Source organism: Cinclus cinclus, chromosome 3, assembly GCF_963662255.1.
Source record: "Cinclus cinclus chromosome 3, bCinCin1.1, whole genome shotgun sequence".
Taxonomy (NCBI): Eukaryota; Metazoa; Chordata; class Aves; order Passeriformes; family Cinclidae; genus Cinclus; species Cinclus cinclus.
The window spans coordinates 77360674-77613042 of record NC_085048.1 but is presented as its reverse complement, the minus strand read 5'-3'; the positions used below and the strand labels follow the sequence as shown (position 1 = coordinate 77613042).

Sequence of the window (252369 nt, the reverse complement as noted above, 5' to 3'; positions counted from 1 at the left end):
CTGAATTTACTGGGGACTTCAGTTCAGACATCAGATTTATTGTCTGAAAACCTGTTTGTTTGAGGCATGATTTGGAGCTGCCTGAGAAAAAGGCCTAAATCCTAACTTAGTTACCCTTAATACCATGGTTTAATTTTTAATGCAGCAGCTCACCACCACATATTGTTCTCCATACTGAATGTGCTCTTGCAGCACCAAAGATTGGTGCCCTGCAGAGACTCCCCAGTGCTTTGCTTGTGCTCTACCAGAAGCACAGCAGTGATGGCCAAGACATTAGGAATAGCTACTGCACATGTTCTTTAGGATGTGCACAAGGGATATAAGCATATGGGATATCATTTTTTCCTAAAGCTTAAACTTCAAGCAATGACATTAAGCTTTCAAATGCTTTTTCACAGGAAAGCTGCACAGCTATCTTTTGTCAAGCATTTATAAAGGGCACTTCAGACTGTGTTGTTCAAATGGTTTATCTTAAGCTTATGGAACAACTATGGTGCTTGTTTCTCAATGTGCATTTTTACTTTTCTTGGGACGATCTTGAAATTGTCAAAACTCAAACTGTGAAAGTGGTTTAATCCAACTCTTGCCTAAACATAGATGTCCTATTCATAAACACCCCAAACTTAAAATCAAGCCTCAAAATTTTGAAGAATACACCCTTCCATGAAATCACAGAACATACTCCTCTCATAGCAATCAAATGACTTGCTGCCTACTCAAGTCTCTAAATACTGTTTTATAAAAAAAAAAAAAACCAGATAACTTACATATATAGATAAATGTTCAAAGGGGTACATTTGTTTGAAGAAAGCAGCAAAACTTCTGTAACATATACAAGCTATTTTGAGCTTATCAACATAAGTTGCTATGTCTTTTGCAATAAAACTGTCCTAAAGGCACATGCAGTGCATGTCATTTCATACAGTTAAAAAATAAACAGCAAACACAACCCATGACATTTTAGTTTCTGAAACACAACTGAGATTATTACTACATTATGGAAGACTTAGCAAGGTTGGCAAAGCCCCGGGTGCTTCAGTGTTGTCCTTTTACATGCCCAGATGAAAAAGATCCTTTGAGTGAGCTACCACAAAATTACCTGTCAGAGTAATCAGTCAACTGAAGCAAAGCCTAATGACTGAAGATCATGAAAACTGTATGTACTTTCCAAGTTCTGCAAGATCATGTCTTATCTGGAACCAAACTTCCCTTGGAAGCTGAAAAAAAATAACACAGGCTCTACACACTTTCTAGATGTGGGACTGAATCAAAAGAGGATCTAGATGTCCAGTCACTTGATGCTGGGCCACTTAGTTTCAGATGTCTGATCATTTCAGTGGAACCTGCTGTCTGGCAGAGACATCCCCAAGAGAAGAGATGGGAGCTGTCTGAACTAGTCACGGCATACACATTCTAGAGGGTGTTGTCTCACCAACCTCTCCCTAAGAAATGAGCATCTTTGCACTCAGAGTTGGGGTGGTGGTTTATCAGTGCTCAGCAATCACAATGCAGAATACCCATCTGGAAATACCTACTGACGTCCATGTTCTGGAAGCTTTGGCAGAGCTCAGTTTCAAAATCTCTTGCCAACTCCAGCATCAGTCACTCACATTTTCAGTGAGCCACCAAATTTGATTAAGAGTTCAGCCATTTCTTCAGAGAGAAGCAATTCAAAGTCCTGTTTCCCCAGAGCAGGACACTCACCATTTCTGCTGTCACTGTGCCACCCTGCTCAGAAGGCATCACCCGCAGCGTGCACCTCCTGCTCCTCAGCTGCTGCTGCTTTGCTGGTTTGGCAAGAGGAGAGTTTCTCTATGGCTGCTGCTGACAGGTGAGCAAGACAAGCTTCCCCTTCCTCCTCTTCCTCCTTTCCCCACAGCTCTCCAGCACGCAGGGGGAACCATACCATAATCAGGAAAAGCTCTGGAGTTAAGCATCCAGCCAGGATCAACACAATCAAAACATATTTAGTGATTTAACACCCTACCTGTAACCCCGCAGGAAATTATCCATGTTATCTACTTAGAAAATCAAAGCAAGCAGTAGGTAGTATCAGAAATATTACCTAGACACCAAATTTAAGTCACTTTTCTGTGGTATACATGCCTTAAATTACTTTGTGGTTGAACAAAGCTACTGTAAGTCTGCTAGCTGTTTTTCTCTGTCCACACTTAATCCCTTTTCTTTTCCATTCCCATCTCATTTTGTCTTGTCAGTAAGTCAAGTTAAACAATATCAGGCCATTTACATTCGCTAAGTCACCTACATATTGAAAACATTACATATGTACATCTATGCAGCTGAATGCTTCAAATTCCTCAAAATAATAATTTTTCCTTGCTAAACTGAGGGAGAAGGGGGGGATGAGGGTTTTAGCACTGCATCAGCAACACTGCTCACAACTGTGAGTCAACAACTGTGTCAGTCTTACTGAATGGCAAAAAACATATTTTTCTTAGCACCACGTTTATCCCCTTCTCTGATTTCTAACGAGAATTCTGATAGTGCAGTCCAAGAATTCCAGTTCAAGAAGTCAGAGAAATTACTTCTTTTTAAGCACAAGAAACTGTAAAGTTCCACTGTATCACCAAGCACACTCACTTTTCTCCCATGCAAACCATCACGGGGACGTGTCTTGTTCATAGGCAACCCATAAGCACGTACATAAGGGCTCCCCCATGTGAGGGTCACTCGCACATTATTCACTGTATCTTCTTTCTCCCTACCTCAGGAATCTTCTAGAGGCATTCACACTGAGGTGAATGAGATTGTACTGTCAATTCATAAAGTGATTCCTCCTTTCCCATGAGGCAGGAAGATGAGTAGAACCAGATCAGGTTATTTTATACCTACCAAGAAAAGATGAGGCCTTTGCTTATCCCACCTACAAGCTCAGAAAAAACGGGATGGGCTCACTGACAACTGTTCTGCTCAAATTTGTGTAGGTTCTCCTGCCACCCCCTCACAGTGCCATTCTGAGCACCTTCCTGTAGCAACGCAGCTGCCATCTGTGATACGTGGTTTGCTCTCCCTCCTCCCCTCCCCAAGGGCAGAACCACACATTTATTTTTACGTTGAATGAACGCTGTCCTCGGGAGGAGCCACGTGTCTGGCTGTGGAGAGTGCCTGCTGACAGACGAGCTCCTGCACAACCGCACCCACTCCACATGTCTGCTCACCCCACGTTCACCCCCACACAGGGACCACGTGCCTCAGCACACGGAAGGATGTGGGGTGTCAACAGAGCCAAACTGGTGCAGCAGTACAAAACCAAGACATACGGAGGACAGAAAAACCAAAGCACTCCTGTGAACAGTAACGTGCTGCACAGTTCAGTAGGAATTTCACATGGAGTTACCTGAAGCCCCTTCAAACAAGTCTACTTCTCTTTCTCTTAATGCACTTCCCCCTCCTAGTACTTGCTCCAAAACCACACATATCTTGTGATAAAACGCAGAATTATGAACACAATGCAAAATGTTGAAAAATAGTATTTATTAGCACCCAATTTACATAATTATATGGTACAAATGACACTTGCTGCTGCAACATTAAATAAAGCTGCTCTTAAAAACCATTGCTTATTTCTGGAAGTCCGTGTGATTTTGCTCAGCGCAGAATGCGGGTACAGTACACAGATACCCCACTTCACTACTGTCATACCAACACAAATACCTGCATGGTTACCTCAATGGGGGTCTCATTTTAAACAGCACACTGACATAAGCAGATCCATATAATTTTAAATGACAAAATATTTATTTGACTTATTCAGGCAAGTGAATGTAGCTTTAAATATAACCTATCCAAGAAGTTTCACAAAATATGAACTGCAGTGAAAAAGAGAAAATTCAGGGCTGCACTTGAGAAGCTCAAAATTACACTGGCGTATTTCAAAATAATCTTCCTCTGAATTTTCTATCTTTGCCATTTTAGATATTTATCCAGCATTTTAAACTACTGAGTTTTAGTAAGAAGTTTAATACTAAGTTTTTGAAGAAGCATTTCCATTTAAAGCAAAATTTTATACTTTATTATTTAATAATAAACACTAAACAAATCTTTGGAGAATGAATCACTTTCATTTTTCTCATGTCCCACGATTAATAAGCCTTCTCAAAATCTTGAAATATATTACATTTATGGATGCTTACTCCCTATTTCTTTCATAAATTAGAAAACAAAATTTCTCACTCAAAATAACATTCACTTTTGTACAACAGTTGCATTTAAACAAGGTAGTTTTGGTGGTACTGCAATTCTGACACAGCCTTGTACTGAGCCACACACTAAAATCTGACAAGCAGACTATTACTCAACAAGTATGTATTTAACATTTGGATCCAAAATTCTGCAAGATACTTGAAGCCCAACATTGTTTCAGAGTAGTCATTCAAAATTGGTATATAAAATCTTAACCTCAGCATAGTTCTGAAGGGGAATCTTAACTTCCTTTAGCTGCTTGTACATAGCCACAGTAGCCTTTTCCTATCAACAATCTGCCATGGAAGTGACCCAAAACAGAAGGGAAGCCACTGTAATTACTAATGTGTTAGTGGTTATCACCTGCAGTAACTTGTAAAGAGAGCTGTCAGGTGTCTCCAAGTTTTAGTAGAAAAGACAGAAGTGTATTAATAGAAGCAACAACAACAAAAATCCAAGCTACAGTCCATATGGCAAAGAAATTTGTCTTTTTTAACTTGACAGTCAACTGAAGATAATGATGCAAAATACAATGCAAAGCTGACAAATGTCAACAGAGAACCTTACAGCAACAAAAGTCATCTCATCATGGGGCTGCTCCTACAAGTTTTTTCAGATGCACTATTCAAGGAAAACAGCACAAGACTGCTTTTCAGTCTGCTTGGACTATAAAGGTACAATAAATCATTAGCTAACATGCTCAGTTTAAATTTCCAAAAGAAGTGCTAACACATATGAGACAGTTTTCAAAACTGATGCACATTTGCAAACGTCCAACTGCAAGGTAACAATTCTAGGAGCCATACATCTGAAAACAAGCTACATTCGAAAGCACTGTATCTTGATGACAGGAAGCATAAAAAAATAAATTCTTAATGGAAAAATATTAGCTTGAAGTCCATCATTTATCCCTTATACAATGTTTTTGGCTGCTTTTCACAACTAGTCCAAAAATAATTACAATATTTGGCTTGGCATTAAGTTATCCTTTCCCTTTCAGAATCGTACAAATCCAGCTGCATAAATCTTTTTCTCAACACCACAGTCTAATACTCTGGTGTGAGGACCAAGGTTTACTCAAAATAGCCGTGAAGTAATTTTGGAAGCCTGAAATTCAAACTTGAGGGAATCAAAGAAGACTGGCCTGGAGGACCACGTCAACATAAGGCTTTGAGCAGCTTAGAAACATATGCATGGGGCATGATTTAAACACTGGTGTGATCTCTCAGGATCACAGCATGGCTTGGCAGCATGAGCAGGGCATAACTAGACTAACACACAATACCATAATCTACACTTAAGCAGGGAGAAATTGGGATAAGAAGAATATAATATTGTTAAATATTGTTTAGCTCAGCCATAGTTTGGTTTTTGTAGTCTAACAACAGGTCTCTCTTGACAACAAACCAGATGAGATCCATAAATTATACTATTCAACTGGATTTATGCCTTCTGTAGTGGAATACAGATTCTCAAAAATAACTTAAATGCTACAGCAATTCATAAGCTTTCACAACTGACTACAGAGCAGCAACACCAAATCAGAAGGCAGGCTAAGAGATACACTAGAATTAAATGAACTGGGTGTAAGGAGGTACAAATCAGCCTTTTGGTGGTGAGAGTGTTGAGGCTGAAGCTGGAACTCTACCACCCTCCAAAAAAACCACTCCAAGATTCAAATCAGTAGTCCTTTATGAAATTTATCCCACAGTAAGAGCTCACTGCAGATGAAATTTTAAGATTTTCAGAAAATGTATCCCAAAGGAAAATTTAAGTGGGAAGATAAAAAGCACATACTAAAAGGATAGATAACCTGCACAAGTGTGTTCATTAGCACAGGCACAGACATTTTTTTAAAGGTCACATTTCCAATCATGCTCCCTCCTGGGAACATTCCCACCAGCTAAACAAGAGCATTTGCCCAGACAAGGACTATTTACACAAGAGTCATCCTAGCCCTTCCCCACCCTCCCCAGGAGTTTGTTTATTTGTTCTGCTGTATTTAACACTACAATAGGGGATATTTTTTGTAGAACACCCCTGACATAACTGGATGGATCAACTGGATCTATCAGTTTCTCTGCTGCTCAGCAGGAATGTGGCAGAGGCTTTCACTAGCAGTTTACAGGTGAATTGTTTCCATAACTCTGTCTCTAAGCTTAAAGGCACCAATGATGAAAGAGTCAAGACTGTTCACCTACTGTAACTCCTTTCAACTAAACACACTGTCAGATTTAGATAAAATATTCTCAACACCTTCATGTCTGTATGGAAAAAAAGAAGCTTCCTGAAACATCTGAGCACTTTTTTTCAGGGAAATCTTTTCACCCTCTCAGCCACTCAATAGTAACAACTATGCTAAGCATCTCTACGATGCTCATGAAATGCATCTGCCCCAAAAAAAACCTCATATTGCCATGTCAAAGATTGCCACATCTTAGAAAAATCAATTTACCACACGGAAGATGTTAACTATTGCATTCTGATGTCTTCATTTCTAACAGCGTAGTCCAAACCAACTTCCACTAAACCTCACACATTTCACCATGGGACAACCACAATGGCTGCATTTTCCTCCTTAATGCATCTCAGGTTAACTAGGTATTTTCCCACAGGCACCAAGTAGGCTCCTGATACCTGGGACAGTCTGCAAACACACTGCCAAGCCACAGCCTGCAAATGTTTGCAAATACACATCTTGAAAGGCATCAATAAAACCAAGACTCGATTATCCAATAGTTATGCCTGCTTTTGTGCCCACTAAACACTACTGAAAAAACATGAGCTTACAGAAATTGCTGCTCCCCAAAATTACACTGCTAAAATCTAAGGAGCCAGGGAAAGGGGACACATCTGTGATCCAAAATATGTACTGAAAAGGTGGTGTAACTAAGTCCTTTATGTCTCACACATTTATTCAAAAGAACAAGGTCTCTTGTTACTTTAAATTCACAACTGAAAAACAGTGTTGTATGACCTAAACACAAAGCTGTATAGTGAACATCACACACTTAATCAAATTACATGGGACTTCTTTAACATGTTATTTGAAAATATACATCCTAAAAAAAACCAGCCTACAGTATATGGCACTGGCTTCTTGCTAAAGAACATATTTAAATGTTCTTTATAAAATAAAGATGAATGAGATGAAAGTAGTGAATCTTTTATGTGAAAATTTTCTCTCTGAGGCCCAAAAATAAATGAAGACACTAGGATTTTGTAAAAGAGACACAACATATCTAGAACTTCTTCCAAGCTACACTAAATCATTCTGTGCAAGCGTTTTGGTAATTGAATCAAACATGTGAAAGCAAACAGCCCAGTGAAGTAAATTAAGAGTAAAAGTGAGAGTATTTAAACCCAGTGGACCAACTTTCAACATACAAAAGGACTGAAAATTCTCTCATTGAATTAGTTAGTAAAATCAAAATCATTAGCACAGGCTAACATACACAAAAAATTATACGAGCTAACCATAAAAAAACTATCATGTAAATTAGATATGGGAAAATTAGTAATGGCAAAATACTGTATTACTGATATTGCAGAAAAATGTTTTTTCCAAGAATAAGCCTTGGGTCCAGTTTTTGTTTACACTTTCAATAAACATATGTATCACACTAATGAAAGCTAATAATTATACTGAACCAGGAAGAACTGCACATAAAAGGGGAACAAATAAAATAATTTAGTGCCCTCAGAGGTCAGAAGTTCAAAGCTTGTAAGATCCAGGATAATCATGAAATAGGAATTAAGTCTCTAGCGGCAAAAGAATAATAACGTACTAAAAGTGAAGAAGAAACTTGAAAAGCAGCAATGCTCAAATGTTATTTAAAGGACTTGTCATAAATAAGTATGATTTAAGTTTGTCAAACATCAGACATCAAAAGCTTGGTTTTCCTATACAAAAGCATTGCATTACACAGGATAAAGCCAACCGAGTAACAACCATACTTAACAGATGACCCTCAGACTAAGTCCAACAAATAATGCATGTGGAATGGTGGTATGGGCAACAATTTTTGGAGAATTGAGCTTAAAGGATGAAAACAAGAAAATGTTGTGCAAAAAAAGCAGACTAAAAAAATAGTTTCAAGAAAGCAGAAAGGAATGAAAATATACAGAAAGAACCAGTGTGTGCATGCAGGTTCCAAATTACAAAGACTCTGAAGAATTATGTAAAATGGCACAAAACATGGCTTGGAATACTGGCATGAAGTTACTAAAAAGAGCTACTAAATATCACATAAATCCTCCTGACAGTGAGCTGTAATCATTGAAAAACTCTTCAAAAGGAAGCCTAATTGTTTTAGAACATATTAAATCTCACTGGCTAAGACAATATTAAAATGCACAAGTCTACAACCCTGCTTTAGCAAGCAGATGGACTAGATAACCTAAATAATTTTTTCAACCCTATCTCCTATGATGATGCTCAGAAGATCTGACAGGCTCATGCACAATACCCTGCAGTCCTACAAGTATGTGAGCAAGTACAGTAAAAAGACATTGACATCAATTATGAAGACAAGCACAAAAATATATATATTCCACAACCTCTTCATAAGGCTACATTTGTTTTGTTTTGTTTTTTAAAGGCACCTCATCCTCTAGCTATTGCCAGCTTTAAAAAAAAAAAAATCACTTTTCAGTTCGAGCAAGAGCTCAATAGTGAGAAGGAAACATCTTTCAATTCACATTTGAACAGCCACTTCTTACATTCCAATTGTAATCAGAATGACAGTCTTTAAAAACAAGCATGCTGGCCTATTAGTTTTTATATACAGCAATTTAAACAACTGTGACTACATATTGTATTGTGTAAGCAAAAGCACAACATTCATTTCATACTCACACCATTATCCTTTGTATACACAAACTCAAGAGAACTCTTAATACTAAAACATTAAAATGCACCCATGGAGTCTTCCCTTACTAGACACATTTAATACATGTTTACAATATATATACACATATATAATATACATAACTTTTAGATTTTTTCAAATAAATCTTTGCAATTTTATCTTCAAAAAGAAATAAAATAATGACACTGAAAGAATATGAGTCAAGTACACAGAACTCTCACAAAGTTGAATGCTCAGTTTTGCAGCCAAGTTTCCTCCTTTTCATCATAACCAAAACATTTTATAAAAACTAAATAATCTGTATTATTATTGTAGTCGTCTGTTTCATGGTAAAAGCTCTAATCATATCTAAGGAAATATATTGCATATCAATATAGTGAAGTGACATATGTGAATATTCTGAGCAATAAAAGGTATTCCAGGATATTTTAGCAGTACATATGTGTTGCAGGCTCAAACAGCACAGGTCACCTTTTTATTCTAAACAATATACTTGGTTTAAACTCTGAGATTGACTTCAAATGTGGTCCCATCCCCAAATGGCACTCTAAAAACAACATAGTCAAACCTTATGTTGATATCTTTCAATGACTCCTGCTTATGAAGTGTCAGTTTAAAGGTAAAGATTTATGTATCAGTTTCCAGTCTTAACCTCAGGCTAGTATATGAAGAGTTGCACTGGGTTCTTTCCTACTCATATCTGCACCAGAAATCAACTCCAACAGAAATTCTGCTTCCACTCCCATCAGAGAAAATCATGCTTATGAATAGTAATAATTCTGATGATGACACATAACAGAAAAGAATCCACTCACCTTCCTTTAAGAAGGGATAAAAAGACTAACAGATTGGATTAGAAATTATTTGTCAAATCAACAGAGAAGCTCTGAATAGATAAACAAAGCACATCTGTTGAGTAATTACAAGAAGGGCTCATTCTTCATATAATCCAATCAATGGCACATACACCCAGTAAAGTGGACAAAGTAAAAGTCCCTCAAATGGTGCAGCTGGGAAATAACTCTAGCAGTAGCAGAATCTCTCAAACTGATGGAACTTTGTATAGTTCCTACCTATTTCACTAAAAGGACTCATACAAAGCATCAGATTTAATCTTCAAACAAAGTATTTCACTGCTATCCTTAATGCCCAGAATGATACCCTTTTTTTTTTAAGCAGGAACAGAAAGAGAAGATGAATGTTTGATAGCTAAAGTTGTAGGACAGCTTCTTTGGAAAGCCTTGTGGTAATTTCTTGTGCCAGATCTCCAAGAATAAACAGCATTAAAATCTGAATAAGTTAAATTTGCTACTACAGTATACACAGACTGTGTCAGTCTGTTGTTAATTGGGATTTAGACTAAAGGCTCAGTTTCTAGCCATACGCTAATACAGTCTTAAAAATATTATATAAATTCTTTTGCAAACTAAATATTTACTGAGAAACATGGAAGACGCAACAGAAACTTTACTGCATTTTAATTTATGTTAGCAATTTGTCTTCCTTTAATTGCATTTATCTTAGGCTAGCAGCCAGGTGGCTGAGATTAACTATCCACTACTGCTCTCTGAACAAGATCTACTTAATTCATACCAAAGGGATGACAAAGTGCCTCTCACATGATATGAGCATGTGTACTGACTTTGAATCACTTTTTCCAGGTGATTTGAGTACATTAAGATTCCTCAATGAGAAGCATCTTAGGAAGTTTCCCTCTTTTCCTACTCCCTGATGCAATTAGACCCCTTCTTTCCAGTACTCCATTTTATTAATAGGGAATATGTAGACCTAGTTTCACCCAAGGCCTGCCTGGACGAAAATTCACACCCTCTAAATAAAAGCTTTTTTTTTTTAACTATTTGAAACTGAGAGATTTCAAGCTCTCAGCACCAGCTGAGCTCACAGAAACCAGAACAAATGTCAATTTAGAAAACAGCACCCTGCAAAACTAAACACTTACAAACATTCTCTGAATTATAGGGCAAGATAAAACAACTCATGCCCTCCTCTTCTCTTTTGTGCAGCTGGTTAAATATATACAAAGCTAAAGTTGAATGGGAAGCACTCTGTCATACAAACACTTTAGCCAGGGCATCTGCTCCTGCACTGGCAATATAACATTTGGATGGGTGGAATGCCACATCATGAATGGACTCATCAAATTTTTTGCGATGAGCAGTAAATTCTTGAATGCAGGTCTTGCTTTCAAGATTCCACAAGCGAATCGAGCAGTCGTGGCCTAAAGAAAGGGAAAACAGTTTTCTTTATAATTTGCATGCCTGCCACCATTATGAGAAAAAGGAAATGAAATCTGAATGTACTTACTGCCAGACATCAAATACAAGCCATTCGGATCAACAGCTAAACTTGTAACTGCATCTAAGTGAGCCACCATGGAGTGTATCAGTTTTCCTTTGAAAGAAAAGATTTATTTATGTTATTGTCTGCAGTTAACTTTGTTATCTGAGTTCACTGCTTATGACTCTATCACAGCTGATATAAACAGAAGATCTTGTCCAATGACTGAATTATTAAAATTATACGAGAAGTCAGTATTTTAATGTTTACAGTTCCCAAGAACCACAATAGCAGTATCATCAACATATATGAGACCTTTGCTTTAAGCCACCCTGACACTGCAATCACTGTGCATTTTAAATATATGCCCCTTAAGCAAATTAAGTGAGTTCTCAAGTAAGATCTCGAATGGGAAGGAAGGCAGGGACTGAGCATACTAAAAGCAATTAATATAAACTACATGGGAATAGGGGATAATGTTAATTGTCTCAGAGAGAATTAATGTTTTATCACAGCTTATTATAATCACAGCAGTGATTTCATGTCAAAAATTAGAAATCATGGGTCAAATGTGGCAGAGGTCTAGGAAGCACTAAAGGACTGCCAGAGGTTCCTGCTTTCAAGAGCAAAATAATACAGACAACCAACAGAAGAAACATAAGAACATGCTGATTTTGAAAACGATGCCTTTCATGTTAAGTATTTATAAATCCTATACATAGGGCTTTTAAAAGAATGGACAGAGAGATTCAAGTTCTTTATCACTTTGCCAACAAAGGTTTAAGTGGGCTGGTAATCTTTAGACTTGGTGATGAGAGATTTCTGCTACAGAGTCTATCCAATTCTTGACATACCTCATTTGTGTGTATAATATTGACCATAAAAAAATTGGAATATTATTTATATTATACAATGGCTATGGCTAAGAACGGCTGGAAAGATGCGTACCTGTATTGTTGTCATAGAATTTGATATGTCTGTCTTCATGAGCAGTGATACTAATTGGAAGAGTTGGATGGCTGATGACTCTGTTTATCTGACAGGAAGAACTGACTGCTAAGAAAAAACCCATACACATCAGTTTATATAAATTGCTACGTTCTTTGAAAGATTGCTACTAAGAAATAAATATGTAATCAATCTAAATTGTGAAATACTTCTTACATATATATCCTGGAAATTCTCAGCTAGCACCTTATGTTATGCACTTTCCTCTAAAATACTTTCCAAACTACACAGGACAGAGACATATATGAAACATATGTATGCCAAATAAGGTCCAGCTTTTGGACATGGCTTTTATATAAGCACATCACGCAAAAATGTGAAACCAAAAACTGAGTGAGAACACCTCATTCACACACATTACTCCCCTTGCCAAGTCAAATTTTCTCCGTAACATACAGGACAGGAAAATAAACACTGCAGGCAGTATGTTTGAAGCAAACAAAATCTACCTCTTATTATCTGACATATATGTATTGAAATTACTGTTTAAAAAAAGGATGCTAGACTATTCACAGGAGAGTCAGTTTCCTCACCTTCAGTAGTTCTGAAATAGCATGCATATATATATAGATAGATATACACACACACAGAGGAAAAAAGGTACAGGAATTTTCTGATTAGAAATCCAGGCATTGCTGTGATACACAGGTTAATGCAAGAGGGGTCTTAAGAGGCATAGATTATGACAAAACCCACAAACAGTCATTACACAGAACATCAAAATACAGATATTGTCTTTCATGTTGACTGTATTTAGCTAAATTGCTTCCAAAGAACATTCACATCATTTATTCAAACTTCTTACTAAAATAAACAAAACAGAATACTACTGAAGGTTCACTTGCTATTAAAATGGCAAAAATTTCATTTTACACTTTTCTATAAAATCTGAACCATAAAGCAGTATCAACACCCACAGGACACTTAGAAATTATGAAAGCATAAATTAAGGAAAAAAACTCCGCATTCATATTATTAAACTCTCCTAAAATTACCAAAAATTATTAAAACGTGAATCCTCATTGTAGCCAACCATCCTCAAGTTTGAAGATGCAAAGCAGAGGCTTATACTGAGCAGCAGAGTCTCTTAGTGTGGTAGGGCATTTCAGGTGATATTTTCCTCTTGTCTAGTTTTTGCAGAAATAATAATTTATTTCTTTAAAACATACGTAAGCTTTATAGTACTGTTACATAAATACAGATACTAAACAGGGACTGCTGGTTGCCATACCCTAAGGAACATTACAGAATTACAGCAAGGAGGAGGAGGTGAAAAAAAATAGAAGGGTGAAGGGGAAGGAAGAAGAAAGGTGGCTTCCACTGAATTGCATTAACTAACTTAGAATTGGCTTTTTTAGAGAAAAACAAAGATGTGTGTTAAAAGAAGAAATCCAGCACAGTAAGGAATAATCTTTAAAGAAGAGATACGGCACTTCCCATTTGCTCTTATAAAATGACCATCATTTAAATATTTTAAAACATACAAACAAAGCCAACAAGAATGGCTTACTCCTTTTTAAAAAATGCAATTAAATAGTAGAATTCAGTGACATAAAACCTTAAGGGTGGGGGAAGATAGCAAAATTTTAGAAGACTCGATGTTTTACCATTGTGGCCTGAATATGAAACCTTATGCTTCAGCTCATTCTGGTCTCTTCTGTAAAGGCATGACAAAATAATTTACTGATACCAGGCCCTTCACAGTAATACTGGTCACTGCCATGATCCAAGGCATTATATGGGACCTTGTGAATTAATACACTTTCAGAGGAGCTTTGCTTTCCTCCTACAGTGAAATTTCAACTAAAGCCCAAGTCCAAATGAGCCAAGAGTGCAACAAAACTTAGAAGATGGATACCTCTGAGGAAAAATAAAATAGAATTGACATACACTCCCAATTTTTAAATAAATTTAACATCCATTTTTCCTGATACTGCCTCTATTTTGCAATTTTGGACTAAAGAGATATATTGAATCTGCAAAGATCACAAAGCTGTATTAAAGAAACTTACGCTTTTTCTCATGCTACTACCCTTTGAAGAGGAATTCAGAGTGTGAGCTTGTTTCTTCTATCTTATTTCAAAAGTATGCACACTCTTCTGCTACTGCAATACCCATGAGGTCTGTTGTAGTAGCAACAATTTACTGTTCTATCTCAGAACACAGCTTTTAACATAATTCATCTTCTCATTTCTCATGACACTGCCTGATTCTTTGGAAACACCGAAAAGATTATCAACAGTATCAATCTCAAACAAATAATGTTTTTTCCTCTGGTTGGTTTGGGACTTTGATACATACTAGTATCCACACTGGACTCCAGGGTAAGAATCCGTTGCCGCGTCTCCATGTTAAAAATGCTAGTGTGCCCACTGTTAAATGATGCTACCATGAGGCTTGGGTCACTGCTCACAAGGTCTACTGATGAAGGGATTCCCATTTCTAGAAAACAATGTAGAAAATATGTAGTTGGTGTCAAGAAAATTTTTTAAAAATTAAACAAAAAATCCATACAAAAAAAGTAAGCACTTCAACATCAAAAGGATCACGATTATGAAAGGAAATGTTGCATTCTGAAATACAAATTATTCCAATCTAAATAGCTTTCCCTGTATGGTAACTCTTTTAATCCTATTTTTTTGGACATATGTATCAACAACTTTTCTTACTAAGATGCTGTATCTGGTACTGCAGCTGTGCAGAAATCTACTTTGAAATCAAGAAAGCAAGAGCTCCCTGGCTCCTTTTCCTTCCTTTAACTGTAACAGTAATTATCAAAAAAACTCCACCAAACTCCATTACTTTGAGTAAAAGGACATGAAACTGAAGTGGTACAACAACTGATATGACAGATTAATGTTTTTGTAATTAGCTTCCACAAAATCACAGCTCAAAAAACCACCAAAGTTCTCCAGGTGGAGATTTTGTACACTGGAACTGCTATAATGTAAAGTTATATAAATACATTATATTTTTATATATATACATATATATATATATATGTGTGTGTGTGTGTGTATATGTGTGTGTATATATATATGTGTATATATATGTGTGTGTGTGTATATATATAAAAATAAAATATGTATATATATTATACATACATTTTATATATATATATATATAGTATTTCAAAGCTCCTGTCTATTGTGGAATACATTTGATCCCCTTATAATGTAGCTATCTGCACACTACAGGACAGAAGGTAAAATCAACAAAGCTTGGGCATACGATATATCCCTTAGGATTTTTATCCTCAAATGTCCTGTTCACCACCTGCTTTGTGAAAGAACAAGACTAGTTGCAAAAGATGCCAGGAGGAGAAGGAGGAAAAGACACAGTGAGCAACTGAATTTTAAGCAACCTAATGTTGGATCATAAATTCAAGTAACAGAGGAATACTATCACATCCCTGTAAAGTCCCTAAAGATTCATGGGAGAAATATCTTTCTGAGACACAGGACCTCAGGAATATTTCTCAGGAATGGCAGTAATTACCTACAACTACTCAAAAAAAAAAAGCAAAAAGGATTGGTGTGAGAAGAAAACACAGTTTCTCAAGTGACCTTTTCTACCACTGACACGCATGTGTATCTGCAGCTTCCTGGTAAACCTACAATGGTTAATCTACAGGACTTGAATAATGAACAACAGATATTTTAGGGCGGGTTGTTCAAGGTTATCAATAAGCCATAGGAAAACTGAGTTTTCAGTCTTTGGACTTCGCAACTGGGCTTCATTCCAGTTTAGAATACAAAAAAGCCCTAATATTATCTCTGTGAGGCAAGACTACTCCTCCTTCCCACTTAGTTTAATAATTAAAAACAAAACAACTCACAGTAACTCTAACAGGAAGTTTTCAAAGCAGGCAGACAGTCAAGCTGGCAATAAGAAGTCTGCATATCTCGAGAAACATAGTTTTGCAAAAACTGAAGTACATTAAATGCTTTATTTTACTCACTCTGTTTTAATTAACGAGCAATGGCATATCTGACCAGCTTTACACTGTAATTTGACATGTCCGCTCAGCTGTGACAAGTTTTATTTTGCCTCAAAGTTTTTCTGAAGAGACAAGGAACTGTCTCAGTTCATGGGCTGTCTTTAATGACTATCAGCTCTAAGAGAGTTTGGCAATGTCAATGGGCTCATTCCGGAGCACTCTGACTCAGACAGGCAGCAACTTTCAGAAATTAGATTCTAACCAGTGGGATTTTTCACTTGTGCATGACATTCCAATAACTAACTGTAAAGGAGTTTTTTTTTTCAACTAATGGTGTTTAGAATCACCAGGTTATTGTTATTTAATTAACAGCAAACTCAGAAATTCAATTGGAATCTGTGTTAGAGAGGCACAAGGAACAAATCTGCGAGGTACAATGACACTGGCCTGAAATGAAACAGTGGTTACTCCAAACTTCCATTGGGGGATGAGAGGGCTTTTTATTCTGGACAAATAAAAAGAAAGGGCCAAGTGGAAACTCAAGTCTGAAGCTGAATTACGGAGTTAATACATCATCCTCCATGGTGCTAGCAACATCAGGAGATCATCTACAGCAGTTGGCTTTTAGATGTATCTAACTGTTTCCCAGCACATATTCAGGTAATGCCCAAGAAGGGTCACAAAATCTACTTTTCCCAAAAAAAACATTCATAAAGATACAGAACTCAGAAAGAAGTGCAAGAAGTATTTCTATTCAGTAGCCAATTACGTCAGTCTGATCAGTGCTGTTCATGAACTTCAGGGTAGGGAGAATTTCTGTACCTTGATTATCATTAAATATATTGAGAGCTGGAGCAATTTCTGTAGCTTTCCATAAACGTATAGTGCCGTCTGCTGAGCAGGACAGCAAACGCTGGTGAGCTCCACTGTAAACCAGACCCCACACTGCATCTGTATGGCCTACAAAAGCACCTCTTAGAACAGAAGGATCTGTGAACAAAACACAACAAAACACATTTCAAAACAAAACCTGAATTAAGTCAATAGCTGTATCTTAGCCTGTGTTTAGACACCAACCTTTGGAAGATAATCCATAAAAAAACCCCAAGATCAATCATATCACAACAATATAAAAGTCTTAATTATTCTGGCATTAAGATGTTTGAATTTCAGCAGCATATGTGACATTCAACTACCCAGTTTACAATTAAAGGGACAAAACAATGCTTCAGCAGAAGAGACAGTACTGAATTTGGCAAAACACATTTCACTATTAAAATTCACCTTCAAAAGGCCATTAATGCCACAGCAGTCCCTTTTATGCAGAAGTTAGTTTGGAGGCCAACTGCATCTGAAGCTACCAGAAGTGAAAAATAAATCATAAAATCCAGACACAAGGCTGAAATCCACTTAGATCTAGTGAATTTTACTGAACTGGGCCTTTTTTAGCTGCCTCTAGCCAACATGAACAGCTCTGGTCTCAGATTATAAAACCTTTTTATCTCAACTCCACAGAAAATTGTCAAAGAAAAGAACACTAAATAGACACTTCCTGTGCCTGCCAAATTATCAGTTTTAGACCTGTACTTTTAAAACCTGTACTTTAGACTATCTGTTTCTTGAAACTGTGATGAGATCAAGGCCTTTTTTAAGAAAATGACATTTTATCTTGCCATCAAGCAGCATCAGCATTAAAACAAAAAGGCACCTTAAGTAATTGAAGATAACATTCTATTTGGTCTTTTAAACTTTCACAGAAGCATTGTCTACAAATTACACTGTTTGAGTGACATAACATTACTGTCACTGAACTGATCATTTCACTGCTGCATGTGACAGCAACCTACCGTAAGAGTCATAGGGGTCGATGTTTGGGTTGGTTGTGTTCCAGCCATGGATGAGGCCATCCGTTCCCCCGCTGTAGCACTGTTCTCCATTACTGCTCATCACCACACAGAGCACTGGTCCACTGGAAGAAAGCCCCAAAGAAACTCTGACTATTAACATTTTCATTACATGAAATGCAATGTCAACCTTCAGAATCCTCAAATTTCCATGCAAGATAGAATTCACTTGCTGCATGGATTGCAACAAAAATTCTGCATAATGAAATCATACACTACAAGACTTCCCACAAAAATATCCTCCACTGTATCTAGTAACACAACTACAATCAGGACAATAAATCATTATGCACACAAAATGTGAAGAGCATCACAATTTAGTATTTTATATTTCACCTAAACATATTTTTTCTCTTTTCAAAAGATTTCAAAAGATAAGGCTCTTTCATGATATCATCTCAGTAGATTAAATTAATTGCATTCATTCTTCTTCAGCTTCATTCCACATATGCAAGTATGTAGCAAAAAGGCAAAAGCTGCAATGAGGAGCAGAACACCTAATCAAATTTGAACTCTAAGATTTGTAGGTTTTTAATTTTAAAATTGTGGTTTATCTGACTTCAGACACAACTATGGAGAAAGGCGAAGAACACATGCAGATATTCTGAACAACATGAGAACAAAAAGTGTCACATGAAATCAGTAACTGATAAGGTGGAAATTATTTTTTAAAAAATTCTCTTTCTGTTTAAAAATCATATCTTTCTCAAAATATGACAGTATTTCTCAGGAAATACTTACTTATGTGCTCGGAAGGTATATATTGGCTCTACATCAAGAGAAGCACTCCTAAATGAAGTATGAAAAAAATGTTAACATGTATACCATCTTATACAATGCTTTACAAAAATGTGCCAGAATCACTAAATTCTTATAATCCCTGCTACATCTTTTGCAGTGTTTTCCCATAAGTTCCTCTCCCAACATGATTTCTCACATGTCTAGGAACTATCTGCAGTCTTTCAAAACACAACAGGATTTGTGGTTTGTTTTTTTTTTTTTTAAGACCTTCAAGGTAGCTCAAAGACCCATCAAACAAGTAGGTAGGTACATCAGTGGAGCAGAAGGAATGGAGAGACATCAGCATCACATGGAATGCATCATTAATTATTCCTATTAGAGCAAAAGAGTTTTGGGCTCATAGTTTTTCTATCAACACTCAAGTGCTTCCAAATTTGCTGCTCTGGACATTTATCTGCCCAAGGGAGAACACTGTGTTATGACCAGATCTCCTCAATAATGTGATATACTCCCTTAACCACATCAGCCCCACTAGGAATTTCCTCTCATTTCTGCAAATTCCCAGCAATTTGCAAGAGACAGTGAATAAAGGAACTTGCCAACATCTCAGTTTCAAGCTGTACAGATGCATATGCATGTATGTGTATACATACACATGCATATATATATATATAAATGCATCCTATACATTTATATACACATGCAAGCACACTAACAGGCCGCATCCAAATATTTTCACTAGTAAATTAATTTGTCATGTTATTTGCAAGGAAAATATAAAACAAGTGAATGGTTTTCCTCTTCACAAACAAAACACATTCACAAACACACACGGATTTTTTTTCTGGCATTCTTTAGGCATCTCCACCCTTCTCTGAAAGCTTGTTTTCCTACTCTAAAATTCAGGGAACACTTTCCATTAACTGCAAGGGCATTCAGTGAAGTAGTATCTGGTGGGGGGGGGGGGTGTCTTCATAAATTAAAATTTGTTTTGAATAAAAGAAAGAAAAAATCTTACTTTTTTGCTGGGGCTGTTTTTTGTAAATTCCACATTTTTAATGTATGGTCCTCTGAAGCTGTTATTAAGACTGGTTCAACCGGATGAAAAGCGAGACCTCTTATTCCATCAAAGTGACTTCTTAATGTAAATTTGGGGTTCCAAGTCTTTCTCAATGCATCCTTATTGTTGGCTATCTAATAAAAAAAATGCCAAACTTGTAATTAAGCTGGAAGGCACAACGAAAGGAAGAAATCAAAAATTTAGTTTGGCATTTTCAGAAGATGTCAAATTACCTCACCCACTTTTCACAATACCCTGCTCTCAAACAACAGTCCACTTAACACTAACCAGGCACTTCAAAATGAGAACCAAGGTAGACATATTCCATACAAGTCATGTCGCATCCACAGTAATAAATTCTATACAAATCTGAAATACTCCAATGTCTGTAAAATTACACACTTTAAAAGCACTGATACTTCAATGAACTCACTTAAGTATTTAAAATTTGATCTATACCTACTGGCTCATTCACTTACAAAGTTCGGCTTGACTCAGCAAGTTGTGGTCCCTGAACATCCAAAGTACTACTGATATGGCACCTCTAAAGCAAAGATCTGAGAGAAACAGAAAGGTCTCTAGAAGCACAGAAAGGAACACACACAACCTAACTTATCCAGCTAAGGCAACACAAGCACTGTAATAATGCATGACAAGTAAAGTTTGACAGAAGAGGGGGGAAAAAAGGCAAAAAGGACTTGGCTACACACTAAGAATCTAACTGGCAGGCAATAAGGTATCATGTATGCAGACACAATTATTTGGCAATAAATGCATTTTAGAAGATCCAAAAAGAAAGCTTTAAAAAATAAGTTACTTCAATATTGCTCCTCTGATCAAATATTGACACAAAACACTGAACAGATTTTTCATTGTCAAACAACGTCATGAATTCAATTTACCTTTCCATAACCCCTGCTGATGGTGGCTATGGAAAAACCAAGGAAACAAACAATTGATGTGATAAACTGATGTTTATCTTATCACGTTGAAATCTAGAGATAATTCCAAATAATTTGTACCTTTAGCTGCAAAGGCAAGACAACTGTTTTGAACCACTCCAAGAAACATTTTATTCCGGGGACTGGGGGTGAAAGAGGAGGTTTAAGAACAGAAGTACTTTTGCTTAAGCTTTGTTACATCTGGATTTAAAAATAATAATAATAATATACATCAATTAAAAGGTTCTATGGATTTTAAACAAGGAGAAAGGAGCCGTAAAAACAGCAGGTTTAGTCTCATCATATTTCTTAGTAATGACATACTGCCTTGCTCAGGGAGACAAGTCAGTTTCTTTGCCAGTTTACTGAGCCAAGTTGGCTCAGTGAAGGAACAGACAAATGCTCGAGCTGGTACAAGGATGGGGCAGGACTGCACGGTTAGCAGCTCTGGCAGGTTTTCTGAAGACTGGCCAAGAAAATCTCAGCAAAAAGGGTACAAGATGTACAGATATCTGGAGAGGAATTTGGTTGCCTCAACATAGACACCTAACGCCAATAAGCTACAAAGACACCTCAGATGGACTAACAGTGAATTCCAGTTCTGGCAGGATAATATTCTGCATTTGTTTGTCTTTTATTCAAAAATGTCCTTCCAGAAGGAGTCCAAGACGGGTAGTCTATAAACTGGGAAGTAGATGGAGGGCAGTCCCAGCCAGCAGACCAGCAGCAGAGGTGGAAACAGATTCTAGCCCTGACACATCACCCACCTGGCTGCACCACATCACTCTACCCACCAGTCTTGCAAGCTGTGAGGCTGGTTACTCACACAGCAGGCAACCTTGTTCTGTCTCTCCCCACCAATATACAACAGTGAGGTAACCTGAGGCCTGAAAAACAGTTTGGGGGAATGCCAACCCCAAAATTAGCACCTGATCTGGATTTGCCACTTATAATAATATTTGTGTCTATACAAAATAAAAAATGAATTGAAAACAAATTGAAAACTAAAAACAAATTACATGCAATTGCAGGCACTTCTCTTGTTCAAACCTGTAAGAAATCAAACTGCGAAGTCCAAAACCTCCAAATCAATTTAAATGCCATGATTTTGTAGTTCAGTTACTCTTATCCAAAATCTACTATAATTTTATAAAGATGCTTAATCTATCCAGAAGGACTAGGGGAAAAACCAGAGCCAACCAATGTGAACATTTGTCAGGAATGTGTAAAGGAAGGAAAAAGAAAAGGCAGACCTTAGTGTATTGGCTTGCAATCTGAAAAATGTAATCTTATTAGATATTCTAAAAACCTATCTACAAAAGAAAAAATCTGTCTTTTAAGTAATAAATTCATTATTTCCATTACCAAGTGAAAACCATTCTTCAATTTACAGTCAAAGCAATATTTAAAAAACTGAAACCATGAAATGAGTTTAGAAGAATCCAGTAAAAATGTCACTGGGATGAATGGGATCGAAAATAGGTAAAGTGTCTGCCACTCTTGAAAGCAAATATATTTAAAGACTGATTCACATGATCTTTCAACTTAATTCTCCATGAGATTCAAAACTGACACTTAAAAATAACATACTAAACTTGCACTAATCATACCTGATTCACATTTGGCAGCCAGATGTGTGAAATAGTCCAAAACAGAAACATTATATTATCCATAAACTAAACTTACAATGTAGCTTGAAACAGAAACACCAGCCTTTTCATTTTGCTTCAATAAAGTGCACAGTACCAGAGCAAAGAGTTTTGCAAATGTTTTTTTTTTAATTGTCAGCACTGGAAAAAGGTAAGAGTTAAGGTAACCATGACTATGAATTCCTGATCACAGGACTTCATATAGGCACTGGACAAATGAACAAATAGAAGCTAGTATTCTCTACCATGCAGAAAAGGACTGGAGTGGATAAAGAAGCACTACTCCATAAATGAAAGGTGTTAGTTCAGGATACAGACACATGAACAAACACAACAGTTTATATGGACACTTGCACAATGAAGTCAAACAATGAAAGCATCTTGTACAGATGGGTTAGGTTTGTCATGTTCTCTGAATTTAAAATCCAGCCTTGGATTTTTAGGAGTACCTGTAACAGAAACTCATTTGTACATGACTGTATCCCTTCCTAAAGACACAGTTAGGGACAATTAGTAAAAACATTAAGAACTGAGCCCAAATTAGGAGATAATACTACAATACTGAATTTTAGCAGAAATGCTATGCACTCATTGCAATATTGGTGATTTGTAACATATCACATGTTCAGAAACTTGCTATAGTGGTGGGGCACATCTCTGCATTGGCACCCAAAACGTGCATAAGCTTTTATTAACCATGTATTTCATTGCTTTACAAGTACATACAGGGGTAGAACTTCAAAGTAAAGACCTGCATCTTATTTCTAAAGTCTCAGACTTCATTTGTGATGGCAAAATCCCAGAAAATGATTATTTAAGAGTCAGATTTACCGAAGGATAGTATTCTTTCTCATCACAGTCTTAAAAATTATCTCTGAAATCCCTCAACCTTGACACAGCTGGGCAATGCAATAGCAAGATTAATCTGAAGCTGACAAATCACACAAGAGCAGATGATTAAATTAATACCTGAAGTATCTTTTCCCAAGAAATCAGAAATACAGAAAAAAATTGCATAGAACTAAAACAATGCAATTTTAAGAAAGATTTTTTTTCATAAACAGTGCAAGAAAAATAAAGCTACATACATAGCCACAGAAGTGCTGGCCACAAAACCCTTCAAAGAATTCTGGTCCAGTTTCCCATTTGAAATGAAACTATTGCCCACATAATGTAATGTAACTCCAGAGCTCTGTCCCAGCCAAGTCCTGATTTCATCTCACAGGAGAGGGTTTCCACTGTTTCTATGAGCAAGCTGTTTCAATATCACCTACCACATAACTTTCTCCCCCAGTGTCTTAACTGAACCTTCCAAGCTGTAATTTGCTGCTGTTTTCTCCTGCCTTAATGCCTGGCACTATAGAGAAGCTTAGGTCTGTCATCCTTACAGGCACTCTTCTAATACCTGCAGGCTGCTATTCAAGCACTTGTCAGCCTCCTAGTAGCTGAGCAAGACTAGCTCCCTTAACATCTCCTCATCAGTCAGAAGCTGCGGGACTCTCTTCAATTTCTCTACAACCCTTTTGAAGTGGAATGGCCCAAAACTGCACACAGCCCATGTAAAAGGGACATAAGCGTCTCTCAATCTGCTGGCAATGATACTCCTAATTTTGCTAGGTCACTGGGGTTACATGAACCCCGCTGTACCACAATCACTAATTTACTTTATTTGCATGACATAGCAGGCACATGAGAGGAGAGGGGTTTGCAGAGAGCGTGAATGCTGCTGTGTATGGGAAGGACAGCTTTGTCAAGTAAAACTTTGTGACATCCTCTAGCAGCGTCATTTCAACTGGAGAAGGTTTTCTGCTGAGTCTACACACAAGTAACTTGTATCTGCCTTCAACAAGACAGAAGGGTGTTGAGTTACCATTAATAAACACTTACATCATAAGTCAGCGAATCTGCCTCGTTTGCTACAGTAAGACCTGCCAGTTCTCCAAGACCCAGCTCATTTTCAAGGGCTTCATCTGCTCCCATAATGAAAGATTTCCCTGAGGATGGAGGGAATGTTAAAGCTTCCACTGCAAGAAAACAAAACAAAACAAACAAACGAAAAAGATCCTGAAACACAGGTTTATACTATACTGTACAATAAAAGTGCATTTTCCACTTTAAGAATGCTGCAAATCTCTCAAGTAGCCACAGGAAAAAAGATACACAGAGATGCACAGAAAAACAACTATTCTAAGGATAATCACTGTACTTACCAATAAGCAGCACCCTCTAAACGCACCTACCCTTGAGGTGTGTGCAACTCCAGACAGTAAATGGAGCTAGCCACAGGCAGGAAGGGTGTGCTACCATTCATCCATATATAATGCACAAGTAACACAGAAAACACCTTCCCCAGCTCAGCCACAAAATATGCAAATAGGTGCTGAAGAAGCAACAAAAATGTAGATAAAAACAGGTGGTGGGAGCAGCCCAAATAAAAGGCCTTCAAGCACAGCTCTTTGATTAGGTCTTTTAGTTATTACCTTTTCACCACAAACATCTTTTACGTTCTCCACCCCAAGGACTACTGTTCTCTTTTCCTGTCTTTTAAACTCACAATGCAACATTTCACTCAACACACAATACACACAGGACATCAAATTTGAAATCTTACTGGAATAAAACAATGTGTGCCCAAAATATCATGGTGTCTCAGCTTTATAAAGCAATACACAGCTAATAGTAATACCAAACTCAGACTGGTGACAATCAGCTGTCCTTTTTTGTGAGAATCCATTTGAGTAAAATGGAATTAATTAAAAAACACATTACTGAAAGGACAGGAAAATAGAGCTCTGATAATATAGTTCTCAGTACCTGTGAGAAAAGTTGGAAAGGGAACATTCAACAAAAAATTCTTCCACTTCTCAAAGCGTTGCTAAGTTACCCCCTTCTTTCATAAAGAAAATCACTGAGCATGAAGGAAGCAGAACTACTGAGATCTTTGGTAACTATTCCACACACCAGGGCTTTTTATGCATCTTAATTATAACTTGGCCGACCTACTTTTTCACTCTCACTGAAAAACTGCTAAGTGGAACTTATGTTTTGAACATTTTTCAAAACACATATTTACCTTTTTAGTAGAGCACATGGTATCACAGAATCACAGAATGGTTTGGGTTGCAAAAGACCTTACAGATAATCATGCTCCAATACCCCACCATGGGCCGGGGTACCTTCCACTTGATGGGATTGTTCAAAGCACCATCCAGCTTGGCACTGAACATTTCCAAGGACAGGGCATCCACAACAACCTGTTCGGTGTCTCATTACCCTCACAGTGAAGAATCTCTTCCTAATATCCAATCTTCACCTGCTCTCTCCAGTCTGAAACCATTCTCCCTTGTACTGTCACTACATGCCCATGTAAGAAATCCCTCTCCAGCTCTCTTGCAGGCTCCCTTTAGGTACTGGAAGGTTGCTATATTTGACAAATTAATATAGTCTCATACACTATATGTTATTATGCCCTATATTATAGAAATTTAAATACTGAATCATGTAGATGACTTAGCATTTTTCAGACACAACAGTAGTGCTTCATTACAAAGAGGCATGTGTGGCTCTCCATACTTGGACTAGTCCCTATGAGAATTTTTCTCAATTTTTGGAACACATTATGGAAATTTATAGACTGGCATGCTGCAAGTTGTTCTATATGATTCACTACACAACCTCCACATGCTTTTGAAAGCTATAGTAAGGCACCTGTGTTTGTCTGCAGAGCATCTATCTTTGTACTTGGGAAAAAAGGACATGCTTGTGTGTGTGTATGTATACAAGCATACATTTAAAATTATGTCAATGGGAAAAAAAATGATGCTCTTATGTCCTCACAGTTTATGGTCCACACTTGTCTGCCAGGATTGAGCAAGTGATTTAGGATGGTCATATTACAAAGCCACTAAGTGCCAAATAATTTTTTTTTCCATCACTCTCGAAAGTATTCAGACAAGACTTGAACTTAGGTAGGTGTCTTGACCTTACCAATTCTGAATCAGAATTTGTAAAGTGCTTGGAAAGTCTTAGAGGATAATCCTTAAGAAGTAACTATAAACATCCACCCTCTATGAAGAGGTATGCCCTTTTTTAATATTTACCTTCATCCGTCCTGTTTATCTCATGTTCAATAAGCCTTGAGCTACTGGGCCTAGAAGAAGGTGCAACAGATGGCTGTAACGAAGGGAGATCATCAACATCTCTCAAGTTTGCAAGCATATCTTGCAGCTTTGACCTGTTGGGCCCTAACCAGAAAAAAACAAAAAAATTAAAGGGTTTAGGCATAGTTCACAATGACACTGCTTATATCAGATATGCTACAGCAGCACATGCAACAATGGATCCTACCTTGCATTATGACATTACCACAGAAAAACTAATGAGCACTTATTTCAGCAGTAACTAATCATCCAGCATGAAATGAATTTCCAGAAGAAAGTGACAGAAGCAACTGAGAATTGTGAACGCACAATACTCCCCATATGTATGAACTCATAGAGCTACTTGTACGGGATGCTGAAGAATGCCACCAAACTGAGTCATACTTTAGATTATTAGAATATTTACTTTGCTAAAACAATAGCTGATATCTGTGGATATTTTAGAATTTGTGCATCAGGTACTTTGTGCAGCATATTCTTATGACAACATTTTAATTTAAATTTATTTGTGCAGTAGTGTAGAATCGTGAACTATATAATCCAAAAAGTTATACTTTTATTAAAATAAAAATGCAACTGGATTCGCTGGCCTACTTCCTGAAGCTACATATGGTGAAGACCCATGCCCTCCTTGACACTTACCTGTGCTTTGCTCCATCATTTTCCCACATCCCTGTTTTGACTGTTTTATATAGGATTGAGGCTGAAACATATCTTCGGTAGTTTTTCCTGTTGTAAGTTTAATTAAGAATGGGAAAATGTCTTACCCATAGTCCATTATGTCTTTTCCTAGACCAGTAAATAATACAGCTATTTTTAAGCAGCTTTAACACAGTAGTGTACTCTAATATATGTATTCCCTCATAAAACCATTCTATGATTCTATTCTCTTATTACTTCACAGGAATGTTTACTACAGCCTTGCAAAATCATGAATTTACTAATGCAGTTGCAAACACTAGTTTGTCCACCCTAACCAGAATGACTGATAATAAACTAAATTGTATTTAACTTCTCTGTCACCAAAATATTATTCAATCCAGAAGAACACTAAGAAGGATTTTGCAAGATTGTTTTACTATAATATCTGCTTTATAAAAACAGTATTTTACTTAGTAGCATTTCAGTGGCTAAGCACCATATATGATGAAATTAAATTAATAGAAACAAACTTTGTAAAATTTAATGTTATTTAGTCCTTTCTTTTTTCTCCAGTCAGCCTCCCTCACATTCTTCTTCACTATGTGCAATATTATGAATAACTGAAAACAGGCTCTAATTCTCCCTGATTTTTCTGCATTGATGCTCCTCCAATGATGGTTTGTCCATGGAAAGATGCTTAATTTCACTGCTATAGTAAACCACTTTGTCTCGCAAGATCAAACCAATCAAATCAATCCAAAAGGTACTGAACAGCAGTTATCTTCATGAAAAAGCACTGGATGTCCAAGTGCTGCCTTTACATTGTGAATTTTTACTGTAACGATATAAAACATATTCCAATAATGTCTATATTAACAATTAACTTTTTCATCAAAAATAAAAAGACAACAGCTGTTCAAAAACAGAATTTCAACACTTGGATTAAGTAATTTCTGCTAAGATAACCCTAGAGCTATTTTCCCTGAACTACGTAACATGTCTGTATATTTTAAATATAACAGACAAGTTACAAAAATCACTTTCACTGTAATCATATATTGGCATGCCCTGTCTTAACCATAAAGAAATTTAGAATCAATTTTATTAAATATGAACACTTTAGTTAGCCAGCTCAGCTTCTTGCCAGACTTGCAATTAACTTCCAGTAAATTAAAGGATTCCAAAGATGACAAAAATTATTTACCTTTTTTTTTTAATTTGGAAAAAGAGAGCTTTAGTTTTTGTATTTCGTAACATAATTTCAGCCACATAACCAACTGCTGAGCAGCAACTAATGAGAATATCAATACAAAAAGCAATAAAACAAGTCAGCCTCAGTGATGTGAGGGTCTGACATATTGGCATCATTATGCATATCTCTTTGGAAGTGAGAATTTCCTTGGTACTCATAAGCATCTTCCCACAAAGGGAGAAACATCCCTGAAATTTCTTACCAGGCTACATGCAATACTATTAATATACATCTTTCACACATGAATTCTCAATATGGCTAAGTATTTGAAACACAGCCATGGATACAGTGTTTCATTTAAAACTCTCCATCTGAGTTCAAAAAGTTTTATGGCTTACCTATCAAAACCCATTGATTTTACAAAACATATCTGTATTTCAAGAAATGTACAAAAAAAATACAGGGCTAGAAACTGTATTTCAGATACTGTTCACAGGTTGTTATTTTTCTGGTTTTGTTTTTTTTTAAATAACAAAACCCAACTTTTTTAAAAGGCTAGTCCCAGAGGTATGAAAGTCAATAAATAAATCCTGTGATTTACAAATAAACTGATGGTCATAGTTGCTTCCTATTTCGAGCCCTGCATAACAAATTATGATGACAGCATGACTTCCATGTTGTGAATGTCAAGTATAAACAGGGGTAGAAATTAACCTGTTTTCTCCCACTGTCATCTAATTGGATACTCGAGAGAGTTTCCAGTTTGGTTTCTTTCTTTGATTATTTATATACCAGACTTTAACTCTTCCTGTAAAACTGGCATGTTTCCAGCTAAGAAAGGATTCTGAAGTCTTCTGTATTCAAGTGTGAAGTATTAAAACAAAGCCTTTTACAATTTAAATAGCTGAATAACAAAAATATAAAACATGCTCAAAGCAAGAATTTTGAACTAACCCAATACTTGGTTGGAAGAAGTTATATCTAATCCAACTATTTATCGGGTAACTTGGTCGTCTGTCATTAATTTCAACCCCTGAGAACTGGTGAACAGGAAAGCAGTCAGGAGCAGCAAAGTAAAAGAGTAAGTAATTTTAGGAAAACATTGAAAGAGAGATAGAATTAAGGGTGTGAAAGATGTGAGATTTATGATTTTAAGGTGCAATGTTTTCCACTTACTCTTCACCCCCTTTTTCCCCTTGCGCTCCTTTTTGTATTGTTCCTTGAGTTTGGTTATAACTCCCTGGTCGACATTCCAGGCTTCAGGCATGAGACACTGGTCTTCCTTTTCTAAACAAAGTGAAACAAATGAAACATCCTTTTTCAATAATGTCACCAAGTGATCTCCACTGAAGGAGGCAACAGCTGCTGTCAACGGCATTTGTCTTTTATTTTAAACAGACAGAAATAGCACCAAGCTTGTGAAAGCTGCAAAACTGCTACTCACATTCCACTTCTGTTTGCTCAGAATGTTCTTAAAAAAAAACTGAGATGAAATTTCACGTGTTTAATTCCCATACCCAAGCACATAGCTGTCCATAAATGAAAGGGACATTTACTTTACAGTAAATCAGGACATATTTTTCAGCTTTTCCTTTCCTCTAGGGGAAGAATTATTATATCTAGAAGAAACAGCTATGTTACTCATCAACATAACTTTACAACTCAGATGTTGTGTTATTGCATTTCAAATTCTCATTTTATTGTCTTTGTGCTATGTTGTCTTTTACACAAAGCAGTAGCACATTTAAATCATTTTGAAAAACAATATTTATGTCATCATGGTTTAAATAAACCGTTAGAGCACTAAAGCCATGAAACTTCACAAAAAGGTGAAGGCCTGAGGTAGTAATTTTTGCGAAAGAAGTCCAAAATATTTCAGTGTACCTAATGAAAAAAAATCCTCACATTTTGTTTTGGGTTTGTTTTTTTTTTCCTAAGCATCTTCCTCAAATTGCTTCCTCTGTGACATGATACAGAATAGAAGTATCCTTCCAATTCTGCAGTATCTGGAGATTTTGAACAAAACATGTTACACGAGTTCAAATTCCCCCAAGTAATTTTTCCATATATGGACGCTGTCCTGAGGCAGCTTAGAAAAATAATTTGTGAGAAATGGGGAAGTAATACAGCTTTTCCTCATATATATTTTCCCGACCATTACAGCTCCAAAATCTTTGAAATGCATTACCTTTTTGCTTTGTTTTCTCATTAAAATCTCAACCTTATTATTTAAAGATTAATTCCTTTCAGACCAAGTTTGCTTTCTACATTGATAAGCTATTCTAGATCTTTCAAAATACAAATAATAATAAACTTATCCTCAGACTAAGCTGCAGAATGTAAATGTCTGTACAGGAAGCACAACACTATCAATCACAGTCTGAACGAGTCACTATGACTGAACAGATGATAAAAACCACACATGGGTTATTAATGTAACTGACTTGTCAAAAATGAATAATGCCGAAAAAGACCTAGGGATCTTCTATCAACATCAAATTCACCAGGTTTCAGCAACATATTCTGGCAGCAAAAGTAGCCAACAATATCCTGGGCTGTATTAACAAGAATGTAACCAAGAGGGCGAGGGAAGTCACTGTTCCCCTGAGTTGGGCACTTGTGAGACCACACTTTTGTATCCAATTTAATATTTTTAATACTGAGAAACCTTCTAGGTAGAGTCCTAAGTACCTAGTATTGGCATAGTGAAGCAAGTCTAAGGGAGCCACTAAGGTGGTTCAGGCACTGCAGCAGATGAGCTTCAAGGAGGGACTGAGACTACTGTGAGAGATGTGGTGCCAAAAAAACCCATCTTATTGTGGCCTCCAACTACCTGATGTACAGATGTTGAGAAAACAGAGCCTGACTCTGCTCAGACTTGCATCACAGAGGGAGAAGATACTTTTTAAGGTGCTCTCTCACTCCTTTGAACCCTTCAGTCATAATCCATGATCTTATACTCATGAAGTGTCAGATTTACCTAATACAAAGTTTAGCATCTTAAATCCTTTAAAAAAAGCTACGAAAATAAGCATTAGTAAGCTGAAGAGATACTCTAAAATAATTGTCTATGGGCTAAATCATGTTCTCTTAATGCATATGCCTCAATTACCACTAATGAGCAAGAATTGCATAAAGAATTCAAAAAAGATATGAGAAAACCATACTTCAGAGAAACAAGTATTTAGTCTTTCTGGAGTTAGGTTTAAAACTTTTAATCATGCTTTTCCTCCCTGGCTAGACAAGCCTTTTTTCCCTCCTTCAGAAAAAAAAAAAGAAAAAACAGAAATAGATTTTTATTAGACTGTGTTGTTGCCAGGAAAACACTGAATATATTAATTTTCTAGACTGTCCCAGCATGCTTCCCACATGTCCCACAGACACTATTCAACTTCAGAAGTGGATCCTGAACTAATGCTATTCAAGCGCTTTATAGTTCAAAAATTACCAGAAAACATCTGAGGACCTTTCAAGCCAAATGAGTTCAACGGATTACAGTAACCGAGCAGTAATACTTGGAATCCAAAATGAAGAAAGAATTTCCTCTGTGCCCTGCTGTCCCTCACTACAACAACATCATTCTACTGTACTACATTTAACAGTTTCACTTAAGTTGACCTAAGTGATTTGTAACGGCAGTTCCTTGAAGAAGCTTAGTCTTATATACAGCTACCCTAAAAGACACAGGTTGTGAAAGAATTGAAAAACATGAACACCTCCAACTCAAAAAAACCCCTTTCGCATTTCTAGAAATGAAAATACTACTTTTCTTAACAATTTATTTTAAATGTTAGACTTCTGCACACCTGTACTCAGCTGTCATCAATGAAAGAAAAAATATACCAGAAGTGTGAATTTGACAACAAAAAACTCCTGTTGGCATACTGACTTTTAGGTGACACAAGCAATAGCTGCACTGACCAAGCATAAATGGATAAAATTTTAGTATTAAAGAGCAGTATCCATTTTTTTTTTAAAGAGCAGTATTTCTAAATTTGTTTGGTGAATAGAATAATGACTGCTGTAATAATATTACAACATCCTCCTAAGCAGAGTCTACACCACACTGAACAGTAACCCGGGAGTCCAACCAGGAGATTGACATGGCTTCAGTGAAATACAGCATCTTTGAGCCAACAGCTCATGTGAGAGCCACAGCTACCACAGTTATCTGTCTGTCACAGTTGCAGCTTCATTATAAAGCTCCATTATTTCCCATCATCTTCAATAGCTCCCTCAGTGTCCACTTATCCTTAAGACTTTCCAGAGCAGCTTAAGTAGGAAACAGCTTCCCAACAAGATATTTAACCAATTCTCTTCTTTCTCCCCTTCTCTATACCAAGAGTTTAGGCAGAATAATTATGTCAAGGTAACATGGATGATGGCAATCTGGGTTGCAGCACATAAACCTCAAAGCACAGAGAGCAGTTTGTGAAATGTCTCTGTATGACTAGTGGACTTAAAGATCTATTATTATGCTCAATTATAAAAGAAAATTTGAGTAACTAAAGAGTGCATATTAACCAAATTACTAACCCATAATAAGAGTACAACTAATTTGGATTTTATGACTCACATTACTCTCTGCATCAAAGTGGGAGAAAGCAAAGATGAAAAAATATCTTTCATATCATAACTGTAAAATACAGCTTTATCAGAGCCCTTCATGTGCATGGGTCACTGGAAAAATACATTGAAAAACCACTCATAAAATTTAAATTCTATCTGCCTTAGAATTAAAGAAAAAGAAAAATGACCTGAGGCAGAAACCTTGGAGAAACTTTACACTAAAGTAGCGCACAGAAAAAAATAAGAATATTATATCAAGAGGACTTCAGTCTGCCAATTATTTACTGATAATAAAATAGAAATAGTAGAAATAACCAAAAAATACTGTGATCCTGATAGAGATCTCATTCAATGAACTGATCAGTCACAATATATTCTTAGCACATTTTTTTTTCTCCTGGTATGATCCATCAAATTTCCTTACCCCAGTCTGTTCCATCTCCCGAACTTCTTGATTCCCCATCACCATCATCTGAGGTAACCAAAAAGTCAAACTCTTTCAAAGCTTCTTCTGTATCTCTGTCTTCACTGCTGTCAGACAGGACTCTTTTCCTTACAATCTGAAAAATCAGAAAGGACAGGGACAAAAAAAAGCTGAATTAAGTTACAAACACATTTTTAATCCAAGCAGTACTGTCTTGTCCTCTATGCAAAATCCAAACAGGAAGTTGAAGAGGAAGCAGAAAAGTACACATTAATAAGCAAATCTGGAAGAGTACGTAGATTTTATTCAAACTTCAAAATGAAAGTGAAACTTGTGTGTCACTCTTTCTTCCTGTGACCATCAATAATAATCACGTGGATAATGAACCCACACTAATCTACACCACTACTATACTTTTCTGTAATATTAGAATGTACAAACTTTCTCTTAAAACATTTTTGAAAAACACATAAAACCCACAAACAAAAACCCAAGAATGCCATAGAAAAGACTTCAGCAAAACCAAAGTCACTTTGCTTCTCGGAAAACAGCCTAACTTAAAATTCTGAAATCATTGGACCATGACACAACTCCAGGAAACAAATAAACCAACCCCAAACCCCACAAATGACAAGAACTGATTTTCTTAGATGCCATAGGTCATTCCACCCTGAATGCTTTCTGAAATGTTATTGCTATTTAAATATGTTGCTTTTCATGTTTCAACTGCATTTCCCCCTCAGATACAAGAGCAAATTCTGGTAAAAGAAAAAATATACTTTTTAATGAAGAATTTAATTTTAAGCTTTCCACAAAAAATTTACTTTTCCCTCAATCAAAATGAACTACATTCTTTGCAATTATTTGACCAACTGGTAAGCTGATGCCCTGAGATACGAAAACTGTACAACAATTTTTACTTTTACAGAAATAGAAAATTTACATTAATCACAATCTTTTGACTTGGAACCTTACTAAGGGTCAGTCTGTAAAGACTTCAATACATAGTCTGACATCCCACAGCTCATGAGGACAAGCGAATGTATTTCCTCTAAATGCAGTGAACCAATTTCTAAACCTGAAGCAGTTCTAAACTTCAAGCTTCATTTCTTCAGCAGGCTTAGTGAGCATACAGTAATATACAGGACTTAACAGGAGAGTCTCAGACATTAGTTCACAGTCCATGAATGACAGGAAAGATCTGAAAAGATCCCCTTTAAAAATGCCATAAAACTAATTGGATTTTTAGTGTTAATTCTTGAAACTGACTACAAACACAATCACATCCATCATATCTTATCTGCTTCAAATTATAGGAAATCCAATCCCCTGAATAAATGCTAAAGAAGAATACTGATTGCATGTATCTATGTGATCATATGAGCAAATCATATAGCAAAGTATAAATCACGAGTGAGGTGAAGACATTTGACTGAGCAAACAAAAAAATTTCTTAACTACATTAGAATTCGTCCAGTTACACTTCTTCCTTCCATAAGCTATAAATACAAGTGTATTTCAGTTCTGTACTCTAAGACAAATTTTTACAAGTCATTTTAAATATCAGAATTTTTAAAAATAAATATTCAATAATAATTACTGACATGCAATGTTCTGAACAAGACCTTCGAACTAAGCAAGAACTGTAAAAAAGGACATCTGATACCTTAAAAATTGTGTTCCAGTATACGTCAAAAATACTAGTCAGTATGGAACAGAAGAGACAATTTTCGAAAAATGTAATCTAACTTAGAGCAATAAAGATGGCAAAGCATAACTTGTATGCACAAACTCAGAAATGCATATATAATTCCTCTTATGCACACATGCTTTGACAGAACATCATAAAGATGCATTAATGATTTGCATGTGTACATACACAGTCATATACTTTGCTTATAGGCACCTCATTAATCTCACTTTTTCTGTTCTTCGTAACTTTTTCAATTATTTTTTCCACTCACTGTTGCGGTATCAATGATTGTTTTCTCTCTTCCTTCAATATCTTCTTCATCTTCCTCATCACTAAAGTCTGCAGCTGCATTTTCAAGAAACTTGAAGGTCTCTAGCAGAGAGGCAGAGTCAGTCAATTCAGGTTTCCTAAACAACAACAACAACAACCACCATCATGAGACAAAAGAAATCACAATGAAGACTCTTTTACAATTACTAACCTGTTCTGTATTATTATGTCCAACAACATATAAGACTAAAATAAGTAAAAAATGGACTGTTAACAGGTAAAGTTCTTGTGGCTAAAGAACTAAACAATATACATAAACAGTATTATTAGAACCAACAAAACAATTTATTAGAACCAACAATTATTCTTAATATGGCCATCACTACTAGGACAGACAATTCAATTTTTTATTTGAAAAGCATTTTAAAGCAACATTCATCTGACATGTGCCCAAAGCAACATCACTACTGCTATGCCATTACTGAAAGCCTCAGCAACAAGGACATGAGCAACAGCTACCAAGCTGGATTCTCACGGGCACATCAGGGTACAGGAAAATTTGCTCCTGCTAGCTGATATTCCTCACCTGTCTGGGAAATACCAAACTCTAGATCTATATTTATTAGCTTTTAAGGCATGATAAATATGCCACTATAAATTAATATATTGGGGAAATATAATTGATGACGAAATAATATTTCAATTTACATTAAACAAATAAGAAAATGGATGAATATTGGGTAAAATTATGACTGCGCTGGCAGAAATTTAGGCAGTGCCTCAGAACAGGAATCATAAGGGTTGTTATATTAACAACCAAAGAGAATTCAAGAAACAGGACTGTAACAATTATTAAAACTCTGACAAAAGTACAGAATAAAGCAGTCCTTAAATTATCAACAGGATCTGTGTTTTCTATGCAGAAAATGCACTTCTCCGTGAACTCCTGAAAGATACAGCAGCAAAGAAAATTTATTCATTTTGAATTGTTACAATTACTTCCAGTAAATCCTGGTACATTCTTAGATGGCTTTACAGCAATGAAGACAAGCTTTACTGTTTTCTTACCTTTAATCAGCAGTCAGTTTTTCATAGTTCATCACTAAGTGCACGTCATCTTGATTCTCACAATCACTGAAACAGCAGAAATCTCCCCCTCTCTCTTTTCAGAACTATAGCTCTAAATTGCCTTGTGCAGCCACCCTTACTACCAGCAAGTTCCTTGCTTCTGCTAACCTTTTCAAAAGGTTCAATCAGCTAACACACCTATACAGTAAGGCCTTGTAAACTCCCTGCAGTGTGAACACCTGATCATCCCTCCATCACCCGCTTACTCCAGTGTTTCAGTGTAACACTTTCCAAAGGTCTATTACAGGAAGCATCCAAGGGCAAAAGCTTTGATGTGTAATAAGGCATGATAAGCAGCACAATTCCTTCTTTGTACAGTCTCCTGCTCAAGCAGTTCTATGCTTACATGACAACAATCAGCAGAAGTGGCTTCTTCATAGCCCCACTGGCATAGATCTGGCATTTCATTAGGACAATTTGCTACTCTTTTTATTTCACTTGCTCCTTTATCACCCAAAAATACCAATAGAGATTTCACTTGCCATTAGAAATTCTGCATACACAGCACCATAATATACCATGACACCATGATAAACAGTATGTTTTCATGGTCACTGGTTTTTCTGAGAATATTCCTTCCACTCTTCCAGATTTCAGCTTAGATAAGAAAAATCTTAAGCATGTTTCAAATTTACCCTGCTTCCTGCAGTATTGTTACTCTCGTTTCTATGACAAACCTGAAAACACTCTGTAGTATTTTTATTTTTCCTTAAGTAATCAGTACTTTGGAAGCCTATAACACCTCATGAATCTGTAGTAATAATATATATTTTCACAGAAATCCTATGGTATGGTTACCTTCCTGTTTCCAACAGAAAAATCTTGATAAGACAACACTAGCAATGTGCTACATTTGACTAAATCATCCAACCACAACTACTTCTGGATTTTTTCCTCTGTATTTTGCCATGTTAAGACACTATGGCGGATGATCTGTAATAGCAATTATCAGATATATTCCAGTAAACAGCAATGTATAAACTAATACCAAACATGGAATATAAAATTTTAATTAACTTAATGTTAAGAAACAGATGTCCTTCCATAGGTCCAATTATTTGCAGTAATTCATACCAGACTTGGCTCTGTACTCATTTGCTCTTAAACCTGGCTCTCTCACACTGAAGTTCAAAGTGGCTACCAAAAGACATTATACCTTTCTTTTATTAACAGCTCTGATTTTAACTATGCTACATACACATTTTAGTGGGCAGGATATATATACATAATAAAGTATCTGCACTTGCATGGGAAGCAGGGGTAAATGGGCATCTCAAACATTGGGAAACATGGTAGCTTATTTATCATGTATTTCAAAACTCCTGCACAGCACAAGAATGTACAGTCAGCAAAGTGCCACAGAAGATTATTTGTGCTAAGACACAACTTCCAAGGAAGAATTCTTGAGAACCAAAAAACAAAACAGAAGATTTAAACTATTAAAAGGTTCTACAGGAAGATAGTTTCAAGCTGACAGACAGGCTGATTTCCTATACTGTACCCCAATAAACTTCAGCAGTCAAATCAAAGGTAATTTAATAATTTGAGCTGTCATCCTTTAGCAGCATATGAACATAATGCATTTTGGAAAATGCTGTCAGCATGAATACTTAGGAAGAACATAAAATGTATTGAAGAGAAATGTCCGGCCTTAGCTAATTTATGCTATGTACTTTGATGGCAATTTCAAGTTTGCTTATTTCATTAATTTTCCATCTGGTTAATTTTTTTCTCTTAGGGGGTCATTCACAAAGCAACATTAAAAAGCAGAAGGGTCCAAAATATATTGGGAGATAAGGTAGTAAAATAAATAACTTTAAATTCCATTTTAGAAAAAGAAACACAGTTTGACATTTTCAGGGCTTTTGTAGCTTTAAGTATTTTTTTTTAAAAATCAGTGGGTGAAAATAATAGAATCAAGCTCCAAAAGTAGGGGGGGACTGATACAAACTGTGGTATTACAAGCACAAGTGAGGCAAGACTACAGCAAGGACCTGGTGCACATAAAGAGAGACCATAAACCCTAAAAAGAACTCAACAAGGAACAATTCCTCTTTTCTGAAGTGTCCTGTATAAACATATTTAAGGGAGAACATAATTTTCAAAGTGCAAGAAATTAGGTGAAGCTTTTTCCTTCCTCCCCAGCCATACTGTCTAAAGAATACTAGCTGGGGTAACTCTGCATTACATCCTCCTTTCCAGTAGCCTTATCCAAGTAGAAAGGGAATTCTTTGGGGCAGAGATATTACCCTGCTACTCCTGCCTATCCACAATTAGGTACAACAGGGCTAACTGCTTCTCATGAGCATAACAGCAAATACTCCCAGAAGGTAACTGCAGCTAGACTAATGCTGCTGGGTTTTCCATCTTACTGCAACAGATGGGCAGTGCACAGGTTTTGTGAATACCACTATTGAAACAGGGAACTTCTGATTCCTAAAGATAAGAAATGTTTTCCTGTTTAAAACACAAAATTCTTGTTACAAATGGAATGGTAACTGAAGTACTTACACCCCTTAAATATGATACTGAAATCACATGATTATTTTCCTTCTCAGAAGAAGCTTTCTGCAGACAGAATTCTGCACAGCTGTGAAAACCTGATCCAAATTAGTATTTTACAGTTCAATTATTCAGATCTGTGTTAAACTCTTGTCCCCTTTAAGATTAAAAATATTAATAGCTTCCCATGAAATCAAAAAAATATGATTTGTGGCTATTCTACATATCCTATTAAAATAAAGCAAGCCTGGCTTTGCTGGGCTCTGCAGGCCATAAGACCAACTCTTCATTTTCTGCCCAACAGTGACATGCCTCGAGACAACTATTTTGTGTAAAAATCCAGTTAGTTCTGTCACTGAAATATTACCAGCTTTAAAAAATGTATAGATCAGGCTGAATGTATTTGCTCTCAACATTTAATATTCAAGATCTTAACACAAATCCTATTCTTAATGAGTGAAATGCAGAAGCCATAACATATAGGCAAGGTGAAGTTAAACAGCATGATGATGATACCTTTCCTGCTCTCAGTGTGATCCAGGACATTTGAAATTGCAAAGTCAAGTTTAACTTAGACTAAAGTCACATTATACACATGTATTTTCTTTGTAACTAACACAATCTATATTTCTATCATTACCCTCTCCTTTATTGATAATAACTCTGGAAAATCTGTGGTCATGTCCAGGGAGAGTCTCAAACTTCTCCCATGAACTGTCCAACCACAAGGCCATTAAGTGCCTCGGTCATAGTCTCATAGCCTCAAAGGAAAGAATAGAGGCCTTTTTTGTTTATTTATTTTATCCAAGACATACACAAGTTATCTTAAATAAAACCAGTATTTTATTGATAAATTTCAGAAACAGAAAGAAATACCACAATAAAGTTAAATAAACACAAGTTCAGCTTAGGCTGAGAAATGTTCCTGGGAGCTTGTACAGATGGAAAGAACCTGTTGGGACCCAGCATTCAGAGTTGTTCTACCAAACTCTTTCTTGAACCATTTTCTTTGGTTCAGTTTCCTACTACTATCAAAATAGCTACTGCATAGTCTTCGTAAGTTTTATTAATTCCCCACAGAATTTAGTTATCACATGTTTTTAAAAGTCTTTTCAATGTGACTAGTTAAGTTCTATCACACTGTACTCATTAAATAAATGCATGCAAATTCAATGAGGAGTGTCTTTATGAACAGTTCATTAGATGTTCAACACAATAAAATCTTTCACAATGCAGTACAGAAAATACCAAAATAATTTATAAATCACGGAACACTCACAGTCATCAAAATTTACACACAACGAACACAGGCCAGGCTAACAGTCTGTCACAACCTTTGAAATCTCCTATGAATTCACACCACACAATGCAAGAAGTAGTGCAATATGTATTACAACTGGTAAGCAACACTTACAAAATGGTTTGGATATAAATTGGAATCAAAAAGGAATAACATTGAAAAAGCAAGGATATTTCTCTTGCCAAATCTAGTCAGCTAACTATAATATATTAAACAAATAAGCTTTATAAAGAATAAAAAATAACCTTAATATTTGAGGTACCAGAGTAACTTTTGAAGTTATTTCTCCATTCATCTCCCCTCTCTTTGCTTCTCTTTCTCCAACTGCATGACATCTGTCTCTTTCTCCCTATCCTTTCTCTACTGTGAGGCTTATGTGACATTTCCAAGAAGCATCTTTCAAACTCTTAAGCCACAGAATGGTGCCAATTAAAAGTGTGGTCCATTTGTACTTCTTTCTTCACAAAAACCCCAATTTATATACTTTTATTTCTGCTTTATTACATCTATTGAAAGCATCCAGATCTGGTCTAAATCAGGTACTTTTGAAATGCCTGCTAGGTCACTGCAAGATGGAGGCAGGGAGAAACAGAAAAAGGTGAAAAAAACCCCTCAAAATCTATTTGCTTTATTCCCTTTACTTCCCCCCTCCCCCCCTTTTTTTTTTTTTTTGTAATTCAACATCTACAACTACTATCTTGGAAATCTTTTTCATGGCAGACATTACCTGAGGTTTATAAATTCAGAGGTATTTTCCCAAATAAACCATTTTATAAGCTAGTCAACAAACAATATTCATCAGCCAGTATGCAGCATTTTCATTACTTGGGCCAGTGTTAATAGGATTTAGAGATGCAAAAGAGTTATTAAGGTCTTCTGGCATACAATGATGTTCATTCACTGAAGTGCCATTTGTTGTATATCAGAAAGATAAAGTTTTCAAAATTATTAATTTTTGAAAAGGTCTTCAGATTTGCTCTCAAATGCTGAGGTTTTGCCCATGTAAAGCATAGGCAGTGGAAGCTCTTTGCAGTTCAACAGGAAAAGAAAAGGCAGCAGGTAAGTTTCAGAGAGGGACTGATGTATCACTCACCACCATTTTTCTTTAAGAATTTTCTATTGGCTATTTATAGTTCTAATGATCAAACCCTTAGCAAGAACTAGTCCATACAATTATTTTTAATATAGACATTCATATCTATGCATATGTATACATGTTTGGTATATCCTCATTACTTTCCAGTTCTATTCCTTTATTATTGCTTCCACTCATACTAAATGGTAGTCAAATACACACCTTCAAGAAGGTAAACTAATTTGACTGTTTAGGTTTCACTCATTAAGATAAAGCTACTAAAAAATGAGGCCATAAGTGAATGAAAGACACTTAAGTACTTTCATATTTTCAAGGCTACAAGCTACATTTGCAGGAAACTTTCGTTTCTGTTTCAGTTTGTTGGGGGAAAGCACCCATTCCTCTCACTGCAAGTGTTAGGAATATAAACCATTATTATGAGGTTATTATTTTAGTATCTATTTTTGAGTCCAGTCATGCCAAGTGGTACTTATCTTTTGTAATGCAAGGGAGCTGATTGAAGAAACTGAAAACTGATTCCCTTTTAAATTCCATGGAATAAGTGAAAACAGGACTATATCTAGCTCACGTTATCATATTAACATTTCATTTATGGATTCAAAATCTTGCAGGGTGCATTCAAAATCCACATGAGGTCTTTCTTGAGTGCTAAAGTTTTCAAGAGGATCTGTACATCAGCAAATAAACAGGCAATGTAAGAATACAAGTCTGGCCACACATGTAGCAGCTAGTAACACAAAGTCTGGAGCTACTTCACCTGAGGATGAAGAGAAACTGATTTGTTTTAAAACAGAATCAGACAATAGTAGTTTGTTCATCACTGTACCAAAGGAAGGGGAACTTCTCTGATGTAACTGCAATCATGTAGGATATACGAAACTAAGCTGAGAGGCATGAGGGACCAGACAGCAATTTTCTAAAATAACTAGAGCCTAGCAGAATTCAAGTTACATAGTCTCTGCTGTAAATAAATATTATTGTATTAAGTATTTGCACTACATTAACCATCATATGCTTCTACATACCAAAGCAAACAGCATCAGCTTCACAATAATAATCCCAAACATTTTCACTAGCCTTTCCCACACAAAGTTAGTATCCCAAACAGAAGGTCCAAACCTTGGCTGTTGAAATCGGTATAAAGGACAGATAACAAGATATGACTCATGTAATAGGCAAGTGCTGTTGTAAAAACAACTTTAAAAATCTGTAAAAGCTGTAATAAGCTGAACAGAGGAAAAACATCCTCTCTACCCACCATGAAGTATACACTTCACACATCCCTGAGGTCAGAGGAAATATGCCAGGAATTATTTTTAAAACAATTAAAGGCATTAAAAACATTAAAAAAATCAGAGAAGTGTGGGGTTCCACTGTGCTCAGAAGTACAGTCAGAGCAAGTCAGAGGTATTTCTGAGGGAGGCTGAGCAGCAGCAACAAGCACTATGCACAGATTAGTACGCTTCGAAAAAAATTGTGCTAAAGTCAGACTGTGTTGAGAAATAGATCAGCTCTTTCATTTTTTCCCTGGAATTTTTTGCAATACTAATTTATTTTGTGCTCCACCACCTTCATTTCACTAAGAAAGTATTGGTAGATTACCAAACAAATAATGAAAATATAAAGGATGTTTTGTTTCCTATTGCCATTACTCCCTCTCTCCTCTCAAAGAGATAACCATATGGCACCATAAAAGCATCAAATATCATCTCTTTCCTTTCTTTGGAATTTATCACATGAGTGCTCAGTTGTACAGAAGGCAGTTGAGCCAATCTGTTCTTTCGGCAATTTACACTGCTATATAGAGAAATCTTTAAGGAAAGGAAAAGTTAGTGTGCCTTCCATTATCCTGTTTTTTCTGGAAATGCATCATTAAATCCATATTCCCCCTGTTTTTCACTGTACTATTTCCCTTTCTATTGTACATTATCTTCATCACATTCACCCATATTCTTTCAAACTCCTACAGATTTGTCTTTATTGTTTCTCATCCCCAAGGTTTGCTCTTTATTCTCTTTATTTCCTGCACTCCGCTTCTCACATTTTTCACTCCATTCCATTTTGTAAAACATGGACTTAAAATGCATGGATTCAACTGGGTGCATATTATGCAGTTTTTCCAGGATCAAACAGATCAAACATGCTATGAGCTGTCTTTTCTCACTTCAGCAGAGGTGTATTCCTTGTTAAGACTGCATCCACTTTCCTGTGTTACTTTCTGCCCAGTGCCCTGCTCTTCAAATGTAACAAAAACATCTTCAAGTTCACTACTGTCCTCAGACTTGCAAGCAGATATTTGCCATCAATGCTCATTATATGTTTTGAACCAGAAAATCTGTCAAACTGCATTGGCTTGAGCACTTCACAAGCTTTTCTCTAGCAAAGCTTTCTCCTGTGGAGAGTTTCACTGTACCCATACAGTCACATAGATTCTTCAGTCTGCATTTTAGTTTGCAACTGCCCCAGTGTCTCATGGTCCTGCAAACACTCACACATGTCCTTAAACTTCCTGGAATTGCACTAAGGTTTTGTTTGGTTTCTTGTTCTTCCAGCTTCTCACCGTAACTTTCCTCTTCTACCATTACCAAACTGCAGACACTTGTTCATTGCACTCCTTCCAACTGTAAAGTCTGCTGTAGCCCAAATCCATTTTTCACTTTACATGCACACAAGGAATAACAAGAGGCTGCTAAAGGAACTGCCAGTCCTTTTGCCCTCACAGTAAGCAGCCTAGCACTGGTGAGGTTGCTTCAAAGGACACATCTTCCTCAACTGTAAGCCAGAATTTAGCTGAGTCACCTAAATTGTATCTAGTTCTGCCAACCAGGTAGGAAAGCATTGAATTAGGTTTTCAAACACTCACTAAAAATTTCAGTTGAGTTCAGGAGTAACACCCTGAGTTCAGGAGCAATACCCATGTGCCTTAGACCTGTGTCATCTATTCAATGCTATACTTTTCAAAGAGAAGCTGTTCTAAATAAGCTGAAGTAATGCTGTCATTACATGAAGCAGGTAACAGACAAACATGAGCTCATTTCTGATTTTGCATCTATCACAAAGCTGCACTTTGAAATTTCAGAGGCAAGTAATGATGCAGTTGGAAGAAGGTGAACAGTGCCACACATCACAGAAACAGTGAGGCAGCACAAGATGAAATAGCGTGTTAAATAACAGGCAGTCTCTGCCAGGAAGCAAGCCACAGAATGCTTCCTGAAAGAAAAATTGAAAGAGGTGGTAAATCCTGACTTTTTCCTTCCAGGGAGGGAGATCTCAGCGGACATCCAGAAATTCAAAATCACCCATGATCACTGACATTACCATGTTGAACAAGAACCCTGGAAACCTTTTCCACTGTAAAGCCCTGGAGTCCCTTCTTGTTCATTATGTTATCAAAACACTTCTCTAAGCTTTATAATGCAGTCTGCCATCTCAGGCAACACAAGCAAGAACAATTTTTCAAACTGTACAGCCTGACCAGCCTTGCAAGTGACAGGCTTGTACAGCCACAATGGAAGGGAATTCATTTTTCTCCATTAGTGAATATACTCAGCCAGCAGGTATACTACAAAGTGTTAAACCTAATGTCAGATCTATCCTAAAACCAGGCAGATAGGAAAGAAATGCAAATATATCCAAAAGTCCTACATCAAAACCACTGTCCCTGTATTTCATCCACCAAGTAAATACCTTATACACACAACCACCTTTTTCAAAACTGTATAAATACACATAAATAAATTTTGAAGTGTAAGAGAAGAAGCTTTATTTACACACTTCCCCTTCACCAGATATCTAACCCCAAAACTGTTATTGCAAGCTATCAAGCATTACTTGTTCTTCAAAACAAAGCTGCTGTACATAAAGGACAAGACTTGTCAACTATGTAGCAACATGATGTATTTCAGTAGCTTGCAGGTTTTCTCACACATTCAAGTTTTCCATCTCCCAGCATTATATTTAATTACATAACAATGAACTTCGGCCCTTATGTAACTTGTTGGCCTGAAGTTGCTGCAGCTATCAGGATGGTATAAATGAAATCTTAAAAATGCTTTTTATATGATAGGATGCATATATATAACAGTATTAGGTCTTAGAAAATAATGGTCTTGGATTTTGCCCCATGAATATAGAAAAGGAAAAAAGAGTGAGAATTTCTGAGGAAAGCTGTGCTACTACTGGAAGCAGCTACCTCTATTGTTCCTACAAATCTGCATAATTTTCATTATTTTCCAGTTTTGCAAGTACAGTATCTTAAAGAAGAATGAACAGATTGTTTTTCCGAAGCCGAGTTAAGTTTAACTTACTTTTTATCTTTTTTAACTCTGCACGGAAAAGAGGAAAAAAAGCCTCTTAAGTTTTAACATTACTTAAGAGAAGAACACCTTTTACTGTCTTTGACTGATTCCCACAGTATTAGAAATCCTAAAACACAGAAATTAGTAACCTTAATTTCAGTCACATTTACATATGTCTATTCATCAGGAGAAAACCAAAAACTTACAGCACTCAGCATGTGATGAGTGACTTTGTTTTCATATTTAGTCAAAAAAATCCTTCTTTTATATAATTGTCATGTCACAGTCAGCACAGACCAGAAGAGCAAAGCCTGTAACTTAGACAGTAAAGTGTCCAGCAACACAAACAAATCATTAACTTGAAACAACACTAACTTCTAAATACTTAGCAATCATACCTCAAAAGAGGCTTGATTCGACTTAGTGCTGCCATCCAACTGGAAAAAAAAATATGGTGCTCTAAAGATGTGAAATCTAAAGAATTACTTCCATACTTCCTGCTTAATATAATAAAATTAGTTAGATTGCTTTGATCTCAAACTAGGAAAAAATCCTGAAATCTTCTCAGTGAACAAAAATTTTGTTCAACACCAAGTGCATTTATGCAGAATGATAACAAAGTCATCTTGACGCTTACCCAATCATTGCGTTTTCTTTAATCTGCCCCTCTGTGCCATTTACCATTGGCTCTTGATTTCTGTTTTCTTTTTCTGAAGCATCACTTGAGAGGCCCAATAAAGCTCGCACTCGTTTTGATTTCACATCCAATATCGTGTCGGTGTAGCCCACTTCTTGTAGATACCTGAAGGAGAGAACTCATGCTAATCTTCTCTGCACATCTCACTTCAGCAAAACATGAAATGAAAACTTCTCCCTGAACTCATCCTCAATCTCTTATCTTAGCAAACTACGGTGCTGAGCTAGTGAAACGTGCTTGTAAATCATCCTGTACCAGCTGCAGAAGGATCGCCTCTTGCAGTACCAGCCTCTACAGTCACTGAGGAAAAAAAAGTCAGAGAGCCTAGTAGTCAGAGGTTATACAATACGTTATTCATTCATTTACTAAAGTGGATGGAAAAGCACTTTCAATTAAAATATTTACAACTGCTTTATAAAAATCACCACAGTTGCATGCACAACCATGGTCATTTTATTATTTGACAAATGGAAACTAGATGTAAGAAGCAACAGATATGTTCCTTATATAAACATTATTAGAAGCCTAGAAAACAGGGAATAAAAAACAAATTCTGTAACTGTAGCTATTAGTAAGAATTGTCATTTATGATGGACTAGGCTTGAAAAATCTTTGTCTTGCCTTTCCTTTATTCTGCAATGGATCTGCAAAAATTTGTCTTCCATGTAAAGACTTAACAGCAAAACCCCTTTGTATAAAAACCTCACAGCCTGAAGTTGGTTCCGTAGGTTTAAAGTTGGCTCTTTCATCAATATGCCATGTTGCCCTTGAGAGAAACGGGAGGGAAATAACTATTTAAAAAAGTAAAAATTGGTTTGTGTCCTTCCCTCTAGAACATGGAGTTAATAGCACTGAACTGATTAAACTGTCAATATTCTAGCCAGCTCTGAAGATGGGAAATGTTATTTTACAGTGACAGCTGTTAAGAATCAGGGACATGCACTTTTCCTGCAAGAACATTCTACTCCAATTATTTAACAGTATCATTCACATAACCACATTAGGAGAGAAATACTGATTGTTTGCTATAGAAAAATCAAACGAGTCACCTATGCAAAACAGAGACAGTAATACGCGCTCTATATTCAGCAGCGTGTCACTCTTGTATGAAATGTACTGAGAAGGAATTACTTGTCTTCAGAATCACTGACCCAAGTCAAGACCACTGACCCAAGTCAAGACCACTCTATTTACATTTATTCAGCATGCTTTCAAAGATCTGAGCTCTTGCAAAAGAGAAGCCTGTACAAGCCAACCAACGAATTTAACTTTTGTACAACTCCTTGGAAAAAGGTCTTTTAATGTAAGTTCCAGACCATCCTTATTGCCTCAGTCCCCTCTCATTTAAACCTCTGTAACACTCCAAATATCATGGCAATTAATTTAGTTTATGACCACAATTCAAAAATTAATTTAGATTAACAGACATTTTTTCAGTGAGATGAACAGAAAATTAGAAAACATCTAGTCTAACCTTCTGGATATTAGTCTTTTCTGCAACTTAAGCAAGCAAATATAAAACTTCTCCTTCTCCAATGCTAGCTGTTTTTATTTCACACAGCTCTTAGCAGCATTACTTGTGTCTTTTGCTTTTTAACTGCAAAATGTTGTGACCCACTGTTCTCCCAAGCAGACTGTTTGATTATACTCAATGAAAGAAAAGTAAATGAGATCAGGTGTTCATGACTTGACAATGCTTCTCATCTGAAGTTATGAAAAAATAAAATCTTTCAAAACCCAAGGAAAAGTAGTGTAGAAGCTCAATGAACTCCATCACACACACTAACTTTTCTTTCAGTTATATGTAACTGAAAAAAAAATCAAATAGCATCACCATCATATTTCATTAGCAGATTCTTTCTTTGCATTGAGTATTTGAGTCCTTTTATCAACACTTACTGTCTTAACAGCTGTCGTCCTTGTTTCCATATTAGCTGACTGTTCTGTTGTGGCTGAACCTCTGTCTCATTCCCTTCATCTGAAAAAGATTATTTTATTACATTTTTTTTTCCTTTTCCTATTTGCATAAATGACACCCATTCACTTGAAAAGACAAATGTGATCTGCCTTAAAATGATTAGGAATGGTTTAATAACAAAATTCAAAGTGCAAACATGAAGGGAGAAAAAGAAATTGCACAGAACACATAACTGTAATACTATACACTCATCAAGATTTCCAGGTACATCCTACTCTATGAGACCAAGTCCTGACTCCTTTCCAGTCCTAACTCCAAAACAGTTCTACTCTATGAGAGTAAGTTCCAAACTGTTTTAGGGGCACATAATGACAGTCAGTCTGCTGTCTAATTTTTGCTTTGACCTTCCAAAATGATTGCTGCTCAAATTAAGTCTGAATACAAATATCCTTAACTGCTAACTGCAGCACAATATTGGTTTGAAACTTCCCAATTTCCTTAATATTTGACAATTCAGTGTAAATCAACAGATCTACTTCCATCAATTTAATCCTTATTTGTATTAGTTTTGTAGAAGCAAACAAACAATAGGGGCTATTTTTTAACCTGAAAAGTTGTTGAAAAATTTTTGTCATGTTTTCCCCAGCTATAAGTCTGTAACCAAATGTTACTACTCCAGGAAAATCTACCAAAAAAGAAAAAAAATCATGTCGCTGTTCTCTTAAAAAAACTATCAGAATGCTGGCAAGCAACAGCTACACACTTAATCTACATATAGCTTCACAGCACACGATGGTGGGGTTTTTTCCCCTCTCCTCGAGGAGATTCATATGCTTTCCAAGATAAAAGATCTTGGTTTATTATCTATGAAAGCCTCTACAAAATTTAAAAACCTTGTGGTTCATCACTGAAGGATAAACAAACTTCCTGTGTAAGCAAGACTTAAGAACCAGAAAAACCTGTGGTATAGTCCTGTGAGTAACTTGATAGGTGACGTGGGAAAGCTATTATTCTCATTAGGAATTTTTTCTCATCATTCACGTTTAAACAACTCAATTAATACTACACAAAAAAAACCCCCACCACCTACCCAAAGAATCTATCAAATACTAATCAGAATTCATATGCAAGGAGAGACATATGAATTTCAGACAACTCATATTCACAAAGATATTTAATAGCAACCACAGGAAATAATCAAATGCACAATCATTTTCCAATGACAACTGGACACGGCTGGATCCAATGCACAGCTACCAAAGCTCAGACTATAATTATTAAAACATGACTGAGGCAAATCTGCCTGAAAATTCCTTCTGAAAGCAAAACCTGTTCTTCTGAAGGCACTGTTAAGTATATCCAGAGGCAAGAATTCTCTTGTGCTTAGTCTCCTCAAAAAATGATGACTGCTAGCACTAGCAGTGGTTCGCAGATAAGAATGAAGACTTGCATTATGAGAAAATTATAGAAGACATAGTATATATAGTATAAATAGATAAATTGTATACATATTTTTTTAAGTATCCCTTTACCAGGAGATTGAAATTTTTCTTCCAAAATTGTGTAACAGACTCACCAAGAGTCCATAAAGAAAATAACAAGGACACACGTGGAAGCAAACTACAAAAACATCTACTTTTTTTCACAACTGGGCAGGAAAAACAGGGACAGGGTGAGGGGAACATATGGACACACAAGTTAAGTATCTTTCAAATACAACTTTGAAATAGCATTAGAACAAAGCTTCTATTTTAAATCATCAGTCCAGACTTGATATAAAATAAAAATACACATTTCTGATAGCTATATATAGAATATAATGGAATAAATTAAAATAATGGAATTTTAACTAAAGTACTTCCACAATGTTGACTCTGCAGTCAAAACCTCTGCTGGACAAGCCAGACCTTGCACTATATTCCTCAGCTGAAAACTGAAGCAACATGCTGTAGCTGCATCCTGAGAAATCACAAAAAAAATCCCTATGGTTGTCTAGGACTGTGGTATGATCCGGAACAAGTTTTCTAAAGGTCCAGATACAGATTGAGGTCTTCCACTTAGTAGCACCAAATTCAGTATTTCTTCAGTTATGGATATATTGCCGATAATTGCAGGGAATAAAATGTCACAAAAATTAATTAAAAACTTGGACAAGAAAAGCCTGGTGTAAAGCTTTGCTAGTAGGTGTGGGGTTGGATTTTTTGCTTGTTTGGGGGTCTTTTAATGACCTTCTAACACCCAATGAGGTAAGAAATCACCATGTCAGCCAGATCATCCCTTCCACAAACCAAGTGACAGAGATCTGCAGACATTCTATGCTCTGCCTTTACATATAGGTCGTTCCAATTTCATTGTAGTAGAAGCATCTGGAGACTGAGACACAAAAAACATTACCTATTTTTTCAGTGGCTTGACCTACAGCCAGATCTCTGTACCTCTTTTTTTTTTGTATTCTTTCCCCTAAGGAAAGGATGGGGGGAGATAGAAGAATAAAAGGAAATAATTTAAATTCTTATTTTCCCCAGTTCAGTGCTTAAATCTATTTGTGTGAAGTAGGAGATGAAAGCAAATTAGCTTTCCAGAGACCAAGGCAAAAACCTGAAATTAGCTAAATGCATCTCCAATGAACATTTGAATTCTGCAGAGAAATCTCCCATTCAAAAACTCTCACTTACATCTAATATGCACTTTAATTATTTTTTTCCTTGAAATACCATTGAGGTAATTGAACAAAAAATTATGAACTACGTATTTCATTCAGAAGAACTATACAGAGATAAAAGGATTCTATTGCTATGAATCTAGAATCATCCTGCTCTACAATATCCATGCACATCACTAAGGGACAGAAAAACTACTCTCTCCAAGAGCAGTCTGCTCATTTGGGTTTGGAATTTTTAAAATCTAAACTAACTTGATCTATTAATAGACTCTTAGTCTACTCTACTAGCATATATTTTTTTATTGTACAAGAGTAAAATATAGGCTTTATTAATTATTCTCACTGCTCCATTAAGAGACGTATTTTATCAATACTGTCAATTCAGCATTTGCACACAACACAGTTAAGCTTTTATGCCAGTACTAAACTCATTCTCAATAAAATCTTACCAGAATCATAGTTCGGTGGCTTCATATCTCCCTGATTCAGTTCTGTGCCATATTTTAATTTGTGGTATTTAGCCCTGAAAGGAAAGTAAACAAAAAAATAATCTATTTAAAAATCCATTTAAAGGGTATCTCTAAACACATAAATGTTGGCTGTTTTCACTCGAAAAGTCACTCCCTTTTTTTCTAGGCTAGGAACAAAGCAAATCAAGTAATTTTACCATGACTTCAGTTACATAATTTTATTTAAATATTATTTTCCAAGGGTTACATGTAATTGCATAGTGAATACTGAGGAAATACACAGAGCAGTTCACTGCAGATTTTACAAAATATTCTTGCTACAGAAAATGTTCCTTCCCTGTGGACACGAGCAACTCTTCTGCTTCCCTTCCCAACCCCCCAGTCTTTCCTTTTCAGCCATCACTATGAAACATTTTTACTACCCATGTCAGTTCAGCATCATCTACTTCATACCTCATACTGTCACTCCATTCAGCAAACTTTAGTTTTACTATTCAAAATGCTGTGCTCTCCAACAGCAGCAGGCCCTTAGCTAGAACTATTCTAAACAAGACTTAGCAATGACAGCTCACCCACACCAGTTTCTCTCAAAGCTGCTAGGTCTGCCACTTGACCAAACGCAAAAATGGAGACTTTCTTCCAAAAATATTTAGCCTAAAGAACGTCTCATGCAATAAGCCCCAAAAAGCATGCCATACAATGACAACAAGAGTAGCTACAAAAAAAATGGAAATGCTTTTTAATTTGAAAAGCTTCATCCTGAAGACTCAGCACATATACTTGTATATCATGTACACATGATAACACCACAGTAGTACAGTATTACACATGCACATGTAAGTTATTCAAGATTCATTACAGTAGTCTTACAACACTGCAACAGAGAAAATGAAGCAAAGCAGGCCTTTACTTGTTTTGCAATCTGTTCTCTGACACTCACCATAACTTTATAAGTACAAAGTTACAAGTTTTATAGGTTCACAACTGGGTAGAAGAGTGGCACTCATACTAGTTCCTACCCTAAACAAAAGGCTGAGAATTCAGGAAATGCTGTGTGTGCGGCCTGGGAGTGGTGGGACAATCAAACAGCACACCTACATGCAGCTCAAATGCAAATGTACAAAGCAAAGTGCAGGATAGCAAGAAACAGGCTGAAAAAGAAAAAAAAACCAAACAATTGTCATATACACCAACATCAAAATTAGTTTCATTAGCTCCACCAGCCAGAGGGGACCTCTTCCACTTTTTTTTTTTTTTTAATAATTAATGGCTTTGACACTTTGTAATTGTATGAGGCAAGTTTCCACTAAGTTCACATGACTGTATCAAGAATGCCTGCAGAAAATGTTTTCCAAGTTACCTACACCGCTTGATTGCTTCTTAAACATATTCATTTATTCCTGTTTTCTTTTGCCTTTTTCCTATTTCATCAAGAAAGCCCATTACTTCTAACAAAATAGTGCTGAAGAACACTTAGTAGTTCTTACGCTTCGATATCGACAGTACTAGTTTCTTAATAATCCAGCTGTGTTTTAATTATAATAAGCATTTAATTCTGACTGAGAAGGGTAAGTGAGGAGTGAAGAAGTGCCTCTTAGGCATAGCAACTCCGACAGATGAAGGAACTAACTCTCAAGAGCCAGAGCACTAAGCTCTAACTTAGCTGAGCAGCAATCAACAAGAAAAGGGGAAAGGATGTGCTTAAAATGCATTAAAAGCAATAGATGAAAGTTAAACAATTTGGTCAGGACAGAAAAGAATAACCAAAAGTAGAACAAAAGCAAAGCTGAATGCCCATTTGAAAGATTTACCTTTCCTTTTCCAACTATCAATTTCTTACATGTTACCCTGGTAAAACAACTGCATTTCATTATTGTTAAATATTGATGCTATGTATACTTTCCCCCCACCATCACTAATGAAAACAATGATTAGTCAAGAATTAGGAAATCCTCTACTCTGCCACGAATCTACCTCAACAACTTTCAACACCACAATTTTTTATGCAGCCATGAATTCAAGAGACCTTAATGTGTAATTTATTTCGATCTGGTTTACCAGAAGTGGACAAATTTTAATACTCTGCTCTAATTGGATTACTGACATATATCGAATTCTACTTCATTCCTTCAAATAATTTCAGGGAGAAGTTAGTTTTGAAGCAGTCAACATTTGCTTTTAGCTCACGGGTTTTATACAAAGTTCCACTATGCTCTATGAGTTCATTAATTTTCTTATCAAGTTTTGTTAATCATTTCCAGCATAAGCAAAATGTTTGCTAGGTTCACTGAAAGGATCATTCTTTGTACCTTTCCTGTTCCTCAGATCACACGTTCTCCAAAATCCATCTTGCAAAGATTCAGACTGCAGTTTTTTAAACCTCTCAGTATATTTATTTCAATCTCCTAAATCCATGTTTGCTCACTTTTTAAATCACTTCTCTCTTAAATCAACAGTAATAGCATTTTTTTCTTACTGAAGTTTCCTGCACTCATCAAAAGCATTACAAAATCATTTCAGCAAAATGAGATTATTCATTCTAAATCCATTTTAAGCTATTAGTACCAGGACTTTGTAACTGGTTCCACCACATAATGCAACAGCTTTTTAAGCTTCTGTTGTTATTCTTTACTTCAAGAGGATAATCTAGATTACATGGTTTTATAAATCACTAGCCCTTCAAATTTATTTTAGGGCCAAGGTGGACTGAGATATCATCTTCTAGAGGACCTAACTTTGTATATTGCAGGCAGAGACCAGCAGCAGTACAGAAAAGGAAAAATGCACCACCTTGTAACAAAGAAGTGACTGAAGAGATGAAAATCCCAAAAAGTAATCTTTTTGTTCAATATTGTTGGCAAAGTTAAAAACAAAGTTATAGAGCTCTGATTGCACAAAATGACAAAAAAACCTCCAATGCTATAATCAAACCTGAATTAAATTCACTTGGTATATTCAGGTCCCTGAGCAGGACGCAGACTTGAAACAGAAACATGAGTATCATGCCAGAGTATGTGGCACACTGAGGTCCTCTTCATTTGAGGTGAACTTCTAAAGTTCAGAAAAACATCACTAAAACTCCTGTAAAATCAATACAGACCACTAATAGGCCATTTAGAAATATTTTCTACACTTCTTCAGGCAGTATGAGATTTATTAGACATTTCTTAATGATACTGCTGAAAATGTCACAGGTATGAAAGATAAATGCACTAAGTAAAGTACTGAACACCACAACTCTGACTCCAGGACTAGAAGGGAGTCTTGACTCCTCAGTTACACATAGTGCAATCAAAGGCTATGATGCTTTTCATAACAAACTTTAATTCTTTTCTATGCAAACTCAAAATATCACTTAATCCATTAGCACATTTTAATTTAAAATGCTTTTACAATGACAGAATATCTCCTTAATTTTTTCACTTTTTCAGAAATCACATGGTCCACTTATTAACAGCATTAAACTGGTCTTCTGCAGTTCACATTGAACTCCAGCTCACACATCCCAGTAGTGTGATACTACCATCACAAGAAAGAGGTAAAGTATTTTTTTGTGTAAAAAAGTATGAAGTAAAATGAAAGTTTCTTAAACCTTTGCATAATCTGGTCCAAAAAAAAAAAAAAAAAGACAATGGTTTGGTGGCAAGGGAGGAAAAAAAAAAAAAAAAAGAAGAAAATATACCTCGAAGATATATTATCTGAAACTTGTTCAACTACCACGATTTACCTTCCATATCTGAAAATTACATATGAATTATTAACAGTATGCGGAGACAGAAAAATTACTTGAAAATAACTACCTGAAGGATAGAACTTCACAGAAGGTATTTTCTATCTGAAGACTAGCCTTCCAGTTATTTGAAAGAAGGCTATTTTGGAACTGTGAAACTATGTTCCTGAAGAGATGCCCTTACTCAGATAAGTATGAGTATTACCGCTGCTCTGGCTTCTGCCCTTCATTACACAGTTCTCCTCTTCAGATTAGCAGTATTTTCATTAAACTGTGTATCTTCTATTCAGTGCTTGGAAACATTCAACATGGCTGCCACAACTTCAAGAATTGCTTAGCAAAATGCTAAAAGCCTCCATCCAAATTTTCTAAGACAGAGTGCAGTGAAACTTTTCTGAATACTTCACACAGAAACAAGTTTGATTCCAGTTGAAAAAAGCCACTATTTCTTGGAAATATCTGTCGCCAGACCTGAAGCATCTGATCCAGCTGTGCTGAGGAAACCTGCCAAAACATCCGTAGAAGATCTGGGAGCTGCCGCCAAATCAAGAGACAAACAAGAACGACTGCCAGGAACAGCACAGCGAGATATTCTACCCAGGGGAGAAGGCGCCAGCCTTACACTGATCAGACACATCAGTGCAGAAAACAACATAAAATTAAATCAACTGTTTCTAGAGACATGGCCCAGGAGTCCAGTTCTTTGGTTGAAGTATGTTAAGACAGGAAGTGAGCTAGACTAGCTGAAACAGGACATGTACTTGAGAACAGTACTGTGTTTCAGCTAGCTCCTGAAAATCCAGAGGCACCAATGCAGTTTACTGGTGGCGGAGCAAGTATTGATTAAGTCATAAAAAGTAACCCTCAACTCTGAACAGCCTTACACTGCAATCTACTGGATGCTGGCAAAACTACATCAAAATTACTGGTCAAAAATACTAGCACTTAACTGTGCACTAGCTCCTTCTAAGGTCCTTGCTACTTTGCCTACTAAGCAAAAGCAGAAGCAATCTGGATTGCTACACACAAAATAAAAAGGTTACCTCACAATTAATGACATAAAGACTAAACATTAAACTAAATTTGCCAGAAAAACATGCCTTACCCATGATAAAATGACATGACTTGAAACAGAGAACAACAACACTCCCAAAGTTGTTTATTTATAGTAAAATTTGCAACTATTTGGTTGACAAAAGAAATGCAGAACAGCTACTATAAAGAACAGCAGCTCACAGAAGCATGTACCTGAGAAAACAAATGTTGCTCATTTCTTTTTCATGGTTTCCTGAAGGCGCTGTGAACATGGAATACTCTGGTCCCCAATTTCATGTTACTCATAACTTATTTAATCCAGCTGAGAAAGATCTGAAATGCCTCACAGCCAGGGCAGAAATGAAGGAATACAGGAATTATTCCCCTCACAGCACACCAACCTTCCCAAAACTTGACAGGAATATCTTCCTCCTACCTTGCAGGCTTTCATTTTTCAGCTCTAAGAATCTAATGGAAAATGCCAGCATCCTGACTACTGCCTAACCTGGCTGACAGCTGATTTAGGAAAATGCTGGAAAAGAGAGCAGTGCTTCCAAGCTCAATATGTTGCCGTTCTTTGAAGTATCAAGCAAGAACACTTGCTGGGAGACAATTCCAGCAGAAATACAAGACTATTTCTTCAGAAACTGGAAAATAAAACTGCTCATAAATGGCTGTCTCCAGCACACACACCAGCCACAAGCATCACATCTGCTACAGAACCACTGCACACCCATACTGGAAACTGTCACACTGGATCAGATCAGCTGACTGTATCCTACTGACCTGAGCAAGGCTAACGCCACACACTGCAGAAAAACATGCAACATAAACGATACAGGTGTAAAAACTTCAATAAGAAGCCCCCGAGTGTTTTTTCCTAATCCTGACTGGGACTGCTGCATTAAGTTTTAAATGTCATACTTTGGGTGGATTTTACAGGATAAAACTGGGGGACATTTTTACCATCCAAATGGAAGTTAGATTTTTGTTCTTTTAATGTTACAAAGTTGGTCTGATAGTACACAAAAATTTATTTACATAGTTTGGTAATTTTAAATTGCTAACTTCTGTGGGTTATGAACATGATGCAATTAGAGATACTTTTCCATAACCAGGAAAGAGCTCCCCCAGTTTTGAAATACAAGAAATCTTCACAGAACACATAAAACTTAAAGAGTATACCTTTAGCTGAATGACACTAAGCTTTGTAATCGTGCTTCAAATGTAAGCTTTTCCACGGCCATAAACTGCAAACTATATTATGCATACATTTTTTATTTTCCTGTCCTCTTTGATGTAAGATCAGTACCATAACAAGACCTAGGCAAAAAGAGTATCTACTTTAAGCATTCCTCCAAGAACCCCCCAAAGCAGAAGAAAATACACTGGAGCCCTGGGGCTACTGCTGGCCAGAACCCTGGCTGCATCTCCATGCTAGCAGATTAACTGGCTGCTACCAGAAAGAGACAAAATGGATGGTAGAAGGCATGTCTTGTGCTAAAGTAGCCCATATGAGATGAGCAAATCTAAATGCAATACAGTAATGTAACTATTGGTGTCCTTTTAAAATTATCTACCAGTGATCTTCTATTCCTCATTTGCATGTGTATATTTTTAATCTTATTTACACTAAGCAAACTATTTCAGATGCTTATTTTATTAAAGAGAAGGAATTATATGATAGGAAAATGATAATGCAAGCAATGACTGCTTTGCAGCAGTACCATAAATATACTCATTATTCATGAATTTAAGACATTTCACTAATTAAAAGAAATAAACTAAACCTGGCCTAAAATAAATTGGTTGACCAGAGAAATTTCTAAAAACATGATAACAAACCAACTTGCTTGCCTCAAAGGTTAGAATAACAGGAAATCAAGCATAAGAATAAAATGGCAAATGGGAGACCTGTACTAAAATGTCCATGAACAAAGAAATAGACACTGATTAACAGGTAAACAAACATTTTTTCAATCACACAATTTACCTTCAGAAGATATTCTTGCAGAATCTATCATACTGAAAAGACTAAAAACCTTGCAAGATCAAAAACTAGTAATTATTGGACTGGAGACGGTTATTCAAGCTTTCAGTTGTCACGTACTAATAAACAAAGCTAGTACTTTGAACAAAACAAGAATACACTGTAATTCTGGAGTATAATCGATACAGTTCAGTGGAATTTTACCAAGGGAAAGCATTCATTATCAGCTATGGGGTTTGTTAGCAAGTTTTTGGAGCCATACTATTTTAGCTATTGTTCTTATAATGCAGACATTTAGACTAGTGGTTTTATTTAGCACAGTAAAATCTATCCATCTGAGAACTGAGTTGAGACAGAAAAAATATTTCTTGGTTTTGTCAAATGCAAAGGCAAAAGAAAGTTTCTGTCTTCAGCATTTCTTCATCACAAACTCATTGCAAAAGCAGCATACCTTTCCTGTTTGAGTGCATATTCCAGCATTTTGATTCTTCGCACTAGATCCTTCTTCAGATTTTCCTGTCCTTTCCTTTCACCTTGAAGAAAGGCGATCTGGGCCTGCAAAAGGAAGTGTTCAATTTAGAATGTGCTTCCTCAAAACTATTCAGCATAGCTCTTAAGTGAGTGTCTACCAAAGTTATTTTAATATTCATTTGCAGAGTTCAGAATGAATTGGCTTACTAGGCTTCATAAACATTAAACGCTTACAAAAACCACTGCATAGATAAGGTTTGTAAATGGCATGCTCACTACAGATGAAGAAAAAAAAAGGAAAGAAAAAAGATAAGAAACAAAGCAATTTTGGTTTGTTTGACAGGGTTTGTTTTCTCTCTTGGATAAACATTCAACAAAGGATAAGGAATGGATAAAATAAGCATGCAAAAAGCCTTCAGCAGATAAAAGTATTTACCAACAATAAGCAAGAGAAGATAATAAAGTATTTCTCCTCACTAACTGAAGTAGTGTACAATTAGGTTATAATTCTGTAGATACATGTTAGGTATATGACACCAATAAAAACATCTGATGTAAACCATGTTGAGCTAAAATAAGAACAAAAGAAAAATAAAACCCTGTTCATAATACAGGGTTAAGTGTTAATTGTGATACTTACTAAAATAGTTTAAGGAAAGTTCTCCAGAAATACTAAAATAAAAGAGGATGAAAAAGGAAAACAGGGAAAGGTGCTCTGGTGAAGGAGACAAGGAGAGAAAATGGTACATAAATAAAATAAAAGTCTAGTAGTTAACCTCTATCAACTTCCAGCACAAGTATGTAGCTGCCGTGAAAAATCTCCTTTAAATAGAAAATTATGACAAATACAAGACATCATTTCCTAATTATAAAGGAAAAACTACCTGCTTTTGTACCTAATGCTCAAATCAAAAGGCAAGTTCATTTGCGTGTTGCTCAACTCATAAATACACTTTTAGGCAAAAATACCAACAGGTATTTTTGAAGTCACCACTTCATGCCTCAGCCTCACCTGCCATTCCCAGGATCAGAAGCTTTCTGCACCACTACTAAGTCTCCAAGTCTACTAAGTCTCATTGGTCACTTGAGAAGCACAGACAGCATAAAAGGTAATTGGTCTGCACCATCAGCTGTTGAGCATGAAGACCTATAAGCCTTTCATTTAAATAAATGCTCAGGAAAGTCACAGATTAAAAATGAGCAGGAATACCTTATCTTCACCTGTCAAAACTTTGCAAGCAGTCCCCAGACATTTTAGTTAATGGAGATAGTTGTTCCCAAAGAACAACTTTGAATTGACTGCAAAGAATCTGACTGCAGATTTTTACCCCAAGTTGTAAAAAAACAGTCTGTAAATTTTTCTCTCCAGCAACTATAAAGGGAAGGCACACAACTAACCAGGTTGAATTTTGGCAACCACACAAGATGAATCTTACTCTGAAAGCCCATTTGTTGGTGGCCAGCAATAGCAGCTGCTCTAAAACATCACACCAGCTGACATAATTTCATTGCTCAAATACAGCCAATAAATAGCTTGACAGACACCTGAAGGATCCTTAACTGCCAGTCACCAACTAGACCAGCCAGTTTATGACAGGAGAAAAACACTAGCTGCTCTCCAACTAAGTAAGTCTTCACCTTTAACAGGGGAAGTACATTTGAATTAAAAAAAAAAAAAAAAAGTCAGCTGAATCAAAAGAAAGATCTCTCACTCCGGCATCAAGAACTACAATTGAATTCTAATGGCAGGTTTATTCTCAGGTTTAAAGAAAGGCACAGGAGAAAGAAATGCTGATGCTGGAGTCAGCATTTCCTACCCTGAGGAACGTAACTGTGAGACAAGCATCTCAACTCAACAAGGTCAGCAACCCTCCCAAGAGGAACATCTCAGGCAAATAACTTAGAGAACATAGAACTCGGGAACATGTAACTTAGTCTGCAGTAACTGTACAGACACACAGATTCTCACTCCCTAGCTCCATGTAGGCCCAGCGGAACTAAAGAAGCACCTTTCTATTCAAAAGGGAGAGAACATCGCAACGTACTTTTAAAAACAGAAATCATGATGTAAATATGTATTTGGCTGGAATGAAGAAGATCATCCAACGTCATCAGGACACAAGCTGAAGTGATCTATTATGTGACCTGCTGTCTGCAAGCAATTTCTAGCCAAGAATGAACTGACTGAACACACTGGAATGATGCCTTTTTACCCGGAAGGCTGGCAAACAATGCAGCTCACGCACTGCTGTACTACAAAGGTCAAAGCAGCATTACTGTGCTAACAGTTGAGGCTAATGTCATATTCCACTAGTAGCAGCCTAAACTAAATTTAAAAAATGCAACTTCTCAGTTGTTTTAACAGCTTCCTTTTGTAAGAGGGAGTTTCTAGCACAGTTTTTTCATGCTTTTCTTCAGAATAGCATCCTTATGCCTAATACTCACTATTTTGAAGAATTCTGGCTCTGGAAATGAGAACACTTACATTTGGCAATTTTCATAACACAGAGAAATATTCCCTCTCTTTTCCACAAGATGTTAGCAACTCTTATCCATCATTCATACATGTACTGAGTAATTACAATTACGGCAGCCTCGGCGGACAATAAACATCGGTTATACACGTGAGCTTACATGTTATTTGAGAAAGTCTTAATTATGATATTCAGGTTTACTTATATTGCACATAAGGACAGTATTAAAATAATAACTGAAATTTTATACTAAGACTAGTATTCTAACAGTTCATTTGTCCTCAGGAGATTTCATTCTTTAAAATTTCATTCATTCGGTAATTAACTGAAAATATGCAAAGGAACCTAAATGTTCACACCATAAAACAGAAACACTTCACAGATAAATATAAACTGAATAAACAAGTACAATGAGTTTAAATATCTAAAATGATAAATTATGACATGTAGCTGTATTTTTGCAGTCTCTAGAACAACGCAGTGGTAACTGTAGTAGGATCACTATTTCCAATTAAAATACATAGACAACTGTATTAAGACAACCTGTCTAAATGTCTGTGCAAACATTTAATGTGCAGGAGGTGTGGGTTGAAACATGATGAAAATTATAACTGAACTGCACAACTAGAGTTTTCTTATGTTGCAGGCACGAATGACAGAATTTTACCAACAGACTGGGACCACAGGTGACTTCCAATGGCTGCAGCTTTAGCCCAAGTCAAATCTGAAACCCAAACTACACCTGAGGGAGTAGAGGAGCAAAGGAGATTCCCTTCTGCTTTCAGTAATCTGCAACACTGCTCTACTCTGGTGTTGTGGCCACTCCTGGGAAAGTTCGCCAAAAATTTCAAGAATTCGCAAATATTCCCAACAAACAGGTTCTTCGACAACTGACCTTCTAGGTAATAAGGTTAAAATGCATCAAGTTGTAAGCCAGTCTTTGCAAACCTCAAAACTGCCTGCGGAGATCACGCAAAACCTCGTATTGTGCCTTGCCTTATGGGTGGGGCACATCGCCTCCATAAAGCACCCGGGCCCTGCTGGCTCCACAGCAAGAATCAAGGCAGGATCCGCCTCGAGTTTATTCCAGGCTAAGTGCTACAAGTTACTGTATTCCAACTCAACTGTGAAATTAAAATCAAGAGAGAAGGAGAAAACAAAACAAAACAAAACAAAAAATAAAACAAAATCAAACCAAACAAAAATAGCTGCCACAAAACCAGAAAACACTGGAAAAAGATATACCTGGAACAGTCTATTGCAGCTGCAACTGTTGAGTCTGGTGGTTTTTTTCCACTTTAGCTCAATGATTTTTTTTTTTTTGTATGACCAACTGCAACATAACCTAGAAGTGTCATACACGTCCAGTCTATGTTACAGCACTGTAGCTACCTCACCTATTCCACTTCTCTACTAAGTGGTTTTAAACATAACATTCACTGTTACATTAAAAAAAAAAATCAGAGGCAACAACACCACTGTTTCACAAAATTCCAGAAAAGACTCTAATGTCGAATTATGGTGAAGTAGACAAAAAGGTGAGACAATGTTTCAGGCAGCACTGGGCTAGAAACAACTCATTTTTAAAATGTTGTTGACTTCATAACACAGGCTTAGCAACAATAACAACATAATTAAATAATGAAATCACATCTTAGTAAGTCCAGATTTTACCAGTGTTTAAAAATTTTCACTGAAATTTAAAATTCCTCAAATCAGCAAGCACAACAAACATGTTTAAGATATATTACATTTAGGCATCTTTTTAGGCCTATACCTGGACACTCCCTAAGAGCAGGAGATAAAAAAATATTCCTCTTTAACAGGAAATTTTAAAAAATAAACATACAATGACTGCTAAACGACTGAACAACTGTGCACACTTAGTATCAGTTTCCATCAGTTCCTGATTTTACAACTATTTCAAGTTAAAAGGTAAATTTTTTTTAAATTCATAATACTCAAAAATTATAACAAGCCTTTCTATTATTCTATTTATCATAATATTTTGAAGTAAATCTCACTTCAAATTTATGGGCATTTAAAGGTCAACAGACACGATTTGACAAAGAACTACTAAGACACAATTCTCTACAGACTGCTTTCATAATTCAACAACTCTGTCTTCATCGGTTGAGAGAAAGAGAGCAAAAGGGAGAGGGGTGGAACTGCAGGCAAAGTATTGCAAAAAAAACATGCAGATAGCTAAAATAACTAAATACATTATAGAGATGAATCAATCTGGAAGAGTTGTGCTAACCGGTCTACCAAGATCTGCCAGAAGGATTCTGCAGGCTGCCAGGGTACTCAGTATTTTAGATTATAGCTGGCTCACTGAAGCACTACATATTTAAGTATATTTGTAAATAAGTGTAGGCATGCCCCGGGGGTGAGAAGAAAAGAGAGGGAGGGAGGGAGGGAGGGAGGAAGGGAAGTATCAATGGTCTAGTACAACTAGGGAACAATTTTAAGAGGCACCATACTTCACATCACTACACACCTACTAGCACTCTGAGCCAAGAGGCTAGGAAGCTTTTGTAATTCCTGCAGCCACTTAAGATAATGCAAAACTGAAGTGGGGCCACAGGCTGAAACGACTGGCAGGCACCAAGGCATATTTAACTTCACCCCACACAGAAGGTACTTCATCCCATTTATCACATGCTCACGCTGGATGATAGCACCTCATGAGACCAAAGCACAGCACGATCTGCTACTGGTACCTTATTTTTGCTGGACTTCTCAGAGATGTCCTAAAACTAGCATCAGAGATAAACCCAGAAAAACCATCCAAAAGAAATCAATCATTTCATTTACAGTAAAAAACTACGGCTGAAAATGCCATTTACTTACGTTCCTTGCTTTCAAACAATGTTTTCAAGGAGAAAATGCTGTTTGAAAAACAAATTCAGTAAGACTGAAAAACTCCTATGATCCAGAATTGGATGATAGATGATCCAGAATTTATTCACAATTCATAGCTGGCAATACCTTGATAACTAACTTAGGCATCTCAAAAACAGGAAGACTTGTCCCTCTGCAGTTTGAAGCATTTCACTACATAGATCTCTGTTCAGATAGCCAGTCTTTCTTTTATCCTCTCTTTCAGGCTGCCTTTCACTGTTCTAGCGATTTTAAGCATCAAAACAGTTGCCAGGCAATGCATAGTCAGCTCATTTAACCATTCTTCATAAGCAAACATTTTCTTTAAAGCTCCAGTCATTTCTGTGGTACACGTACTTAAGTGGTGAACATTAACTCTTTTTTTTGACCCAAGAGCACGTCCCACATAGACTTGGTGATATAGCGCAGCTTTTAATTCTATTATGGAATTCCATAAGAAACACTGCAATGGCATGTCACAAAATAATCACATATTATGAGCTGGAGTCTAAATTGCAAATGCTCAAATTCCTTTCCACTTGCTGTACAAGAACAGCAGAAATGCAGCGACAGCAGTCAGCACCAGGACTGATAAACAGACTCATGGCCCACATTTAAATAGACAATGGAAGTTCACAGGCTGAATGAATCACTTAGGGTATGGCAAGACAAGGGAGAAAAAATCTGGAGGAGATTTTTAGATTTGGCTTCAGTAACAGAAAGAGGAGTGAACCAGACTTGACCACACAAACATTTGCAGAGGCAATTGGCATACTCCTGTTCCTCACTCCTACATTCAGGATCAACTACTCCTTGTATTCAAGCATGCACAACCACTCTGAACTGAGCTGGGCATCAAGTGACACAAATACAAAGATAAGTGATTTTATTTACATTTTGTTTTATTGCTAATTTGTTCTCACCTCCTGTTTACAAGCTAGGATTCCAATATTATGCATACCACTTTTGCTCCAATGCTTTGGCAATCCTGCCTTATGTGACTGCACTAAAGGGAAACATGTTCCTGGCAAAGACCAAGAAAAATGCAGTCTTTCCACAATGCAATCTTTAACTTCTTTATCACTGGGTTGTTTTCAAAAATACTCAATACTACTAAGCATATAGCAAACTTTTTTCAAATAGGAAAAAAACATCTGGATGAGTTCATCTGTGGCCCACATAGAACAAGTCACAAACTAAACTTTGTTTTCGCACTTCAGAGTATTTTTATTTCTAGTTTACTGTCTGCAAAGCTTGGATTCTGAGTACTCTGAAATTATTCCAAAGAACTCTTTCAGGTATCCAAACATTTCTCAGCATTTAAAGCTAAAACATAAGAATCCCTCATCTACTTTAAAGTAAGTTTTTGTCATTTTTTAACTAAGAAACTCAGAAGTGAGGACTTGACAAGGCTTGTCAGCTTTGTGAAGCCAAAGAGATGGTTACTGACCAATACTTATTTTCACATAAAACTGTGTACTGGTAACAGTCTTAGTTAAGGATTGATATTTGTACAGTCTTCTTTTAGCATTAAATTAAGAAGAACCAAAAGTCTCAGGCAATTCACGTGATCTTCCTTGGGGAATTTTACACAGACAATTCTAAAATTAGAAAAAAAAGTTTCCATGTCTACTGAAACGTCAATAAAGGCTAAGTTATATTTGCAACTTGTTGTTACAACGGTGCCAAGTTACTTATCTCTGATGCAATAAAACTGCCATGAGCCAAGACCCTCAACAGAAAAAGAACAGCTACATTTTGAATAGGACAGAGATACTAATTTAATTAAAAATGTGCACAAATAAAGAGAGTTAGGATGTTTCTCCATATGCTAACCTGACATTGAAAACCAAAGCTTTCCGCCTAGAACACAGTAATCGATTCCATTTTTGCTCAGTCACAAAAAAAACCAGAACATGCCTTTTTCTCTTTGCAAGTATAACTGTCCATGAAACGTTTTTGAAAGGTTTAAAGACCACTTGAGAGACAATGCAATGTCGTAAAACTCCGTCTGTTCCTCAGATCAACTACAGATAAACTACATCAATATTTACAGCAGAATTTTCCTAAAGGATTTAGGCTATTTAAGAGACCCATTTTCATTATACTTAAACTAAATTACAGGTTTGACAGATATGAGAAGAACTGAAATATCTGATGCTAAGAAATGGTCAGAACAATTACGAAAAAAAAAATCAAACTATAAAAACCAGGTACAGACCTGCAAAAACACAGTCTCATCAGTTTGTACTTACATTCTATTTCTACAAATTTCCAAATTTCTGATCATCACTGAACATTTACTCTCACTGGTCCTCCTGGCTTAAATAAAATAAGCAATGACAGCGTATCGATGATGATATTGGAATTAGCTGGCAAACATGCATATAAGCAGACGAAAATTCAGTTTGCTTCATATGAATAAGGCAAGTAGAAAGTTTGTAGAAAGTTTGCAAAAAATAATTTGTAAAAGAGAGGCTATCTGTAGTCACCAAGGCCCATGCAGGATCATTTTCTCCAAATAAACACACCTCAGTACTATGACCACGGCTTGTTTTCTTCTGCCTTTCATTTGATTTATCTGATGTACATAAAACAAAGTTGAAATGATTGCTTTTCTGCAGTGGAGATGCATGTAACATTAATCACTGGTGGTTCTTTTGTACTATCTGCCTTATGAGAAAAAATATAGTATAGAAGACTTTTACAGTACTTCTGCCAGTTCATCTTTCACTGAGAATTTCAGAAATTTGACCCACATCATCATACTTGAAAATCTTACACAAAACTTCTTCAAATTGTGTTTCTCTTCTATTTTATTGGTCAAACTGTATCTTTAGGACTCTTCCATTAACTTAATAAGTGATTTCATCAACTCACTGCTCATTACTTTTTCTCTGAACAACGTTTTCAGATTATCCAGCTATCAGAACAACTTCTAACTAGAAATTTAATTTAACAAGAGTACCGTTATCAAAAAGCCAACAAAGTGTAAATATCAACAATTTTTGAATCAAGCAACAAATGTCCTAAACCACACAATAAATAGCCCCAGCCATCTGTCTGATTTGCCCCTTCTCCTCATTACTTTAACTCGCCTATCTCCAAGGACACAATCTTACCACGTAGCATGCCTGGTTTCATTGCCTGCCTCTTGCAGCAGAAAAGCAGCAGCAAGGGGCAAGATCCCCATCCGTGACCCCCCTCCCCGCCCAGAGAACTAACATTGCTAAATCTGACTTCCACACCCCACACACCCCATCTCAAGTGCTTATCTATTATTTCCACCACATTCCTTCTACTACAGCTGTTTGCTATCATTTAACCACATTTTATCTCATTTCATTATCTCTTTCCCCATCATTTGGGTGGTGGTTTCTTGTTCTTTTGGCACTGTCTTACAAGGACTATTTTTAACAAAGCTGTAGAAACACAAGCACATTGTATCCACCCATTCTCCCTAATTTCCTTGCAAACCTTTTCAAAGGAAAGTTTACCCAGGAAAAATAATTCTCATGTAATGCTATCAGGTCCCAACACTCACTCGTATGGAGAATACTACTCCAAAGTAACAAGTTACTAGTTAGAGGAAATGAAAACTTCAGGAGTGAGGAGGACAAAAGCTAGAAAATTCCTCAGCAGGATGGGGGGCTGTCCATAAACACAGTTACATACAGCATAGCAGTTTGTTGCAATTCAGACCATTTGTGAAATGCGGAGAAATGCCAACGTCTGCAAATCTGTGCTTTTGCCAGAAAGATGTTTGTCAGAAGCAGAACTTTCCACAGCAACATATGCATTGCTTGCAAAGACAACATTTCTAGTCAAAACAAAAGCCACACACACACCCCACACACACTTTCCAAGCTCCTCCAGCCTTGTTGCTTGCTGGGACAAGGACTGCATTGGCAGTGCTCGGCTCTGCGGGGTCCCAGCCCCCGGGGCAGAGTCCCCATCGCAGCCCCCTGGGGTGAGAGATGGCTAATTAAAAGGGAAATGACATCCCCAAGAGACAGCCACTCCCACCCAGTCAGAGGACACAGGGTTAAGGCAAGACACCAGTATGGGAGGCAGCTCAACCCCTGCTTGCCTCAAGCAAAGATATGGATTTCAGAGCCCTGCACATGCATTTGATCAAACCCTTTGCTATTTTCGGATGGGCTCGTCCAATACATAATGACAACTCTGAAATGTCTCTGTGTCAGTCCAGAAAAATGCAGAACGAAAAAACCTGAAGTTTAAAACCTGCAGAACAGGAAACGTTGTCTTGTCAACTCTCTGAAGCAGCTGCTAGAAGAACTTAAGAAAAGGAAAATCACTAATTTCTGAAAATATATGGAAGTAGATTATAATGCCATAAAGCACTGCTTGTGAACACTTAAATGAGGATTAATAACGTTAGTATTCATCCTAGTTAATTACTTCAAAGGGCATCATGAAAGTCTATTCTTGGGATAATTTTTTCAATCTGCAGATGTCAAAGTACTGTAAACAGAAAGCAAGCATTAAAAGTTAAATATGTAATCAGCAGATAAGCATCTAGGGGAACCCCATATTAGTCTGTTTTCATTCTTATTTGATATACACAGCTTACTAATGATGATATAAATATAAATATAGATATAAATACTGAAGTCCTCTCTCGCCTTGAATGAGGAACATTATATAATAGATGAAACAATAATTTCAAAAGGTTCAAGAAAAACAATTACAAAATCAGAATAAACATGAGTACTTGCCAGGGAAAACAAAATACAGGCACTGATAGGGAGAAAAAAACCTTGGAAAGGCAGTACTAGACCAGCAACCAGTAAGATCATGTTAAGCTGCCTGGCCTGCTAACTCACATGTGTTATGAGCTTGGGTGTGTGTCCCCTGAACGAGCACCACAGAACACAACAGAAAAGTATTCTACCTGACCAGCACATTTAGTTCCACACAGTTAATTAGAAGCATAAGAAAAGGAGAAAATAAAAAGATACCCAGAGAGGAAGAAAAGGAAGCCAGGAAATCACAATGGGACTGACTTACAAGGTGTTTTTTGGAGAGAGGGTAGAGTGGAACTAACCAACAACTACAGAGTAGAAGCCAAGCACAGTAATACTGCAGTATAAGGTATCCCAAGTATTTCAACACCATGGCAGGTAAGGAACCAGAGATAAAAAAGTCTACCTCCTAGAAACAAGATTAAATGCAGGTAAAAATTATGGGATAGTAAGACCTTTGCCCCACAGCCTCCCAAGAGTGGATGGATAATGTAGCACAGGAATTTGCATTGGATAAAAGTACAATGAGCAGCACTGTATCTTTATCTTGAGAGAGAGAAACTGTCCAACCTCAAATTTCCATTATTCTGTTAAACATTTCCAAATATACAGGCCAACAAAAGGCTTCAGAAGGAGCAGAGACCAGGTCTTTAATTAACACTGCTCATGCTTCAGGTGTACAATTTCTAAAAGCCACCCTGCAGCCGCTGAATCCCTACCACAAACCTCTCACATGGATCCAAGAACATTCATCTGCAAATGGTCACGGCAGACGTTAACACCTGATGTCTGTAGAGATAGCCAAGAATTTTGCACCTTCCTGAACATGACTCTGCAGCAGATAAATGCTGTTACAGCTCGTGGCAATGCCAGCCACAGCTAATTATAACTTTATTGAGATGTTTTGGCAAGAGTCAAAGGCATTCAAGCAAACAACTTGTGATGGGGTTATCTGCCACTGATAATACATGACTTCTGCAAATAGCCTAAATACTCAATTTCTTTCCTCCTGTCTCATCCATAACACCAAGCTTTTGAGGGATACCTGGGGGAGGAGGAGGGATAGTATGCTGCTGAAGGACATAACAAATATGCAAAGTGTTTACTTTTAATGCACTAGCAAAACTTCCTAGGTCCTGTAAAATAGACTTCTTTTTTTCTCCAAAGCAATATTTGTTATCTGTATCAGCTATGAATATATGCAAAGATATTTATGGGCCTCCACTGGATATATGACATGTGACATTATTCCTATACATAGCTAAGCTAGTAACTTCTACACAGTATTTACTGGACATAGTGAATAGAAATATGATTCAGTAACGAACCAATTTCTCATTGAATCGTGATATTAAAATAAAGATTACTCTCTCATTCTCATGACCACTTCCTTTAAATTCCTACAAGGGAACGCTCATTAAAGAACATCACATCTATCACTCTTCTCAGAGTGGTTGTTTGATGTTACTGTAGAAAGTAAAATTAAAAAGATGGGGCAATAAAACCAAAAACAACCTAAGAACAACCAAAAAACCCAGAAAAGTGGTTTGCATTGCTAAACAAACTGAGGACTCTCTTGACAAAGACTGTACTTTCAAGGAAAGCCATAGAAAGAAGAGACGGACAGGAAGAGACAAAGAAAGGAGACCTAAAAAGGAAACCCGTAGACACTTTTCAGTCTCAGACACGGCCAAATGAAGTGGGCTGCTAGCAATATGGCCAGCTTTAAAGTTTAACACAGGAATTTTCTTGTAAACACCACCAAAGAGGAACGAAGGTTGCATTATCGACTGTTATGGGAGTTAATGCAACGCGCCCATCACTGAAATATTTGACAGCAATGGCTCTAGGCCAGCAGCTCACAAGTTCTTTAACCACAAGATCACTATCAGTCCTTTCATGCATTAATGAGCGTATCAACCCCATTGCCTTCAAAACGAAAACACCACATAACGTGCCCCACAGTAGCGCAGGGGATCCAGCCGGTCCCGCGGGCCTGGCCCCCGTGCGGGCGGGGCGGCACCGAGGGCCGGGGGCAACCGCGGCACAAGCGGCGGAGCAGCGGCACAACGGGGGGCGCGCAGCTCGCCGGGGGCAGATTTTAGCAGGGGGTTATGAAACTGGCGACAAGTTGGGGCGGCCCACCCCGGGGACATCCGGAAAACTCCGGGGAGGCGGCGAGAGCGGTACAGCGCGCAGGGCCCGCTCCCCGCCGGGCCGGCCGCCACGTCCCACCCCTCGCCCGGCGGCGGCGGCGGGGGGCGGCCGCCCTCGGGGGCAGCGACACAGCCCGGCCGGCCGCTCCCTCCCGGGGAAGACGACAAGCCGTGGCGGCGCCCGGGGCTGCCGCTCCCCTCCATCCGCGCAGAGACGGGGGACAAGGAGGGGGAGCGGCCGCGGCAGCCGGAGGTGTGGGGGGGTAAGAAGGTCGCGGGTGTTACCTGCAGCTCCGCCCGCTCCGCCTCCCACTCGGCGCGCTCCGCCTCAAAGCGGCCCCACTCGTGCTGCAGGAAATGCAGGATGCCCGGCACGCTGTATTGAGCCCGGGACGCCGAGAGCGGCGCGGCGGCTCCGGAGGCTGAGACTCCCCCTCCTCCTCCGCCGCCTCCTCCTGCTGCCGCCGCCGCGGCCGCCGCTGCCGCCGCCTCGCCCGGCTCTAGCCCCGGTCCGCCCGCCGGCGGCGGCAGCAGGAGGGCGTTGTTGTTATTGTTGTTGCTGAAGAAGACGCCGGGCCCCGCTTGCTCGTCCATGGCTGGGCCGGGTCCGCCTCGCTCGCCGCCGCCGCCGCTCCCGCCGCGTCCCGGCAGCAGCAGCAGCAACAACCTGGGCGCGTCCCGCCCGCCGTCACCGCCTGACAGCCGCCCCCGCCCGCTGCTACGGTGGCCCGGCGGGGACAGCGCCGGGGAGCGATTCGCCCCGCCGCCTCGCGCGGCGTCCTGGGAAATGTAGTTCCGCTGGACGGCGGGGAGGATTCCCCGATCGCCGCCTTCTCCCCGCGCCGCCCGTAATTCCGGGGATAGCGTTCGGACGGCTGAGCCTCAGCGCCCGGACGTGCGGTCCGGTCGGCTGGGCGGGGGCGAGGGAGCCGGCGGGAGGAGCAGGGTAATGGTCACCTCCACCTCCAAGCGGAATTTAAACGGCTTGGGCTCTCCCACAGCCCACCCCAGGGACACGGGAAGGGCAGGTGTCTCGCAGCAGTTCCACATGCTCCGGTCGGGCCCTGCCCTGGCAGCCCCGGCTTTTCTGCTTCGTCCCCGTTCTGAGCAGCACTCGGCCTCTCGCTGCCAAAAGCTGGAAACCCTGCCCAAGGCTTCAGGGGTTTCTTGAACATCGTTTGCAGTGTTGGGAAGGAGAGCGACACAACAGTTTTCAGGAATTGCCACGCTGCCTGTTCCGCGAGGAAAGGGAAGAAGCCTGTGGGATTGAGGGCGGAAGATGTGGGCAGCACTGCCCTCTGCCCATGGCACCAAGGGACAAAGCTGGGCTCCCTTTCCACGCCGCGTGCAGCAGAGCCTTACTGAGGGCGGACGGCCCACGGGGCTGTGCCGAGAGCCAGGTAGAAATGTACAAGATGCCGCCGAGGCGGTGCCATGGGGCTCCCGAGGGCGCTGGGGACGCGCCCCCCTTGCGGAGCTCGGGCCTGGGCCGTGACCCGGGCGCACCGAGAGTGCCCCGCTGCCTTCTCGGGCTCCTGTTTGTTCGTCCTCGTGTTCGGAACCACAGCCGCCTGCTTCGTAACCTTCCCGCGGAGTTTGAGCTGCGGCTGGTGGACGATCTCCCTGAGAAAGAGCCACTAAGGAAGTTTACATAGAGCATCGGGAGAGCAGCGGAGAACGGGAGCGAAAGCATGGGACAGGGAGTGTGATCTGGGGGACCTCGGCGAGGAACCCGTGCAGAACAAAGCTCACCCAAAAAGGAAGGAAACAGCAGAGAGAGAGACGAAAGATGTGAAGAGGAAGCGGAGCAAACAGTTTCATTAAAAAGCACATTTAAAAGGCCATTGACAAAGAAAAAGATGAAAAGGACGGTGACACACAACAATAAGCACTACGTCCATTTCAAGTTACTTCAGTTTTTTTAATCAAATGGAATTTGATGCCAAAATATTGTGCAAAACCACATGATTATAACTTTAGTACCAGGAGCAAGCAGAGAAGCAAACAAGGACTAAACTGGGGAAGGATGTATACAAACGAGAGTTGTGCATGTTGTACACAGCCACACAAAATACAAAGAAAAACCTCTCCCTTCTCTATCCCTCTACATCTATCTAGTGCTATTTTCTCTTCTGCTAACTTTCTTCTATTGTTCTACTGACTTCTTAGTTATGCTTGGTTGCTACACTTCCCTCCCCCGGAGTTTTCAGACATCTTGTCTACTAGAGTCTAACGAAAATTTTTAAAAAGCTGAGATAAACCTGAAGGTAAACAAAACATGATGACAGACAAAACCTTTCCAAGAAATTTTAATTCCATTAAATCCTAGACTACCTGGTGGAGGGGAGGGAATCTAAAACAGGTTGTAAATTTGTTTTCCATTTTGCTTGCAAAATGTTTGTGTTGAATTTTGAACTGGAAGAGTTTCCTTAATACTTTCAAATGTTAAACTGTTTCAGAACTTCTAAGCAAAATAGATTTGCAATGCTGGAAAGACTTATTAGAAAGGGATATATTTAAATCAATTTAATTCCCACTACCCGTACAGTAAGATGAAAAAACTAGTGAAGTTACTTTCCTTCTCATGTACAGCACATAAGTTTTGACTTCTGCATATATCTTTACTCCTGTAGAATAATGAAACAAGACTTGATTAACATCTTTATGGAAAAAAAACTGAGATTAGAGTACGCACCCCTTGCTGCGTCCTCACTTTAGTACTAAAACATTCACTCTGAAATAAAAGCATTTCTGATTTTATGTTAAATATTTTGCACACAGCCAACTTACCATAGGGCAAAAGAGCATTGTCTTGACCATTTTGCATAGGTACTCAAAGGGATATTAGATAAAGTCTTAGAGGAAAATAGCCTAGAGGCAAGTATCTATGCAAAAATAGTGATCTACAAATATTTTAAGCAGATATTAGTCATATTCTATTTCAATTCTATTTACTATCCCTTTGTTATATTTGAAGTTGAAGCATCTGAAATATGCAGTCTTTACAGAGTATACAGAGAAACATCAGAGATGAAACTCAGCAGGCCTAGTGGAGACCTCTGGTTATGTTACTTCTCTCTATAAAGCAAAATGTATAGAAAGATCCCTATAAAAGTCCATAAATTCAACAGCTGTGTCAAAAAATTCATGTAAGTCAGTCTTATATACACAAGAAAATACATGATTCTGCACTTATGCCAATAGGAGGGGTGAGGCCTGGCAGCAGACTGACACTAGGAGTCCCTGGCTGTGCACTGCAAGGTTTGCACAGCACTTGAGCCCTAAGCCCCAAAATCTGCACATCAGACTCACTCAATGTGAGGGGAGCCATATGCTTTTAAAAAAAGCCTGGTAGGGGAAGGAAAAAACCACAAGGAGCCTGGCTCTCACTTGCATTCTGCCTTCTGAGTCAGTACAGTACAAAGTGCTCCAGTACCTCTGCTTGCAAACTTGATCAAGGACTACAGGTATGATGGATCCAGACACTAAAATCTAGCAGAGAGGTTAAATACCTATGAGTCTGGACAAAGGGCAGAGCACTGACTCATCACATATTCAACCAGTTGCTGGCAGAACAGGAAGACTGCAAACACAGAGAACCTTACAAGGGCCAAGATCTACACCTACAAAAATGCAGATAGAAGGCAGTTCTCTTTATAAACTCAGTTTCCAGTGCATTCTTTAAAATTTATATTCGAAGAGATAGGGGATTAGATTCTTTGCATCCTTTATTAATTCTCAAGCATGGAAACGGATTTGGAAGAGATATACACCACACAAATAAGGACAACTCATTAAGACAGCATGCCTGATCATTCATCTTAAGAAAGGCTGAAAATTTTCAATTCTTTTGTTGTGGGGTTTTGGGGTTTTTTTCATGCAAGTTGAAACAATCTATGAAGTCTCTTTCCCTATTATTTTTTAAAATGAAAGGAAAAAACCATACTTCTACACTAGAAAGTCCCCATGGTACAGACTTAACTACTTCATAACAGTTTTTCCTCCTCTCTCCATCCCCACTGTGTTAGTGTGTTGGCACAACGGCAGGATAACAATCACCAGATTTCAAAATCCACTGGAGAGTTTGAGAAAGCTTTTAAAAATAAATAAAACTATTCAGATACAGAATAATTTTTGGTGGATAATTTGTAACAGAAATTCATAAATATGATCACAATTTCCTAAAAATCTATACAAATACAAGTAACAGCATTTCCCTTGTGATGCGTGGATTTCAAGTAATTACACAAAGCTCCATTAGACAGCCTTTCACATACAAATTACACAAAATTAGACATGTATGCAGGGATAATGTAATGCTTCTGACTACTTAATGGTCCAAAAATAATAAAAGTAATTCAAAAAAAGCTAGTTTTCAGTTTAATTGTCGGGGTGGAATGTACTGTGGGTGGTGGTTGCCTAGCAGCTGCTTTTGCTTTGCTGGCCTGACTTGCTCGGACTGCAGTTTCTAGACGTGTTTTCAATTCAGGAGCAGCTCCCATTACTGTCTTGAAAGCATGTGGGTAAAGTGGACCAATGTGCATTAGATTCTGAAGTGCAAACTCGTGGAGATCCTTAGATGCTGCAGATGCAGAAGCAAAGGCATTTTCATTCAGTAAATAGGAGATCAGAGTGGGAACGAGAAGGGCAAGCAACTGTACTCCTAAAAATGAAAGAAAAAAAATGTTATTACCATATCAGAGAATGAAACAAAAAAAAAAATTATGAGTTACTAGGCAGATAAGGGTAATACTGTTTTCAGAACTGACATTAGAAACTCTATCAAAAAATTATCAAATTAAAACAACTGAAATGTAGATGGCTTCCTGTGCTTTGATCACTCCAATCTGTTTTACCAGGCCTGGATTTAAGATTTTTATTATTGTTCATTACAGTTATGTTGATCCTGATGCTTATTTTGAGATGCTTTTGCACCATCCGATTGCAGATCATTGATGAAAGATTGTAAGATGTAGAGTGCCTATCACATTAAAGGGATTCAAAACACTTTTCAGGCAGACAGAAATGTTATTCAATTGAATCTGAGTATCTGCCTCCCCAGTGAGCATAACTGAATGGATATAAGTATGCAAGTGTTCACAAAGAAGTCAGGGATAGTTATCTGCTGTTATTTATGTTGTATTGGTCTGGGAGATCCTAATCCAAAAACTAGCAGGGAAGCTATACTTCAGATAGCATGACCTGGTAAGGCCACAGCCCAAAATGGCAAAAGGATCAAGAGGGTTGACCTTGAGAACAAAAAAGGCAGCTAAACTTAAGCAACAAGGCAAATTTTTGTACCTAGAAAGAATCTAAGTACACCTTTGAAATGTGTAACCTGGTAATTGTACATTTTAAGCTCAAAGAACTTAAAACTTAATGGTAACTCGTTTATGTAAATTGTTTTAGATTAGCATAGTATTAATTAGTTTCTCTTAAAGGTTTTGACTAATTCATACTCATGGGGTGATTGTCTCCAGCCAGCAAGAAAGCAGATGTTCTGTTACATCATTTATTTCAGTTACCTCTCATTTTCATTCCACATGTGTTTCAAACAACTGTTGCAGAAGCAGAATGCAGCTCAAGAATCTTAGTATTTTATCAAAAAAGAGGAACTCCAACAAGGAGTGTGTGGGGAAAAAAAACCCACAAAACCAGCCAAAATAAACCTCAAAAAAAAAAAGAACAACTACACAAAACCAATTCCTTTTTACAAGGAACTTTTTCATTTTCTTTCCATTTGACTTCACCTGAAGTCAAATGTCAAAGTTAGTAAGTCTTCAGAATACAAATTGTTTCAGTTGAAGAATAACTAACTCAAATATAAACTATAAGTAACATATTCTATCTAGTGAATCTTGCTTCATCTACAATCAAAATAACCAGTATAGTTCAATTTCTTGGACTCTTTAGATAAAACCTGTTGAGCTGGTAGAAGCAACCTCACAAAAGTCTACCAAAACAATTAAAGTTAACCATGAGAAAAAGTAAATTTAAACAGCGTGAAATACAAATTTACAAACAGAACAAAATATCACTTGTTACTGCAGTTCATGTTTAGATCTTTTTTCCTGCAATCACCAGAAATGCAAAGGCTACAGCATATCATGCTGTATATTCTATGCAAATTCATGCATACAAATGTTCTAGCACTGGAATTACAAAAGCACATTGCACACACGATCCATCTGTGACTATGCCATCAAGTTCCCAACTGCAATATTTCTAATGTTCAATATTCTATTTTAGCATTACTCATTTATCTAGAAAATCTAAATACTTACTATTCTGCTCCTCACCAAGGGCAACCAATGTTTCAAGGACTTTAATTCCCTCCTGGACTGCTAAAAGCTCTAGATTGTTGTTTGGACGGCTCCTTTCCACAGCTTTCAACTTCTCAACCATGATAGGGGCCAATGAATGAATATATGGAGTTGACAGGGCACGATTGGTGTGTTGGAACACAGAAAGCAGAAGCTGGTAACACTTGGCTTGAACCTAATCATATCAAGATAAATACATTGTCCTTAAAGTTATTTGTTAGTTCAGGGCATCTAATAAACTCTCTTATCTCTCATAAAAAGAAGAAGGAAAAAAAAAAAGAGAACCAGGGATTACTGGAAACATAGATATAAATAAATAGATATATTATATTATAACATATTATATTTATACATATACTTCATACTTATATTACATTACTGTTATATTATTATATTAGAATGTATTATATATAAATAAAATAGTAAATAAAAATCATAGATCACAAAAACTACTGGTAACAAAATATGAGTTATGCAGCTCATATTACTGCTAATTCAATAGTATACAGCTGCAGGTTTTTGATACAGTTCAATATATAAGGTCTGAAATAATAACACTTCTCATATCACTTGTATGCTTTATAACAGAGCTCCACAGAAGGTTTTTGCTTAATGTCTTACGCATCACTATCTTTGACTTTTCAAAAAAATTTTACCTCTATCTCTCCATACTGTTACAAATAATTCTCTTCCTTTTCTTTCTTTAAACTTCATTCCTTATTAGCTGTTAAAGATGATTAGATTAGCCTTTGAAATAAGGAGTAAAAGTATTTTCTTAAATGCAGCCGTATTTCAAAAGAGTTTTATGAATGCATCTGACAGCAGAATTTCATCCAAGCTTTTTTCATTTGATCTGCGTAATATAAAGCTTTGGAATATTGTGCATTCACAGAAGTCTACAAAAACTTCTGAAAGGTAAAATCAGAGTTTCCTCAAAGCATAAGACACACTCTCATGTAAAACTTGCCCAACAGCATTGAAACGCTTGGGTCTCTCGACTGACTTATCTTGTTGGAACAAAAGGGAATTGAGCTCACCAGACTTCTGGTTATTACTATACATGATATTTGACCTTTTCATGTGGAAATAGTTTCAAAAATACTCCTGTATTTCTTTTAAGGCTTCAGTAGTTTCTTTGGAAGAGTCTTCTCCTTAATCAGTTCAATGCACTTAGTCCAACCACAATCATGCTTTTATTACTAACAGGTATCTCATTACTAATTGTAAGAAGGAGTATTTTATATTTAAAAGCCAGAATGAACACATAACAAGTATTACAGATTATATGCTCTGCACATCGGAGAGAAGAGAGTGGACACCATCTGGCTGCTGTCCAGACTTGCTCTGTGTGTTACAAAAATAGTGGTAAGTTCCAGCTGACGGGCAGCTTTCCAGCAGGGCAGTGGGTGACCATGTACTTCTCTCTCACTGTTCATGTATTTATACAGAGCTGAGAGAGTACAACATAAAAGTTTCGCTTAATACAACTGACATTTCCATTCACACAATAAAATTCTAAGTAGCTTTCCATCCAGTATCAGGCTTCAGAATCAATTAACTTTTATGTTCATGCTGGAAAACACCTACCCTGCTACAGAGAATTTTCAGTCTAAACAGGATTTTAAATGCCTCACTGTGACCCTAAATACATCCACATTTTTTGCATGTTTTTCTTCTCAGGAATCTCTGCAGTGTTTGCTTGTGGAAATATCGTAGCTGTTTCTCCTTAGATCCCACCTGCAGATTTGTATACCCATTCACACAGATACATACATGGCTGGAAAAGTTAAACTTAACTATCCATACAGCGCATTAGCCTGCTTGAACCAAGTCAGTCTACAATTTTTTAACTTTCCTCTTCAACGACAAAATCATTCAGAAGGCATTTCACAAAGGCAAGCCAAAGGGCAAATGAAATCATAAGACAAATGAATCATGATCTGTAGATGTTCTGATGGTTCCCACAAATTTTTTTTCCTCACAAACTGAGTTTTGTATGAACACGCAAAATAAGCACAGGTTTTGCACAAACAAATATAAAATTGATCAGAAATGTGGCCTGTATTTTATCTATGGAAAAAATGGTTTAGTTTGTATTATAAAAGATCAACACTAATGTAAAAATGTCACCCCTCTATGGTAACCAACCTTTTCATCTGATAATCCGTATACCAAAGACTGGTTTTATCTTTTAAAAAGCTGAAGTCAAGAACCCGGCACAAGGCCATGAACACTTTATCTAGAAGCACTAAGTTTGGGTTATTTTGCTCATGAGCTTCAATAATACACTGTTGAAAATTCTAGTTATTTTGACAGCAGTATCCGTCCCTGAATTAAAGGCATCACAAAACATTCAGGAAAGGTGTTAAATATATCTCAATTAGTTTTTGCTGGCTGCATATCATTCCTATAACATGATCTTACCCAAGGATCAGAAGAATTCAATGCACTTCTAAATCTGTTCATACATCCATTTTGTAAAGATTGCACTCCTATTATTTCAGTGCTTGCTGACCAAAGGAAGAGAGCAATAGCTGTAAGTATGCTTACTTCATCAAGAATAGGTTTAGAGACTTCTGAAAAACAAAACCAAATGTGCTGTTAGCTTATTCCAAAAACACTTTACCATTTATTTAGTAAAAGCCAGTGAACACAGATAAACTCACAAAGAGGAAATATATGTACTTGAAATTAATTGCAACTGCACGTGTTTACTTGTTACAGTAACATTATTGAGTGTAACTGACAAAAATCTGAGCACCTCTATTCTAACAGTTGTTTTAATAAAGTAAGTCAGTATTTCTGAAAATTAAGTATCAAGGAAAACTTCACCCACACTTTCTTGGACCAAGTCATGTTTTTTGTTTTCAGTATGTAAACAAGAGGAAAAAAGATATTTTTAGATCCTTTCCCCATTAAAGGTCTACTACACTTTTTATAATTATTACCTTCAGCTGATACAATAGAGTAAGAAAGATAGCCAGCATGGCAACAACTTTTACTTAACATGAGATTTCACAGAACAGACTAATTGATCTGACAGTCAACTGTCACCAATAGGAACAGTCCTACTTTAACCTTTCCTGCTTTTCAAATAGCCTGTATTTGCCATAGTCACAATTTTTTCCTTGCATAAGCTCTGTCTTCACAGATCTTATTCACGAATTCACAACAGGAACAAAAATGTATATATTTATAAAAAGCACTCTTCTGCTGGTCTGGTTGGCCACATTGGTTCTGCTGTCCCCTGAGAGGCACAAAGGAACAGCATACACAAACTCAAGTCAGCAAAAAACAAACAAACAAACAAAAAAAAAAAAAACCCAGCATGGCTGCCCTTTACAGATTTCTGCTAGTCACTCAACTGACTTAGCCATAATGTGAAACCTTACTTCAAAAAACTACTCCAAGCATTTAAGTGACAATTCTTTCTTGCATTATTTAAATTATTTGAAATTTACATTGTTTAAATTTTATTGACTGATGAAGTTTGAAATGGAATGCATGGACCTTGCTTTGATTTTTGTGTGTGTGTGATCTATCACAGTTCACAGGAGATTGGAAAGGTAAATATACACTCTTGCAAGGAACCAAGAAAAATTTCTGAAGCCTGCAAAAAGGCCTACAACCAGTGACATTTCTGGAAAGAGGGCCTGTGCAATCTCTACAGTAACTAAAGGCTGGAAAACAAGACCTGATATGACAAATCCAATTAGAAGTTTGGCTCAGTTAAAACAAACCTAGTGATCCTCCCCCTTTGGACATTTCAGAATCATTTCCAATTACCTCCTCATTCCCCATCTCTCACATGAGTAACTCCATTCAAGCCTCTCTTCACTCTCTACAAATGGCTCCTTGGCAATGTAATTCGATGTTTTTCTTGCTGACTACCACTATGCAAATGGCAAATCTTTGTGTCTCTCTTTTGCTAAGACTGTACATCTTTTTCAATTTCTGAAGGGCAAGGCAAAGCACGTATGTGAACCATAAGAGGTGGTCTGCAGCTCTCTGAAGAGACAGTAACCATTGTGCTGGTGAGTCGCAGAGACTTTTTGGCCAGGATTTCTTTCTCACCAAAGAAAGCCTTTAACAATGTTGTGCATATACTGCTCCAATATGAACCCTGCCACAATTATCTGTGGCTGTCTTTGCACTCATTCACTTTAACACTGATTGTCATTCAGACTAAATGACTTGTGCCAGCATAAAACCTGAAAGGCAGATGCATTCCCTGCCAAAGAGAAAACTTCTAGCTGGAAGTTATGATCAACACTGTCAAAGAAAACAGACCAAACAAGGACAAATCTGAGGTGAGAACTCCTGAGATGTAACTACATGGTTAAAGCCAATGCTGTGCTTTTCTTCAGTGAAATCCATTAAGCAACTGAGGAGTTTTGCTCATTCAGGCCTTACATTAAGTTATAGGCTGGTACCATACTTGCCTTTGCATTACAGAAAATCCATTTCTCTTGAATTTTAGCTCCTGCACTGGGAAACCACTTACCAGGCTGAGAATCTTCCAAGATAGAGGCCAGAGTGCTGCGGATAAGACCTGTCCATTGTTTCTGAGTTTCATCAGTCTTGATTGTTGGAAGAGTAACAATAGTTTTTATCCCTTGAAGAGCTGCAGTGACTGGAGGTGGGACCTGATTATCTGCTGACTTTACTGCTGTTTCTTTCAAAACCCTTGTTATCAGAAATAGGATAGTGGGTAAGATTGTCATACACCCTAAAAAAAAAAAAAAAAAAAGAAAAAAAAGAAAAAATAGGATTTCTAAAGTGTGGTAGATAACCCCTTTGTCTTTCCCAATATGGATGCATACAGTTGGAGACAAAGGAGATGAGATAAACTGTAATTGAGGTAACAAGTGATATGTGCCCTTCAACATTTTATCACCAAATTCATTCAGCAATACTACTGAAGTGTATCATAACAGAAGTCATACAAGCCAACAGTTGAAATACTGCTGTCAGTTCAGGAATGATGTCTTAACTATTAAAGCTTTGTCTCTATCACATGGCCTGTGACACATGGTATGTGGTCCTGATTGCTAAGTACCTTGAAAAAGTATCTACATAACACTAGGGTCCTATAAACAGTAAAAGTAAGAGGTCTGGAAACAAGTATCCAAAACTAAGTTACTGCACTTTCCAAGTATGGTGGTGTGGGGTACAAGCCCCAGAAGCAAAGTAAGGAAGCTGTTAGGGTTTCTCAAATCCTGGAAAAAGGCTGTAGGAGTTTCGATAACACATGTAGACTTTAAGCCCCTACAGGTCTGAAAGAAGAGTGCTGTTGGGTTTAGGCATGCACCTAAACCTCAGATCTCAAGTACCTCAGGCATGCAAAATCAATCTACACATCACTTCAGACAGTCAAGACTTTTTCCATGTCTCTTATGTTTCATTTTTCCACATCTGTGGAAACACAAATCCTGCCATTTTCCTACTTCTGGGAATGCTGTGAGTATAAATACATGAAGTAGAACAATTATGACAGGAAGGGGCTGCTCTTTCAACTAACAGTAGTTTTTGAGCTACTTGCAGTGGCCACTTGCCAAACACTGGAAGTAATACCCTCACTCCAGACAACACAGAAGTAACACTGTTACTCTTTTTGCCTACCCTCTTTCTCATCACCCTCCCAAAAAATTAGGAATCAAATAAAAACAGGCCACGACTCCAACTCCAAACCTATTGTTCCTTAAAGAAGTGCATAACAAATTCACAAATTTCTGCTTAAAGACAGGCTATACTGTCTTTTCAACATAACTTTGTCCAAGTATGTTATTTGCAGTGCACCTCATTAGGGGACCAACTTTAAAATGTCTCATCTATATGATGGGGTGAAACTTCCCAAAGATACTTGAGACAACAATTAAGCAATTTGCTCTCCAAAAAGCAAAAGCCAAAAAGCAGAGCTTCCCATGTAATTGTGTCCTTTACCCATGAACTTCACTCAGTGCAATTATCCCAGCTTACACATATCCTTTGTGACAGTCTTCCTGGGCAGAAGAAAGCTCCATTTAGTTTATAATCACATTGGGAACGACTGACAGCCAACGGCTGCAAGCCCAAGCCTACCACAGATGAATTGTGCTGTTCTTCCCTCAGTAGGATTGTCTTTTCATACAGCTGCTGCTTATTATGAACTTTTCAGGAATTTAATTATCTCCAAAATGTCTGTGTTCTTTAACAATATGATTAAAATCACCTAAAAGGTTTCAAAAGTATGAAAAAAGGGGGAAAAAAGCCAACAATAAAATCAGATTGGTACAGAGCTAATTCCCTCAGCAAATCTGCAGCACACATGCAAACTTAAGATCAAATTTCCTTTATGCTGCTCACTGAAAAAGCCTGAATTTTTATTTAGTTAATCGCCTAAATATATTTATTAATAGATGGCCCTTAAAGCATTCATAGCAATATATTTACAGTTTGTTTTTAGCATCAGATCCTCACTGTGCTACCACTCACACACATTCTGTTACAATGCCTTACCTGCTGGAGAACACAGGGAAGGCAGGTCAGACAGAATATTAACGGTGGCAGCCACGAGACGAGCGCTTTCCTCAGAGAGGTGGGATTTGGCTGCAACGTGACTTGGAGAATCCGACACTTTTGAACTCAGATGGGGCATGTGTCGTACCAGGATAAACATGAGCAATTCCATAGCTGCAAAGACTAGAGATTTTCCAGGCATAAGACCACCACTCTCACCTCCCTCTCCTAAAGCAAGAGGATTTTCTTTTTCCTCATTATCATCTTCATCTGAAAAAGGAAAGAAATGTCAGAGGAGACAGTTAAGATCCCATACCAAAGATTACATGACACGCTCTTAACAAAGTTGTTAAAAATCAAGATGAAAAAGTTGCTTTATAGTAAGGTAGGATAAATATGGCTAATGTCAGACTAAATGTTTTAGTTATAATTACTTGAAGGGGTTTTAAATGGTCTTACAAGTATTGTGATTACAACAACACTTACTAAAAATCATTCTGGAGCTAGAAAACAAATGTAGTCTTGCACAAAATAAAACTACAGTTAATTATTTTGCTTCTCTTAAAACTGATCAAAAAAATAACAGCAATCAATGCCAAATAAACAGCAAGGACAATTTTTTTTTTTTTTAATTTAAGAGCTATTAATTAAATGTTCCACCCTGACAAAATCTTATTTTAGCCTAAACTGATTATGAAATAAGAGAACAGAAAAACACTGTAGGATTCTATGTCTAAGTTCATGATTTGGGTCCATTCACTTTTAGAATTCTCTCTTTTGATGGCAGCTTGGCCAGCTGCAGTCTTTCCTTCTCCCATTAAACAGCAACAGAGATTCAGTAAGTCAAAGCTGGCCTGAACTACCCTATAGAGCTCCTATGAATTTAAATGATTGCTACTGTTATCACATTCATCAATCTGAAAAAAGAAGCTTTCTGGGCTGACAGTAAACAATTCCATTAATTCATATGAAGGAACAGAGCCTGCATTTTCAGTTGTGCTGGTTCCTCAAATTCCAGCAAAATCTTCTCCCTGTTTTTATGTGGAAAGTGGGCAAAAGCTATCAGTCAGTTGTTTTTGTTTTTTTTTTTTTATCAACAGTACATTGTGCCAGATTAAGACAGTAATTTTTCCTTAGCAAGAGAATATTCTCTGGGGTTTACTTCACTTCTCTTAGGTTACAGATAATCTGGCAGACCTACCCAACAACTACCTGATCCAGGCATCGATGAACTGTTTGCCAGGTTGCCTCTTGGAAATTAATTTTACCTAGCAAAGATGGAAACAGTAACATCTAATATGAGATTTTTAAATAAATGGTAAAGGGATGACTGAACAGGGAGACTTGCTCTTAAAAGGAAGAGGTCACTAAAATTACCTCACAAAGTAGCTTTCAGACTGCTGGTCAAGTTTTGAGTACCTCCAAGCATAGAGATACCACATCCCTGAGCACCTGTTCTACTGCTTCACCGCTCCCACAGCGACTAATTCTTTCCTTGTAACCCATCTGGATATCTACTGCTGCAGTTTGTGTCTATTGCCTCTTGTCCTTCTACCACATGACTTTCAGAAGACTCTGGATTGGCCTTGTCTTTAAATCCCCTCTAAGAAGAGGGATTGCTATTCTATCCCATATTAACCCTCTCTTCTGCAGAGTAAATAAGTTCATCTCTCTCAGCCTCTCCTCACAGGTCACACACTTCACCTCCCTAAGCAGCTTAGTCAACTTCCACAGAACTTCCTTCATGTTTGTTAACATCTGTCTTACTCAGAATGAGAAGGAAGGGCAAAGAAAACTGGACACTGCTCCAGATGCATCTCCATAACTGTATCCTTAATCCACTGGTCATGTTTTTCTAACACAGCCCAATAACACAGTCATCAGCATCACATAGGTTTCACACCAGAGATTCACACACACAGCTCCTCATTTGGCAAATCTCCTATCCACCCTATCAGTCCACCAGCCTATACCAATACACACTCCATCCCAAATGCAGGATTTTGCATTTGTCTTTGCTGAACTTCAGCAGGTTCTCAGACCTGCAGTTCCAAATTCCCCTAACAGGCAGCACTACCCTCCAGCACACCCACCACTTGCCCCGTTTGGTATCATCCACAAATTTGCTGAGGGTACTTTCTCTCCAATCTGTCCTATATGCTTAACAGAAACAGGCCCAGTAGTGATCTCTAAAGAACGCCAGTTGCAATCAGCTGCCAGTCAGACTTGAATCACTAAACTCCATTCAAGTGCAGCAGTCCAACAAATTATTCTTCTACTATTCAGTCCACATCACTCCAACTTGATATTGTAGAGTAGCAGGTCAAAAGCCTTGCAGAAGTCTAAGTAAACAATATCCACCACTCCACCTCCAAAGCCAGTTATTTCATCACACAGGGTGATGAGGCATTAATTGCCCTCAATAAGTCTGTGCTATTTCAAATCACATTGTTCTGCTTCATGTACTAAGAAGTGGTTTCAAAAGAAATTTACTCAAAAACCTTTCAAGAAGCACAGCAGGCTTCCTGGCAAGTTCACTCAAACCCCACCCCACGTCTTACTCCAAGTTAGTCACAGCATCTCATTTTTGCCATTCATTGGAAGGCTTTCTTGAGCACCATAGTTTTTCAAAGATGACTGCAACAAACTTAACATGTCACCAGCCAGCTCCCTCAGATGCATCCCCTCTGGTTCCAGGGTATGGCCAGTTTTTGTGAGCAGTCCCTAACTGGATGCTCACCCGCTGTAGCTAGCACTGCTCTCCCCTAGGCTTGCTCATACACAGGAGGAGTAAGCAAAGAAGATAATAGTGACTTAGTTTGTCCTCTAGTGTGTTTTGTCATTAGATCACCCATCCACTCAGCAGCAGGTCCAAATTTCCTCTGCTGTCAACATATCTAGAAAAGTCATTCTTGACACACTGGACATTCATCACCAGTCTCAGCTCCACCTAAATTCTGCTTTCCCAGTTCTACTCCTTCATACACAGCAAGTCTTCCGTAGCCTTCCTTGGCAGCTTGCCCCCCTTTCCAACATCCTTACACTTCCATGTCACATTTGAGCTTGGTCAGAAGTTGCTGTTAAGCCAAATCAGCCTCCTGCCACAATCACTGTGAATGAGCTTTATTTTGTCACCAAAGATGAACAAACAATCCCTCTTTCCTTTGCCCTTCAGGAAAGCTTACCACAAGATCTCATCTACAAGCTTCCTGCAGAAGACAAAGTATGCCAAGTCAGGCCACAGCTTTTGCTCTGGTACTCATTTTCCTTCTTTCCCTTGAAATTATGACCTCCACTATCACACAGCTGGTACAGCCACAACTACCATTAACCTTTATAACCACCTCTTCTGTATAAGAGCAGACCAAATCCACTGAGCCCCACCTTTATCTGGACAGTCCAGCATCCGGACTGAAAAAGTCTGTGCTTCACACACATCTGAGTGTTAGCCTCCAGCACGTAACTGGATAGTAAAAGCCTCTCACGAGACTCCCATAGCTTGATTGGAATGTTCCTTTGGGTCGGTTTAACATGGCTTCATTTTCCTCCCCTTCCTGTTTAGGCAGCCTGTGGCTCCTGACTGGTATCACCCTTCACCTCCTTTCACTGTTATCAGTTCTGATCTGTCAAAGTAAGACAGATGGCTCCTCTTTTTGCCAAATCTCTGCAGTGTTCTCCAAGTGGATATCTGGAGATACAGCCTTTTATTGCTGTAAGTCACAGTATTGCAGCTGCCACCTTCATGCAAATGTTATCCTCCAGGGAAGACACTATTCCAGCATAGCCTATGGCTGTCTCTCCTTCTGAGAAACATGGGACTTCAGCTCCTGTATGTGCAGCACCTCTGTGAAGAACGTTTCATTCCTCCATTTACCTTTCTTGACACCACAGAATTTGTTCACCTTCACAAGCATTTCCTTCATATCTCACTGGTGAGACCAATGTCACTTCCAGCCCTGGCTGTACAGACAAGCCTCTGGAGCACAGGCACATCAGCATTTTCATCTGAATTTCAAACCTGATCATTAGACTTCTGATGTAGCAGAGGTGATTGTCCCTCAGTCAGCAGACTGTGTTGTTGTATGTCACTGCCACCATTATGCTGACTCCAGCAGTCCTGTACAGTCTTGAGCAGCACTTCTGGGGAGCATGAGCATGCCTTTCCATGCCAACTGCCTTGCTCCTGTTGTACACCCTTTTCCCAGAGCTCCTGGCAGCTGACACGCCCTGAGTGCCCTGGATGTCAGTGAAGTAAGAACCCAGGTGCAAGTCTGTTCCGCTTCCTGGCAAGATCTCCTGGGAGGCAACCTTTCATGCTGGTTTCAGGAGCAGTTCACTCACCTCAATGTCAGTTGTGCCAGGGACACACCACAATAGCTTATACTGATGGCTAAATAATTAAACTTCAGAAAAAAGGTAAAATGAAGTGCTAAGGAGACAGTCAGTAGAGAAACATTAGGGAAACTGAGCAAGGTATTAATAAGGGTGTGCATGGTACAATTTGTACCACTTACTCCAGAAAAATTACTGAAAATCATAGCATGAAATAAGAATGATCAGAGGAAGGAAAAATACACCTTACAGGAGATTAAGAAATCAGTAGGTACCTACGAACACAATCAAAATTATCTGTGGAATACACAGCATTTTCCTCCTCACTGTAGCTATCCTCTAATACAACTGAGTTCCTTTCCTAATACGAAAACCTGTTGCTTATTTATTCTTCTAAGCAAGCTGTGTTTTCAGAATCTTACTTAGTGTGTTCCTTTTTTCCTGCAAATAATCTTGAGCTGCTCTTACTATCTGCTGGACAACTCCTGTAACCAGTAGCTGGACCGAAGAAGGATCCCAGGTCAGGAGGAGTCGGTGAAGCACACTCAAGAGTTCAACACCAAGGAGCTGCAGTGAAACAAAATACACAGAAAAACATTAATTAGGACTAAACAACTCCTAATTGTTATGTCAGTTGCTTATGATGAACAAATACTTTACTCACACAAAAAATAATTGCAGCTCTTGTAATCATCATAGGTGAAAGACCAAGACATAGAGAAAGCTGAATGTTACAACACACTCCTACAATTACCTGATCCTCTGCAATATGGATCCTGGCACAAGGGGAATCCAATAAAGTATGAAGTGCTTGTAAGCAAGATGTAACATGTTCCACAGGCTCTTCAGGTCTTGGGGAACACAGAAACTGTATACTAACACCTGGGAAGTGTAATAATTAAAAAGAATGTTCATATAATCATAAAATCTAGTTTTATTTTTAAATTTTTGTAGGTGCAGCAGGTTCTTAACAACTTTAGAAAGATAGCTGTTTTTCTCAATTCTTCTTTTCAATTAAGAGAGTCTATACACAAGAATTGTATTTGCTTCCTCTTCTGCATCATGTCTTCCCCAAAATTTGGCATGATAAATAATACACAACTACAACAAGCAATTTAAGATTACTGAAAAGAAATCCATACTTTGTTCTAAAGATCTCTAAGTCAGACATATGAATCCTTCAGTTGTAAACTGAGTTTCATTTTCTTGAACTCTTTTAAATGTAAAGACAAATGAAATGAAGTTAAGCTCCAAAAATCATGCAATATCCATCTTCCACATATGGCACTTAATTCCGGATTTAAATGTCTGTATCTCAGCAAACTGCTGGTATTCCTCAGAATAAGAGATTACATCTACTTCCTACACCTGCTAGGTAACAACAAAGGGAAACAGTAAATGCTACTCACATATGAAAAACTGATGCAAAAGCTATTCCATGGGACTTGCCAAATATCAGTCTCTACTAAGCAGTGTTTTTATAGGGGCGTGTATTTTAATTAACATTCAGCTTTTGCATCTTTGAAGCATAACATTTTGTATCATCTGCATTATACTACAGTGTAGAACAGTTCTTACTCATTTTATTCAATTACATAAATCACAATAATCACACTGACAAACATCCCGTCAAAGCTACAACAGACACAGAAAGCAGAGAGGTAAGAGGGAGGATGAAACAGAGATTTTCAAAACTTTACTGCCCAGACATGTAATGAATTTTAAACTTCACAGATTCCAAGTAAAGCATCTTTTCTCATTTTCGTAGTTTTTCATACCATCACGTGCTGCTACTGCATTCTAAACTTGTAACTCTTACCCAAGATTAAGTGCATTCGATCTTTGTTTATCTCTGGCAAAGATTTAGTGGTAGGTGGAGTTCCAGGTGTCTGGTTTAACATAATGGATGTAGCTCGTTTCTGAGAATTGGGCATTGCTGCAGCAGTCTCTTCTGTTGACTCTGACACATTAAATCCTGTACTGTTTAGCCAAAGTGCCACTGCATGTAGTATGGGAGCCCAGGAGTTTCGGTAATGCAGTCTAGCTGTGTCAATTGTTTCTGGAGTGTAAAATGCTCCTCCTGTTAAATTAACAAAGCAAAGGTAAATTCTGAAATCCTCTGAGATAAAAAGCATGCGCTCTAACTTTATAAGTATATTTATTCTGGGTGTGCTTAATCACAAACATAATCAGGCATAATACTTGATAGTGGCAGTACATTCCAATTCTCCTTGTATAGTAGCAAAATTAGTACCTCTCCTGACAAAGTGCTGGCCTCAATAAAGCAGTAAGCAGAGACCAAGAAAGGCAGGCACAGTCATCAGGTCTTGCAGCATTTTTCATATAGAGCATTCACTCTTAATTCAGTAAAATACTTTAAAACAGTGTCTGCTCTAATCTCAGGGGCTATGTTTTTCATACAACCAAAATCTTTTTGCATTAGATACCAAAGTATTAGAAGTGAAGAAGTACTCTTAATTCTACAAAGACATGGTTTTAATGATCTCAGCTGATTTGAATGAAGAGCGTATTCATTGCAAATCAAAGGAAAAAAAGATTCAAAGTTAAAAAATACTGCTATTACAGGCTCAGGCAAAAATTTATCACTTGCATAAAAAACATGCATGTCAAATAATTCATAGAATAATATTGAATGTCCAGCTACAGTTTTCTGTCTGTTTTGCAGAACACAAAAAGAAATTTCAGTGCATACCATCCGGTGGAAGCTGAGTAGCAAATTCAGCTGGTAAAGTTAAAAGAGCGTAATCTTTCAGCGCGGCCAACCAGAGACGGCTCAGTGCAGGCAGTTCAGGTTGTACAAGTGTTATCAAACTGTCTGGTGGCAACTCATCCACAGTACCAAAATCATCCTCATCCTCCTCTGTGCTCTTTAAAACACGCTTTGGTTTAGTTTCTGCTTCCTTCTTAATTTTCATGGCAACTACATACACCTAGAAGTAAAACATGTCAAAGAATGTGCTGTGAGATTCTAAAAAGAAAGGAAAGCAGCAGCCTTTCCAACGTGAATGTAACAGATTCCACACAGATAAAATTCACCAGAAAATTAAGAGATTTTTTTCAAAACAACTCCATTTGATTTAAATTCTTTCTTTTATTTCTACCAGCATAGATATATATAATGCTTAAGTTCATAAATGGGACTTTCCTAAAACAATCTGGCCACACACTTTCTTTCTAAAAATGTGTCAATTATAAACACTTGACAGTGTTAACTAGTTAGTTAACTAGTAAACTAACGTCAGTATTTTCCCACAATATATTTTAAGGTTCTTTGACAGTTAGGGCTTTTTATTTTCTTGTTTGTGGAGGTTTTTCAAGTTTAAGAGCAGTAAGATGGGAACAAATTCAAATACTATATTTTTATACAGAAAACAAAGAACAATCAAGCCTCACTGCCAATATGGCTCAATAGAATGGCAGGGAAAGACACTGAGTTTAAAACCTCCCAGGAGTAGAACTGCAAGAGGTTATGAGGAAGGCATGTACAGCCAGTATGAGGTGTGAGGCTGCTCTTACAATGTAAAATGTTTCCAAACGTTTGTAAATTTAATGGTCACTGTTTACCTCAGCCCATGCTTTCAGAACAGCGAGTTTTTCCATAGTGGTGGCACTCTCTCGGTAAAGCTGGCTAGAAGATCCCTTTCCTGCTTGCACTTTATCCAGGGAAGAGACAAGAAGGTTGTGAACTCGGCGAAGATCATTCAGGTCACTTACAACCCCACTTCCTATCCAAGCGCTACATACCTAGACAACAAAGTTTAGAATCATTCTAAACTAGCAAAAAACCCCAACAACCTTATAAGTAAAAAAAAAAAAATTAAATTAGTAAGAAAACCAAACCCAAAACAACCACCAGGAAAACTCAGCCAGTGTCTTCCTGCTTAAGACAAATAAATCAGTTTTTCCCATTTTTTCTCCCCTCCTGTGACAACAGACTTGCTCAGGTGAGTGGTTATAAAAAGGCTATATTTGCAATATTACACGGGAACTTAAGAAACATGGAAAAATATTTTTAAAATTTTTCAGTCCTCCATAAATAGGTCATAACAATTTTTTTATTCTGTTCCCAAGTGTCTGGTCAAATCATTCACGTCACTACATACACTATGAAGAATATACTGGACAGCAATCAACAAAAATAGATCTTTAAAACCCTTCATATCTCAAATCAATAGATAAGGCTCCATACTGGTGGGAAGCTTTCAAATTATTAATACCAAGAAAACACCTAGAAATTATTTGAAAGATTGATCCATGATTTGGAAGCCACAGCTCTACACCTAGAACAATCTGTCCAAAATGGTGGACAGACAGTTGGGCGTCTCCCAACCTTTCATTTGAATTAAATGGATCCAAACAGGTACTTAAAATAACAAACATCATGCAGATTGGCTACTCCTGATTAATGTTACACATTGGCACACATCCTCTGAAACACATTCATGCTAAGCAATAGAATTCTGGTGCAGCTGCTCTTCTACAAAGAGAAAAAGGCACAAATTCTTTTAGAAGAGCTGCTCTTCTTCAGGAGATTATTCTACAAGGATGAGGATCAGAAGCAAAAAAACTCACAGAACTAAAGCAGTTCAGGTTTTAAAAACACTTTTTTCAAGGTATTTTTGACCTATCTCCAATTTATTTATTTGGCTTGTAGACAACCAGTTCCATGAAATCCTTTGGGGAAGGAACTCTCCTATGATCTGGAATGATGGACATATTTTAAATAACTTAAACACAAACACTAGAAGTGTCCCAAACAGGTACAGGATAAAGCTGTAGAAAACTTCTCACACAACTGTTATTCATTCACAGTAGGAATAAGACCAGCTTCAATCCTGCTGCTGAGCAAGTCAGCACCTGCTTCACTAATGACTTAAAACTGTAACAACATCCAGCTCCTTCAGGGAAGCTCATCTCTGTCCATGTAATCTCTAGAGAGAGTTAAATATGCAAATCTAATCACCAATCATTTAATCCTCTAAGTGCACATATCTGCTTTGAAATTGGTTGAACAGAGAAGATTTTGACAAGTTATAAGGAATGTTAAATGTTTTCACTCAAACTGCCTCTTCATTTAGTTTTTAATGCACAGAAATATTCTGTAAATAAGGATGAACATATTTTTTCCTACATGTAGATACCAAGTTATGCTGTAATTGATCTATCCTTGCAAGTTTTGCTGAAAATTAAGAGTGTAGAAGAACAACACAAAATCACACTTGCTCCCGATGACCCAAATTTACTAAACAAAACTCAGAAACACAGAGTTATCATTTCAAAACGTAGAATTGAATAGCTAACAAAACTTCTGCTTTAAACCACAGCAGTTTCTTTAGCTGTGAAAACCACATACTGCTACAGCCATGTTGCTGATAGTTGATGTAAATTCCAGTACACATGATCACACACAAGAAAACAATCCCACACACATGCAAAAAAAAAAAAACTTTTAGCAAACTTTCACTGACAAGTTATTACTATGACTGTAATGAGAATGCTCAGATCTCCCAAAAAAAAGAGCATTAAACTGAATGGAAGTTTAGTGTTTAAAGGTAAATTATCAGTAATCAGTATCAGTAAAAATTATCAGTAAATAAGTATATTAGATCACACTGAAAGAGAATAAATAAACTTCTACTGGTCACATTAAGCAAAGGGTTTTTTCCTTCTTTTTTTCTTGCAGGATTGAGATGGAGACATAGTTAGTTCCAGATACATTTTTTGATGTAGCTCCCTAAAAGGACTTCTGCACATCTGAGGAACAAAATATTTTACTAGGAAACTCAAAAGATGTTGCAAAAAGATCACAACTTAAGTTTACATCATCATCCAGCCATTTGATGATACTTCTCTTTTGCATACTTCTTTCAAAGAGAAGGAAAATTAGTTTTGCTCATAGTATGTGAACGTTTTCCACAGTACCTGACAGGCCTTTGCAGTTATATCAGATGGCGTATCTTGGGAAAAAGCTGGCCTCAGAGCGGCTCCAACCTGTTGATGGGAAGAAAAGTTAAAAATTCCACTACAACAATAGGGACATAGTGCTGTTTATCTTACCTTGTTTAAGGCTCCAGGACAAGCATAGAACAAGCAAGACAAGATTGCCAAATTTGGCATTGTAGTTACATCTCAAAATTATCCTTGCTGTCCAGCAAACACTTGCAATAGCACTCTTCAAACAACAACAAAGTCTTCAACTACATTTTTTCCTGTTTGCCCATTGCCTTTTTAAGTCTCAACTACCTTTGTGAAATACATGCTATTATCTTCCCTCTGTTAATGAGCATCCTTTTAATTGTTACAGTATTACAGGTGCAACCTCTGCTAAGGATCAATAGGCCAATGATGATTGGATGTCCAAAGGAACAGCAATGTGAAATTAAATGTTTATGGCTGGATTTGCATCAAGTCCACAAAGTGACAAAGACTGACTGAAAAAATGTCTTTTAGGCAGTTGGTATATGGCAGTATTTTTCTGAAACAAAAGGAACCAAGTCCAAGAGAAAGAAGCAATGGCTACAGCACTACAGAAGGAAGAAGGCAGAAAGGGAAAAGGATGAAAGCCTGCCTTTAAAAACTATTTGGAAAGATCTTGAAGACAGAGTGAAAACGAAAGGGGAGAAAGAGTTAAGATATGCAACAAAAAAAGCACAGTAATCTCCCCAAATAAATCTTTAATTGCCCACTTCCCAGTGATATACTTTTGTAGTTTTCATTTGAACAGAAGTACATTCACTAATTCCCAAGAAAACAAGTTTATTAGATTAAATCTAGAACTGAGTGAACAGTATTTTCCAATTCTTAGTTCTACAAACTAATAGCCTCTTTTGCCAAAATTAAATGTAACTTATAATATTTGGCTTTCAAGCTACTGAATTTTACCAGCTACTAAATTACAATAAATAGAACGAGATACGAAAAGAAAATCTGAAGAGGTAAGCAGGAGAGCGTCTGTAGCACATTTTCACACACAAAAAAATCTCTTCACAGCTTTTTTGAAATTACAAAATATTTTTGAAATTATAAAGCCAACACTGGCATAAATACACAATTTCATGAACTTATGAAGGAGGTCTCACATTCGCCTGGTACTGCTCCAGTATCACGTGGCCTGGAAACTCTGGCTCAGGAACAGATGCAAATTTCTTGATAATGTCCTCAAGAGCTTGAAGCCCTGCCATCCGTAGCTGGTTGCTGTGGTCAGTGGCAGCCATGAATGCCATTCGGATAAGGTCAGACAGATGGAGTACTAAGAAGTCATCTTAGAACAAAACAGAAAGAACTATTTAGTAACTTAAAAGATCGCTAACATGATGAATACTTGCAATATTTTCCTTATTGACATGCATGAATTTCACCTATTTATTTTCAAAGGTCCATATTTAATGCATGAAAGAAGCAGGAAAGAATATAATGTAGCTTTCTTCCTTGTTTTCCACTTCCCTGCCCCCCCCCAAAGTGTTTCTATTACTTTTATTCCTAAGACCTTAAAAACTAAGCAGAAATTGTGTAGAATGAAGTACGTAAATGTGGCTAAGTAGCTTAGAATATTCAGTAAAGCTAATTTGAATGATTCCCCCAAACATACAGAAAATCTTCAAGGCAATTCCTGCTGCTGCTCAAGTCTTATGCATACAGTGACCCCTGCTGATGTCAAGCTTAAACACCTAAAACTGAGTATGTCTCTAGTTCTCCTCCCAAAAACCACATCTAAGGCTGTAAGCATGCAGACAAGAAAAATGCATAGCTCGGTAACATTTCTGAAAGGATTATTCTCCTCTATGTATTCATTTTATTTCTCTTCTTACTCTTTATTTGAAATTACCAGGTGTTGTACAGCTAACATGAAAACAGATTATTTAACAACATCTACTGTGACTAATGAAACCCACAAATTGCCTAAGATATTTTCAAGTCTCAAGGTAAGAAAGGAAAACATTTTTGTGGCTAAAACTTTTCAGAGGCATATCAGTAAACACCGACTGAAAATCACTTACAAACTACAGTGATAGTCTGCACTTATTTCTTCAGACGATCAGAGACAATAGTAAAATTTGAGTATTTTAGAAGCTGCATTGGAGGGGCATAAGTTTGCCGAGTTTTCCTTTTTACAATTATACCAAACATATCAACATTTACTTTAAATAAATGGAGATAAATTTCTCCATGTTGATATGCAATTCTCTACAGGACCCTATAAGCAGCAGTTATTTCATTATTTTCTTTGTAATACAATGCCATGACAAAATAAACTACCCTGAAATTGCTCCTTTCTAGTCTTCAGTGGCCTTGGCCTCAAATCAAATCAAAAACCAGATTCTCACAAAAGCAATGAACAGTGCTGGAACCAGACTGCACTAAAGCAACACAGGCAAAGAAAAACTCTCTGCATTGTAACAGACACCCTGAACAACACAGACACGAAAATTCACTAATGTCACACATTCCAGGATGCTCACAGTATTCATCCTACATACACAAAGTCCTCATGAGCACTACACAGGTGAACCCAAACAACCACAAACATGGAAAACTCAAGGACACCTCACACTATCAGAAAAGCATTTCTTTACAAAACTACTATGCTATCTAGGACCTCTCAATTTTGATCCTCTGACTCATAAAACTATCTTTGGAACATGAGCTTGAAAACTAAGACTAACCACTCTCACAGATACCAAAAGAACAAATTTATAAAGTCCATGTCTCTTTATAACTCCCTCCCACATCCCCCTCTCTCTGCAACCAATGCTATAGCAACAATTACCTAGCTTGATCCCTTCTTTTTTTTTATTTTCTAGCATCTCTTCAGATTTGGGATGCTAAAATAATCTCAAGTTTAATTCCTTGCTGTCATTACATTAAACTCGGAAAACACTCCCAGCTTGCCCTTAGTTAGAAGTTTATTTATTCTGTTTCAGAATTGGGAAAAGCATCTCTAGGATTTTTCCCTAAGCAGACCAGTCTTTCAGAACTGGTACGTTCCAGAAAACCTCATTCTTCATGCTCATGGTACTGTAACTACAGTGGTTATAAAGACACAGTTTTATTGAGTTTTGCTAGGCATTTGCTTTGATTTTTAACCATTTGAATGAAAGAGTAAGTACTTATGTTTTTTTTGTTGGTTGTAATCTTGGTTGTGTAAGATGTAAAGAGGAGTCAAAATTAAAAGAAAAAATTAAGAACAAACCCAAAGCACGCAATTACTTTTTGGGTTTTTAAGCCTGGCTGAACGAGCCAGTGCCAGGTCGAAGTGTGCCTTGTTGGCATTCTCACACAGCAGGATAACTCGGCACAGACAATCTGCTGCAAACACTCGAGTGGCCCAGCGAGGTGCTACAGAAGGCTTGGACTTGTCCTCTTCACCCAAGGTGGTAAACATTGTGTCATCATCCATCTCATCCTTCTTCTCCAACTCCTCATCCTTCCCTCCTCCCAAGGGAGCGGCAGTGCTCATGTCTATGACACAGAATAATTAAAAGGAAAAAAAACATGCCACTGTTAAAATCCACAGGAGGCAGCTAAGGACATGAGCTCAAGTCTTTCCTTATACTGAGATTCAGAACAGACTAATTCTTCTGTAGAAACATTTGACAAATGTCCAAAAGCAAGAACGTTATCATTAAAATAAATGGTTTTTGCCTCTGTTCTGGGTTAAATTACCCTTTATTTGTCTTACATGATGTGAGATAAATTCCTATAACAGTAATTCTCCACAGTTACCAACTATAGATGAATCCCATATCTAAATTGCCCAGCTTTGTAAATTAACCCATTAAATTGCCAAGAAACAGGATGAGGCTCAGAATTAAGAATTATCAGGCTTAGAATAAAAGAATCAGCTTAGCTTTGAATTATTCAGATCCCATTTCAAGTGTAAGACAACAAGCAAATTAAACTGAAGCAAAATTACAAAGCTCCGTGACATGGGACAGCAATGCAGCCAAGTAGGCCACTGATAGCACCCAAAAATGTCATTAGCATTCAAAAAATTCTTTTTTCTACGTGTAGGTTTGAGACTTCATTTCAGAAAATAAAAATTATTTCAGGGATCACATAAAAAACCAAAAGCTGAACATGGACCAAAAAAACCCTCACCAAACATGGATATATACTTTTGGTATTCAGAAATGAAAACATAAGCCCTCAATGACAAAGTCTAAATTAGCAAAATGCCAAAATAGTGACAAAAAACTACTCCAGAAATAATTAGAGGAGAATTAAAGGAAATTATTGCAATGCATGCTTCTTAGAAACCAAGGCATGCTTCTTAGAAAGTCTCAATTTAAGCAACTGAAGAGCCAAGACATTCAATAAAGAAAAAGGCTATGGCAAATCAAACATGGATGATGCCAATTCATAACAAAGACGTTTTGAGAAGGCATCCAGGACCTCACGTGGCCGATTTGTAAATCTCTGCTTAAAAGCAAACCACATTTTGGTCACATGCCAGTTAGTTGGATCAAAGGAGTTCAAAGTGAAGGTGCTGGCTTACAGCACACCTGAGAGAAATTTACTTAAATATGGTTTTCTCTGAAACATGTCACCTACTAATAAATAAATAAATAAGAAACTGAACAACCATGTTAAAAACTTTAAGACCCATCCCACATGAAATAACACAAGGACACACCAATTTAAAACTCAGGAAATGAGGTCTTTCTCACTAGGCAGATTTGTGGTAACTACACTGCATAAAGAAATTATTGGTAGCATTACTCATCAGTAAATGTAAAGCTGGCAGCATTTAGAAACAGCTTCAGGATGAACTCACACATGCCAATAAACAAGTATAAATGCAAGGGAAATGAGCAGATTCTGCGTCATAACCAACCTACAAGCTGAAAAACAGGAATAAAGTCTCAGAGGACAAAAATCTGCGCAAACTAATCTGCAAAGCTAAACAACAAACAAAAATTTCATCACCATGGTAACCCATAATCACATCAGTAATTCACAAAACCTCATAAAAGAGAGCTTAGATTGTGTACAGTTTTCTTTGTGTACAAACCTGATGTACATCAGGCTAAAAAGGATGCCTGCTTTCACTAAGATACTGAAATGTCAGACTTAAAAAGACACCATTCTACTCCACTGGAAATCCTACTTCAAGCAGTTGATTTTTTACTTTCACGAGCAATAGTCTGAAACTTAGCACCAGTAATTCCTTCTTTCTCTGGCAGTTTAATTGCACTATAATCAAAGTTCTGTATACAATATAACCTACATCTTAACTAGGATAAAAGACAAGCTCCAAAACAATATTGCCAGAACATGCCAATGCTAATGACATTCTGCCATTTACGTGAACGCTTCGACAGAACACTTACCACTGGAAGCTGCAAGGACATCCTTACAAAGCATGAGCCAGTGAGAAAGGTTTTCCACTGCCAGAGATGAGAGCATGTGTCCCAGAGTATCATGGATATCTGAGCACAATTTCCGATCAGTCTCACGATCCAACATTCCAAACAGGACGCCCTCCAGGCCTGTCTCTGTTATATTAACCCCCTGATGCCGGGAATGAGCATCTCGCCGAGAGCCAGCTCCTGGCGCAAAAGGATTCATGTCTGCAAAATGAGAATGAGAAAGCTTTCCTAAAATCAGGAATTCAGTTTTAAAATTTGGAGCAACAGACTTGACTTGGACATTGTGTACCTGTGTGTATACAGTCCAATCAAAGATCATCAAGATGTTTTTGATATTTTTCTGAATCAATGTTAGAAAGATTCTAATACAGCAATTGATGTCATCTGCAAGGCACATAACACCTCCAAGTATTAGTTTAAAAAGTAAAATAAACCTCCTCTCTTCAAGGCACATAGCCCAAGAATTCATAAAATACCTAATAGTATTGGACTCTAAAGACTCTAATCAGAGACAGACTTAACTGGTGTCATTTGAGTAAGCTCACAATTCTACATTTGTATGAAGACTGTGCTGATCAACAGTGTTGAGCCTGTTTTCAAACTATGATACATGTAATTAGACCAGCCAGCAAAGTCCACAGGCATTGCAGATGTGATGCTGACAGAATATAACACAACCAGGCGTCTCGATCAAACAGCACACCAGTAAGTCAATTTTCAAAATTACAAGAGCTGTAATACCAGAACTGTAAAATGCTTCCACCATATATACACTGTGTTCCCTTCCTTACTCGATTGCCAGCCTTAATGAGGGAGAGGTCTAAGTCTAAATTTCACAAATAGTTAAATTACAAACAAAATTCCAGAAGCAAGCAGGGGTGGGGCCAGAAATCAGAAGGAACAGTCAAGGGTTTTTTCCACTAAGGGTACAAGGGGGTTTTGGACTTTTTCCCTTCTTTCTGAAGGCGAAGTGCATATATGCACACATGTGCATTCAACTGTTACAAGAAGGCCACATGAAAGAAATACATACTGATGCCACTGCTCTCTTTATCTCCAGCATTCTTTGCTAAGCTCATGGCATATTCACACACTTCTGATGCTTCCCTCTGAGCAAGCTGTCGTAGACACGCGACTGCAGCCCGGCGCAGCAGCAAGTGAGAGCTGCACAAATGAACCTGAAAGTCAAAACCATTAGATGAGTGAACTGCTGCACCCCAGTATCAATAAATCAGTGCTGCTAAGGACTACGAGCATTCTCTTTTTCAGTTCTAAGCCCATGTGTGAGCTGCTGGGAATCAAGTTCTGAAAGCTCAAAAGTAAGCACTTTTCATAATATACAAATATGAAAATACAGCTGACCTACACAGAGCTGACAGCTGTCACCTGGAGATAAAAGCTTAAATATTGGAACTACAGTGCCAGTGTGATTTAATTAGTTACACTTTCCAATTTGTTACACTCCAGTACTACTCTGCTATATTCATATCTGCTATAGCTGTAAATCACATTCTTTTAAAGAAAAAGCCATTATCAGGTGCACTGCACATGACAGCTATCATAAAACTTGCATTTCACATTATTAACAGAATCTATAGCATTAAGTTCTTAAAAGCGACTCTCAATAAGACAGCATCAGATTTCTTTACTAACCAACACTGGCTTCTAATTCCTTTGAATCACCTAAAGCACAAGCAAATATTTTCCTTTCAGAAGGATTGTGTATAGTGTCTATTTTTCTGAGAGGAAGTAGCTGCACAGAAAAGTGAATGTTTTTCCACAGTGGAAGAGATGAAGAGTGCTCTTTAAGAAACTCTAATTCTTTATTTACTCCAGGGTAATTTGGTTTTAATAACCAAATATCCATTTGCTTTCTTGGTATTAGGTCATTATGGGGATGGAAAATGCTTCCCTAAATGAAAGGGTTCTGCAGTTCATAAACCATTTTAACAGTACATCTTTATTCCACATATGAATATACAAGAATTTAGTCCTAAAAAAACAGGAAGTCTTCAAAGAACTTCTAAATATCGCACTGAGGTTGTTCTAATGACCTAAAACAGAGAACATTTGGGAGATTTATTAATGTAAAGGGTATTCCCTGTTTCAAGTTACAGAAAAATAACTACAAGCTATGAAGCCAATGCAAGAAGAAGAAATTAAAATGAGACTGTGGAACTGAGTGGTTTAATTTTGACACCTGGCATTAATTCCGTTCTCAAGAGTTGGCTAATGGTGCAAGTAAGGCAGGCCTTGCCCACATAACTATGCATTTGCCTTATGAAGAAATGCCCAAGAAAACTCAGAGGAAACCCTAACAAACTAAGCATAACTTGAAAGTAAGGAATATGAGAAAGGAAAGCAAAAATAGCTTTCATTTAGCAGAAGACTACAACCTAACAGGAGAGAAACAGTAGAAAATCATGGGAAAAGGTCACAAAGCAGCACTAGTTATTCATGTATGAACTCCATTGTCTGTAACATTACCCACTGGTTTTTACAGAGTAAATGGGTGTAGGGATTTTCTGTCATACTATACATGGTATTCATACTAAAGAGCTTAACTGCTTCAGGGTGTGTTGCACCCCTTTCATGCAAAATTGTGTGATGGGACAAGTGACAGATTCTGTAAACACACTGCACTCCCAGGAGTGCTCGGGGGCAGGGTGGGGCTTGGGTGTGCACAGGGCAGAGGAGAAACACCTAATCATGAGAGGATGCCCAAGGGAAAATCTGGATGGCAGACTATGAAGAAGGTCCAAGAATGGCATAAGTAGGATTGCATTCCTTCAGGCAACACTGAGTCATCAGTGCCACAAAGAATGGCATAAACAACTTCGCAAAATATCTAACAGACATGAGGGAGAAAATTTTCAAATTTGTCAGTACTGGACTACTGAACCATCTAAAAATAACTTTTACAATAGTAATTATTAAAAAAACCCCCACCTACCTACACCAAAACCACACCCACACCACCTTTCCTCGTATTTTCCTATTTGGTATGGTTCAGGTTCAAGCCTTTGCCTTACTTCCAGGCTTAAGCCAGGACTTGCTGACAAAACACTAATGAAAGAAGGCAACATTCACACCAGCAGCACAAGAATTTGTATGTCAGCCCCTAATATGCTGACAGTGGTAACATAAATTCAAAATCTGCTACCTTTCCCCAACTCGCTCACTTCTCTCTTTGCATGCAACTAGCTGGAGCCAACAGAGCATTTCAGCATCTTTTTTTACTCAGTCATATTATTTATAAATGCTTGCTATCTTTTACTATCCAGGGTGAAAGAGAATCAGCCCCTATCACTTCAGTTTGGGCAGCATTCCAAAAATATGCAAAACAGCTTGGTGACTCCAGTGTTTTTGCAAATGTAACTTGCTTATTACAAACGGCTGCCCTGGACATCTTGCTAAATGTCTTCCCTATCTGTCCTCTGCTAAGCACATGCATAAAACTTTGAGGACCAAAAGGAATGCATTTGATACTCACACAAAGACTGGGAACCAGACTGGACAGGTTGACATGCCGTGGTGCAAACATATGAAGCTGCTGAAGGCAGGATATAGCAGCTGCCTGAACAAGTGAGTCTGAATGGTCCTGTGTGATTGCACATCCCACCAAACAAGAAGAACGGATTGTTGAAATTGTAGCTCCGTTACCTAATGATGTAAGAGGATATCCTTAACACAGCAAAACTTTTCTATCACAACTGCAAACTTTAAACCTTTGAGAAGCAAGAATTATTAAAGCTTCAACATCACAAAAAAAAAAAGTTCTCAGATTAACATGCAACTTTTCTGATTTGCCATGTAAATTAGAATCACCAGAGTGTTCCAGTACCTCTTTTTCAGCTCAATTAAACAACGTGCAGTCCAAATGAAATTCTGGATCAATGATCTCCAGTCAGAAATATCGTGAGACTACCTCCGCAGATCATGAAACCAGTTAATTATCTGAACTTAGATTTTAAAAATCTCTTCCATTTTATATATGTAAAAGCAACATTTCACACGCTGAGACATTTCCTAAAATATCAGGTAAATCTTAAGCTCGTATGTATGTATGCAGGGAATTTTAATTAGCTCCAGAAGACAAGTAGCACTGCTCTACTAGAACAAGCATTTTAAAAGAACAGTATTTAATTTGATGAACAATCCCATTAAGTATTTTAAGAATTGACCCATATCAGGTTTAGGAAAATATTTTGAATTACAGAAATATAACCAGCAGAAGACATTCTACTTAAGTTGTTATTTTAAAAGTTAATTGTATTCCAGGACACACAGATACATAAGTTAAATTATACCATCTAGAACTACGTCATAACTAAAACCTTAGGTCTAGCTATTTAGAGTTAAAATTCCACTAGTGGCTCTCTGGCACTACATCAAAGACCATCCTACAAATATTCCTAAAATTCACAGTTAGACAAAGTTACAAATCTGTTGTTTGAACATCCGAGTCATAGAATTTCACAGTGTTTGGCATGACAAGATTTTAAGTCTCTACAATAAGGTACAGAGATCTAAAGATATCAAGAATGAATGGAAACGAGTTATAGTTCACAGTATTACCAACTGCGTCAAGCTCTCACCAGTCTAAAATAAAACCAACACGTGTTAAAAAAAATTGAGGAAAAAACCTTGTCTTATCCTTCACAAAACTGCGCACAGTAAAATAGGCAGCAAGGGTTTCATGGCTTACCTACCATGTAAATTCACCATTAGCCTAAATACCATACATCACTGCAACTTCTTTATACAAATCTCCAACTGCAGTCAAAAAAGCCCCAAGCAGTCATAAGGAGGATCAAAGTGAGTTTGTTTGCAGGACTGTAACTCAAACAGTCAACATCCCCCACCTGCAACTAACAAAAACTTACATTCTTCCATTTAAGGTTACAGAATCATCTTTATACAAGGTAATTTTTTTTCTCTTCAAATATCCCACTAACCTTGCAGCTCAGGCCCAACAGTAGTTATTATAGCTCCAAGGCACCTGCCCAAGCACTGATGTACTTCTGTATGTGATGGTGGGACAGTTAAGAGCAGGGTGAGAACGAGAGAGAGCGTTGGCTCCACGTACCCACGGTACATTGGTCCACTAGAATCCACTATCAAGGCAAGTGAATGCAGAGACCAGGTCTACCAAAAACACAAAGGAATGTTTTTCAGTAATGCATTTAGGAACTTAACACAGTTTTTTATGCACAGTTGGAGCCTAGCTCTGTACTTCCTTTCTTCTGTACATCTAATTCACTACTCTGACTCCAGAAGTGTTTCCAAATTTTCAGGACCTCAAGCAATCACCTGAGAGTTTTAAACATATCTAACATATTCTTTGGTTATCAGCAGTTTTGGGAATAATGGAAATAAGGTGACAAAGAATTTGAGAGAAAATATGCTTAAGCACTTCAAAGAAGAAAAAATACAACAGAAAAAAATACAAAGAAACACAAACAACACGTCTACTTAAAAAGAAAAAAAGAAAACTGACTCAAGACAGGAGAAAGATAATCATTCCACTGTAAAATTGGAGGCAGAGCTTGGAATGGGCAGCTTACAAAGTCTTTAGCAGAGATCCTCTTTTATATTCCAGTAGGAACTGATTTTCATTACAAGCTGAAAGGTTCACATGCATTTTTCTTACTTTCTTTTTAGAGGGTACAAGAAAAAAAAGCAGTGTTGCTCAGTCAGTGTACTACAGCATGAGGGAAAAAATGGTGAAAGATAAACCTATTTCAGTTGAAGGTTAGAAAACAACAAAAGAGCAAAAAGTAATTTATTGTAACTGTCAAAGCAAGGAACAGACAAGAGGATGGTCCTTTAAGATATTGATGTTTCACTGGAAATAAAATCTACTGACAGACCTGAAAGCATTAGCTGTCTCTCTAGAACATCCTACTAAATGGTCTTATTTCAGAATTTTCTCACATTAAATACATGACTAAGATAAAAGAGTATTACTATTACAAAGCTAGACTCTCAGGAATAAGCTGGAAAACCTGCCTTTAAAACTGCTACTTTTTAATCCTCTCTGATGCAACCTGAAAACCATTAGCACTAGCAATCACCTAACTAACTCTACAGTCCTAATCCTGTGGTAGCACATTACAGCTTATCCTTTCATTGCTGTACACTTCCATTGTTCATACATCAATACAGTTTCCGTGTAACCACACGGATCCAGTGAGGGATGAGGTTTAAAAGCTTAGCTTTTCACAGTGGCTGGGTGTTGTATTCTCAACAAAAAGGTAGATATGCAAGTTCCACCTGGATTTCCCCTTTATACTTAATTTTCTTTTCTTTTTTTTCCATAAAACATTAACCTCTCCGATTTCTTTTTGAAATTACTGGTGCACAATTATATGCCTCAAGTTACGTACTCACACTTGAAGCTGGTTATGCATATAAGCACTTTGTCTTCCCAAACTAAGAAAATTCAAGAGACTTAAAATTGCATTTGTAGATTTATTTTTAACATTATCTCCAAAAATACTAGGCTTGTTTTCCCAAGTGATAAGCCTTGTTACTTTTATTTTTTTTTTTTCATTGCTCTGAGGAAAATAAATAAGGTATTCAAGCACATGTTCTATCAAGTTAACAGTAAACCAAGGTGTAAGTGTGATTCTTTATAGTTACTGGAGGTTTCAACTTCTCAAAGTCCCCCTACCCATGGGTGGCACACAATTTCCTGCTACTAAAGCACCACAGTCACCATTCCAGACACTCATTTCCTTGCAGTAATTTATGAAAAGGATGACAAAAAGTTATCTATTATATTATGCAATTACACCACAATCCTTGAAGAACAATAGTTTTAGACAGGATACTTGCTTTTACTCAAAAAAAATTTAAGTTTCTTTTTTTTTTCCTTCTCAAGCAATTATTTGAGTGCTTTTATACATTCCATTGCTGAAGAAAAAAAAAAAACAAAAACAGCACTTTTCCCTCTAACATTCAACTTCCTATAGTAAAGACACATGTACTGGCCCATTTAGCCCTCTCCTCGTTTTACAACAGACACAAACAGAGGTGCAAAGGAAAGCCAGACCACAACACTGACCCCTCACACTTTGCTTGAGAGAGTAGACATTTTCTTTCAATTTTCCAGTATTTTCAACTTCAGAAGCGCTCTGAACTGCACAGTGCCTATCCACATTCAGCAACTCCATTAGTCTTTCAGCAGCACATTTAGTCCCCTTTCTATTATACCAGCAACTTTAAGCAGCCAAGCCATCCTCCTGTGACGACTTGACTCACATATCTGTAGTCCACAGCAGACAGAAACCCCTCCCTATCAGACTTGGCTCCCACTGATTCCCCCCTTCTGTCCCCTAACTGCAATTCAGCTTGCAACAGATTTCTGTGTTCATAACATAACCCTGCCAAGATGATGACTTGTATATGCACAACATACACAGGAATTACTTGACAAAGGAAACTACTGTTCATCACCTGAGACTCCAGTAAGTGATTATGTGTCAGTCAGCAGCTAGCTATTAAAAGCTTGCTTTTAGGCAGCTAAGGCAATACTAACACATGTTGCTTTAAAGGCAGTTTGGAATATGCCCACACATCACTTTGGCACAGCTGACAAGCAGACACACGTCCTTCTGAATTAACCTGACCACTTCCAACTGCCTCTCTGAATAGCTATGAAAATACATTTTAATTACACTACATCTCTGGGATTCTGTACACTGGGAGTTTATAAGAAAAGATTCACTCTCTTAATGCTCCCTGGCACACGCTACACATCTTACATGTGACAATGGCTACTTAAAGAACATTTGAACAGGTAGTTAAATTTTTAATCTTCATCTTGAACATTTTAAGTTATTTTGTCGTGATTGATTTTTTTACCTGGACTTCAGGAGAGGTTCCATCTTGTGCCAAAGCCAAGAGAATACTGACACTAGTTTTCAAATGCTGTCCAGAACCTATTCCACCAACATACCGATGGAGACAGCCCAGAGCTAAGGAATGGCCTGTTCTTGATACAACATCTCGAGCAGATTTTAACCTAAAAATGTTTAAACATAAAAAAACCCCACATCATTCAGTAAGTTTGTTACACAGAATCTTTGAAGTACCACAACAGTGCAAAAGACTAATAAAATTTTGCAGACCATCTTACAAAATCTTGAGAAACCTAAACAACAGCAAAAACAAAGTACTTACTCTATATTGCTATTAATCCAGGTTACATGTAAAACAAGAGGAAAAAAGGAATTTAAATAATTATTTCATTTTTTTTTCTGGTCAGAACTTGACCTTGTAGATGAAGAAGAGTTTTGAGGGATATAGAAAAATAATTCAGATTTAACAAGTGTTTCACAGCAGACTAATTTAATAATCATTCCAAAACCATTGCAGGGAAAAGGAATCAAGAATTTAAAAATGACAATATGCAGTGAGAAATGGTTTTCAGGTTTTCATACAGCTGTTTTGTTCCACAGCTGATTTTTATAGCTTTTCCAATATAGCCATTTTATTTATTTAAATAGAAAGCCTCTTATAATGAAATTAAAACAGAATGAGTAGCATTTTGATTGATCTAGTTGTATGAAGTAGTATGCATTGACTTATTGAGTATTTTCCACAATACTGCTTTTGAATGCATGTCACATACATCACTTGCTAATTTGACACCTTTTCAATGGGTGAGGAGGAGAGATAAAAGAAGGGATTTCCTAATAAGGACCAAAACAGATTTCTTTTCCCTTATTGACTGCATATGAGAGACATGCATGCTCTCGGCCATCATTGAACAACAAAGTAAATGCACATCTAAAATACAAAAAAATTACTTGAATGTCAACAGAATGACAACCATTAACAACTAACAAGTTAATCTAGCTAAGAAACCAAGGAAAGCTCCAGTAATAGAAATTCAAGGAAAGACAGCAAGGATGATGTACTTTATTACAAGATGAAAGGGTGAGAAAAATGTAATTACTCAGAGGTAAGAGAGCCGGACTGAGGCTATGGGCATGCACTTGGCCTGGCCAAAAACATGGGCTACAGCCCTGAGGCAGTTGCATTCTCATTCACAAATATGTTGATGCCTTAAATTTAAGCAAGAAAACTGGGAAACACACAGTCTTGTTGCTTCAACCAGACATCTTTCTAAAGACCCAAGATAAACAACAGAATATGAAAAAAAATACGGGCCAGTAAATCAGTTAAATTAATGCGTAAAGAGGATGCTTTAGTGAAACAGAACCACTATCACATAATTCATGTTATAGACATACTTAATGTAAGCTGTGCTTATTTATCTGAAACAATTTAGTTGCCTGCAGGTAACTCATCAAAAGCTGTTCACCAGTATCATTTCACTTTCCGAGTGTTTAACAGCTCAGCTTTTATTCCTCACACATGAAATAAAATCCAAAAGAGAAGAATCTGTTTGAAACTTTCTTAGATCAACACAACCATAGGGATCAAGCATGAAAGAAGAGAATAATGAATACGGCATTTAGAAAAGGAATCTTCCAAACTACATTAAATTACAAACTACAATAAATTGCAATTTTATTTCATTTTCTGAATTAAAATAAACTTACTTATCGAAACTGTACTGAGCCATTCTAGCAATGAAAGAGGCTTCTCCAACCACTTGAGCCATTCTGCCAAGAGCTTCACCTGCTGCACATCTCAAAATAGGGTTAGGATTATCAAGGGCACCCATTACAAGTGTCAAAGCAGATTTGCGGACTTCTTCTGGTCCCAATGTGCTTTTATTCTCAGCTAAACCCTACATTAAAAGAAAGAAAAACAATCCCAACATCCCAATGTAGGGGCAAAAACGAAAATATATTTGAGACCATCAAGTGAAAACTACACACTTTTGTTTTTGTCTAAATTTGTGGTAGATCATACTAAAGTACATTGGTTGAAAACATTTAAAACTCAAAATCAACAACATCCTGGGTCTCATGATGTTTGCCAATACTCAGACGTGTTGCACCAGCCTTTTTTATCAAATGCATTACCTATATGCACCCTAGTCCTACCAAATCTGATCTAGCTTTACACAGGACACCTAAGAAAAAAAAAGAAGAGAAGCTTAAAAAAAAAAAAAAATCAAACAGCAAAAATCTAACAGGAATACCACAGACAAGTTACATTTCTACAAGAATCACTTAAATTGAAGACATTATAGACACATGAAAGTATTTTTGTCTTTACAATCACATCCTCCCAAACATTTATATAGCCTCTTATATGAACACTTTACAAAACAGTAACCCTAACAGTGCTTCTACAGTTTCTTTTACTCTAGGAGAAATAATTAAACACAAGTAAAGTAAAAACACTGCATATACTATACAGCAAGAACCCAAAGGCTCTATCTCAGATTGCAATTTTCTGATGTCCTAATTTCATCTGAATTTTGACTTTTTTGACCACTCGGTGTGGCATGGAATCTTCCAGAAATCTGCCTCAGAACCTACATTTCAATTTGTAGCAGTGTAGATCATGTTTTTAATAATGCAAAGAACTGAGGTGCTGTTCTGCCAATGTATTCTGCCAACCAACCAAAGTCATGGAGCTCCAGTAGCAGCTTAAACTGGGCAGCCATTATTTGTGACTTGCTGTCCTACTTTCTGATTAGATAGCATCAGGCTGCACTTCCAAGTCTAGACAGAGAGCACATGGCAGTAGCTGCAGTCAGTGGGACTGGGCTGTGCAATAAGGCAACCAAAATGTAAACACAAAGCTATTTGTGTATTCAATTATACAAGCCATATCTGCACAATAGTCTATGACTTGAGGGGTTTTCTGAGTGTATATGACAAAATCCATGAGTGCAAAAAATCCAGTGCAAATAAAAACACAGGACTGAAGATGAAAAGGCAGTCTGAATACCACAGAATGCTGATGACTGTAGAATGCTGACACATGAGCCTTATCTGTTTTTTGTACTGATACATGAAGACAAGAACTCAAACTAGTATCTAGAAAAAAATTCAATTGTGGAATTTTCAAATTTTTGAACTCCTGAGTAACTTTAATAACATTCCTCTAACAGCCCTTTGTACAGAACACAAGCTGATGAACTTGGGCTTTCATTACAAGTTTACAAGTCCTACCTTCAAGGCACTAAGAACAGCAGTAAAGATATTAAGCTGCACAGCTTGCTGGCGAACACCTTTAGCCTGCTTGACACACTCAGCAAAGTGATCCAACATCTGTAATCTAAATCAAAGGAAAGAACATAATTGAAGTGACAGCCTTTCAAAATACAAACTAAAGCACAGCTTGTAAAAAGCTTTTTAAGTTCAGTAACAGAACTTATACTTCAGGGGCTGCAGAAGGTATTCACTACAGGTAATAAAAGTTACTCTGAACACCCCTTTGCTGGTTCTTCTAGCTCATCCACAAATATTTACTATTCCTTTGAAGAAAACACCACCAAGAGGAAGTGAATCTTCAGGTAGGTGCATTTGGCTGTATAACTAGAAAGCTATAAGGACCAGAGTGGAAAAATGCTGTCTTTCCACTACCATTTAAAATAGTGTTAACCTTCATATTTATTTTTCTGTTTCTACTGTTTTTCCCATTTAATCTCCACTCCTACCCCCATACTTCCCCAAAAAACATTACTGGGAGGAAGAACATTCTCTAGAAGATACCAAAAACAGGAGTGTAATGAATAATCTGCATTCTTAATTATTCAGCAGTTCCCAAGCTACATCTTTTCACGTTAACAATAGGTATAGACCAAGGCGAATCTCAAGTTTATTCTGCACTTACTACAAAATGAGGGTGACTGCTAAGGAAAAACTGCTTCCATAAGGTTTGCACTGAAAGATGATTTTACTTTGAAATGCTTCTTAGAACTGCTTTCACTCTGTGCTCAGGGACAAATTGCCTAAACTGAGTAACAAGATTAGTCCTGACAACTCATAATTCTATCAAGGTAATGTGGAACACAATGGAAAATACGTTGAACTCCATTTCCTCTTTCTCATTGTGCATATAGTTCCTTGCTGACTATAAATCAAATGGTCTTGTGGAAGCCAAACAAAACTCATTGGAGGCCCCTGCTATTTTCAAGGCTGATTTGAAGTTAATTGCAATGGGTACTTTTGCAGGAAATTTTGGTTGCAGAGATATTATTACTGTTAAATACAGTATGAAAAGAGAAGAATCTAGTCTCCATCTCTGAACACTAATCTTCAAAAGAGACAAAACTGAGGAAATCACTTTATTTCCAAAGTGACTACACATATTCTGGAATCTTGAGACACAATGGGCATCAAATACTAAACTCTGAATTTAAAGACAGCTGATACCTTAGTCAATTATTATTTCAGGAAAACAAACAACAAAGAAAAGTTACCAACTTCACAGTATCCAGAGAAACAAGGTATTAGGTTCTGAAATTGAACACTGATGTAAACTGACCTATGTTTGTAAGAGACATGAGGAAAAACCACGCCAAAGAGAGCCACAGATGCATCAATGACAGATACTCCTAAAGGAAGGGGACCAGGTACAGCTTCACCAGCAGGGATGCGTAAATAAATAGAAGAGGGATCATGTTCCAGAGCACCACTTCCAGACGCACTGTTTGGCTGAAGCTGCAAAATGCCACACAACATGAATACCTCTGAATATACTTTTGCACACAAAATCTGGGACTAGAGATAACCAAAACACATATGCAGCAATTAAAACAATGGAATAGCTTACAAACACTTGAATAAAATTGCAGTATCCCCATTCATACACGTTAGCATTTATGGGGTCAGCTGAGTTCTGAAGGGTCAAAACCATTAGCAGCTAGATGAATACACAAGCTATGGCTTCTGGTATGAAAATCAATAGAAAAGCAGATTAATTCTGGTACTAATAGTAGCTTCTGAATCATTGATTATGAAGTGCCATTTCAGAAAGAAGGTTATTCATTCACTCTCTGAGCACAGAGTTACAATACAGTGTATTAAATGATCAGTTTTGGCTGCAATAATGCCCTACACAGAAGGTATTAGAAACAGTACTAGAATTATTAACTCTTCCATCATCAAGAAAATACTTTCTAACAATGATTCTTCCATGAAACACTATTAAACAATCATCTATTTTCTCTGAAGTTGATGTTTCTATCAATTATTTAATTGTGAAACAAAATTAGTCTAGTAGGTCCGTATTCTTAGAAAACCAGAAAACACAGCAAGGTTTGTTGACAACTCTGTATCATTAAATAATAAAACCTGACTAAGCACAAGAGAACCATAGAATGACAGAAAGTTAGAGGTTGGAATGGATCCTAAAGATCATCTAGTCCCAGTGCTCCCCTGCCATGGACAGGGACACCTTCCACTAAACCAAGTTGCTAAAGGCCTTATCCAGCCTGGCTTTAAACATTGCCAGGGTTAGGGCATCCAAAATGTCCCACAGCAATCATTCCAGTTTCCCACAACTCTCACAGTGAGAAATTTCTTCCTAATATCTAACCTAAATTTCCCCTTTCAATTCGTGCCTGTTACTCCATGTCCTATCACTACAGTTCCTGATTAAGAGGACTCCTCCACCTTCCCTGCAGACCTTCTTCAGATTCTGGAAGGTTGCTGTGAGGTCTCTGTGCAACCTTCTCTTCTCCAGGACAAACAGCCCCAACTCTCTCGGCCCATCTTCACAGGGGAGGTGCTCTAGTCCCTCTTTCGACTTTGTGGCTCTTGTCTGGACTTGCCCCCAACAGTTCCATGTCCTTCTTATGCTGGAGACACAAGAGCAGAGGGGCAGAACCACCTCCTTTATCCTGCTGGCCACACTGCTTTTGATGCAGCACAGGATTTCACTGGCTTTCTGGGCTGTGAGCACACACTGCCAGAGTCCTGTGACAGAGTACAGATCTCCACTTACCAAGAGCACCACTGCTTTACAGGCAGGAAGTGAAAAAGAAAAAAGGGGCAGGAGGGAGTGGAAAAATCTCTGGGGATTGAAGACTGCACTGGAAGCCTACTATGTCCTCCACAAAAAAAAAAGGAAATTTGTAAAACTCTTTTGCTTTGACATGCTGATCTTGGCTCAGAAACAGCTTCCCACACCCTTGGTATCAGTCTCAGCTTTTTGGATCTGCTCCATCAAACCTTCTGAGCAACTCCCATTATTAGATGGCTGTTGTGAAAGAGGTGTTTTTCAGCCAACAACATTGTGTCAACACTTTCAAATGAAATGTAAGATTTCTCACTACGCCTATAAAACCAGTTAAATCTTGTTTGGCTATAACTCCATTTGCAATATTGATATTTGACAGCAGTTTCATTATAAATCATTTCTCCTAGTTCAAAAAAATGTATATGAGAACAATTACACTAGGCAGATTTGCGGATGGGAAGAAATACTGAGTTTGTTTTTTTAAAAGAAATTAGGCTGGCTCATTAAGCACAACCCTAATGAGCAGCATAATGCAATTTATATCAGCTGTAGGTGGTTTTTAATCAAAACAGTACTTTGTAGATGGAAGCACTGACATCTAAAAAACCTCTGAACTAAGACTAAAAACAAGGTATGAAGCTCCAGTTTTAGAAGGCTTCCCCCCCTCCCCACACACACACACACCACACAGACATGGCAGATAATTCATTCTTCAGGTTTTTTTGTTACCTGATCTTCAATTGATTTATGATCTGTTTCCTGCAGCCAAGAGCCGAGCAGGACACTATCATCATAGTGACAAAGAGACCTTAGGAGTGATGTGGTTGTATTAGCAGAGTTGTCTGTCAAAGTAAATTCTGCCACCAGCTCTCGAAGAAGTGCATTAAATGATCCTAAAAAGACAGACATTAAAAAGAATCATCACTGCTTCTTAGCCAAAATATGTCAGCTAATGATCAGGAGTTATAAATGTCCTATTACTTCAATTTTAGAGGTAGCTAACAGAGAAGTAAACCTGACAATACTGGAGTTAAGAGCAAGGCTTCAAGTGGAATTGTAGGCTCTCAATTTCAAAATCATGGGTACCCAAATGCCTAAATAATACGTAAGGCTGGAAACCACTGGAAATCATCTAAACAACAGACTGGGCCACCCTTACAGAATGACAATCCAGATGTAGAAAAATATCTCTTCATCCACAAGATAATATAAACATAATGAATTAACAAAAAAACCAAAGAAAGGCAAAAAGTTAATCTTTCAGACCATGTGACAATGCTTTTGGCAATTTACTAATAGCAGATCTGTGTAATAGATCAAATCAGGTTTAAAAAAGAAAACAACTAAACCAACCAAACAAAAAAACCCAAATGTAACCAAAACTAAACCTCCATTGCCACATCTGTCTTTCAGTATACTAAGAAATAAAAGTTCTCTATCTTTTAAGTAACAATGACTTAAAAAAAAAAAACATTATTTAATCTCAGACCATGATCTCCATAGCTCTCAATCCTACAAAGGGGACCATAACTGCTATACTCCAAATGTTATTCTATGAATGCTTTGCAATACTCATGCTCTGTAGTTATACTGTCAAGATGGCATACAGAAGATGAGGAATATAGTAAAAAATTCTTGGAGATTCCTGGAATTGTATTTTGACTCTTACAGCTGCTTCAAAGAGAAGCATCACATGCACTAAGTAGAATTTTTACTTTAACAAAAACTGTTAAAAATTTATGTACCTTCATATGTCTTCGGAGGCAATAAAGCCAATATATCATAAAGTCTTAAACGAACCATAGCTGCACTGGCTTTCAGATGAGCTCCATGGGCTTTAATTACTGATGGAATGCTATAGAATTAAAAACATAAAAGAGAAGCCAGAAATGTTGCAGTTACAGAAAAGAGTATTTTCAGATTGCTTTTCAAACTCTAGGCAAGGCAAGAAAACAGTGTTCAGAGGACTACCCTGAAATGTATCAATTAACAATACATTTTCAGAAGTAATTGTACAGGGAGAACTTTCATTAAAAACCGAACAAAACCACAACATACGCTACCATAAATCAGTGACGTGCACCTCCTCAAAATACCTATTTTAATTACACGTGGGGCAGGGGAAAGTGCAGACACCAAACCACAAAACCCAACTCCAAATTAGTTCTAGTATTACAAGACCAGGAAAAGACAAAAGTGAATAAAGAGCAAAAACTGCCTACTTACTGTGACATCATTGTCATAGCACATTCTATGGGTGTCATCAGTTTCCTGATCACATCCTCAGTAAGGAGCTCAGGGCAGTGAGCAACAAAGCTTCTCATAGCTAATAACAAAACAGTTTAAATGAAACTTCCACCGAAACAAAAAAATATAAGACATAAACAAGACACAAATTCTGAGAATATCAAAATAGCAGCAATTAAAAATATTTATTCAGACTGTGATCTGTTCATAAAATAGTATGCCAAAACCAGGACATACTGATGAAAATCTGACATATTTTGCTCATTTTCAAAGAAAGAGGGGAAGTTACAAGAGTTCTCTCTACAATACTTGGGATCATGTTTTAGTTTACTGTGCAGATATAATCTCAAAGTCTGAATTTCTTACCACACAGAGCTCCAGCACGGCCTTCCAGTGTTACTTGCCAGGTGAAAGAATCTCCTCTTGCCTTCTCTGCTTCCAGCTCCTTCAGAGAACGTGGAAACACATTTCGCCATAGCAACAACATCTTAGGCAGATGATACCGGACAACAGAAGGACCTGTGTAAAAAATAAAGTGACAGTATAATAAAAATGTATATTTAAGTGTGAAAAATCTGCTGTGAAGGCTTCTGCTCTCCAAACTATTTTTGTCTTATTTCACTTCTCTTCCTTTTTGCTCTACTTGGAACAATGAAAACCAAATTAAATTCTTTCTCATTCCGAGGTTGAAAGTGTGGCAAATAAGTACTATACATCACATCTGCTTGTGGGTATCAGTCCTAAAAGAGGAAATAGTAAAAAGACAGTTTACCATGGTATGACATGACAGTAGGTAAGGTAGTCTATCTTTTTATTCTGACTTCTAATTTTTTCATATTAATTTTGAAGGCAGGTTCTTTAGCCTACTCTAGCCTGTCCATAAAATAAATGGAAAAATAACTGATAGCTACTGATTATGTAAACTAGTTTAGCAGTCAAGGTTTTTTTTAAACTTCCGAAAAAGATCCAGTGCAAGTACATTAAGAATATATTGGAGAACAACCACAATAGGAATACACTGTTAGAAAAACATGATGATAAACTGGTAAATGAGATGATTTAAAGAAACAAGAAGAAACACAAGTGGTATTCGTGAGAGATCGAAATACTGCAAAATGCATCTGAACTTTATAATACTGTCCAGTATAATTTGTCTCAGAACAGAACAGAAAAGAACACCACTGCTGCAAAATTTGAGAGTATACTTACAACCTCTCAAAATGCAGCTTGTGATACTTCTGTAATGGCAGGTATGAACATGAGGCTGGCTTTTTCAAAAGAAAACTGAAGGGCTTTTAAACTGACAACACTCCTACTCAATGCTGTTGCCTATCTAGAGACACACATGCAACTTGTTGGAATGCTCACTGGGTTTCATTTACAGTCCATTTCTTCTGTACCACAGTATTAAGGAAGGAAGAGTATGGGCAATTTTGTCCTTCCAGAGAAGGACTAAAGGCTGGGTTTCTAAAAACAGAATAGAAATTTTTTTTAGGTATGACACCTTCTACCATACTTCAGCTTAGACAAGCACTAATATTTCATTTCTCCCAGCACAATGCTGCTGTAGTAAATGCACTAACACTCTGCTTCCCCTTTATAAATACTCTTGTGCTGGATAATGAGCCCATTATGTGTAAAGACCATTTCCCAGAGTAGACAATCAGAAGCGTTGGACAAGCTTTAAAATAATAATTTTTAAAAAAATCAAACCATTTTTACAAACCTAAAGTCATAAGTGCTCCAAGTAAAAGCCACCCAGCTTGAGTCCGCTGCAAGGAGAGCCTGCTGTTCTGCGCAGCCGTTCGTAACAGATCCTCAGCAATACTGACCACCATCTGCACCAATGGCAAAACACGTGGGGGTTTAAAACATACATGAAGTCACTGCAAGCTACTTCCACTTGTTCACTCTTACAGACTAAAGATGTTCTCAAACTGTTTGAATCGACCTTCCACAAAGAATGAATGTAGATTACATTTCATGCTGATGATTAGTGGTTTTCATAGGGTAACACAGACAGTAATAGTCTCTTCAGCAATTATTTCAGCACTTTTTCAATATTTCAATTTCTCTTCAACAAATTTGAGAGAGAAAGAGAGGAAAAGAGCTGTTAAATATTGCAACTGAGATTCTAAAAGCACGTGCTCTGGCCACTGCTCTGGCACAAGGTACAAGCTCTATTTCAACAATGCTTTAACTCATTAGAACGCCACCCATTTTGCAAAGCTTTTTACTTGTAGATAAAAGGTATCTTTTAGTACACTCAGATGAAACACTATCTCACCTTTCCTTTGGCGTGAGGAATGCCTAGAGGACACTGATGCACACCACCTAGCAAAGCAGCCATGGCAAAACTGTAGCCACTAACAGCTTCAGGGGATGACTTCAGATTGTTGAGTCTTTCTGCACATCTGTCTAAAAATGGAGTCAACTGAAAGGGCAATGCCACGGCTACACAGCGCAAGCACCAGGCAGCAGCCAGTCGAGCAGCCATGCTGGGATGAAGAAGAACTGAAGTTACTGTCTCCAACAGACCTACAGAAAGGAGAGTTTGCAGTCTTTAACTTATGATGCACTTTTTAATATACATATGCTTTTTAATATACATAGACAAGTAAACTGAGTCAATGCTAGACAGTCAATGTGAAAATTAAGACAGTCCGAATTAAAGCACTTGAATTTGCTGACTTTTCCTTTTCAGCAAAGTTGGTAGTTGTTACCAGCATTATGCTGCTCCCCATCAGATTTTGCCAGCAAAGGTGGAGCTGTCAGAGCCACAGCACTGATTCCTACAACTTAAACACTGAAAAGAGTTAGCAGTGCTATATAAGAGAACAGGCACTGGATGAGCCAATACCCATAGTATTTTACAGATTGGCAATGACAGAGTAACAGTAACACTGATCTTCAGGGTTTGCTCCACAGTGTAACCAAACACATGCCATAGATGTCACTGACTGCTATATCCTGCCTTTGACCTGGTGCTGTCCCCCCTTCAGCAAGTTTGCATCCTTCTACATTCTCCAAATTTCTGTGCCTACCTAATCCCACCTTATAACTGTACCCTTCAATCTGTCTCCACACCAACACTTTCTTTAGTCCAAATATTGGCAAACTTCTGCTTCAAAGCCCCCACTGCTGCTTGTTTTCTCTGGAGCTAGTGAACAACTTCTACTTGCTGAGTTCACGGCAGCTAGCATAAATAATTCTGAGATACAGTCCCCTCTGCTCTTATGGGACACAACTGCCAGAAGGAATAAATATGAGCAGTCTTCCCTACTCCAAAGATGGCATAAAATTAGCATGGGAAGAATGTCACATGCAACAAGACAACAATCTATATGATGAAAAGACTAAATAAGCTCCCACTTCCAGTGGAAAAAAACATAGGCATCCACAAATTCAGATATTGAAACAAACAAGAAGAAAACCCAACACAAACCCTAGTAAACTCCAGCCAAAGAACTTCTTCTTTTAAAGGGGCCTACCAACAGTTTCATCTCAACAAAATACTTTTGCCTCCCCACAGAAATTTGGTATTTAAAGGTAATACTTTTCCAGGAGCAAATATTTCAGACCTTAAATAGCAAAACAATTCTATGTATTTATTTCCTATAGAACCATCATTGTAAACAAACCAATACCAAAAATTACCACTTCACTCACTCTTAAATCTTCAGACAGACTCGAATCAAATTAGCTGTTTAATACTTGGTGAAACTTGAACTAAAGCTAGGGCACTGGACACAACGAGCTGGACAAATGTAGCTATCTGGAGTACTACAAGAAGTACCAATTTCATAGATTTATTTCTTTCACATTCATTTATTATTTAACTAGATTTAATACTTCATATTCATTGCTCAAATGCCTCACTTAATCTATTCCCATGTATTTGCATACCAATAGAGGGTTCTTGAATAAGAGGAGATGCAGTGGCATTCAGACTCTGAACCAGACTACCCAGTTCCTGGAGGGCACACACCATTACGTGCTGGCTTGCAGCTACATCAGCAGCTCCTGATTTATTTTCACTGTTAGCATCATTCACTACTGCTTCTGCAGAAAAGAAAACGAGAGTGTCTTGCTTAACTACCATTTGAATCCCACCCTGAGCGTTCAGAGAACAGAAAGTGACAGTTCCATTTTGACATCAATCCTACATTAAAACAAAACCACAAGTCTGGTCACAGTGAGAATTTAAAAAACAAACATATTCTGCAGGAAGAATTTTACAGCTATCAGCCAAACACAGTTGTCCAAAGACCATAAAAAACAGATGCCCAGCAGTTACTAGGGACAGCAGAGCACTAAGAGGTAGGATAAACAGTGTAACACAGTAAAAGCACTTACACAAAATACACATGCTGTATGTATGTATCTGTATGCAGGAACAAAATATACAATATTGAAGTATCTAGGTTCTGCATACAAATTTGCATGCATACATGTTCAGTGAAACTAAAAAAAGAGACCTTTAGTAAATAATTAATCACAATTTCTAATCATGTCAGTGTTATCCAACTGAGTTCCTCAATCCCACAGTCTTTTCTCCTACAAAATGAAGCAGCAACCATCTCTTCAAAAAGGGACTTCAATACCAGCTTAAAGGTTGTGTGTCCACTGCAGAAGAAATTTAGAGAATGGTGTGCTGTATATGAAGGTAAGCAATTATTACCAAGTAAAAACCCTCCCCATTTTTCAGCACATTCATGAGAAATCCTCAAAAAACTGAAAATTCTTCAAACTATCCAAATACACAATTGAATTTCCTGCAACTTTGACAAGGTGGCAGGGGGAGTATTTTCTGTGACTGTTTCTTCTCAGAAACACCATTTTCAATAGACTCGTTTCCCTGGAAGTAGTACTTATGGTAATGAGAAATCTTGTTAAGTTCCATGCCTACCCTATCAAAAAATAGTTACAAGAAGAACCTACAAAAGTTTCTAAGTCATTTTCATTTCCGTATGCTGAACAGTGTTTTCAACTCAAATCAGATGGCAGCAGAAAAGAAAGATATGCTTGATAAATTAAGTGATGTGTATTCCCAATTTACTCTTTTAAATATCCAGCTTGAGCTAACTCCTTTTGTAAGAAACAGATGCCAAGAGAGCTTTGTTAGCCCTTTCAGTGATTCCATATTCTGCAAAGATTTGCAAAGGGCTCACATTCTTCAGGTTACATCATTTTTGCCACAAAATCCAATTGCATGGATATTACCACGAGAGACACAAGGACCTACAAGATCTTGACCTACTGGATTTTCAATATTGTTAGTAAAGAACTCTGCATATACTTAAATATGAGGCATTTGGCTTTCAATACAATCTATGCCAAGATAGATGGTAAATGCATAGTTTTCTTCTCTACTTCCATTCTAGGCTTTTGGCAATGCATTTGCAATCTCGGATAACGAGCCAGTGTCATACAATCACTTTTGAAGCAGAACTCAACCTCTGAACATTTGAAACAGAAAGCAGATGAACTATAATTTCCTGTAAGAACAAAATTATTCCTCACAGTAGAAGAAAGCTGAAAAATGGCTGCCTTGGTAAAATGACAGTAACTTTCAATTGGTCTTGAATCATTCAAGAAAAATGGTTCTCACCCACTGCCTTCATTTGTTTACCAATGGCTTGACATATTTCCTTGGCAGCTGCAATCTGTGCTTTCTCCCCCAGCAAGCTGCCCACAGTTGCTCTCAGGATAAAGGACACGCATCTTCGAGAGTAAACAGCCTCCACGTGGGTCTGAGTTGCACGAGGATGGGAGACCAGATCAAGCACATGGGACAGAAATGTAGCAAAGTTGCGCTCCAGCCACTGCCCTCCCAATGTTGTAACAAAGACAACGTAGGCCTGCAAATCCAGAAGTCACACAGCAGCCCCATTAAAACAGAAACAGAAGACTATGTGAAACTGCAGCCAGATTTGAGTATAATGCAACAATAGCAACAACATTAGTTAGCAATAAGCAACTCTAAACTAATGAGGTTACTCAGCATGAACCAATTCAGTATCCACATCTTTGCTGCTGAAATCAACTTCCTCCAGTGCCAAGAGTAGCCCCTATACTGCGAAGCATAAAATACCCTTTTGAATGACAGCAAAAAAGCCCAGTTAAGTGCTTTAAATGTGCCTCTTTCCAAAAAAGTTAAGAACACCATGTAAATAAAAGCAGAAACATCATGTTCCAGTTCACAATGAAAACCCGGCATATTCACAAAGTGCACCTGAAAAAGGCTGAGCAAAAATAATGGGTTTCACAAAAAAACTTATGACCAAAGAATCTGGATTCTGGGCAGTTACTGTAGCATATTGAAATACACAACAGAGTGAGAATATTTGAATTTGAAGAGATGCTGCCACCAGGTTTCCCTCTCAGACAAGAGGCGCTTCCACATTCAGAAGACTTCACCTTCTCATGAGAGATATATGAAAAGAAGAAATGTAGTTTAACTAATCTCAGCTGCAGCTGAGAAGGGAGCCACAAAGGGCTAACAGAGCATCCTCTCTAAAAACAAAATAAATTTTAAGAAGGAACTGAAGTCTTTAACATACTAAATTTTCAAATATTTTTGCAAGCTACTCTCACCTGATACACACTGATCAAGTAAGTTTTCCGTAACTCGCATTTTAATCTATTGTTACTGCATATCAATAATAAAAGAAAGTAGATAGGTGAATGATACCTCGGGTACATCTCAAAACAGAAAAGAAAAATTAAATCTGTAAATTGATTTATACAGAAATACAGAAAAGAAACATGTATTTTTCCTACTAAAAGGGTTACAATTACGTATAAATTTTACTTCATTAAAAAAATTACAAACCTGGGTAACACCAACTCGCACTTCCCTATTGACAGATCCTCCTACTTTTAACATCTCTCCACCACTCTTCAGGAAACCAGATCCCCCTCGCAGAAATCCTGTGGCCATGAGCTCCAAGACCTCCTCAAGCGTGGCTCTCTTTACATTTTGCCGCATCACTTTTTAAAAAGAAAAGTAATAATTTGTTCTGAGAGTTCCAATCAACACAAGCAATGATTTTGAAACCTGACTTATTAATTCAAAACTGTCTTGCAAAAAACAAATCTACCCAATATTTCAGATAAAATTTTCTTGCATGCTTAAAAAATAAGCCATTTCTCCCAAGTGATTTTTGATAGTTTGCTCGGTCTTTTCTTTGTATGACTACAACAGAGATTCTGCACTCTTTCTAGCTTATTGTTTGCAAAAACAAACAATCCATCTACAAGCTTCCATCTACTGGAACAACAATGTGTCGTGCAGCACTGTACCATGTAACATGGTACTGAAGGTTCAACTAAGACTGCCAAAGTAGACATGGAATCCAACGGCTTGTACCTGTTGCTTGTTTTGGTATCAGTGCTGTAGCCATGACTGTCCCCAAAAGCTTTGACACTGCAACTCGCACACCATAGTTTGAGTTTTCCAGAGCTTTAAAGCACAGCGTTGCAACATTCTCTAGTTCAGCTGTCCACATGAACACTGCTTCATTCTGTAATTCCAGCAGACACTGTAGCAAAAAACAGACTTCCTAAGCACCAGAAGACCATTCTTCCATTTTAGCAAAGTATCAGACTGCAATCATCAAGTTTAGGCAGAAAATATTTTAATAAGAAAATTTCGATAATTAATTTACACACACTCTACCATATGCCAACTACCTTAGCTGAGTAAACAATCAGAAGGGTCATGGAAGAGGCTAATACATAAATTAAAAAATTAAAAGAAAGCTTAATACAAGAACCATGTTACCAAAAACCTCTCCCACTGAGGCTCACAGATAACATATTCATCTCTTTTGGTTGTTTTTTTAATCAAGTGGGGAATACAGTACCTGTGAAATAAGTCAAATGTCTGAGCCTGCAGTGTAAACTGGTAAGGACTTACCTTGTCCAACTAATTACCAAATTTCCCTTCCTAAACGACAGGTCCCAGTTCCACTGCAGGTACTCGGAGCACAAGAGTTTCTGTGACTGGTGAGAAGACACCCACCTTGGCCACTGCACACCGCACAGCCATCGATCTGTCCGTCAGCAGAGACCGGGCATTCTTATAAATATCACGGTGACAAGAAGCTGCTGCTCCTCCAAGTCCATTCAGGACTTTCTGCAAACTCATCAGGATTTCACTGCGGCCCTGAGACTGCACGTGCACAAAAACATTTATGCAAAAATGTGGACACAGCAGTTACATTAAGAACCAGGTGTACACTTCTGCATTTTCCTGCTTCCATGCAGGAATGCTTTTGCAAACATTGAAAACGAAGGCATAGATAACTGATACGTAGCCTCTTTTAAACAGAAGTAAATATCCACACAGTCAGTATTCCAACCTGTTCCAACAGAACTATTTGCATAAAATCAGACCCACTCAGACAGCTCAGGATATATTCTCTCATTATGATGACACACTCTCTTTTCAGGACACAATGAATTCGACTCACATGCAGAGTAACAACTCCCCTGCAAAATCTTAAGTATTCATTATTTATTTTTAACAACTGAATGTTTATTTGGAGTACATGGGCAAAAATCCTAACACAGTAATTAGAAACTACAGATACAGTAATTTCTGAATTTCAGTTACTGATGCCACTATGAAGCAACTATTACAATATTCGTATGACAAAGTCTAAACTCTGTGCAGCAGACTTGAAACTAGCTAGGTAAGTAATTTGCATCCTTCAGTGCAGAAGAAAAACAATCTAAGCAATTTGGCAAACACCTCTGGAGGAAGCAGGTTTCAGTTTAGAATGGAATTAAGACCACATAAATAAACTGAAACTTACCTCTGCACTTTTCAGGGACTTTAACAGATTATTCACTGTTTCTGGAAAAGAACTACCCAGCATTCTGCCCATTTTTTCATAAAATGCTCCAACACATGCCACAGCAGCCCTATGAGAAAACATAGAAAGTGTACACATACTAAAGTATCATCCAAATGAAAACACAGTTAAATAGAAATGTATGTTCTGATCAACATTAAAATATATTTGCTATCCACTACTTATACTGGCTGTTTAACACAGGACATTTAAATAGTTTTTTTGCTTACCAAAAAACCAACAGATAAGTTGCTTTTGATATACAGCTTTTAAGAATACAAATGTATTTTAAAGGGTATTTCTATAGGATCTACACAGAGTGAAAAATCCTGGAGAAAACAAGATAGGCTGAATGATAGATGGTAATGTATCCCGACACATTTTTAGAGATACCGAATTATGGGGTTTTTTCAAGACTAATAACTTAAAATGCAGAAATTATTGCATAACACAAGAAAATTTACAGGCACTGTAAAATCTCTGGATCTCTAAACAGTTATTTCCATGTTTTTCTTGCTCTGCCATTTGAGATTAGCAATATTTACTTATCACCACATTGCAGTTATATACACAAACCATTCCAGGACAGTCACAGAAGCAGCTCCTGAAAACAAGCACTTTTTCATCACAAAGGAATGAGGCTTTTTTGAAAATCTGTCACTGCTGGTTAAATAGTTTTTTAGCGAAGTTATGTCACAAACTCCTTACAGCCTCCCCCATAATGGGCATGTGTCCATTAAAAAACATTCTGGACTATGACTCAGTAGCATAAATATCAGAGTATATTATAGCAGAAAACACTTCTGCTTATACAAGTTCCTCACACAGCTGCAAGAGCTAGAAATAAGAGGACAGTATCTGCCCAAACAGTGACTATTTCACATTTTCTTGTGAAATCCTATTGTTGTCATAATGTCTGAAGACAAGACCAAATTTGAGCTCACTAGACACCATGAACATATGAAGCAGTACATGGGAAAATACCAAAAACAGTTTCAGTGAAAGTTGCTTGTGGAATTAACCAAATTCCTACCAATGGGACTTCTCCTCTGACTAAAGACAAACCAGATCACACATCCATGCACAGACTCTGCTTGAGAGACATGGTAGGGGAATAGAAAAGGCAACATTTCATGGGGAGAGAAACTTGAATATTTGGTTACAATTCTCTAGGTTTGACAGACAACACTCTGGTTTGACAATCTGCAGGTTCCACCTTTAATAGGGTACCTGAGCACAATCAGCAGTAATTCCACTGGTGGAATGCCTTAATTAACTGTTATCCTCTCTATGCCATAAGCAGGTGAAGAGTCATAACACAGTACCTTGCCTAGAGAAAACCATTTCACATTCACATAGACATGTATGTGTCACCTTTGAGTCCCACCCTGCACCATCTCAATCCAGTGCTTTTCTCTGCCATCTGTATCAAGCATATGTAACTCCAAACAAGCACACAAAACATAAGTAAACATAGTGTGCCCATATATAGGCAGATTCTTCTGCAATATCCAGGACTACTTGGCTTAAAAATCATTCCCCTTTCCCCAGAACATACAGTTTTGTGGGCAGGTAGGCTGCAGTATCATCTTTGCTCTTGATGATGTCGTTACACTTGTCAAGTGTCTGAAAAACAGTAAAAGTGTCTCCAATGCTGTAGAGAGCAGCAAGATTTTTTGCAAGCAGCTTCCGTGTGGGTGGCCCAGGGGAACTGCTGATGAGTCCTGTTAGCTGTTCTACAAGTTTCTTCTGTTTTTCCTTGACATCCGTCTGTGAACAGGCCAAAAACAAATAAGAAAAGTAGTTTAATCCTCTGTGTTGCTTCTAACACCCAGAAAAATCTACAATGAATGGAAGTAAATCTTACAACCACTCCCAATTGTATGTACCTCAGCAAATTGCTTGTCTCAGAGTGATCTGAGAGACATTCAACAACAGCAGAGACTAATGCTAAATGCTCAGAATTAGCTGCTGTCCTATTACATTTTTACTTTTTAAAAATACTTACTAGCGGCCCACATTGACTGCCTACAATTAAACACTTAAAATCTACAAATTAGCACAGAGACTCTTCAGGCTGAATCTGGAACCATACAGGTACCATCTGGCCATTACCTGTTAATTTTCCCTAGCATGAAATTAATACAAATGCTTCTTAAAATAAAGTTTATTTAGAAAAAAGGGGAGAAAAAAGCCTATTAAATTACCTTGTTGGCAGCTACCAGCACTTTATCCAAAAATCTCAACCATTCAAAGATAAAAACTGGTCTCTTTGCTTCTGTGATTTGAGCTAACGCTTCCTCGTTCAGTAACAAACTATGAGCCAGCTCCATAATGGGTCAAATTCCAATTTTATTGCAAAGTTGTGTATAAAGTCTAAAATAAAAATGTAAATATTAGGATCAAGTGGAGTACAACAGTACAAAGCTTTGAAAATCAAATGTAAACATGCAGCTTGCTTAGACTTGTCTCAGCTAAATAGCCCACATAAAAGCTACTCATATATTTACAAACTGAGTCCATTCATTAGTATTTCAAGGAATGGAGCTGTTAATTGTAAAAAGAGCACCTACAGGCAATTTCAGGCAAACTCTCAGCCAAGGAAAATATACCAAAGTCCCTGTTTAAAGTTAAGGAATCATCTCACTGTCTCTACTTACATGACATAGAGAAAGGATTGTTGCAAGTCAAGACCCTTGAGCACACTCCCAAAGCTGGGGCATGAACTTGGCCCCCTTGTCAACACCCTTCAACAGGCAAGCTGAGATGAGCCTACCACAAGTAGGAATTTCCAGCCAACGTCAGTTTGGGAGAAGCAGGAACAGTAACAGGATTTGGCATCACCGACCTAAGATATCTCTGATCCCACTAGTCTTGCTTTAAGTGCAGGACAAATAAGCTCCCTGAAATCCAGCAAGCCTTAAGGGTGACAGCCTAGAACACAAGCAGCAGCCAAACTACTGCAGGTCTCCCCAGCAGGCAAAGTCCTGCAGATGGAATGCTGGTGATCCTGCTCAGTCAGTGGGGGCTGGCACCAAAGCACTACCAAAAGTGCTCAGTGTAAGAACACACTGCCAACTTCATCTTAGTAAACCACCTGAAACAAAAAGCGTAGCTATTCAATGCTGAGATGACAGAAGAAAAAAGCCGACAAAATTTACCCAAAATCACAACATTATAATCAACCACCTTCAGCAAAAAGAAACACAAAAAAGCAACCCAACCCCAAAACCTGAATACAGCAATACTGAAACTAGGATCTCAGGCAAAACAGAGAAAGCAACACAACTACAGAGTATTATGTAAGACATCAGCTTTCAACAGACATTATCTTTTGACAGCTGCACCACTCCACTTGTGGTCTCAAGAGCTCACAGCTGCTTCCTCATCCATGGTCAAACTCAAAAAATTCTTTAAGTCACTTCATTTGACTTTTAACTGAATTTTTTAAACAGCCCCCAAAAGAGACATTAGTAAGGTGACATATTAGTACTGTATTATAGTTCTAAATCTACCTGAATGATTTGGTCCTAATGAAACTAAAACATCACAATCTCTTTAATGCTACGATTGTTCCGTGCACTTCAGCACTTTGCTATAACTGTATGCAGTGAAAAATAAGCAAAGATGAAAGAGCCACATATGGAAGCACATACAGCCCTCCATAAATCCTCCAAAGACATTTTCTGCCGGGTTTTTTCGGCTTTTTCTTTACATTTATAAAGAACTAAGAAGGCATTGCCAGTCAATAAACTCTGACACATCACCTTTACACGACAGCAGAGATGCAATGAATGATGGCACTGTGATTCTTTGGATATCATCCCAGAGATCTGCACTGCTTGTCACACTCACGCAGCACATAAGTACCCCAAGTACTGTTGGACAGCACAGCTCATTATTCCTTTTCCTCCCCACGTAAAAGGTTTCATTTGTCCCTGGCCATAAGAGCCTTGGACACCTTATGCACCTTCCCCACGCTCCCATACCGCTTAATCAAAAATGTAGGAAACACAAGCTCTAAGCAATCAAACCTGCACATACATTCAGCTGTGCTGGTGAAGCACAAGGCATCAGACACAAGAACAACTCCACAAATATTCAGCTAACTGAAGAGTCAAACATAGATCTACTCACGCAGACAAGCCAAAGCTCACTTACACTGGCCAAAGGTCTGCTCCAAAAGCAGTGAAAAGCCTGCCGAGTTCTACCGATCCTGTTAAGGACTAGGTCTTGCTGTGCACGTTACAAGAAGTAAATACACTGTGATCCCTCACAGGATGCAGAGCCAAAGCCGATCAAAGTCAACCAGCAGCTAGTGAGGTATGCTGGAGCATTACACAGATAAGAAAACGTCCAGATGTGCTAAAATTCCTTTCTATTCCCCAGCTCTTTTCCTATGCCTAAATCAACTATTTGCACTTCATCACGCGTGCACTTCAGGGGAGTGACAAAGCCGAGAAACAGCAAGTTTAGGCGAAGTCACAAACTGAAGTCACCCCTGAAGGACTCCATCAGGTAAAAAGGTTTTCACGCCTGGGTCCCTCTACCTGCATCGGCGACTTTAATAAGCTGCAGCAGCTCTCAGGGTATCATACCTGGTTCTGAAAACCCCTTAGAAGGCGGTACTGCCGCGTCGCAGCGCCGGCCGTCAGGGGACGATGCCCAGGCAATGCCGCCGAGGAGACGCAGCCGAGGGAACGCGGCCCGCTGCCCTCCGAGCGCGCAGCCCCGCCCGCACACCGACCCACCGCCCGCACAGCGACCCACGGCCCGCACAGCGACCCACGGCCCGCACAGAGACCCACGGCCCGCACAGAGACCCACGGCCCGCACAGAGACCCACCGTCCGCCGCCAACGCCATGGGAAGCGCGGACCCTGCCCCGGGGCCGGGCCGGGCCGGACCGGGTCGCTTACGGTTACTTACACTCCTCCCGTGCGGCGGCCGCGTCCCGCCAGCTCCGGCTGCACCAGGCGCGACACCGCGGCCCCGGGGCCGGACACAGACACGGACACGGTCACGGACAGGAGTGGGCGCGCTGCGCCGCGCTCGCCCCCGGCCGCGGCACCATCACCGGGGGGCTCGGCCGCTTCAGCCCCCGCCGTGCCCAGGTCCGGCGGGCGTGCAGGGGCGTTGAGCAGGGACACGAGCGGCGTTGCCCCAAGCCCGGCCCCGCAGCAGCCCGGCAGTGCGGACACACCGCGGCCGGGCAGCAGGAAGTGGGAGAGGCGCAGGCGCCGGCAGGCGGGGGCGGTTCCGCGCAGGCGCAGCGGTGAGGCCGGGCCGGGGTCGGGTCGTGAGCGGTTCCCGGGGGGCTCCCGCGGCCGTCCCTGCTCCTGGCTGCAGCTCGGCTGGGCTCCCGGACGTGGAGCGGCGTTCACGGCCGGCGGTAGCGGAGCCCGGGAAGGCGCGCTGTGGGCTTGGGCAGCCCGGCCCGGCGGGTTCAGGTTTTCTGTCCCTCGGCTCCTCCGTCCCCCGCCTCCTCCGCAGGGGACGCGCGGAGAGATAAAATGCTCGGTAACCCGCACTGAAGGTGTCCGTAGGCGAGGCGTCGGCATAGAGGCGTGCTAAGGATGGAGGAAGAGGAAGACTATATGTCTGATTCATTTATTAAGTAAGTAGGTACTTCTTCTTTTTTCCACCCCGCTTAAGTCATTGTAAACCCTTTAAAAATTGCTAAAAATGTTTGCTGGAATTACTAACTCGCAGACAGGATGTAAGGCCAGGCTTGCCCATGGTGAGGCGGGTGAAGGAAGCTATTCAGAAAGAAGAAAAGCAAAAAGAAGCCAAGGAGAAGAACAGGCAAAAAAGCATAAAAGAAGAAGAAAAAGAGAGACGTGACTTGGTACTGAATAGTGCATTGGGCAACGAGAACAAAGGCTTTGCTTTGCTCCAGAAGATGGGCTACAAGAGCGGCCAGGCCCTTGGCAAAAGTGGTAAGTTTGTCACTCTCGGGAAGTGTGTGTCTGTATTCAGTTATACCTTAATATTTTACAGACTGTAGCTGTAACTTCATTTGTTGGCAGCCATAGCATTACACAACTGTGAAGGTGCTGTGACAGAACAAAATAAGAGAGTAAATCCCTAAAACTGAAGTAAAAATAGTACAGACTATTGAGAGATGCAAGGGAAGAGATGGAGGCCGTACTTGCAGCTCAATAAATGCACTTGCATACATGCATCCCTGCAGGAATTGCATTAAGGATGTTTTGATGGTCATACACAGCTAATAGTGTTCAAGAAAACATCAGACCCTTTTGAAATTTATAGTTGGATTTTGAAAAAGAAACAGTGCGCACTGGCCTACCCTTATAAAGCCTTAATAGATGAACTAAAATCAGTAAAACAAGGAATCGGTAACTACTGTGCCAGTTCAGTATCTCTGGCAATGAACTGAACTGTGAATGAATCACAATTAACTGGCCCAGATAGATTCTTTTTATTCTTTATCATTGTTGTGAGATTGCAGAATGAAAATGTTCCAGAAGGTGGTAGCAAAGCTGTCTTCATCACAGGCATGTTACACCTGTCATGTTGACACATTTTCTTTCAGTTTGGTCCTGTCATGAAAAAAGGCCATAGGATTCTAGCTGACAAGCCAAAAAAAGAGAGGGAGCTGTGTCATTTGTACTGCATTAAATGTAGTATATTGATTGGGAAGTTTTCAACTTCCAAGCAAAAAAACTGACAATAATGGCAAAAGTAGCTTGCCTACTTGAATATACTGCACAAATCATTGAGAAAAACTCAGTTTTTTAAATTGTCTTATTTTTTCTCTTCTCAGGAGAAGGCATTATCGAACCTATTCCTCTGAACATAAAAACAGGTTTGTGGTGCTTTCTGACTTGTTTAGTTGGATATCAGAGCCTCTCAACTGCTTACATTCATCTTTTGAACTTACATAGGCAGAAGTGGGCTTGGTCATGAGGAATTAAAAAAGCGAAAAGCTGAAGAAAAACTGGAAAGCTATAGACTAAAACTCCAGATGAAAAAACAAGCAAACGAACAAGCTGCAGATCAGTTCAGGTAAAGTCATACAACTGATATTCCAAGCAATGTCTAAATAGCAATTATTTTATGCTTGAAGTTTGGTTATTCTTTTAATGTGCTACTATTTTTGAATGTTTTGAATGGAAGGTGGAAGTTACAGAGTAATTGTTTCTCAGTTCTAAAGCAAAAGCAGATGAACACTGAAACGTTAAAAGGATGTGCTGCACCATTTAGTTTTGTAATTGTTAATAATGCTAACAGTATACATACTAACTTATTTCAAATAATATGCAGCTTTTTATATTGAAGAAACATATCTTTTGAAATATAAAATCCAGAGACATTCCTGAGCAATGTTGGTACAATTGTTTTAAAAGTCAGGGTATGTTTTTAGAGATTGTGTTGTTTTGGTTTTCTCGTGGTTTTCTTGTAATATATGGTGTAGAGAAGCTTAGGAAAGCTTGTATCTTTTGCAGAACCACATTTTTATGTCTTAAGAAAACCTGATGAAGAAACAGTATAGCGTGGTCAAAAAAGTATCTTGAAGGTATAACTCCAAAGAAATACAAGTGTGTTCCCACAGAAATAATGTCGGAATGGCTTCTTAACTTCAGTGTTTGGGTCCGAGAAAATTAGTAGGAATAGAATCTTAGGTATTTGGGTTTTGTAAAGCTGTGGACTGTAATGCATCTGTCACTGTGTGTCTGCCTGCTTACTTACCTCTGCTTGTTCTTAACAGAGTAAGATTCAAAACCAAACAAGAAGAACGCAAGATGGAAGGGGACCTGCGAAAAAGCCAGAGGGCCTGCCAGCAATTAGATATGCAAAAAGTGAGACCTGTGGGGTTTTTTGTGGGGTTGGAAGGTAGACACAGAGGTTAGAGATACAGGCTACAATGTAGTGGTTCAGTTCTTGGAAGTTCTCTAAAATTGTGGAGTAACTATCTTAAAAATCTTGATGTTTGGCAACACTTCGGTCCTCTTAAAATATTTCAAAGTCTATGTTTGTACCATTAAGGTAGTTGAAGGTGCACACCAACCTCACAATAACTTAGGTGAGGACCTGTGGTTTTGCTTTTGCATTCTTGTGGTTACTTCTGAGCTGTTTGCATATCTTCCAGTAGCCAATATCAGACCATTCTCAATAATGGTGCTGTTTGCTTCAGGTGAGGGAGCAACATCATCACACAGTGACTGACATTGGGAATGGACTCTGGAAGTCATCTTGTTCAGCCTTCCTCCTCAAGCTGAGTCACTTAAAGCAGGTTGTCCAGGACCAGGCAGATCTTTAGTATCTCCCAAGAATGGGGATCATCACTGAGGGAATCAGCAAAGTACTGTTAAAAAAAAACAAACAAAAAAACCTTCACAAAACTAAGTACCTTCCACTTGCAAGGAATAACATGGGCAGTAGCAGTGAACTACTACAGGTTTTTGCCACTGGGAAACTTAAAGGGTTTTTTGTTTTCTTTTTCTCTATTAACTGAGTAGAGGTTAATACCACCTCACAAGTTCTGCTGAGATTGTTCAATACTACTTAGTTTGCTTCAGATGAAGTCAGCTGAATTAAGCTTAGACCATCCTTGTTTACTTTTCTTCCTTTAACTTTACCTAAGGTGTATTAGGAAGCACCATATGATCTCTTGATAAAATAACTTAGGGCAGCATGTCTTCAACTGATAGACAAGGTTATCTGCTTACTGGCTTACTGTGCAGTCATGCATGTACCAAACATAGATGAAATATAACTAGATGTTAGCATTGGCATGAATTCCATTGTTAAAAAAAAAGTGAATAATCCTTCTTGTGGACTGCTGTGCTTACCTACAGCTTTAGCAATTCTTGGTTATACTATACATGCAAGTTTTAAAGGCTAATAGCTCACTTCCTAGACATTAGTTTTATCCAGCACCTTACAAGAAAATTACAAACACAGATAACTTCCATTTAAATCCCTTGTTTTTTAAGGATATTGATGTTCCCAAGGAGACGTGGTTTTGGATAGAACCTGAAGAGGAAGACAAAAAGGACGAGGAAGACAAGGAAGATGAATGCACAAGCTCAGACTTAAGTGTAAGCTCTTTAACTAAATTAATTGCTCAATTCAGAATTAAATTTGATATTCCTTGAAACAGTATGTATATATACATGTATAAAGGATGTATGTATACATGTTTCCCACACTGTAGTAAAGGGCCTCTTTGTAATCCCAGAGCAGTGACTTCTATAGCAATTAGATGATAAAATATAGAACATGAAACCACTGATTTACTGCTTATCTGTTTTGAAGCTGATCTTTGAAAAAAGTAGCCTAGAAATTAAATTCTAAACATTTTTGTGCCTTAGCAAGATACACAAGATCACAGTTATTTGCTTTTGAGTTTTCATTTTGGATGCCTTATCTCATGTCTGAGGTTGAAGTTGAGAATCACTAATGAATTTCTTAAAATGCTTCATAGATTATATCAAGGTAGACATTGGAAATATATTTTTAAGAACTAGATTCCACAGCTGTTGTTAGCCTTATGTGTTTGATTGGCAGAGACTAGGTGTGAAAAAGTCCACAAGAGATACCATATTCATGAAGTCAGATAGCTTAGTAATATTTTTAGCTCTCTCTCTTCAGAGCAGGTTTCTTAGCTGGAAAGAAGGATAAACAAACAACAGCAATTAACGTTCCAGAGATCATGAATTGCGGTGCACTCTTCTACAAATGTGGGAAACTTCCTGTCTTACTGATATACAGTCTTGTGCAGCTTTTCCACAGCATTAGGTTAAACACTTCATTTTAGCAAACCTGTAGCTCAAAGTGGTTTATGTCATGCGTGCCCCAGGTCATCACATACCTGTACATAATCTCTAGGTATCAGAAAAGCTACACATCCTGACGGTCTATTTGAGAGAGGAGCACTTCTATTGCATTTGGTGTGGAACAACCTACGAAGGTGAGACTGAACCAAGCTTTTGTATGCAGCTACACTCCAGCTACAGAATAGATCCTTTGTGTTTCTCTTACTGCAGCTTCCAAATCTACATAGCAAATTTACCTTCCAGGCTGCTGGTCCATATCGTTACTGTTAGCCAATTTTTAGGTTTATGTGCAGAAAGACCAAAAACAACAAACCAAAAAAAACACATACAACAAACTACAGCCAACTATGCTGACATTTATTTGAATTTATATTATAATTTAATTAGTTTTGGGAAAAACTAATTCAGATATTAAAACCAATACCATAATAAGCTGCAAAAGCTGGCAGGTGTTTCTGAAACAATTAGAACAACATCCAGTTTCACAGCACCAAAGACAGTAGAATTTGTATCCACTGTTTTAAAACAAATTTAAGAGTTACTAACTTATAAAACTTGAATTCTATTTAATCTGTTCTACATGGATTCTAGAAATATTTCTAGCAACCATTTTTTCCTTCCCTGAGGTGCAGTTTCTCACTTTTTTTCTGCTTATCCTGTAGACTCTGAAGATTTATCTTCAAACTGTCCTGGAGACAGTGCTGCAGATCATGACTAAAGCCAGTCTAAAGGAAGGAGCCCTGATAAGTATGTATGATTCATAGTATCTTTTAAAAGGCTCAAAGCTGTGCCATACTCAAGAATTCATACCAAAGTATGCAGAAGAAGAGTTTAAGTTGACAAGTTAAATTTACATTTTCTGTATGATGCACAATTTAATAGGAATTAAAACTTGGTAATTGTAATTGAACTAACATAATTGAGAGGTAGGTTGAGTCTTTCACATCTTTGTTTATGCACTGCCCAGCTGGTAATAAAATTTAAAATAAAATATTGCCTAATCACTTTGTTGCGTAATGTGTTAAACAGGGTTTGTTCATCTTTAGAGAGATGCCTAAATACCAGACTGGTTTTGCTTACTATCTTAAACTTGGTGGGGGGAAAAAAAAGCTTGTGAAACATACCAGTGACATTACTTGAACCAATATTTTTTTGTATATAAAGGTGCATATTTTTCATAATTTAATAGAATTAGACCATGATGGTGGGTTTTCATTTTCTTACATAAAAATATATTTTAATTGACCTTTTATTTTATCGTTTATACTTTTTTATTTTAACAACAGTCATTATAACTATAACTAGCCATTTATTAAAAGTTAATGCCGAAGTATACAAATACTATGCAGGGAAAATATATAAAAAACTACTGAGACAAACTCAATATTACTTAACAGCAAGAAGGTAATGATACTACTTTGCTCTGTCCAAAAGCTATAAAAGAAATGCAACCAAGAGATTGTCACATACCAATTTTCATATGAACATTTTCATAGCATTGTTTAGGTTAGGAAGCAGACCTTTAAGATCATCAAGTCCAACTACATGTTAATTTTGTCCCAAAAGATTAAAGAGAAGAGAAAGCAGAAATAGCAGTACTTAGTCTGTAAGGATATATAATTTCTCACAGATCTTGACCACTGCAAAGAAATACTAGTTAGTCTAGAGTAGTGAAATACTTTATGAATTCCACTCAGGGATAAGGCTAGGAAGGCATAAAGCCCTGATGGTTTTCAATCTGGCAAGGGATATCAAGGAGAAGATCAAATTTAAGAAAATCTAAAGAACCTAGAGGGGCACAAATCCATGGGACCTGCTGACATGCATCCACTGGTCCTGAGGAAACTGACAAATGAAGTCGCATGAGTTGGAGTTGTTCAGCTTGGAGAAGAGAAGGCTCTGAAAGAGCAGCCTTTCAGTACGTAAAGGGGGATGCCAAGAGAGCTGGAGGGGGGGTTTTTCTAAGGGCATATAGTGAGGGGACAAGGGAGAATGGCTTTGAAGTGAAAGGTAAAGTATAGAAATTCTTTACTTTGAAGGTGGTGAAGCACTGGAACAGGTTTCCCAGAGAAGCTGTGGATACCTCATCGCAGGCAGCGTTCAAAGCCAGGTTGAACAAGGCCTTGAGTAGTGTCATCTACTGGAAAGTGTCCCTGCCAAGGGCAGGGGGGTTGATCTTTAAGGTCCCTTCCAACCCAAACCATTCTACAATTCTATATATGTATTTCATGATAAAGAGAAAAACAGAAAGCAGTGTAAGGCCTTACAAAAGTATGTACAATCACATTCTTATTTAGCAACAAATATTTGCACCAGAACGTCATTAATTTCCCTAAGAATATAAAATACTTTCATTTGTATCACTTCTTTTAGAGCAGTCACCCACTTTACAGTATTTCATATATTACCTATTTTTTTGCTTAGAAATCTCTGCTCGTTTTCCCTTAGGGAGTTATGTTTGCCCTACATCAGTTTGACAAGATAGAGCTCAAAGACAAGCACCTTAAGGTCCAATGTGCCTGTCTTTTCACCCTGCTCCCCACACCATGCACAGTACTTTGAGTTCAGGCAAGGCTGAACTCTGAAGGATGTACATGAAGAGTAGCAGAGAATCTGCTGTTCCCTTTTGTGGGGCTGGCAGTGGGCACAGCAGAGGTAGTCAGTACAGTTATTAAGGGTTAGGCATGCCTCAGTATTACAATAAGGGACTATAACCTAGAAGCACGGGAATGTTTTAAGTGTTCTCCCAGCCTAGGATTTCAAATGGTTATTACTTAGGCAATTGGGGAATTTTCTTATATTAATAGCACCTTGAATGTTCCTTTCTAAAAAAGACAACCATCAAAACCTAAAGTTTTCAAGAGCAGATTTGTTCTAAATTAGATTTCCTAGAAGCTTAAATGTTTAACATTTAAATTCTTAAGAAATCCTCATTTTACAAGTTTAAATTCTAGAGCACTAAAGGTGCTAGGTCAGCAGCAGCTGTGAAGAGATAAGAAAACACACTTTATAAAGTACTGAAATTCAGTGAAGAATAACATTCACCTATTCCTAGTATCTTTTCTGTCAAAACCAGTCTTGGTATGAATGAGAGCATTCCAGTAATTATAACAATATCACTGAACAAATCAGAAAGGTTTGAGTCACATACCACCAGACAGCACTTCTTCCATGGTAAGGAACAGATAACCATAAGGGATAATGGAAGCAGCACATGCAGGGATTTGCCACAGCCCAGTTAGTACTTTAGCACATCAGCATAATCTTCGAGGGAAAAGTAATAGGATCTATTACTTATTGTACAAAACAGTCCAGTTCATCCACAACCCATGTTTCCAGGTAAAAATTTCACGTGATTTCTTGCAGAAGTGCCCTGTCCCAGTTGCAGCTGGCAGACATGAATGGTGAAGCGGCCAAGGAAAAGACACACCCCAAGTCTTGCTGTTGCTTCTGACAGCTATTGTCACTTCATCAGTTGTAATAAATTCGTCAAACTCTGGATTTAAACATGGTGTGAAAGGACATTTAATAAGAATAATTTTTAAGTGCCTTCTGTTCATCAACACACTTAACAATGTCAAGTAAATGAGACACAGTGATTCTTCGCGATGTTGAAAGCATCTTTTTGATTGTGGATGCCTGCAAAAAATATTAAATGTTAGTAGGGGATTTTTTGTTTGTTTTATCTTTTAAGTTAATACAGTAACCAAAAAATATATTAAAATCCCATACCTCTGTTGGAAATTGTTTGGTGAAGCTCTCTGGAAGCTTACCTTCTCTAACAGAAGGCCATACCTGAAATTAATAAAAAAGAAGAGTTTTGGTATTCTTTCATTTGTTATGCTTTGTATCTCTACCTTATGATGTATATAGTTTACTGAAGTAGTTAGGAAAACACAAATCTACAGAAAATGTAAGGCTTCAAACAGTAACTGTAAATAGTTTGAAAGCTGGGTTTGTTTGTTTTTTTTTTGTTTAGTTGTGCTTTGGTTTGGTTTTATGGCCTTTTCATCAACTATTATCCATTTCTAAGCTTAAAAGCTTCACACAAAACAATTACGTTTGTTTCAATAGTCCTCTCTATTTCAGAACCATTATTTTTCTTTCCTTAATTTAAAAATAATGAATTTATATTGTCTAATGATATTAAAAGAAAAAAGTTAGACAACTGAATTTCTGTTTGCAAGCCAAGCAGGTGTGCTTCCTCCTTTTTATAATATTCAGTACCACACACTTATTTCTGAGTCATTGCAAAAAAGGCTACATGGACTCCAAAGCAACAGGAGATTGGTCATTACATGCTTTAGAAATGGCTTTTGGTTAACATTTTCTATATGACACTGTCTCTCACAACATCCTGACAGGCAAGCCCAGGAAGAGCAGTCTGAAAAATAGATGGTGGCTGAACTGGCAGAACAGCAGGTTCCAGAGGGTCATACTCAGCAGCACAGAGTCTAGTTGGAGGCCTGTCACTAGTGTTGTCCTCCTAGCTTCAATACTGAGCCCAGTATTGTTTATCTTGTTCACCAATGACCTGGATGAAGGGGCAGATGCCTCTTCAGCAAGTTCACTGAGGACAGAAAGCTGGGAGGAGTAGCAATGCCCCAGAGTGATGTGCAGGCCTTTGGAAGAACCTGGACAGACTGGAGAGATGGGCACAGAGGAACCTTCTCAAATTCCACAAAAGGAAATACAGAGTCTTGCACCTGGGGAAGAATAACCCTGGGCATCAGTACAGGCTGGGGGCTGACATGCTGGAAAGCAGTTCTGTGGAGAATGACCTGGGGGCCCTGGTGGACAATAAGCCAGCCACGAGCTATAAGCATAAGCATCCATATGCTATAAGCATCCATAAGCATCCATGAGCTGAGTGTGTCCTTGTGGCCAAGAAGGCCAATGGAATAATGGAATCCTGGGGTGCATTAGGAAGAACATTGCCAGCAGCTCAAGGGAGGTGATCCTGCCCCTCTGCCCAGCCCTGGTGAGGCACATCTGGAGTGCTGAGTCCAGTTCTGGGCCCCTCAGGACAGGAGAGACATGGAGCTGCTGGAGTGGCTCCAGTGGAGGGTAACACAGATGACTGAGGCACTGGAGCACCTCTGTTAAAAAGGAAAGGCTGGGGGAGCTGGGGCTGTTCAGGCTCGAGAAGAGGCACTGAGAGGGGAGCTCATCAATGTCTGTGAGTATCTGCAGGGAGGTGCCAGGAGGATGGAGCCAGGCTCTGCTCAGTGGTGCCAGGCAATAGGGCAGGAGGCAATGGGCAGAAACTGATGCACAGGAAGCTCCACCTGAGCTCGAGGAAGATCTTCTGTACTGTGTGTGTGACTGAGCACTGCAACAGATTGGCCAGAGAGGTTGTGGAGTCTCCCTCACTGGAGACACACTGGACACAAGCCCAAGTAATGGGCTCTAGGGAACCCTGCTTGAGCAGGTAAGTTGGACTAGATGACCTCCAGTGACCCCTTCCAACTTTATTCTGTTATTCTACAAGTGGCTTTCTGGGTAAACAGAGCAGTCTGCTTAATTCTTTTGCTGTTAACTAGTGTAATATCTGCCTGAAGATGACAATCATGTTCTCAGACTTAGCTGTGTATCCTGAATCATCAGCTAGTCTTATGGATCCCTCTATGCCTGGCATAGCAAGACCTTCACAACCACTATCCTGTGAAACAACAGCTCCCGTGAACTTCGAGTTTTTCCCCTACTCTTTAGCAGTAGCTTTAGGACTGTGATCCTACCTGCTGAATCAGTCACTCAGCACAGAATAATCAACTTTGCTTTTACATGATGTTCTTACAGCAGGACTGGCCATCACTAGAGTTTACCATCATGTTCCATTAAGTGAAATTGTTTCTAATCTAATGGAGCAACTGAAGACCATCCTAGGATTTTCCATCCACATGACTTCCCCACCAGCCTGCAGAGCACAAGATTTTTATAGTTTAAGGAAATTACACTTTTCCAGCTATAAGCACTGTGGGATTCTGCATGCATTTGCAGTCAACTGTGCACCGGAACAGAAGATCTGAGGAAGTACTGCAAGGTGGCTGTGCAGAGCCAAGTTGAAAGACACACTTGTGTGATTTTCACATTCTGGTAAAAGGATCTGGCTAACAGTGTTCAAAGTCTGAGTCCAACCACAATTACTTTAGACAAGATACCCAGCAGCTACATCACTGTCTACCAATATGCAGGTTTGCACATGAAAAGCTCAAAATACATACAAGACACCTTTTTAAAAAAAGCTTAAGTAACATGGGCTTTCTTTTTGAGATAATATCTGTTTCACTTAAAGTAACATGTTCCAAATCACTTTTGTTTTCATCTTGGAAAACTGCAAGGGTTTTGATTTGGTGGAAACTCTTCTTGCTCCACTGTGCAGTGAAGACAAGAGCATGACAGAGACACAAGTTGCCCATCCATAGTTTTTATTTTCTAAAATTAGAAAAATACTCCCATTAAGTTTCTGATCAAAGAAAAAGATTTATAAGAAACTTGACATCCTTTTTTTACTTGACATTATCCTTTTTAAAGTTTGCTCAGGCTTCAGTGTATAGGTAGCAAGACAGAAGTGAAATAAACTAATATTTTTTTCCTTCAGTTATGACATTTCAACTGAGGTGTGAGGATTTACTGGCTTTATGGAAATGAATTAAGGAAAAAAATTTAAATAGAGATAGTACTGTAAATAAAGAGATTCCTTCTAAAATGCTGTCAATATGCAATAGCAGCAACAAGGCAAAACAGCAGCACAACAGTGAGAGTTTTTAAATTTTAAGAATACTTACCTTAGATTTTTCATGACCAGTGAATGCCGAAAGAATTTCAAACCAAATTAATCCCAGTGCATAAATATCTACTTCCTTTCCATATCTGTCCCCAAACTAGAAATATTAGAACAGAATACAGGCATCAAATCCAACTGGAGAACAACAGCACTTCTTAAAGCAAACTTTGAAGTCAGCAGAAATTTCCACCCCAAGGCTACAAGACTGGCCCTACTCAATATCCTTCTAGTTGTTAACCCTTTCAGCCTCAGACCTGGTAAATAGTGACTATTATGTCACATTGAACACCCTGAAATTAAGACTTCTAAAGACCTGTACAAAAAAAGCATGCCAATATTGTCCTGGGACAAATAATGAAACAAACAGAAAACCTCAAATTACACAATTAACAGGGGTCCTAAATTCAAATTTAAATACATGTCTGGCACCCTGTTTTACAAAAGTATTCCTTACAGCATGCAGTGTTAGACTGTATGTTCACACAGAGCAAAAAACTTTACCACACCTGTGGTAAAGCTTTTTCCAAAATACAGTTGTCCTTGCATACAGTCATACCAGGGAACTTTAGGCAACTTGCTTTAATACTGAGATTAGGATTGATAATTACCTGTTCTGGTGCCATATACGATCTTGTTCCTTTGTTCTCAGTCAGAGTCTCAAATGTCACAGAAGTCACAAGACCGAAGTCACCTATTTTTATTTTATCATCATGTGATATGAATATATTCTGAGGCTATTTTCATATATATAAATAAAAAGAAGAAAAAAAAATCACCAAATGACCAAGGTTTATCATCAAGCATAATCAGCCACAGAAGTGTTCCCAATAAAATTTGATAATTGTTCAGAAAGTAGCATTAAGAAACTGATGGTGTGGAAAGAGAAATAAGTTAAATCAATTTTTAAAAACACAAACTAAATTTCAAGTAGTACATTCTGCAGTAACTGTGTCATGCTTTAATTGCTCATCAACTACATTGTGCATATAACCTTCTATATCCCAAAGTGTTTTTCGCTCTTCAGTCCTAGCCAGGACTTGATACAGTTGGATAAAGCATTTAAATTCCACTCAAGTAAGAGCTTCTGTTAGGCCCAGAAGGATCATGTGTACTAAATCAAATGCAGAGTTAAGGCTTACTACAGTGGCTCTGAGTATCACTTTTATATTTCCATTAACCTTTCCCTTTTTAAATTTGTTTACATTACCATTAAACTTCCCCTTTTTAAATTTGACAGTGTCATGGCTTAAGTCCAGTTGGCAACTAAGCACCACGCACTGGAAAGGGAGGGAGAATCAAAAGTAAACTTGCAAGTTGTGTTAAAAGCAGTTGAATAACTGAAACAAAAGTAAAATTTATTAATAATAAAATAAATAATAATGATAATAAAATAATTGAAAAACCAAACCAAAACAAGGAAAAACAAGTGATGCACAATACAATTGCCACCACCTGCTGACTGATGCCTGATTCCCCTCCCTGAGTCCAGATCAACCCCTCTTCCATGTAGAAAAATAGCCTTTGACTTAAAAAGTAGCAACCAAAACATCAGTGTGTTGTCAGCATTATTATAATACTGAATCCAAAGCATAGCACTGTACCACCTACTGAAAATAAATTAACTGTATCCTAGCCAAAACCAGAACAAAGTCAACTAAAACCAGAACTATATATATGCTTCAGTGAAGTTTCCCAAAGAAGATCAGGAAACCATACTTTTGAATGTCTTTAAAACAAAGCCAAATAGCCTCATGCTATCTTTTAGTCAAAGAAGCTCCAGTGGACCATAAAGCCAGGAAATACTTAACAGTCAGCAGGAAGAGATCTTCTTGTAAAGAATGCTCACTGTACTTGTTCTATTCAAGTCTGACCATGTCCACACATTTAATATAGTACTGTATATTAAATATAAGTATTGTATAATATTTAAATAGTATAGCTTTAATCTCAGCTTGAATCTATCCCGTGACACTGATTCGGGGCTATGGAGATCTCAGATGGCCAAGCACCTAAGCTAACAGCAGACTGAAGAGGAAAGTTCCTCAGTTCAAATATAGGTAGAGGAGTTAGTAGTACAACTTGATTCTGGTTAATCAGGAGAGGGTTAATTTGTACCATAATCAGTGGGGGATACATGGCTAGAACACAGAGATTATTCTAAACCACTCCATGTCATTTTCTGGGAAAGAGGGAAGGATTCGCTTCAGGTCATGGGAGTGTGGCCTTATCAGGTAGGGCTCCATGGTGAATTTTTTGCATGTGAATCACTCTCTGTTTTTAATGCTGTTACTGTTTTTGTTTACGGTTGTTTTCTTATCTCATTGCTGTTTCCAGTAAATTGTTCTTATATCAGTTCTCTTTACCTTTTATGCCTCCAGTTCTCCTCTCCAGCCTGCCACAGGGGAGGCAGAAGTGAGCAAGCAGTGTGTGAACTCATTAGGAGCATTAAAATACCACTCCTGATCGACCATAGCCTTACTCCTACCTCAGCTAGTAGAGCATGAGACTCCTAATCTCAGGGTCAATGGTTTGAACCCCATGTCATGCATCAAATACAGCCAGGGTGTGTAGGGGGTCCAGTGAGGCACTTGTGGGTTCACTGGAGCTGCTTGATGTGAAGAGACTTCAAGTCCCTGCTGTCAAGGTCTCTGGTGGTGGGAATTTGACTGCCAGAGTGGCTGCTGAGTGGTCAGGTAGGGAAGTTAGCTTAACCCTAGGAATGCCACCACACTAATGATTTTTTCATTTTTTTTCCCACAAAGTGAGTGATTTAAAACTCTGTAAGCAACATTATAGCTTCTGTCCTGAAGCCATGAAGGCTTTGTCCCATATAATCTTTATACTGAAATAAAATCTTTTTATGACTCTGCACATCTAAAGACTTAAATTCTATCCAAAACTGTAGCATTCAAAGATTTGTATGCACACACAAAAGTAACTAGAGCATGTTACCAAACACAGCATGTATTAGGATAGATAAAGTATCCCTTTACAATGTGGCAAGAGCAAGCTCTCTAGACTCAACTTTTCTTTTTCCAATAGGAAGTCTTGTGACCTAGTAACACACTGAAAACGCCTGTTAGCTGATGGCTACTGATTCTTTGAACTACTATTATGTTCTGGGATCCTCCAAGTTCACCTTCTGATTTTAGGATGAGGTTCAGTCAGCTGCTGAAGGAAAATCAATCACTAGCAAAATCCAAAGGAGCAGACTGCTAAGGTACATAACAGACATATAGCAAAGACTATAACTATTCATTCTCTGAAATTCCAGTAAGTATACTATCTTTAACTTTTTCTTTTTGCTTTTTTCTTTATTTTCCTATCCTACATACCTTGAGGTCTCGATGAATTAAGTCTTTAGAATGAATATATTCTACTCCATTCACTATTTGCAAAAATTTCTTTTGTGCCATTGCACGATACTGTCTGTCTTCTCTGTTTTTTGCAATCCACTTTTCCAATGTCCCTTGTTCACAGAATTCCATTTGGATGAAGAGACAGAGAATTTTATCTGAATTTTGGCTTCAAAAGAAAATTACATATCATATTAAAATTGGCAAGATACAATTCCTCCCAAATCATCTTCAAAAGCCCTTTTTGCTAATAATTATTTTTGGAGTTACCCAAACAAAGTCTGCAAGTCAATTAATTTTCAGAAAGTTCCTAGAGCAATTTGTATTAAATAAATAGAACTGCAACCCAAAGAATCAAAAAAAATACCTGCTCAATTGCTACATACTCCTGGAATATTACTGAAGTTTTGCTTGCTCTCTAGTTTCACACTTAAGTTTCCTGAAAGCCCAAATTCCATTTCCCTCATACCTAGAGGTATGTCCTATCCAGGAAGAAACACCACTGTCCTGGGCTCCCACGGAGCCTTGTAGGAAGTACTGCAAGTCCCTGACACGTGTTCTCTATTTTGGTAAAGAGACATCAGCTTTCCTATCCTGCCCAGAATGGTCATGTTCTTTCCAGCTCTGTCCTGTCAAGAAGGCAGTGCAGTGACCGTTTTTGATATTGGTCTGCTAGTCACAGAAACCCTTCTGAGAGCTGGAAATCTAGATTAAATATATTCACCCATCTGGCAGCCTCACACATTCCAGAGAAACCCACAGGACAGGCTAAGGCTGGAGAAGGTGAGGGGAAGAAAAAAAAAAAAAAAAAGAGAAGCATGCACTATTTTTTCCTACGTACACTGTGTGATGAATAAAGCTGCTCAAGGCACTGAGAGAACAAGCCTTAAATGGCTCAGGACTCTCTGTAACCTTGAGGTCAGGGCATGAATTCCAGTCTGGGACCTCAGCTTTGAAGACTTTTTTTTTTTTCTTTTCTTTTTTCCAATAACTGTTTGATATAAAAATACATACATGATATTGAGGCTCCAACATATTAATGGTTCAGTTTTGTCAAGAGTTTTCCCTCCCATTTTACTCCTCATTTAATGAGCAGACTTATGGAGGGGTATCATGTCAACCATAACTTTGAATCCATTAATATATTATGGCTCTAAGCAAGTATGGCAGCTAGTGAAAAAAGCTTATCACAGAAGCTTGGAAAAGTTAATAGTCTCATTTATGAGTTAAACTCTCAGCATTGTTTTACCAGAAGTCTCAGTGTCAAAAGGTCACCTCTAAATTAAAGAGCATTTAATTTTGTATTCCTTTTCTAATCAATCAAAACTGTTTCAGGCATCATGGTTAAAATACTAACTTAGGGAAATAATTAAATATATGATAGCTACTGGCTATAAAAAGGAAGCTTCTGATCAGGAATTTGGTAGCCAACTGTCAGACAATTTTTTAGTTTCTGTTGTTAATTCTTGCCCCAAATTTTGGGTTCTGCAGTCTTACTCTCCTCTATAAATTAAGTTCCATATATTGAGAGAGATAGAAATATAAAATTATGAATCTTAATTATCAAGGAAAAGAAGACAAATATACTTAATGACATACAACCTGCTGCTGGAAAGCACTGTGCCTTTTCTCCTAGCAGTACAATTGCACATGTGCACTTCTATTTGTATAATAATTGATAACCAACTGACCTAGGTTACAATCCAGGATGTGCCCAAAATCTATTCTATCACCACCTTCATGAACTGTTAATGGGCCCAGCAATGCCTTGCCATGACCCATAGATAAATCCCTCCAGGAGCTATCTCTGTTCATGGGCAATCAAGGACCTGCTGCATCCCATTGGGATATGCTCCGAGCAGAGGGAAGAGCCAGGTATCCTCACATGGATATAATGTGGGATTTGAGCCCTTACCTATTAGATCTTTTGCAGAGGACAAAGACCACCAGACCTTCTCTACAAGATCACTGCTTCAACCAGACTGCTTCATCTGGGCTGCTACCACCAGCCCAGGATTTCCCACCGCTCCAGCTTGGTGCTCTTGGAGTTCCACACTGGAATCAGACTGCCCCAGGTTTTGTAAAGCGAAGCCCCTCAAAGTCCCTAGTTCTGTTTACTTTTAATGCTGCAGTTATTATTGTTGTTTGTTTGTCTTGTTATACATATTAGTAAAGAACTGTTATTCCTATTCCCAGAACTCTGCCTGAAAGCCCCTCTAATTTTCTAAATTATAATAATATGGAGGGAGGGGATTCAAATTCTCCATTCCAAAGGGAGGCTCTGCCCTCCCTAGCAGATACCTGTCTTTCAAACTAAGACACCGATCATCAACAGCGTAAAGTTTACTGTGGCAAAAAAGGTTGTGAATGCAAACAATTATTTTGCAGTTACCTTGATTCTGGGTCCTTTATATAGTCATACCCTTTCCAGCTGCAATGATACCGCACTATGTTCTCGTGTGTAAGACTTGCAAGTCCCTTTGCTTCACGCTCTACTTTCCTATCAGGAGGGGGGGGGGGAAGAATTAAAAAAAACCCAGGCATTTCCCTATTACAACACAATACAAAGGTAAATAAAAGATATGCTATCAAGTGGCAGCATACAGATAGTTTTACATTAATTTAGAAACAAAGCATAGTATTTTCCTTCATATAAGTTGAAAGTTCAAAACTGAAGTTACAAATTTGGTGGGTTTTCTTTCATCTGCTCAGATATTCAAAGTGTAAAAAGTATTAAGATTTAAATCCCCACTCAAAAAAAGCAGATAGCTGCAAACCCACCAGCAGAGCAGCAGTCATTACTTGAAGAATCAGTAGAAGGTTTTCAGTATAGATCTCAGGACAGCAATACCAATGAAAATAACATGTATTTGCAAAGGACACAAGAATCCAAAGGGAAATGTACCACATTACACAATGTAAGATGAGTATCTCCAACAATTTAAAACATTTTCAACAGATACCCTAAAAGAAGATATTTTTTTCAACTGTTGATAAAATATTCCACTAGGTAATGGTTACAGAAAATTACTCTAAAAAAATTAAGATCATAATTCTCTGTTGGGATTTATAAAAGACAAGTAACACATCATGACAGCAACACGGGTCACATTTAAAGCATTTTCCTAATTACAAATCACAAAATTTATTACTTAATTTTTTCTATTTTCTGTAATTAGTTATTTTGCATTTCTGATATGTAAATTTTCTATGTGGCCTGTAAAAATAACAGGGATGCTTCCAATGTTTTAATAATCATCAGGTTTTCTTCAAACACATTTTGCAATATTAGCAACACAGCACTGCTGTGTTCAGGGAAAAGAGAACTTAACACACCTACAAAAATTAAAAAAGGTTCAGGACCACTTTCAGCTTCACTTGGAAATAAAGAAAACAGTTTACTAGAAAGGACAAATTAATAATGAAAATCACCTAAATGCTCCTAGTATTTTTGAAGAGAGAAAACAATTATTAAATCTTGATTAAGGTTGTCCTAAAAGGCAGAAGTAAAGATACAGTACATACTCTGTGAATTCAACTCGTTTGATTGCATAGGTTTTCTTATCAGACTTTGATGTTGCCTTGAAAACAGTCCCAAAACCACCTTTATCAATAGGCTCTATTTCTTCAAAAAGATCAAGAAATCTTTAAAAAAAAAACAAAACTTAATTATACTTAATTTTCAATTAAGGTCATAAAAATAATCTTGACGGATGTAATACATCTACTGCAATATCATTCTAGGGTGATAATTTGACAAATCTACAGCTCTAAATCACAGCCTTGCAGATTAAAACAACAAGGGAAACTGACCCTTTCAGGCCTGTCAGGTAATTACCCTCCCATATTCACATGAACAATGTTTGGTTGTGGGCTTTAAGTACCATTGCTTGCCAATTTCTGTGCGAGATTTGAAATTTCCTGGGAAAATAATCTAATATCAATTTTCTTTCAAAGTTCTTTTTACAGCAGTATTTTCCCTCCTTCTACTCTAAATATGGAAACAAATCTAGATTCATACATACTGTTATTGCTTTACAAATATTAATTTTAAAAATCCTTACATTTTATTGACAGTGTGTGGACTCCTATTCTCTTCTTCAGCGTTTGTGTCCACATCCGGCAAACATTCATTTGAATCTGACATACCTTTTTCCTCTTCATTCCTTCTCACACTAGCAAAGTTAGCTGCCAATTTTCTTTAACAAGGATAGAAGCAAAATTTGTAATGAGCCATTTTTCTAACATGATGAGAAAATAAATGTACCTCCCAATAGCAGCATTTCTTGATTAGAGATAGAAAAAAATAGTTATTTGCAATGTAGTTTACAGGAGATAGCAATCTAAAAATAAACACATACCTTTTGGGCATCAGGACAGAACTTCGTGTATTTCTCTGTATGGAAAATAGAAAAAAACCTAACTGAGGTATCCCGAATATTTTCACTGTAGTTGGTTTAAAACATGTCTAGATAATATATCTAGGAATTACCCATAAATATGATCATACCTTGTGTAAACAATGTCATAAGATTGAATCTTAGCTCAGTGTTTTTCACATATGCTATGCATAGCCTTATCACTGCAAAAACATGCATAACATTATCACTGCAAAAACATGCATAACATTATCACTGCAAAGAATGAGCTTAGTTTGACCCTTTTCTTGAGAGTACTTCCATTTGTTAAACGCTTCATAAATTTGATCCACAATACAGAAGGAAATACTCATGGTTAACAGTACTGGATATTCTTAGGAAAAATGCATGTATTTTCCAATGATTAGTGGATAAAAGAACAAACTGATGTTAAGCTCTTACAAGAGGGATGCCCTATTCAAGGTCAAAAATGTAATTATGAGGACCATTTTCATACTATACCTGAAAAGGTAAAGGCTTTTCACAAATTGCCATGTCTTTCATTTTTTCTTCCAACTTTGCAGCTGAGTCATCAAAGCAAATGCTGTTTCTATTGAAAAACGATGGACTATTTTAGGTAAAAGTAACACAGTGATAAATAAAATTATTGTCACAAGAAAAGGAGAAGTACCAAAAAAAAATCCACTGTTTTTAAAGCAAAACCTGAAAAGGCATTAATAATCATGACTGATTTAAACTACAAAACATCCTGCTAGAAAGTTACTAAAATAACAACACTTTGTAATATTCTCATTTATTTATATTATTAAATGAGTCTATGATGTCTAGAAGACTGAAGAATGTAAAAGTGGCAGTGGCACTACAGTCAAAATGCTAGTTCTCAAATCACGTATCAAACTTTATGTTTAATTTCTATTGCTAAGTAAATTTTTCCCTTTGGTGGAAATGAAGGTTCATGTAGAATGAAAAAAGCAGAAAAAAAAGAAAAAAGGGAGAGAAGGTGGCAGAATATGGAGCACGGGAAAGTACTGAATTATAAATTAAAATTGAATTATACTGAGTTCACAAGAGTGTCACAATAGGAAAATGAGTGTTAAAATGGTATGAAAAAATGCTATTGAATGAGGTAGGGTTATTCATTTACATCACAGTAAAAATGCTTCTGAAAGAACTACCTGTGGCAAAATATTAATAAATCAGAAAGCTCTAAACTTACTATAAGCTATCCCATACAGACTCGCATAAAATTGCACAAGTACAACACACTTTGCTCCAAAGGTTAAAGAACAGAAGTTAAAATTAGATGGCTTTATACTTCAACAAAACACTAAAATTATATATTTTATTTAGAATTAGAGCACACATTACCCTCTAAAATTAGTAAATATGTTATCACAGTGAACCCAACTTACTGTGAGACAGATGTAAAACTGCCATTAGATCTTTCAGTTTCCACCTGAAAAAGAAAAGCCTAGAATGTTTAACAAAATCATGTAAACAAATCCCTAGTGCAAAAGATGCCACTCAGAAAGGGCAGAGGGAATATTACTGGGTGCTAAGAGCGAGTTGTTAACTGCACTAAACATTCAAAGCCCTGCAGAAGAAAGGTATCTGCCCAATTTCCACACAGAAAAAGGAAAAACACAGGGCCCTGTCACAGTGAGCATACTATATGGACACATTTACAGAAGTAGAGTTTGGTTTCTATTCAAAACCAGGATAAGAGTTATGAAAAACAAGTATCTTCATTGTTTGCTGCATGTGCAACTGCGTGTGGAAAATTGGATATACATAGGCTTTGATATACCTAATCAGCAGAACTGAAAATCTGAGTCAGTACAAATTAACATTCAATGTCTTCAGCATAGAAATACTGCAAAACTCGTAACTAAATTGGGGTTGAATAAAATAAACTTGTGCTAAATTCTTAGTAGAGGTTCTTCCCCTTCTTCCCACTACCCATGTCATAAGAGCATAAAAGTAACATTAAAAGCAACACTTACAATGCATTTAGATCATCACCTCTCAAAAAGTAAACAAACTTTGTTTTCTTTTTATGTTTCCTGGTTCCATCATGGTATCATGGAAACAAAACCATACGGTTTATGTTTCAATGAGAGCCAACAAACAAACCCCTTTTTTATAAATACAGGAATACTGGACCTGTACTACTTTCTGCCAGTTACGTTTTGCTTGTTAAACAGACATTACAGAGAATTAATACAAATTAAAATCAAAACAAAACAACCCACCCCAAATTTAGTTCTAATTGAGGTAGTAAATTTCAGACTTGTATGAAAATAAAAAGATCCCTGGGTTCACAACATAGGAAAATATTAAGAAAGGCTCCTAGAGCTATAATAGGGCATTAATTAATTACATGGTTGACTTTAAAACATTTAAAAAGCACTGAAAATTCACACTAACAGCCACAAAATTTTAGAATTACTTAAAAGAAAAAAAAGACTTTTTCCCTCCTGCACACTGCCATCCTTTACTTTAAACTACACTCCATTTAAGTTAGTTCATATGTTCTGTGCATTTCAGAAGCGGCTTTGGATCACGATTGGAATTCTGATAATTTTTTTTCGTAGAAATAATAGTTTGCAACATGAAGACAACAGCTCTATTCTCCAGAAGATGGTATCAGCAATTGTTTCAATAGACTCTGCCTTGGAACACTACAAAAGGCAAGTCCTGTTGATTCTGATTCCTGCTTTTGCCTCTCACACTACACAGTAGATTTTTGATCCAACAGAAGACAGTAAAAGAAGTATGTTCATAACCTGCCAGATCAACAACACTTCACACAGAAGACAGTTGGTATACAAGTCAGAATTTAGAAATTTTTAATGTGCGTGCATCCTTGAATGACAACATATCAGACCTACTCTGAAACACAGAGAAATATCAACTGTTATTGGTTTTTTTTAATCCAGATCTGAATATAGAAACACAACATATATTCTACTAACAGTAGCCCAACCAACACACTAATATATGTATTGTTTCCCTCTTTAATGGAATCCATGGAATAAGCTTTTAAACGCAATGAGGAAATTAGTTCAAAGATTTAAACTTCTGTGACAAGGCTAAATACAGCACATGCTGTCAGAGAGCTTTTCTTATTTACCTTCTCATATGCTTCTTTTGCAGCAGCTTGTCTTGCAGCAGCTAGGGAAGGCCCAGTACCCCTTCCATACAAATGACCATTAATCGTACAGCTAACAGAATGTCTGTAAAATACAATAGGAGAATCAAGTCCCATATGACAAGTCTTCATTTAATGATTTTTAAACACTACAATCAACTGACATGATATAATGGAAATTTGAATTATACATCTTCAGGACATAGTTTTCAATATGCATTTAATCTAATTAATAATGGTAGATAATTAATTTGTTTGTGTCTTCAAGATAACTAATTTTCAGAGTCTGGTACAATCCTAGAGAAGATTATTGTGGGAGGTATTGATAAACACCTGGAGGACAGCACAGTCACTGGTCACAGCCAGCAGAGCTTCATGGAGAGAAAGTCCTGATTTCCTTCTATGACAGGGTATCCACCTAGCTGATCTTGCAAAGCAAGATGATGTAATCTTTTTTGGACTTCAGCAAAGTTTTTGATATCATCTCTCAGTGTTCTTCTGGACAAAATATCTGGCACACAGCTGGACAAACATGCTTCCATGATGGGTGAGCAACTGGCTCGTGGGTCAGGCACAAAGGGTTACAGGGAATGGTCTGACATCAGGCTGGGGACCTGTCACTAGTGGGATTCCACAGGGCTCCATCTTGGGGCCTGTGCTTTTCAACATCTTCATAAATGAAATTACTTGGACACAGGACACAAAGGATACCAAGTAATTTTGCTGACAAGTCAAAATTGGGAGGAGCTGTTGACTCCCTCAAGGGCAGGGAAGCCCTGCAGAGAGACCAACACACTAAAATTAAGAGGTGGATAATCACTAACCATGTGAAATTTAACAAGGGCAAGTGCCAAATTCTGCAGCTGGGACGGGACAACCCAGGTTGTGTGTATAGACTTGGGAACAGGAGACTGGAGAGCAGTACTGTGGAAAGGCACCTGTGTATCCTGGTCACTGGCAAGTTGAATGTGAGCCAGCAGTGCCCTGGCAGCCAGGGGGTCCCACCCTGTCCTGGGGACATCAGGTACAGCATCACAGCCAGGCAAGGGAGGGCATTGTCGGGCTCTGCTCTGAGCTGGGGCAGCCTCACCTCCAGTGCTGGGGGCACGTCTGGGTGACATAACATAAAAATGACTTTAAGCTATTGGGGAGTGTCCGAAGGATGGAAACAAAAATGGTGAAGGACCTTTTAGAGGAAGCCCTGTGAGAACAGCTGAGGTCACCGGGTCTGTTCAGCCTGGAGGAGACTGAGGACAGCCCTCACTGCACCTTTCTTACACCTTCCTTGTGAGGGGAAGAGGAAGGGCAGGCACTGATCTCTGCTCTGTGGTGACCAGCAACAGGACTCAAAGAAAGAGCATGAAGCTGAGTCAGGATAAGTTTAAGTCAGACATCAGAAAAATATTCTCACAGAGGGTGGTTGGGCACTGAAATAGGCTCCCCAGGGAAGTGGTCACAGCACCAAGCCTGACAGAGCTCAAGAAGTTTTTAGATAATGCTGTCAGGCAGATGACACCATCTGACTCTTTCTAAATATTCAGCTAACATGACCAAGTATAACAAACAGTAGCATTAGTAAACACAAGAAGGTATTAGAAGGAAGCAGGAAGATGAATTATATCTTACATGGGAGCATGGTCATCTCCAGTACGAGTTCTGTTAGTATAATCAACCATTTGACACACCTTTTGCGAAAAAATATTTAATAGGCTGACATAATCTTTGTCTAGTGGAGGTGATGAGGTTATTTGAGTTGTCCTTAACTCTGCAGCTCCCATATTTGAGAGACTCTCCTGCTATTAAACAAACAAAACAGGTAACTTAAAAACTTAAGCTTAAACATACTTTAAGATAAACAGTGCACAAGAACTAATATAGCTGCAAGGTTTGTCCACATTTCAAGACTCTTAAGAAATCCCAAGTTTCCATTAACTGAGTTCTTTGTGACAAAGGACAGACATACCAAGCATAATTATTACATTTTGAATAAATATAAACTTGGCAAACATGCAGCAATTGTGTTAAAGTAGTAACAGTGACACAATAAGAGCCATATAGAAAAGATAAGGAAAGATTTCACTCAAAATGTGCTAAGAAGCATTCAGAGTCAAAAAGAAAAATAAAGAATGGCAAATAAAGAAGGGCAAAACATTTGGCAGAAAACTAAGGAGCAAAAATCAAACACAGACTTAAACAAGGAAGGACAGAGTATATGACCAGCTATACTGTAAAGAATATAATGAAAAGGAAAAAAAGATTAATTAGAACAAGTGAAAGTAAGCAATTTCATTAGTAGAGTGGCAACAGACACAATCAGTAATGCCTTGCAAATGTTTTGAAGACATTGAATCATTGAACAGTTTTCAAGATATAAAAGGACCCCTGTCCACTCTGCATACACCAAGGCATCTTAACAAAGGCAAACACTTTTCCTTATCCTCCTGTAACAGAGGAAACACAATATTAGATATCAATCCTATAGAAAAACAATAAGGAGAACGATTCAGTAATAAGTAGAAAAGCCCTGAATAAAACAGAACAAAGACAATTTAAGTAATTAGAAACTTCCAAATTAAACAAAATTTTATTGGAAGTTTACTTTTAGATATTAATCTTCAATATTTACTACATTATGGGTGATGCATGCTGCTTAGTAATCCCCACAACTTAATCCTACCATTTGCTTACCTGTTTCTCAATCATTTTCCACGTTTCTTTTGCTGCTACTGCTTTTGCTTCTCTTTTACTTTTACCAGTGCCTGTACCATATTCCTTACCGTTTATTTTGACCACAACTGTGAACCTGCAATGAAGGAAACTTTGTCTAAAACATTGCTACATTTTTCCCACATATATACTTTAATAAACTTATCAAATTAAACTTTGGGTTTATTATCTACAAAGCACTACAGGATAACTGGGAAGTGTTGAAGTATTAATGAGTTTTTATAATATCAAACATAACTTTAGTATGTTTGATAAAGTATATATACTTTAGTATAAATACTAAATAATACTTTAGTATAAATAAATTTTAAATTTTCCTCTCTAGTCACAAATGAATGTACTTTATTAGTTCCAACAGTATTTTTAACTGTTAACCTGCTTTTTAAAACCATAATTTAATTTTTAGAAATATAAGAATGGATGAGGTCAGCATTGTTACAAGCAAGGTTGTGAAGCCCTAACACCAGTACACATCTCAGTAGTGTGACACTACACAGGTAAGAATAGCTAATTTGATTTCAAAACCAGAAGTGACATTACATTCACTTTTTATATCCTGTGCTGTACACAGCTTAGTAAGAACAAAAACCACATCTGGTGCTTGTGAGACATGAATTGAAAGGCAGTCACAAAAAAAAGCCCCACCATAACAGAACAAAAAAGACATTACTAACAAACAACCAAACTCAAACCCCAGTCCTGCCCTTCTGCACTCAACTGCTGATCCTTTCCTTCTCTGTCCCTCCATTCCACAATTGTGCATGTCCTGCTTCCCATATGGCAACTCCACAAGTCAGAATGGGAATCTGATGCAGCCCAGGACTGACAGTACTGGGTCTGGCTGGGATGGGGTCAACTTTCCTCAGAGCAGCCAGAATGGTGCTATGTTCTGACTTTGGGACTAACACAGGGTTGATGTTTTACCTACTGCTGAGTAGTGTTTGCACAGCACCAAAGGTTTTTTTTTTTTTTCTCCTTTTTCCCACTGTGGCCTTCCAGCAAGCAGAGTATATGTGAGAAGCTGGGAAAAGACACAACCAAGGCAGGTGGCCAGAGGGAGATATATATATATATATATATGTTACCTTCCCAAGTAAACACTGGGCATAATGAAGCCCCACTTTCTTGGAAACATCTGCCTGCTGATGGGAAGGAGTAAGCAACTTCCTTATTTTGTGTTGGTCACACATCCAGCTATGCTTTGTCTATCAAACTCTCTTTACCTCGGTCCACAAGATTTTCTCCCTATCACCTTTCTGATTCTCTCCCTGTCCCACTGGGGGGAAGTGAGTAGCTGCCTGAGGGTTTTACTGCCTCCTGGGGTCAACCCACTGCTGTGCTCTAATGACAAATGGTTAGATTTCAGACAAATCAGTCCTTATAGAACTGACTTGTCCTGCAGCTGCAAATCCCTTAATATTTCTGATAGTGCCTTTGCATGAAAGGGAACAGAGGAGAAAACAACTGGATTTCTGCCTTAGGCAGCAGCAGACACTTGCCTCAAGTTAAAGTGACCATTAGAGCCTCAGGGCACCTCTGTGCTTCAGACTGCAGCAGAGCATGTAAATGCTCACAGCCAACAAGATGGATTCACAGTCAAGGTACAGCACCGTGAGCTCTTCTGTGTGAAAACTGGTCTCCAACAGTATCGTGATTTTAAGAATTCACTTCGTTCAATACTTCAACCTCATTCTCCATTTCCCTCTAATGAAATGTTTGGGTGGGAAACAATGAAGATGCAGAACAGTGCTTCCTCTCATTGCGTAAGCAAGGCTTAACAAGAAATCTTAAGGGGGCAAACAGCAGGAAAAGACACATCTATAGTGTGTCATATGCTCTATACATAGGAAACAACAAAGAAAAAAACCAAAACATGTAAGAAAGGTTGTTCTTTGGGAAGGAGTTTGTCAGTCAACCCATACCTAAGCACTGAATACTCCACACATTCTGCTATGACACTGCATCTAAAATACACCGTTTTATTTAAGCATCCTAAAGAAATCTGCAGTGGATCTCCATGACCAAGTTGAGGATCACCTACAGGAGCGTTACATGAATTGGTCATAAATGCAAAGTCATACTTATTCACCATGAACCCCAAGTTAATAAGTAACTGTCCCAGACTTGACAGGTTTAGGCAGGACTGGTCTAAAAATTGCCCACTCTCTGTCTTCCCAGACCAAGAAAGCTCAGGACTGAGCCTCCCTGGGCTCCTTTAACCATCTTAAATTGTGTTCAGCATTGACCCTGTCAGACACAGTACTGAAAGCAGCCACAGCACCAGAACCATGATAGGATGGGATCGCTGCATCATGCCTCAGACAACTGCAAGGTGATTTATGAGAAGGGACATAGCACAGAAGAGTTAGGGAGCCAGCACACAACCAGCAGTGGTCAATGCCTCCAGCTAGCAGGCAGAGCACAGGGAAAGACCAGCACAAGGGGTCTGAAGGAAGTTCACAGCACACATCACTACAGCCAGACACTTTTCACTGTATCCTCAGAGCAGCCCAAGTTACCTAGGATTTTCCTAGATACCACTGTCATACAGTGGGCTGAATTTCAATTGTGAATGTAGAAGAACACACAGGATAAACAATGAAAAACCACAATAAATGGGATAAATAATTTGGAATGTATGTAAGTTCTGTCAGTCCCATGCCATGACTTTTGGAGAATGAAGATGTTGCTATGTGATCACAGCTGTGGTCTTTACTGCCATAAGGGTACTTTTCTTAAATTACATGAGCCACATGGGAAACAAAAGATAATCAATTAACATTTGAGATCCTAATAATATCTAAATAATATTTACTCATTTACTCTGGGATGGTAGACAGATTTGAGAATAAATCTGCATAGACAGTGGTATCTGGCAACATGAAACACATCAAAAGAAACAATTACTAGCATAAGGCCTTGTCTTCATGCAAAACTAGCAAAAAATTTTACAAATCACACAAGGAAATATTACAGATCTTGAGTATCTACAACCTTAGGCAAGGGAAAAAAAAACAATATATCAATGCTAAAAAATAAAACATATTACATCACCTGTAACTGTCTCTAAAAGGGAAAGCAAAACTTTTTAAGCAAAAGACCCTTTTCTTGTAAGAGATGTTGAAAAATATACTACACTTTAAATATGTTAGTATGCAATCAGTTAGTACACCCAAGCTCTCTGGTTTGAAATCAGCAATGCTTTGTAGCATTTAAACCATAAACTGAAATTCTTGCTGTAACCCAATCCACCATCTGAGAGGAGATGCATAATATACAAGAGCTACTACTAAGTAATAGGTGCATTGCTGGTACTTTCTGGAAAAGAGCCATCACCCTTGAAATAAGTTTTCTCCTCATACTGTATCACATGATGTCGTCCCCATGCACCTACCATTCAATTCATGATTTCAACCAGCTTTCCCACTAATATACACTTTCAGCAAATTAACATTTGTGACTTCAAGCTTTACACAGTTTGTTCACTGCAGGAAGAGCCCTGCTAGTTATTGACATGCAGAGTAAACTTACTTAGGATCATGAGATGGGCCCTTCATGTCGATGGGGTCATAAACCACGGTAAATTTCTGCATTTGACAGTAACGGTTGATCCTCGCCACATACTCACAATCCATTTTGACACAATCTTCAACAGATGCTGCAAAGTAACATTCAAAGAGGTGTCTATTGCACTAGACATAGAATAAAGGCAGCCTCTAATCCTGGTATGATATGTCACTGCTATAATATAAAATAGAAAATTCGTGCCAATAACAAAGTTCATGGGAAACTAATTCAAATGATTGGCCCGCAAAAGCTTTGCAAGTCATTGCTCAGAATAACAGTTTTAGAAAGCAGAGCAGAGAATTTAGTGATTAGAGAAGACTTCTTAGCAGATTTGTTGACAGAAAAAGATTGAATCATTCGCTGAATTAGGTGGGAGGAAACTGATCAGTAACGTTTGTCCAGAATTAGAATCGGTTCCTTCAGAAGAGAACCCGACGGCGCCTAAGCATTTCCCTTGGAGCAGCGATGACGCCAGGCGTAGCCACACGGTCGAAAGATGACCCCAGGCTCCCGCCACCGAGCTCGGCGGGCCAGGCCGCCGCAGCCGGGCTGCGGGCACCCCATCTCGCACGGACCCCCGCCCTTCCTCCCGCGACCCCTTCCCGCCGGTACCTCCGAGCCGCTGCCGACGCTCCGGGAACCGCGCACCCTCCCGCAGCCCGCCCGGCCCGCGCGCTCCGCCCAGTTTCGTTTCCCGCAGCACCGCTCGCCCAGGCCGAGAACGAAAACGAAAATGAAGAGGAGGTGAGGGCGGGAGAGCCCCGCAGGAAGCGGAGCGGGCGGGAACGGCCCGAGGCCATGGGGAGCCGCGCTCTGCCCGACACGGAGCAACGCCTCCGCTCCGCCCAGCCCTCCTGAGCTTGCGGGAAACGAGGGCTCCGAGGGAAGCGAGCGGCTTCGCAAAGACCGGACTGACCCCCGGCCGTGCCCCTGACTCGCTGGCGCCTTTTTCTGTTACAGTAACCACGTGCTAGAGCTCAGCAACAAGGCCAGCGGAGAGCAGGGCGCGCCCAAATACATCCAAACCCCTCAAGCCAAAGAATCCCCGGGGTTTTATATCCTCGTAGCCTCCCCCGGGACGTCAGTCCCGCTGTTCCTTCTCCGGCCTCCCCGTTCCGTGCTCATCCATCGTACTGGCGTCGCCTTGTCCAAAAGGGCGGCAGTCACCCGCTCCTGCTGCTATTCCCCGTTGTCCTGTCCTATTCACCTGGCTGCGGTCACCTGTCTTCATGTCTTTTGTTATCCTAAAGGCTGGGAATTCATGGCCTCTTGTCTCGAGCTCCAACCAGAAGCCCAATCTGCATTTCCATCTGCGGATTGCAGGCCAAGACACCTGGATGAGAAGTATTCCTCAACTGAGCTTGAAATATATTATGGGTATCACTGAACATGAATGCACTTCATAATAAATCTCTAACTGGGATAACGGAAAAAATCAGCCACCAAATTAATAGTACACTCCGTGGAAGTGGAAAAGAAAAATCTCCAAGATCAGTTTTCAGAGGCTAGATTTAAAGGATGGAGCAGATGACTTCCACTGTGCACACAGATCACCTACTCCTGATCACCCAGATTTGATTCCCACCCCCAAGGTTCTCTCTCCATCAGAAACCAGACGGTTGTGTAAAAGGAAAACAGCAGTCAGTCTTAGGTCTTCCTCAGTATGAAGAAATAGCTTGGGCACCCAGGAAGGTCACCTGCTCTCTCATAGTGCTAACACTACCAAAAAGGACCGCACTGAGACACCAATGGGAATGAAGAAAAAAACATCAGAGAGTTCCAAATGCTGAACTCCTAAACACAATCATCTTGGAGAAAAAACAAACAAACAATGATATGAGTTGAGTAATTCACAAATAGTTATTTATGCATGGATAAAGAGTTTTCTTTGGAAGTGTTTATGATGTTCTCTCTTTTTAAAAGATACGCAGAGCAATTCCTCATTTAAAGATACCAAACTAGCATTCTTACACTATCACTTCACGAATGTGCAGCCTATCTTATGTTTCACCTTGTTTTCTACTCAAGTCCCCACTGACTGTTCTTTTCCTGGTACTCAGCTTCTGCGAGGGATTTCCAGCCTATAGTGAACCTGCAGAAAGAACAAGGAGAAAGTAAAGAAACTTGCTGATAGATAAAGCTGTCATGAGTGAGCTTATTTGCTGACCCTGGGGTCCAAATAAATAACAGCACATCAAACAGCTGACTGAAGTTCATAAATCTTGCAGAGAATGTTCCAAGTGTACACAAAAGCACATTTTACAATTATAGTCATACTCTAAAGCACACAAACATTTTTGGTGCAGAGCCAATTAGTGAGAAAACTGAAAATAAAAAAAATAAAGTAAGTTTAAAATGTAATCACTATTCATTATTTAACTGCTTCAATTCTGGAAAGTCTCTAGCAAAAAATACTTACCTTATAAAATCTTCTAAGACATTTATTTTCCAACTATGACCTCAAAGAAAGCACAGACATTAACTTTATGTAAATGTACCTTTTTCCAAAAGAACACACAGGATCCACTGCTCACTGAGTGACATGAAGGGCTCTCTGAAACAAATGCCATCTTCCTAAGTACAATGAATCATAGAAATTCAGATATTTTTAATCACTCTTCTGTGTAAATTCTGAGAAACAGTAATTCAGTAGAAGCACATGAAATTCACATACCTAACACCTTTTCTGTCTTATCAAGCAAAACTATTTTTGTGCTTATCAAGCACATTTTATTAAAGCCAACTAGAGTAATTTTATTAAAACTCCTCTGACTGCCTTAACTACAGGATCCTTAGCCATCTCTGTTTCTTCTCAGAATCCCCCTCTCTCCTTAAAGGCTTGTCTTCCTAGTTTTAATTGCCATATGCCAAGCTTTTGGGCACAACTACTTTGGCCTTGCGTGTGACTCAGTGTCTTCTATCAGATAAGGAGATTGCTATCAAAGGCGAAGTTTTTAGAACTAAAAGTGACCTGGAATGAACTTCCAGTGTTTTGGTAAGAGACAGTTTCCTCCAGCTTTTTGAACTGCAGTTAATGATAAATGTCTAATCGACATTAGCAGTATTAAACACTAATCAACACTAAAAAATATGCTTGCTGGCTGTTAAAAAATACCCTGTGTTTCTCAAAACATTATCAACAAACAAGAGCCTGTTAAACTTCACCTTGGGAAAAATCATCAATTCTGAAACAGCCTTTGGTATACGCACTTAAAAAATCTTGTTCTATGAAACCGTTCAGGCCTTCGTTCGAGTGCCTTTGTGATTAATTTGCTCTAGGAAATATCGACCTTTGGAGTTTCAAATAACCCATTATTACATGGTCTCTCCAAATAGGGGAGTTTCAGTGGAGTTATTGACTTTGGCTTTATTAAGATCATTTGCTGTCGGATGATTCAGTCCCCGTGCCGTGGCTGCTGTGCCCAGAGGTAACTGCAGAAGCACGCTCCAGAAGGCAACAGGGAAGCTGGGAAAGCCGAATCTTTAGCGCGTGTCCTCCTCCCATGTGCACGGAATGCTTCGGAGTGCAGACCTGCAAACTCCGGCATCTTTGGGCGCCAAGCTGCGACCCCGTGCAGGGGCCTGTTTGGCGCCGTTCCCTAAGGCTGGGACAGGCTTCCCCAGCGGCAGCAGCCGCGGGCCCGGGGCTGGCACAGCCAGCCAAGCTGCCGCCAGCAGCCGGGAGCGGGTAGGCCTTCCCGAGCGGAAGCGCTGCGGGGGGAATCCTTGGACAGCAAAGCCGTCTCCTGGCAGCATCTTAACCGGTTATTTTCCAACCCGCTGCCAGCTGTCCCGCTGCCTCACCCAGAAAGCATTCCAACACAGAGAAAAAAAGCCAAAGCGAAACCCCAAGCAGCGAAGCACACGCCCCAAATACCGCGGCTCGGGCCCGCCACGCCCGGGCTCCCGTAGAGCCGCTCCTCCTCCCGGGCTCGGCCACCGCCCCATCACGGCGCCCTTTGCCCGCGCGTTCCGCACCGCGCCCGCGGGCGGCGAGGGGAGGGGAGGGGAGTGCCCCTGCGGCAGCCGGGGCGCGGGAGATCCCGCGGCCTTTTTTTCCCAGTCCCCACGAACTGTCGGGATTCGGGCAGGGTTTCCTCATAGCCCATCCCACAGCCCTGCGGCCTTTTAACCCTCCCTTTCTGCGGGAACACCTGGGAGCGCCGAGCTCCGCCCGCAGCCCAGCGCGCCCCGGGCAGCGCGGTTCCCGCCCGGGCCCCGCCCCGCGGGTCTGACGTGCGGGGCGGGCCCGGGCGGCCCTGCCGCGCTGTGCCCGGCACAGGCGGCTCCGCCGGCGCTCAGGGGCGCTCCCCGCCGCCGTCCGAGCGGGCCGGCTCTCGCGGGAGGCGGCGCCATGGGGCTGCACGGCGTCAAGGCGGTGTTCTTCGATCTGGACAACACGCTGATCGACACGGCGGCGGCCGGGCGGCGCGCCATCGAGGAGGTACTGCCCTTGTCCCCCTCCCGGTGCGGGGCCCGTGGCCACCGCTGCTCCCGATCCGGCCCGGCCCGGCCCGGCCCGGCGGTCCCGCGCGTGTCGCGTGTCCCGCTCCCTCCCCTGCTGACACGCGGCCGGGGGCCGCTCCCGGGAGCGCGCCGCGCGGCCCCGCAGCGCCCTGACGCGCGCCCCCGCGTCCCTTGCAGGTGATAAGCGCCCTGCAGTCCAAGCATCACTACGGGGAGGGAGAGGCCCGCGCCGTCTGCGACAAGGTCCAGGCCAAGCTCCTCAAGGAGTGCCACGATCCCGCCAAGATGTGCATCACAGACCTGCGGATTTCGCACTGGGAGGAGGCGATCCAGGAGACCATCGGGGGGGAGGCGAACCGCGACCTGGCGGCCGAGTGCTATTACCTGTGGAAGACGACGCGGCTGCAGCACCTGACGCTGGCCGAGGACACGCGGGCCATGCTCACCGAGCTGCGGAAAGGCCTGCGCCTGCTGCTGCTCACCAACGGCGACCGGCAGACGCAGAGGGAGAAGATCGAGGCGTGCGCCTGCCAGCCCTACTTCGATGCCATCGTTGTGGGGGGAGAGCAGAAAGAGGAGAAACCGGCGCCATCCATATTTCATTACTGTTGCGATCTCCTGGGGGTGCAGCCCGCAGAGTGTGTGATGGTCGGTGACTCTCTAGATACAGATATTCAAGGAGGCCTGAATGCTGGCTTGAAAGCAACGGTCTGGTTAAACAAAGCAATGACCGCCCCAGTAGATACCTCCCCCGTACCTCATTATATTATTTCTTCTGTACTGGATCTTCCAGCAGTTTTACAGAAGATGGAGCACAACATTAATGCTAAGTTAGAAACTGACCATATGGCTAGTAGCGATGGAGCACATTGATGATGGTTCCAGCATACAGAGAGAGACATGCTGAGCTGTTAGGTGATGCATGCTCTTTTTAAAAAATCTGACCCTAGGAGTTTGAACTCATCTATGGTCTCTTTTAAACAGCAGAGGGATGAATAAGAGCACACTTAAACAAGTGAAAGCAGGACAGAAACACAGAATTATATTAATTTAAATGATGCAAGTGCAGTTAATTTAAGGCAACTGCCTGTGTCTGGAAATTCTTCTGACAGACTGTGGCAGAAGTATGTCTGTCTCTGACCTAAGTTGCCAGTCTCTTGTTTTTATAGTGGAAAAGAAAATATAAATGTTCTGAGCTCACACATGCTTTTCTGACTTGTAAGCTTAGCAGAAGCTTCAGTTCCGACCTTGTGTGCAGTGTGTAAGAGAAGGTGAGAAAGAGAGTGCAGTACGATATGGTAAATCTTCACAATTGATCTGCAGTTTATCTCAGGAACTGGAGTGAATTTCATTATTTCTCAGACTATTAGAAATGTTCTACCTTTGATCTTTTTTACAAGTTTTAGATTTTTTTTTCAGACTTTGCAGTGACTTTTATGGAACCTGTATCTCTTGCCAAAAGTACTTAAATGTACATCAAAAATCTGCTTTTTTATCGGGGACCATTTATCAGAGGGACTTGATGAATAAGCTTTTACTTTATATTATCTTGGTGCTTAAGCAGATATGCAGTATACTTGTAATTCCAATTATGATTTTTGTTGAAATGGATAAAACAGGGATATTTTCAATGGTGTTGCTGTACTGTCAGACTCTTCCGATGTTAATATCATTGTTCTGTCTGATTTTATCAGTGAATTTTGATCACACTTTTTTGGAGAAACTGTTCTTGGTCTTGCTCAGGTGTATGACTACTCAGATTCAGTTGTAGGATCAGTGGCTTTTTTGACTGTTTTAATGGCACTGCTATATAATCCCTCCTTACTCCAGTTTGCATGTGTAATTAATGTGGTTTATTCTGGAGAAAATACAAGCTAGTTGTCTGTAAATTGCTCTCATGATTCTCTTCCATGAAACTGGAAAATTATGTCATATGTATTACAGTACTATATACAATTTTATAAAGTATATGTGATATTTCTACTACATGTAGAATATGATTCTCTATAACAGTATGGTTTCTCTTTCCCAGATCATTACATTAATTTATTTCTTTTCTGTGCCTCATATTCTTATTACAGAATGAGGAAGTATTCTCATATTAAATGGGAATGTAAACACTTGTTGGCAAGTCTGTGGTTTTTCAACCCTATTTGCTATATATATTCACTGGGATGAGTATCAGGCCATATATGAAAAATCAAATTTTATATTTTATAATAATTCCATGACAGATCTTTTGAGAACCAGGGATTTTAGGCTACTGGCAGAAGATTGTCTGGTATGTGGGCAGCAATAAAAAGTACAGAAACCTACTATGAAATGGGTGTGTAGAAGAAATTCTATATACAAGAGACATTCATGTCAAATTAAACAAAGGAATTAAGTTAATGCAGTTAAGTCTTGCATAAGATGACAGAGTCAGTTTAGAGGAAGCTGTTACTGGTCTGGGTTAAATGATTTGACAAGGAGTTTTAAGTTGGATCAAAGTATGTTACTCCTATTGTGAGGAGGGGGAAAGAAAAGAAATACTCGTTAAATTTGGAACCCCTTTCCCAACTGTCCATTAGAAAAGGTAAAGCAGTCCACATTCCTTGTCTTACCTGTCCAAGACTGTTGAGACATCAGGTCAAGGAAGAGTACAGAGACAGACCCCACCTGTTCCTTTGAGGAAGTGGGCATGTACTGAAAACAGTCCAATCACAGTAGTTAGTAACGTGAGCCAGTGGGACTGACTTGTCTCACCTTCTGATGGAAGAGGCCTAAGTGAAGATTTTGCTTTGCATTTCAAAAGTGTGGAAACAGTCACTGGTTTAGCTGATGTACAAAGCATTGCTAATAACGTTTCTTATAGCAATGATTGAGACAAGAAGGATAAAGATCATTGAACCTGTCAGGGCTACTGTGTAAAAATATAAATGTATCCAAAATATTAGAGGGATCCCTGAAGTAATCTAACCATACCATCTGATACAAAACCAACCACTTTGCTTACAACAGCTTTCCAAAGGAGCTACAGGGTAGCTGACTCTGCTTTGTTTGCCCAGCAGCAGGATAGTCGAACTTAATTCAGAATGACATTTCTGATACAGCTGATGTTTAGAAGAACAAATAGTAATAATTCACAAGTCTGTCTGTGGGCTTGAAGGATATATATATAAATTATACCAGGTTACCATTCTTTAATCTAAGTTGAGGCTTGTGTTCTCTTGCCACTGCATCATTCTGAAGTGGCATGCTGAGCCTGCTTATTGTAGAAAGGGTCTCTTGTTTTAGAAGAGACTGGTCTTTTTTTTTGCACATAGCCAGCCATTTCTTTTCATCTCTGACTGTGAAAAACACAGTAACTGCACACTCGGGTGACAGTATGGTCTGTAGAGGCCACACCCGAGTATATTTTTTCCATTTCTGAGTACTGTATCAGGCTGGATGTGGCTACTGGTGTCCAGAGAGGGAAACGTGTTATGATCCTTCTATAAATCAACAAGAAGCAGTAGAAGAGACTTTTGTCTGTCTAGGGCCGTTCTTAGAAGCAGTTACCCAATAAGCTGGATTAGGTATCTGGAGTATCTCTAAATACTCAAGATATTTCTCTTGGATGGAGCTCTTGCAGAAAGGATAATGAAAAGTAATTGCATCTAGTAAATTGGAAACATAAATATAGTGATGGGAAAATTTTCACATCAGAAGCAGGGACAAATCAATTAAATAGTCTATTAAGAGTTCCCATTAAGTTCTGGTTTTGCTTAGTGTTATGCTCTATTAACTAAGTTATCTAGTTTAAATTATAGTGCCAAAACATATGAAATAAAAAGAGGAAAAATAATTTCCATCCATATTTTTTAAAACCTTTTTTTTCCCAGATAAATATTATCTCCTGAGGTTAATCTACAATAACTTTGACTTTGGTGAAATTAACTGAAACAATCATAATAAGTTGAATATTATTAATAAGTTTAATACCAACTGTATTCTAATCCTTGATTTAAAATAACCCATGTACTAGTCTAATAAAAGTATTTTGTTTGTAAAATGTTTGTTTGAACACTGAATTGCTGTGGATAAATACGTTTGAGATCTGATCTACAAACAAAGGGCAAGAGTTCTGTTTGTTTTTTAAAATAGCTTAGAATTAGGATTTGAAATCCATGACCTTGTGTTTAGGTGTGGTGACTGGTTGTAGTTTCTGTAATTTCAAACAGAGCCTGGAACATAGTTATGTATTTATGAAGATTCATGGCCAGACTGTGAATGTTGAATTGCCAACTGCAGTTCAGTGGTAGTTGAACCTGACTTGCCAAACTGAATGTCAGCTCACATAAGCCTGGGTGTTCTGACATCATGGCATTGGCTGGTGCAACATTTAAGAACAGGCTGCAAGCAGAAAAGATCAATAAATACAGAAGTCCCAACTCCAGGGGATCCATTCTGGTAGGTTATGGCACAAAGCCATATCTGAGCTGTTGATACACTGAACTCTGTAACTTAGGAGAGGGGACAGTGGGAGGTTGCTCACCTTGTGGCTTTTTTGGCTCCAGAAAAGCAAGCTGTTCCCTTACTGTTTTCTGTTGGCTAATGGAACAAATTCTGAACAAAGTCCATTTTCTGGACCTGTGGAGATAGGTGGAAAGATAGAAAGGTACTTTAAGTCAATGCACATGAGAATAGGACATTAAGTGGAGTAAAGGAGGGCTCAGCTTCTACTGCAGGCACTTGGCCATGCCATCAAGCTGTTTGCAGCATCACACACCTGCAGAGCACAGACTTTCTGTCCTTGTGGAGGAAGCTTTGTTTATGTAAGGCATTAAGCTGGACAGTGACAGCCTCAGAAATGAGGGCATTTTCTTACACAGAGATCTTAGAAAGTGACCTGAATGTTTTGTACAGGAAACAAGCACTTTTCATTAGAGTACTAAATTAATGCAAAGAAATAAGATGTTTGGATTAAAGTTAAGGTTTTCCTACTCCCTGCATCTTAAGGTTTTCCTATTTCCCAAAACAAAAACAACAGACAACTTGTTGTGCCCCTGCTAAGTGCAACCAATTCAGTTTCTTTTCCTCTGAAGCTTCTCTTACATAACAACACCAGTATAAGGGCTTTGAACTTAATTGAAGTAGTCTGGCCCATCACAGCAATTTCTCCTCTTCACATATGTAGTGATTTGTTTTTCAACTTCATCTCTAAAATTTGCCCGGTTATTGTGAGGTCTTTAAAAAACAATTTAAAATCCTACCTTAATTCTATACTAACAAAACTCATCATCTGGAAATTGTTTGAACATGTTGAGAAGTACGACAGAGAGAAAGGCAATGTATCTCTGCTGTATGTAGCATATACTGCTCTTTTGTGCACAGCTTTTGCCATCAGCCTTGCAGTGGGATTGTCTCCATTATATCCTGCTTTCTAGATCACACTGTGCACATACAAGAGACACAACAATGCAGAGATGATGTCAGCTCTGCCTAAAACTAAAGCCGCAACTTTTTGCCTATGTTGCTAGGGACCTAGAACAGAGGATCATGTTGCGCACTCCATATAGCATATTTTTACCTTTTATTTCATCTACTAAAAACAAGGCTGCATGAGAGCCTTCCACTGAAAGCCCTCAAATGCCAGGAAAAAAAGACGGTAAAAAATATGAAATAAAACTGTGGTGCTAAGATATGAAATTGCAGTTCTTCAAAAGTGCAAGCTGTGTTTCTCAACTTCACCAAAGATCAGAAGATAACATCTCATAGGGTCTGATTTAGCTCAGGAAAAATATTGTCATTTACATCAGTGGACTTCACAAGTTGAAGTAAGATTTGCTTATTGTTATATGTGCTCATTTCTGTAAGATAATCTGCAAGTGACATCTGCTTTCCTCTTCTCCTCCCTCAGCTAATTGATCTTCATCATCTGTTTTGTCAGCTGCATTTCCATATCTTTCTGAATCACAACCATATCTAGCATTTGGGATGAAGTTGGCAGAGGACCACAATAAAAACCACTGGAACACAGCCATCTTCTGTTGCAAAGATGTACCAGCTTCACAGCAACTGTGTGCTGCAAGCATGTACATGTTTTAAATGGTCTTTCCTCCAAACAAACTTCCATTCATCACACAGACTAGGCAAATTTTTCCTTATAAAAAGAAGAAAACCTGAAAATGTTGGGGTGAAAATAACAAAATAGAAAAAAAAAGCACCTCCAAACAAAATCTCTTAGTCATCTACAGATATCAAGGTTCATAAGACAGGTTTCAAATACCAAGTCTAAGATACTTTTCTTCAAGTTCTAAAATTAGTGTTGATGATTACTTAACTGAAGAAGCGTGTGTTGGGAGGAACACAAAACACTACACTCCAGTAGTTTCACAGTGTCTGTTTAGTCTGTCAGTGGCCATCATAATTTTTCTGTCAAATGTATTCACAAAAACTTTTCCAAACTGAGAAAATCCAACTTATTTATATCTTGGGAATAAGATTACTGGGCAATATAGAAATTACCAGAAATGTTAACTTCTTTTAAACACACATTTTATTCAAAGTATTTAATCTATGAATTCACATTATGTTAAGTGTATTTTTTATTTTGCCCTAGAAATGTTTCTGTTGCTACATCATCAATATTGCAAAAATCACAGAACCACAGACTCAATTAGGTTGGAAAAGATCTCTGAGATCATAAAGTCCAACCTTTGAGCAAACACCACCCTGTCAACCAGACCGTGGCACTGAGTACCACATCCAATCTTTCTTTTGAACATCTCCATGGACAGTGACTCCAGTTCACGCAATACAGGGTCAGTGAAGTACAGAGTTGTATCTGATTTTATATGACTGTGGTAATCTAAGATCCATGCTTTAGATCAAGGAGACAAGAATTTTATTTTACTTTTCAGTGATTTTTAGGGAGTCACTTAGAATAGTTATAGCTTCTGCCCCCCCGATATGAAGTGGAAAGCATTTCCATTTATTATGTTTCCAGTCAAAATCCATTCTGGTGAGCATCAGATGAGCAAATTTTTATTTGTTTGTCTTGTTGTTTAGTCTGTTCAGTGATACTTCTTTCAGGCAGATGTGGAAAGACCCACTTCCTGAGGCAGTGACCTTTCAGTGAAACAGAAGGGTCCAGCTGGAAGTGAAACCAAGTCAAAACACATCAACTACACAAATATCTGTTTTATTAGTTCTTCTGCTACCTGAGTACTGAGAGTCTCAGTAAATTCTTCTCTTCTGTTTTTCTCATTTATTAGTCCAACGAGTATCCTCAAAGTTACTGTGCTGTTTCCATCTGCTCACTAATGTGTTGTAGGTCTGCCTATTTGATAAAGTCAGGCTTAACAGTTTTCATTTGTGCTGCTGGTGGAGTGGTCTTTGCTGTTAATGATGTGGCACTGGGGTTAGCATTTATCAGGAAGTCTGCAGTGGATGGACTGACAGCCTTTGTTTTCCAAACTGTTGATGCCTTCTATTGTGTTTTGTTTCAGACATTTAAATGAGAAGGGTCCTGAATGTTCTAAGTCCTTTTTTTTTTACCTTTCAGGAAGAAAATGTATAAATGACACAAACAGCTTGTTTATTTTTCTTTCAGTAAATGTAACTTGGTAAAAATACTTTTCTGCTTCCATCCCTCTCATCTGAAAGTACTCTAAAAGTGCCTAACAAGTTAATGTCTGAGCTACTTTGATATATTTGTTATCTTTATCCTGATACTTTGTGACACATTGTAATGTGTTTTAAAAACTGCTACTGCTGCAGTCAGAGGTTCATCTTACTATTGTATAATTATAGTTTTACACTCTAAGCTGTATCTCAAAATGAAAACAAGCCCCTACTTTAGAGACATTTTACTCGGAGATAAATCTATCTAGTTCACAATTTCTACTTCTATTTATTTTGAAAACTGTACCCCCGTTTAATGGTGCTCTGTCCATACAAATGACTTTCCATTTGTTTTTTTCTGTAGAGCAGCAGTGTTTGTACAGATTTGCAGGGTAAAAGGCATGCAAGAGATGTAGGCAAAGCACAGAAAAAAACCATTTGAGCTTTAGGATTTACATTTCCCACGTTTTACAAGCCTTGGCAGTCTTTAAGTTGACTTAACATCATTCTCTGCAGCTTAAGTTCTGTCACCAGTGAATGATGAAGAAACAAGATGCTTTTGAATACTCTGTTTTTTGATTTTCAAAAACTCTATCAAGAAGAGCTACAATTGTCCTGGATTCTCCATTTGACACTCTCTCTCACAATATGCTCATAGGCAAACTCAGGAAGTGTGGACTGGATGAGTAGACAATGAGATGGATTGAGAACTGGCTCAATGACAGATCCCAAACAGTTGTGTTTGGTGGAACAGGGTCTAGTTGGAGGTCTGTCACTAGTGGTGTCCTCCAGATGTTTAATTTGTTGATCAATGATCTGGATGAAGGGCCAGAACAAGTTCAGCTGGTTTACTGATGTCACAAAGCTGGGAGGAATGGCCAATGCCCCAGAGAGCTCTAAAGCCATTCAGAAAGGCCTTGACAGGCTGGAGAGATGGGCAGAAAGGAACTTTCTGGAATTCTGTGAAGGGAGATGCAGGGTCCTGCACCTAGGTAGGAATAATCCCAGGCATCAGTCCCAGGTTAGTGAAGAATCTGCTGGAAAGCAGCTCTGTGGAGAGGGACCAGGGGGTCCTGGAGGACAGCAAGCCGTCCATGAGCCAGCAGTGTGTCCTTGTGGCCAAGAAGGCCAATGGAATAATGGAATCCTGGGGTGCATTAGGAAGAGCATTGCCAGCAGCTCAAGGGAGGTGATCCTGCCCCTCTGCCCAGCCCTGGTGAGGCACATCTGGAGTGCTGAGTCCAGTTCTGGGCCCCTCAGGACAGGAGAGACATGGAGCTGCTGGAGTGGCTCCAGTGGAGGGTAACACAGATGACTGAGGCACTGGAGCACCTCTGTTAAAAAGGAAAGGCTGGGGGAGCTGGGGCTGTTCAGGCTCGAGGAGAGGCACTGAGAGGGGAGCTCATCAATGTCTGTGAGTATCTGCAGGGAGGTGCCAGGAGGATGGAGCCAGGCTCTGCTCAGTGGTGCCAGGCAATAGGGCAGGAGGCAATGGGCAGAAACTGATGCACAGGAAGCTCCACCTGAACATGAGGAGCAGCTTGTGAGGTATCAGCAGGTTCATGCTGGCATAAAACATTTTAAGGATATTCAAAAATAGGTCCCACTGTTTCCTATTTCTGTCTTCTCTTTAGCAGGACCAGTGCTGCATTTGACATTGTATGTACTTGCTCTGTAATGGGGCTTGCTTAAGAAAACATTTGGTGTTTTTTTCTGTATTGCTAAGTATTAAGTGATGTTCTTAAGGAGTCAATGACGCTAGGAAGATACTCTTTGCACATTAAAATTTCAAATGTACTTCAGGATAGTTTTTTTGATTGATAATTTAGAAGTGAAAAAAGAAAAATAATAGGAACCATTTATTGATTACAAGAAGCCAGTGTTAGGAGTATAGTTGAAAAGAAACTTCTATCAATTGGGTATTTAACAATACACCCTACTGATTATACTCAGAGTTACTCATCTAACTTTCTTAAAATATTTTCAGATTTTTTAATACAATAACAATTTTAAAATAAATCAGTAACAAAGACTATACAATTAGTACCCTGCTGGAGACTTCATTCCCACTTTTAGTGTTTCCCCAGCAGGTGGCATTGGAGGTTTGTTAGATGTAGATTCATCCATAGATTTTTGCTGTTTTTTTGTTGTTGGCAGTGGTTGGGTTTTTATTTATTTGTTCCCATGTTCCTTATTTTTTTGTCCAGGCTCATTTTAGAAATAAAACATCCCTGTTACGCATAAATTAGATCAGTGTAATCTTCTTTTCAATTCACACCACTCTCCAGACATCATAAATTATGATGAGATCTTATTTTGCTGGGCACTGTAAACATATATAGCAAAATAGCCTTGCTTAGAAGACATTTTGATAGAAGTGGATAAATATTATTTTTATTAAGTGTTAGGATCTTTGGTGTATTTTGCAAACTACATAACAGTCAGTTGAAAATAAGCATCACAGTCAGGATCAGCAACAAGTTTTTTGTAACATCATGGTGCTAAACAAAATCCTGCTTTCCAAAGTACTGGTGCACTTGTGCTTAAGCTGAATTTGCTTTAAGTCATGAAGGTATTGGATTTTTTTAATGAAAAGGAAGTTTTTCTCCTGCATCTAATGCTGCAGTAGCACCTGTATGATTTCAAAAGTCTCCTGATTAACTCCTCTTCCTATAAATATATGCACAGCAGCACTGTACTTCTACGACTTCATGTAAAGGTTTACTATATAAGCTGTTATCTTCTACTGCACTGTATTTTTCTCACTCTGTGGACTTCTTGTCTGTGCCCCCAGGCCAGCAATTGAGGCTGGTTCTACAGTCAGCACCCCTGTTCCTGTTTGGACACCTGAAGAAGTGGGCTGGTTTTCCTTCACATGGCCAATGACACAGCGTTTAGCATCTGCTCCGTCGACTGTCTTGGATTTTGGCATACGATTACGGTTTTAGGTCCCTGCCGGAGGAAGCCTGGCACACGGGCAGGGATTTCTGCTGTTTCCTCAAGGTTCAGCAGGTGGCAGCTGCGGACAAGTTTCTCAACAGATCCAGCCCAGCAGCACAAGTGCCCCATCACAGGCTGCCTCCTTCCCAGCCATCACACTGGCACTTAGAGCACAGAAAAACTGACCAACACCTGCAGAGGGATTCTGCATTTCAGAAATTTGTGGCACATGGTGTAGTGGATTTTATACAGCGCAGACTTGGCTCCCAATAGGTGCATGGTGTGTGGACAGGACAGTGTCCAGCAGGCTGATGAGCCATCTGCAGCTCCAGGACTGCCAGACTTCCAGCAGCATGGCTGGACCTGCTGCTACTGCTCCAGTCAACCACAGCAGGGAAATGTATAGTAATCCCTAGGTTTTGCCCTGACAGAATTTATAAGATGACAGAGAGAACATGCTGAAAGAATAAAGGGTGTTCCCACAGTGAGGTACAGAAATACTGCTGTCTCCATCTTAGCAGAGACAGAAACAAGACTCAGTGAAACAGTAACTGGCTAACAGTCACACAGCAAGCTTGGGGCTGGGACATGGCTCACAGCCTGATATGTCCAGCTCTGGTTAATGGCCTTGACTACTGAACATGAGGTAAAACTTCCCCTGATGCTCTCCAAGGCCAAGGACAGCAGCATGGTGGCAGGACCTATCCATAAAATGAGAATAAACAGTTGCTTTGGAGTCACTCAAAATGTTCACTTGTACTCGCAACTCTTCTCACACCTGAGAACACAGATGTACAGAATTATTCCCACAGTAAAGCACCTCTGACAAGTACTTATGAATTAGAGTACACATTCAAAAGCCCATATTTCTGCACTGGCTGCATCTTCTCCTTAAAGCACTTGGAACATTTTGGGCATTTCTGAATAGACCTGGTATTAGGAGGCCTTTCTCTATGTTAAATAATGTTATCAGATGTTTGCACAGAGAAAAGGTTCTTACACAATCCCCAGGATCTTTCCCTGATGCTCAGAAGGCAGGATGCTATCTTGTCTAAGTGACTGCCTGTTTGACACACACATCAGCTGTGAGGAATGCAATGATTTTAACAGATCTTTATGCTTTAATCAGGCCAGAATGATGTGAAATATCAAAATTCTGATGCTTAAAGTCTAGAATAGCAAGAATAAACCATCCAGCTCTTGTCTCATCTCACCCACTTTTCAGGATATGTTTGTTAAGCTCCCTTGGGTGACCAGTCCTACTACACATCTCTCCAGTACCTAGCATAAAATAAGCACAGAAGGTTAGCCAGTTTATCATGTCTAAAGTGAGCATAGCTAATAATATTTTGTTTTAGCAAATAATATTTATTGTGCAGTGAAAAGCAGACCTCCTAAAACTTCATTGCTTTTCCTTCCACTGAAGACAGCAAATTTAGAAGGTGTAAATGTCAAAATCCAACATGCTTGCAGATTTCCACAGGCCATACCAGAGAAATAGCTGGTATTTTTCTTATCCTAACTTGTTGTGTTTTGGCTCAGCCTCCAGTTGTGCTTTCACTGGAGTGCATAGAGAAGACCTTTGTTAAGAGTAAAGTGTGCGTAACTAAGGAAAGCAGTGGAAAAGTCTGACCTGTAGCTTGTGAAGTTACTATTATCACATGGCCTTTACAAACACTTTAACTACTGTCTTACCTCACTGCAGTGAAACAAAACTGGAGTGATGTCCTCTCTTACAGATCAAAGTCAGTGGGAATTCCCTTTGAGCAAAACTAGCAGCTGTTCCTTGCATGAGGCTGAGGGATATCATGTTTACCTGGAATTTCCCAGGACAAACCCCATAGCTGCTGGCAGGTATTTGTCAGCATGTGGCAGTCTGGCATGCAGAGGAACACAGCTCATAGTGAGTGCTTTAGCCTGAACATTGCTTGGAAGAAAGTGGAGAAATCCTGAACACTGACACCCAGGATCTCTGCAGGTGAGCACAAGGCAAGTGGGAATTACATCAGTTCAGGAAGAGGGACATCCTACCTCTTAAATACAGAAATAATTCCCACAGCATGTTGTGATTTCCAAAATATAAATAGCTTCTGTAAAGATAAACCAATTTGTGGATGGCACATCCAAAAGAATATGCTGAACAGAATGGTCTGGGTACAGCTTTCCAAGCCTGTCCATATACCTCTGGTTGGCATCCCATTCCTCAGGGTGTCATCTGAAAACTTGTTGAGGGTGCACTCAATCCCTTCATCTATGTCATTGATGAAGATATTGAACAATGCTGGTCCCAGTATGGACCCCTGATGAACACTGTCACTGCTCTCCATCAGGACACTGAGCCCTGGACCATTGCCCTGGAATGCAGCAATGCAATAAATTCCCCATTCACAGTCGCCCCATCAAATCCCATCAAACCCATCTCTCTCCAGTTTAGAGTGAAGGATTTCATGGATGACCATGACAAAAACCTCACAGAAGCCCAGGCAGATGACCTATGTAGTAAACAAGGTAATGCTGATGATTTGAGCCAGACACAAGACATTTTAAAAATATTGGTTTAAAATAATATATTTCTATCAGTACACACTAACAGTTCACCTCTGCAAATGTGATATTACTGGACTTAACAACTTCTGATGTGAACTTTTCACTGGGAAGAATTTCTCAGTAAAGCTGTGCACTGCACAAGTGTTAGTGGAAAACCAGCTCTCGCAACACAAGAGAAGACGCTGTGATACTTCTAAGATTTCAACAGGCACAAGCACTGTCTGCTCTCAGATTTAAACTTAGGTTAGTACATGTTTTAAGCAGAGCCTCAGTGACTCACCTATGTGATAAACACAAGCTTTCAGAATGGGTCAGGTTGGAAGGGACCAGAGTAGCTCATCTGGTCCAGCCTCTCTGCTCAAACGGGGCCTGACCACATGGAACAGGATTTCATTCAGATAATTCTGGTGTATCTCCAGTTGGGGAGACTCCACAGTCTCTCTGGCCAATCTGTTGCAGTGCTCAGTCACACACACAGTACAGAAGATCTTCCTCGAGCTCAGGTGGAGCTTCCTGTGCATCAGTTTCTGCCCATTGCCTCCTGCCCTATTGCCTGGCACCACTGAGCAGAGCCTGGCTCCATCCTCCTGGCACCTCCCTGCAGATACTCACAGACATTGATGAGCTCCCCTCTCAGTGCCTCTCCTCGAGCCTGAACAGCCCCAGCTCCCCCAGCCTTTCCTTTTTAACAGAGGTGCTCCAGTGCCTCAGTCATCTGTGTTACCCTCCACTGGAGCCACTCCAGCAGCTCCATGTCTCTCCTGTCCTGAGGGGCCCAGAACTGGACTCAGCACTCCAGATGTGCCTCACCAGGGCTGGGCAGAGGGGCAGGATCACCTCCCTTGAGCTGCTAATGCACCCCAGGATTCCATTGGCCTTCTTGGCCACCAAATGCATACGGCCCCTGACTCTGTTCATTGTTATGGCTCTAGTAATTTCAATTTATTTTTTTAAATATTCACATGGACCTTTTTAACCCTCCAGTGTCTTCAAATACTCTTCCACTGAAGTTTTTTCAACAACTTCTTCCTAGACTGTCTAGCCAGCTTTCCTAGGTTGTATATGTTTTAGGGCTAAATTGTATCAGAAATTTTCTGTATCTTTTCTTTTAGGAAAAAATGCAGACTAACAAAAAATGGCTCATGAATTAGATCTGTCATTATAGTATCAGCTGATCAGCTGATATAGGAAGCCATCATTTATCTTAGTAAGTGTTACTACTTATATTGCTGCATAATGTAGTAAGCATAAACAACAAAATTATAACATAATTTTGGTGAATTATTTCTAACATCAAATATTAGCAGGTGTGTTTATCAGCCTCAGCTTGGTATGAGACTACATGCCAGAAGTTCTCTCAAAATATTTACACTTTCACTTACATCTTATTTTTTATTACTTGTTCGCTGTAACCATTTCAAAATTATTTCCTGCAGATCTCTGTAAAAGAGTACTAGTCCAATTTCATGTTACTTGAGAGACAATGATTCAGCAGTAATGGCTTTTTTGCATACATGAAAATCAGTTTGTTGCTGCTGCCAAGCTAAACAAACTGTGGCCTCTCTCCAGAAAAAAAGAAAAGAACTCCTTATTTGAACCCAAGATGTTGTTGTAAGTTTATCTTAATGAGGTGGTTATAGTCTTCAGCACTCGTTTTTTAATTATTTGGAGGAATCCTCTTGGACTTAGTGAAATGACATAGTAGGATATTTATCTGGGCTAGAAAAATCCAATTATCAGAAACAAGTGGGCAGCTTTTCTAAACAACATCCATTACATTCTGCAGGATCCCAGTTTTAATTAAAAGAAACAAAGCCCTGGTGTTCTGGGTACAAAGAACTCCAAACTTTCCAGTCTGGTTCAGTCTCAGCTGCCAGTTCTGTCTTCCCTGGCTTTATCTATATTCAAAGTCACACCAATTTAATTCCCAAGCAGTTTTTAATCACAGTTAATGAAATAGATGCTAACTGCTTCAGAAATGCACTTAATTTGATTTAAATAAGGTTTATAGCAGCCAAGTTAATTGAGTTTATCACTACCTTCAACTGGTATATATAACTTTTAAAACTGAATCAAAAGTGTCTTCAGATTATATGACTACATTTAAATTATACAGCATAACTTGACAGCCAGACTCACCATGCAAAGACCAAAAGAAGAACTCCACAAACCACCAGCTTGGGGCTGGGGATCATCACGGCCCAGGTTTGCACTGAGAACTGCCCCTTGCACTGTGAAACCATAGCTGGACAGGAATTTAATGTGCTGTAAATATAATCAGGACGAGCTTCAGTGAGTAACAAATTAGAGAGCTGCAATGTGTATAAAAAGGACTGGATAAAATATTAAATGAAACCAGTGTGCCATGACAGCATAGCAGCAAAGACAATTGTTTTCCATTTTATACAAGAGGAATAAAAATGAAGATATGTACACATTAAATTACACCTGATGCTAAGGAGATACAGTTCCTACCCAAAGGAGCAAGTGTTCTAAGTAAATTTTCTGAATTGCAAAATGAAAAATTCACTGATTTATAAAAGAGTAGTTCAAAGTGATGAACTGTCCTAATGGTGATAGGATACCTTATTCTGATGGGTACATTCTTCTGCTAAAACAGAAAAATAATTTTCTTTTCTCAGATGCAAGCAAATCTCATATATTGAGATTTCTAACTAAATTACTTATTCTCTCACAGCATGTTTATAATGTATCTTCGATCTCAGCTAAACACATCTACCCACAGAGATATTTTTAATAAGGATATCTGTTTAAAATTAATGACATGGGTAATGAAAACCTAATCTGTTTTAAAAGAAAATTATAATCATATGATTAACAATATATTTACGTTTGCCTGTTAAACCATAAATGAAACTCAAATTATTTTGCCTGTATTTGAGATTTCCCCTTTATCAGCAGCTCTGCACACTCCTTTATGTAACCCATTGGCATTGAAGGCAAGACACTATTTTAAGAATCCAGCAGACAAGACAAAAATCCTGCTGCAATATTGAATACAGGTAATTGCAGTGAAAGAAGTTGCACAAATAAACAACTGAGGAGTTTCATTTAGAAAACTTAGTGTGTCCAGAGACTTCACCAGCACCACTGCCAAAGACTAGCAGTATCACCCATCCATAGTCCAGGTCACAGATGGAGCAGCAGCTCCTATTTTATTTTGGGGCTCAGATCACCCAAGTGCCCACATTGAATATGTTTTCATTTGCTGCTGGGCTTCAGTCTAGAAAACAACAACTTGTTCCATTGGTGGCAAAGCCCAAAACCTTTTCCCTGAAAACCAGCAACAGTCCATATTAGTTAGCTAACTGTATTAATTAGTAGCTCCTAAGAGACATCCTTCAGTCTCATCTGTCACCAGGCTGAAAAGAGCACACCTCTTCCTATGTCACTCACCCCACATCATGAGGAGGGTGGCCCGAGTGTTACATCGCAGGATGACATGTAGCTTTACAGGACTCCAAATTCTTCCAAAGTAACTGAAAGCTGTTTTTACCATTTCTTCCCTGCAGTACTAAACTTTGACTTGATTAGGAAGTGTAAATGCCACAGGTAAAATCCAAGTTGATGTCAGCTGGAGTAGGCCCATGTAAGACAAGGAAGAAGCTCTGCTGGTGATCAGCTGAGCATCTGACCAAGCTACTATGGCAGGGTTGTCTCTTCTGCTTCTTTTTCTCTCTTTCTCCTTTTCTCTCTCTTTCATTCCTTATTTATCTTCCTTCCTTCCTTCCTTCCTTCCTTCCTTCCTTCCTTCCTTCCTTCCTTCCTTCCTTCCTTCCTTCCTTCCTTCCTTCTTGTCTCTCCCCCTTTCTCTATTTCTCTCTCTCCTTCTCTCTCTTTATTTTAATCTCTTTCTCTCTTCCGTGTTTCATCTCTTTCCTCTTTCCTCTTTTCTTTCCTCTCTTGCTTTCTTTCTCTCTCCACAACTCATATTTGGGTGTTTCCTGACTTCTGTAATGGCATTGCAGGAATTACCACTGCAAATCAGAAGAACAATGTACCAAGTCCACTCCCCTTTCCCGACAGCTGTCAACACCAGGTGTTGTAGAGGACAAGGAAGGAGGCACACTCAGCAGTTCCCACCACGCTGTGGAGCACTCATTTGCGAACACAGTGAAGACAGAGGACACAGACCCCTTGCACACAGATAGACTATCTCATCTCTCAAGAATATTTACTTTTCTTAGGTAAGTACCTGATTTTATTTTAGATTTTACTAATTCTGTTTGTCAGTTCTATTCTTAGAGTTCTGTTTGTCAGTTCTATTCTTAGAGTTCTCTTCCAAACTGACATTCATTTTAGTGTTTCCTTTGCATATGCTCTGTGAAAGTGATCAAATGAAATTTTAAAATGTGTTTATGTCATTATTCTTTTAGAAAAAGATGCTGATCTGATGTCTAAACTGTACCTGACTGCATGTATCTGTAGAATTTCACCTTGCATACACCTTCTCTTCAAACCATAAGCAATATAGTCATCTCTACTTTTCTTTCATATGAAAGACTCTTGATTCCCTTCCTATTTTTTTTTATTTGTCTTATATTCTAATTGAGATTCTCATTATTGAACTACCTATTTCCAGTTCTTTATCTCTATTTTTTTGTCCTGTATTTTAAAAAAATCACCAAAAGATTTCTAAAATAACTAATTACATGGAAATGAGGGTAATGCAGATGCTATTACACTCTGGAGCAATTTACGTAGCTTCAACAAGTTCGCATTTTCTGAGAATACACTTTGAAGCAGCAAATTTTCATGGGAAAATGGAAAGAACTTAATTGCACTGGAGTACAATGCTATGTTGTCACACTTACCATCATATTTAATAGCAGAAAACTGTCTGATAGTTTTCGTCTTAGAAATAATTGAAGTGTTACATCACTTTTAGATACAAGCGATTTCTTTAACTCCTTGTTTATGAAAATTGCAATCTCAAGTCTAACAGTTTGGAAAAGATTTGAGAATACTGATTACATCTGGGAGACAGTTTGGGAACTTTGGTTTCCAAAGAAAACTCTGAAACTGAGTTTGACTAAATTATTTCTAAAAAGTAAGAGATGTCAAACCAACACTGCATTCATTGTGAAGGCAACTATGCTTTCATTTTTCCTGTCTAGAAAAGGAATTTAGAAACCATTAATTCACACATTTCTAGTCTTTTTTCTTCAGTCTAATAAGCATATAATTTAAGAAAAACTACATTAAGACAACAAAACGCAAGTAATTCCTATAGTATGGATTGTAGATAATTCAGAAGAATATGGAAAGTGGTATCCACCTAGTGCTTTTAGATAAAAGCTTACTGACAAAATAGTTCCTGTCTTTCATTCCCACATTTTTGTAGGGTGACAGGAGCCTTTAATAAGGAAAAAAGTCCTTGAGAAACACCAAGTTCCCCCAAAACATCTATTTTGACAGAGAGAAGTTGTCATGACAGCATTATCACCAGAATGCTTTTTGCTCTCCTCAGGCTGTCATGACTTTCCCAATAATAGGAAACCTCACCACCACCTCAATGGATAATGAAAGAACACTATGGCCACTTGAAGAGTTAGACTGAGTAATCTCCTGAGAACAGGACAACTTGTGTTTGAACCTTTCCATCCTAGGAAAGCAGCATGATTTTTCAGTGGGATGATGATGATGATGACCATTATTACTATTGTTAAATTCACATTATACCCACACATAGAGGTGCTGCGGGGGAAAGAGCCAGCAGCAGGGGCACCAATGAAGGAGAAGAGTCAAGGTGTCTCCTCCATCTCCTTGCCGGGCACAATCACCTACACCCCCAGGGCAGGCATGTCAGAGTGACCCAGCTGGTGTCTGCTCTTGAGTTGTGCCCAAATTTCAGAGAAGCCCAAAACCTTCCCTCCCTTTGTTTAGGAAACAGCAGTGAGGGTTTCTTAGCTCCAGGAACACCTAAACAATAAGGCTGAATATTGCACATACAGTATATTTAATTTCCCATGGGAATGTTGCTGCTTAAGGGAGCATTGTACAGGCAGATGTGGCAGAGGTATTGCCAAGGCTTATTTTATTTAATTACAGTGCCTCAATACTGGCAAACATCCATTCCAATCCAGGAAAGGTGTAGGCTACTTTACAGAGGGCCTTGTGGCTCCCATTTATTTTCTCCCGAGTTTGATCTTGCTAGGTATTTGAACTAGATGCCATAAGGCAGCAAAAAATGCTTATTATAAAATAATGAAGAAGGAAGGTTAAGCAGGAGGTGGAAAATTTCTGAAACAGAACCTTAGCTGAACAGGAAAACCGAAAGAGTAAGGTGTGCAAGGTATAAATGTGTCCATCTCTATGTATATGTGTGTGTACAGACAGACATAACCTATATATATGGACAGATACCCTAATTAAGCATGTTTCATTGTTATGACTTCCTACACCAGAGTTGGTTTTTTTAAAGCATTTTGTCTTTGTTGGATCACTGAGTGTTCACAATGGTCTTTTTCTTCAAGACCTTCTTTTCACAAATGGACCACGCCCCTGGGTGAAACTTAAAATTAGGGGTAGAAGAACTCTTCCAAGGAGTCACAAGCCTATAGCCACTTCCCTACAGTCCCTGGTAGGGAACAGTACTGATGGACTATTTACTGCCATGCTTGTTTCTGATCACTGATGAATGATCATGCAGATCATAGTGTCATTGTTAAATATGATAAATTTGAGGATAAAGCCTGTACCTGTAATTTTACTCACTTTATCCTTCCCTATGGATCTTGTGGGGCACTGAAAATTCCAGGTTTATGAGCACCAGCTTGCTCCCAGCCATGCTCAGATACTGTGTTCATGTTCCCAAGACCACAACAGAGTTCCAGCTGAACTGACCAAAGCTCCTGAGGATGACAAACCTTGGTCTGCCACATGTTAATATTTCCTGCCTCTTTTGCTTAACATGATGAAAGTAAAAAATGGAAGCACGGCAAGACAGAGAAAAAACAAACCCACAGGTACGGCCAATCTGCAGCCTGCAGATGATACGAGAAGGCTTTCTGTCAGATGTACTATTAGTAGTGAGAAGAATTAATATTGGAAGGAGTGTTTTTGATTTAGCAATTGTAATTAAAAACAGGAGGCTGCAGTAGCCATGCAGTGCCATGAGTCTCCCTAGCACATTGTCTTTGTGCACACAGTGAGTTAATGAATCAGTCCATGTGTTTCATCACTGTCAGCAGAGGCAGGCAATGGAGGAGTAATCTGGGGAACAGAACTGTGCTGAATGGAGTGAAGAGGTTTTGCACAAGTAAGGATTTCAGGAGAGTATTTGGTGTGTCACATGAGTCTTACTAGAAGCTGTAGGTGAGCAGGCTTGAGTGCATATATGGCAAAGTAGGTTAAAGTAGCTGAAAGTGATTGAACAGGATGTTTTATAGACCTAGAAGGACAGGCCCAGAGAGGCTGGAAGAGAGAGGAGGAAGCAGCCCATAGCCAGGAGCAGGCACTGCCCACAGCAGCATGCATGAGTGCCACTGAGCTGTGCCCTGGTTGGATGCACACAGTCACACACACTGGGGAGGGAACACCACGGTGTCTGAGGGATGCCCAGGAAAGCAAGTGACTGATCCAGGGCAGAATGAGTAGGACCTCACTGGCGTCAATGAACACAGTGGAGACTGCGGAGAGGAAGAAACAAGGAAGCCTCCTGAACTACAGAGTCTCCTGAAGCCTTTCCATTACAGATGTGTGGAAAATCTGTGTCCTGTGTTGAGAGAATGAGAAAGTGATTTTCCACATTTGGATTTCAGAGCTTGGCATACAAGACGGTGCCCTGGTCTCTGTATCACTAGCATGGAGATGTGAAAAAAATCTGTGCTTCCAACAGGTTTTGCTCAATACACAGAGGAGCGCTGCAATCCCTGGCACTTCTTTCAGCAAGGTGTTTCACGGCATGCACCTCACACCACAGAACCTCAGGGTGCACCCATCTCGCAGTGGGTGTAAAACACCTGCTTATCTGATGGCAGCTGGTGCCTTTCTTCTTACATGCCTTTTATGTCCAGACAGGGCACCTCCTGCCACATCTTCTGTCTCTCTCCAGTTACAAGGTGGGCATCCAGCTGGCAAAGACAGCTCACCTTTTGTGTGTCATTGTGTGAGGCAGGAAAGTTTGAAGCAAAAAATGGCAAGTTTCTCATGTGGGAGCAGAGTGATGTAGGGATTAAGCAAAGTGTTGAAGTTAAAACCATGTCAACACTCAGAACACGACTCCAGATTTGACTAGAACTCAGGGAAATAAAAGTTGATTTATGCCCTGTGGAAGAAGGGGCAGGCAACTCAGGAGGACTACAGGGATGTTGGCAGATTATGCAGGAAGAAAATAAGAAGGACCAAAGATGAACTAGAATTTAATCTGGCTACTCCAATAAAACACAATAAAACATGTTTCTATAAATACATCAGCAATAAAAGGAGGGTTAAGGAGAATCTCCATCCTTTATTGGATGACGGAGGAAGCACAGCAACAAAGGATGAGAAAAGAGCGGACATGAAAAAAGCGGATACTTAAAGCCTTCTTTGCCCCAGTCATTAATAGTGAGGACTACACAATTGACCAAAGGGTAACAAGCCCCTTGAACTGGAAAGCAATGATGTGGAGAAGAATTAAAGCTCCAACAACACAAGGGAATATGGTTGATGACCTGCTACACCACTCAGAAAGAAAAGTCTACAGGGTCAGATGGCATCTATCCAAGGGTACTTAGGGAGCTGGCAGAGCTGCTCACCAAGACACTTTCCATCATCCACCAGCAGTTTTGTTTTATCAGAGAGGTCCCAGTTGACTGGAATTCAGTAAATATGATGCTTATCAACAGGAAGGGTCATAATGAGGATCTGGAGAACCACAAGTCTGTCTGCCTGTCTGACCCCAGTGCCTGGGAGAGTTATGGAGCAGAACAACTTAAATGCATGTACAGGGCAGCCAGGGGATCCTGACCAATTTAATATAATTTTATTTAAGGGTGACCCACCTAGTGGGTGAGGGAAAGGCTGTGGATGTATTTACAAGGACTTCAGTAAGGTGTTTGACACTGTCCAACAACATTCTCCTGGAGAAACTGGTTGCTCATGGCTTGGATGGGTGCACCCCTTGCTGAGTGAAAAACTGCCTGGATGGCTGGGCCCAGAGAGTGATAGCTGGTGGCCAGTCACAAGTGGTGCTCCCCAGGGCTCAGTGTTTGGCCCAGTGCAGTTTAATACCTTTATCAACGTCCTGGGCAAAGGAATCTAGGGCAGCCACAGTCACTTTCCAGAGAACAACAGGGTTTTTTGGCAGTGGAGGTTGAACTGGACATCAGCTACCCCAGGGTACAGGGTGAAACTGAGGATGAGAGCCTTCCCTTTTATCCTGGGGAAGCAGAGATACAAAGGGCACTGGGAGGAGTTGGGGCTCTTCACAAACAGCACTGGGGAGGAAGCCTACAACCAGCTGACACCTTCATGTGTGTTTCACCCTGGCAGCTTGTGCACCCCTTTCCTGAAAGTCAGAAGCAGATGTACTTGCCTCACCCTTTTCCTGGCTTGCTGGCAAGTTTTGGACGGGCTCTGCCCTGCTAAACCTATTGCTCACAGTCAGCAGAAAGCTTTCAACTACATAAACAAGATGCCCTGCTCTCTGAGTCATTAGCACCACCAACTTTAGGAGTTGAGTAAGTCATTAGTTTCTTCCAGAAATATCATTTTCCCTTGGTAGTTTTCCAGGCTAATGTTGCCAAAGCCTTCCTGGATGGTACAGGTAATACCCTTTCTCTTTTATGTTCATTTGAAGTTACCAGGACAAGCCATTAGCCAGGTATGTCTCCCTGGGCATGACAGCAGTCAGCAGGACCAAAATTTGCTCAGGTTCTATTTCCTCCCTCAAAGCCTATCTCTAATCCTCAGGAAAAGAAACAAAAAAATCCCCAAATCCATCCCCCACCAACACCACCAAAAAAAACCCCCAAAACCAACCAACAAAAAACCTCTGTTGTCCAATTTACAGCATATTTTCTCATCCCTAAACAGCTGGAACATTAAGTCCTTCTTCAAAACTCACACCACTACAAACCAATAACACATAATTAATAGTTCCAGCTTACAGAAAACAGGCACCTAGAGCACAGAACCATTTTCCCCTCTACAGCACTTGTTCTTTTCACTGATTGGGCAGGTTTTAGGAATCCCAATCCTTTTTAAAAAGTCACACACAGAAATATGTAGAAAGATCTGCAAAACACATAATGTTTTGTTAGACTGCACATTCTTAGTGGTCTTAAAACACTGACACTATTTTTTTAATGACTGTCCCCAAGCAATTCTTCAGCTTGTCTTGGCCCTAGATAAGACAGGCACAATGGGAGAACTTGATTCACTTTCTTGTTATATTTTTAAGTGGTGTTTGAAAATTTGGCTTCATAAATCCTTTCCTTTCACTCATCACAATCCTCCTCTTCTTTACTTCTTATTAGCACTGTCCTCTTAGAGCTCAGGGCTGACCTTGGCTCCTGAAACCAAAGGCAGGACTCTTCTGATTAAGCATTCACCAAAAGATAAGAAAAAAATACTGAATATCAGTGTTTGAATACTCCTCCTAAAGAAACATGGCTGTTTCCCAGTTAAAAGAGACCATGGCCACATGCAGGTCATATCTGGCTTCCACTGCAGTTTGTGGGAATTAATTATCTCAAATATCTTCATTGGTCCTGGTTCTGCAATAACTAGATTTCATTTCATTTGCATGGACATGAGGATTTACCCCAAATGACTTGCAAGAGATTGGAAAATAAGTTAATGTAATATAAAAAGTTGGAAATGCATGCATTCTGGGTACAGTTCTTTGCATGTAATTTCATCCCAAATGCCAGTCCAAACCTGCCATTACAGTTTCTTAAGAGTGTGAACATTAATGGGAAAGTTACAGTCATATTAAAGCACAGTACTTACAGTCACATTCACTTTCTCACCAAAAGAACCTAAAGCATATTTTAAACAGACATATCACTTTTTCCTCACATCATATATTTAATTAGAACAGATAAATCAAATTACTTCCTTTGCCTGTACATATAAAATCCATGTGTAATTACAGAAGAGAAGGCCATCCTGCAGGCCATTTTGTGGCATTATAAATGTGCTGATTCACCTGATCTTGAGCCAAGCTCCACTTTAATCTCCTGAGTCTTGTCTTAGTTTGAGGAACAGCCAAACACACCCAGTTGGGCAGTAGAGATTAGGTTTCCCACTATTCAGTAAAACAGACAAATAAAAAAAATAGTTACTTTTCTGAGATAGGTCTAGGGTTTCTTTTTGATAGTAAACTATCAAAATCTGTAAGATCCATAAGGATTTAATGAAAAAAGAGAAGGGGGGGGGGGCTGGAAGATTGATAGGCAATTTCTACTATGCATTTGTTAATTAACAGGCAGAGAACTTTGAGTGAAGAAACACTGTTGTTTTAGCTGCTACAGTGACCCTACTGCCCTCAGTATGAAGTGGTCCTGATCTCTGTTAGTACAAATAACAATGGTAGCAGGAATAGGGACAATTATGATGATTGTCATGGTAGCAACAACTTTCAGCTGTGACTGTAAACGGTGTCCCACCAGCTAGTGACCAACAGTCTTGATCCTGGTTTCAAATGCCCATCACAAATCCAGACAGAAGAGCTGCAGAGAGTAGGGGATGATACAGCTGGCTTTATGGAACAGCATGACCTGTGGACTCTTGTCCAGCAGCTGAGATCTTTGATTCTCATCTGTGCTTGAGCAATGGTCTGTCTCTGGCAGAAACATCCAGCTTACGTGTGGGGACTGCAAGTGCTGGAGACTTTCTCAACTCCTCCCATTTCACTGTCATTGTGTCAGTGTTAAATCTGGCAGATTCCAACTTTGAGAAATTATATCTTGTATTATGCCTTTATACCTTTATCTGTTAGATTAAAGAGCCTCACAGTTTCAGGTATCCTGCCCTCCCCTTCACATACACACTCAGACTCTGATTGAATTCCCTCTCTCCTTTCTCTGCAATTAGTTACATGTACTGTGGCCATCAGCCTCCCTTTCCCCAAATCACTGCTCTCTCCCAGCTCTTTGTAGTTGGCCCCAGCCCAGAGGCAGGCACTGATGGCAAGGGGATCTGTCATGGCTCTGCCCTCCTCTCCCACCCCACACTTCTGGTGTGCTCAGCATTCTGTGGCCCTCAAATATAACCCCCTGGGCAAGGCACCCTTGATATGGACACCCTTTGGTACCAAACTCCTGGGCACCCACAGAAGTGATACAGACTTCTCAGTCCAGGCTTTCTCACTACTTGGTTGCTCCTATCACAACAAAGGAGCCGGAGTGTGGGTTTTTTTGTTTTTTTCCCCTGTGGCCTTCCTTAGTTTTAATTTCCCATTCCTCTGATTTTTATGCCGTCTGCAATTGTGTCCTTAGTCAGCCAGAATCTTCTGTTTCTTCCATAGCACTGGTGAATTCCAGACAGGCTTTTCATGTGACTCATTCCCCATGAAACATTTTACCAAAATTTCTCACATACTGGTATTTCCTCATGAACTCTTTGTGATTCCTTCTGACATTCAGTTAAATCAGCTGATGATTTTTTGACCACTGTCTTTTAGGCAGTGACTGCAACAGGAACAGAATCAATCCCCCAGGGGTTACGTCTGCCTCTGATTTCTTACAAGCTTTCTTGCTTTACCCAAAAATATTTTTCCCCTTTTAATCAGACATTGAATCTTGGAATCCAGTCTTTGCTAGGAAATTTTCTTCAGCAGAAAATTTTGTACATGTGAGTGCCATGGGGTCAGCAAGTGTCCACTGTACTTGGGTGAACCTGCTTCATGAATGTCCTTGCTGTGTGTTCTACAAATAAGTTTTGGCTATTCTGGAGGTGGTCAGCTCCAGCAGGGAGGTGCTTTAGAGTGAAGCCACACCAGACTTTGCAAGCAGTCTTTTTATCTATTTTTTATAACTCTTATATCCAGAAACTGTCCCAAGTCTTCAATGATCAGTTCTATGGTTTTGCGTCTTATTTCAGTGGAGTTCACATATTTTTTTTTCCCTGATCAGACACAAGCCTCAACCATAGTTGAAAAAAAGACAGACCTGTGAAACTCAGAAGGAAATCCTGGTTGAACAAAACAAATCAGAAGTATCAGAAGGAGTAACCAAAAAGAAAGTGTTTATGTTTATGGATAATTATTGTCTATTGCTGCCTAAGGGAAGGGACAGACTAGAAATTGCTAGAGTTCATTGAATCTTCTTATTATCCTGCATATTCAGTGGTGAACACTGAAGAATTGCAGTCTCAACTTATGTCAGGGGACTATCTTCCAGACTCACTCACATGACCAAGGTGAGCACTGACTTTCTAGCCACTCTACAGGAGGCCTTTTAGAGGTCCAGAGAAGAAAGTGAACTGGAGGTTCCCTGGAAGATAAAGCTGAACATCATGCAATTTCAGAACTGGCAGATGGTGAAGGCTCCCTTTGCTTCTGCTGAAGACTGTATAACCACACAACTGTACTACAGCAAGGGCACTGAGGATGCAGAGTACAAAGCATTAATATAAAGCAAACACTAGTGCATTTGGTGACAGTGCCATAACAGGCAGACAAAGGAAGGCAAAACCAAAACAGATTCTCTGCAGCAAAGAGATAGAGGCTACTCAGTCTTGGGAGCAAGTGGATAGTGAATGCTGAATGAATATGTAAACATGACATTTCTGCAGATTTCTGGCCTGAAGACCTGCAGTCAATATCCTCATTTTCTCAATGAACAACTTTCTCCTCTGGCCATGACCTTACATTTGAGATATAAGTTGCCACTCTTTCAGTGTTCTTAAACCTATAATGAATCAAAAGCAAACATCACAGACATGAACACATCCTGTACTGCCTGGTTGCTGAAGTGATAAAGAAATCACTTTCTTTGGCAGTATCCCATGCATGTCGGAACTCAGTAATAGAATGTTTTGATCTACCAGTCTGCTATGTTGACATACTGAAACAAAAAGTGCTTCCACTCAGCCAAAACCACATATCTTGGCAATCTGCAGCCTGAAAGACAACAAAGACACAGTCTAAAAACTTGGCAACTGTCTTGGCACGCTACACCTTGGGATTAGTGAGTCAGTCACGCTATGCTGGCTCTGATTTTACCATAATGCAATAACACAATGGGAAATTCTGGAGTGTTGGTCCTCAACACATTGTCTCTGCTGGCTTTCAGGAGCTGCTTCAGAAGCAGGGTAAATCCCTGAGCTAGGAAGTTATGCTCCTTTCCATAATCCCCTCCCAGTGAAAGAAAGGTGTTAAATGGAGGAAAACACTGCTTACTGCAACTCCCTTTCTCTTACTTGCCCACTCTCTACTGCAGGTGTTTTCTAAGATCTGAACCATTGCACCATGAATATAACACTTGCAATCTTTTTTTAAGCACTAACCTGTAGTTAAGAGATCAGATACCAGATTCAACCAGCCTGGAGGCAGATTACCAGAGGTCTCTATGCCTGGTGCAAAGACACTGCACTAGCATGTTTCTAGTGTGATACTAGGCTGGAGGAGAGCAAAGGAGAGAAAATGAGAACAACTTTGGGCTATTAGGAGGGGCTAGGGTAATTTCCAGCAGGAGGCATTCATCAATGTATTGTCTTGTGAATGGACTGAAATACCCAAATTAAAAAGCCATCATGCTAATTGCATAGACAGGGAACTAATAAACACTAGTAAACACTAGTTAGTTTTAATAACACTAACACAATGCTGAAAATGCCAGAGCCATGTTAATCTCTGCCACTTCTGGATCTGGCCTTACTCTGCAGAATGATGTCTGTGAAAACATTAAATCAGTGTTTGAGGACTTCAGAAAATATAAAGAATCTACCATAAAAGTCTTTTAACACAATGAATTTCATCTCTTTGGGCTAAAACCAGTGAATAAATGGTGTGCCATTAAAACAGCGCTGTTAGATGCAAAAATCAGTTTTCTCACTGCTGATGAAAAAAGGAAAGAAGAATTTATAGGAAAATTTATAGGTAAGTAACTATGATGTATACCCGGCAAAATAACAGAAACATTCTGAGGATCACATCTAGTAGGCATGTGGATAAATACAGCATACTGATGATAAGCTGTAGGGTTTCTACAAAGTGAAGTCATATGTCACAAACTTCCCAGAGTTATCTGAAGGTTATATGTGTGCAAACAAATCAGATCTCACTCATATTCCCTAACTGGGTTTCTAGAAAGCATTTGAAGTGTGTCACTCACAGGAGACGCTTAAAAAAATTAAACTGATCTAGAAAATAAGAGAGAGACTTTTCAGGTGGAAAAAGGCTGTTAGGAGTTAAGGATTAACAGTGGGAATAATGTGCTGGTTGTAAAGATACTTGTGTTCTTACTGTCTTTTCTGCCACACCCAAAGTATATTCACACCTTCCTCACCTTGAAATCTGAGATTAGTCAACCACAAATTTTTTCATTTATTTTTCCTTTTGAAAAACAAGATTCTGTTCATAACTGAAGAATATAGTACTGTAGATATTTTCACTTTCCAGTGTCACTTAAGAGGGAAACACTGCCATCACTGAAGAAGGGAGGCAGCAAAAGTGCCCATTATGGTGACAGAAGATCAGACGTGGTGCCTCTGTTTGGCAAGGACTTGGCAAACAGTAAACCAGTGATTCTACATTCAGTACCAGCAAGAGTTCTCAAACAAGCAACTATAAAATCAGTTTGGAATTACATAGAAGACACCAGCAAGACTGAAAATAATCAGCATGGGAATCTGAAGAACAGTCTCTGACTTGGTGGATAAGTTGGAAACATTAGATCCAGATATTTCTTGTCTTCAATAAGGTTTTAAGTAGCATCACATGATGCTCACAGAAACAAGTTAATCGACATTGGTATAAATAAAATGCACCCAGATGGTTGGAAATATAATTTGAAGGAGCATGCCTCAGGAATTTGGCGTTCACCTTTATATGTGCTCCTTCAAGGGCCTTTCCTAAGCAAAGCAATCAACATTCCAGTGAACAGCTGAGAGGACAGAGAAGAGTGGGCTGAAATGGGACACACCATGCTGGAAGGTTTGTGAACCACCAAGAACCAGAAATTAAGCTAACTCTGAGGGATTACAGAGAGCAAAACCCAAACGAGGATGACATTCAGAAATGACTGTACATGGTGCAGTACTTGAGAAAGAAAAATCAAGTATGCAAATAAGTGCTTGGTCTAAAAGGGAGGCTGGGGTTTGAGGCTGATTGTAAGTAGAATATGAAGTAATAATTTAATGCTGTTAATTCATCTCAGCTGAATAGCAGCATCATGCATATCTCACAGGAGATAATGACAGCTTTCTTCTCTTTCCCAGAAAAGACCTCAAATGCCACATTGTGTTTGGTTATAAAAGACTTGGAGAAACCGGAGGGAGAGAGTCTGGGTTCCAAGATGTTGAAGCATTGACTGTGAGAGAAGATTGCTCTTGCTTACCCCAGGCACAAGCAGTTTTGGGAAGGGTGATTAGATAGCAATCTTCTGATGGATTCCTCTAAAGGTAATTTGAGAGAGGACTGTGATAAACTTGTCTCCACAGTTAGTCAGAGAAAATAAAAAGAAGTTATATAAATCTGCAGCAAAGAAGATTTAATTTATGTGTTGGGAAAAATCCAGCATTTTGATAGGAGTCCTGAAGTAGCAGAATAGACTCATTAGGTATGCTGAAAGTTTGAGAAACCCATTGAACAAATCCTTTTAGCTAATGCCTAAATGCAGGTCCTCCTTTCTCAATAAAAGGATTTTACATAGATCTTCTCTAAGGACTCTTCCAAAGAGTCTTCTGATTCTACAAGTTCATTTTTAAGTAGTGAATCTTTGAAGTTACATATATATATATATATAAATTCAATGGGTTTTATTCACGCTGAGATTTAGTCAACTTTACATTCTGTAATATCTGGCCTGCATGTTGCACGCTTCATTGATTTGTGTATGACTGTTATGATATCTGCTGTTCTCAGATATGCCAAAGAACATGCTGACCTTACATGTTTTACCAACAATTTTCCTACCATCCACCAGTAAATGAGGAAACATGTATGAAAGGTGATGATTCTACAGTATCTGCTGTCCATGTTGTGATACTGCCTACAGGCTATAACTGAAAATCCACTGAATGAGTACAGCCTGTGTGAATCACTGTTACAAGGAATTCAGTACATTTACAGCTCCATTCACCCCTATAAAATCCTGTCTTGGTTGCCAAGAACATGTCTGTAAGATTTAAAGAATTTTTTTTTTAAAACTACTGAGGGGGAACAATAATCTGACAAAAATTAATTCACAGATGTGAAGTTTTGCTCAGTATTTTGTGAAAACTGGTAAGAAACCTGCTGATATACTGTGTGGCATCTTTCTAGAGCAGAATATGCTGGACACAAATAGGAAACAGATGTCTTATGAAAAGATAAATTCTAATCTCAGTCGTTACATGCTAACTTTTTCTTTCCCTCACATACATAAGTTCTTCAACTTTTAATTTTCTTTTTTAAGTGACAACTGCTTTTGTTGCTAGTTGATTTCTACAGAATATTTTGTGAAAGTCAGGTTTGTTTTTTTTCCCCAGAAGAAAATGTGAAGTTCTCATTTAGTGAAAATATAACCTTTCAGTATAAAAGAAAGCTTAGGTTTTTAGAACATTTACCTACCTTAATAACCATCTGTACACAGGCTGTGTATTAACTACTACCATCACTATTTATTCATCCAACACAGACTTTCTGGTTTTCTTTACAGGCCAGGCTTTGTAGAATAGACATAGAGGCATTACCTCTCTGCTTGTCCTGTGTCAGATCTTGTAAAAAATGAAACATCACTTCATTCACAGACCCTAAACATTGGCCACAGCTAGGAGATCGAATCTGGAGAATAAAGTTCTGCTCTCACACAAGCATACAGTAACAGATGGAAGAAAAAACTACAATTGAAGTAAAACCATTTAAAGTATTTTTCAGACAAAAACTGATATGCATACCAGAATTAGAAGATGCAAAAACAGTAGAAGGGCACAAAACTAGAGTGATAATAATGAGAAAATAACCAGTAATGTATGGTAAATTAATTTCTTACATTGCTCTCCTGATTATCCTAGAGCAGAAAGCTTTCACCAAAGTACACTATTTAAAATGTCAGTCAGGCCTGGCCTAACACCTCTTTGATTTAAGGTGTTACAGGAGACAGCAACAGCAATTTTCAGCTGACTGCTGTGGAAACACAGCTATTTTTTCACGCGGAAGTGTTCAGATGTGAAATTTGTGGGTTTAGGTGGAACAGATCCGAAATTCAATGGTTTTTCATGGTATAAAATCTTCTGTCTCATTTCGGCTACACTTGCCATTTGGAGATTTTGTATTAATTCCAGCCTGTAAACCAGAGCAATGTTAGTGAGTCTGAAGCTGAGAGAACCTTCCAAACAGCAAGGGTTGTCATGAAAACCCAATCAATCACATTTTGAGCAGTCCTGCTTTATTTCGTCAGTTTTTGGCTAAAGAGATCAGGTGGGTAGCTAAAATTCTGCTGATCTCATGCCCTCTTGTCTGCAGCCATTTTCCAGAGGAGAGGAATTCTCTTTGAATTTCAGTTTGATTGTGCACCCTCCAGCACACAAGGTATCAACCAGTTCAGCAGCTGGGCAAAAACATTCTTGTCAATGAAACATCTACAGAGCTGTGTGTTATGAATGAGTAACACTATTTTATCCCTAGGTTCATTCAGGACTTAGCATGAGTGTCTTTAGGAGTTAGTTTTGTGCCATTTTTTTTTTCTCTTGAAAATGTCTGAAATAATTTTAATCTTTTAGGGCATTCTGCCTTTGAATAGAAAATATTTTAAGATACTCATAATACAGAAATCTGCTATGTGTCCTACAGCCCCAAAGAAGGTAAGCAAAAAAGGAAAAAGATGAGCAGAGATGGCTTTAACCTGTGCTTATACCTTTTGGATAAGGTGCTGCTCCAGCAGTCCAAATAAATCCTCACAGGCACTGCAAGTTGCCCTAGATCTTGCATCAGCATTTCTGGACAGAAGTGCCTCTGAGTGATTTTACCCCTTCCTGGTGGCCAGTTAAGCCAGTCCTGCTTCTGGCACATTTCTCATGGCCTTGTTTGGGAAAGTTTATTAGAAAACTCTTCCTTGCCATCTTAATTCCTGACCCAAAGTGTCATCCCACTTCATATTCAAAGCCATAAAACCCCTTTCATAAATCTCTGTCCCTCTCCCCCAGAGCACAGCTACATTCTTCAGCTTCTGGCTAATACAACTGTGAAGGTGAATATTTTGGTCCAGTATACATACTTGTATTGCAAAATGATATTCATATCCTGTCAGATTATTGAAGCAAAAAACGTGTTGTCTTTTGGACAGTCAACAACATTAGAGATGTATCCACATGATAATCTGATAATGTTTCTCATAGTGGACCAAGTATTCAATCACATTCATTCTTCTATTTAAACTTTTAATCTTCATGAAAGATACTGGAAAACAATTTTAACACCTATATTAATAACCTCTGAGAAACAGTGCAATGGCAGCAGAGATAAGCAGTCAGAGGAAAGTAAATCAATAGGCTTATTCTGCTATGCAAATTAAAATATTTACATTTGCAGGATTAATGCTGATTGATGTGACTAAGAAAAATATTGGCCTTCTGTTGGGCAAATTCCATTAATATACATGGTTCATGAAATTAAGAAATCTGGGACTATGTGGTGCTAGAAGAGTTGTGAAAAATGAGGACTGGTGTAGAGGTGCAAGCTGAATATGATATTGCAAATCAAGCTGCCATTGTGGGGGAACCTCGTAGTGGAGCAGATGATGGATATTCTTGTGTTTTGCTAAGCTAACAGCATGGGCTGTAGCCTGGGCAGAGAGGCAGCAACAGTTAAATTCTGCACTGATTGCAAGTTTATAGTCCTACTTAGTCTGTTTAAATTGGTAGGTTCCTGAAGATACTACATTCTTATGCCTTAGCCAGGTGATTGTCAGCTGTGATCCTGCAATGGAAACTTTTCTTGACTTGTTAACACCCTACACAAGATGAGTAGTCTCTGCTGCTCCCTTTTAACTAGAAAAGCCTCACTAATGCCTGATGCTGCAGCTATGGACTTATCCTGGCAATTTGTCACACAAGTACGTTTTTGCAAAAAAATTCATTCAAATACTCATATTACTGATGATTATAATTGTCCTCTAAACTTAATTTCCAGGGGTAATTCTTTAAGCGATTGGCTGGAGCTGGATGAGTAAGAGAGGATCACTTCATGGTCTCCTGCTGACACTGCAGATGAGAGGTGAGGAGCAAAGACACTGCTTTCCTCATGCACCTACTGTGTCACCATTCGGTCTTTGTAATGTTGAAAATCTTTTACAGTAATGGTGTCTGTGACTTGATAAGAAAGAAATCTGGGCCTTGGATGGCTGCAGAATTGAAGCAGAGAAATGAGGAGGAGCTAAAGAAACAGCAAAAGAGACTTCAGTTACTGTACTTGTTTTTCCTGGATAGACTTTGGACTGTTCACTTCTTCTCTCAGAAATTATTCGGGTGAACTGGTGACTCCACGGTGTTTATTATTTTAATTACCATTGAACCATGCCGATGAAATTTACTGAATAATAAATCTGTAGACAGATGTACTCTGCATATCATCATACACCACTGTAAATTCTGGAAAAGAACAAGATTTTACTTACCACGTTTAATTGGGCACAGAACAGAAGGGCTCAGGAATTTATAGCCAATGCTTTCATCCATTAAAAAAAAGAGAGATTTTTCCAATTTGCAAATTATTGCCTTACTTCAATTTAAATCATGTCAGAAGGAGCATCTTGGAGTCATTCTTGTTTCTGGAGCAGGACCTTTTTGAGGGATGTCCACAGGAAAGAGGAGCAGAATTTGGGAGGAGCACAGAATGAAGCATACTGCAAATAATTAAAAGACGTAGGGAACTGAGTTCAAAAACCTATTGGTTCCTGTTTCATTCCAGCTGGTGTCCAGTGTAGGAAGCATATTAGAAGCAGAGAAAATAAGGATTTGTCATCAGTCCCAAATAGGTCATAAAATTAAAGTAAAACTGCCAAAGGTCCTTATGGACACAGGTAATTGTTTTCCTGCTCCCAGTTACAGGGAGAGGCTGCTCTGTGTGGCCATCTCTTTGCTGTACCCAGATATTACAAACTATAAAGGCTCTTGAAAGGAATGGACTTTGAATTAGTCATTAGCAGAAGTAATTTCTTTCCTCCCTGTCAACAAATGGCATCAGCCCTGCATGTGTTAGAGGAAAAGACAGCAGTAACAATGCACAGCTATGAGTGGCAATCCCAGGCTGCAAACAAGTGTGGATCTGCAAGCCTTCTTCATTGGGCTGGCAAGGAGAGAAACAGAGTGTGCAGACGTTGTATGGGAAGGGTCTGTGAAGGTGACCCCACACTACAAGTTTCTTTAACTTTTTCTAACTTTCAATAAAAATTCCTCAGATTCTGGCATTTTCTATACAGGCAGAAATTGTTCTCTCTGTGCAGTGTTTAGAGTATAATACTAATTACAGGTGCATTTGAATGCTCACAGGAAGTGGCTTCATTACTCATGCTGTTGTCAGCTTCTTGCTGATAATATGTGATAGAAATACCTATTAATGCTTGCAGTGTGGAAAAATGGGAAAGTAAATACCTAGGAAAGCAGTGGTTCTGACAGCAGGCAGCCTTTTCAGAAATGACATATTCTATGATTTTGAAGCAACATGTCCTGGCTAACAAGACTGCCTTCACCAGCCAAAAGTATTGTGTCATTAACTGAGTTTCATAATATCAATAACCCTAAATATAAAGACCTAAATCCCTCGCTTTATCCAATGCCTTACAAGACACCAAACACAGTTGGACCCTACCCTTGGCAAAGGAAGCACTAGGGTTTTCACAGGCACCTTTAATCCCAGCAGGCAGAGAGAGCTCAAGGAATACTGCAGGGGATTTCTTCCCAGCTTACTTTGGTATTGGCCTTTCCACCAGACACGCTTCGCTGGGTCTTGCTGGGCGTCCCCAGCAGCAGAGATGCCTGGCATTATTATGCACCAAAAAAAACCAACAAAGAGAGCTCAGATGGCTTCAAAGGACGTGGGATCTCCAGCCCAGGCTGAGGGGGGCTGACAAAGAGTGAGGAAAAGTCAAGCTTCAGTAACTTTTAATGACAGCTCTCATTAGGATTAAAAAAACAATTCAGCCCTCGCGCTGTGATTCAGTCTGAAGGGGTGCCCGTCTCCCTTGTGCTCCAGGTTGAAACACCACAAAGGAGGTTGTTATCCTCAAAATTAATAATTTGGAGCCACTGTATCTAGTGTGCAATGCCACGATGCAAAAGTCATGGCAGACTGCTGTCTGCCAAACTGGAGGCTGATTGCTGCCACTTCATTCTTTTGCTGCCATTCCGTCTTTTTGCAGGATCCTGTTTCACCCATCACCTACATTCTTGTTCCAAGTGGGGAAAAGTAAGTTGTTTCAGCAAAGTCTGTCTTTGTCTTCTTTCCCAGGCCCCTGATCAGCCCCTGGAGTGACTGGTGCAGATGGACACTTACAAATAGCACTGACTAGAAAAATCATAAATAAATTACCATCTGTCATTTGTCCCATTTCTTAGTATTTATTTGGCTAACAGAAAGGAAGGCTTAGCATTTTAGAAAGTTCTTATCATATTTTCCTGCTTTTATTGGAAATAAACGCTGTTGAAACAAAAATCACTGTTCAGGATTTGTAGGAGTCAATGGATTCCCAAGCTTTTGAAACTCTCCAGAAATGCCATGTACTTGACCTTTTTCCTCATCACTCCCACATGAGCCCTTGGATATCTTTTTGGCTTTAAGAGCATTGTCTTCCAACATCACAGACAAAATCTATCCAAGTTTTAGTACTTTGGCCACATCCTCTGTGATCCTCTACCGAAGATAAACTCTTTTCAACACTCACCTCTCAGTAACTTTCTTGTGTCAAGAATGGACTACACTCTCGTTAGATGAACAAGACAAAGTGAAAACCCAGCTGTTGATACTTCTTTTCTTCTGAGAAAGAAATAATATTTATTTGCTATGATTTGTGCTGCAATAGGTCCTGAAAGCCCCAGTGGAGACACAAACCCTGGAATGATACAGGCTATACATGATCTATGGCTACACATCCTGAAAGTTTACAGTCTAAAATAAGAAGACAAACAACTCTGATGTTATTGCAGACAAAGAATATCACATATCATGAAATTAAACAGTCCCAGTGGGAGAGAGATTTGCTTGGGTCTGTGAATAAGACTGGCAGAAATTCATCCCCTGAGAATAACAGTATAAAATGTGAGCTTAGAACAACATCAATTACCGTACATTTAATAATTTAAATGATGTATACTTCATCTGTGCCTCAATTAACACCAGACTAGCCCATTTATTTAATCTATTTATTATTTGCTTGGATATCTTCTCTACTGTCTGGATTTCTGTTGTAATACTGATAGAGTATGTTTTATCATCAATTCCCATTTCTTAGGAATTTTCATTCTGTAAAAAAGCTCTTTGTAGCAGTTATCTTGAACTCACAATAGCTTCACATCAAGAATTCAGAGGTATCATATGACTGTTATTTTAACAACATTTGTGTATTCAGTTCCACAGAATTATGAAATGTAATTAGGAGAAGGGGTTTAGAGAATTTAGGTATAAGACATTTCACAGTCGTTAGCAACATCAGCAAAGCCCTGTTGGACCAACTCAGTAAGGCAGAGAGAAATGCTCCTATTTTTCTAGTGTTCAGGAGTGGTTTTCCCATTTGTTGATTCTAGACTTTTTCAAGCAAAACCTAGTTCCAGGAGCATGGGAAATCACCCTAGATTTACATTCTTACACTGTGGAGGACAAAAACCTGATCTTACACAATAAATCATTTTCCATTTCATTTCAATATGGAACCACATGACAGCACAGTGGGGAAAATGGAAATGTAATGGTATCACAGCTGCTCGTGGGCACATTAGCAGGAGGACAAACCCAAGATAATACTGAGTTCAGAAGTTCAGATCCAGCACAGGGTGATAAAAACTGAACTATAACCTTTGCTGGACTTGAATCCTTGGAGCAACTACTCCCCTGACACACACACATGGTGTCTTGTGTCCTACAGCAGAATTACTGGGGTGTTTAAAATGACAACTTTTAAGTGTGAGTATTTCTGCCCTTCCCTCGCTATCTTCAGTAATTTCTCAGAAAATCCATGACCTTATTCTTTCTCTAATAATTAAGGAAGTAGCAAACCAACACAACACCAGCTCTGGAACACTTTTAAGTCCTATTTTTTAGCACAATGGAAATGTCATAGCAATAGCCCAATGCAGGCACACGTATTAATAGCTTTTTTTTGCAGGAATAAAAAAGGCTATGAAGTGAACATACTTCTCAGTGTATGTAAAAACGTATTGGATTTTAACGCCTCAGGGTGTGAAAAATCAACATCTAACCCAAGGTTCTCACCATGTTTGAATGGAAGCATCACACCTACATCAAAATGGCTACCAGGCCAGCTGGAAGAGTGGGAAGGAGAGAAAAGCTGTGGAGAAAGTGCAGGGTCCAGCTTCTCCCATAAACTCATGCACTGTCTGACAAACAAACTACCTCAAAAGCACCACCTCAGCCAGGGTAAGGCTTTGTGATACTGCTACAGGTGTTTCTAGGAAATGGAGCTCCCTGGGGCCTGATGCCCACCAACTCCTTCACCCATGCTCCACAGTTCAGAGCAAGCAGAGCCACAACAGGAATCTTCCCTGATTTTTGTTTTAATTGCCAATCCTGAGCTTCTTGGTTGTTTTAATTCAGAGTATAGCCTGCAGTGGGAAAAAGTTGTGAGGAGAGGACTCAGGTCACATATGTATCTCCTGGGAGGGCTCCTGCCCACTACAGCTGAAACCATGGAGGTTTCTGTGGGACACCAAAGGAACAGAACCGTAGGGTAAGACCGAGGGAGACACTGAAGTAATTTAGCAAAATGGTGGGTTTGTCTGTGACTTGCTGCTGTGCTCCTTTCTGACAATGATTTAAGGAAACTGTCAAGCAGTTGGGGGAGGTGTACTGAAGAGATTTATTGACTTGTGTGGCCCCAAAAAGACCTAGTTGGTACTGTGTTCAGTGGGTCTCTCATCTGTTTTCACTTGCTATATTCCTAGCAAGATCTTCCATCTCTCTTTGTCTCTCTCACCCTCTCTCTCTCCATCTATTTTTTTCCATCTGAGAACCTAAAATTAGGCTTTTAAATCTGAATGTAAGGTTGCCAAACATTGCAGTAGGATTTGGCAGCACTTGGGCTGTTATTGAACTCCTCATTGCAGTGAGCATCTCACTGTAATATGGTAATATATTCTAAATCAATGGATTTCATAGCAGCAATGAAGTCCATACCAATCCAGGGAAATGAGCTGAGTACAATGTTCACCACACCTCTGCCTCACAGGAGATATCCACCACAATTTGGCCAAAAAGCACTGCAACAGTAACATGTGATTGTGATTTAGCAAAAGCAATCAAACCAAAGAGCTACTGAAATAAAGTCGCTGAAATGTGCTTCCTTCAACACACCTTGCATAATATTTCTCCTCCCAAATTTATGTTACTTTTCTCATCTTTAGGAATCACTAGAACTACACCTGCCCTCTTTTAACCTAAGGTCATTTCTCACTCTTTTGGTTGGCCCACCATAATCTCATGCCATTCCAGCACTATTTCACTACAAGCAAAGTTTATGTACTAATTGTGCTATGCCTTTCCTTTTCCTTCATACCTAGATTTTACTAAAACACTTCTATACTTGCGCAGTCATCTACAACAAACTATAAAAGAGCACTTAGAAAACTTATTTCTTTCCAGAAGGGAAGAAAATAGGTTTTGCTACTGTTTCATTTATAGGGTGCCCTTAGTAGCTTGCATAGATATGTTTTGCTGCAGGCTTACTGCATTGCTGGTGATTTCCACTCAAAGGATCCTGGAACAAGCAAAAATCATAATCTTTTCCCCCCATCTATCTCAAACAATATCAGAGAGTAGAGAAGAACACTCATTTGTCTTTTTTAAAATGATATTTTAATTACTCATGTCATGCCTCAGCAAAATGGCAAGCCTTTTGTTAAAATGGGGCTTAATTGCATTACGAAGCCTTCATGGGACCCTTGCACATAAAGCGCTTTTCTTCAGACTTTCAAGACCTAAATTTGCAGTTGGCTCCTGACCAGCGCACTCGAGCAGATAGGCACGTAGGTAGCGGGCAGACCCCATGTTGATGAAGTAATCATAACTGACTGCCTCGCATGTGCTATTCCACAGATTTGCCCGCAAACAAAAATTGCATCTGCGTGTTGGTCTTCATTTTGAATTCATTCAGAAAAAAGCCCTAACCTTAAAAAAAAAAACAAAAAACATCCTTTAGTATGTCAGAAAGCATGGAGACACCTTCACGGACTGTTGGCTACGCCTCAGCAAAGCTTTACAACAGTCTCTTAGACAAAAAAGAGACTGATGCAGATACCTTAATAAGCATCCCATCTGTGAGGTCATCGGGATATTTCAAACAACTTTCAGCTCTCATTAGTTTAGTGGATTCCACAAGCATGTCCTTATCTTTTGTAACTTTTGCAGCCAAACTTCCTGGGAAAGCCTCTGAGCTGGGTGACATTCCTACCCATGGGTCAGTCTGCAGTAATGAGCCGCCAATTTATGTTTCCTTTGCACTCACAGGCAGTATATGTTTATATTAACCTTTACATTGAGAATTTTTTCCTTTATCCATGGAATTCTCTAGGTTCTACCATGCAAATCTCATTACTTCTAATAGGCTGCAATTAGGATATCCAATCTGTTGATCACAGTCACTTGCATCACTGATGGGCATTTTCCAAGAATAATTTATTTTTTTTATTACATTAGTGATGGAATGTGTAACAGAGATTATGCCTGAAAAGTAATACTGACTAGTGGAGTTGCAGGCTCATGGGAATCCTTATCAGTTCTCTGGTTTAGTACCTTCAATTAACACAGGAGGTATAGCATAGTCTATTGCTTCACATAAAACACACTACGCATGACGTTGCACGGAAATGAGATCTACAATTTTTCAAGTCTGCTAGGCCTGAATGAGTAAATGGGTATTTATTACAATTTCTTACAGTATTATGCACTTGAAAGGGATAAAACAGGTTCTTCAGCACTTGCCCAAATGTTAGGTCCTCACTGCACTAATGAGTACCCCTTTAAAGGGGATGTTGTAATGTTACTTTCTTTTCTAAGAACTCCCATGTCTGTATTCAGAATTTGTTGGACTGTACCATTTCGCTGCTTAAGGTACAAGAGGGTAATATCCACAGTCCTTATTCAGATTTTTCTTCAGCTGCTGTTTTCTGAGTTTTGCATGAAGGACATGGGTGGAAAAAGAGAACTGGTGGAACACTGATAACGGATGTAGTATGAAGAAGTAAGAAGAAATGCCACAGAATGTTTGTCTGCAGGACCATAAAAGGTAAAACCAAAACTTTTGAATAGGATGGAAAAAACAAGGGTGACCTGAAGAGTGAGCCAAAAGGTGTGTGCATGTGCATGGTGGGAGGGGTGTCTGCCCAAGGCAGGACAAATGGACAAATATGATTTGGGGTAGAAAGTGAAAAATTGAGGCTAAGCAGAAGATATTTCAGTATTTCAGGAGTGGAGTAGTCAACATCCAGATTAAAGTTTTGGTGGGGAGGCTGAAGTAGCAGTAAAATAGGGAAGAGAATACTGACAAATGCCTGAATTCGAGCAGTGCAAATGAGGAGTAAATCCTCAAAGATTACCATAATCTGAAAATCCCAAGGACAGAGTAAGGCGGGAGAGACTGATTTCACACTTGGAAGTACAAAGCTGTATTCTTATAACATTTTGTATTCCAACTGTCTTCATTTTCATCCACTCCAAAGAGAACATAAGTTTTATTCCCTCCTTTATTAACATTCCTTCTCCAGCACTGTGTGTTGGCTCATGTAATGTGCCCAACAACCTCCTTTTCAAAGCAAACAGAAAATATTTACAGGGCACCACATGACTTGGGTAAGGAGGGAAAAAGCCTCCATTCCAGAGGCTCCTCCATTTCTCAGCTACCTACTGCCTAAACAGGTTCCTCTGCCTTCCCATAGATTCCAACCAAAATTAATAAAACTTGGAAAAAAGTCTGCTAGGAAGCATCATTCAGGTCATATTCCATAACCAGGAGGAGCCTTGAGTTTGGATGTAATGGGATGTGTGGGTTTGATAACAATTACTCTAATTTCCTTCTCTATGTCTATCTAACATGCTATTTTTATTCTGCCTTGATTATTTACAGTTTTCAGTAAACACCAGCAGTATCTTTTTTGTTGGTTCTTCTCATAACCACTCTTTCACAAAGAGGCATCTCTGGAACTGCATTAATGATCTGCTCTCCCAGGCAGGCTGACTTCCAGGTTTCTCCCTTTACTCTTCTTGTACTCCCTAACAAATCCTATAGAATATGACCTTAAATTCAACAATCATCATAGATTTAGTGATATTTGTTTGTCCTTACCTGTCAGTTTTCATTTTTACATCTTGTGTGCTCATATGGAGTCAGTGTGCTTTCCTTTAATTGTTTCATAAAATAAAGTAACTCACATCCAAAAAGGGAATTTAGACCACAGTAAAATCCTTTTCCTGTCTCAGACAAGACTATTTCTGGGGTGGGTTAAGCACTATGTTTTCCACATGCAAACCTGATGCAATTCAGAACAGACAAGGTAAAATGTATTGTTGGACTACAAAGTGAGGTGAGGAAGAGAGGTTAAATAGTCAGTCCTGGGCAATGAGAAATAGATGTAAATAGTAACCAGTGCTTTTCAAAATACTTCTGCAAAGATATATATATATATATATAAGCAATATTTGCATAGGAGATTGAAGTTCTGTGTGTGTTTTATGATCCTGAAGTAGCACAAAAACCATTCATGAAACACAAAGATTTTGCTGTGGATGCCTGTGGAAGATGTCAGCTTTCCTATATTTTGTGATATGGGATATTAACTTTTGGAACTAACACCAGTACAGACATCTAGAAAGAGAGAAAATTTAACCCAAATGTTCTAATAAGGTCTTGGTCTCCTCTCTTAAAGACTTTTCACAGGAAGCCCCTTCATAAGACTTGCAGTAAAAGCAGAGAGTAAACTTTTAGGCAGCTAAGATAGCAATATGTCTTTGGTTTTTTTAACTGATATATCTCAGACTGATGATTCACAACATCATGATAACTGTCCTGCAGAACCAGGTTAAACAATGCAATTTAATGCTTTCGGAAACAGTTTAATGACAGGTTGTCAATAATCAGTTGGCTTATTCTGATTATTTGGGAAGCAACTAATCTGTAAGATGCCCATTCTCTCTGTTTCCTGGAAGGCCCAAGAAATGCAATAAAGGCAGCTTTGCTTCTAGGAGCCTGGCATAGCCTCGCACGCTGCCATCTCCATCTACAAGGACACACAGGCACTGCCTGGTTCTAGCCCCACAAAGCACTGACCTCAAGCTGCAGATATGTGCTTAGTGATACAAAGACTTACACAAATGTAAAAAAATGTAAAGATCATCAGGAAGAACAACAACTGCTGTCAGAAACCTGATTTATTCTCTGTGAGATGAACAAAAGCAGCATTTATGGGAAATTATTTGCTCTCCTATGCCCTTCATAGATTAATTACTGTATTATAAGGGTGTTTCTGGGGGGAAGACATGGCCTAGATCTTAATGAAGTAGCTTAAACATGGGTGTTTCCAGGCATCTAAACCATGTCCTGGATCTCTTTTCTCCTGGGTGCCACCCAGAAGTTAATGTGCATCCTGTAGATTCTGCATATTTTTATATGTCTTGCACAGCTGTCTCAAACCCACATATATGAGAAATTAATGATTCAAGAATGGACAAGCAAATTCCTTGTTAGGAATGTTAGAGCATCTAACAGGCAGAGAATCTGTAGAGCAACACCCCCCTGACCCAAAGTCCTGCTCATAATCAGATGATGAAAGTCATCACAGTATGAAGAGACAATTCCTTCCTTCAGCAGGTCATAGTCTAGATTTGTCAGTAAGCAACAGGAGAGTGGAGAGGACGCTCAAAACAATCTGGTCACTGTGAGCTCTGCCACATGAGTGAGAAGTGACCCTGCTCACATATCAATTCTTCTGCCCTGGGAATATTCCTCTTTGCAGGCATGGAGCTGCACACAATGCATGAAGTGATGGAGAACCTGCCTTGCTCCTGGATATACCTCTTTAGTTTCTCAAACCTGGAAGGTTTCTTTCTTCCCTTACGACATCATCAAATGAAGGAGAAAGCAAAGCCAGGCATAAAGTAAAAGCATATAATCTACTACTCAGTGGTCAAATGGTCTTACCCTGAGATACCATAGTTAATGCTAAGGACTTACCCCTCCCATCAAGCCTGTGCCATTTAGCACCATATCATAGAGTGGCCATGACCTATCAGTTCTGGCTAGCTGACCTATTCCAGTGATGTGGGTGTCCACACAGGCCTAATGGAAAACTAATGCATTCTAAAATGCCAGCATGAAAACAAGATAAATTTCCATCAGATGGTCATCAGACCAATTTTAATCTTCCAGAGCTACACAACCCCTTCTGCTGAAGGCCCAGATGGGATAAAAAGAATGCAAATAGCAGTCTAATCAGTGTGATAGAAAGGGAAGATGTGGGAACAGACCCTTGTTTTCTACTATTTGAAACCCAGCCAATGAGTAATTTAATCTGCAGCAACATGTATAGTACCAGTAGCTTGTAAATTAGACGATTAATATAAATCTTAATTTCTTTTTTTAAGATATGAAGTTGAAGGTAGTGTCCTGTAGGCAGGTGGAACACTACCTCAGGCAACATCCAAATAATCTGAAAGAATCAAGCATCAAATTTCTTTCAGAAATATGTGTAAGTACTTAGCCAATTTCAGCAGATACAATCTCATTAATAACATTTCTTGTACTTTCTTTCACGTTGTTTTCAATTGGATCTTTTTACGGTTTTGTTTTGGAAACCAACTTATATAAAGAGAGGTTTTAAAATTAAAACTCCTCATTTCCCCAGTATTTACTTTTTTTTCCTATATCTGACTAGGTTTGTACTGCAATGACTCTATGCTTTCTAATCTGGAAAGGTGCTTCATGCTTAACCAGTAGATGCTGATAGGTTTTTTCCTGCTCTGTTTTTATAAAGGAATTAACCATAAAGAGAGATAGCAGGTAAAAAAAACCCCTGCAGATAAGTAGCTAAGTAAGACTCACTCTTTCAGCTTGTGTCCTCCACTTATCTTTAGCTGCCATCTTCTTTTAGTAGATATTTAAAATAAACCAAAATAAGAGACTCAGAAAATGCATGTGGGTGCTCACTGCCCAGGCTGGAGAAGTCCCTGCCACAAACAGGTGTGCAAACAGGTTTGACACCAAGGTGAAAGAGGAATGGCTACAAAAGGAATTTATGAGGCCTGTGCAAGTTCATCACGGTCTTGTATGAATATTCTCTTTCCAGATTTAAGTTGAAGTCCCATATGGAGAAACTGCAAGGGTTGCCAACAGCTTCTAGCACTAACCCACATTTCTACAGATTCAAATGATAAAGTGATATCTCTGTTACATTAAAAAAAATCGACTAAAGTAGTTTTCAAAAGAGTAAAACATTTGTAAAACAAATTGAAGTGTAGCTTTCATTATCTTTCTTAATTGTTCAAATCCCCCAGTCCCCCTCAATCCCATGCAGCAGATATCCCACTTTTAAAACATTTGTTCCATCATCTACTGATTTTATCAAGGTGATTCCATTTCTGCTGTGGTTGAAATTCTGGTGGTGATTTTGCTGTACAGTTCACTGACAATAACACAGGTAAAAGAGCCAAAGAGAAGGCCAAGTATGGATTAGACTTCTGCAAATATTTCTGTACATATGGATGCACATGCAGAAGTGACCTCACTGAGGTGAATGGGATGAAACACCACTCAAAGGCTATAGGTAAGTGCTTAGAGTAAGGTACATAATTAGGCTTCTACAGGCAACAGACATAATATATTTGTTATGGGGAGGTAAGAGCATGGACAGACCCTGGAGGCAACTAATGAAAGGACGTGCTCTTCAGTTTCTTGCTGCAGGCACAGTTAAATGATTCTTATTAGCCAAATATCCTGTAGGACGGAGAATATGGATTCAGTGCTGGCTGTGGAGCAGCCACCCTTAGAGAGAGTCTGGGAGGGGTTTGCTCTGAAGAAAGGCAGTGCCCTGGTAGATCAGTTTAAAACTAATTCACATGAAGTGTCACAAAATTGAAGTTCACTTGCAAAAATGAACCTATTTCAGGACAGCTCAAATTCACTACAAAAGGTCTTAATTTGTGTGCAAAAGACCACATTCAATGAACTTGCTGCCAATTAAGATTATTTATAGAGAACGTGATGTTTAATTTCAAACCTCACAGTTTCAAGGAAGAGAGAGCAGGCCCTGAATGAATGCAGATAAGAGACTCCTAACAGCGTTGGCGTGTGGCAACATTTGGCAGCAGATGGACATCCTGGGGGATGTCTGTGGGGACAAGACATCTCTGCCCTCCCTTGTCTGGGCTGCCACCTCCCAGCTTGTGAGAGCCATCCTGTCCCTTTCAGTCCAAATGAGCCCTACTAATGCCAGCAAAACTAAGTAATTTTAACTGAGAGACCTGGAAGGAGGAAAGAGGGACATCTTGCAGGAGGTGGAGGCTGCAGCCAGCATTCCATGGTGCAGATATGCCACAAGCCACATCTGGGGATACTCCACAACAGTGAGCCTTGCTGCTGAAGACCATAAAACCTTGCCACTGGCAGGCTCTTTGTACAAAACCTTGCTTTTCATGCAAGTATTTAGAATTTCAGAAGATACTTTAAAGTATTTTTGGATGTGTCCCTTTCCTGGCAGGTTTACAGCAAAGTCAGGACAAGTTGCACACACTCTGAAGTCACACAGCAGCCAGTTGAGAGCACCCCAGGCTCAGAAGCTGCCAAAGGGAAAGAGCTGCTGGCAGGTTTTAACAGGCTCCCTCCAACGGAGATTTTAAAAAAGCACAAAACACCACAACAATAAGAATGTAATGTGCTAACCTGAGGTAAGCCTGAGGATGAGCATCTGAGGAAAATTTGCTGTTGATTTTCAGAGAGGCACAGCTCATTCCTTATCCCAGCCTATCTGGCCTAGCAGCTAGAAAGCCTGTTAGCACAGTGCTTATCCAGTCCTTAATTACAAGTCTTATCTATCAAATTGAAATTCATTAAAAATTACTAGGTGGGCTCTTGCCTGTGATTCTCTGTGGCGATGACACCTTACCTGTAAAATAGGTGCACATTATGCTGGTTCCTGCCAGCTACACTGCATTATGCTGAATGTGATGTCAGGTATTGCTCATTGTTACCTGTGGAAAAAAACTAAGGGAGTTTCCAGAAACAACAGTGTTTTTGCAAATGGCACAGATGAGTAAAACCTCATAAGTAAAACTGGTGTACAAAGATCTTGCTGTCTGTGTGTTCAGGAAAAACTAATTCCATCTGAGACAGGTAGGGAAGGACCACAAAGACGATAAGAGAATAAGAATGCCTGATGCAAGAGAAAACTGAAGGAATTTATCCTGACAAAATTAAAAATGAGATATTATATTGCTGCAATTTAATACCCAGGGGCAAGTGGCATGGCAGGAGAAGATCCAGCTAAGCTGACTATCAGAAGTGGAATGCTCTGGTGCAGCCTGACTGTAGCAGCAGTGAAAGCAAACAATCTAAGCAGTGGGCAAGAGAAGATAACTTTCTTGTGGTCAAGCTGCAAATTACTGATTTATAGGCTATTCCTATAAATGATATACTGTACTATTACTAAAAGGAAAATGCTGTAACATTCTGCATTAATGTTGCATTAATTTAGCTCCGTATTTCTTAATCCATGAGGTAGAAAAGCATTGCTCTCTGTACACATTTTTTAACTATTTTGTTGCTAAAATAATTTAAAATATTCATTAACCAATGCCAGTAGATTTAGAGGTTAAAACACAGTTATGTGTGAAGCCTGCACTTATAGTCCATCCATGAAAAAGAAAAAGATGTATTTTCTGGGAATAGCAAAAAAACCTGATAAGAAAATTCCTTTTAGTGCTTTCTGAATGTATTTTCAAACCTGTTCATGTCCCAAATGCCTTGCTAAGAAGAATGCAAAGGTGGTTAGCCCCATAACAGTGACCAAAAATGACAGTTACTGTTACATACCATTTCTATTATTAAGCTTCAAATTAGAGATCAGGACTGGGACATACATAGAGAGGACAGCATGGATCCCATCCAGATGGGATTTATCTTGTCAGGACTGATAAACAACAACGAAACTGTCAACCCAAGAATGAAAAAATCACGAGTTGGACTTTGCTGTAATAATTATTTGAATTTTGCGATATTTTAAAATACGTAAGAGAATTTAGAAAGTGTATTTGACTCTTGGTTTGATAGCTTGGGTTTTTCCTGAAACCAGAAAAGTCCTCAAATTTATTAAAAGCAAAAGGGAAGTGAAGAAACTGGCATTCATCTGCCATCAGGATGTAGAAAAACTGTTATGGTCCTATGGGACTGAATTGAAGAGAGTCAATGCTGCATTGGCTCAAGTAAACAAAATGCTCATCTATCAGGTATTTAAAAAGAAATTAGATAAATGGCTTTCTCAGAACAATTCTGTCTTCTAATTATTAGATGTTTTACTCCTCAGTAAGGTAAGTTTGGTGGGAGATCTCTTTGATTCATAAAACACTTCCTTGTTGCAAAATCCCATCTATAAACAAACAAATTTATTGCAACTTAAGCTGCAGTTGCTCCTATTATACTGTCAGTTCTGATTAACTTCACCATAATCTGGTACATCAGTCTATTATAACAGGCAGACACGGGTCTCTTCTGATGAGAACAAAGTAATGGATATGGGGAATGAAGACCTTTGTTTTTAATGCTGTAGTCTGTTCTAATGCAGTGAAAACCAGCAACAAGAACAAGAACAATGATGGATCCACAAACCTTGTGGATGTGCCATGATTTAACCCCAGCTCGCAGCTATCACACAGACACTGGCTCACTTCCCCCACCTCAGTGGGATGGGCAGCAGAATCACAAAAAAAAAAAAAGAAAAACTTTATGGTCTAATAAGAGTTTAATAATTGAAATAAAGTAAAATATACTAATACTAGTAATAACAGTGATGAAAAGGAAGATAACAAAAAGAGAGAAATTAATAAGACTTAAAAACAACAAGCAATGCACAACACAAATACTCACCAGCTTCTGACTGATGTCCAGCCACTCCCTAAGCAGCCATCAACCCAATTCCAGGTAACACCCCCAGTTTATATATGGGGCATGGCATTTCCTTCTATGGAATATCCCTTTAGACAGGTCAGGTCAGCTGTCCTGGCCATGCTCCCTCCCAGTTTCTTTTGCACCTCCTCACTGACAGAGCATGGGGAAATGAAAAGTCCTTGAGCTAGAGTAAGCACTGCATAGTAACAGCTAAACCATCAGTGTGTTCCCAACATCATTCTCATCCCAAATCCAAACCACAGCACTGTACCAGCTACCAGGAAGACAACTCTAACTCAGCCAAAACCAGGACAGGATGTTGCCTACCCAGATTTTGGTAAAGAAGTTTACACAATTTCCTGCAGCATTCTCCTGGAGAAAGCATCTGCTCTTGGCTTGGACAGGTACACTGTTAGCTGGGTAAAAAGCTGGGTGGATGCCCAGGCCCAGAGTGGTGGTGGATGGAGTTACGTCCAGCTGGAAGCTGGTCACAAGTGGTGCTCCCCAGGGCTCAGTGCTGCAGCCAGTCCTGTTTAATAACCTTATCAACAGCCTGGATGAGAGGATTGAGTGCACCCTCAGTCAGTCTGCAGTCAACTCTAAATTGGGCAGGAGCATTGATCTGCTGGATGTTAGGAAGGCTCTGCAGAGGGATCAGGACAGGGTGGATCTGTTGGGTGACACCAAATGTATGATGTTCAATTGAGCCAAGTGCTGGGTGACCTGGAGAAGAAGGACCTGGGGATGCTGGTTGACAGTCACTGACCATGAGCCAGAGTGTGTCCAGGTGGCCAAGAAGGCCAATGGCATCCTGGTCTGTATCAGCAATAGTGTCCAGCAGGACCAGGGCAGTGATTGTCCTGTACTTGGCACTGGTGAGGCCACACCCCCAGTGCTGTGTCCAGCTCTGGGCCCCTCATTAGCAGGGGACATTGAGGTGTTGGAATGTGTCCAGACAAGGGCAACAAGGTTGGTAAAGCATCTGGGGTAAACAAGTCCTGTGAGGAGTGGCTGAGGGAGCTGGGAGTGTTTATCCTGGAGAAAAGGAGGCTCTGGGAAGACCTGATAATTTTCTACAACTGCCTGAGAGGAGGCTGTAGTGAGATGGGGCTTGATTTCTTTTCCAAGTTATAAGAGATAGGACAAGAGGAAGTGGCCTCAATGGCTCCAGGGCTGGTTTAGATTGGATATGAGGAAAATTTCTTCACAGAAAGGTTTATCAATCACTGGAACACGCTGTCCAGGGAAGTGGTTGAGTCACCATCCCAAGAGGTGTTTAAAAGATACTTAGATGTGGCACTTAGGGACACAGTGTAGTGGTGAACTTGACAATGCTGGATTAAAGGTTAATCTTGAAAATCTTAGGGGTCTTTTCTAACCTAAACAATTCTATAATTCTATGATTCTACAGTTTTGGTGCTGACCTAAAAGAAGGCCTGTCATTCTTCTCACTGAGAAAATCACTCATTATGAGACCTTTTCCAGTATCAGTTTAATTGGTTCTGCACCTTTCACTGTAGTGGTAAGGTGCTGCATTCCAACTCACAGCATTCAGGCAGGCAGCATGGAAAGTTTAGTTAAATACTTTTCTCTTGCTGTTTAAACAGATTAAGTAGATTCCATTTTTGCCAAATACTTTACAGAAAATAAATCATTCGAGAGCCTGGACAGTTATGCTGAAAGAATTAATTACTGCCTGACAACACCTGTCATCACTTTTCCATTGAATCAAAAAGCAGATCACAAAGACAGCTATAGCTGAATAAGTTAGTATCTTATTTACAAAGCAAAAAGTAACTGTGCTTCTTAAAAACTTCAAATATTTTGTTTGATGGCTGATGTTAAAAAGAAGTAAAAATGTTTTAAGAATAAATAAGAAGATAGTCTGAAATGCCTCACTGTGGTTTCCAAAGCATTTTTTTCCCACATGACAAAGCAAACTTTCCTCTTCTTTCCTTGCTCGTGGATCTAGTTTTCATAATGTGGGTGACACAGATGACACAACTGTGGGTCTACATTGCTCGACTCTTCCCTCGTGTGTTACTAGAAGGACATGGGAGCAACAGCCAGGTCTTCTGTCTCCAGAGACAAGAACTTCACCTTACCTGTAGATTCCTTCTCAACCTCCTGACACAACCCTGCTTTCATAAGAGATGTGCCCTGAGGAGATAAAAATTGCTGGAAATGTGCAAATGGTGACCATGAAATCACCTGGAGGGAGAAGAAAGTTTGAAGCTGACATCTTTATGGGAACAAAGTAAGATATTAATAAATCTCCTCTTCTACATTATCAGAGGAGATATGGTGTGATTCTTCAGGTTGGCCTGTGCAGGGATAGGAGTTGGAGCTTGATGATCCAACTTTGATTATAAGTACCATTCAATTCAGAATACTCTGTGATTCTCTGATCCAGCAAGTAGAAGAATCTTCCTTTGTGAAGAAAAAGCACTTAGAACTGGGGGTGAGCAACTAATGTACGAATCATGACCAGCCACAAAAATCCTATTCTGGTCAAAACTTACTTGATGTTATGAGCATTCAGGACTTGCTCAAATAAATCCCTCAGGCAAACATTTCCTACAGGGAAACAGGCTCTCCCACCTGTCTAAAATCTTGAAGGAAAAGGAGAGGCTGAATTATTCCTAGAAGATGACAGTGAAAAACCAAAGATTGGAAAAACCCAGACTAGACACTGACAAAGTACTCTCTGCATAACTGCAGCATCCCATAGCAGCTAAACACTCTCTCCATACATGGGAAAATTGACACCGGTGAGGTTTGACAGGGATGTTTACCTACACAGGTACCTACAGGCCCAAAGATCAAATGAAGAACATTGAATTTGTACATTTAAATCTGAGGCGGTTGTTTCATGCAAATTTCACAACTAGCTCAGGTTTTACATCCCTTCTAAACCTGTTTTTGAGCCCTTTCAAAGTATTTCTAAAATTCCTGCTGCTCACAGAAATACCCACTCCTCTTCCCAGTCTCACTCAATCCTGAGTCTAGTTGTTATTTCTTGGCATAAGTCTCAAGCTCCAGCTGTATGTCACATAAAATGCATTTCCTTTAATCTGTCTGGAATTTGCTCATATTTCATCTCCCTTGCTCCTGTGTTGTGAGAAAGGTAATAAAAACAAGTCTAACTGCCCTAAATGCTTTATCCTGTTGTCCAATTTTACACATTCCCTTTGGCCTATGCCATCCCAAATGAAAAAAGCATCAATCTCTTTATTCTCTATGGAAGTTTGGATTCATTGAAGCAGGCAGAAGCAGCCTTTTTCTACTCTATATGCTAGAAGGGGAAACTGAGGCAGCTTTGCTACCTCTGCAGTCATAAAGGGACTGACACATCATGCCTGGTGAGGAATATCTGAAGACATGGAGATCAAATTGCTGGACCAAGCATGTTCCAGAAAAAGCCAGCTTGTTTTATGCATCTGCCTGAGGCACCCTTAGAAAAGCATTTGATTGTAGACTTCTTGGTTGTCAGGTGGAGGAAGGCAATGAGTAAATTGGACTATCAGGTGCTTTCCTGGGTGACTCTGTGCTGTCAGCCACTAACAAAAGCAGCTCCCACCTCACATGTCAATAGATGAAACAGGAGCAATTCATTTAGTCACCTTAAGACACTTTTTAATCCAGTGCTGCCTTCTTTCCTTTCAAGTCAGAAATTTTACTCCTCTTCTAAAGCATTGCTGACGGCAAATGTTGCAGAGCTGTGCAAATCATAATCTTTCAAACATTTTTCTTTAGTTATTGTTATGTTTCAACATTACCATTTCAAATCCATCTTAGAAATGCATTTCCTAAAAGGAATAGTGATTAAAGTGGCCCAAGGAGAATACAGACTTTGTCCCAGTGAAAGCACAGACTCAGATTTCAAATGCCATTGTTGGTTTAATACTTTTCACAGCATAATCATATTTCTCATAGATATGAAATGACTGAAAAACTGAAGACTGCCATTAATGGGTCGTACAATGTGGGATAAAAGTTGCTGTAAGTTGGAATCCTTATCTCAAAACTTCTGCAGAAACATGGACCCAAATATCTTATTCATGCAGTGCACATAATTTTTACAGGCCCAAATTACAAAAACTGAAATACTTGGATTCTCCACAGCTCAGGCTACTTTATCTTTCTTCCCAGAGACACTTTACTCCTTTGAGGAACACCAGTATGTTGGAGAGGTCTCTTACTGTTTCATAATGCAAAAAATAAATGCTTTAGCCAAAACTAGAAACAATTCATATACTTCTGATGATTTAATAAGAAAGTTAGGGCAGAAATAGATAGTTTTCTTATCAAGAAAAGCAGATCAACTGAATTTGTCTTGATCTGATCCCCTACTGTCTTTATCATACTTAGTGGTCAAAAAGACTGACAGCAGGAGTTCTGGCAGCAATTTTCTCCCTCATAGCTTTATATGAGTTTGTTGCTGCTCCAGAAAGAACCGAGTTGCATCAACTGTAAAAAATAGGAGCTGGGATTGACTAGTCTGAGGCCATGAGTAAAAAAGACTGGGCTAACTGTGACAGACTTTGGATAAACCACCTGCTTTGGAAACCCAAGGCAATGGCCAAGCCCTGAGTATGCATATTCATGGTATCCAAAATATGCAGACTAAATAGATTAGAAAAGGCTCAAATGATCCTAGGAAGCAGCCTGCCCCTGCACGGTGTGAGGCCCTCTCACTGCTTGAAGCCATGTACTGGCATGCTGATGTGGGCATCCCCATGGGGTGCCCTGTCTGTCCCCTGCCAGCCCCTTCTGGCACTGAGCTCTGGCAGAGCCCCCACCATACCTCTGGCAGGGGACAAGGCTCAGAGGAGACCTGCCATCCACAGCCCTCTAGGGATCCAGCTGGGCCTGATGCTGTCACTGGGAAGAGGCACGCCTGAAGACTTGACTGACAGTCAGAGACTTCTCCTTGGAGAGAAGAAGGAAAAGGAAGACCAGCAGCATTCAGTGCTACAGATTAAAGAGTTTATAAATAAGACACTGTAAATGCTGTCACATAAGCAACAAAACTGGCAAAGTATCACTTTGTTTTGGTTCAATATTGTTTTTTGATCAAAAACTTGTGTGCTATCAATGTTCTCTCTCGGGCACAGCACGGATGAGAAGAATGTGACACATCAGGAAAGAGGCAGTGCTGAAGAATGATTAATGAAGCCATGCCTTGTAGCTCTGTAGTGAAAAGCTGCACTGAGAAACAATATATATGCATAAAAAGTAAGTAGGTGAAGTATCAAGCCCTGTGGGTCTCCATAAAGCATAAAATGACCAGAAAACAAATTTATCAAGACACTGATGTAGAAGTCAAGAGAAATATGCTCTGAAAGGTATTTCATAAAATGCAAGATTTGCACCCACAAGAGCACTGTTTCACTTTTGGCCAAGGAATGTGAAACTACTGAGCCTGCCCCTGCCCTGTGGATTAGGGTCTTGTGGCTGAACTGTCTATTAAAAGATGAGCTTGTCATGAAGTATGCCCTTCAGCAAACCTCTGATGATATATCTCTCTTCTGTTCAGTTTGACTGAAGTTTATAGGAATTCCAGGACCTTGGGGATCTCAATTCCTCTAGTTTAGAGAGGCCAGTGGGTTCAAAAGCTGTTTGTGGGTCATTAAGACACACACATATGTGCAGACAGCAAGTATTGCACTTGCTTTGCCTCTCCAGGAGTCTAGCTTAAACCAGACACTCCTCTCATGTGCTCACTAAAGGAAAGCATCCAAGAGAAATGTGAACAAAACAAATATTTTGCAGGACTGCTGCCTACTTGTTTTAAATAATTGCTGCATTAAGGGAGGTTGGAACAGCCTCAGAGATCAACACATAGTTCAGATTTCATGAATAGCTGAGCTTGAAAAGCCAGGAAGGAAAACAGTCCAAAAAGGCTGTAGGTGGTCAAGCACATCTGCTAAGCCACTTGAACAGGATCAGATTGGGAAAAAAAAGAGCAATGAAATACAAAGTGAGAGGTGAGTGCTGCAATGGCAATAGGACATAGAGTCTTACCCTTTTGTACCATTTTCTGACAAAAATTTCCCAGCCCAGAATCTGTCCTGGAGTCAGCATTGGAACCAAAGTCACATACAGAGATATTGTTTTACACCATTTAACACCTTTTAAGCACATATTTTATATATGTGCTTCCAATGTAAAAAAAAAAAAAAAAAAACAAAAAAAACCACCACAAAAACAACAAAAAAAAAAACCAAACCAAAACAAACCAAAACAAACCAAAAACAAATAAACAAAAAACCCACCAAAACAATAAAAAACAAACCAAAACAAATAGCAAACAGATTTAGCTGGCAAGATCCATTTTCAGCCTAAAACAGGTTAAACTTCATTAAATGGTTTCAATAAACACAAACAAAAAGAATATAAAAGGAAGCTAATGCTTTAATAAACTTAACAATCTTTGGTATTCAGTTCCTTAATGACCCAAAAGGAAAATAAATGTATCAAGTTGGGCATCTGACTAATGGTAATGTTTGTCACTTTTCCTCGAGCAATATTGTACAATTTGCTATGTTTGTGGTTTACAACTTAGATATAAACAGACCATCATCCTGAAACACAGGATTTATAAATCTCAAAATACAAGCAAATTTGCTTCTGCACTATCAGATTATTTATCTTATTAACAACTAGTCTGATTACAAAACTCTGTGTGCTCACACTTATAAACCACATTATCAGCTTCATTTAACTTCAGTTGAATTCATGCCCTAACAAGTATTTATCAAGGTAATATGAATGACATCACATATTTGGCCATAAGGTGTTTTACAAGTCATACCTGGCTAGACAGTGTTTGTTCCTTAAACTCTTCCATAATTACAGACATTGCTTAAGTATCTGGTGTGTGCTGGTGCTCTGAAATGCTCTGTGTAAACACACCTTGGAAAACTGACTTACCACCTGTGGGGAAGATGATATCATACTTCCTAGGTGGTATTACCATAAACCCTCAGTTCACATTTGCTTGTAATATGAGACATGGGAAACACATGCTGCGTGTAGCTAGAAGAAAAAAAAAATGACACATCTCACTTTTTAATCGTTTCAACGTTCCACAGCATAGCCAAGTATTTTGTGGTGTTTTTTTTTTTTTTTTAGTGTAACATTCTTTACTAATGATTCTTGTCTTCATTCTCACTCACAATCTTTCCAAGCTGGTGCACTCATTGCAGTGTAAGCCTCTCATGCTAGAAGACATCAACTTAATCAGAGAAGAAAATTTTAGTGAAAATCAAGGAATCAGCCACATATACCATGGAAAAACTGGTCACAGAGGTTTAGCCTGAATCCTCCCAACTGGCCCAAAGAAGGTCCAAGTCAAAAGAAATGCTACTGCATATGCCAATCCAGGGAGGTATGAGGCACACATGAAGAACCTTACTGGAATACAGAAATGCCTTGTAACTTCCACTAAATCCCACAACAATCCCACATTTCATGTGGTTAATAGGGAAAGTATCTGATAATTGGGTGCAATAATTAAATGAGTCTTCCACATCTGCTACGAGCAGAGGCGTTTACCATGGATGCGGAGCTACTGCACTTACATCAGCTTCAGAGGGAATTTATCCTAGTAGGCATTGATTCCTTTAGAGAGACTCTCATTAGAGTCTTTCATATCTGCCTACTTTACAAAATTGCCCTCTTTCTACTTTCTGTCCCAAACACCACAGCTATTTTGAATGGCAGAAGATATGCCCCTCAAATACCAGAGACATTTTCTGAAGAGATAGAATGGACAAATACTGAAGGAAAGAAATGAAAGATGATTTTGATGAAGAAGATGATCCTGCTGTATACTCTACCCTAATCAACACTGCTGTATTTTTCAAGCATCAAAATAGACTTTCTGGGAGATGAGGATGAGAAGCCAGGAATGAATTAAGTGTTTTCCAAGATGATAAAAATAGCTTCTGCTAAAGTAGAAAAGCTGTTCCTGCGGACACATAAACCCCTGTGTCATTCCCATGGAAACTTTTAATTATCACAACATTCTTATGACAATAAAACTAATAAAAGCAATGTAAATCAAAGGGAGCTACACATCCACATATTTAACTATTATAACTTCTTCACACTGCGTTTATTAAACTTTTTTTCCTTACCTCACAAGATCTTGCTTCAGGACATATAATATTGAAAAGAAACTCCTTCCTGCTTGGAAAAGAGAGGCACAAACTAATACAAATAGCAATCCTGGAGTGATGTGTCGCAATATTTATCTTAAAAAATCAAATATTTTTTTTCTACTCACTAGTACTTTTTTGAATACTCTGTCCTGTTTTACAGCAAAAGCAACACAGGGGAATAGCAAGGTATGCGGAAAAAAATTAACAAGAATCACCATAACTCTGGGAGCTCTGATTTACAAGGAGACTTGTAGGCTCTATCTAAAGAAAGCTAAGGCGAGATACCATGTCAGACTTCTAACGTATTCAAGACTGCAGACAGAATAACTTATTCTCTGGATCTTTAATGAATAAAAAGTGATGTGTCTGAACTGAAAGAAGGAAACCTGAAGCATGACGTTTGGCAAAGGGCAACAAAGCCCCAGATTGTCAAAGTACAGAGTGGGATCCCCAGAGGGAACAGTTTTCAGGAGAGCTCAGACACACATCTGTTGGAAACATTACAGGCATATTTGATCCAGGTTTGGCAGCAACAGGGTGGTCTGTGTCATCCTTGGAGATTCTCCTCAGCCCTCCATGGCTCCAGATCTGTAATTCTTCTTCTTGGCAATTTCCAGCTCTACTTTTCAGCCACTTGACCTCCTAGGCTGCTCACTCCTTGTGCATGGGGACCAAAAGCCAAGGAACAAGAGGTCCCAGTGGGAAGCCCTGTGTCCTCTGGGTGATCACATGTCACAGTACCGTGCATTGCTGGTAATGTGAGATGTGCACCTGCAGCCAAGGTGTGTCTCCAGATGTCAGCAGGTGAACCATGCAGGGGTTTCCTCTCTCATGAGCCAGGGCACGACCACATCCACAGCAGAGTTGGAGTTGTTTGTCCCAGATGAAAACCTGACATTTGTAACAGAAAACACTCTGCCGGTCCACATGTGGACTTACTATATTATATTATGATTGTGTTTTGCCACAATTATTTTCCTGCCATGTTTACTGTTTTAAATCTGTGTTTTGTTGACAGATTTCCCAAAGGAGTTTATAAGAGGTGCCAAGAAAATGTTTCTAGTAGGGTGAGCCAGTATCATAGCCAGCCTCAGTGCTTGGCATTAAGATGGAAGTGAGTGTGGTGCCTAGGTCATATTAATGCAGGTCTGACTTGTCAAAACAAGGTCTGGTAATCAGAAGAAGCAGGTGCATGTATTTATTCCTCCTGGAATAGGAGATGCTGGGATTTTTTCTCACATTCTCTTAATAAGATGTAAAATCTGTCAAATGTTATCCATGTGTGGAAACACTTAGCAAGGTTATCCCTGAATGTAAAAAGATACTAGGTATAAAAGGTAATGCCAGACAGAAATATGAAAAAGGAATATGAATCTGTAGATGAAGCACAGGAACAGAAGTAATTAAATTTGATTTTATTGCCAAGCAAGTAAAAAATGTCAGGGACGGCCTTTGGAAAGTCCCTAATCATGTTGTTTCACTGTTTTGCTCTCTAAAATGGAATTTTAATAATTACCCACCTCACAAGGGTGCTGTAGTGTTGTGCTTAGGAATGATTGAGAAAGGGTCTGTGATTAGCTGACAAAAAAATGTTGTTCACATCATTATCACTATGATCTGTGCACATTTATGCAAATACATCTGTGTCTCTAGGTGATTTATTTCAGATGCTGGCTGGAATTTAGATGTAAGTAACTCCTTACACTTAAACTGTTCTTCTATAGTTAGCACAATGGATTGACAGAGTTACTTATTACAAACTGGTTTGCTATATAATCTGGACAGTTGCCTACCTTAAATCAAGACCAAATAGGGAAGAACCCAGTAGAAATTCATCCTGTAATATGTAACAAGGGTGCTGCAGAGCAAAATATATTGAGGAGGGGTACATTAAAATCACAGGAAGCAACTCGTTTTTAAATGCCCATTGTTGGCTTAATAAACAGAATCCATCTACTGTTGAAATGTAATAATGCAATTACGTTACATTACATGTTGAAATAATTATATTATATGGCCTACTGAAATAATTGTTTTGGCTGACTTTGATGGAAGGATAAGAATTATGCTCCACAGCAAGCAAGTCAGGCAACAGCTCAGTGTAAAACTGCCAATAACTTGCTCTGTCAATCCAGATTAATTCAGATTAGTCCAGATTATGCTAAAGATACATGGTCACCTCTGCAGAGGTAATGACACACTAGATAGGATTTCTTTTCATATTTATCCTATGGGTATCACATCTCCTTACGCAGCTGGCATAAAGTATAAGTGTAAGAAGTGTGATAGGACAATTTTATTGTGCCAGGTGATCTGATAGCACATTGAGGTGGCATTACTGTGCATCCATGGATCCTACAGCTCAGCATGCTGGGAGATGGCTGGCCAGAGAGGAGTGTGCATGCTGTGCCACTTTGACTTCCAACAATTAAGAACTTCAAGGAGAGTTAAATTAAGGGGTTGCAGTTGTTAATGTTAGCAGAAAGGAGGACTGCTCATCAATGTGAACATTAAAAAATCATAGTAAAATCATCTAACAAGACTGTCAACTAATAAGACTGAAAACGCACTCAGATATGAGTGTCATTACCAGGACAAAGAAGAGTCAGCTTCAGAACCCTGCAAGAGAAAAGGTGTATGGGCTAGCACAGAGCAGGCAGCTCCCTGGCTACTTCCGCTTGCACTTCCACTTGTGTTTGGTACAAGAGTATTAGAGTGCACTACAATGCACCAGGGCCAGCACCATCCCTGCTCTGCAAAGGTTCCAAAGGCCAAATAGTCATGAAATGAGCCACAGTTAAACTCATTCACACCAAGCAAAACAAGGTAGAACCATGTGCACAAAAATAACAGCAGAGAAATGTTTTTCTAGCTTGCCAAAACTTCCAATGGGGAGCTTTTTCAAGTGCTGTCTTGGTACCAAGCTTTTATTATGTTTAAATCTTGTGTGGTGACCATGTAATTTTTGGCCAGACATCCATAAGAGCTAGAAAAAACTAGCTTCAGCCCTCATGACTTTTTCAGATACCCACCTAAATACTGAAATCCTTATCTGCCTAAGCAAGACCAAGGGTTTCCATTGCTTAAACTTGCTACAGGTGTCTCTTGTATACAGTGCTTTCATAAATTAAATTTGACAAAGTTCCCTGATGCTTATGCAGAGGTTGCCTTCTCAGGCAAGGCTGCCATTCAGGGACATGAGTATTTAAACTATGGACTATGAGATAGACACCATGAACCAGTATTATTTGTATCTAGTTCTCTGCATTGCTATTACTTCATCTCATGGTGTTTAGCCTTCTCTGCAGTATACCCATATCGCTTGGGGTACCAAGCTTGTTTCCCATGTTTGCAGCCTGCTGAAACCTTCCTCCCTAACTTGAATCAATGTGAAAATAATGACTTAAATCAAATGGTCTATCATTTCTCTGGATTGGAATAACTTCAAAGAAAATGTTATGCTGCTTAAGTCAGTGGGATAATTTAGAAAATATGGAATTTGTCAAGTTTTTTCAAAACCTGCTGCCATGCAAAAATGTTTAATATAGGATTAGCATGGTAGGCATGATCACTTTTTTCATGGGCAGTATATAAACAGTGGTGCTGCAACCAGTCCTTAGTCACACCTACTGAACTATTTGCACCACCCTCCTCTCTCTTTGGAAAGTGACTTCCCACTTACCTCCTGAGCAGTAAGTGACAAGCAGGCAGAGCTCTGCCCACTTTGGAAACCGCAGCAGATTGTTACTGCTACCCTACTTTACCTTTGCATTGTTTCAGACTTGGCACACATTTTTGTGATCCCTATACAGCTGAAGAAGACAGTAACTGGTTTGTCCTCCTAATCTGATGTCAGGTTTCCTATTTGAGAATTCAAATTCAAATTTGGGTATTTTCTGAACACAGAAGACATAACTCATGCTCCAGCAGCCACAGCTTTGCAACCTGAACAAATGCAAATGCTGAGTATTAGATAGATGTCCTGAACTAATCTCAATCACTCTATTTTCATCTACTTTTTATCTTCAGTAGGACTTCCTCTTGCATGTACACGTGAAATCTAGGCCTGCTGCTTTTTTACAACTTCTTCATACCTGCCTCTTCACACTTCTCTTTCAATAACATAATCCAGAATTACTTTAATGAAGGAAAAGGAAAATATTTTACTATGCTTGTCACATGCTCTTCCACAGCCTGTATGCTGGTGGGCTTTCTTGCCCATGGGGAAGGGAAAGGTCAAGGCACAGAAATACCCAAGACCTCTTCAGCTTTTGCTCCAGAATACAGTTTATTATGCAAACATCAAATTCATAAAGTAACACAAAGCAAAGCTATTCCCTCATCCCATGCCAGAAAAAGGGCACACATCTTCATCTGAACCCCTGATGAATCAAATGACAAGCAGGAAGCCTGTAACTCTTTCTTGACCGTTTAACCCTGTCACAACAGAGTTTGCTGTTGTGAATGCTTTATTCCAGGGTTGGAGTAGAGAGTTTCACACTCTTTCAGGTTTCTAACTGCAAAAAACTTCAAGGTTAGTTTGGATTTGTTTTGTTGTTTTTGGTTTTTTGGTTTGGTTTTTTTTTGGGGGGGGCGGGGGTGGTTATGATTTTTTGGGGGGGGTTTGCATCAGGACTTAGGGCAACATTAGATGATTTTACTACACTTATTAAAAAACAGGTTGCAGACAGCAATATGTGTTGTTTTGTTTTGGTTGGTTGGGTTTTGTTTTGGTTTTTAAATGAAAACCTTACTTCCTCAGAAGAAGCCTGTAGAGACATTTACATTTTTATAAGTATACTGACCACAGAAAGGCCAAACGTGCATTTGAGAGTTCACAGTTTTTGTGAAGTTGCTGTTAGACGTGAGTTTTCTACACTTGCATTAAGAATCAAGACAAATGGGGAAGAATTAAAATACAGGTATGCAAATCCTATGTACTTTGGGTTCTTAGAACTGAAAAACAGGTTAAATAGTAAACTAATAAGGAAAAAAGAGTCTTTAAAAGAAACCAAATTCCTCAGAAAGGCAGCTAAGGAGGGTTGCAAGGAAGAAGCAAAAATACAGCAGAAGAGAAACGGGAAAATCAAATGGATTTCTTTTGAAAGTTGATTCAGGTAAGTGCCTTTTGCAAGTGGACCATGGTTGCCTGATGGCTGTGGGCTTGTGAAGGTAGAAGGCAGAGTTGCATTGTTTGACTTAAAAACATGAGTAAAATAAGTCCATCCATTGTTGTCCTGCAAATGTAAACCTTTTCCTGTATGCTGGCTGTACAGGGTCTGTCTTAAGCTGGAGAACAGTAGAACAGATACTGGGCAGATCCACACACAGTGATTGCTCCCAGTTTTAGGGGGAATCTGAGGCAAAACAGATTAAATGTGCATATGTCCAGAAATGCAAACTTACACAGAGGTCTTGCAACAATAGGTCCACATTGTTTTCTGTTATTTTAACAATCATTTTATGATGACCTTATTTGTAAGAGTAGCAAGAGACTTTCTGTATTCTTTCCCGCTGTTTCTGAGAGAAGTGTGAGTAGATCTGTCCCTTAAATCCCATAAAGCTTAATTTAACTCATGTTGCTTTCAACTCCCTGGAGATAAGAGGTGGAGCTGAGAATCAATGGAATCCTTGCCCTTTCTTGAACATCCAAACAGAAAGTGAATTCATTCCTCATGTGCAGCCTTTAACACTAGATTAAAACACATAGCAACAATAAAACCATTTAAGTTTAAGACCTCAAGGTTAATTTGCCTGGCAGATAAAGACACTTCCTTTCTGCTTCAAGACCTAGCTAATTTGATGTGAAATCACTGAAAAGAAATTTTTAACAAACATCATTAGACTTTCCCTGTGGAGTGAGCAAGTCAAGTGTGCAGGCTGAGCACTGGACCCCACATCTCCTTGCTGTAACTACTGGTCAAATGAAACTTCTCCAAATTGTGTGGGGGCTGAGTTCCATTCAACAAAAGGTGGATCCCCTCTCTATCCAGGACCCCACACCTCAGTGGAGGCGTGCATCCCCACACACTCTGCCCTGACTCTTCTGCCATGAGTTATATCATTTGCAGCTTCCTCCCCTACTTCCAATTGTCTGCCTGCCATGCAAGATTATGTACAAACAGGCAGGTGTAAATATCCTACCTGCCTTTTTTGCCTAATTTTCATAAAGTGTTCATGGTCAGTTGCAGGTGCAGCCATGGACAAACTACAGCCTGGATAATGTGATCATACATTCCTTGCCTGAAGAAAGACCAAGACTTGGTCTCCACACAAAATTGCAATAGAGGCCTCTACGTAAATGGTGGATTAATTAGGAACCAAATCAGCTTCTGTCACTTTAAAACTTTCTTCCACCCTCCATCACCTCTATCCATCAGTTGCCTGCAGCATTTATATTGAGGAATCGCGTGCAAACCTTACCATAACCCAAGGCTTAACATAAACTATGCTCTTTCAGGTCATTGGCAAATAACAGGTATATCCGGTTGTGCCTTTGTACTTGCCTGCACGCAAATTAAAAGCGCATGTAAAGTTACAATAATCAAAGTCAGTCAGGGGGAAGGGGAGGAGAGCAGGGGGATAATAACCGGGGGATCAGGTTATTTATCTTCACAGGGAAGCCACTGAGAGAAGCCTCCTTGCATGCCATTTACACCTCAAAAGAAAGATAGGGGCAAATCTGGCTCTTGGCCAAAGACATCCCCTACAGCACCCTAAGCTGTGCCTAATCCTGTCTTTTCCCTGCAGCTGCTAAAGACCCTGTTATCTCCACTGCTGTTACTTCTTCCCCATGGTGCCGCACAGCATTTTAAGCTTCCTCCTTGGCTGCAGAGTGAGTGTCTCTGTGGGAGACAACAACAGGCAGGATGGACTTTAGGTTCTCTTCATTGGAAGAATTTTCTTCTCATGGTCTCAGCTACTGCTGCTGCCACCATCTCCAATGCATTGCTGCTTCTGCAGCTGCTTCAACACTTATTCCCTGACAGAGCCAGACACCATTCCTGCAGGGTGACCCCACACCTGCCCAGCCACCCTAGGGCAGGAACCACCTTCCACACTGCTCTCTCTCCTAGAGGAAACCATCAAGCCTTTGTGCAGCCACCCTGAGCCTGGGTGTGGGTTGCTTGGGAAAAGTAAGAATTTATGGCAATTTTTTTTCTGCCTTTCTCCTTTGGCGTGCCATGAGATTAACAGACATTAGCAAATGCCTCTTCCCGGAGTGCTGTGACAAGATGGAACCTGCCCTGACTGGCACCTGCAGTCTGTTTCCTTCATGGTCTTTGATCTGCCATTGCTGAAGGTTAGACCTGAATGGCTCAGAAACAGACACTTCCTTGGGTTTGCTTCCAAATGCTAGGAACATGTATGTGTCAAGATGCTTTTCCTCCCTGAAAAATTTACTGATTACTCTGGGACAGAGGAAGTCTCTATTATTATTATTATTGCTATTATTAGTAATAGTATTATTACTTACAGAGGTCAACCACCTTGATCAAGATTAAAGCCTTTACATAGAATACTTTAAAATTCTCCTAAACTCAATTTTCCATCACTGACCACAAATACCACAAAGGGAGTTTCCCTTATTGCATTAGCTTGAACATACATTCTCCAAATCTTTGTTCAAATTAAAAAATGTGCAAACAAATAACTCCCATTTCCTCTACCCCAGGGAAGAGCATAAATAATTCTATAGGCTAGGGTAATACCTGCATACATCCCAGTCCCAAGTATTTGAGTAATTTCATTTACCACTGAAATGCAGTTACCGCTGGAGGCAAATGTACCAAACCCTTTCACAGCAGGGCAGAGGAAGCCAAGAATGCCATGCTACAGAGGGATGTGCAAACGCTTCCTCAGCAGAACTTCATCAGCCAAATCACAGAAGGTCCTGGTTCAGATTTGTGCATTTTCACCTTACAGGATATTTCAGTGAAGACAGTGTAACATAACCACTGTTTCTGATGGATGAGCAATAAATCTGCAGTTTTTTCACAAATACTATTCAACATTTTATTGACCTGCAGTAGTAGAAGAGAGAAGGAGGGGGTGAGCATGTGTCTTGACTCATTGGAGCAGGGCTATCTAAGAGGTGACATTTACAAGCAACTCCTTGACTGACACGAAATTTATTAGGTTCGTAACATGAATCTCGTTTGGGAAATCCCAGCTAAAGGCCTGTCTCTTCATGATTAAAAGCCAGGGAAAGTCTTCATGATGGACAAATTATTGCATTCCTCTTTGGTTCAGCTGCCATCTCAACAACCAGCTTGTGCCCAGTGCCACCTCCTCTCTCAGAGCACCTGAAAACAGCAGTACTAAGGATAATGATGTTTTTTAAATGCTGAAAAATTCCCATTGTAAAATTTCAATCTTCTAGACAAGAAATTACTCCAGGAGCTATGGAATCCATGCCTAATAGTAAAATAAATTTCATAATATCCATGTGAATGTGCAGGTAAGCAAAGCAGGTTTTCCAAATATTAGAATAGAAGCCCAAAGGAGAATTCTGAAATTCAACCTGGATTGTTCTAGAGGGTACCAGATTCAAATTGTGTTGTCTATTTTATTATTTTGACCACTTGTTCTGCTGTCAAGCACCAAAAATGGCACACACCAAATACAAACTGAAGAACCCAAATTACCAATATTTGTATAACGGGAAAGGATGATACTTGTGCCATGGGAAATTATTGGTTGGAAAGTGGTGAGATGAACATTCATAGGCTGGAATAATCAATGGCTAGGACACTTGGACGACAATATAGGAAAACCCATATTCTCATCAAAGAACTGCAAGTTTCATCATTCCGTCTGCAAATGCTTCACTGTCTTCTCCCACTGTGCTGAAGGGTCAACTCCCTGCAAGTGTCTACTTGTACAGAGTTCCCTTAACTGGAAATTCTGGGTTCTCCTTCACTTATAATTTTGCTCTACTTTAGTAATCTGTTCTGAAATTTTCTATCCCCCCACCAAATCCATATTTTACATTGTAATCTTTAGAAATGTTCTGTCCAAAACCAATTTAATGTATTCATGAGAACAAGGAAAATAAGCATTCATGTTAAAACATGAAGGGGCATTTTCTTTGAAAAATTTTGTCTAATGGTCTAGTGCAGGGACTTGACATTTGTCTGGGTAATGTCTTTTCTCCCAGATTTGTGCCTTGTGCTCTTCCCTTGATAATTCACTCAATTTTCATCTAATGTCCAAACTCTGAATAACTGTATTTTGCATATCCATAGTAAAGGCTTTGGAGAACTCACTCTTACGGAAAATACTTCTGCCTGTGAGGGAATTAGACTGCTTTTAGCTACAGCCCAGGACTGCTTTGAACTGTCAATACTCTGAGCATACAAGTGCACTGGGTTTTTCTAAAATGACAAATACTAAAATCTTAGAGTTAATAATGCAAATGCACTACAAAGGCTGTATTGTTACCACGACTACAATACCCAACAAAGTCTGGAAAACAAAGGAGAGATATATTACTGCTTGTTAACATGATATCAATATTGGTCCTAAGCAATAATTTAAAGCTTTGAAGTGACCCAGCACATCATAAAAGTTATAAGATTTAGATACTTCAATGTAAAGAAAGATATTGGCAACACAGCTCTTGGTTCTGCAAACCTCAAAAGCAGTGTGAGGATGCAGAGCTGCCAGATGTCCCTGGGAGCCCCCCCCTTGCTGAAGCAGGAGAGTGAGCAGGCACAGCAGTTTGTCCACACATCACATTTGAGCACAGACTTGCACACCTTGAACAGTGTCTAATATTTCCTAAATGTCATTTAATCCATCTGCTTCAGACTACTTCTTTTAAAGCACTTTAAAAGAATTTGTACAGTGTCAGTAAAAAGACACATGGAAAATACCATGGATGAGGGCCCAACCATGTGTAAATTAGATTTTGCTCTTTTACCTTGTCGCAGAAGGCAGTTTAAAAAGACTTCTCAAAAGCTATTCACAAAGGGATCATCTCTGCAGTTTCCTCTCAAGAAAGACTAAGCTGTATGGTTTCATCTAATACTGTCAAGAAAAGACAGCAAACTTTGGAAAGAAATACTGTAGGAATCAGGCAAAATTAGAAGTTTCAGAATCAAGTTTTATGCTTGAATTAAGTGTAACACCATGTCCTCATTTCTGTAATCCTACCTGTGTGTTGCCTGTGTGGAAGCAGACCACAATGTATGCCTTTAATTTGTAAGTAACGTGAAAAATGCAAACAGATGGAGAGGCTACAATTCAGTCTACCACTGAGCTGAGACCCAGCAAGTACTGGGAGGTTCCTTGCCTTCCCATAGCAGCTGCAGGAATTTGGGTCAGAATTAGAAACCAAATTTAGGGTTTTCAATAGCAAGGCAGAATTGAAAGTGTGAGCTGGGAAGTTAGTGGGAATGCAGGGAAGAGTGAAAGTCCAAAGAAAGCTGCAAGTTAATGAAGGTTAAGAAAGTGATATGAAACCACAAATACATATGCTTTAAAAAGCATACCACAAATGCTTTATTTTAGGCCACAGTGAGTGGCCTACATAAATAATCCTGAACCATGAAGCTGCATCTGGCTCCTATGTATGCCTGGCACTCTGGGTAGACCTGAGGATTTGGCTCCTTATATTTTGCTTACATCTCCTGCTTGGCATGACCAAAAGCTGCCAAACTGAGCCAAACCAGGGGCCTGCATCAGAAATAATCTCACTACCATCCACACTTGTGGTGCTGCTGTCTCAGGTTGGCTTGAACACTTAGCACTCAGTATAGTGTAGATAAGGCCAAGGAAGCAGGGACATCTCTGGCTGCAGAACAGCAAGCACACATGGTGACCACAGAGCCAGAAGCCATGAGGAGGTTCAGTGGCTAGACTGTGCACAGGTCTTCTGCTCCAGATCTGAAATTACTTGATGGTAACCCTGCACCACGTGGGATCACCACATAAATGTAGCTGTTGCAACTACACAAGTTTACAGGTTCTTATTCTGATTGTAGTAGTGGTGATTTTTCTGACTTACAGCAGTACTGAGACTAGGATTGAACACTAGAGGTACGTAAGTGCATGTATACAATTTTAAGCAGCCTGAAACATTAGGATATTGCACTTGGTTACATTTCCAAGTGATTTGTGTTTTACAGTTATGGTACTTGTTTATTCATCTTGTATAGTATTGTGCAACACTCAGAAACAGGCAATCAGAAACAACATTGCCAAGGATTGTTTAACAAAGAATGGCTTGAATGACTCTACAAACGGTAAGCAATTTGTACAAGGTCTGTGCTGAAGCAATCCCAAGATAAAACATTGCTCAATTAATCCACCTTGGGATTTTGTAAAATTAAGACAGAGAAGGAAAAGACCCATAGTCCCAGGTATGGGAAAGAGAGATATCTAGTGTGGGAGGGCTCTCCATGGAAAGATGCAAAAGGAAGTGTTAAGAAAAGAAAACAGAGCAAGGTCAAGTCCATGAGAAATTCCAAGTGCTTCTCATGAGGATTTATGAGCAGCTTGCCAGTATCCAAAAGCAAAGGCAAGAGCTGAAATGGTTAGAAGCAAAACTAGGGACTGGGTCTTCAACATCTGATTTAGGTAAGCATTTCTTAACACTTGTAAAAATCTCTTAGGGGTTAAGAAGTTTTCGAGGGAGGACTGTAGCAGACATAAAAATTCTCTCTTAAAGGGCAAATGAAGGCTGTCTAGATTGTGCAATTCCTCCTCCTTTATGCAATTTTTACCTCCACAACAAGGATGCTTGTCCACATACATAAGCAACTTTATTCAGTCACAGAGGTACTGATATCCCCCATAAAGCCTACATCTGGCATTCCTATCAAATCAATCAAGATTTTTCAGAGATTAGCCCTTAATCCCAAACCAACTCACTTGTAGCCCTTCAACTCATTTTCTTTTCCATATACTATATCAAGCAGGATTTTCTAGACCTCAGAAATAATTCATTTTATGTGGCATACATTTTCACTGATTCAGTCTTCAGTGCCTAACAAAACTAGCCAACTCAGGAATCTGGGACTGGTTGCAGTAGGACCGGCATCTCAGGTAAGTCCCTAGAACTGGGAAAAAAGAAGAACATACATTCTTTAAGAGCAATGCTGAACCCCTATGCTTCTACAAACAAAAGAGGTGAGAAGAATAAATATAGAGGTGGGCAGGAGGGCAATTTGCAGAATATGACAGAGACCAAGGGACTAAGCAAGGTCACACAGAATTAGAGCCTAAAAAATTGGGTGGATGTTCAGTGTATACAGTCAAAAGAATACTCAGGTTTGTAATAAATGCAATAGGGAGCCAAAGCTGTAAATAATACAGGGGGACCAGCTGGTACTATCACCACAGAAGAAAATATCTAAAATAGGTTTTCTTTTCTAATAGTGACAGAAATTGTGAAGACCAAAGAGAAATGAAATAAGAAATAATTAATGTTTCCTTACAGCATTAAAAAAAAAAGTACCAGGATTTATAATTCCTACTCCTGCCTTAAATTTTGAGTTTACAAGTCACAATAATGGAAATGTCTTCTTTTCTCTGTACTTCATGCAAGCAGCCAGGAGCAATCCAATTGCAATACAACTAATTTAGTTGCTGAACCTAAAAAAGGGTTTAGGGACTTACTAATAAGAACTGGAATGCCTGGAGTTTAGGCAAATTTTTGACACAGTCACCAAGAAAAGGGCAAAATTACCTGCTGGCAATAAGAAATGCCCAGCACTAAAATATAAAGCTCAGATAACTGATCCAAGCTAGTCCTTACCATGCAGATCTTCTGTTCAGTGGCAAAAGATCAGTGCCACCCAGATCCTTTTCTGGAACTTTGCCAAAAGACGTACATGTCTCTTCTTTGACATGAGACAGATGAAGGAGGGAGCAGTCACAACGTTTCCGTAGTGGTTATAGCAGGTGAAATTTGAGTTCAATCTTCTGATAGTGATGGAGATATCAGAACACCCTGACCTTAGTCCAGTAGGGATGGAGCTGTCCTTGCTCTTCTTTGAAGCTGGGGTCTGTGTGCAGGATTCTTCCAGCTCACCATAGAAGTGGGGCTGGGAAAAGGAAGCTTGCTTTTCCCAGCACTGCTCAGAAAAAGTGGTTTTGACACCTCTGTTACTTGGCAATGACAGGAAGAAGCTCCAAGCCAACAAATGATCCAAGGCTGATGCTAGTCTGAGCAAGGAGCATCACCATCTGGAAGAGCCTGGGACAGTGACAACAGGCAGGATTACACTTTTTAGCAAAGACAGAAGCAGTAGCAGCCTGGCCAGGACCGGGCTCACACACTGAGCTGGGCTGACTCCCAGCATCTAATTTTGTCTATCCCTAAATGCTACCAAAACATTGTATTTTCTTCTCAAGACGTGTCTGTAAAGAATCTGAAATAAATGCTGGATTTTCATATTTTTCTTGTTACTACAAAAAATGACAATAACAAAGCAAAGACATTCTGTTTTCTTGGGGTACGATTTCCTCCATATCTGGGGTTTTTGCAGTCCCGGCTCCCCCGGGGCGCCGGAAACCCCGGGGGCTTGGAGCGCCGTACCCACACGCCTCTCGCCAGCTCTCCCAGTGCGGGCGGAGGCGCCAGATTTAAGAGTAAAAAGGCGCCGTAGCGGGAGAGAAGCGAGCGCAGGGCGGAGGCGAGGCCGGAGGGCACCGGAGCCGGTCGGGGTGCGAGCTGCCCGGCGCTTCCCAGCCTCATTCTCCCCGGAGCTGGTGTCAGGTATTGCGAGGAGGGGTAGGGGCCCGGGGAGGAGATGGCTGGAGGCTTTCCAGCCCCGGCTCACGCAATGCTAACTCCGCACGCAACGGGGAGGCGACAGGCGGAGGAGGGGAAGCTCTTCGGCTTCCTCAGCCCCTAAGATGCAGGCGAGACTTCGCCTCCCGACAGCGAGAGCTGCGAGTCCGCCCGCCACCCCGCTCCCCTCCCGGCACCTCCTCCGCTCAAACTTTTGGCCCCGGCCATAAAAGCATCCGCGGCTCAGCCGCTCCGCTTGGAGAGGGCCCAAGGGCAGCTGGCAAATAACCGCGACCCCTCAAGCCAGGGGACGGGCCAGGCAACGGCGATTTGCCAGCGGGGCCGTCCGCGTCCCGCCCGCACCGCGCCGCGCACCGCGGATGCCGGCGGGTTTAAAGCCGCGAGTGGCAATGCCCGGCGACCAGAGGTGGCGGCTCCGGTGCCGGCGGAGCCTGAGAGCAGCGGGCCGTCCCCTCCGCGCCCTCTGAGCCGCTCGCCTCCGCGCCCTGCAGCGGGCTGGGCTGGCCCTGTCCCGTCCCCGCAGTCCAGCAGGCGGGTGGGAGGGAGAGAGAGAGGGAGGGGGCGCAGCAGCCCGCTCGCTCCCGGTCCGCGGGGCTGCTCGGGGCAGGTGGCTGCCTTGGGGCGAGCTCCGAAGGGTTAAAAAGCTGGGAAGGTGATAACTACGCTGGGAGCGGGCGCGACTGGCATTTGCCTGCACATGACCTGCCAAGCTCCGGGTGACAAGTACCGGGGCTTCTAATGAGTTTCCCAAAGGCTTGGATCTGAACGCCGCCGTCGCCCCTCTCCTCGGAGCCGCGGCTGTCCATTACATCTGTCGCCGGCTGCACAGCTCCTCTCCATCCTCCCCAAGGTCTCGGATGGAAGCAGAGTACAACAGGTCAGTTCTGCTACAGGAGCCCGCTGCTTATTTCACCCCTTCATCCCCTCGCTGTTTCTGAAAGGCTGGAACAAATGGTAGGAGCGGACGGTCCCCGGGCACGGGGATGGGAAGCGGGACCAGTCAGCCCTGCCACGCAGAGTCCTCAGGCATCCTCCGCAACTCATCCCCGAGGCGGCACACCGCCAGCATGCGGTGCCGCGACGGGGCCTAAGGTGCGGGGAGAAGGGAAGGGCTCGGGACGGAGGGGGTTCTGTGGTCGCCTGCGGAGGCTTCTCCAGAGCAGCGGGAAATTCCGACAGTGGGGCGGGTAACCCGTTTCTCGCAGGGGATTTTTCGCCGGGGGCAGGGATGTGCAGTGCCGGAATTAACCTGTCTCCGGCGCACGTCAACTGCCTGCATCTGCAGAGGCTCGTCAGGAGAGAGCATCCTCCTGCTTCCCGCTGTGCCTTTCTCAGCCGTGACCTGTTGGATCTCCCGCTGAGAACTTTTCTTACCGGCCCCACCACTAAATACGACTTCGATCTCTTATTAGGAGCTTGCCACTTGATTATCGATTATCCCTTGTTTTTCGCACAGGATTCGGGGGGCTTTAGGCATACGAGGAGCGCACAGCAAGGACTCGCCCGGACTCTGAGCGCTCGGACGGCAGCCGGTGCTCCCCTCCGCCACGCCAGCGTGCCCCGTCCGGGCTTCCCCTTGCCCGTGGGACCCGAAGGCGCCCGCACCCCGCGGCGACGCCGCCCGCTGACTTTTCCCTTTCCCTTGCAGCATGGCCCTCGAGAGGCTCGGGGAAGCGCTGCGCAGCATTCCGCCGTTGCAAAGCTCTCTGCTGCTCCTCCTCTGCCTGCTCACAGCCATCCACCTAGGCAAGCTCCTCCTGCAGCATCAGCAGCGCCGGCGGCAGGGCCAGCGCCGAGCGCCGCCGGGCCCTTTCCCCTGGCCCCTGATCGGCAACGCGGCGCAGCTGGGCAGCGCCCCGCACCTCTCCTTCGCCCGGCTGGCCAGCACCTATGGCGCCGTGTTCCAGCTGCGCCTGGGGCGCTGGCCCGTGGTGGTGCTGAACGGGGAGCGCGCCATCCGGCAGGCCCTCGTCCGCCAGGGGGCCGCCTTCGCCGGCCGGCCGCCCTTCCCGTCCTTCCAGCTGGTGTCGGGCGGGCTCAGCCTGGCCTTCGGCGGATACTCGGAGCTCTGGAAGCTGCACCGGCGGGCGGCGCACGCCACGGTGCGCGCCTTCTCCACGGGCAGCCCCGCCACCCGCCGCCTGCTCGAGCGGCACCTGGTGGGCGAGGCGCGGGCGCTGGTGGCGCTGCTGGTGCGCGGCAGCGCCGGCGGCGCCTTCCTCGACCCCTCGCGCGTCCTGGTGGTGGCCGTGGCCAACGTGATGAGCGCCCTGTGCTTCGGCCGCCGCTACAGCCACGGCGACGGCGAGTTCTTGCGCATCGTGGGGCGCAACGAGCAGTTCGGGCGGGCGGTGGGCGCCGGCAGCCTGGTGGATGCGCTGCCCTGGCTCCAGCGCTTCCCCAGCCCCGTCCGCGCCGCCTACCGCGCCTTCCGCGACCTCAACCGCGACTTCTACGGCTTCGTTCGCGGCAAGTTCCTGCAGCACCAGCGCAGCCTGCGCCCCGGAGCTGCCCCCCGCGACATGATGGACGCTTTCATCCACCTGCAGCGGGAGCAGCCGCGGCTGCAGCTCGAGCACGTGCCCGCCACTGTCACCGATATTTTCGGCGCCAGCCAGGACACCCTCTCCACGGCCCTGCAGTGGCTCCTCATCTTCCTTATCAGGTATGTGCCTGATATATGCCGGCGGAGGCGGCAGCAAGCCGGGGCGCTCCACCGGCCCGGGGTGGGGGAGGATGTGCGAGCCCGCCCGGAGTGCGAGCGCCCGCCAGCCCCGGGGGAGCCCCGTTTAAACTGCGCCGCACGGGCAAAGGCACTGCTGGTAGGGCTCCCGCGGCTGGAGCAGCCGGCCGGAGACAGCGCATGGAGCTCCGGGTCCGGGCATAGCCGGGGGCGCGGCCCCGGCAGGGACCCGCCGTCGGGTCGCGGGTCTGCGAGACCGGGCAGCGTCAGCCCGGGCAGCGCCGGGTGCCTCAGCGGCCTCCGATTAACTAACACGGAAGCTCTGGGAAACCTGCCAGAAAGAGATAAGGAAGTATAAAAGAAAAGAAATCCCACCCTACTCAGGCGGTCGGGTTAGGCTGCGTAAGGAGAGGCTGCCAAAAAGGCAGCCGAGTAAAACCTGAAAGTAACAGATTTTAGCAGGTCAAGATCAACGAGATCATAGGAACAGGATAACAACTGCTTAAGCACGATAAAGAGTTCGTGCACCGGTTTACAAACCCGCTATTATGCTGAGCTGCCGCTGTGTGTGCCTTCCTTGCCCTTGCGTGACTGGGCAAGGCAGACCCTTTGGGCAGCCCTGGCACCGGCCCGTCCGCCGGGGAAACTCGGAGAGGGGAGGTGGTTTAGGAGAAGCTGCCACAACACTGACTCTCCTGTCTGTCCTGGCTTTTTCTTTCATCGCCTGCGTAATTTGTAGGCTTATGCACATATTATCTACTCAGTTGCTTCTTGAAAAACAGGCAAATATTTAATACTCCAGCTAAGGGTGTGATGTCCAGTGTTCACGTAACTTTTGGGTTTCTCTCCATTTCTCATGTTTGCCCAGCATTTGACATGTGGGTCTGCTGCTGGAGGAAAAAGCAAGGATGCAGAAGCCAAACTTGAATGCTTAAAGCAAATAAAACCTCCTGGGCAGAATGTGTGCTTTCAGATAAGCAAAAGATGTATTAACATTTTGACCTTGTTTGGTTACTGCGTAGTCTTCCAAATTGTCCAGACTTCAAGACAGTCATCTTTAAATACATTACAGAGAAAACATAATTTGATATTAATTAGAAAATGTCTTCTCAAACTAAAAATGGGATGTTCATAAAGCCATTCCGACAATTTAATAATTGGGGATTTTTCCTAGTTTAGAAACCTGCAGGCTTCCAAAGGTATGAAATATGTCTGCTGATAACAAACTTCATGCTAACTTTTAAAAGTCACATACAGAGATGGAAAATCAAATTCTTATTCCCATGGAAAATCCAATACTTAGAAGAGACAAGTAATTCTAGTTTTAGAATTAATTTTCAAAATTGGATCATAGTATTCAGTTTCAGCACACTTTAGGTTGCTGTTATTTTTTATGTTGAGAGTCAGTTACATGGGATATTAAAGTAAAAACTGAGCAAATCTAAAATTACACCAGTGCAAGGGAAGTTTGGTTTTTTTCTGAGTTTTCATCTGAGGTCTACATATTCCTGCAATATATTTAAACTCTGCTCAAACTGCATCTTTTAGGATAATGATGAGATTCTGTGAAAAACGTTGACAGCAAAGATTATTTGTAAGAAAAATCCTTTGAAAGTGTTATGTACGCACACACATGTTGCTTTAAATGACAGGTATCCAAAAGTGCAGGCTAAAATGCAAGAAGAAGTGGATAGGATTGTTGGAAGAGACCGTCTGCCATGTGTTGAAGATCAGCCTCATCTGCCCTACATCATGGCTTTCCTCTATGAATCCATGCGTTTCAGCAGCTTTGTGCCTGTGACTATCCCACATGCCACCACAACCAACACCTTCATCATGGGCTACCTCATTCCCAAGGACACTGTCATTTTTGTAAATCAGTGGTCAGTGAATCATGACCCAGCAAAATGGTCCAACCCAGAGGATTTTGATCCAACAAGATTCCTGGATGAGAATGGGTTCATCAATAAAGATCTTACTAGCAGCGTGATGATTTTCTCATTGGGAAAGCGTCGGTGTATTGGAGAGGAGTTATCCAAGGTGCAGCTCTTTCTCTTTACCTCCATATTGGTGCATCAGTGCAATTTTACTGCTAATCCAAAGGAGGACCCTAAAATGGACTTCACCTATGGGCTGACCATTAAACCTAAGCCATTCACCTTGAATGTTACACTTAGGGATACGATGGATTTGCTCGATCAGGCTGTCCAAAGACTGCAAGCAGAGAAAGCAGCCAGTGAAAGTCAGCTGTCAGCAAATACCTAAGCAATAAACCTTGCATCTACAGATAATCCCCCTCTCTCTTTTTAGAATTCTATAACTCATAGCTTGTTCTGGTGATATTTTTGGCATGTAGCCAACATCACACATTATAAAAGCAGGAACAACAGTTGCACAAGGTATAATTCAGTTATCTTTCTAATTCTAGAAGGAGAGCCAGGGGAACAATATATTAAATGATAAGACATATGCAATTTGAAAGCAAACCTTTTCTTTTCTAGCTTGTTCACAGAAGTTGCCATTGAAAGTGCTTTTTATCTACTGAGTGGTTGGAGCATCTCCAGGTATTGTCTCTATAATCCTTTCCATGTCTCCATGTGCTATGCCTTAACTCTAAGTTTGCTTTCAGTGACTCCACATTCAGAAGTGAAATCTCTTGTTAAAAACCCAACAAAAGCAGTTGCTCAGAACACTGCAGCCTACTTCTGAATTTCCTCTGCTGGAAACTGCCATAGGCTCATGGCAGCTCTGGGGTTGTGGCTTCTGGGATGTAGGCTAATGCCTCAATAATAAGCGTTCACATGATTTTTGGTAAAATGGTAATGTAAAGTCTTGCCTTTAGCATTCCAAAATGTTTACATAAATGCCTAAAAAATAAAAATCTTGCTTGTAAGCATGTTTGAAACTAAAATTCATGTTCTATATGAAAATCAACAGAATGTCCTAATATAGTAACTTTCCATAAAGTTTTGAAAGATCAGAATTTCTATGTCACTAGATGGCAAGGGTGATACAAATCATATGCTAATCTGTTCATTAGCATGTTCATGAACAAAGCAGTATTTTAATTAGATTTATAAAGGTATAGCTGAGCTTTATGTTTCTTTAGGAAGGAGTTAATATTGTCCCTAAGCATTTAGGTAAGTCCAGTAAAATCCACACTGGCCAAGGTAGGTAGAAGTAAGATTGGGGGGGGGGGGTTATATTATAACATGCCACAAAGCCTCAAGTAAAGCATAGAGCAAATATACAGCAAATAATAACCTTACTCACTAGCTATGCTATTAAATTGAGTTAAATAGTATATCTGAAAATCAATGATGTATTTTTAGTGCACTTTGTTTGGAACAAAGTCTCAGAAGGAAAAGTAATGTTACATGTCCTAATTAAAGTACCTATTAACTGAACAAAAAGTGCTCTTAAAATATTTGTGAGGCAACGTTCCTAATTTTTTTTTTTTAAAAAAACACCTATTATTTTAAAGTAAAACACACATGAAGCTTCATGGCACTGAACCTCCGGCTAATGTTTGTATACACAAAGCTGCATATTTCCCTAGAAAGGAAACAGCCCTATGTAAATGCCTGATTTGAAAAGACTTGGGCACTTCCTTGGAGCTGCAGATGGCCTTCAATGACATATGAAATCCACCAGCCATGGGAGTACCTCACATGACTTGCTGTGCTCAGCCGAGTACCAGATAAAGTCTCGGCAGAGCTAGAAAAACAAGGGTACAGTGCTACACAGCAGAGCAGCTCTGCTGAGACCTAAACAAGTAAGGATTTGCACTGTGACTTCGATACACAGCCAGTCTTAGTCACACTGGCAGCAGGGACAGAGCTCCTACTGACGCTGGGTTAACAACACCATCCTGATCTTATGTACAAGTTTGCTACTGATTTTAAAAACCTGGATCAAGCCTACAAGCACTGCTCTATAACCCCACACAGTGATAATGTACCTACAAGTCTCTGACTTCATATGGCATCTATCATCTGTATTAGAGCTAAAAAGAAACTTTCTGCTACATACACATGGTATAACCTCAGGTGTTTTTCTGAATTACGTACAAGTTTGTGATATCCCAGAACTTAGCCTGTATCTGTGAAAAGCTTTATAAGATACTCAGCATTTTCACATGGAGATCTACATTAGATCAAATGCTAGCAAGACAATTTTTCTTGTACCTTTTTAAGTGCTATAATTAAAAGAAAGTATGTAACTTACAGCCAAATAGCGATTCTAATGGAAAACTCATCAATTCATATTGTAATAAAAAATGGCTTTTGCAAATTTTTACCCTGACAAAAGCTTTAACTGTGCATTGGCTACTAGTGCAAAATCCATCCACTCTGCTCATGTCAGTCGGGGATTACATGCTTTATAGATGTTGGTCACATAATGCCTCATGTAATCTGTGAAGTTACTCAAATTTAGTAGCACCTATTTAGAATGTATACAGTCATTTAGCAAGCTAAATTCTATGGTCATTTTGAGATGTATCATTGTGTTACCAAAATACGAAATAAAATTTTTCTTATGCTACCATTGCTTAGTTTATATACAGCTTTCTAAATCAAGATAAAGAAAACTATCACTTCTGATTTGGAAAGTATTATTATTTTAGATATTTGTTCATATACTCTGCAGCTTCTTCCCATTCCTGGATTTTAAGGTTTTTCCTCCATAAGTTGCCCTTATAGCTTATCAGGTCTGTCTGCCTTTCATACCTTGCCTTCTGTGTTCAACTTCCTAATACTCCTTGCTAAGAACATTCCCTGCTGTTCACCTCAGCGTTGATCTGAATTCTCCCATGTCTTTTGCTTTTTTCTAATACCTGTTAATCTCTCCTCAGCCTGTATAATCTCCTCTGCTATGTTCTTCCCTTTGGCATTCTGTTTTACTTCCACCTCCCCTGTTTTCAAGCCCACAGACTGGTTTTCCTTTCTCTTTTTCCCTCCTATATATAGTGCTGGCATCTATATACTCCTGGCATGGGGGACCAATTCATGCTCTTTTAGCCTGGGTATGATAGTCAGGAGTGCCAGGAACGGAAATCTCAGAGTCTAACAGGCCTTGACATGCCCTTGCAGAGCAACCTCTCACAAAATGAAGGCAATCCTGTGGTGAAGAGTGGCTGTTACTGCAAATGTAAAACATTTCTTCATGATGAAGCATCTCCCCCACCCCTTGCTCTTCTTTTCCTCAATCTCCTACACAAGCCTGCTTACTTCAGAGTTGTCTTAAAATGACCACATTTTCCCTAAGCCCAAGGGAGTGGAACAAGGGCTGGACGGGACAGGAGGCTGGGCAGACTGACAGCAGTATTTTCCTTCTGATTTAAGATATTTTCAGCTGGAGTTTCTCCTTGTGGGGGCAGGATCTAAGTTCAGGGTAAGTTGGTAAAATCAGGAGCCCAAGTTGAAGACAACTAACAAAGTCCTCCTATGAATAGCTAAGGGTCTGTGGAGAAGGTGTAGTGCCCAGAGATAGCCTGTGCAGTGTGTACCTGGCAGGGGACAGTGCTAATTTAGAGCAGCTGTCCCTTGGTAAAAGCCAAGAGTACCTCCCTCACTAACCTGTGACAGGGTCACCACAGCAACACTAGACTTTCTTCAGGAAGGAAAGCAGGAAGAATCTAGGAAGCTGTATTCAAGGCAAGAGCTCTCCTCTAAAAGTCTTCTTGCTCAGGTTGTAGTGATTTCAATGGTTTGGGAATGCCAAATGTCATGTAATGCTTGCTTTCTCTGTGTATGTGCACACACACAGCGCCCATCTCCCAGGATTTTATGAACATCCTTTATTCAGGTTGAGATAAGGTATTAAAAAACCAAAACAAATACCATAAGAAGCAAAAAAGCCTACAGACCCCCAAAACAGGAAGCCTGGATTTAAGCACACATTTCTTGCAGAGCCAGTCGCTGTCAGACCACCCCACTACATAACAAGGCAGGGGAGCAAGTAGGAGCTAGTAGCAGCTAGCAGAGTTGATACAGGATAAGCTTATACCAGTCAAGTGTACCATTACAGTCCTTATGAAACCAACGGATACTTGCTGGTTTCATCAGGAGTGGTTTCTGAGCTGCTGAGATCCATACCAATAATAGAAGAATAAGGAAAAAGATTCATCAGAGCCTGAGCAACAAGCACTGCTGTAAAGGTGTGTGGGGGGTGACCAGGGTCTATGCAACAGCTGTTGGTACCAGCACAGTCATGGCACAATGCAACTAAATGCAATGCAGAGAGTTTTGCACCAGACTCAGTGGGTTTTTGTGAGTTTCAGGGACTGATGCATAGGTCTGTCTGTAGGAAATTGTTTCAGAATATGCAACTAGAGAAATCAGAGGCTAGGAAATTGGGAACTTGCATTTTACTGAGAAAAATTGAAAAATTAGCCTTGGAAAGTAAACAGTTAACATTTGCTTTTGCTGCATCTTTAATTTGGTTAAACATGACTCAAATCTTTCATTTGCCCACATAATACATTCAGCTTGGGATAACACTGAAGGTGAATCTGGCTTTCTTCATGAATAAAGAGAAGGGCTTGATCCTGAATGGTGCTGTTATTTTGGTATACAGTACAACACGGATACAATAATTCAGGTTTCAACAACTTCTTTAGTGTTTACCACCCTGCACTTTTGCAGCTGACTTTTTTCCATGTTTCAGTCACTTGTATTCAGATCAGGCCAACTCACTTAACTGTCAGGTTAACAAGCTCAGAGTTAAGCATGGACAGCCTGGAACATTTAAGACAGCTGTAGTTGGTGCTTTGACAGCCTTCCTTTTGGGCTCTTTGCCAACTTCTTAGACAGCTTCATGAACCAAAAAATTTGTTGCTTGGTTAGTGTTGCCCTGTCCTTCAATACTTAGAGCAGATCTTGCTCCAGCCTGAAAGCAGAGCTGGGGCTACCCAAATGTCTCCAGTTCTCCAGAAAAGAACGTCCAGTCCCTGTGCTCTGGATCTTTGCTGGATGTCTGGGGACAGCTATCCATCACTATAATTAACTCAGGAGATACAAGATGCTCAGGCATTTCAAGTGCACGCGGGCAGAGGCAGGGAAGGGAGTGGATTCACAGGGGACTCATTAACAGTGGATAAATCAACTGCTGAGCTATAGAGGAGTCATTTGCTGGAGTGGCTGAGAGCTGGCAGAGGTAAATATATGTCTGGACTGCAGTAAGATTTCAGCTGGGAAGGAAGTGTGCACAGGATCTCTGATTCCCAGGAAAAGAGAGGTGGTGATTTTACACAGCTTGTAAATACACATACAGACACAATATGCCAGAATTAGGGGGATAAGAATCCATATGGTATTAAAGATATTCCCATTAGCAACAGGGAGCATCAAACTGAGAACACAAGAACCAAGCCTCACCAGGCTGAAAGCAGGATGAATGATTGTTTTTCTGAAAGCTTTGGAAACAAACGATGTCCAAAAAATAAGTCCTGACTGCCTTTTAACTGAAATAATAGATCTGGGAGGCAGCAAAGATGGAAAAGAGAGCTGAGGAACTAAACGCAAGGAATCGGCTGCAGGATTTGAGAACAAAACAACAAAAGGTCATGGGTAGTCTGTCAATTCTCCTTGCCTTGGCATCCTCAGTATATGAGAACAACAAGAGGAAGAGACAGCCCAGCTGCAACAGTCTGAACACCTTTTGGGAGAATCTTCCTCTTGAGATTCACAGAGCAGTAGGAGCAGACAGCACTACACCAGAGAGAAACACTTCTGGTCCAGAGGGTCTGCTCAGAGCAGTTCAGTGTCATTTATTTGAGCAAGCTGAGCAGGAAGAGTTTGGTATCAGTTGGTTATTTTCACACTATAATTTTGTCTTCAGATGTATCTAGGCTTGCTCAATACCCCCAAGGAAAGAATGGCATATATATCGTGGTGTGCTCCAGAACTGGTCTTAATCTCTGGTATTACTGGAATGCTTTCAATAGTGGCTCAGACTAGGCTTTATTTCCACAATCTCCCTTCTCCCAACCTGACCTCTGGTAAGAGCATAACTGTTATCATGCAGAAACAGGCTTCTAAACCTCTCATGATAACAAACGGGATTTCATATAATCACATTTTCTCTGCTAAAAATAACAGAACACCCTCTACTTATTTAGACTGTTCTCATCATAATAGAAGTGGACATGTGGAGTGAGACACCACGCTCCCAGTACAAAAGCAAGATTGACCAAGCAAGACAAAATTTGACTTCACAAAGCAAGTATGGCTTGCCATCCTCTGCAGAAGAGCATGCAACAATATCCCATGCTTCTGTTATGCTTTGTATCCTGTGAAATATTTCCAAGCTGTAATTCAAAAATTTAATTCAACTGTATATCTTCTTTTTAATTACACTTTTTCACTCTACAGAAGAAAAGCATAAATTGTGAGGCTATTAATCTTCTGTGGTTCAGGAATTTTAGAGAATTTGAGTTTTAAAAAAGTGCCACCAGAAAGTAAACTTAAACTTCACAATAATTGCCCTAATGTAAAAATGAGACTCCTAAATGAACCTTTGTCTCATTGTAACAAAGCTAATTTTCCTTCCCTTCATTCATGTGTACTGCTCCTGGGACACAGCACTGTGCTTCAGCTTGTTCCAAGACATAACTCTGTTCATCTCTCTGTTTCTGGCAGAAGAGAGGAAGAGCTGTACCTACACTCCAAAACGATATTGCCACCTGCAGGGAAGCTTTCTGAGCAACCCTTCCAGGTGGCACAGAAACAAAAGAGAGGTGTCTTCCACCAGTTTTCTCTGGATAAGAATTCCTTCTCTCATGTACCTAACATCCTGCCCAGCCTGCATTTTTCCAATACGTGAGGAGCACCAATGCCACAGCGAGCTGAGGGCAGATCAGCCACTGGGACTTTGGTCAGAAACTACCCAAATAGACTTTAAAAAAAACAAAAAAATCAAACATGGAAGAATTCCCATAAAGGAGGGAAAGAAAAAAAAAATCAGGAATAAATAAATAAATATTTAAATTTAGAAGGTTCTCCACAGAATTACAAGGCAGATCCTTCAATGATATCATACCTGAACTGAAATTTATACAAAAGAACCCCTACTCCTGATGGCATTAAGACTGAGGTATTTAGCACCTGTGTGTGCAGACTTACAGCACACTGACAATCTTGTTCTCGGCATTTGAAGGTTAAGGTACTCATTTCCTTGAAGTCACCAGCAGAGACAGAACACAAAACATTTGTCTCATAACGTATCCACTAAACAATGCTGTTCAAATATCTTCACACCTTACTTAAAGCCAGCAAAATTCCTTTCCCATCTTCACAAGGGACCTCTCACCCTAATACAACACTTTTCTGCTTGAGTAAATAGCTCAAGCCTGTTTCCAGAGTTAAGTGTATACAGTAGTTTTTATTTGGTATAAAACCATAAAACTGCTCAGCAGAGCAGAAAGGGAAGTTCCTGGAATAAACAGATGCTCCATCAGTTATCTGAATGACTGAAACTGTGAAAGCAGAAGAGATGCACGAGGGTTGGATGCTAAGGTTAACTTTTTCTCTCAAGAGGACAGATCCCTTTTCCTAGGTTTTTTGAAGAGTCAGTTAACGAAGTGACTGGACTTCAGCTCTTTTTATGTTATTATGAACAAGTTCCTCCCTGAAGATTTGTCATCCCTTTCTTTTTTCAAAAAATTCCACTGAAATAAAAGGAACTCTAGGTGGCAAAATTCAATTATCTCATTTAACCCAAGCCATAGATACTAATTTTTATTTTTCTAATAAAGGTATTCTCTGCTTTCTGAGGAAATCCAGCAAAGCTTGATCACATGCTAATAGAAGCAGTTGGTCTTCAGGGCCAATTGCAAAAAAGATTCTCTATGTTCAGAGGAACAAGTATAGGGGAAATTCGGACAATTGAGAAGTAAGAAAGATAACATATCAGAGAAGGAGAAATAATAGGCCAAAGAGGATAAAGAAATATTTTATCCCCATGGAAGAGAATGAAAGTGAGGAAAGAGAACATGAGCAGCTGCTAATGGTAATTTGTCCCATCCCCACATACAACAGCTCCCAAGGGTACCCTAGGGACCACAGGTTGTGATTGATGTGGTTGTGGCACACACACTCCTGCAAAGGGCAATTCATTCCATTTGCCCTTTTATCTCCCCAGGCAAGAGAGCACAGCCAGCTGGCTCATACCAAACACATTCAGGTTATTGATATGCCACATCCTGCCCTTGCTGCTCCCACACCAAATGTTAGAGAACTGTGTTTTGTTCTGCCCTGCTTAGAAACAGAAATGTTAAGATACAGAACACCACTGGTGGTGCAGTTAGATTAGAAAAACCCCAATACTCTTGCACTGGTGGGACATATTTCCTTAGGGATTGTGGAAATAAGCCACACTGTTTAAGATAGGTCATGTTGCACAGTCTAACCCAACTGCCTGATGTGACAGAATCACAGACTGGTGGAAATGAGAAGGAACCTCTGGGAGTCATCTGACCTGATACCCTGATGAAGCAGGGCTCCTGGAGCTTGTCTAGTTGTTCTACGTTCATATTAATAACAATTACTCACAGGGCTTTTTTATTTACAGTACAGACATAGCAAATATGTTCACCACTGGTTCACTTTCCTTTCTTCTTAAAGTTAAGCCCATATGGGCATCATCCTGGGAAACACATTGCTGTCCCTAGGAAGCGTTCTTCCACAGTATCCTTCCCCACTCTTACTGTTTGAGAAAATCCTTCCTTACACTTTCTTTAGAAGGCATCCCCATAGCAGGAAGAGAGAAAGGCCATATAAGACAGCATGAGTGCCCATCTCCTGCTGTTTTGAGCTGGATTTAATGTGACTTTATGTACATTTGCTTCAGCACATAATAGAGAGGGTCTCTCTGTCCAGAACGAACTGTCAGAGTCATTCACATCTTCCCCAGATGTTTCTGTTTTCTGAACTAACAGGAACCACATGTACTCCTGGCTCTCCCTGAAGATCTGGGCCAGCACAAACAGACGAGGGGGGAATTCCCTACTTGACTTCAGGAACCAGGTGCCTGCAGGAGCAGGATTGGTCCAGGATGCTTCCCAAGTGAAGGCTCTAACAAAGAACCACTCCCAAACCACTGGGAAGAGGGCAAACAGGTGTGACCAACTGCCAAAAATGCCCCTCATCTTCAAAAGATTTTAATCCTCTTAAAGTTCTAAATAGCATTTCAGTGTATTTGATACTTGCAGTATAAATTAAGCACTACAGGCAGCAAACTTACCTATGGCAGTAGGTGAAGCAGCCATGCAATTTAAGACATGGATAATAAACAGTAGTGAACTGTTTGCTCACTGAGTTTTAGTGTAAAAGTCTGTGTTTATTGCAATGGTCATCATGTAATCAAAGAATCTAAGTTTTCCCCTTAGTTTTTAAAAAACAAATACCTTGTAAAATACTGTTATCTGTTCCCATGTTTCCAAATATCAATACAACTATGGTCACTGCATAGCACGTCTTCAGTCGAACTTTGTGGTCAGGCCCTAAGAGAGGAAAACCTACAGAGCAACACATTTGCAAACACCTAAATCCCTAATCTATCTGGCCATGACCTTTTACTGACTTTTTTTTTAATTAACTGCATACTGAAAATTCAGTTTTAAAGATAGGTAACAAATTACAATTTATGCCAATGCAAATATGGGCAGGGGAATGCAGGCCACTGAATACACTTCAAAAATAACTAGAAATTAGGACTCTACCCTTTCCTTTTCAGTGTTTGGTTTGTGGGTTGGAATTTTTTCCTTTGCTTTCTCATTCTTTCATAGATACTGGTCAAAATTCCTTGCAGAATGTATGCTTTCCCAGGATCCAAAAACATTCTATTTAATTATCAAAAACAGGTATCAAAACTCTACTTTAAACTTTCAGAGTCTGTCTTTATCCAACACAAAAACATGTGTTTACAGATGTTCACCAAACCCAGCATGATTAAACCATGCCACAGAAGTGGTCTCCAAATTTATTAGGAGGTACATCATGTTTTCAGCTTAAATGCATGTGGTTTATTGCCTTTTAGTTCTGACTGCTAAATAGCAGCACTATTTGAAAAGACAGGCTTCAGTGACATATGACTTTTGGGTAAATGAATTTCAGTAGCAGCACAGCTTACACAGGCTGGAAAGTAGCCCAGCCTTTTTCTAGAATATTTCTTATCCTTTGTCTAGCTTTGGCCAGACTATATGTATTTTTAATATTGCTTCTTTCAAGGTACTGGCCCCCAACCTGTGCTCAGTAACATGCTTGGACTCCTGCAAAGGTCCTATGAATTCCTCTACTGAAACTTTAACTACTAAGTCAGCCTGAGTGTCTTCTAAAGAAAGGCACTCAGACATGAGTAAAGACCAAATTAGAGAGAGTCACCACATCCCTATGCTGGTTTAAAAGAAACAACAAACCACAAAAAAAACCCAGACCACCCTAATTGTAATTCTGCACTTGTAGTTTTCAGCTATTGACAACTCCAGGATCGTTTTATACAAACTACCAGAGAACTTCTCTGCCAGTAGCCTGCAAGGCATTACAAAGCCACATATTTTGTCCAGGAATACACTAAAACATGGGGTTAAAGTTCATAATTAACTAAAGCTCCATTCAAAGTCCAGTGATCTTAATGAATATCAGTAAATTTTAAAGATTGTTAGGTTACTTTCCTCTCCCAGATGAGCAAAACAGTTTACAGGAGACAAAAAGAGCTTGATTTCTGCCTCCATGCCCCCAAGAATTATTATTATTTTTAATGAAACACATTAAGGGTCCACATTGCTGTCAGCTGTCTGCAACTTGGTTTATTTTTAGCTGGTAATATAGTTAATAAAAACCAGGTACAAATCTCATCCTGCTTTAGAAGCACATCTTGGAAATTGGACAGCTCTGCTAAAGTCATTATAAAACAAGATTTTAAGATACATCTAAAAAGCCATAAGCCAAACTGTTCTTAATATGTCATAAAAGAACTGTTTATCTATGTGCATGCATTGAAACATCTGATGTTGCACTTTTCCATTTACAGGGAAAGGCAACTCTGTCAGAGAGACCACACACTATGTCATATTTAGTACCTCTTAGGAAAATTTCAGCATGATTTTAATTATTTCCAAGCTTGGTAAATCCCCTTCTGCCTCCTTGCTAGAAGGGTTTACATCAATTAAAATGGAGTATCCTGTAAACTGTTTAAACACCTAGAAAACTTCAATTTGCATCCCAGTCAGCAAATTCTTCTCCTTCTAATTGTCCAGCTACAGCCTTGACCATGACAACATAAAATGGAGTTTTACAGGTAGCATAATACCTACAATGCCATCCAGATGTCTCTGTATTGCTCTCAATACCTGTGATGAGTTGTCTGTGCTATCTATGGAGTTATCGTGCAGTGACAGAAGAACCAAGAGACAACAGATGGGCCACTTGACTGCAGTGACACCAGACTTGGCTCCTTCAGCATTTGTATCTATAGGGTAAACTCCTAGAAAACCTGGGACCATGCAACTGGTATCCTACATCTATGGCTGGGACTCTGTTGAGAAATTTGCATATGCAAAACCAAACACATCCATTTATCTTAGGACATCACCTTCAGGAGATCTGAGATCCCACCCACCTGAACCCCAGGGAAGAGCTCAAACAAGGAAAGACAGGTACAGAGACTACACAAGAGGGAGCAACACCTTTGCTGGAAACAATATGGACACATGGGCCAGGAAGAGAGGCCTCACACTCCATCTTTGACTCCAAGTCTGGTGCACCTGGACATGCAGTGATGTATCATACCTGTGATAATCAAGGACCAAGGCTTAGCTGAAACATCTCCCTCATGTTGGGCTACTCACAGCATTAGAGCCTACAGGCTTCTTTTTCCAGAGCAAAAATGCACAGCCAGTTGCAAAGCAATAACCCTGTAGTCATGTTGGGGCTTTCATCTTCAAGAAGCCCAGTATTAGATGTTCCCACACACAGTTATCCTTGCAGAGGGGAAGATTAAGTTATGACTAGCAGAAGAAATTCTGCTGTTAAAAGGGGGTTGGAGTTCACTGATATGCCCCTTGTATCTTGGTCTGCATGGCACAGGGAACAGTAAAAGGCAATTACAGGAATATATAAGAAATAGAGCCTCTTGGTCCCCTTCAAAAGAGACCTCAGCATATCCTAGCAAAAGGCAAACTTCACCTGCAGCCAGAAATCTCCCTGCTCTTCAGTCTGGCCAGCAAGATGAAACCTGAGAGCTTAATCCATGGTAAATTAAAGAACCAGTATGTGTTTTAGTTATTAACAAGAACATTGCGAGGAGTAGCAGAGTTTGTCCATATGAGCTGGCTAGAAAAAGAACCTTAAATGTTCTTGCATGTCCTAGTTCACAGCTGGGATGCCCATCTGTTCTGACAGAATTTGTTCTGGTAGCACAAGCTTTGTTATTATTTCTCAATGAAAAAACAATAGGAATAATGAGATCACCCTACTCTTTTATACATTTTTTCCCTCTGAAGAAATAAAAGGCCAGATTTATGTTTTGTTTCATCCATCACTCCTATTTAGAAAAAGACACACATATCCTATTAAGCAGCCTGATGCTGCTGTAGGACTGAACACTGTTCTCCCAGTGTGAACAGATCACATGGAGATTTTGATATTACAGAGTTGGGTCATCTGAAGTTTCCTTGGTTCCGGATGTTGCAAGTAAGCCAGAGCTTTCTGAGAGTAGAGGAAGGGTGTTTGTTACTAAGGAAATTCAACTGGTCCTTACAGTAATAGAAGATGGATTATATTAGCAGGACAAAACTTCTGGTTATGTCTAACCATAATAAATACCAGATGCTTGCAAGGTATTTCTGTTTCACCTCAGGGTGGAGTTCTCAAGCTTTCAAGACAACATGCCCTAGAAGTCCTTTCGACACATAACTCCCATGTAAAAGGAGGACAACAGCCTGCTCATAATCCTTCTGTGAAAGCTTTCATGTAAGGAGATACAAGTACTGCAGTTGAGTTTCATACTGTTGCAGGAGGAAAGCAAAATTTTTACATAGCCCTTACAATAATTAATCATTGAATAAGGAGTTATTCCAGAAAAATGTTATATTGCCAAACATCTTCCACACAGATGCACATTAAAATTGTTTCTCCCTTGCATTTCAAGAATTAGTAAATAATGCTGGGGCCAATTCCCAAACATAAGGTGATTATAGTAGACCACCTTGTTTGGGACCAACCCAGAGTCCCAACAGTTAAATATAATCCCTTAAATCGTACATCACTGTTAACGTCTGACAAAATGCAAGTGTAAAACAAACTCAGGGTAGCACTTATACACCAAAGGCAAAGGTCATCATGGGAATAGGGGCACAACAGTCTCTTCATTCCCAAAGGGCAGATACATCAGTTTCTCCAATAAGGGGGTTCCTTCCCAGTTTTAGAGTATAGACTGAGAACACATCACAGGATGCAGACACACGTGCTGTGTCAGGCATTGAAGGGGGAACAGTACCATGCTGCTACACTGTGAGATGCCTTAATTCTTTCTGTTTCTTGCATGGCCTGGGAACCCAAGCAGGCTCATCAATTTCAGGCCACAACGAAACAGAAGAGCTAATTGCTCTAACATCAGCACAGCCAAGCCCCTCACCAAACCTCTGTCTGGGGCTTCCTGTAACTACAAAACTTATGTGTGCATTTCAAGCTGCAAGCCTCATAGTAAGCCCAGCCCTTCCCTAGGGAAAGCGATGGCTGTTATGAGGAGACCTCAGGGAAGTGCTTTGCTAATCACACTTTCAGCTCCAGGAAAGTGTTCATGTCCCCGGGCAATCTTTTCAACAAAATTCCATCTGAATGCCAAAAATTAAGGAAATGAAAAATGAGTAAGGAGCAAATTAAAGTCCCATAGCATTTAATTGTGGAATCAACAAAACGCTGTGTTCCTGGAACAAGCACTGTGCCCCAGGCACCGCGGCAACTGCAGCCCGGCCCTGAAAGAGGCTGGGCCTCCTCAGCATCCTGCTGTCCCAGCTGAATGACAGCTGGGAACACACAAGACTCAAAGCAAAAATCCTGGAACATGTCAGGGTTTCTCCTTCCTTTTTAACGTTTGCAGAGCTGTCTTGAATGTGACAAACGAGAACATCTGAAACAATGGATGTGGCTTCTGCAAAGCAGCACATTGTCAGAGGGGGAATCACAGGGCTGGTGACTCAGTGACTGCCCAGCATCACTGTTTCCCCCACATGTGTCTTTGCAGGGCCATCTGCTTATTAGGATACAACTACAGGCTCTATTACAT

The 252369-nt window shown here is 39.4% G+C and overlaps 6 protein-coding genes across 13 annotated transcripts; 3 read left to right on the top strand and 3 right to left on the bottom strand.

Moving 5' to 3' along the window:
• Positions 1 to 9131: 9131 nt before the first annotated feature.
• Positions 9132 to 71735, bottom strand: STRN (striatin). 3 transcript variants are annotated; one of them, XM_062490258.1, is made up of 18 exons: positions 71427 to 71735; positions 58843 to 58946; positions 51616 to 51689; positions 48486 to 48564; positions 46527 to 46691; positions 35567 to 35702; positions 33603 to 33738; positions 29786 to 29896; positions 26716 to 26859; positions 24503 to 24639; positions 19984 to 20159; positions 18966 to 19013; positions 18168 to 18289; positions 17143 to 17310; positions 14682 to 14822; positions 12321 to 12428; positions 11400 to 11486; positions 9132 to 11313 (listed from the first exon to the last, which is right to left on the bottom strand). In XM_062490258.1, exons 1-18 carry the CDS (start codon positions 71733 to 71735, stop codon positions 11144 to 11146), a joined length of 2415 nt encoding a protein of 804 aa, XP_062346242.1. In that variant the 3' UTR covers positions 9132 to 11143. The 3 variants fall into 3 exon arrangements, with proteins under 3 accessions (XP_062346242.1, XP_062346243.1, XP_062346244.1); XM_062490259.1 differs by lacking the exon at positions 71427 to 71735 and having other exon boundaries at positions 12321 to 12425; positions 58843 to 58926; XM_062490260.1 differs by lacking the exons at positions 26716 to 26859; positions 29786 to 29896 and having other exon boundaries at positions 71427 to 71555.
• Positions 71736 to 73052: 1317 nt separating this feature from the next.
• On the bottom strand, positions 73053 to 129738 carry HEATR5B (HEAT repeat containing 5B). The gene is made up of 36 exons (XM_062490257.1): positions 129620 to 129738; positions 126899 to 127067; positions 126250 to 126461; positions 124653 to 124761; positions 123857 to 124006; positions 123203 to 123374; positions 122666 to 122823; positions 121442 to 121691; positions 119737 to 119892; positions 118118 to 118368; positions 117557 to 117668; positions 116197 to 116349; positions 115810 to 115909; positions 115329 to 115438; positions 114313 to 114476; positions 112108 to 112283; positions 110790 to 110895; positions 109260 to 109450; positions 107554 to 107713; positions 104643 to 104832; positions 103178 to 103347; positions 100718 to 100862; positions 99646 to 99885; positions 97523 to 97774; positions 95395 to 95576; positions 94238 to 94306; positions 91880 to 92059; positions 91008 to 91245; positions 90114 to 90374; positions 89049 to 89176; positions 88717 to 88861; positions 83963 to 84232; positions 81969 to 82193; positions 79889 to 80040; positions 77426 to 77639; positions 73053 to 75804 (listed from the first exon to the last, which is right to left on the bottom strand). The coding sequence occupies exons 2-36, from the start codon at positions 127022 to 127024 to the stop codon at positions 75500 to 75502; spliced, it is 6222 nt and encodes a 2073-aa protein (XP_062346241.1). The 5' UTR covers positions 127025 to 127067; positions 129620 to 129738; the 3' UTR covers positions 73053 to 75499.
• Positions 129739 to 129958: 220 nt separating this feature from the next.
• GPATCH11 (G-patch domain containing 11) lies at positions 129959 to 135497 on the top strand. 5 transcript variants are annotated; one of them, XM_062490253.1, is made up of 8 exons: positions 129959 to 130307; positions 130403 to 130626; positions 131478 to 131519; positions 131599 to 131719; positions 132423 to 132513; positions 133651 to 133755; positions 134546 to 134627; positions 135156 to 135497. In XM_062490253.1, the coding sequence occupies exons 1-8, from the start codon at positions 130267 to 130269 to the stop codon at positions 135209 to 135211; spliced, it is 762 nt and encodes a 253-aa protein (XP_062346237.1). In that variant the 5' UTR covers positions 129959 to 130266; the 3' UTR covers positions 135212 to 135497. The 5 variants fall into 5 exon arrangements, with proteins under 5 accessions (XP_062346237.1, XP_062346238.1, XP_062346239.1 ...); XM_062490254.1 differs by having other exon boundaries at positions 130403 to 130629; positions 131478 to 131523; positions 131606 to 131719; XM_062490256.1 differs by having other exon boundaries at positions 129960 to 130311; positions 130403 to 130629.
• Positions 135498 to 135651: 154 nt separating this feature from the next.
• On the bottom strand, positions 135652 to 159677 carry EIF2AK2 (eukaryotic translation initiation factor 2 alpha kinase 2). 2 transcript variants are annotated; one of them, XM_062490250.1, is made up of 16 exons: positions 159668 to 159677; positions 158425 to 158551; positions 154855 to 154969; positions 153793 to 153962; positions 152149 to 152251; positions 150428 to 150471; positions 149517 to 149604; positions 148998 to 149032; positions 148701 to 148835; positions 148162 to 148281; positions 147029 to 147136; positions 144616 to 144805; positions 141889 to 142014; positions 141282 to 141377; positions 138226 to 138288; positions 135652 to 138132 (listed from the first exon to the last, which is right to left on the bottom strand). In XM_062490250.1, the coding sequence occupies exons 2-16, from the start codon at positions 158526 to 158528 to the stop codon at positions 138019 to 138021; spliced, it is 1611 nt and encodes a 536-aa protein (XP_062346234.1). In that variant the 5' UTR covers positions 158529 to 158551; positions 159668 to 159677; the 3' UTR covers positions 135652 to 138018. The 2 variants fall into 2 exon arrangements, with proteins under 2 accessions (XP_062346234.1, XP_062346235.1); XM_062490251.1 differs by lacking the exon at positions 159668 to 159677 and adding an exon at positions 159073 to 159131.
• Positions 159678 to 162814: 3137 nt separating this feature from the next.
• NANP (N-acetylneuraminic acid phosphatase) lies at positions 162815 to 163800 on the top strand. The gene is made up of 2 exons (XM_062489188.1): positions 162815 to 162904; positions 163105 to 163800. Exons 1-2 carry the CDS (start codon positions 162815 to 162817, stop codon positions 163798 to 163800), a joined length of 786 nt encoding a protein of 261 aa, XP_062345172.1.
• Positions 163801 to 234256: 70456 nt separating this feature from the next.
• Positions 234257 to 238347, top strand: LOC134041951 (cytochrome P450 1B1). Its single transcript, XM_062489017.1, has 3 exons — positions 234257 to 234276; positions 235048 to 236064; positions 237735 to 238347. The coding sequence occupies exons 1-3, from the start codon at positions 234257 to 234259 to the stop codon at positions 238345 to 238347; spliced, it is 1650 nt and encodes a 549-aa protein (XP_062345001.1).
• Positions 238348 to 252369: the final 14022 nt, after the last annotated feature.

Bases quoted from the DNA above. Each gene is read 5' to 3' on its own strand.
- LOC134041951 (XM_062489017.1), top strand. From the start codon at position 234,257: ATGGAAGCAGAGTACAACAG. The intron at 234,277-235,047 runs GTCAGTTCTGCT...TTTCCCTTGCAG, and splicing joins ATGGAAGCAGAGTACAACAG to CATGGCCCTCGAGAGGCTCG. The intron at 236,065-237,734 runs GTATGTGCCTGA...TTTAAATGACAG, and splicing joins CTCCTCATCTTCCTTATCAG to GTATCCAAAAGTGCAGGCTA.
- GPATCH11 (XM_062490252.1), top strand. From the start codon at position 130,267: ATGGAGGAAGAGGAAGACTATATGTCTGATTCATTTATTAA. The intron at 130,308-130,402 runs GTAAGTAGGTAC...ACTAACTCGCAG, and splicing joins ATGTCTGATTCATTTATTAA to ACAGGATGTAAGGCCAGGCT. The intron at 134,628-135,155 runs GTGAGACTGAAC...CTTATCCTGTAG, and splicing joins GTGTGGAACAACCTACGAAG to ACTCTGAAGATTTATCTTCA.
- STRN (XM_062490258.1), bottom strand. From the start codon at position 71,735: ATGGACGAGCAAGCGGGGCCCGGCGTCTTCTTCAGCAACAACAATAAC. The intron at 33,739-35,566 runs GTGAGTGGAAAA...CTGATTTTTCAG, and splicing joins CAATCATTGATACCGCAACA to ATTGTAAGGAAAAGAGTCCT. The intron at 26,860-29,785 runs GTAAGTGGAAAA...TTTTCTGGTTAG, and splicing joins GGGGAAAAAGGGGGTGAAGA to GGCCCAACAGGTCAAAGCTG.
- EIF2AK2 (XM_062490250.1), bottom strand. From the start codon at position 158,528: ATGGATTGTGAGTATGTGGCGAGGATCAACCGTTACTGTCAAATGCAG. The intron at 147,137-148,161 runs GTATGTACTGTA...CCCTCCTGATAG, and splicing joins AAACGAGTTGAATTCACAGA to GAAAGTAGAGCGTGAAGCAA. The intron at 141,378-141,888 runs GTAATTATCAAT...TAATATTTCTAG, and splicing joins CGTATATGGCACCAGAACAG to TTTGGGGACAGATATGGAAA.
- NANP (XM_062489188.1), top strand. From the start codon at position 162,815: ATGGGGCTGCACGGCGTCAAGGCGGTGTTCTTCGATCTGGACAACACG. The intron at 162,905-163,104 runs GTACTGCCCTTG...CGTCCCTTGCAG, and splicing joins GGCGGCGCGCCATCGAGGAG to GTGATAAGCGCCCTGCAGTC.
- HEATR5B (XM_062490257.1), bottom strand. From the start codon at position 127,024: ATGGAGCTGGCTCATAGTTTGTTACTGAACGAGGAAGCGTTAGCTCAA. The intron at 119,893-121,441 runs GTGAGAACCATT...TCTTTTCTGCAG, and splicing joins TAAACAAATGAAGGCAGTGG to AAGCAGTAGTGAATGATGCT. The intron at 104,833-107,553 runs GTAAAAAAATCA...TGTTTTTGGTAG, and splicing joins GAACCTCTCCTGAAGTCCAG to ACCTGGTCTCTGCATTCACT.